This window comes from Passer montanus, unplaced genomic scaffold (genome assembly GCF_014805655.1).
Source record: "Passer montanus isolate IOZ18808 unplaced genomic scaffold, ASM1480565v1 scaffold79, whole genome shotgun sequence".
NCBI classification, from domain to species: domain Eukaryota; kingdom Metazoa; phylum Chordata; class Aves; order Passeriformes; family Passeridae; genus Passer; species Passer montanus.
In genome coordinates this window covers 2,352,644-2,641,001 of record NW_024373145.1, presented here as the reverse complement: position 1 = coordinate 2,641,001, position 288,358 = coordinate 2,352,644, and the positions used below count along the sequence as shown (strand labels likewise).

Below are 288,358 nucleotides of genomic sequence, written 5' to 3'. Positions count from 1 at the left end.
GGATGCAACAGGAATGTTTTTGTGTGTTGCTGAAGTACAATATGAAGTGTTTGCCACTTCAAAAATCATTCTGAAAATTTGGTATTCAAGATGAAATATACTTCCTAAGGACTCTGCTCTTTGCTTCTCAGTATTCCTCTTTCTGAATAATGTCTAGCTAAAAGGAGAACAATATTTTTAATTAAATACACCAAAAGGGCTTAAACTAATTTTAGAACAAAATCTTAGAAGAGGGACATATAATACAGAGATTATTTAAAGATATTGGTTAACACCTGATGTCTCATTTACTTAATCTGGAGAAGGGATTAAAGGGATTTTATAAGGAAAATGCAGTATCACAGCCTCTCCTTTAAAATGTGCCTTAAGCTGAGAAAATTGCAAATCTTCAAGCATCCTAACCAGAGCTAAATCTGACACATAACATGAGGGACATCTTTCCCCACCTCCTGGATCAGTCATTCCCATTTCTGCACTGCTCACTGTAGAGGATCAGACTTAAGCATGCTTTGTCTCAAACATTCTGAGTATTGCTACAGGAACAGAGATCAGAGGAAAGGGTCCCATGAATGTGGAACAGTGCTGTTCTAGCCAACTTCCTGCATTGCCTTGAGACCTGTGCTCAAGCCCATCCTGCCTCTCTCAACTCACTCCCTGGAGAAGAGTTGGATGTGCCTGCATGAACAAAACAGCATGAAAAATCTAGTTTGCATAAGAGATGTGCACCAGGTTAATGATAAAAGGAAGCAGACTGGGAGCCCTCTCTCTTTTCACTGGCTCTCTTTCTTCTCTCTTTCTTTTTCTTTGTGTCCCAATCCCAACTCCAGAGCGTCCATGTGGTAGGATCAATGCAGGATCTAAGGACTGGTCTTCCTTTTCTTTGCCTGTGCAAAACACAGCTATCATATTCTACCCCACAATTTTGTTGTGTAAAGATGTGTTGAGGCTTGTGAGCCAGCACCTTTTGAGGAGTTTGTTGTGGGAGCTGAGAACTCAATGAAATGTATTGTAGCATATTAAGGGCTTGGTAGACAACACCTTTTCAGCCTAAATAGTGGGCTGGATGCTGGAGTTATGTTTTGACTGTATCATAACAACACAAGTGTTCTGACACATAGTCAGTGTCCAGCCTGATGAGAATTTATAATGAACATAACCCCACTGACTAGTAGTGGCACTCATTACTGCAGCCCATGAGCTCTGGACGCTGAGGGTGAGGCCAAGAAGTGAGTCGAATTTCCAGAGGCACAGGCTAACATCCAGTAGCTCATCTTGTCTTTTGATCTTGTCTGATGTCTCAAAAAAAAAAGAATGTGTTGTTAAAACCAAAGTTCTTAGGTAGTGTCAGACAGCATGTTATTTCTAATCACACAATCAGAGAAATAGAATACTTCATTCAGTGCCGATAATCTTGTAGGAGAATATAATCACATAGCATCAGTGTGGGCTGTGGCATTAGGAAAATACATTGGGGTGTCTTTTAGTGAGAAAGTCCCAAAAAACACATCCTCTTTTGTACAGTCGTTTTTACATTTGCTTTATTTTTATCTTGAAAACAAGTTATGCTGCATATTAAGGTATTGGGAAAGACAACATTCTTTAAATAATGCAGTCAATGAACACGTCCTTCTTTTATCTGATTACATCTCTTCTAATGTTATTTAAATACATTAGCTGCTCAGTTATGATGAACTAGAAATGTTCCACCCTCTGGTACTTTTTTCATCTAAATATTAAATTTCTAAATTGTCCCATTCAAGATGCTAATGCATTTTGCATTAATTGTTCTTAAAATTGCAGTTGACTTCCTAAATAACAGCTGGTTCTAATCTTGTTGCAAGTAAGAACTGGTTTGCAAGGGAGACGATATAGTCCTTAATCCTTCATTAGCACTGGTCAGTGCTCTCCATGCTGCAGGACTACCAAATGTAGCTGAGCCTTCCCAGGGGGTCCATCTCTCCCTAATTCACGGCCAAACCTTGACTACCTGTCAATAGTTTCTGTAGCTGACAACAGCCACCTCTTCCTTACAAATGTATGGATGATCCTATTTTTTTAATTCATATTTAATTCCTGATTAAGATTTCCTGCTATTCCATTTAAACTGGTCACAGATTATCTGTTTCTTACAGTGTAATTCTAAAACTTGTACCATTGGAAATTGTACAATTGGAAATTTTGTCTGAAAACCTACCATAGATATAAACCTCAGCTGGAAGATAATTATCAAAATTGTCTTGACACACTCAGCTGTTTTCAGCACAAAAATGGTATATATGAATCACAAGTTACTTACATATATTTTAAGGTCATGGAAGTGCAAAAAGATATTTTTTTCTCATTTTACAGCATATAGCACTATGTGTTCAGGTATTTGGGTAGACCTGCTTTATGTTATTATTATTGAGTGATAAATATTAATATTATCTAGGCATTACTGAAGCATTCTAGCATTCTTTCAGAAGGCCCTGCGTGTTGCTTCAGAAGGCTATGCATGTCACATACACACTAAGGGAGAACAAAAGAGGAGGAGAGAGAAAAATAGTGCAAGTCCTATTAGGAAAATAAAAATAATTATAATAAAAACATATTGTCTGGTAAAATTAAAAATTAGAAGCTAAAACATAGTAGTACCTGGTTTGAGTGTCTGGAAGATAGTTTTCAGCAGAAATGTTTCATTTCCTATTTCAGCTGCAGTATAGAGCTGTTCTCTTTAGCTCTGTTCTCTATTAAAGATTACAACTAAATTCCCATAAAGGAGGCAGCTCTTTAAAGGTGGACTATTCACTTATTTATACCTATTCTTTTTGCCATTTTTCCTTGTTTGTGCTTCATATTGAAAAAATAGACTCAGGCTAAAAAACACACAAACAGACCAAGAGAATTGGACAGAATGAAATAGTAGGCAGTTTTACTGTGAAGCAGAGAGCAGAAAGATATCATTTTTTCTGCCTCCTCTGTTCCTTTGAAATGGTTCTCCAAAATGGCTTTCCTGGAGTAATTTTTTTCTTTAGAGCTATAACTGTGGGTATTCTGTCAGCTTCCCTTTTCTTTTGTACAGGTTTATAGTTCTCTATAAGCAGAATGCTAAAAGCAAGTACAGTAAAATGTCAGGGCTGCAGTCATTTCATAGATACGGCAAGTTGCCAGGCTATTTACACATAACTCTGAGCATTTGCTAACACAGAAAAATTCGTCCTTCCATGCCTTTAAAAACCTGAGTAGTTGAAATATATAGATACAAATGGATGAAAATAATATAATTCAGCAATTATGCTTTATCAAAATTAGATACACTAATGATTTTTTCAGATTATGCTTTTTGGAAGACTTTCTATATGAATTCATAATATAACATTAAAATATCATAATTCAGTTGTGCTTTCTCTTCCAGATAACAAATGAAAGATTATCCCTTCACATTAGAATACCCTAAAACAGGAAAACATTATCTGAATTGATGAAAAGGATGTCATGAACCTGCTCTTTACAGAGTATACCCACTGAAAACGTCACTTGTCTGAGACATTAGATAAACATCACATATCTTTCCCCAGCCAGTATGGGAGCACAGGTCTGTCTTGTTCAGAAATAGAGCCTTCTTAGCCCAGGTGGGTGCCAGCAGTCACAAAGCTCTGACTCATTGTCATCTTTATGTGATAGCTCAACAATGCTTAAAAATTGGTGATTCATATCATGTGGACAATAATTACTTATACAATAGTCTGCTCAGGTCAAAATGACTAAAGTCATAAGTCTAGATATATTGAGATGTAGATCAGCAAAATTGATTAACTGGAAACTTTATTCAGAAGAAAAATACAGTAGCTCTGTTTCAAGCAAATAACCAGTATTCCAAGCTCATCTGATACCATTATAATAAATGGTTAAAAGCTTAAGTAGTTAACAGTAGTAGTTAAATTTCTCTCCCTGTCTGAACAGGTAGAAAATTAATCCAAGAGCGTCTCTCTGAAAATTTCTTGTTCCCTGTACATAAATTCAACGTGGCGATTGCAGGCACAAATATCTCATGAAGTAAAAGTATAGAATAAATGTCTTGAAAATTCTTGAATGAAATGAGAGGTTAAAAGCCATTATAAAAATGATGCTATTATAGTAATGTAATTGTACTTTTCTAATGTCATAGTCACATCATAAACTCCAAGATAAGCTGATGTTTCATTATACAAACACTGCACAAAATAGTGTTGAGCCATGATTACCTCAGTTCTACCACAGCACAGACAGAGCTGTGTTTAAGCAATCTTTCTCTCAACACATTTTCTCCTATTTATACTCCCTAGTAATACCCACCTGAGAATGCAGTAATTACTTTAAAGTTTGAGGAATTTTTGAGGGAATATGGTGATATACTAGTGTATACCTGACAACCAGGCTGAAAATATATTCAAGCACTGGCCTGTGTAAATAGAAAGAAGAAAAAAGACAAATGGATTCCCAAATTGCTCCATTTGAGCCATCTTGCACCAGAGCTTGCACAGAAGTGCTATTGCTCTGGTGGGGAGAGGGTCACACAGACAGGCAGCTGGCAGGAGCTGTAGGTATCACAGCCCCAGGCAGAAGGTTTGGCTCCAAGTGCTAAGTGTGGTGCTTGCCCCTCCTCAGTTCACATGTTCAATCTTCCTCCTGCAGCTAAGACTCTCCAGTCAGAGCTTTCCAACCCTGAAGCTTAAATTTAGTTCCCAAGTCATCTTTAGGCTTTTATATGATTAACAAAAGTGCTGAAATCTGAGAGTTGCTGCTATAATCAGGTAAATTCCTACTTCCTGATGCTGCTAAATCACAGCAAACATCCCTTTTGCCAAAACTTTTTTGCTGACAGCAAGTGATGTGAAGAAGGAATATGCTTATTTATATTCCACCTTCTCCTCTTACAGGTGCATAATGCACTTAACCATAAGCAGCACTCCATTATTTCTCTGTTAATCTTTCACTGGGAGCTACACAGGGCAGGCCTACAGGCAGCTAGATGCCTCTGAGATGGACAATATTGCCTTGTGCTTGGATAGCAATTTTTTATTCCTCTTGTGTTACATCACCTTTCATGACTGCAGCTAATGCATGTTGACAAAGCATAAGAGTCTGTGTCTATTGCTTGTCTTCATTATCCATTCATTGGCTCAACCTGTCCTCTCAGACAGGCATAACTGCAGGAATACAGCTGCACTGTAACACTGTAATCCTTTCTCGTAGAATTTGCTTCTTGATCAGTAAAGTATGTCATTATATCCATGTACACATTTTCCAGAATAGCTTTGACTTCCTTTTTCTTCAAAATATGTTCTCTTTTCTTGTGCAAAATGTACAATAAAAAGTTCAATTATCATTAAACAAATAAAATCAGCAGCATATTACTTTAAGTAAATCAACTCTCTTTAGAAAAATAATCTTTAGAAAAGTTTGTCATTATGTTAAACAATTGTATGTGAGAGACTGTAATGAAAATATGAAAGCTCATCTATGTAAAAAGATTCCTACAATGTTTAAGTTTTCTCAAAACCTGTTAGGCAGTCAAATAGTTCTCTCAGCACTTGTCAAGAAAACAAATATTATATTTTGCAATTGTAATTTCTATAATAAGAGTGAAAATAAAAAGGAGAAAAGTATATTGACATCTTTGCAATGAATGAGATCCTGTTCTCTCTCTTTTTCCTGGCAATTTGAGAAATTACAATATTTAACTTAGAGACTTGGAAGAAAATTGCTTCTTGCAAGTTCAAAGAATTAACAAGATTCCAACTGTTGACATTCCAATGGTGTTTCTTTAGTTCTACACTTCTAAGAGAATAGAGCATCTAAGAGAAAGAAAAATTCCTGTTTTTCCTTTTACATATTAAATTTTCGGATCAAGGTATGAGCTTGGATACTTTCCAGTACAAGGGGGGGGAAAAAAAAGGATAAATAAAAATTTTAAAATATCATTTCACAACAACAAATATTACTAGCAATACTATTAATCATGTCTAATTCAAGCTGACAGGAATGGGATACATCTTAACAGCCCCATTTGGGAACACTGATGCTGTCAAGGTTGACACCACCAGAATGTTTTCCTTACCTAACAGAAATCAACATTTATTTTCTTTTTCAAATGGAATTTAGTGCTGACAAATGGAGCCTACATATCATTCTGGAGATGAAAGGTTTGATTTAAAGCCTGTGTGGGGTCTTTTTATCAGTCTTGGTGTGCTTTGCTTGGATCAGGCCCCAGGTCTTTCAGTTACCTCTGGTCAAAGAGAATATGACAGGGGGTTTTCCCTACCAACAGTCCCCCTAGGGAGGGAAAGCTGTGCTCTGCCTTTGGCCTGACCTTGACAACTGATATGCTCTTTTCAGGGACAAAGCAAAAAATGCACAGGACATTTAATATTCCTTGGAAGCCCCCAGTTCCAAGCTGAATAATACATCTCAGATGTGTACATTCAAAAAGAGTTGCCCATATCTCCCCTATTCTGAACAGAGGTTTTTCAGAAAAAGGCAAAATGTATTAGTTGGTTAGCTTGAGGTAGTCTTAAATTAGAACAGGAAAATTAAGTCTACCTTTATTTTTGACTTTTTTGTTGATACATCTCTCACCTCCCAATGTATTGCATGACATTTCTCATTACCCACAACAAAAATATTTAATGTCAGGTTTTGTTACGTTTGTTCTCACTATTGTCCAGTGGTACAAAAAAAAATCTTTTCTTCTTAGTGTCTTTTGTATCTCCAAGAAAACTCATGTCAGATATTGAAAATTTCTGTATCTGTACCAAACAAATCATATAAACTTCTTTTGTCCCAAAACATCATAAAAGCTTTGTATTCACTGGATGAAAGCGCAGTTAAGAAAATTGAATATAGTTTCATGCAACCAACAGAGAAATTTGCAACCTGGTCTATAGGGACTGATAGTCTCTAAATTGAAGATTTGCAACTAAGTTTCTAAATGGGTAAGATGTGGGGCAGGAAGGGGTCCAGGGTTTAGTTATTGACAAATCTGCTCCACTGTCCCAGAGACACTAACATCACACAGTGGTTGATGCAGAAGGCACTTCATTGCTGGGAATGCAGTGCAGCACCATGGGGTCTTTTCCCACCTATTTGATGCAATGCAAGAGGGAGAAAAAGTACCTTGTAGTGACAGCATAGGGTGTTCTTTTAGCCTGAAATATCATTAAATACAGTGGCAGTTGGACATGCCACAGAAAAAGCATAATCTGAGCCAGAGCAGGTACAGCTAGAGCTATGTTAATCTCGTTTCTTTTTCAGACTGATGAGCTTTCCACTATATACCAACCTTAAAAGATGAAATATTACTATTTAAAATAGAAGCAGTAATAGCATATGCTATGCACAACAGAAATTTCAGGACTTGCACATGTATAGCCATGAATAAGAAAGAAAAATAGTATATCAGCTGGGATTTTCCATGATTGTATTTTACACCTAAAATAGCCTGAAAATATCATCTGCATGCAATAACACATGAATAAAATAAAATTTAAGATGTTAGCAGCTATATCCTCACCAAAACAAGTAAATCTTATTCTTTTTACATTGTTTGATTAGGACTTTGATCAACCTGGTCTGTTGGAAGGTGTCCCTGCCCACAGCAGGGGGGACAGAACTAGGTGATTTTTGTGGTCCCTTTCAACAAAAAACAGACTGTGTGAATCTATGATTCTATGATAATTTTACAGAGCACATTAGCTATGCTTCTTCTCCATTTACAATAAAATGCTTCTTTTATGATTTATTTCCCTTTGCCTTTTCTTAAACCCTGGGCAATTTTTGACCAACACCAGTGATGATTAACAAAATTTTTTTTCTGACAAGGTAGATCATTCTGAACATCTCATCTGTTTTTCCTTATGTACAGCTAGTGTTGTCGCCCCATGGAGTATTTAGCTGCATGCTATGGCTCCTGTTTTTTGAGTCATCCCTGCTGTCCATGCCCACTACTGAGAAAAGAAATAAGAGAATAGAAAAACATAGCAATGAATATATGAATTCCTTCTTATGATAATTTAATGGTTTAGTTTTCATGGTCTTCGTTTTCCCATTTAAAAGAGTGGGAGTTACATTGGGGAAACCATTCCTGAATCACAAGTCCCTCCCCTGCCCTCTCTGATGAAAGACAGAAGGCAGAAGTCATAGGTTGAGATAAGAACAATTTACTGCAAAGAGCAACAAGATAAGAAAATGAACAGTAACAGCAAAAATGCCAATAACAAAAACATATAAAGATAGGATGATTTACATGGAAAATGTTCACCAAGCCCAGGACAATGGAAAAACAATGACGGACATGCTCTCAGTCCACTGCCTTTTCCAACTAGAAAATAATGTCTTTTCTTCCAGGAGGTGAGAGAGAGGGAGTCCCTTTCTCTCATCCCTGGCAATGAAGATTAGGGTCTTGGCCACATCAACATGGCTCCAGGCCCTGCCCCACAACGGTTACTGAAAAAAATTAACCTTGTACTTGGCCAATATGTTTCTATGGACCTACCATACATCTGGACAGCCAACGACTGTCCAGATGTATGGTTCAACTAATTTTTCAGCTGTGGAGGAAAATGAAGGGAATGGAACAAGAGCTACATCAAACTGCTGGGGCATTCAGTGAAGTTTGACAAGCAGAGCCCACAAAAAAATCCCAGCCTTAGTTTATGAGATTATTGCTATTCACTCAACAGGGGCACTCGTTGCAGAGTCACAGCCCTGTGAACAATGTGGTACATTAGAGCTAAATTATGCACCAACACTCTGATTTATGGCTGAGAACTGTACTAAATTAAGTAGAAATTCTAAATTAAGGAGAAAATCGGAAATTAAAAGGCAAGGCTAATTTATTAGAAAATCATTTGCTAACCACCAGTATTATGGAAATAGATCTAAAAATAAAGCCCCAATGGAAAAATATATAACTAATGTGCAAGATTTTGAAATGCAGGAACTCTTGCAAAGTTTAAGGACTCCCTAGGGCAGATGTGCTTCCCCACCCCCAAATACTGGATAATAACTTAAACTTTTACAACTATGATTTTGATAGAGCTGAATCTTAAGATCTTTGGAAACTAATGTAAAATCCTAATAAATCTTGGAATACTGTGGAAATTCCAGAGTAGTTGAAGTAAGCTAATTTTCTTCTAGTATTTTAAAAGGCTACACAGTGACTCAAGTAATTATAATCCTGTCATCATAGCATCATTTATAGGCAGAAGGATGGAACAATTGGTATGAAGTTTAATTAATTTAAAACTAAAGTAGGATAATAATTTAATTTATATCAATCAGATCTTGTCAAAATAACATAATATAGGGGTTTTTTTTTAGATTTCTAAAGAGACTGATAAAAACACTAGTTTTAATTTAATATGCTGCAGCAGTAATGGAGCATAGATTAAATAGTAAATGAAATAAAATCAGGTCAGCACATCTCTAAAAATAAATGTAAAGGATAGAAAGTTTATAACTTTTATACAAACATTGATTCTCAGTTCTATTTTTTTTTCTTTTTTAACCATCTGAGAGAAACTATACAATTGTTTGTGGTCAAGTTGGCAAACAATAATGTTTATGATTGTAAACAATAAAACCAGCCCACTGATATTGAACAACAGAGATTTTATAATAAATTTCTTATTAAGCATAGGGATCAAGAAAAAATGCAGGGTCATATAATTAGGAATAAGATTGTTAGCTCTACTTAAAGGTTTCTGAGAAATTTCAGTGTTTCTCATCAATAGACAAAATTTAAAGAGTAAAATATAAACTACAAATTTAGCACCTGAACACATAATCAGAATCATAAACCAGAGAAATTAAGTTATACGATTTCAATTTCTGACATCATGCCTTGTCTTTTGGTTACCTTCAGATTTGATGTTGATAACTAAAGATGTGTGTTCATAAACTGGAGTTTTAGAGAAAAATCATAGAAAAGCCAGGATACCTGGCAATGGGTAAAGATTATTTTATTTTTCAAATACTAATTTAGCAACTGGGTTTTTTTTATTTTTTTATATATCTATGCACAGATGGAGGCCAGGAAATAACTTTCTACTTCTTTTCCTGCTTACCATACCTGTTATATAAACATCTCATGTCCACATTTGAAATAACAGAAATTCATATTGGTTACAAGAGATGTTTTTTCTAAAATAGTAAAAACTTTATGAGTGTTGGAAGCATGGCATGAAAAGATTAATATTTTCACAAATGATTTCTTTTTTAATCAGACTTTTTTTAATAAAATATATGAAATATTTCAGAGATTAATTTAGGAAACTTCAGTGATCCTGGAGATATTGATGAAATCATGTTCAAGGAGCTTTATGTTTCACCATTAAAATCTATTAAATTGAATTAAATCATATAAAATCTGAGGAAGATGGCTTTGTATTGATCTTTCATTGTCTTGCGCTTTCTGTACGGCTTGTGTGACTTAGTAAGCTTCTTGTGCATAAGAAACTTTAACCTATGAAAAAAACTTCACTAGACTAAGATTCTTTCTTACAGTAAATAGCATTTTCTAAGACCAAGCCCATTTTTCTAGAGAGAAATGGGCAAATGATTTAACCATTTGGAAAAAGTACATTGGACTCATATGATCTACACAGCCTTTCTTCTGTTTTCTGTGGCAAATTCTCGGGTTATTTAACTCTCATTTTTGTAATGGGAATTCATAATAAACTTTCCATTTGCAAGGAGTAGTTATACTTTTCCAGTCCAGTTATTCTAATTTATCTCTCTTTTTTTTTTCCTTTTATTTTCTGAGACTTTCTCTTGTATTTAGAATTGTTCAAAACATAGTGAAGACAACAAGCTCTCAGAAATGGAAAACTGCAGAAAACAAGATCACAGCTATTAGATTGTGGCATCAATCATGTTTGCTAGTCGAGATAAAAGTAGCCAATAAGAGGCAAAACGCATGCTCCATAAGACAATTCATTTAAATTACAGCAAATTACATGACATAATCATGCATAACATAACCTATAAACAAAATCATGGTGCGGTTGCGTGCAACTCTGGAAATACTATCCAGCCAATCAACACATACAGGTGGCTGGATAGTCAGAGTAAAGATACTGACACTGAGTATGGTCATAGATTAGAGGATCTCTCTGCTTATTGCATGCCCTGATGTCTCCGTGTTTGTTCAGTTTCTTTAAAGGAAAACTCTAAGGGGATCTTTGGGATAGACATACAAGCCCAAAGACTTTTGCACACAGCAGGGATTATGCTGCCTTTAGAAGGAAAGCTGTGGTGGAGCAGCAGATTGCATAACAGGACACTTTCAGAAAGGAATTAACATATAAAGGGCCTTTATACAAGTAGATAACAACATCATTCTTCTACAGGCTGCATCTTAAATAAAAGGGAGTTTGGGTACTCTTCCAGGCCAAAACAACTGTAAGGGGTTGGGGCAGAAGAAGAGTGCTCATGGGACTGAGGAAAAATGAAGTGCACGAAAAAACATACTGAGCAAATGTATGAGGTGAGCTATATACAGGTCACCTACAATAATCTGCAGAGAAGTCCTGAGTAATATAAGGGCAGATTTTCTAAACCAGAGGCATATTTGAACACATTTGTAGAGCTACTCACATTTTGTAGAGATAACAAGACAGGCAGATCAAGGTGATGTGTAAACTGTGTGTGTTTTCTTTCATTTCCATTTTATCTGTACTTTCATTTGACTGGAGTAGCTCATTCCCCCAAAGTGAAAAATTAACCATACTGTAGTGTTTATGCTACCCACAAAGTCAGGTTAGACAAAAAGTGACCCCTTAGAAGATGACCTTTCTTGGGCTAATATGTCAAAAAAGAAAATTGTATGCACTAGGAATAGAATAACTAGGAACAGACTTGTCATTTTGATATATTTCTTAGAAATAAGAATCACAAAGTTCACTGGGAATTGATAAAAATTGCTAGCAGACCAGAAAATTATTTATTCATATTTATTTGTGTTGGAAACAGGAAAGTTGTTTCTCAGCCTGCTAAATATGATCTTTGCAATCACATAGGGAAATACAACTTTAAGTTTTTGGGTCTGCAGTTTAACACATTACAAGAGTGGAAATGAAGCTTAGGTTGGCAGCGCTGCAAATCAGAGTGAAAGTGATATGTTGGATGAGTTTTTATTTTCTGGGGAATAAATCCATATTGGTTCATAGATCTGCAAATACAAATCTGTTCTTCAAGAACAGATCTCTTCCTTTTTAAAGGACAGATCTACAAAAATACCCTAAGCATTAGCAAAGCACTTTAAACTCCAGCATCTAAGTCATCTAAGAAGTTATCAAAATGCCTTTAGCGTTTTCTAGTAGTGGATGGGAAAGCTCATTTGAGCAGTGATTCAGCTTTGAACAAGGGGTCAAGCTCAGTCACAAGATGTGAAATCAATTTGTAATAAATTTCCTAGAGAAATGGGCAATTTACTAAAGGGCACAAAACACCAACTTGTTAAGAAAAGCATTTTAAATATCCAGAGAAGGATCAATCCTGCCCATTCTGTGGGAGATGACATGTAGTACAAGGACACTAGGAAAAAGAAGAAGAGCAGGGAGCCAATATTTTGAAGTAGTTTGGCTGTTCTGAGTGTAAGGGATGAGGATGTAAAGCTGGAAAAAATGGGCAAGATTATGCATTTGTCAAGGTGTCTGGCATGGTATGTCTTTTTCCTCTGTGAAGGCTGGCTGCCAGTCTGGTCTACAGGTGGTCAATTAAATTAGAGGACAGACTATTTAACAACGCTGTTACTGCTTACATGCTCCTTCCCCACATTTCCTGATGAAGGGATCACATAATCCATGACTGGCAGTAGTGGAATTGTTAATTGTCTAAATACATTACTGTGTAAGATGTCCCCTTCTGTGTCTTCATGAGAGCACCTTAAAACAGAGGACACTGTTACTGACTTTATAGGTATGACTTGAAGTAGTGGAATTGTTAATTGTCTAAATACATTACTGTGTAAAATGTCCCCTTCTGAGGTTCATGAGAGGACCTTAAAACACAGGACACTGTTACTGACTTTATAGCGTTTAATTTATGGTCACCAGTCACCTCCCTCTCCAAAATGCAAGGAAAAGGTTTTGAAGGGAGTATGAAGCAATGCTGCTACAGAAACAAAAGGATTGTGTAATATTTGTTTACAATCCTTTTAAAAGCTCCACATTAAACTGAACTTTTCAAAGGAATAAAGATAAGCCTTGACATAAAAATCCAATGTTTTCAGCTGGTCTGTTTAACATTTTAGTCATTTGGATTAGGCAGTTTCTAATTTAAGTTTTTAATTTAAGACTACTGTATAGTCCAATGTGTATTTATTAGAAGCAAGATTACCTCTCAAATAGACTTTATAAAATTTACAAAATTAACTATACAAACCAATATAAATGCACAATCATTCAAAGTCAATGTTCTACATAGGAGTATTCTGTATTTCCTGTACTGGAAAATGGCCATGCTCTTACTGCATCATTCACAAAAGTTTTGGTTTATATCTTGATTACTATTACACTTACTTTTCCTTTAAACGTGGGCTATATTTATTTACAGAATGAGAATGTTTTAATTTTAAATTGTGTTTGCTGAATTCTGGGGCTGAAGGCAACAGACCATCCACTTGTACTTCTCTCACCTTTCTTCCTACAAAATTCTATTTCAGAAAAAAGACATAGAAAATTACATCTCATTATTATTTGTTTCAAGAATTGTAATTCAGAATTCAGAAAAGTCTTTAATATTCCCCCTAATAATAATGAAGAGCATTACTCTAATCATTGCTTGATGGATTACAATCAGCATGTCTAGAAAAAGTTCATATTTATATCCTAGTAAACAATCAAGAAACAATTATTCAGCTTTTCCATTTTTAATAAATAAATATTTACTTATTTATTTAACAAGAAATGCTTTGAGAACTCAGAAGTTCACAAAAAACCATTCTCAGATGACAAACAGATCAATAGTGCTACACCCTAAATTCCTTGGAGGTATCAGGCAGATGAAAGAAATTAAGCAAAGAGGTAATTAATAGGAATTTTTACTGGTTTGATTTCATTTGATTATCTTATCCTGTGTAGAGAAAATTTAAAGAATTCCCTTCTACATACAGAGAATATAAATATTTTCATATTTCTTGTACTCGTGTATTGAATTTATTATCACTGCTCCCCTTACGCTTTTTTGTAGAGGCACAGGGCAAGACCTAGCATAAATTCCAGTTATATTTTATTGATTCTTCTCCATACAACAGCTTTGCACAGAGAAATAGAATGAGTCCAATCTAATGTAATGTAATAGAAAGTTTATTTCTACAGTCAAATGGCTTCTTTTACCATTTATGACAAAAAATCAGAAATAAAACCTCTAGCAGTTACTCATATACTGAGATTTTACTAACTGTCTTATTTTGTAGGTCTTGGATCATTTACTTCTTATTTAACTTCATTAATTTTACAGTGTTGAGAAAAAAAATCAAAAGACATTTATAGATGTCTATAGCTAAGACTTTGCGCTTGATTTTTAAAGATTTTTTTTTAACCTGTTGGAATTTTTAAAATTTTTTATTTCTTTTGTGGTATTTTTGGGGAATATGCAATAGATGAGTAGACAGAAATTCAAAAAATAGAGTCAAGAAGCAAGACTGTAATTTGAGTGTATGTCTGAAGTTTGGTCCAAGAGTACTTGACAAGATTCTGTCTCCTGAGACATGTCTTTCTATGTATTTCAGAGATATTATAAAGAGAACACTGTGAGGAGCAGAAGAAGGTATGTCTTTGCTATAGCACTAGGACATACATAAAACTAATAGAATCATCAATTTGCTGAAAATCCCCTCTTCCTCATTCATTTAATTAATAAACTTCTCTATATCCATGCTCTGCTGGTCTATTGTTTAACAGCTAGCATGTATTGACCCTACATTAATCTGTGTTTCGAAAATTGTGTGTGAACAGCTTGCATAAGTCACAGAATGATTGAGGTTTGAGGTTTTCTGGTCCAAGTCTCCCTACCCAGGGATGGTCAGCTTGGCAAGGTTGCACAGGAATATGTTCCATAAGTTTAAACTTAAGTTTTGAGTATCAATATAATTGGAAACTCCCTGGTGCCTCCGGAGAACCTGCTCCAGCACTTGATCGCACTCACAGTAAAGTGGTTTCTTGTGTTCCGGTGACATTTCCTGTTTGGTTTTTGTTGCTGTTGTTATTTGTGACCAATGCCCCATCCTGTCAGCAGCAAGAAGCCACTGGCTTCTACCAAGAAGTGTCTGGCTCCCTCTTCATTCCCTTCCATAGGGATTTATCTACTTCACCCCAAGCCTTTTCTTCTCCAGGCTGAATGGTTCCAGCTGTCTCAGCCTCTCCTCACATGAAATAGGTTCCAGTTCTTTAAGAAGAGGTGAGGCAGAAAGATGACATCTCAATATCAGAGGTAGAAGAGCTGGATGCTGTATTTGTTTATTTGTTTTAAAGATTGATTGAAAAGTCTTTTTCTTTCCAGTGCTATGGATTGGAGAAGCCAAATGAAGCTCAAATTTGCTGTTTGTGCCTGCTGCTCTACTTTCTGTATTCTAACCAACATTTTTCCGCTGCCCATGTTTATGTTCCTAGTAAGTGATTAAATGTTTTCAACAAAATATAAAGAGTGTATTTGTGTGTGCATTTTTTTTAGTAGATCTCAACCACTTTAGCTGCATTTTTGGCAAACTTCTTTCACTTCATCTTCTTGGCATTTCATTATATTTTGTGTGATCACAAAATCAACTCTCCAGCAACAAAGCAAAACACGACTCTTTGAAATAAATGTTGTCATTAACAAGCCATGCCAGGCGCAGTGACAGATTTGCAGCTGTAATGAATAACATTTCCCGCAAAGTTCTCCTGTCTGACAGAAAAGCTGTGACATTACTGCAGGCAACAGTGCTGGAAACTAAAAGATTGATTGATGCAAGTAGATAATTGAAACCTCAGCACTGTCACATGAATGCCAACCTAACAACCAAGCTACCACTCCACAATAACATTTATCATACAACAGCCTCTCCATGAGTAACACACACACAGAAGAAAACATGGAATATTTCTTCATGACCATGACTTACTGCTAATTTATCCTAACTAACTCATTAATTAAGTCTTGATCCCTAAAACAAAAATCAGTTCATTTACTTCTGGTATCTCAAGTTCCCAAATTCGTCTCAGAGCTGTTGTCAAAAGCCAAGAACACTTGTAGGAATGAGGTGAGCAGCACTCTACCTTTGAGATGGTAAGGATAACATCATTGTCACATCTGAGTTCCCGAAGTTCGATGCAATAATCCATATTTACTCTTGCCTAAATAAGTCAGTGACTGTCAGAGATTCTGCAATTTGAAAAGTTATGACTAACTAGTCCTTATGCAAAAATGTTTCATGCAAGGCATCTAAATGATTGGATTATAATTTTATTATTTGTTTGAATGGATTTCAGAACACCCTCAAATTTTGTACCATAACCATAGTTAATTTAGATTCCCAAATCATATTTGAACATTTCTGTAAGGATACTTAGGATAGTTTGCTATTTTTTTCATAATCCCATTTAAACTCACAATAGACATTTGCTTATTTAATACAATTTTTCCTCTTTCACAGCTACAATTAAAGAGTGTTTTTATTATATGGCTTTCTCTCAAGAAAACTTACAAACCAAGTAATATCTAACATATACCATCCTTGGAATAACAGGTGTACAATGGATCTATGTGAAGCTATTGGATCTAGTACAATCACATTGTTTTGCAAAATTAAACAGTAATTTGCAAGTTCAGCTAGATTTAATAAGTAACTGATGAAAAATACAAGGGCATTTAGAAAAAGACCACTGAGTATGTGGCATTAGCAAATTATCACATAGTAACAGACCTGATGTGGCAAATGTCAGTGATAGAACTACCAGTTAAAGAGGACAGAAATTATACCTGTAAATCAGAAATAAATTTAAAAGAAACATCATTTCCTTTATATATATATATATTTTCACAGCAAATATTTTAATTAATACTAAGGAAAAAACTTAAATGTCAACCTGTTATTGTTTTATGTCAGAAAAGATATGTAATCCCCCTAACAAAATGTGCCCTGAAATAATACTCCAGATAAGTAGTATAGCTTTTACCCTCCTACTGATGTTAAATGTAATATATTTTACCCTTTGCCATGATTCTATAATTTATTTACCACTATTCAACACACATGTCTGACAGGAACAGTCCATGAGATGGGTTAAATTGTCAGCCTCTGCTGAGAATCTGGCCTGTCTCTTTCTGTTTTTGTCTTTTACTGATTGTCTCTCTAGACATATCTTTCCTCATGTTCCCCTTGGGCTCCTTTCGATCTCCTTAAGATTTTTTTTTCCTCTTCTCTCCATGAGCTTTGTTTCAAGTGTTCCAACAATCTGTTGACTGATTCCCAGAGTTCTTAAGCATTCATCACATTCTAAAAAGCAGCTTTGGTTGACTTCACCAAGGGCAGCACAATTTTGCCTGTGGTTATTCACTTTTCCTTACATTTCCGTTCCATTTCATTTCATTGACAGGAAATCTGATTCCATTTTTTACTGCTCTGGCCTGGCTTCCTTCATTTCTACAACACTTTGCTGCTGTCTTTATCCATTGTTGTTTTTCTGTCTCTCTTCTTTCCTACTGACAGAGTAACAGAAGAGTACTGAAATAGGAAGCAGTGTTTTGTTTGGGTGGAACCTCTAAAAGAGTGAGATAAATACTGCCTGGGCTTAGGAAAGAGTGAAGAGTCATAGAGAAATTTCTTTCAATGAAATGTCTTACTTCTTAACTTTAAAAGTAGTTAAGATATTGAAATGCTCAATGAAATATCTTCAGTGTCCTTGTTTATTTTTAAGGACTTGCTAATTTTTATGCTTGTTTTGGCTTACTCTTTCATTACAAGCGGGGAGTTACATTGCTATTCTCTTTGACTTTGAATTTAATTTCATTCAGTCTATTTTACTTCATACTCAGCTAAAAACCTCTCTAAATTTTATAATCTGATCAAATTATCTGAAGTTCCTATATGTCAGAAAACTGTCAGAAATTTGTTATATGAGCAATATATGTAAGTTAATTCACATTGAACTAAATAAATGGATCAAGGTACAGTTGCAGGGCTCAGTCTCAGCTGGCTTTGATGCTTCCCTGGACACAGCTCCGGAGTCCCTGTCTGGTCCTGTTCTGCAGCTGCAAATCTGCAGGTGGAGGAGGAGCCACCCTCCTGGAGCCACCAGCTCCCAGTCTTGACCATCGTGGGAGAGTCCATTTTCCAACCTGATAAGCACAGACTATCTCCTTCACCGTGGTTGGGGGTTCAGACTCTGGATGCTGCAGGGTCTCAGAGAAGATTAATCCGCTCTTTCTCCTTGTCTCTGATGTTGCACAGTGTGCTGATGTCCTCCCGGTTTCTTTACCTGGTGGCAGAGATCCCTCACCAGCAGTACTCAATCACACAGATCTGTTGGGAAGGTAAATTAGAAAGCATCATCTGAGGGAAACCAGGAAATGCTACATCTTTTTCTCAGGAGAGGTTAAAAACCTTGCCTTGAACTCTCCTCTCCTCTATAAAGACTAATTAATTGGACTCACAGGATGTGCTGTGGAATATCCTGTCTCTGAGCGTACTTTAATTTCTCCATTTCTATGCAAAAAAGTCTACAAATGGCAACAATACATGAAACTAAGAGCGTGATTAGTAGTTCATATTTTTAAATAGGAGACTGCAAGTACAAGAATAGAATTCAACATGATTGCAATGAGATAATATGCATGCTGTATTTATAAATAACAAATTGAATATAGAGCGGAATAGTCATTAGAAAAGCACAATACATTATGTGTTCCTATAGAAGAGGCAAAGTATGAAAAGGTGACAGTAGGAATCTCTTCTCTTTGCCTTCCTGCGAAGAGGCTGCCTTGACATCAGTCTTTGTATTTTCCTTTCACTTCAAGTGACTACCCAAATCTTCCACCATCTGCTCACGGCCAGCCCTCAAACTGGCAAAAAGCAGACAGCTTTCCTAGAACTAAGCCATAAAATGCCCAATGCCATATGAGACATAAAACTCTGTTTAGAAAAAACATAAAGCTCGTATGTACTAAGCAAAGTAATACAATAAATAGATAGATAAATAGATAAATAAATAAATGAATAAACTACTCTGTGAGAAATTAACTCTTAATACCATTAAAGTAATGAGGCATAAGGTCACAGGAAAGGAAACGAGATTTTAAATTAGTATTTTCACTGTGGTGATGGAACCACTGCTGAGACCCCTAATCCGTTCATGCTGACAGACCCATTATCTGCAATTATTCTTTATTCAAGTGTAAACCACCATTATGCATGGAGCTGTTGCTACTGCAATACAAATTTTTAAAAGCCCTGCACTGTAAGTAGCAGCTGACTTCACCAAACTGCAGGGGCCTAATGTAAAAAAATATCCTTCCATTTTCAATCATAACTTGTGTTTTATTTTGTCCTTTTGAGTAAATGAAAATAAAATACTTAAAGTCTCTGCTTGAATCTCAAACTTGCACCAAGGCTTAGGTTCAAAGTTTATCTACCTCTATCGTCGGTATCTCCATTCAGGTGTGTATTCATGTGTCTTCTGAAATGTGTGGCCTCATGTAAGGCTCATCACTGAAAAGCAGGAAACAAAGGTGGATGTTGTGTTCTGCAGTAGGCACAATATTTTTGAGAGTTTTCTTTTGAGAAGAGGTGGTCCTGTCAGCTTCCATCGTCCTCAAACAATTACGGGTTGTTCCGCAGAATGAAAGTAGCACTTCTTCAAATTTTCAGTAATCTTATTCCTTTCCAGTCCTGACCCTAAAAAGATTATCTAAAAATAGAGTGAAATCAAGAGGAATATTTTGCAAACCTAGGAGAGATTGAAGAAACTGGCTTTCAAAGAAATCATTGGCTCAACTATCTAAAGCTATTGCCAAGAACAAGAAAATATATTAAATTATAAATAAAAGGGGGAAAAAAGAGACATTCTTGTTATTTTTAAAAAATTAAATAAATAAAATCCTGTGCTATGGCATTGTTCACATCAAGATGTCTTCCAACATCTGGTCAAACCATAAAACATGATTTAGCTAGACTGGAAAAACTAATAAGCTTATGTGAGCTTTCTCATTTCTGACTTCATTCCTGGGAAACAAATAAAAATAAGAAAATTAAGTATGTAGACAATATAGAAGTGTAGAATTGTTACCAGAGCTAAATATAGACAGAATTATTGAAAATTAATCAAAGTCATATTTGCTTGAAGGCGTAAAGTACACATAGAGAGAGAAATGTAAATTATGTCAGAAAAAATTCTCATACATAGCTGATACGGTTTTTGATCTCATGATGAGTATTCTGCCCTGTATTAAAATCTGTCACAGCATTACTATTGCATTTCTAAATCTGAGCCCAAATCCTCTAATAGCATATTAGATATAGACTTCCTTCCTGATACCAGAGAGGTCCTGTCTGAGCAGAACTAGTTCATATCATGGCCATTGTGCAAAGACATATTGCATCAAAACTAATATATGGGAAGAAGGATTATAAGCAACTCTGGAAAAGTAATAAACTGAAGAAATAACACTCCCTTTTGAAAACTCCAGGTTCATGATATTAATTTCTTAACTATACAATCTGAAGATATAGCCTTTGTCTGATTTTTATTTCATTAAATCTTCTTCAACCCTAAGGATGCCCAAGAGTGAGACCATCTCCTAATCTTAATTTCTTTTGCCCAGTGGTAGAAAAGATCCACTCCAGTCACAGAAAGGCACCAAGGTACCTCTGTAAGGAAGACAGCAGTCACATGTGCATACAGAGCTTGTCCCTTGGGTAGATTTGGTGGAAAAATTGTGTGGGCTTCATGTAAATGGTGTCTCTAAAGATCTTGACTTACACAGGTTGAGAAGTCTGGTCTGAACAGCTTAGTCATATGCAGGCACATTTTCACCTATTCAGCAGAAACCCCGTCCTAGTGTGCAAAGCATTCAATTCTCTCAGTCTCTAAGGATTTTCAATGAAATAAGTAAGAGTAATTTAACAAGCAAAGCAACATACTCATTTCTAATTATATACTTAAAAAAAAACCCTGGGTTTCTGTGGAACCGCTACTAAAATTCTCTGTTATGAACTGAAGCTAATCATGGAAGATTTCAACCATGATTTAAATCTAAGTTTAGCAGAGTTAAAGTAAAGTAAATATATGAGTTTTCTCTGTAAAGTGTCATGCAGCCTGAACAGGCTGAATATACATTTCTCCTGCCAAAAACAGACTGTCAAACTAAGAGACTGGAAAGAAAAAACAAAAGTAATTGGGTATCTCCCTATTTTTATACTTCTCAGATCTTCTTTTCTTGAATATATGGCCCTGAGCATGACAGAGACATTTGGACGTTAATGTACATCTTAAAATTATTAATGTCACCTAGTTAAACTTCTCCATCACACAAGGGTAATGGACAGTGGAAATAGGCAGGCTGTTCTTATGGCATTCAGTAAGACGGCTTTAAAATATCTACAAACACCATGTTAAGCATGATTTCTGTTTAATTGTTGTAGGTCTGAATCTATCACACCCATCTCCCAAGCACCTTTGCTGCTGAGCAAATTGCTTGCAGTCTTTTCACTGAAAAAAAAAGAAAAGCCATTGCTATAGTAGCCATACTGACATGAGATATAATTTTATAGGGAAATAGCCTATCCAGGAGATGCAGTTTGAATTCTCCAGTTTTGTTTTTTCTTACTTTTTCAGGTAATAAAAGCATTTCTGAATGTGTTAAATGTAAACCGTTCAATAAAGGAATATGAAATACAATTCCTTTGGGTGTTATATGATATGATTTCACAATTCTTTAAGCAATGCATAAAAGGTCAAACAAGCATGAAAATTGTAAAGGTAAAATATCAGAAATAGGAACAATGGCCAAATGTAAAAACCGTAAAAAAGATAAAAGATAGGTAATTTATACAATCGATATGAAATCCATTAGATTTACTGAGTAGTTTTTACATGCAGTTCTGTGAAAATCCAGAACAATCATTCCGTGAACTCAAAAAATTCCTAGGATTTCTGCATTCTGTGCCTTGCATCTTTCCCTTCCTATATTGAAATGGGCAATACAGAAATATACTTTTACACTGAGGAGGTATATTGTGGAAATACAATATAATATTTCAGAATATTAATTTCTTACAGGATTGTTTCTGGTAAAAGTGCTTTACTCTGGCCCCTGTGGGACCCATGGTTGAGGTTTGGACCCTACAAGGTGTGGCTTCACCCAAGAAGTGTTGGTGGTGATGGCTGAAAGACACTCCAGTGAGAGTGTGATGAAGTCATCAACGTAGAGTTTGTAAGACACAGAATGAAGGATAAACAGAACAAAACTAAAACAATGACAAGTTTGATGACAAATAATTATGTAGCTTTTATATTTATTTTTCTTAGAGTCTTCTCTCTCCCATCATCTCTTTCATTCACTGTCACCACTTGGCTAGTTCCCTATCAATCAAAACCTCTGTATTGGCTTTGGTTTAGTGGTTGTCATTTTTTTTTCTTGTAGTTTGGTTTGATCTTTCATCCCAAGAAATAGTCATGTTAACCCATGCCATCTGCTGTTAGATTTGTCTCAAATATATTATAGGAAAGAAGAAAACAGAAACTCATATTTCAAGGACTTAATATTTTAGAGATTTTATTCCCACAGTGTAAACTGGGAATATTATGTTCTTAGGGAGCTGATTGCTCAGTATAGTAATTTATTACTTGCACACCTATGATTTATGGTGCCTTCTTATATCCACTGCACTTTTATTACCAGTCATTGTCAGACAACAGCTTTTCCAAAGTGCTTTAAAGAGGTTGTTTTCTGAAACACAGTCAACTGCAGAAGCTAGACAATCAAACGTGGCCAAGATATTTTCCAATATTACCAATGCTGAAGTATATGCAGTTCCAAACCAAGGTAGAGGTGACTGCAGATGATACTTGGATTAAAAAGGGTGTGATTAGTCTGTGACAAGAGGTGAGTGAGCTGAGTGATGCCCTAGGTGATGTTTTGTGCAGAGTTAAAAAAATTTAGTATCTGGCCTTTCCTGTGCAAAGGTTTCATTGCCTTGAAGCACTTGGGCTCTGGATACCTTCATCCCAGCATCCACTGCTACACTCCCAAATTCTGCTGGGGCTGCCAAACTTCAGCTTTGCCTTCAGCTGTTTTTCACCTCATTCATGTGCCCTGCTGTAGCACAAAGCTCTGGAAGAGCACCAGCATGCTCTAAGCATCCTTCTAATGTCTTCTTGCTCAGCCTATCTACAAGGCTACTTGGAGTTTCAACAGCCTCTGCTGCTGTATCAGGGGAGTGGGCCTAGGGTGAACAATTCTCCCTCTTTCTTGGCAAAGGACGAAACAGCTGAAATTGAACTTTTTTCTACACCAATGGCCCAGGCTGTCTGACAGCAAGAGAAAAGGGGAAGCAACTGTCAGGCAGTAACCTAAAAGAGCTGTTCCTAAATAGCTGAAAAAAGTTCATTTTCCAAACAAGGAAAAGCAACATGAAAAATGTTTATTTTTCAGACAGAAAGAGAAAACTATTGCACATCACTGTGATAACCCAGAGGATTCCTCTGATAATAACCTGTCTGATAACATTCATGCATTGTTTGCTCATCCAGCTTACCATAAATACGCATTTAACTTATAGAGACGTGACTAAAAGCTACAAATCTTGTAGAGCAAAAAAAAAAAAAAGAGTGCATGATTAAGTGAGCTAAATACTGCTTGGCAAGTATTTGACTGACTCATCCTGTAGCTGGGATCCGATAGTTTCTTTGAAGGAAACACAATCAATCAATTTGCTTGGCACCCTGCTCCATTCCTTTTCTCAAATTTTGTCTCAGTTTTTTCAGAAGTTGCAAGACAGTTGCTTAATGCCCAGAACAAAAACGGGAGAAAAGAAAATCTTTACTTTTTATTTCATTTTTTTTTTCCCCATAGGGAACAAGGAAGTCCTACAGGTAACCTTTTGAACCAATAGAAGCAGATACATAAAGTTAACTCACAGAGAGAAAATTACTCTCTCCTCTTAGAAAGTATGGAAGTCCTACTACATCTTCTTCAACAGCACACCCTGGAACATCCTCTCTTTTATGAGAGTACTATCTCACAAGCATTTACTTTCTGAAATTCTCCATTAACCTGTCTCTCTCTCCCTTGCTGCAGCTCATGCAGCAATTGCTATCTAATACTGAATAATTTTTCCAGTTACACATTTTCTCATTTGGTGTTATGTTCTGCTATAATCTGTGTTAGTTTCTGCAAGACACTGCTGTACTAAATTGCAGCTGTGACACAGTCCCTTTCTTGCTACATGAAGGTCAAGAACAGACTCATTTGTTTTTTTCTAAATTACTCTACTTAATTGCTCTTCCTTTCCTCATTGATTCTGTGTGGGGTTTCCAATTACATCCTCTTATTATGGATAAATGCAGTGGGTGACAGAGCCCAGCTTTGCAGGTATCCTCTGAATTAGTCGGTCCTCATCAGTCTACCTGGGACATGGTTTTCTGTGGTATCATTCAGATTCATTAGTCCATCTTAATATAAAGAGAAGTCATCCTTACAATTCAGTTTCTTATGTTCTCTAATTCCTTTTCACCTTTTTTTAAACTGTCCTTGGAACAGGAAGAATGGATCGCAGAAAGGCAAATGTGCTATTCCTTAGATGATCATTGAAAACCTAGCGAAACAAAGAGAGCAAAAACATGGATCAAGGTCTCATAAATTTTAAACAAATAGAAACAATTTTAGACAAAATACATTTCACACTTCATAATAGTATAGATTTTTCTAATAAATAGAAACAAATTTAATTTACAGCAAGATCAGGGCTTTTGAGACATTTTGAGTTTTTGAGGCATTTTTTTCAATCATATCCCTGCAAATTCATTTACTTTTCTGATGAAACAAAACAGGAAGTTGACACTCAGGATTGCAGTTAATAATGGATACTCACTGTAGAGTCTGGGATTAGGAAAAAATCTGCAGTAAAGCTCTCAAGCCATGTGGATGTCAGATTCTCAGCAGCAGTGGTTTTCCCTTCAGATCCTCTTGTATTGCACCATCTAGCTTACTAATTTAGTCACAGATTTTCTGTGCTGCAGTCTAATAACACAGTTAACCTTAACTGTTAAAAGCAGAAGAGCTACATGAACAAAGCTCACTGTATTGTTTCCACCATGCTTTAAAATGTACATATCAGCATCTGATGAAAACTAGAACTAAAATTGTGGAGCTAGAAAGTAAGGAATTGCAGTGCAGTTACACCTTTATGGTCCAGGCAGTTGCTGCTCCTTGTGCAGAGATCTGTAAGAGTTTTATTTGCGAAATAAAATTAGATCTAAAATGTCTAATAGTCTGTGTGAATAGGAAAGTAATTTTATCTAAAGCTTTACAAGTAAAAGAGACCAGAGGACAAAATGGAGCATTTGAACACAGAACTATGTTATAAGGAAAGAGCAAATGCTAACAAGCACTTTATATCTTTCATGGACTATCCAGTCCAAAATCAAAACACTTTCAGTGCTTTAATTTTAAAATGCCATATTATTTTCTAGATTGGCATTGCTCATTTACATTTTGCAGAAACACAGGAAGGAAAAATTGAAAACACAGATATACAAGAAAGGTAGTTGGTGGTCTTTTTTCAGCTGAAAAGTGAGTTGAAGTTCCTACAACAATCAACTGTTCAATCATGTGAAACCTCTTTCATGTGGTAAAATCCTTATAAATACAAATCCTAATCATAAAATCAGACAGTAGGAGTGACTGTCCTGCAGGGACTTTAAATACAGCTTTTAATAAATGCTATATCCAAATTGCTAAAACTGTAAGTCATTGTAGTGTCCCCACTGGTCTGACTTAAACAAATGGTCAACATCATGAATATTTCAACAGAGATTTATTTCTAAATCTTGCTCACTTTCTCTCTCCAGAGATTGACAAACAACACAACAAACAATTTTAGTGCAGAAATATTTTTGTGAATAAATAAAGGAGTAAAACTTAAGGATTCATAGCTGCTCTGTAGTAAAGGTGGAATTTCTTAAGGCTAAAGATTAATACAAAAGCCCCAAAGATGAAGTCATACAAGGATTTGAAAAGGAGAGGACTGCCATTTTTACTGCCTGGTACTGAAAGGAGCTCTGTTCATGCCTGGTTCAATCTCTAGATATTCTCTTTTGGTTATTATGACAACTAACTTATGGACATGTTTTAAAGGCTGTGAAAACTATTTCAAAACTCTCTTACGGGTGAAGTCCCAAAGACTGTTTACATTTTGAAGGGATCCCCTTCATGCTATAAAGGAAATTTCTGTGATAGATTGGCTCAAATGCCTTGAAACAAGAAACTGTCACAAGGTAAACAGTCAAATTATAGAATTGTTACAATATAGAACTAGTATGTATCTTCTAAAAATTTGTTGCACTCATTTTAAAATAAATATATTTAAAGCTATTTCTTTCTCATATGTTTATTTTTCTTTAAACAGCAGTTAAGAAGTGCACCTTAAACTTCATGTTCAAATCTATGAAATATGTAGACTTTATGGCCTGACGATCAATTGCCCTGATGCCAGCCCCTCTTCTCAGGTCAACAGGTCCCTGGCATTGCCTCTGTTAACCCTTGCCTACCAGGTTTGTGTCATTGTACATTTGTTGGAACTCAGGACACTCCTCTGGGTGCCCTGGGTGACACGGGGCTGGGGAGTCCTGGCAGGAAGCCAAAGACGCTTGGGATTTCGATCTTAATCCATGGAGCAAATTACCAACCTTGTATGAAGAATCACAAGTCACAGAAGTTTAAGTAGAGTAATAATGAATTAATCACCGGGTAAGAAATGGGGTTTTGGGGATTTTACTACAGGGGGTCTAGGAAGCAAGATGGAGGGATCTGGGTGTAGTCCTATTCTTCTTCCTTCTTCTTCCTAGCCTCCATCTTCTTGGTGATGGTGCCACATTCAAATTGGCCTAAAGTAGTAGACAGTCTAACATAGATGACAGGTATTGGAAAGCAATGATAAATAAAGTATATGTAACTCATAGCATAAAATGTAGACAGTAGCCCAGGGGCAGGCAGTGTGCCCTTGACAGACCTGCAGATCAGACCTCTGCAGGTCTGAGACAAAATATTTCAGATAATAGATAATAAACAACCTTGAGAACATGAGCCAAAGAATCCTGACTCTCTCTTTGGCTGGCGGGCTGGGAAAAAGGGACTCTGGGGGTCATCCCAACAGCAGAAAACCTGAGATACATTTTTTGTTTATTATTTGCCTCCTTACTTATTATTCCCTTTACAACTAATTGATTTTCTTTTACTAGAAAACCATAGACAATCTGCTGAGCTCACCTTCCACATACCCTTACAGGAACCTCAGCAAGTCATCCCCAGGGTAACTTGTGAGTTCTCAGGTGGAGAGCAGCCCAACTGCAGAACCTCCTTCCCCAGGTCTCCTCTTTTTCTTTGGTTAGGCAGAGCTCTGATAAGGAGAAAAACCTCCTTAGATAGTTTTGATATTTGACCCTTGAGACCAGTAATAACCACTGCACCAAAAGACACAGGGCATGATGTCTTAGGCATGCTCACCAATTTTCCTATGTCCTCTTCCTGCTGCTCTCTGATTGCTCTGCCAGCAATTAGAAACTTGGATGTTTGAAGCCACATAAAAAGGCTAAGCATACACCACTGAAAGCTCTCACAGTGGGGTCTGGATAGGGAAAAAATTTTCAGTTCATCAGCAAAGAAGACAATAGGATCACTAGTTAAGAACATAATTATTGTTATAATTAAAATATAACAATTTTTTACTTTTAATTTACATTTTTGAATAATTATACTCGATTTTAAAATTAGCTGTTTTGCAACTATGCCTAAGAAGATTAGTGTAGTTATCTAAAGAAGCTTGCAGATCCTGTTTTGTTTCAGCTTTTCAACAAGGATAAATTTCAACTGCTTATAAGTGGTGGCACTTGCTCTTTTTGTGAAAGAAGAATTATTATTTCATTAATAAAGGCTAGTATTTTAGGTTCAGACTTATCAGAAATTCTGAAAACAAAGCTCAGTTCTATCACAGCCATTTTTGTTGCACTGGGCAACTCTCTGAGATGGCTTTTAATGAAATCTGTAGATGACACTACAGACTTTTAGGATTCTTCATAGCTGCCAATTTTCAAGGTTAAAGGATCTTCATTTTAATGTTAAGGGGGTTTTACAAAGGCTTAATTTTGACTCAGTGCTTCAATTTAAAACAGCAGTCCTCATTTATCACTAATTACAGATGATTCTGTTAATATTTTATGGCACTTAACCGAAGAATGATGCAGATACTGATTTTTTTTTTAAGTGTAGTTATATTCATCTGTCACATTGTACTTCGATACTGATTTTGTGAGCAGCACTTTAAAAAATCTAGCTTGGCCATTTTCTTTCTTTTCTCTCTTCTTTTGCACAATTGTTTTTGCTGTGTTTGTTTGCTTTTTCTGAAACTGAGCACATGTTTAAAGCTGTTGCCACAAAAGACAGAGGAATTGCAAACCATAATATACTTTGTTAGCACTGTACGTCAAAATAATTGTAACTGCTGTTGAGATTCTATTAAATCTTAAAATCGTTGCATATATTTTATATTATCTTGTCCTGTTTTGCTCTGTTTTATGGGGTTTTTTTCTGTTTGGTCACTTGGTTTGGTGTGGGTTTTTTGTATAAGTTCTTGCTTCTCAAGTTAAAGAATATTTGAGAGAGATCAGGAGCTTTGCAGATTGCCTTTACTTCTTGGGTCAATGTCACAAAGGCTTCAAAGTTACTGCAGATATCTGGGACTATAAATCTTTGCTGTCCTTGCAGAGTGTTTGTTAACTTTCAAAATAACCTTTCAAAGTCATGATAGGATTATGTTTTAAGCATCCTTCTAAATTCTCATCAAGGTGTTTTATAGTTTCATTAGGGAACCCCGTATTATGTCAATAAGCAGCGCATACATGTTATTAGGGTGTTAGCATTGCTAAGTCTAAAATCCACAAAACCTTTAAACAGTTCATCATTCTCCAGATTTTTTCAGTTAAGTTAGAATAGAGAAAGCAACTATTCTCTTCCTTTCTGTTAAGCATTGCCAGAGCCAGTAGACTGACAGAGGTGAGGTTGCTACAGCTCCATATCCCCAGGCCAAGACAGTATTGAGGCTGAACATGTATTCCCAAGAGGAACACATACAGAAATATACACAGGAGCAGTCAGCCTCACACAAAATTAAATATTCAGTGCTACCACAAACACAGATATCATCAATGGCTTCATTCCATTCCCCTTTTTGGCCAAAACCAGTGCAAAACAAGCAGTGGGAAGAACCTACTTTGTCTTATCCACGGACACATACATGCAAACAGGTTTTTCCAGCTGCTAGCCCAGATTCATGACCTTAACAGTAGCTGACCACCAGATCCCATGGTCTCTCCAGCATCCTGGACACTCCAGTAGCTGTCACACAGACACTCTGCTTTCTACAGTATCTGGGCCAGATATAGAGCTGTTCCAGTATTTGGCTCCCAAACCTCTTACCTAACTCACAGGACAGCCTATGTGATGCCTGCCAGTGGTCGCACGGTGTGTCTGACACCCATGGCTCCCTGAAGCTGAATCCACAGCATTTACATAAACACACACACACACACACATTCCCTCATCCAGGCAAACTGGTAGAAATGGAGTTCAATGAGAAGCCAGGATGAAGCCAGGACCACTGCAGGCACCAGGCACAGGGCACAGCTGTGCACACAGAGAAGTATATAACTTTGTTGTCTATTTACACCAACAACCCTGTTGCATCCTGTTCTCTCTACTTTCCCTATTTTTTTCCTTCTCAGTTAGCTCTGATCCCTCCATTCCTCGCCTTTGTAATCTGCCTAAAATGCCATAATTTTTGTACAATCCCCAAATGCTTTCCACCAAAATGAGCCTGTATGACCAGTAGTGACACACCCACACACATCTCTTGCCCACTCTGTTGGTAATCTCAGGACAGCCTGTCCTAGTGGCTCACAATGATGGGTGCCATTCCAAATTAATGGGGTTAATGTTGTCCTGGGATGCCCTGGAAGGCCAAGGCATGTGCTTGTGTCTCTGACTGGGTTATTAAGCTTGGCACTGTGCTGCTCCTTCCTGTCTGGAGAGACTGGATCAAGTGTCACTCATAGCTTCCAGAAAAGCAAGAAAACAATACATGAAACTGTAGGAAAAGAGCTTCATTTCAGTCCCTGGAAACATGATGGTGCAAATAACTCTGGAAACTACAATATATGAAGAATAAAGAAGTGATCAGGAGTAGCTGACATGGACGTATAAATGGGAAAATTTGCTTAGCATACTTGACAACCTTCTACAATGGTGGGAAGAACTTGGTGGATTAGAAGAGAGCAGTGGTGCTTCTATGTGTTTTAGTAAGACTTCCAACACTATTTCCCATAACATCCTCACAGACAAACTAATTAATCTAATGAAATCTAGATGGCAGAGTAGGCTAGACTAGACTCATGTCTCAGTGGTGGACAGTGGGCCCAGCAGGTGCTCATCAGAGGCAAAAGTGGTGTACACAAGTCCGTGACTAATCCTTTGTAAACTCTTCATTAATGATTTGAATTGGACTCAATGACCTTGGAGGTCTTTTCCAACCTTAATGATTCTATGATTTGGATTAAGGGTCATCTCATAATGACAGCAAGCTTTCCTGTGTTACAAAACTAGGAGGTGTGACTGATATGCCACAGACTGCAAAACTGGGCAGACAGGAACCTTATTAAGTTCACGAAAGGAAAATACAAAGTGCCCACCTGAGAAGTAACAATTCTGTGCTCCAGTACATATTTAGAGCTGCCCAGATGGAAAGCAGCTCCACAGAAAAGCACCTTGGCATCCTGGAGGACACCAAGCCAAACATATACCAACAATAAAGCCTCATATCAAAGAAGGCCCAAATGATCATGGGCTGCGTTGGGAAAGTGTTACCAGCAGGTCAAGGGAAGGTGTTCCTTCATTTCTACTGAACACTGGTGGGACAGCACCTGAGGTGCTGAGTCTAGTTCTGGACTTCTCTGTATGAGAAAGACATGGACATGCTAAAGTGAGTCTAACAAGAGCGACAAAGATGATTAAGGGGCTGGAATATCTCTTGTAGGAGAGGCTGAGAGAGCTGGGACTGATCAAGATGGAGATTCAGAGGGGATTTATAAATCTGTTGCTGGGAGGGAAGGAAGAAGAGGGTGGTCAAACCCTGGAACTGATTTCTCAGAGAGATTAAGGATTCTCTCTCCACCAAGACAGTCAAAACCCAGGTGGAAACAGTCATAGACAATCTAGTTAGCCCAACCAGAGCAGGATTGAACTATGTCTCAAGTTCCTTTCAACCTGAATGATTCTGTGATTATATGGGATGAGTCTTTATTCACAAAATCTAACACTTTTAAATTAAAATGTCCAAGTTGTTAATGAGAAAAGTGCTACGCTTCTTAAAATTCTATTTTCATTATCCAGGGAGCACACTAGTAATTTTAAATATCATGATATATTCACAATGCAGGCACATTTACAGTACTACTGAGATGTACCAAATTGGTGTATTTTTGACTTTCAGTCACTACAGATTTTTCTTGGAATTTACATTATCTGTGTGGATTTGGAGTTGTATAGTTGTACAACTTTTAGGAAAAGAATATATGGTTGAATTGAAGCGAAAAATAAGAAAAGGTGGCAGAATACTTTGGAGAATTGTAAATTTACCTGACATCTGTCCAGAATCACCAAAGCAGGAAAGAAAAGGAAAGCAGGCACACAAAAGATTTAAAAAGAGAAAATCTTACTTAGCTGCCTCATGCTAGAAACAACCAAAAAATACTCCAAGTTGCTACTCTTGATTAAAAAAATCTGAAAGTATTACAGCTTTCATTATATTATTAGCTAATTTCAACTAATTTATAAGGCAACTTTTTTCTTTTGTAATCAGTCTGATTCAGTGTGAACTCTGTGCCATATTCTGCTTGGTGAAGTCAAGATGAATGCATGACCACAATACATTAGTTGAAATGTTTCAGCCTAATGGATGTATAATCCATGAACCAAATATCTTTGAGATATCATGATCTTAGAAGAGTTAGATATTAATGGTACCAAGGGAGCTATTATGATCTAGTTTGCTAAAAAGAGCATTCAGATTAATCAGATTCAGGGCCATTGTACTGTAGAGAGTGACTTATACTTGTGCTAATATGACAGTTGAACTCCCTTCACATAAAGTTGACTTGAAATGCTGTGAGGTGTATTAAAGGAGACTTCAGATATATAAGCACAGTGAGGATGGTTGCATATTTTGCATTTTTTAGTTAAAATCACATTTGACTGGAGGATAAAATCTGAGTATGAGACATTACAATTCAATTATTATTTTATTCCTTTACTTACTGTTTTAAGCCGTGGTTTGGCAAGTACTTAATTTTTTTTCAGTGAGGTTACATTTTATAGAAAACACTATAGATTAAAATACCATATAATGCATTTAATAACTGATTTGCAAACAAAGACATGCTTTTTATAAAACTCCTTGCATTACATCAACAAGAGACTGATTTCTGCAAAAGGGCTATAAAACCCTGCAATTATAATCAGGTTAAGAATGATGTTCCCATTTAATTACAAATCTTCATTAGAGTCTTCTATGCTAAGTTCTCTTTAATATTAAGATTAAATAATGAGCTCCATAAAAGCTATCCAGTTTGCCTGACCTTTATATAACACTGGGTTAGATACCAGGATACTGTGAAAGTGCCTTTTATGAGTCTGTTAGTTCAATCTGTGTATCAACTGTATTTGAATTCCATTAATGCATCTGCTGCCAGAATGCAATCTAATAAAATAAAGGATGAGCAGAGAATGGTAAGAACCCAATTTTCTCAGTCTTTTGACCTAGAAAAGTATCCTAGGGGAAGGCCACTAAGTAAATTAGGGAATTTTCAGACATATGCCTGTATCATGTCAGAGATGCTTGAATTTTACACAAAGTATGCAGTTAATGCAGAGAAGTATAATCTATCTATAACAATCCTCTTTAAAATTAAAGACTATTTTTAATCTTCTTAAACTCATTGGTTTAATTTTAAGATTCATAAATTTAAACATTTTATGAAACCAAAAATTTTAATACAGTAATTTGTCTGCTGGGAAAAAAAAAAAAAAAGATAAGTGATTGTTTTATGAGCACTCATAAAATAAGGAGTAAAAAAACCCATTGGGAAAAGTCATGCTGGAGTTGTGGTGATTTTCACAATCATTTCAATGACAACGATTAGCTTGCAAAAAAAAATTTCAAGGTCATATGCAGGTAAATTCTGGAAACAAAGTTTAAAACAAGTTCACATGAGATCTGCCTGAAAATTGGCAATGTTTCATAACATAGAAATGTAATTAGCATTGAATATCAAACACAATTACAATGTTTTTAAGTTCAAAATGTAGTGCAATAACTTAACATAATCTCGAGTTTTTATTTTCAAATGCAACTAGCAGATACTCTGGGGGTTAAGATTGTTCCTGGTCATTTTCTCATGATTCTTTGGTCTTGGTTTCTTTCTTCATCAAAAAGAAGCTGTGATTAAGAAGTACACTTAGTAGTTCTGGCCAGCAAATAGGAAGTGCAACACAAGACACCGAGCTGCATTTCCCATTAAGTGTCATTCAAGTATGCTCAAAACTGCAACAGTTCTGTTTTCCCTGTCCATTTTCAGCAGAATTTAAAATTTTTAATTTAAATGTGTTCAGTGTTTTCAACAACAAGAAGAAAGTATGCTTTTTCCATGACAACTGAAATTATTTTTTTTAAAAAGCATATAAGCTCATTTGATTAACACAGATATTTTAGTCACAGCAGTATAAACTTGACATTAAAAGACTGGGATTCATGAAGCCCTATTGTAGAAAATTTTTTTCTTGTAATTCTTTTATTACAGAAGACTGAAAATGGCCCAAAACACAAGCTTCCAAATGAGGACTTGTAAAAAAGCAGATCTGGCATTAGAAAACATAAAACTATTTTTACCAGACATTTAATATTGGTTCAAAACCACCAAAATATGAATTTATATTTTTTTTCATTATGACAACCTGTGCCAGACCCTTACCAAAGCATAGAATATTAACTATAACTATACCTTTTCTTTCAAAGCATATTTGTGGTTGTAAAAGTTTGCAGTGCCTATTGCAATTTCAGCCTGCAGTTCTCATGATTTATGGTAAGATTTTATGTCTTAGTAGAAGAGTGATCTGTAAATCTGATCCTGCTGTAAAATTCAGCGGGAAAAAAAAAGATTGTGTAAATAGATCTCTTACTTGTCTGAATAGCAATGCTGTTAATGAGTTAACTTCTGACATCTTTACTTTACTTACCTTTGAGTCAGTCCTATTACAAACAATTATCTTCCATATTCCCTCACTAGCAATTTTTCTTCATTAAAAAATTTCAAATTTTTCTTGTATAATATTATACCTAAGCATGTATAATTTGACCTCTTCTGTTGACAATTGTGAGGTCCCTTTCAGATCTTTTAATATGTTTATATCACTGAAACCTCTGGGACTGATCAAACCAATAAAATACCTACTGTGGAATGTATGTCAAGCTGAAAATTCTGAGGGAATTCTGGGACTGGGTGACATTTTGAAGAATCAGCTGTTCTGAACATCATATTCAGCTTGAGACAAACCTGCCTCTGGAACTTGTTTTCATCTCCATAGATTGAAAAACCAGAGTAGGAACCTATCTTCTAAGCATCTATCATTAGCTGACATGACAACTTTGTTCTAAATGATTAAATTATTCTCTCCAACACCTCTTCTCTTAAGCCAAGTGACATCTGCAGTCAAGGCGCTGACTCCAATGACTTTCATTTAGCTCTCCCTGAATCCTTCACACCTGTCTGGGTTCTGGCCAGGACAGGGTTAATTTTTGCAGCAACCAGAGAGAAGCATGGCCAGGACCTGGAGATTATGGTGTACCACCTGAGGTCATGTATGAACCTCTCCCCAAAAGGGAGAGGAAGCAGGGAGAGACACCCTCCATTCAGGTGACAGTCTTCAAGCTGTCTCCTTATGACAAGTGAAGATGACAATGAATAAGACCTCCCATGAATCACAATATTAGCACAACATCTTACTAGATGACTGAAAGCACAAAGAGATTCTTGAAACTCCAAAGGGGTCAGCATTCTCTGTGTTTGAATTGATGAAGTAGGTGCCTTACCGTGACAAAAACATGGGGTGAGCTTTGAGCACAAGCTGAAGTAGATATCTAGATGATCTGGGAAAAGCTAAATGCTATGGTGTTGAAACTCTTTTATGTTTTCAAGATTGCAAATAAGATGCAACAGAGTTGTTATAATTAGTAATCACAGTGGCACCAGAATCAAGTACAAAATCTGAAGAATGACTATTTGTTTTAAAACAACCATGCTTAATCATCCTGTGATCGCTCAAAGAATGATGAGACCTTTTAGAAAATCATTAGCAGTGCTGTCTTGGCCAGCACCTTAATTAGACTTTTTATGAACTTGGGAATTTCAGTAAAGGTGACATTTGCATCAGAGAATTTTCCCTTTTGTTTTTCAATATATGATCATTTAAGAGAATACAGATCATTTATGCTGGCATTAAGAGCTTTTCATTCTTCTCCAGGTTCCAGGTATCATTCATGCAAATTAATTCATACAGCCATTAAAAAGCCTATTAATCTCTTTAATATCCAAGAGCCTACTGACTTAATCATTTTTACCTTTTGTTATGTTAGAAGAACTTGCCAGTTTTCTTGCTATTAACCTACAAATTTCATGATTTCATCAAGTTAAAGCCCATTCTTCCAGAGAGAAAGGGAAGGGTGACACAGGTAAGTTAAATTATTTCCTTCTTAAGCATTGATCTTTACTTTGAGGTCTCCTTAAGTTATGACATTCTTTTTTCCTTCTTGCTGTGAATGACATTTCTGTCACTGTAATTCTAATGTAGGATGGATCTTCATATCCAAAAGTCTTATATAAAAGGAGTTTATTTTTTTTTAAATGTCAGTTAATAGCATAGAATTGAAACAGATTTCCTTATTCATATGTTTTGCTGAAATTAAAATATTTTTATGAGAATGATCAGGATGAAAATATTTTAAAAATCTATTATGCGTAGAAAACATCCAGAAAAAAAAAAACGCAGAAAATATCAAAAAGAAGAATTTCAAAGATCATTGTAATTATAGATTTTTTTCTCTGCCTTGGCTTTGTCTACTGCTGCAATACATATGTGGACAGCACAGCTCCAATGAATAGGTTATCAGGGTCTCTGTAAACAAGATCTGATTTATTTAATGTTTAAATACAGATTCAGGGATGTTTCTTTAGCTATTGTGTTTTAAAAACATTGTTTCAAGTAAAACATTGCTCTGTCATGATAGGTGACTGGTTACATCTTCTGAGATATTTTGGAGCCATTCTGATCATGAGTTCCTAATACTGATAAAGTTTTGTTTGGCACAGAGGAAAGCACTACCTGAAATACATGAATAAATGTATAATGGGTAATACCTATATTAACAAGTGACATACTGCTTCAATATAATATAACATAAGCTTGATGTAACTACTTTTATTGTCACAGGAAGACTCATTTAAAACACCATCCCCTGCCTTTTTGTAGGTTTTGACAAATGAAGATTGCTTCTCAAAAGTGTTTATATAAAAAAGTATACAAAATAAATCTAATATGATGATAAACCTCCTGCCAGTAGCCTATAATGCAGAATGCCTTTTTAGTCTTTAGGGCTGCTTAACAAGGCTATTCAACCCTTGTGGTTTCCAGCAAGAGGTTCATTCAATATATCCAGACATACCAGTTTAAAACAGAAATTATGAGTGATTCATATAAGTACAGGACATCCCACTCAATTCAAATTTCAGGAAGCATGGGGAGGATAAAGGCAAAGTTTTTAATGAGGTTCACTCTGAAGTCATGAAGTTATGGTATCTAAAACAGATTAAGAATTAATATTTGGGTTTTTATATTCCTTTCACAGTTATGATATTCCCATATGAGTGGAGTGATGGCATTTTTTTCAGTTACATGAGCACCACTAATGGTACAAGGCAGACAGCAGTGGAGCATCAGCCTGCAAAAATAACACCCCAGGTAATTTTGCATAGATTATCTTCTTCTTTTCCTTTTTTTTTTTTTTTATGGCTTTGTTTTGTTTGGGGTTTTGGGGGGGCCTTTTTGAAGGACAGGGGCATAAGAGTCTTTCATAACTCCATTATTGCTATCCTCAAAATCTTCCTCCTTGCCTGTATTCCTTACCTACCCTATCCCCTCCCAGGAGGTTTAAACACACATCCTCAAACACCTGGCAGCTTGAAGAATGGAGATACAGAAGCATAGCAATTTGCCAAGGGTCAAATAAAATACCTGTTGTGGAGCAAAGAATCATATCCAGGTCTCATTGGAGCCAGATTAATGAGATAAACATTGAACTGGACACTCTCTCTATACATTATCCATTTTCCATAGAGAAGTCTCAAGCAACTTATTTTCAGTGCCAGAATAGGTCTAAAATATAAACATAAAATCATTCAGCACCAGCAGTCTCATTAGGATGCCTAATAATAATTTTAAAAAGACAAAATGGATATATGCACATATTGATATGTCTATACATATATATATACACATATATGTATACACACAGAAGAAGAGAAAGAAGATATGTTTATTCAAAGCAAAAAAGTATTAAATAAAAAGAGGTAGCTACTGCTTTAGAGACATTAATGCAAATAACATTTAGCTTCATAATATGAGGCCAAGAAATATTAGGAAATTCCATGTATGTTGATTTAAATCTATATGTAACTTGAACAAGAATGCTTGGGAATTGCTTTGGTTTTTGTTTTTTGTTGACAAATGAATTCATTTATCCATGTGAGTGAAATACTATAGCATAAAAAAATTAATTTTAATTCTAAAATCAAGATTATATCATGCTTTCAGCAGGCAATTGTTTTCTCACCTTCCAACTGCCATCAAAACTTTTATGACATATATGATGTGAATGTGGCAAAGAAAAACATTTTGATTTACAGTATTTCCAGTGCTGTTATCCTGTTCAGAATCATAAGAGGGATTGCTCAATGAAAAAAAGAAAAAAAAAGAAAAGAAAAAAAAAGCAATAAGTCAGAAAAGACAATAAAGAAATAGAGGTAAAATGGTGAAATTCCGTATGCGGTAAAAGTCTTTCATGAAATGCTGACTAAGCCAGTGTTATGTCTGATTAAATAAATGGGTAATATTTTTTAAACTTTCTTGTTCCAAATGACCCTAACACTGTAGTTAGATCAGGACCTAACTGAGCCCTCTATGTTTCTTTAATCAAAGTCTAAAAAACTGATTCTGAGTCCCTTGAAACCAATAAAAAGAAGATAGATTATTTCTTTGACCTGTAGATCTCTATCAGGATCTTAATAATAACAGTGATTTCAGCCCACTGTGTTTGATTGTTTGCTATTGGTTATTTCTGCATATGTTGACACACACATTCTCATGCTTCATAACCCATTGAAATAGCTGTGCTGAAATACATATCCCTCTGAAAAGATTAGGGGTGAATGTGAACTTTTTGGTTGTCACCATGGCACTAACATTAAGCCCTTAAGACACACAGTGAAACAAAAGGAAAGTCGAACTTTCTCATCAGCTTTTTTCCCTGGAACAATTCAAGAGAGAAAAATGTCACCACAGTTAATAGTGTAAAGCCTCTGAGTGGCCTGAAGCAAAAGCACCTGTCAAAATCACAACCACAAAAAGAAAGGGTCACCAGAAGGACAAATGCTGTAAGTATTTAGTTGAACAGCATTTCTCTGAAAATCAACTTTGCATATGCTTGATTTCCACTATTATACAAACAAATACAAGTTTCTTTTTTTTTAATAAGGAGCTAAATAATATCACAAAGGATATTAAGTCAGTGGGACTTGAAATGAAAATCACTACACAGTAGGCAAGTTATATTGCTGAATGCCAAGTTGCAGTATTGAATTTGTGACTAAACTTGACTTAAACCCAAGAAAATATGCAAGTGGAATTTTAAATTCTCGTGGAAAAGAATTAGATTGTTTTCCTACATTTAAGTGCCAGACTACCTAATGGATTTACTGTCTTCTATTGTGAAATTAGAAAAACCAAGGAGCATTGAGTGTTTTCAGCAATAAGAAAAAATATAGAACAAAAAGGCACCCCCTTTATAAAAATTACAAATTCTGCTTTGACTGGTGGTGAATAAAGCAATTTACTAAATGGAAAATGTTGGTTTATCATAGCCCTGGAAAAAAAAGACGCAATTTTTGTTTCCATCCCTCAGCCAGAGCTCAGCATTCACTTGAACTGCACAAATAGTCTCATGCAATCCTCCTCTCTTATTGATCAGGATTGGTATGATATATACATCTGTAACTAGAGAGAGATGAACAAGTGAAAAAGGAAGCAATTGTGTCAACTAAGTATTTTTGTTGCTTTTTTTTTCCTTCCAGGAAATTTTTTAAGATCAATTTGGTTGAAGTGGTGGGTCAATCAGAAGCCAGCTGCTATGACAATATCTTTGAAAGACCCACAGGACCTGACTGGGTAAGGACTGGTATGAAATTTCTTTGTATTTGGGTTTCATAGACATGAATTGGACAAATCTTCACAAACAATTACTCCAAACATTCATCTAGCTTTGAGGTATTGAAATATCACCTTCAGTTATTGCTCTTAAATAAATTTTATTTATGGTAAATACTATTTCATGTAAAAGAAATCAATAACTGGACTAGTTCAACACAAGAAGAAAAAATAAAATAAAATGTAAGAAAGTTGTGTGATATCAAGGGTTTACAAACTCTCTAGAGAAAGTTTTCAGTAAAGACTAAATCTGCTTTGCAGTGTGAAGCCATTTAACCCAGGGCTCCAAATAACTGAAGAGCAGCTGCCCCTGGGGATCTGGCTACCACACCCACAGCCAGCTCTGCTGCTGTGTCAATGTGAGGTGCAGCCACTGGAGTAGAGCTGGGCTGGGAGAAGTCTGGCAGCCAGGCTGCTGGGCTTTCCCCTCACTTAGGAGCTGGCATTCAGCCCCAGCCCTGCTGCTGCTCCTTGCCTGAGCTGCACCACCGGCCCCCTGGCACTTGGCCTTTGGATGATTGTTCAGGACCCTGAGCCACCAATGCCACTTCCCCAGCCTGACCTGAGGGCACCCTGAACTGGACACCATGAATTATCTCATGGTCCAGGGTCCTGGGTGGCCCTCACCAGTGTCTGCCAACCTGCCCTGCTCTCCTGGCCTGATCCCCCAGCTGCAGCCACCACTGACCTGCTGACCTTGTGAGCCAAACCTTCCTGTGGCACTGAGCCTTGTGCCCATGATGCAAACCCAAACTAGGTTGTCTCAGAATTGGGTTTTTTTGTTCTTAGTGCTTCTGTGCAACCTTAATGATAAAAGGTTTTTTAATGTGATAATATCTGATTACCTTATATTCACAACCTGCAATTCATCTCTTTCATTATTTTTTTTTACCTAGCTACTGTACTAAATTATTATTCTTCCCTATAATATGAGATAAAATAATATCATTCTTGTATCCTAATAATTTCATTCTTGCATCATGTAAACTCTGCATACTTTGTTTGAGATAGTCTTGCTACTAGAAATTCTTAAAAGCTTTCTTTTCATAATTAATCTTTTTCTTTCTTGTCAAACTTCCTCCTCACATGGATGATGCATGGAGTAAATTTCTATGCCCAAATGTTGCCAAGCTGAAATAGCTGACTGTTCTCACAGTCCAGTGCTTTAATCTGAAATTCCATCTGAGAATATATTACTAGGTTATTCAGTAGAAGGCATAAGAAAGTATAAGGATTGATGTATAAGCTCAGTTTTGGTCATTGGAAGTCAACAGAACTGTTCTCAGTCTCCAAATTTAAAAGTACACTGAAATTTTGTGTCAGAATCCAATTCATACATATGTATATTTAAATTTAAGCACACAGATGTGTCTTTTCATGATTATTTGGTTGGTGTCTAATACATAGCTGACATCAAACTGGAAGGGGAAGAGCAAGCTGTAAGAAATAAAAATTACTTCTGCCCAAACTTTTTCATCTATATATTTCAATCTTAATGTGGCAGGTTATTTGTATTACAAGCACTTTATGATATTAAAATTAATATATTTAGTTTCACAATTCATTTACCCTCCGTCATACCATGATAAACTTCACCACTACCCAGATTAACAAATCAGTGCTAATAAGAACAGAGATCTCAATCCAGCTCATTGATCTCAAACTCAACATCTGCAGAAAGTTCCCACATCTGATTTATGAGGAAAGTGCCTACCAAAAGGGTGGCAGATATGGGTTGCATGACACCATGTAGTGGTTTAGTGCTGGCTGGATGCCAGTCACCCACCAAAGCCTCTCTATCAGTCCCCTCCACAGCTGGACAGGAAAGAACAAATGTAACCAAGTGTTCATGAGTTGAGATTAAGGAGAGGTCACTCACCAAATACTTTCACAGGCAAAACAGGCTAGAGTTAGTGATATTGACTAAATTTATTTCTAACAAAATCAGAGCAGGATAATGAGAAGGAAAAAAAACACCTTCCCCCACCCCTCACTCTTTCCCAGCTCTACTTCCTTCCCCAGCAGGGCAGGGAGACAGAGAATGGGTGTTATAGTCAGTTCATCACTCATGGTTTCTTCTGCTGCTCAGGGAGAGGAGTCCTGCTCCAGCATGGGTCTCTTCCATGGGCTGCAGGGGCATCCCTGCATCCCTGTTGTCCTCCATGGGCTGCAGGGGAACAGCCTTCTTCACTATGGTCTGCACCACAGGCTGCAGGGGAATCTCAGATCTGGTGCCTGGAGCACCTTTGCCTCCGCCACTGACCTTGGTGTCTGCAGAGCTATTCCTCTCACTTGTCTCCCCACTCTTCTCCAGCCACAATTATAACTGCATAATAATCTTTTCTTTTCCCTTCTTAAATCTGTTATCCCAGAGGGGTTACCACCATTTCTGAGGGGCCCAGCCCTGGCTAGTGGCACACCCATCTTGGAGCCAGCTGACACTGGCTCTGCTGGACATGAAGAAAGCTTCCAGCAGCTTCTCACAGAAGCCACTCCCGTAGCCCTCCTGCTACCAAAGCTTGGCCACACAAAATCAATACACATCACTCCTAAATACTCTGTAAATCATAGATGTGCTAATACTGGAAAAAAAGCAGTTGTGAAGATTTAGTGTCTTTAGAAACAATCTGACTAGGCAGCCCCTAGAGAAGAAATGTGAATAACCTAACAAAAAAATGCATTAATTGCAGTGAATGTAAGAGGGATCCTGAATATAAGAGGGATCATCAACCTCTTGTGACCAAATGTACCAGACACTTTTGGCCGTAGTTGTTACCTCCAGAGCCAGGAAGCCTGTGATCTAATAATGGCCAATTATTGCATTTTGTCACATTTGACAATCATGTTGTTCAGTTACTGGTGCCAGTTCTGATTGTTTTGTCCAGTCTCTGGCTGCAAAACAAGATTAACTCTATTTTCTCTGTATTGCAGAGAAATTAAATACTTCAGTGTAAAGAAGACAAAAAGAAATGAACACTCTATAGCAATCAGAAATCTCCTTGTTAAAGAAATATTTATACATTTAAAAGTCTATATGCATCTGGAAGAATCCATGAATAACAGCAGATTCAAAAAAATAAATTAATACAGTTTATCAACACCAAATAGAAGGCTGATGGAAACAATGAGTTTTCTGTTCCATGTCTAGATATAAAATCTGAAAGAACAGGGTCCAAAAATTAAATATATTTCATAAACTATTGCAGTCTAATAGTCCTCTATCGATATTTGAGATCAAAGTACGTGTCATACATATTTGCATCTGATACCAGGGGAAGTTCAGAAGGAAGACTCCTACCTCCACATAATGACACAATGATAAGTGCATCCAGTGCTATTTCCAGTCTATTCCCACTTCTCTCCTTCCAGTAGGGGTAGAGAAAATATGTTTTTAATTACAGCATATAGACAGTTCCCATGCTTAGAGTGTGCCAGACACGTTCTCCTGGAGTTATGGGTGCAAAAGGCAGTTCAGTTCCTTTCTGTCCAGAGGAGTGAGAGCCCTGACCTTTAACACTTATTTTAAAGTTGAACATCACAGATGGATACACAAGGACTAGATCCTCAGGTGGCAGCTCCCTGGTGTCTGTAAATCCTACTGCAATTCTTAATCTAACTGACCCCTTTCCTCTCTTGCCACTATGATCATTGGTTGATTGACAGTGACCAAAAGCAACCCCTTCAGAGCAAAGTGCTTTGTAGCAATTTACCTAAGAGTGTGTACAATCCACAGAAAACCAGGAACAACATAGGCTATTTGTACATTTTCCTCCTCCTAACGCCCATTCTTGCCTTGCACATTCAGTAATTTCCATTCATCCTACTTATTACCAATTTTTGGACGAGATTACTCCTTCCAAACACTCCCTTTCAGAGACTCCCATTATTTCCTTAATTGTGCCATCTAGTCTATTGGGAACTTTCTGAAGTAAATGATGGTCTTCTCTGTATATCCAGCCTTGGCTAAGTGAATGTGTAACACTTCCCTGCACCTGGAAAATTACATTTTCCAAGTAAACTGTCTAGCTGTTATAGTCTGCCTCCAAATTTTGCACCTTGGTTTCTCATCTCATTATAATTTCATTTTCTGTTTGTTATCAACAAACAGAACACGAACATGAATTTGTAACAACAAATTTGTTATTAACAATTCCCTTCTGAATCCAATGCCACTAGGAAGGATAGTATTAAATATGCAAATTATTTTGCGATTAACACTAATTTAAAAGAAAATATCCTGGTATTAAAATCATTGTCCATATGTTTGTATCCAGCTTGTTTCCCTTTTTGTGTAAGGTTGTTTTTCAATTATGGAAGTCTTCTTTAAGAAGATCATTTATTATGGAATGATGTTATAACCAACAATACAACAACACTGATAAAACATATATGATTGCCCTTTTTCAGTTGTCAAGGACTGTTTTATGTCCAGCAGGTCACACTGTCAATGAGCTTGATCCCAATTAGGAACAAGATGTTCTTCAGAGGTTGAATCAGTCTTATCATATAGATTTTTCTTGAATTAATCTTTGTGTTATGGTTTCTAGTTTCTGTTTCAGAACTCAAGGGAACATTTTTTCTTGTTAGGTACTTTTTTTTCTACAACAGCCCGCTGGGTTATCAGCAAGGCACTCTTCTATCGATTCTGACTCCTCCATTCAACTGTCTTCATTACTGACTCTCTAATCTTCAGTATATGTTGAGCTACTGCATTTCTAACAGGAAAGAGGGCACATGCAGGGTAGTTCTTGACATGCTTAACCTGGAATGAAATACTCCACATTCCCACTTCTCCTGCCTCAGATCTGCCATTTTTCCCAGTCAGAGAAGGCACCCCTGGCCATAAAACTCCCACTCATTTCACCCAGTGAACTGTCTCTCTTTTCACATCATGTCCCTAGATTCATTACCTCTCCAGTGTATTAATAAGCCCCTTACCCATACCTTTCCATTAAAAGTACCCTAACGTTTATGACTCCCAATATTAAAATATGAGAGGGGAATTATATATTTTATTTTAAAATTATATTTTAGAAATATATATGTATGTTCCTAGTGTTACTTTGTTCAGGTTCAGCTCCCCAGTAACTCTCTCCTAACCTCCCACTTACTATATTCCCCAAGATCCTGGTGCTTGATGCCAAGGATTGGTGACAGCTGAAGCCAAGCCAAAAGTGTCACATGGCCCTTCTTGCAGAAAACAAATGTTTCTGGCAGGAATATCAAGTAGACACTTCTTACAATGAATGCAAACTAGGAATTCAGGAGCTGAATAATATAATGTGTCCAAAACAACCCACAAACTGATCTATAATAATTTTAAAGTCCTAAAAATTTGAAATAGCCTAAAGGCCTCCAAATGCAATTGTACTTCATCTTGCATTAAAAACTCATATAATCGCGTACTTTAAAACATACTTCTTTGCAAACAATCTGTACTTTTTAGCAAAACTTTAGGTTTAGTTGTTGTTTCTTTGAGGTATTTTGTGTCAGCACTAGAAGATGTGTATGAGCAATATTACTGGCTACATTTATGTCAGTGTACATTCCTCGGGGATCTTTGTCGATAACAGCTAACACAGTTAGCTCAGTAAATTTTTTCCACACCATAAAATAAGCCTATTCTTTTCTTCCTCTGGTATTTTTGATTAGAAAGCTCCATTTCTGTTTAACAGACACTATTAAGTCAGGAAGATTAATTCTCCCCCCCCCCAAAAAAAAAAAAAAAGCCAACAGATATTTTGTTCAAATCTGTAGGCTTTATAAGTAATTATATCCAGAGTGGATTAGTGACTTGGAAATATAGTGACTCAGCTACCTTTCCTATTTCTTCACTACTCTGTATTGTTGTCACACTCCACTGTGACTGAGTCTCATCAGGCACATTGGGCTTAGCAAGTGATCTTGTCAAGTAAGCTTCGGTCATGCCTAAGGCTCAGAAGCTTGTTGCAGTCAGGCTGGGCTGCTCTGTCAGCACAAACTGGAAGTAAAGCTCTCACTTAGGTTTTGAATCTTTTGACCTGACTACCTCAAAATCTTTTGACCTGACTACCTTTTTGGTCAAATGCTGCGCATTCAGATAGTGTTAGTTTCCCTAGTTTGGCTTTTATCTTACACATATTGCTTTTCCTGTGACACCTCTCCTCAGAGGCACTTGAAAGAGAGAAAACTATGACCAAGATACAGGTAATTCTTGAATTGTTGAAATAAGAAAACAAAAGGAATAGTACCTCTTTCATTGTGCTAAATTACTTGCAGATCAACTTGAAAACAGAGCTGGTTACTGCAGCATTGACTAGGTATTCCAATAGAGGGATTATGCATTTCTTTTGAAGTGAATGTACAGCTAGGAGCAATTTTGGCAGTAAATAAATGCAAGAACTGCTTGAATAGTTTGAAAAATATTTTTAATTAGGTAAACATACAGGATATTAATGAATCATATTCTCCAGTTGTACTTGTATCCTTTACATCACTCAGTAATCAGGAGTACCTTCTGGACCACATCCTTCATTTCTGAAATGACAGAAGTTTCATTGCACATGCTGAGGTAAGGGAGGAGTACCAGAACAGAGAGGATTTATTTCTTTCATTTCTGCCTGTTCTCCAGCGGTTTATGCACCTCAAAGCAAACAGCAAAGAAACCTGATCCTAAATAAAAATAGTTTCCTGAAAATTTCAATTGCATTTCTCTATGCAGAGCTATGACACTGAACAGATATCTCTTGACATTTACTCTTTTGTTTCTTGTGCTTTTATATAAAAAAATTAATTTGAATAAAAATTGGAACCTTCCTTATAATTTAATGCCCTCCTACTACATGTTCCTTGTTGAAATGTTCTTCAAATGTGACAAGTGTATGACAATATAAACAGAAGAACATCTTTTTGACAGATAAGTAAAGATCATTGATAGAAAAAAAATACTTGGCAATAAGAGTTCTGTGCTGCAATTTTTCTGCTCTAATATAAGTCTTCACCCCTGAAGACTGAATTAGCACCAAACTTCAAGAGGTAGCACTAACACAAGAAGAAATATAGTAGGCAGTTAAACTCTGAAATTCTTTTTAAAGCTTCCAAATAAAATCGTTGTAAGACAACCTTATTTCTGAATAACACAGAGTAGTTACATAAAGTAAATTATAAATTAATAATCACAAGTGTTCTCAGTGAAAACTCAATTCCCACTGAGTTTCCTGTGAACAGAAAGAACATGACCTACTTTGCTAGTCAAAACAATTTTTACTAGCAAATACTTCCATGGAAGTCATATGGATGCCATAAGTCCAAGTATCTTTCTTGTTAGAATTTGAAAAATTAATAATTCTTTGCCTTTCTTGAAAATAAAAATACATACATGCTCACATACACATTCATATGTACTTGAATATGTGTGCATTTTAATATATATTATTATCTTAATTACAATTTAGTAACAGGAAAATCTAGACTTCTTCACTTGTGCTTCTCTGTTTTGTGAAAACTGATATGAAATGGGCTGGCAGAGTATGGGTGAAGACATTCAAGTATAAGATCATTTAATTCACTCCTTACAGACTGTCCCCCTGTGCTTGGAGACTTTGGACTGACTCAGCTGAAACCATGGCAGGTGTCCAAATGATCTGGCATAAATTTTAGTCAACCCTCTCATACACCTGCCCATGCTGTCCCTTCTCCTTGGAAGCCAAAGTAATCATGGGTGTCTTTTCCCTTCACTATCTTCTCTGTTGACCTCAGCGTCATGTAGCCCTTGAAGAACTTAGCAGGCAACTTTCTCCCATTCATTCTTTTCTCCATTGTATGAAGAAAGTCCTGCCCTCTTCCGCTCAGTGACCCCGATGTGTTTTCATGGGCCTGGGTTGCACCCTCAGACTGGGGGCTATAAAGGCATAGAAATTCTCTGAGGCACCAGAAATTAATTCAGGATTTCTGAAAAAGCAACCCCAAAAGGCTGGCAAATATTTTCATGAAAAATTGTCTTAGCTACATAAGAACACAAGCTTCTGTCAAACAGTTAAAATTATTTCACTAACATATAAGATTATATTAAGCTCTGGTAGTTACGCTTTTGATTGTGTAAGGAAATATTTATGTTTTTTAAATAAGCAGTTAAGGTTTGCGATTTTCCAGGAGGCGCGAGCACTTGAATTTGAGCACACTGAAAAATCAATTAGTGATTACAAATGCTTTGTAGTCTAGGAAATGTTTATCATTATATTAATGACATGAATTTAATATTTCAATATTTCGGATTGCTTCCTCATGTATTTTTCAGTTTTTGGAATGATTAATATGTGGGAAAACAAGCACACAGGTGGTAACATATTTGCCTGTTACAATGACTGTTCTATCTATCCTATGTGCCAGTCTTTTCAATGTGCTCCCAGGCTCAACTCCAAACAAAGTTATTTATAGCTGTAACAAAAAGGTAACTGGTCTTTCATAACACTGTGCACAGAATCCATGTTAGATGTTGCAATATAGCTCAAATGAGGAAAAAATACAATATTTCATGTGTTTTTGAAATAGCACCAACATATGAATATAATGTAATTCACTGGTGTTTAAGCCTCATGCCTTAGAGATGACCAAGATAAATAGCCAGAACCATGTTAATTTTCAAAAATAACTTGTTCTTCATGTCATGAAAAATCCTTTCGTTCAAGTGATGGAGTTTACCTTGTAAATTAAATCTCTAAAGTAATGAAAGAAATAACCCATGACACTGGTGGGGGAAATTAAATTAGAGTCACTAATAGCAGGTCAGCACAGTACAACCAGAGGTAATAGAAGTGACCACATGAATGATAAGCAGGCATTCCCTAGGCTGTGACATTTGTGTCCCAGTGACTGTGACAAACATTCATCCATGTGGCAAGAAATTCACAAGTCAGGTACTAGCATGTTTACTGTGCAGTCTGACACTGGTGAAGCCAAAGCATGCCAGTCTTTCTCAACAGGATACTCTGATTCCCTAATGAAGACCATTAAGGCAAGTGAAAATCTTTGACCCCAGTCTCACTGCTAAATCAATCTGCCAGTGCCCCAGATAATCTTTTTACTTTATTTATTTATTTATTCATAAGCACGGAAGATATTTTCTGAACTAATCCAATTCCCATTCCTCCCAACATTGCTAAGTTAATGTAATTCTACCCTGGAGCAGTAAAATAAAAGAAAAAAAAATATGGGAAAATATAAAGAACAGATTCTGGTTTGAATTGTAAAAATCCTGTGTATGCTTTCTCTTAAGATTTTACCATCACTGCAATAGCCATTGGCAAAATAGCAGGGTGAGATTTTAAGGTAAAATGGAGTCTTGAATGTCATACAAAGCACCTTTGAAGTTCATAGCCTTATTTATTTGCTAATACCTGGGCATGATCACTGATCCTCTGATGTAAACCTCACAGTGTAGTAAATAACATATGTCCAGAGAAAATACAGTTTTCTATAAAATACAGAGATAAAGGGTAAAATCATATTCTACCACCTCTTTTCTCTGCATTGAAAAAACTTGTTAATACACAACACTATTATTAGCAAAAATGTTCATCAAGAAATAAGGATATAGACAGTAGAAGGAGGGACAGTAATATGACAAATACCAAAGTACTTGGTAAAATAAGCATGTAAGTAAATAAACTAACCTTATAGCCCATGAGCCTCTGTTCAGAAAACAAGAGGTTGAAATAAATGCTTGTTTACATTATCTACAAGATATATGTGATCTTAACCTCTTAGTCATTGTGTTGAAACAAACAACATATTAAAATAGAAATTTCCCCAGAGTTAGTGATTCACAAAGTGAAATAATGAACTTCATATCTCTCGTTTACTCATACTACTTGTTTCCATTTAAGTGGTGATTATGCTTACTCAGACCAGGCTTACTGATGATCATTTGGCAATATTATTACTTGGCTTAAAAATCCAGAGGTACAACAAGGATGAAGTACTGCTAAAAATGCCAGACAGTGTTTTCTGGGGCTGCTGTAGAGTTGAGATTTCCAAACAACATCCTAGTACAAAAGTTCCTCTTGTTCCAAGGCTCAGGCAGTCTTCAGAGGTAGAGTACCAATCTCTCCAGCTCTGCAACACCCTTCCTTACTGCTGAAAACTTCCTCCTGTGGGCACACTGCACCCTCCTGTGTGCACTGACATCTGTCCATTATAAACTAGTGTAAGGTCAGAGACCACTGATGACAACAGGCGTCCTGAAGAAATGACCAGCTGAAGATTCATGAACAAAACAAAAATAAGGTATAGTATGAAGGTCAGACAATACCCCACAATAAATTCCACTAATTAAATCCCACTCAAAGCCCAACTTTTATATATATCATAGACTGGATTTCAGAGCTTACTAACACAGATTCTCTTAACTGATTTTTTTAAGAGTTTTAACAACCAGGTCTAGAATCCATAAACTTCACAAGTAATAATATTCTTTTTCTCAAATAAGTATTCTGACAAAAGTACTGGACTTCTCTTCCAAGAAGGCTAAAGGAAAGGTCTACCACAGATCTCCTTAGAACTAGTTCTTCAGAATTAAATTAAAACAAAACTAAACTAAACTGCACATCTGTTTAAAAAAGAAATTTGGTAAGGCAACTATTCAAACTTTTACTGACCTACTATTACAGATAAGGAAAATTTCTGGGATTACCAACTGCAGAGTAAGGAGACAGACAGTTTCTTCTGGAAAGTTCTGAATGTCAGAAGAGAAACAGCATCAGTAAAAGAGGAAAAGCTGAGGACCCCATGTTTTCTCAATTGTTTTAGGACTGAATTTTCTAAAAGCAATATTAACCCTTTCTGGGTTTTAACCATAAGAATTGTCCTTGTCAGACAGCCCTTTCGTAGGTCTGAGAATTGCTGCTCTGCTGCTTCCCAGCATTTCCAAATTTACTTCACACTTCATCTCCTTCTTCAGAGAAATTAAGACTGACTCCTTTGTGAGTTAAAAAGAGGAAAATGGACAACATCAGTCCTTCATCCTTTCCCCTGGGAAGTCTGTGCTAGAAAACAGAAGGAACTTTGAACACAGAGAGATTTCTTTACAAAAAAATGACAACATAATTTTATTTTTTTTTTTTTTTTTTACTGGATGCAACATTCAACACTTGAAATTGTCCTGGAGCTGACTCATGTCAGAAGGCTTTGGGACTCTGGGAGCCCATCAAAAACAGGTGTGGTGGTGGCCATTAGCCAGAAAACAAGGACAAGTACCAGCTTGTTTAAACCTTTTGCCTGCCTCAACATGAATCATAGTTATCTGGGAGGACAGACTATGTACTCAGACTCCCACAAACATAGCTGGACAGAAACAATTAAAGGAGACAAATATTTAATCTCATTCGTATTTACTTTCTAATGTTAGTTTGATAACAAGTAAAAGCAAGAAGATAAACAAAAGCTCTTCTGAGCTCATGGTTCACTTGGGGTACGGAGTCAAAGCAGACATGGTTCTAGTCCATAGTTAAGTGGAGATTTGCATGGAAGTCGTGTGGCTGAATAACGTATTCTGTAAGAAGAGTGTCCCTTTTTGCCTTCAGTGAGAGACGCTTGGCATACAGAAGTCAAATTACTCCAAAATACCAAGTCCTGTTCATTTTTGGAAAATAAAACTTTGATCCCAAACTGATCTTTTTGGAGTTGGTAAAAAAATACATTATAAATATTAAAACTAGTTGAAAATGTCTTTCTCATGTCTCCTTTTCCCTCTACATCCAAATTTAAACCTAAAAATTAAGCAATAATGGAAAAAATTCTGACAACATGTCTAGTTATTTGAGTATACTCTACACTGGCTTGAGATCATAGTAATTTTTAGTGAAACTTAGCTAATGATGTAATTTAAAAGCCAACCTAATTCAGTTCCCTATTCCTACAGTTGTGAGCAAGCAACATGTAAAAGGTGAGTTTTGAGGAAAGAAGCTGTGTTTTAGTTCATTAAGGTTTAAATGATACACAGGGAAAAGGACAAAGTGAGTGGGCACTGGGATAACAAAGTCCTCGAAGAGGACTCCCACACTTAAGTGGTGTGGTGTATACAAAGATGATACCCATGGTTTGAACTTTAAGATTTTACAGACAGTTTTGGCTGATCTAACTGTGAGTTGGAGGGCAAAGAAATTATCTGCTTTATTTACCCATCCTCAGGCACAGCCTCCTTTTGGGCTGCCTCTGGATAGTGTCCCTTTGGGATGCTTCCAGGGAATTTAGTCTAATTTTAAAGGATTTTTTTGGTGGTTGTTTGCAGACCAGTGATGAATCACACGATGACAAACACTGTGAAGAGAAGACATGGGAGTGGAAGCACATGAGGTAGGATTCCCCTTTTCATATGAGAATAACCTCAGTTCAGTGTGTTCAGAACTTGAGAGTACACCCTGGGTGGTGTGCTCTTTGCACAGGTCTGATGGATTTCTGGAATTTCCTCATAGATCCTCATGCCAGAGCAGAAGGTAACAGTGCTGGGGGTTGACACTAGCCTAGAACCAGGCCCATAGCCATATGCATGGCCTTGTCGAGGTATGTGTGTATACATTTCTGTAGATCTTCACAGCGTGATTCACAAGTTTGTCTGTGTATGTTTATAAATATGTGCCTATTCAAATACATACAGATCACATACAAGATATACACAGATATTAAACATTCTTAAAAGCCTGTTCTTCTGAACTAACAGCTGACTATTTCCAATATTACTTTAATTTGTAACACTTCTCTCACCTTCTGAAGACAATTAAGGAGGAAAAAGTTGCACATTAAGTAGCACCATTATGAATTAATTTCCTGCATTTTTTTCATATTAGCATAGAGAATTATGTATTAATTTTGTATTCAAGGAATGCTCATTTCAGCCTCCAGTAAGAGTTCCCTAACTAATGCATCATTAGTTAAATACACCATCACAATAAAAAACCAACAAAAAAGGCATTTATTTATGTTGCTTTAAATAATGGCCAAAAAAAATCCAAACTTTATGTTACTTTAAATAATGAGCCCTCAGAGAAGCTGAATTAGCACTATAAATTAAGAAACGTTGCATTATGGTAAGAATATATTCTTTAGGTAATGTCAGTTCACAACAGCAACAGCCAAGGTCAGTAGTTCCATTTCCCAGTTTAATTGCACAAAAAGTGAGAGAGAAAAAAAAAAGAAAATCCTTCTCTAGGGCCCACATATACTCCCCCATGTGCCCAGAGGGATAGAATGAAAATCATATATTCTAGCTTCAGTATTAAAAGAATAAATGCCAGCCACCTACCCATGTGTCATTATCAAATTTCATTAGTATACACCTACTTGTGTGCCAAAGCCTTTAATAGAAATATTACATAAGATTACATTGAAAGTCTATCCAGGAATGAGTTTCCTTCTCAGTACAACCAACTGGACAACTGTCCTTCAGCTTGTTTCCTAATGATCTGTGTACAAATTCACCAAGATTAACTTTACAACCTAAACCTCCTCTAGTATATTAGAAAATCATCTACAGTTCTTATTGTTTTTACACTGGTATACATAAAATGCTGCAGAAATTCAGATATGTTTATCCTATATATTAGTCAGACTCTAAAATATTATTAAGGATATTTTTACTATTCTTCTTGATACATCACTGTTTTACCTAAAATTTTTGTCATCAAGACTGAAATTTTTGCTCAAATTTCAGACTGCACCATTCTACAGATTGCATCGATAGGAACAGTGAACACTTGCCCTGATTTATAGGGATTTTGATGGATTTTTTTCAACAAAAAAATAATCCAGTTTAGCTAAGAGATTCAGTGAGCCTATGAATATTTAATTTGATGCGCACCTGCTCACCCACGCACTGATGTAGACATACAACTCAATAACTAACACTGGCAGCACTAAGCACAGAACAGGACCAGGCTGTAAACACAGGCTACATCTATGCTAGTGAATTAAAAACGCAAGTGAGTTCCATGCTGTAATTTTCCATGCTGTTAAATGAATAGTCCAGTTTTGGCCTGAGCCAACCACTAATATCCTTGGGTATGCCCAGGGTATTTCTAGAGTTGGTCAGGCTGGAAACTATCAGGCTAACAAATGTGTTCACTGCAGAAAGGGACAGCCATGTGAATTCAAACTCTGCCATGGCAGCCTCAGAGCCAGAGAACAATCTCTGATTTATTTGTTGTGTAAATGTAACTAGAGGTTTGTACCAATAGAATGAATAAACCTCCTAATAGAGTTGTTCAGGAATTTCCAGTGAAATTATTATGTCATGTTTTTCTCTTTAGAAGGTTCAGGTTCATTAAAACTCAGACTTTTTGCAGGAATGATCATATCAATTTCAGCAAAGATAGAACAGCTGATCAAAATTAGAGACAAAAATGACATTAGCAAACAGAAAGGTCAACACTGATAGGATATTTACTTGGCATGTGAGGTAATGGAGTTCAAGTCCCTGTTTTGAATCAGCTAGAAAAAAGGCTTGTGCTTCTTACTCAACCTGCACAAATATTTTGAACTAACAGCTAATCTGAAATGAAATATTCATTCATGAGATATTTTTTTTCATTCCCTATTTTTAACCTGATGAAATTTAGGTTTCAGTCCATGGGAAAGAGATTTTTAAACCATTTTCCACAAAGTTCTAAGCATAAATTATATCTCCATCTTTACCTATTCTCTTTTTTGACATCCACCAAACTCCAACACAAAAATCTGTAAGTTTTTCTATACATAGCAGGGGCTAAGCTAATTTTGATCCCTGATTTGATTCTGCAATAGGATTTAAATATAGGTCATAATCAGAAGTGATTGACAAGAATGGCAGAATGACACAAAAAACATTCCCCTAAAGGAAATGTAAGCTGTGCCTGGTTTCTTAGGGAGATCAGTCAATAACTTATGCACAAAAAAGGATAAGGTTCTGATCACAGGAGTTACTCAATAGGAGATCACTGGAAAAGTTTATAAGGCATGGATGTGGACACTTTCCTCCAAAAAGACACCATTTCTCTTGTCTTGGGAGTCAGGAAACAGGATGACTTCAGCAGTTCAGGTGCAGCCAATACTATCACACTAAGCAGAAACAAAAATAGACAGAAAAATTGAAATTATGCACATGATTCAGTGAGGTTGTACAATGATTTGTATTAAAATGTAGTTAAGTTTCCTAAGTTTATGGAAACTGTATAGCAAACTGTTCTGAAAATGTGAAACACACAAGAGTGGTTCTTTTGCAAAATGTTGTTAAAGTGATAGCTTGCTTATTCTGTTCTGTTAGGCTCTGTTTACTACCAGAATTTATAGTAATCTAATTTTTTTTATTAGATATAGGTATTTATATTTATGCTGGCTAAATTTAATTGCACTGTCAGCAGAGTTTGTGCTGTACCCCTGTCCCAAAAAGCTAATGTCTTCAAACTCATTCTGAACTGATGACATCTGTTGATAATCACAACATCTCTTAGTAATACATGTACAATTTCCTCATCCTGCTGAACAGGAGATTTAGGCAGCTTATTCAGAATAGGTCATAGGTTTACAACATCTCAACCACCTCCAGTTTTCCATCACAAAGAGTCAGAAGGTTCCTGCTCCCCTTGCCTGTATATGAGGCCATGAGATGTGAATAAAAGCAGTCTTTACGCCTTTGCATGTGCATATGTCTTTATTCTATGTGCAGTTTTTTCCTTTCTTATATTTTTTCTACTTTTTCCTTTTTTCTTTTTTTGGCACAAAAGAAGAAGAAGCTTATATCTGTTCCTTTTGTTCTCACAGTTTCATGCTCTCAAAAAAAAAAAAAAAGAGGACTGAGATTAATGCTTCTGTATTAGATTTAGCGTGCTTTTCAGCCTGTCACTAAACTGATGAAAGGCAGCACAACTACACACTTTTCCCCACTGAGCTCAGATAGGTTTGTTCACTAGAGTTCAAGTCTCCTGCCAACAACTCACTGCAGTTCCAGAGTATTCTCCTTACATATTCAATGTGTATGTGTGGATCAGCCGATGCCCCTTCTTCCAGGCCATAAATTTGGCACTTTTAAAGATTTAATAGCAAGGTTGCTGCAGTGACAGCTCTATTTGTGGTACACCTCCCTTCCCATAGTTGATAGAGGTCTGCTGATCAGTCATAAAGTTCAATTCTCCAACTCCTTATCAATCAGCTTCACTGTGTGACCCACTTCAGGAAAGATTTAAACGAGGTAGTGCAGATTCTTCACAGTGAGTATAATAATTGGAGGGAAGAATAAGTCTTACATTGTTCTAATACATCAATTCTTTCAATGGATTGTTTGGCTTTGATATTAATTCAAAGATGGTACAGAATTTGAAATCTGTGGAAAAGTGCAATAAAATTCTTAACATAAATTATTTTTTTTTGGTGAATTCTAATGGCTGGCATGGTCTAGGAACAGTACTCCCCAGTTCAGTGCCCCTACCAAGACTCTTCATGTGCTGTTCACTCATTCCCCTGCTTTCCCCTCCTCCTTCCCCTGTAGGCAGGATGGAAAGGAAAATTGGAGGCACAAAAGATGAATGTCATGGGTTGAGATCAGAACAATTTTCTGGAAACAGCAATGAGATAAGAAAATGAACAATAACAGCAGCAATATTAATGACAGAGCGTGCTAGAGAGGAATGGTCCACACAGAACCCCCCTGGCTCCTTCTGCCACAATCCCTCTGGAAGGAACCTCTTCTCCCCCAAAAGAGTTCCTTTCCCCACCTCCATCAATGATGTGATAGAACGATGTGATAGTATAGAAAAACCTCTTTATCCCAGCCTTGCCCCCTCATGGCTTCTGCAAAAATAAACCTTGTCTTGGGCAAAACCAGGACATCTCCCAGCCTTAAATATCCTTTTCATGCCACAAAACAAGCAGCATCTTCTGTCCCTTTCATTTCAAACCAGCTCATCATGGTTCCCACTTTGAAATTCAAAATATTAAGTTTCTCTCCCAGTCTTGGTTTGTGTCTGCTGTTGCAGAAAACATGAGTGGGAACAGATTAGGGAGGTACTTCAGTCTTGTTGAGAAGTGGGTTTCTTTCTCAAGAACAAAAGAAGTTATCTGGCTTAACCAATATAGGTTTCCTTTCTCCCTTTATTAGTCCAGGCAGGGCATGTGTAATTTAACTTGCTAGGTGGGGCTGCCTGGGATCTATTCTGAAATAACTTCCTGAATAAATGAATTTCCAGAGCCAGAGACTGGTAAAAAAAGAGAACATTCAGTCTCCTAAAAAGGAGGCAAGGGACAGTGCAAGCACAAGCTGCAAAACTCTCATCTCCTTCATCATAAAGATTGCATTGAACTGTTTGGAAAAGGAAGCAAAGTTGCCTTCCATAGTTTCTACTTTTAGACCTGCCAACCACTGAGCAGTTACAACTGCTAAGGAATACATGGCCATCTATCTTAACAAAGGATATGACAAAACTGTCAGTATTAGGAAAACAACACTCACAAACCAAGCTGTAGACAGAAGAAACACACAGAATTTCAATCAAAACCTACTGCTTTGCAGTTCTACCTTTATTTGCATCTTTCAAAATCCTTATTGTCAAAATCCTTTTAATCAAGAGTATGTCACTCCAGTTTTAAGGGTAGTAAAATTATATATTTTGTAGTTAAAATTGCTGATAAGAAGAAATCAGAGAAGAAAACTAGAATATTAAGCAAACCAGAGAATAAACCAAAATATTCTTGCATGATGCACTGAATTCAGCTAATTAACCTCTGCATCTTGTCCATTTCACATTCTTGCTTAGCCTGCACTGTAACATTTGCAGCCTTTGGTCAAGCTCCTGTATAATGTCATGCACTCTTCTCCAAAGAAGTCAAAAGGTTAAAACTTTTTTACAGTTTATTTAGTACCATTAATCAAACAACACAGTTTTAGAAAACTCTAGATTCCTGGGGTTTTTTAATAAATGTCCATTTTGGAAATACAAAGAGGAAGAAATTCAGATCCAGACTGCTTTCAAAGTATGAAACGTAAAATAACAAAAAAGTGGCAAAGGTTAAAACCAGTCCAGATACAAGAGAAAGGGTGTAATTTCAAAAGAAGAATCTAGAGAAAAATTTGAAATCGCATTTGAGGGCAGTTATGTTGTACACTGACCATTTGCTGAACTGCCACAATAATTTGAGTCAGATTCAGGCTCTGCCTCAAAACAGGTCACTCATTTCTCAAGTATTTGAACCAATCATTGTATTCCAGCAGTATGGTTTCTCCAGTGTCCAGGGAGAAATAGAGAACTGACCTTAAACAATGAAGCTTAGAATATGAAAGACTAAAGATCCCAAACACAGTGAGACACCAAGGAGAAATCCTTGCATATATTTTTCACTAAGTAGGGCATGTTGATGAATCTCTCTTTCTGGGAATATCAGCCCAACAAATCTCATAAATTTAGACTCACCAGTGGTTATTTTAAGTGTATATTTTCAACAGTTCTTATGCAACAAAAGACAGATGACTTGTGTCTCTTGAACATATCGGTGTAAACATTCCCAGCACTGTGGGACTGTGGTACAGAAAGTTATATGACCCATTATTAATGTTAGTTGCATCTTCCTTGCTGACCTGTTCCTCAAAGAGAATTAACACTTCTCCATTCCACTCTTGTTATCTCAAGTCCAAGCCATGTATCAGAAACTTCAAATCTAATTCAAATATAATCTAAATTTGCTTTTTAACATGTGTGAGATAAAAATAAGCAATTTAATGTGAGAATGATGGAACAGCAATTTTTTTATAGGAAGAAACATTTTGTGAAATTTTACCTAATAGTTAGTGTCAATTCTTTAATCACAGAATTGATCAGGTTGGACAAACCTCTGAGGCCATGGAGTCAAACCTGTGATCGAGCACTACCAAGTCAACCGGACCATGGCATTCAGTGCCATGTCCAGTCTTTCCTTAAGGATCTCCAGGGACCATGACTCCACCATCACCATGGGAAGTCCATTCCAATATCTAATTATCCTTTCTGTGAAGAAATCCTTCCTAATGTTCAGCCTCCTGTCCTACTGTTAATTGCCTGGGAGAAGAGGCTTTTTTGAATAGCAGTTCATTAGGAATGACCCATTAACCAATGTTCTCCTCACTGTCATGCATTTTTGTTAATGAACTGTTAAGTCCTACATCAGTTTAGAGATACTGATTGTATTAATAATCAATAGCTGAAAGTCCATCACCTGTGTAGTTCTCCTTGGATACACCCTGACATCAATCTTGTTTCCTACTTCCATGAATTATTTCTGGTAGCAGTCCTCAGATCTCAATCAAGTGACGTGGCTGCTTGAGATGACGAACAAAATTAAAAATAAATCATTGGAAGAAATTGAGATAAATTGAGAGTGACCACACTGAAAGGTCTGGGGCTTATGAAAAGGAATGAAAAGTCAAAATAAAGCAGTTGTTCTAGCTACTTTCATAACAGAAAAATTCTGCACAGGAGACTCAGTTCTTTCTCATAGGGTCACAGAAGAAAAACAAGTTTCTGGAAGAAAAAATACATTCCACAAAACTCAAAGCATCTTTCCATGAACCCAAGAGCAATAGTTTTTCCTAACTACTTATTTATATTTCTTTCACACAGTGGCCCTCATTTCTTTTATTGTCATACTTCACTCTGTTTTGAATCAATCATGTTGTATGTGTTGATGTTGTAAAATACATTTCATGTATTTCACCTCCCTTCAATTTCACTGTCTTTGTTATAGAAAAGAAACACACAAAACAAATCTCCCTTGAGCAGGAGTCTTTGACTTGATTTTCAGAGATGCTAAATACTCACAGTTCACATTTCTGAATATCATGTCATTTATTACATTTCATGTCCTTGCACAGTTCAGAAAGGTACTCATTTTCTATTTCTCTCCATCACTTCTATTCCTCTGGGTTTGTTTTATTTTCAGTATTTTTGTACTCTTTCAAAGAGCTTTGTAGTATTCTCTTACTTTTTCCAGAAAACTTCTGTGACTTTTTTATTACATATTCCATTTTGAACCTGGGAAACCTTTCCAGGAGAATGTTTACAAATGGGTAAAATTGATGCAAAAATATATGTCACTATAATTGGCATATTCTTTGAGCACTGGTTAAGTTCTCTGCTGTCAACCAAGAAGACAATTATTACATGCACCCCTTCACAAAGGCTATAAACTATACTAGACAAAACAGCCTCATGGAGAGAATTTTTATTTAGTTGAATTTATTCCAAATAAACACAAACAATATATTCACTGATTCCAGTATTAATTTTTTTAAAAATCATTTTTTTGGCCACCCTTTACAGCCTGTCCTTCCAAATTGCTTCAATAAGGTGACAGGCACCACAGAAGTTTGGAAAGGAGTGTATTGGTTTCTATCTGCTGCTTTTAATGTCCTAGTGGCTTTTCCCTGCTCCTTTGTGATCCTTACTGGGTTTCCTACACTCCTCTGTGCATTTTAGTATCAGTCAGTCCATATGCAACAGTCTTTTGGGGGAGTACTTGCCCCAGTTTGGGTCTACCTGAAGACCAAAGTCCCTTCAGAGTGGAGTGCCTCCTACCAAGTGTGCACCCTGGGCTGCGTTTTTCCACAGGAGTGCCCCATCTATCTCTCTGTGTACTTCTTTGCATTTCTCCCAGTGTAAGTCACCACTCACTTATCTCCTCATATGCTCCTCCCCTTGTTGCTGCTGCCCCTTCTTAGCAGGTTTGAACAGATGCCCCATGTGCTTTCCTGGTTTACTGAATTTCTGGCACCTGATGGGTTTGGGCATATGGTTGATTTATTTTTAAAATAGATAATATCATTGCCACACTTTGCATTCCTTTTCTAAAATTTTCTGAGATTAAGAAATGCAGAAAGTCTCCAAAAATATTAAAATAATTCCATGGATTAAGCATCAGAGTTTGCTGAAAGGATTATTCTGACCATGTTCTTTTGTTTCCAAACTATACATCATAACATTAATTTCAGGGATGTCCTAGCACTCTTCCTGCCTATGAAGTCTACACTTAGGTCACTCCCATGTATCAAGCTTTTCTGTAATGAAAATATAATTTCTTGGCGTAAATATTTTTTCTTAGTTCTGTGCATGTTGAAGTTTTCACATTTTAAATTTATCACATACAAAAAAATTATAACACCCCCCTCCCCATCCCGAGCCTCCTCAAATAAAAGTCCTAACTAAAATCAAATAAAATATGCATGGAAAAAAATCAGGCACAGTTGAAATTCCTGTTCCAAACTCTGTCTCTAACAGTCACTATCAGCTGTTTTCATAAAGACTTCTCAGATTTAAGCCCGAATCACATCACATGGCACTGACTCTTAGAACAGCAGGTCAGCTATCCATCACTACAGCACCCAGAATCATAAACCCAGGAATGGGCATCAGCTTGTCAAATTCTCACAAAATATGTCCAGCATGTCTCATCAGTCACAAACAGTGAAGGACAAATGCAACAACAGCCACCTGGTCAAAGTGGTTGAGAAGAGGGAGCAATAAAATTAGTTCAGTTTCCTACTTTTCACCTTCTCAGCTAGAAGGTTTTCATGTTTGCAAGATAAGCTCTTTGTATGTTGCACTGACTTTCAGAATTAGGGATCAAAGATATCTTCATCTTCAAATACCCTTTAGTATTTTGCTTATAATGTCTTAAAAAGAAAGGAGGGAGGAGGCAAATCAGTGCTTTCTCCTAATCTCTCTAACTGGGTGGAAATCCATACCAACAAAGTCTGTGGACAAATGTTATTTTACATAGTAAAAATACTATTAATCTGTCATCCTTTATCATACTTGGATGATCATTAGCCAAGCAAGCAATCTGTTAACGTTTACAATATTTGATATATCCAAAAAATATACGCAAACTAAGAGGAGGAAAACAACTCTAATCCTCCCCCACTGTCAATGGGGAATTATTTCATTCAAATAAATATGTTTATGAAAATAAAGAAAAAATCTTTCTGCAAACAGCTGGTTAAGTTTGACTTGTTTCTTTAATTCATCCAAATAAACCATTTACACTGGGTGCAGTAATTGTTCTTCTCCCCCTGCTGTTGCTTTGCTAATTGCTAATGTTGGTGTGTGTAAATACCAATTAAATTTGCTCTGTTTTACTCTTTTTAACTGGTGCTTAGATTTTAAGGGGAAAAATGGCTTTTTAAATTTATATAGACAGTGTGTGTCCTTCGTGATTTTCACAGCCTGTTCCAGTTAACAACAAATGAAGATAAATACGAAGCAAAATCTGTTTGGTTCTTCTATAGAACAAATAGTCCCATTTACAAGGTGTTACTGAATACCTGGCATGTTCTTATCCTTTACTTATTTATATTTTGATGATTAAATTCTAACCTTTTAGCCCATTTGGTCACTTGCTTGTGATTTCCTGTGTATCAACCACAGAAAAATGACAACACCAAGGTAAATGTTATCTCACCAATTTACCTCAGTGTTAATTGCCAGTGCTTTGTTGGTGAAGGGTGACAGTAATGACAAAGGAGGTGACAAAGAGAAATGAAATGCAAGTGGAGCTAAAAGAAAGTATGAAAATGCCTCCTTGGGTTTTATGTGTTTTACTTGACCCAAGTAAGCATCATTCCTTTAAATCACCATTTCAGACTGCCTTCTCTTGACACTCAGAGGATAATTTAGCAAGCTGGTCTGGTAAGGATGATTGACTACAGATGTAATACTGGGTACACCAAACCAGAGGTGGAAGTGAAAGGAATAAAGAGAAGGGAGAAAAACCCCAAACCCCAAACATTATTTCATTAAATTCACATGGATTCAAGAATAGATTACAAATAAAAACTATGTGACACATTTTTACTTAGCTATGATTAAATGGTGAAAAACAGAAAGGAAGCTGAAAATTAAGTTTGCTCTGCAGCAATTGTTTCATTAGATTTAGAGTGGTGAAGATCCATCACAGAGTTTTTGTGTTCGACAGTCCCATCAGTGCACCTTATTCCTGATCTATGGGGTTCAGCCTAGAGCAAAGAGTGCCAGGAGCCACACAGAGATTGCAGATTCAGCCAGCTCTGAGATAACCTGCTGCTGAGGGCAACACTGGGAATTGATGGGCAGCAACAGAGTGGAGTAATGAAATTAAAGGAACTTTTTTCACACTGGATTCCTCACAGCTATCTGACCTTGTTTTTTGCTTTTGCTTTTGGGTCATGGTTTGTTTTCAACCTCCAGTCATTCATTGGGGTTGTAACTCTGCAAACTGTGTCTGTGCAATAGAACAGCGCTCACTGCACTTGCTTAAACCAGAAGATAAGGTGGAGACAGCAAAAAAGATACATTGACTTCTGCTCACAGAAAGAGAAGCAGAACTCTGGTTTCTATCAGGGACTAAGATGAAAAAATCTCAAACATTCAACAACTCTATCGCTGGTTATATAGTTGTGACTAGTTTCTGATAAGCAGAGCATTTACTCTAACATTTACTAGCATTTACTCTACCATTTACTATAATTCACTCTAGTTTCAGTGCACTTCAAATGCAATCCTCTTGGTTCACTTCTTTCTAACATTATAAATCAAGATTTACACCACTAAAGTGTGTAAAACACTAAAGTGTTCATTTTCAAATTGACTACCCCTGCTAAATGTTTCTAGTGGAAATGGAGGTATTTGATAGCATTTTACAGGTACAGGTAGTATGATTGTTTTTCTTTTATGTTCAATGAACGCTTTAGAAGGATTTAAAGGATACATTTTAAAGCAGAATCTGAGAGCTCTTCTTCACTGTTTGCATAAAATTTTAAAAAGTTGCTAATATCCAAACAAGGATATAATATCCAAACAAGGATATAATAAAATCTCTACAGCATCACAAGTTATGCAGTAATTTACAACCAAAATACATGCTGGTTTCTCTGGTGGGAATTTCCAAGGCTTTTCCTCAAGGGCTGGGCTATATTATGCTGCAGCTTTTCCTCGTATTTTGTCAACTCCTAGGTTAGCAGCACATAAGATCACAGAATCAGAGAATGGTCAACTTAATCACTGTCTACAACCGCCTACATGGAGGTTGGAGATAGGGGCTGCTCAGTCTTTTCTCCAATTTGACAAAGTGATTAGACACGAGGAAACAGCCTCAAGATGCACTAGGAGAGGCTTAAATTGATATTAGTAAAAATACTTCACCAAAACTATAGTGAAACATTGAGCCCAGGGAGGTGGTTGTCCCTGGAGAAATTTTAAAAATGTGTGGATGTGGCATTTGGGGACATGGTATAGTGGTAGACTTGGCAGATTAATGGTTGACTCAATGATCTTAAAGGGCTTTTCTAACCAGAAGTATTCTATGATTCTGTGAGTTGCTAACCAAACAATTTTCTTATGAAATTTAATCTCAGTTGGCAGAAAAGGTTCTATTTATTTCTCACTCATCCCTTTAAGCAAATGTGCAGTCCTTTTCTACTTCTTAATAACTTGTAGAAACCATATAAAACAATATATTAAGTAAGAGAAATCAACATCACATCATGTATCCCTGTTTTCCTCTTTCCATTTTCACCATCTTTTTCTCTCACTGATGAGGAAGGTTAGTACTAAACCTTCTGTTAATGGCTGTCAAATCAATCATGGTTTTCACTGCTAGAGTTATTCTAGAAAGAAGCAACACACTTTAGAAGAAATCAGAGAAGGGTTGAATGAGATAATGTAAAATCACTTACACAGACACTCTGGAGATGGAACCCGGTTTAATATTTAATATAGTCATTAACCTGAGAGTGGAAGGAAGAGGGTAATGGATGGCCTATTGCTTTTACCTACAGGACAATTTTCTGAAGCAAACTGTCTCCCCTGGGGCAGGGATCACACATGCCAAAAATCTATAAAGAGGGTCACAGATGAAAGGAGACTGAGCAGATTCAAAATTCCCATGGGAGCACGGTGGAAACCGCAGACAGACCAGGTGGTGAAACTTGTCATACTACACACAGCCCTGGGCCATTGCCATCCAAATGCTCAATTAGTTTATTATGGCAACAGACACACCATGCTGGTCAAATAACCAGCGCATCTGCAGAAACTACAGAAAATAATCAATTATTGAAGAAAGCTATCCACAAGTAACATTACTCTTACCCTTTCTTGTTCTTCTGTTTCTTTCTTTTTTCTTCTGCCTAGATGTCCAGCTGTTAGAGATTACCCCAGAGAGCCAGAAATCTATGAACCATATTTAGATATGAGAAAAATGGAGAGAAAGGGAGGAGAGGAGGAGCACTGATGAGGAAGAAGGCATTAAGTTTGGTTGATTGGCTGATTTGGTATGGATTTTTGGGGTTTTTTTTAAGAAAAACATTACAAAAAAATACATTAAACAATTCCAGGTGACCTTCAAAATCCTGCAGACATTTCCTATGTGGAAACAGCACAGCATACAGTATGTTGTTATGCAGTGTAGCATAATATATGTCAATATATATATGTGTAGGTCATAATAGACAATTTCTGACCTGGAGGAGAGTGAAATTTTTCAGCAACAGGAGTGTAAAATCTTTTTTAAAATGCACAAATAGTGGTTTGGGGTGCTAATATTTTATTTGCTTTTACCACAATATTTTATATTGTACTAAGTCTATGTAATAGAGCTAGTTTCTTCCCTTAGGGACTTCCTGCTATAGCGAACAAATGCACAAAAGTCAAGGTCATTCATTGTCTTGAATACTTATTCATTATTTTTCAATGAATGGATTAGTTTGGTAAGCATTAAAAAAAAATTCTCTACAAGAGAAAGTCTAGTTTTCTAATTATCTCTTCTTAAAGAAGTTTATCTTCCACAGAATCAAGGTCCTGTATTTTAAAATCTCATTATTTAAGAAGTCTAATTTTTAAAAATGTATTTCCAGAAATGAGACGAATGTGAATGTAAGCTTTCAGAAGAAGCAGCAAAACAATTTCTGTCTGATATGCCTGAGAATCCAACAAAGGAAAATGCTAAGATGGGTCTATCTACCAGTGCTTTCACATCTGAAATCTAGCCTGTAGGCAACTCTGAGATGTTACTGACTTTGTTCGCAAAGATTCTGGTACAGCCATGCATCTACAATTCACTGTTCTTTCAGCTTTTGTGGTTTCCAGACTTCACTGTTTACTGTTTTAGGTAATAAGTACAGCATATTGAGCCACAGCAATAGAAAAACTATAAATCATTAAATAGCCTTAAGAAATTATTGTTGAATTCAGACATTTTTCTAATGGTTTAGTGAATCTAAAGTAGACAATAGCTGTATTTCTGTACCTGTAATTTCTGTCCACATATGAAAAATGTTTAAAGAGGCATAGGTCAGACCCAGAGGGAAAGTGGTCTTTACCATGAAAGAATTTTGTATAGTAATAATTAAAGCTGAATTTGATCACTAAAACACACTGTAAGGTCAACTGTGTTATCTATAATTATGGTAAGCAATGGGGACATTAAGATGAAACTCTTAGTACATGGGGGAGGGATAGAGAGGTTATTTTAAAGCATGAAAATGAAAGTATACTGTTTATGTGTCCTTTTCTTGAAGTTCCACTTGAACATGATAACTGCTCTTAATCCTGATAAAGCTTATAGCTTACACTGCTCTCATCATGTTTGTCAATTCATGGTCAGCTTTGGAATGTGTGAGCACAGGGCATAGTGCCAGGAAGCTGTTGTGGGTTTAGGCTAAAGACAAGAACATAGATGTTTCAAATTAAAAGGTAAAACAGCATGGTTAATACTATGTTTTATTTTAAAACTAAAAGGAGATGATATACAGACAGACAGGTAGAAAATATTTGTAGCTTTTTTTAAGAATCGTGGATGGCCCAGACCCTGATAGGATGCACCCATGAGTGCTGAGGCTGTCTTAAGTCACTGTGACACTACTTTTGATAATCTCTGATTGATCATGGCAATTGGGACAAATATCCATGCACCCCAAGTCTCAGTACTGGGTTTGGTACCATTCAGCATCTTTGTCCATGATCTGGATAGCAGGTCAGTTTGATGAGGATACAAAGCTGGGAGGAGCAGTGATGTGCCAGACAGTCATGCTGCCATCCAGAAGGAGCTCAACAGTCTGAAGAAATGGGTTGACAGAAACCTCAGGCACTTTAGCAAGGAGAAGGAGAAAGTCTTGTACCTGGGGATAAGCAGCCCCAGACATCAATATATGCTGGGGATAACCCTTCTGGAAAGCAACTTGTGGGAAAAGGACCTGAGGACCCTGGCTGAGCAGGCAGAGTGCTCTTGCTGCAAAAAGACACAGTGGGATCCTGTTTTGCATTAGACAAAGTGTTGCCAACAGGTCAAGGGAAGCAATCCTTCCCCTCTCTTCTGTGCTGGTGAGTGCACACCTGGAGTGCTGTGGCCAGTTCTGGGGTCCTTAGCCCAGGAGAGATACAGAGCTCCTGAAGAGAGTCCAGAGAAGGGCCATTAAGATGATGAAAGACCTTCACATAAGAGGAAAGGCTGAAAGAACTGGGACTGCTCAGCCTGGAGAAGAGGAGGCTCAGAGAGGACCTTATCAATACTGGGTGGAGCCAGGGTAATTTCAGTGGTGCCCAGGGACAGAACCAGAGCCAACGGGCACACACTGCAACAAAGGAGGCTCCATCTGAACATGAGGATACACTTTTTATTATGAGGGTGGCTGAGCATTGGCCCTGTCTTCCTATAGATGTTGTGGCCCTTCTTGGGTATATTTAAAAGCCTGGACACAGTCCTGGGCAACCAGCAATAAGTGGCGCAATAAGTGGTCATACTTGAACAGGGGAGTTGGACCAGACAGCCTCCTGAGGTCTCTCTCAACCTCAATCATTCTGCAGTTCTGAGAATAACCACTTTTGCTCAGAAACAGATGCAGGACTTCTGCTTTGATTTCTCTAAAGTCACACTTATGTCCTTCCAATGGTTAACATATTACCCAGTTAGGTAAAATAGATGGTGGATTTGGTTCTTTATCAGGAATGCAAATTTTTTTAAAAAAGAGCTGTAGGAAGTGAACATTCTTATTTACCCCCAATATTATCAGCATGGAACGACATGCAGGCTGGCATTGCCCATATGTCAACAAAGGAGCCCAGTCACTTCAGGGAGAAGGACTAGATGCACAAATAATGAAAATCATGTGTGCAGTGAGTCATCTATATCAGTGGACATGACAGCAGTCGTTGTTTCAGTGCTCAGTCATCAGTGGCTAGGCTAATAATGTGTTCTGTGAAATAGCCTTTATAATTTTTCCAGTCCAAGGACAGTTCAGTATAGGTGTCTTTAAAAATCTTAAATATCATCAGTAGGTCATTTTCCAAGAAATTTATCTGGTTTTCTTACTATATTTTTCAAGGCTAGTAGTCATGGTGGTCAAAATCCAACACCACAAATATATTTCCTTTTCTCTTACAATAAAGTTCATTACATGATATCCATGAAGTTTTCATTATGGGCATTTATTTACGACACTTTCAGAGATGTTGGAATTGATGTCATGAATTACAGCTCATACTGCATAACTCAAAGAAAAAAAAACAGAAGCAATTAAAAATATAAAGTAAGGATTATGCTACTAGTAATTCTTTTATTTATAATTAGGACAATATAATCCAACCAATATTTTCCCAAGAGGAAAAATCAAATCATTTAATTAAAATCAACCCTTATTTTATCACAAAAAATTAATAACAATTGAGTATTTTTAATAACAGCACAAGTTCACTTGCATTATTTTTATCGACAGCAACATATATCATTTTCATTCTTACATGCTAGCAAAGAATTAATCTGGTGATCTTATGTTTATATATGAATATTAACAATTTAAATTGCTTGAGTTGCTACAACAATAGGTTTACCATAGATAATTCAAGTAAGTAACTACACACTCTTTTTCCCAAATAAAACTTGACATTTAGATAAAAAATATTTCATCCTTCTTTTGGCCAGTGCCGCTATTAATCTGAGATGTGATGCACTGAATATAGAAAATGAAAGCATTGGTAGAGAGGATGTTAAATTACCTGTAGGTGCAAAAATAACAATTATGAAAAGAGCATATAAGTTTTCCACTATTACTTGATCTTTATTTTTCCAAGAGGCATTTTTATCTCTATACTGTAAATAAGTATGACATATATAAAAAACATGTCTAAACTAGAGTAAATACTCTTTTTTTTAATGAAGCACATCTAAACAGGTAGTCTAAATAAATTTTTAATAAGCACAAGAAAACCGTAATTAAACTATCCTCATTGGTGCTCAAAAAATAATCTTATGGTGCAATGAAAAGACACAAGGAAAAGGCTGAGCTAGGTAAATTGAATTCACATTTCTTATGTGGTAAGAAAGAGCTCAAGGTTCTGACTATACTTAGTGTTTAATCACCTGTCTAATTCCTTTGAAGACAAAGGGAGTTGAACATGTGTTCCTGAAGAAAAACATGCATGAAGAATGCATGCACTCAGCTCAGAGCCTGTATGAACACATTCCTGTTCATCTTCTAGAGCACTGCTGGGACAACAGTGTGATGGAGACTCAGCCTGGAGCAGCTGTCTGCATTCACGAAGTAGGCCTAGGATATTTCATGCTTGTCCACTCTATGGGATTTACATACACAGGTGAGGCATTTTAGTGATAATACTAGATCCCCAAGCCCAAGTATAGGCCAGAGATGTAACATTTAAGCCCCTATAGTAATCACATTCATCTGAGTTCCTCTGTGTCATGCTGTAATTTGCAACTTCTTTCACTGTAATAACAAGTCCAGTGTACCCCCCTTGTCCATCCCTGATGCTGATACACCAGCAGGCTCATCCTAGCAATAAAGCAACACAGGGGAAAGATAGAGTCAGAGAAAACAGCAAGATGCTAGTTCCCACACAACTACACCCTCTTGTGCAGATAACCTGGTAATTATCTTATTACCTCATCTCTTAAGTTTGAGCACCAGCCTCGCACCTCATCCCAGGCACACTAAACTGCATTCCCCCACAATGGCACCCTTGTGGGAAATCACATCTCGACCTTTTGTATCTCTACAACTCCAGACTCACAGCTGTAGGAAGCTACAAATGTCCAAGAACAAAAAGGCATTTTGTCTGTGTTCTGAGACAAAGGGAGACTGATTGCATCAGTCCTACTTCTACATCTAAACTCAATCCTGAATTGATCAAGTATTAGCCTTTGGAAGACATCAATACCAGATATGTGCAGAACCTGCAGAGCAACAATTGTATCAGGAAGTCTATTGCTGTGGAGTGTAAAAAACCATCTTCTTTGTGGTCTACTTCTCTTGCTCATCTGTGGCATCCTAAACATCAGCACATCCCTAAAGTAGGGAAGTCAATTGCACCAGAAGGCTGATAAGACACTCTGATCCAGTATTTGCTAGAGAGGTTTGAAAGCATTCTTTGATTCTATTCTGACTCTAAAAAAAAATCAAATTACAAGTCTTTTATGCACAGTTAGACCAGTTTTAGAGGGCAAGGGCAAAGGCAAGACATCTGCATATTTCAGAGTTCAGATATATCTTTCCCCATGCTACTCTTGCAATATACTGCATAGATACTGATAAGGTGAGGAAGACTGCCTGCTTTGTTTTGTTGTCCAGAGGGAAAGCTTGCTTCACCTGGGAAGATAATTGCTTTCTCCTGGTATCCACACAGTAAACACTTGTAACCAAAACACACAGAGCACTCTAATGCATGCAAAGGAGTTGGGGATCCAAAAACTGTATCAAACAAAAAGCATTTTTTTCTTTGCATTCCACCTTCACCTTTCTGCCTCACCCTGAGGGAAACTGATTCTGTTCATAAGGGGAAGGAGGAAAGACATTTCCAAGGTCTTACTAATACCTCTACCATCTGTTTGCCATTCTACTATTACATCATAGCATACAAAATTATTGGACCATGACCAATGTCTGCCTAGAGATTTTTCAGATACCACTTCCCGTCTTATTCCCCTGACGAGTCAAGTGTAGCTGCCCTAACATCCTTCTTCCATTCTTACATCTTTTGTCCATTCTCTTCCGGTGCATGAACCTTACTACCTACTCCCACAAAAAGCTGCTGCTAGGTCCACCTAGGTGCTGTAGGGGGAATTTCATTTCTGTGGGTTTTCACAGGTATTGATTTAAGCTAACAGATACACATTATCCGCTGTAAAAGAGAATTACTGTTTTCATTACTAAGAAAACACTTTCCTGTTGTCAAAAGAAAGCAGAAATTATGTCCTTGTATTAAAAGGCTTTTAGGAAGAAAATAGGCATTGAAATAGGCATTGAACTCCTGCTTGCAGTCTATTTCTTATAAGACTTTTTGTTCTTTCGAGTATGAAAAGGCCAAACTTCCTTCATGCCTACTGAGATTAAATGGAGCCTGTATCTAGAGAACATATTCACATAGGACAGCTTATTTCAACAGGGCAAACTCAATTTAGCCACAATGCTTTTAAAGGCATGGCCTTTAAAATTCCAGGCCTGCATTCCTGGAATCGTTTAAAATCATACATATTCAGGCCTTCTTGTGGCCTCTTCAGAAAGGGAAGATAAGAAATAGGAAAACACAGATTACTCTCACTTAGCTCTTAAAATAGAAAAGAGTTGTGATTATACCAACATAGTAAAGAAGAATCTGACACCTTATTGTATCTTTTCCTTTGTGTTGGAGGTGTTGGCAAACCAATTATTCATGTTCAAGGTAAGCAATAACATGTACGACTTGTCCCTGAAATATGCGCTTACTTTCAAGTCCAAGGGAAGTTAGAGAGGATATAAGGATGGCTTTAGGGATGAGACTTGGCCCTAAGAGTGTGTCATATTTCTCCTGTGTCTTCTGTTTCCCCTTGTCTAGGTGCAGTGCTTAAGAGCTGCAATGCATTGTGAGCCCTTCCAAGCTTTCGTTCCGCTGACTGCAGAATGGGACAGGCATGTTTCTTGGGCAGGAGTGAACAGACTCCAACAAGGATACATGGTGTTTTCTTTCAGGTTGAGACATGGCAAACATTCCTTGGGTTCCCTACTTTTAGGAGACCTGCCTGTAAGTCAACACAGTCTACTTTAGAAAGGGTCTCAGTGGAAGCCTGCTGGCTTATGAGAGGGACAGGCAGCCTCCCTGGGGGGCCATCCTGAGGAAAGGAAGTCTGGCTGCTCTATGACATGGATGGAGACAGAGGCTTAACTGTAGATGCACTTAGTGGTTGGTGGTCTGTGGTCTCTTTTCTGACCATCCTGTCTGGACTAGCAAACTGATTTATAACAGATGGAGTCTGGTGAATGAAAAGCCTACTGATACTTTGAGGTTTCACTTTGTCATTTGCACACTTCCCAATTAGAAGTGTCTGCCACTGAGTAGCTGAGAGTGTTCTTCAATGTTTTTCATTTTCTTTCAGTCTTCCTCCCAGATCTAAAGATGATTCTGCTGACCTGACAGTGCAGAAGAATATGTAAGGTGTGCCTATGATAAGAAAACAAAAATAAAAACAAGTAAAGCACATAAACACTATCACCACCACAACCCCCCTTGTCCCCCAGCTCTATCCATAGCAATAATTTTATGGAAGAAAAGCTCTGTGTTCTCCAGTACCAGATAATTTTGCACAGCTGAAACACAGCTACAAGTTTGCTCTTAATTATTGTGCTATGAGAGGTGGAAAGAGTGACATCAGGTTAAGGCTGTTTATCAGTATCATGACCCTCACATTTATCTCATTCAACTTAGGTGACTTTTATCTCATTCAACTTAGGTGACAAACTAAACCTAAGTTAGCTGTCCAGGCTGCCTCAAAAATCAGCACTCAGAGAATAACTCCTTTCACTGGATGGTTAATCTCTGGCACCAAACTTGGTATAGACTCTAACCTGTAGGTATTTGAAGATAAAGATGAAGAAAGCCCTCAATGTTCTATTCGAAATTTACTAACAAAATTCTTATTAGCTGAAAGAGAGTTCTGGAGAATTGTATAACTCTAATACTATACAGAACACTCTGGAGCATTGAATTGGTGTACCAAAACAAGAGTAAAACTCACAGTAAAATAAAAGGACAAGAGATCCTTTAAGCCCATCTCAATTTGAACTGAACTATTAACTTTCATTCCTTCTGGGGTCTGATCTGAATTGTCCCAGTTCTGCCATTTACACCAACATCTCCTGGGATTTTATTACTCATTGAGTGTGCTTTATCTGCTGAGACATGGTTTAAGGATACCAAGAAGTATGTAGCAATATTCCTTACACTCTTGCAGAGCAATGATGAGGTAGCAGTCTCCAAGAGCCAATTCCAATGTAAATATCCAGACAAATGCTCTTCAACAGTGTAAAATACAGAACGCAGAACACATTCAGATGCATTACAGAAACTGAATGATAAAGTATATTAATAAAAACACTCTGGACTATAAAAATTCTGCCATTTCAACAATGTTTTGTCATTACACCAAAAGGGTTCAATCTGGTTATTAAGAGCTTGAAAAAATACATCCTGTTTAATATAATCTTTTGCTAGACAAGTTAATTAAGGTGAAGAAGTGCAATCTAGCAATTGTATTCTTCATAAACAGTGTAACAGAATAACTGCTGAACATCTGTAAATCATATTCTTTTCAGCAAATGCACCCACAAAGACTAAAGCTAAGCTTATTCTGACAAATTCCTCATCATGTTGAAGTTCAACAAAAATAAGTGGGAAGGAGATTACAAGCACTCCACTAATTCTATCCAGAATGGATATGAAGACCATTCTGTATAGCAAATCAATCTAAGATGTAAGAACAGAAGGATAATTAACCTCAAATTAATGTCTGGTAAAGAATTAGGTACACAATAAGCCAACTTCTCAGCTATGCAAATTGGCACAAATGTAGAACCTGGTCTGCTCCATGCCTCATAAATCATTGCAATTATAGACAGTAAGACTAGAAAACAACATTCAAAGGTTGCTTCATTTACCCCCTGCCCAAAGGTGGGTTCATTTGTACTGACGTCATTCATCACAAAAGCTTGTCCTGTCTGTTTAAGAAACACCCAGGAATGTGAAGTTTATAATTTTTCAGCAGTCCACTCCTATTCTTAACTGTGAGAATATTTTTTTCTCAATGTCTGATCAAAGTCTTACCTGCAGTGAAACCGTCCTTGTCCCACAAACATCAAGGGAGAGATTATTGCCTTCTGTATCACAGCCATATTTTACATACCTTTCTGTCTTTTTTGCTCTTTTTCTCAAAACCATCTGAGATATTCTTTCTGAATCAGCCATGGTTTATATATTATTTTTTTCCTACTCTCTGATCTTTCTCACTAAATTCTTAACCACAGAGAAGAATTTCTACAATTACAGAATACACTGAACCCACTGCATAGCTAAGTCTGCACTTTGTAAAGGTACAGGCCTTTGAATTGCTAGAAGGTTCTCACACATTTTCAACATAAATACATGGATAAATAAATCTGAGAATCTGGAGTTCAGCATCTCCTGATAGCAAGTATCTGTGAATCTCATCCTTCTGTTTCTTAAGACTGAAATTCACCGAATAATGCCAACTCTTTCTATGAGAGTGAGCTTATACACAGAAATGTGTATAAAAGGATATAACTATATTTTTTCCTCAAATAGGATAGAAACAATTTTTGTGCTCATATATTCTGACTCTGATACTCTTCTTTTCATGAAGGAGTTAGTTTCCTTATTTGAGACCTTAAAATTCTTTTAAGTAACACATCATTGCCTGCTGATTCTGATCAGGGTGAATTTAATCCTGGAAAAACAGACATTTGAATTCTGATACTTGCTATGTGATAGGAATGTATAATCCCTCATAATCTCAGTCTGTCATAGTGTAGTAGCAAGGAAATTAAAAGGACCTGTTAATTATATTTATTCAGTTGTGCAGTGTTAAACCATTGCCTTTGCAGAATAACCTCAACTACTACTTTCCCTCAAAAATGGAATTTATTAATTGATCATCTGAATTCTCTTATTACTAGACATAACCAACTTTTCTTTATGGACTTTTTTTTTTATTTTGCGTTAGATTTTGTTGCAGCTCTACTAATGAGGTATATCCTTCCTGCTTTAAACAAGTGGTCAAGATAACTACTTTGTTCATTTCATTGATCTCAGAAATACACATTGAGGGTAAAGTCATGCTTTCATTACCAGGCCACTCTGGATTTTGTTGGGGATGAGGCAAAGGAAGGTTGCAAGCCTCCCCTGAAATTATTTTTTCACAAACACCATTTTTTGGCAAAGTTTGCCAGGCCCACTCCTTTTGTTTTACCTACGGGCTATTGTTCATTGTATGTATATAACTTTTCACTCCAGTTATCACACCATTGTACACATGTTAGGATGCCTTTAATAATTCCTATCAATCTTCCTGTATGGACTTAAATAAACTTCATATATCATCCTAACCTCCAGGAGTTAAAGCCAGGGCGAATGCTTTAAATGTAGCACATTTCTCCTGGTCCTTAAGTTAGGTCTTGCTATGTTGATCTTTTAAGAGCACAGCAACATTACCTCAGACCCTGAAAACAGTGAACATTTACTCAGATGTAGTGTTGTGCTTATTCAATTCACAGTTCAGGGTGGGCCTGTGCAATACTAGCTCTGTGTGGAGCATCATTCAGAGATGTAGGTATTCTCTGATATATTTCCCTTTAGCCAGAGGAGTATCCTCCCTTCAGTTCCAGATTCTCTTAGTGTACCACTATGCATCTAAACTGTCTTTCTGCAGTTCTGAGGGAACAAGATACCATCACAATCCTTCCTATAGTCAAGCCCTGATTCCCTTGGGAAATTGGAAGGGTTCCAACAGGGAAAGAAAAGTGCAAAGGTTAGAAGTCATGTATTACATCCCTCTAGGTTTCCCAGACTAAACAGTGAAATACTGGGACTGCAGGAAAAATTCTCTCATAAGCATAATTTGTTCCTGTGTTCTTTTGGGTAGTTGTCTTTTCCATATGATTCTTCATTAAGAATGTTTCTCACTGAAAACACCTCAGCACTATTTTTATACCCCAGTGCATTTCTTTGCTATCTTTGCTTGAAACATTCTTCTTATATTCATCTTACCAAGAATAGCCATTGCAGACACACACAAAAAAGAGAAAAACTCATTTTTCCTAAGATCCTGGGCTTCTGCATTTGCACCTTTTTTTCTGCTTTTTTTTTTCTTTTCTTTTAATTTCCTTACTTTAGAGGCAGAAGGAACCAAAGCAAAAGGCTTGTCTCACCCCAGTATGGGGTTCCACGGGTTGGATATCCTTGCTATCTGACCAACAGCTTGACTTAAACTTCGATATTTAGTTCCAAATGTATGTTCTTAACTTGAAGATTACAAATAAGAGAGAGTAATTATCTTCCTAAATCATTCAAAATGGTTTTGGAACCTTCTAATTCAGAATTTCAGATAACCCACTGGAGGACTGAAACCATTTTACTTTACTCTTAGAGTAGAATATGCCCCTCTGATAAAATTGGGCTGATAAGGTAACCAGTTCACTTTCTCTGAAGCATCTTGCATTCTGGGAGAAAAAAAATTTAAAAAGGAAAAAAAAAGGGTTTTTTTACTCTGGAATTTCCGAATTTCCTCTGAACATACCCAGAAAGACCTTGAACACAAACAGGCATTTCAGCAGTCACTTTAAAGATGCACTGATATTTAATTTGTCCAATTAAGAGTCAAATTAAAAATTGAAACCTCCTCAAAGGGATGATCCTCAAAGATAACAGATGAGAAAAGTATGTTAAGACAAGTTGTTATTATTTCTGCCAGCTCAGAATTATTCTCTGCACAGCACTGCTGGCTGCAGTGTCCAATGACCTTTCCAAACAAGTTGATTGAATTTCCACCATTTAGTGGATTGGACATGAAGGAAAAAGGGAGAATTGAAGCTTTATTCTACAGTGCATCAAGGGACATTTTTGTAAATATATTTCAAATCTTTTGGTTGATTCATGGTAAAAACAGAATCATATTCTGGGTTCACTGAAGTATAAGCTCAAAAGAGAAAGTTATACCAAACTTTCTGAAAAGGGGAAAGAACTGACCCAGGCAAGAACAGAAGTGTTTAACCACTGGTACTGACTGTGTAAGCCCATGGCTTACCCATAAGCACTGTGTACCCCATAGCTTACAGGTATAAGCACGAGGGGAGTAGAGGCAAGGGTTAAAACATCTCTTTCAGTGTTTTGTTTCTGCCTCTGCCATTCATGTTGCTTTTATTATCTCACCAAGCCCAAGGGCCAAGAAGGAAAGGGAAAAGGCTCTTAGCTTCTCTAAGACTTTCTTACTACTACAGACTCAAAAACAATCCCAGCTTTTGTTTCCTCCCCTTGACAAACCCAAGTTTACCCAGCATCATTATGTCCTGTTCAAATCTTATGAAGAAAGTACTTCAAAGCTTCAGAACAAACACTAAGAGACAAGCCTATACTTTAAAGACATAGACTCTAATCCACCTTTCTTGGGTCTTCCCAAGGCGGGAGAAATGGAAGAACTGGTGAAGGGCTGGGACCTTGCAAGACAAGACCTTCTGGGCCAATATCTTAACAATTCAGCCACCTTCCCCAGAGTAGGTATGTTTGCCAAAGAAATGTCCTGAAACATTAATCTCTGCCTGATACTCTTAAATTTTTTTTGTTTGCTGTATGAGCTAGTGAAGATTCATGAATGGCACTGGTGACGAAGCGCCTTGACACCTCTGTCTCTGGACACGTTTCAGAGAAGCCAGCATACATAATCATGCTTTCGCTGCAGATCCTCTGCAGAAAGATTTGTGAACCCACTGGCTCCATCATGTGTTCTCCAGAGAACACTGCAAGGGAGAAAACACTCCTTGGATTGTTCAAGTTTCCAAGCTTATAAACGAAAATATTCCAGTTTTGAAACAAACCCTTTGAGTTATGAAAGGATCTGCAATGCCTCTGATGACTACACCTGGCTGACTTTGAATGAATAGTCACACCTGTTCTTCATGATAAGAAAATCAACCAAAGTAAATAGACTATCCTTTGGTTTTGTGTTCTGCTGTCAAAGCTGAATTAGAATTTTTTTAAACTTACCAGTATTTTAGAATAATGATGATTTTAGTTACCAGATTGAAACATGGCTGCTACAGTCAGGATCAAGCCTGACTCTGGTTCTTTTTAATTAGCTTGCTATGGTTTTGTGCAAGTCACATAATTTTTGGCTACGGTTAATCTGCTTTTGGTACTTTGTTACAGGAGAATCAAGTGTGATAATATATGTGTGCAGGTCATGATAGAGATTTAGAAGATCTTGAAGGAAATCCAAATGTCACAATATGCCCCAATAAACAGACAGTATTATTAAAATGTAATGTACTCTATTAAACATTATTTAATTAATATTTCTTGTATATTTTTATACAAGAGAGAATCACTGACTCTTTTTGTGAGTCAAGTGTTATGTACTTTGCTGAAAGAGAAGGTGCAGAAGGTCATAATGGTACCAAGGACTACATTGCTCAGAATGTATACTAGCTGCCATTTCTGCTTGGTGTGACATGGTTAATGTAGCATCCTACAGGCAGCACATTTTTTAACTACTGTGTGAATGCAATTAATTAAACACAGGAGTCACCTGAATAAGTGCATGGTGTCAACAAATGTGTATGCATACATCTGAGTTAGGCCCCCTAGACTCTCTTGTAGTCACAGAAAAAAAAAAAAGCGTCTTTAGGAAGTGGTCCATCCTGATCTGAGACAACCAACCAAACCATATCACATAAAGTACAGTCTAAAACTTCCTTCCCATGTCTCTCCAATAACTTCAAAAGGAGCTGCAATGATTAGTCAAACTGCAAACATTGAGACTGTTGTTATCTAAAGGCAGGTGAAGTGAAATCTGCATCAAAAGTTGGGATATGTATACATAGGAACTCAATTCACAGTTCTACCAGAAAAGTATCAAGTGTTCTTTAATAATTTGCTCTATTTCTTCATTTAAATAAAGGTGATAATGAGATTTATTCATTAGGAAGACTCTTGCAGAACTCAGGTGAGGGAAAATGTTTCATCTCAAGCAATAATAACAAGAAAGGGCCGTTTTCACTTCTCTTCTGAAAATGTCTGTTTTGTTTTCAACTGCATGTCAAAGATTAAATACTCACTTCAGTCACTTCTTATCAGGTTAACTCTTCTCACTGAACATTTCCTGTTTAATCATATTAAATAAACTACCTCTGAAAATATTAAAAATTGTGATGCATATGATATCATCAAAATTACTTACCTTCTTTGAGCCAACCTGTAAATATTGCTTTTTCATAGCATGGGTCCTTTCAGCATAACACAGGCATAACAAATAAAAGTCTGGATCTAAAGGCAATATATAAATGCTAATGGAGGTGTAACATCATTTTTTATCCCCTTCCAACAAAATTGCCCTCAATTTATATTAATTGAGTAACACAATGAAATACAGCATGAATGAGAGAAGGAAAACATACAGCTTCTTACATGACATTGACTCAGGCCTACAGGTATCCTGTCATCTGAGTGTGAAAATCAGAGCATGAAGTTTAGAATGTGTACTAATTGGAACACTAACAGAAATGTTCTTCACTGTTGAAATTAAGTACAAGAGAATAAGCATGTGTAATAGAATTTTAATCCAGACACATTTTATACAACTCCCTTAAAAGCCAGTATGCCAGTAAAACACATTTCTGATTCTGATGGTTCCTCTGGCTGTCTCACAGTAAACAGCATTGCTCATTTCAGGTGGTATAAACTACTACCCAAAATCTAGAACTGTCTGTATGTGATGTGTGTGAGACTTCAGAATCTTGTCAGTTTTGGCCGTGGGAGTGGCTCAGAAGACACATTATACAAGCATTGCATTAAAAAGCAACACTGTCATTCTTATAGCAATAACGAAGGTTTGATTGCTAGTAAACTACGTAACCCAGAAATCACTCTGAACTTAAATAGAATACTGGCTACATTTTATCAAAGGAAAGTTGTAGTTACTTCAGGAGATGGATTAGTATATAAGGAAGAAAAGAAATCACGTTGAGCTGAGAGCTGATCCAGCTGGAACTTACACCAAGTAGAAAATTCCAAGCTGAGTGGGTAACAAATCTCCAATCATGTGTGGGTTTTGTTTGCTTGAATTGTTTTGTCTTGGTTTAAATTGGAAAATATCTACATTGGAAATAAAATCTTCTGATAAAAAAGCACAATTTTTAACTTACTTCTTTTTAGGACAGATTTTTGCATTATGTAATTTTGGTCAAAAATATAATGTAAGGAAGAAGAAAATTGACATCTGTTAGGCAGCCACCATGTAACTAAGGTACTTCTCTTAAATATGGAAGACTGAAGTCTCCCATTGTACTCTTTTGGAAGATAACTGAATCTTCTTCAACTCAGATGAGCGGATTGCTTGAGTTTTGGTTACATTCTGGGCTGAGGTGAAGATAACTATGAAAAATAGAAAAATTCTCAGTAATCTGTAGGAAAAGCATTTCTGAGTCAGGTTTTCCAGGGCAACAATGATCCTATCATGATAAAAGAGCAGGATTACGTTTTAACTGACTCTGCGGTGCACACAAATTTTCCTGGATAAGTCAAAAACCTCTCTCTTTCACATGTCAGGACTACCAGCACACTGGCTCATCTGGGCTAAAAGACATTAATCCTGATAGATGCTGGGAAATGGGGGCATTGCATTGCAGTGGGGAATGTGTATGGGTGTTCCTTGCAAAATCAGATCATCCCATCAGTACTATTTTCTGTCATAAATTGTTAGTCTTACGGTAATTTCTAACCTTTCCCCAGAATAAGGAGGAGTTCAAGAACTACAATCTTCTTGCATCCTATGGGATCCACAATCTCACACATTTTCAACTATAATATGTGTTTACTACTTCCCTTTGCACCTAAAAAAATCTGGATGGACATTGAATAATTAAATTTTGTGCATTAAATTGAGATTAAGCCTTTTAATGAAGTTTGATTGTTTACAGATCTCACTGTGACTAATTCATTGCCTTTGGTAATTGAGTACAATTCTTCTTTTTGGCATAGAACTAAAAATATATGTTGAGAAACAAGTGAAAAAAAATAATAAGTGAAACAGATTAAAATCATCATTCCTTCTTTGCATGTTGTAATAAGGAATTTTTGGGGGGATGTACCAATCTGACTTTATTAAACAGTGAGTCTGTCCCATTTTTTTTTCCACAATTACCTTTTAAAATTTGTTTTTAAAAGTGACTAGATAATAGGGAGACATGAAAATATGTGTGTTGTTATTATTATCATTATTATTATCATTACTGAATATATTTTATCTGTGCTTACACTAGGAATAAAATTAGAAATCCTCCACCAAGGGAAAAATAGGGAAGAATGAACCAGGAAAAGAGCTATATTTTATCCAGGCATGCAGACAGTAAACCACCCTCCATTTTCACAATACTCTCCTCTGAGAGCCTGTTGTCATATTTGTGCTCACATGTGCTGGTTTCCATTAGATCTTTCTGGAGACATACAACACTTAAGATCCATACATAAAAGGCCACTAAAGCATAAAGAGCAATAAGGGGCTTACCAGGCAGTTTCAGAATACAAATATCACAACTTATGTATCAGAGAAATTAAAAGGTAAGCATGGTCTAACTATATACACTGGGAGTTCAGAATTTGGTTTTCTGCCTTTTACGAATTTTGTGACTTCTAAATAGTAAGACCAGACCAAATGGTTTACCTGGTAATCAGAGTTGTGAAGCGGCTCTAGACAAATCTGCAAAAGTTCACAGATCTTCCAAAAAGCAGCTCTGAGCCTCAGGGTAAAAGACGTATTAAGAGATAAGACAGTCCCCAAAGGTGTTGGAACCCAGGACGTTCCTCTGACTGCCCTGGAGGACTCGAGACCCTGGCAGGGGTCTCAGAGACCTTGGTACGGAGTCAAATACACCTGGGCCTTTGATTTCAACCCATGGAAAAAATTACCAGCCTTGTTATGAAGATGTTATGAGAGTTTAAGTAGAATAATAGTTAGTTTGTCACAGGGTGAAAAGGTAGAATTTGGGGTTTTTAGAATGAAGGTTCAGGAGGCAAGATGGAGGGATTTGGGTGTGCCCTGTCCTTCCTCCTTCCCCTTCCTAGCCTCCATGTTCTATGTGATGGTGGCACTTTTAGACTGGTTTAGAGTAGAGACAGACTGTCTAACATAGGTGAGAGGTATTGGAAAACTATTGTAAATAAAGTACACATAGTTTTTGGTATAAAATGTTGACACCACCCCAAAGGCAGTCAGTGTGCCATGAACTGACCTGCCACACAGACCTCAGTGGGTCAGAAAATGCATGTTATAGATAAGGAAAAATAAATAACCTTGAAAAGCAGAGCTGACACCTCTCAGCTTCTTCTTTGGTCGTGGGGCTGGGGAAAAAGACTCTTTAATACCTCGGGAGCCATTTCAGCAACACAAAACTGGACACAAAGGTGGTGATTACATTTTTCCTATATCTTTTAAGGCAATTTGGACAGATTTAAACATAAATACAGTAGAAAGATTGCCCTCGACTTCAGCCCGGACAGGTTGATTCTTTGGAAAGGGAAAAGAACCAGGGAAGCCTCTTCATCTTTGACACCTTTACCACCTTCTTTTACACGCCTTGTCCTTGTCAGGAGACCTTGAACTGATGAAATGTGTTCCCTGTGTGTGCAGCCAGAATCAGACCCCCATGCTTTGGCCTGCTGTGTTGTGGTCCCAGGTAGGCTGGCAGCCCAGCTGGGAAAGCTGGATCAAGAGTCCAGCTGTGTTTTGGAGCTGACCTCAGAGTTCATGTCTGCTCTGGGGGCAGCTGACCGAATAGCAATAGCTATTCAGCTCCTTTATACTCATCCAAAAGGGACCAAGAGATGAGAGGGCCTAGGAAAGGTTTGAAAAAAGTAAGAAAGAAGTTATCTAACATTTAAATCCAGGGTTTTAAGCCCAGAGATGACAGGCAATGTAAATGCAGCTGTAACATTTTGAATCCTAAGATTTTGGATTGTTTAGTGCTAGTCCAACTGCAGTAGATTTTGACGCCAATAGTGTTTACACATATGCAAATAGATATTTATTGATGGAGTAATTAGAATTACTACAGCTGTAGAAAAGTAGAGAAAGTACAAAAGCCTTTTTGCAAGCCATCAAAAGGTTACTAATTTTGTCTATCTGGCATAATAAAAAGCAATGTCTGCATCTACAGACTTTATCCAACTTTGCACACGCACTTTAATCTACATCTAATAGCAAAATCCTGAAATAAACTGTTGACAAACCTTTATATCCTTGTAAATGGATACATTAAAATGCCCCTAAGATACTTCAAACCCAAAGACTTAAAGAGGTACCAAATTCACTACTTTGAATCCATTGTTGCCAAAATACTCACAGAGGGTGGACAAAACAGTTTTCATTTCATGATGAATTGATAATGTGACTACAAACAACTCACAAACACTGAATTCTCCTTCCAAAATAGATGACTGCCTAAAAATGTGATTAAGTCTAAAGGAGATCTCAGTTTGTTCATAAATATGGTTAAAAAGTAAAGAGCAAAATATAAATACATGGTCAGCAACATATTTTCTAAATGTGTGCCCATTTCATTTGATTTTGTGCTGATTTATTCTTTTTAATGATAAACAAATCATGGTAGAAAGTCAGTAAATTTCACACTTTCTGACAAAAAAATCACATCTTTCCCTTTTTATGTTGCACTTTACTTCATTCATCATCAATTTAGGAATTTTTCTGTTACAGTCTTTAAAAACTTGACAAAGGAGAGATATCTTGTTTAGGGAAAAGCGAAACACTACACTCAGTTTCTTTTTTGTTTTGTTTAAAATTTCAACAGGTTTCCACTGCATGGAATTTGTTATTTTTGTTAATTTTAATAACAAAAATATTATTAATTAATAATTTGTTATTATTAACGTGTAATTTGTTATTTTTGCTGTATTTTCATGTGAAACTATTGAGATTTGTAGGTTGATTTCTAAATATTTAATAGTAGTTCTAATGGCATTACTTTCTACAAATTAGAAAAAAATTAAATTGGAATGTCATCTTAAATTACATAAAACCGTGGATTTATTCATGCTTCTAAATAAATATAAAATTTGATAGTTCAGATAAGTTCTAGATAATTCATTTGACCAAATTATCTAACAGTCTTGGGATTCCAATAACATAAAAATGTGATTTTTAGGTGTCTAAACATTCGCTTGACTGTTTTAATTTCTTTAGGGGAGTTGGAAAATCTCTTAGAGATTATCTGTGCAAATCAAGTTGTTTAAAGGAAAATGGTATTCTATCTCTATAGAGATTCTAACATTTTTCCAGTTGGCTTATTATTAAAATGAAAAGCAGAAGTCCTCTCTTTGTTCAGAGCAAATTTCAAAACCATTAGCATAAAAAGAAGTGAAGATATTTCTATTTCTAGTGAAATAAAACATTTTAACATCTGAAGTGAATTTAATATTTCACAATAGTGTTAAAAATCATATTGACATTATAAGACAAAATAGTTTTATCTGGATACACATTTTTAAAAATCCTCTAATCAGATTGATTAAAAATTTGGGAAAATAGAAGAATTGGTGGGGGTTTTTTATACTAATATATACATTTCAGATTTGTGTGTATGTGAAGAGGTTTTGAGTAGTTCTGTAGCCTTTCAGGAGCAAACAGTATCTAAGGTCATCAGAGTCTCAGCCTGAGAAAACTACTAAACTCTTCATGTTTAACTACAACCTGCTCAGCAAACTTGTGCCTACCAGCAAAGAGAAAGTGTCATTTTCAAGGGCATCATGAAGGACAGAATACTGAAGAGCATGTAGAGGAATTCCAACAACTTTAAAGGGACAAGAAATTATCAATCCTTTCCCTTCACACACTTCTTCTCTGCATGCCAGGCACTTCCCTCTGAATGCAAAAGAGCTTAGAGGTGGAACTTCTGGATAGACACCAAGAGTTATAAACCTTGCAGCTAGAAGAGTTTTCAATTAAGCACTTCCTTTGCCTCCAAAACCTGGCCTTTCATTTTTTTTTAAGAAAAATTCCAATCTATGAAATGAAAATGAGTTACAGCAAAGAGTTTTGGATTTATTTTTTAGGAGGATGTCTGTTTTCACAAAAAATAAATATTACAAAGAAAAACAGATATAAAAGAAGTAAAATGGCATGCGTTTTTCTGGTCTGAATGACCATAAACAACTACATGTTTAAACCATATTCTAAATTATAGATGAACAATTAAAAACATTAGGAAGTCAGGTGAAGGTTTGAAATTAAATATTGAGTTAAAATCAGAAATAATTGAAGATTTACAGAAAATCGAAAAATAAAAATTATTTTTCCACTGTTATGTAGTTGTCTATTGAACCCACTGAACACTAATCATCACACAAAGTAAAAATTCTTTAACACATAGAAAACATTGTGAAAAATGTCATTCTTTCTGCAATTTTCTTGTCAGTTAAAAAGTTTAAGAAGTCCTAAACTACACTAGACAAAAGTAACAAAACCTACCTTTGGCTAAAATAACCAAACCCCGGTATTAATACAACAGTTACCATAGTCTGGCCTCCCATCCCCAGTGCTTTGGATGTGTGGATTTTTTTCTCTGAATAGAGCTGAAAGACTTTTCTACCCCACAGCAGAAATTCTGCATATAGACCAGTTTCAATACATTTGAAGATTAAAGGTGCCATACTCTGGACAAGACTCCTTGATTTTCTTCTGTATTATTATTTGGAAACACTTTCTCTCCCCAGCATGTTTAGAAAGCTAAGAAATTGAAAGGTGTTTTTCAAGTTCTCTGAGACATGCACATTCACCCCAGACATCATACCTCAGCTGAGATTCTCCATGGGATGTCCCTTTTCATTGTACCACATTCCACAATTTACATCTACACTTTCTTTTCTCCTGGATTCTCTTGAGCTTGATGTTTTTCCTGGATCACCAAAATTGAAGCAAGTTATTAATATTATGCCTGTTTTACGTGTCCATTAATGAATATTGTTTAAAGTATTCCATGTTTAGGCAGCAGCACATCTCCATTTGCCTTACACAATACTTTGCAATGACCTATCTGGCTCAGAACCCTATAGTAAGTCTCAGGCACTGGGCTTAAGGAGAGATGGGAGTCTGTAATTTAAGCCCTGGCAGCTGGCACCACCTTACATGCAAAATAAAGTACTTTACAGTGATGCATCAAGCAGATCCAAGGGCAGAATCTGGCCTTGTAAAAACAATAATTTTGAAAGCTAGAAGACAGCATCTGCAATTGTTTCCTCATCTTAGTCACAGAGAGACATTCTGCTTTCCCAGCACTTTGCGTTTTTACGAAAGCCATAAGCATTAGATAAATCAAACTGCATTCCCTACAAGCACCCCTGGATAAGTTGCTTATTTCCACAGCTTCCAGTCTGATTTGCTGGAGAAGGTCTGCCAGCTCAGCCTGTTCCATAGCTATCCCCGTGAGTCATAACACAGCAGCTCCAGATGGAAGACAGGGCAAACATCTCCCTCCAGAGTTATCACCAACTCAGTTCCCATCAATCAACCAGCAGCTGGGACTGAAGAAACATTCCCTGCTTTGCCTGGATCACTCATGCCAAAGACTCAGCATGTTAGATCTGTGCTTTCTCTCACATGCAGTCCTTGGGGGTGAAAAATCTTGAAAACTCTCACAGATTTCCTATGTGGCTACTCAGCCTTCTACCTTCAAGAATCACATCAAACTTAGTGAACAAAATAGATTTTGTCTTAGCACTTTGATTTGGTGTTTTTAATTCAGCGAATGAAGATTCCTGGCTTACAGGTGAGATCTTTTCAGTCTCACCTCCGTCCAAGAGGCAGAGGAGCATTACATGTACTATCCTAAAGGCACAGGAGCAAGTGACTGGCAAGCTAAAGGCGCGTCTGGGTTAACATGTGGGAAGCCTGCACACTGAGTAAATGTGACTGCTCATGCCCATTCTGCAGTTGGTAGAAGTAGTAGGAGTTGGCTGGTGAACTGCAGTAATGGTGGGAATCCAGTTTTTGCTCTGCAGTAGCAGACATTGCAGGAGGTGGCTGTGCCTTGAGCCAAGACAAAAATGGAGAGTGAACAGTTGGAGCACTCCAGCAGCAGAGTTTTGGCACAAAACTTCACACAAATGCTGCCTCTTGCCAGGCTGACCCACTGCGCTGTGCTCTCAGCCATCACCTGCGGGCGGGGAAGGCTGCAGAAGCAAATACCTTGGGGGATAAAAAAGAAACAAAACTGTGTGGCAAACAAATTCTTGGGTGAATAGTATCCTCTGATCTGTTACAAGCACAAGCTGCAAACACCAAAGAGTATTTCTCTGATCAGAACTACCTGGGCTGGCCTAGATTTCCAGTGAGTTAATAGCCCCTCATTCCCAAACACGGATGTTTGCTTTTATAAGAGATGATGGGCCTGCCTAAGTGGGAACAGGGACCTGCTCTGCAGGTCTGTCTGCTGTTTTCAGAAAGGACACTCAGTGCCCCAAATTTGTGCCTTCATGCTGTAAGCAGGCCTAAAAGTCTGAAGTCTTCTTTTGTGGCATTAAAAAAAATAACCCAGTATTTTTTGGCCATGCATTCAATAACAAAAGGGAGTTAAAACAGATCTATACCATAAAATTTAGGGTCCATTTTAGGAGCATCTATTTCATAAAAATGTAATCAAAGAAATAGTTTTGAATCTTACCTTTGGCTAACTATGTGAAGATGTTATTTTCCTGTGCTGCCAAAGTGGGCTGGATAACTTTGCAATATTTTAAATGCATTCATCTATTAAAAATTTGATTCAAATAATATTGGCATTGTGTATCTGAGGCAAAAAGAAATAATGAAAAAGATAAAAAGAAAATCATACGCTGCAGGACTGAGAAGAGAAAAAAAGTCAGCCCAAGAGGGACAAAAACAGTAAAGAAAGAAATTCAGCTGGGAAATGAAATCGTACTATACACAAATTATATATGGAAAGAGAGAGAGAAGGAAATCTACTTCTGTAGGCTGGCCTTTTGTGAGTATCACTTTTATGCCTAGCTTCTGTATAGGTAGCACACTTTGCTTTTGCAGAAAACCTGTTTTAGGAACAGAAAGCTTGAATCACCTATAGGGAAAAAGAGAAAGGCCATAGGGCTAAATCATGGGAGTCAAAGATTTGAAATATTGAGCTAAAGCTACAAAGCCAAAAAATACAGTGACAAATTCATGAATTTTACATAGTTGCTCCATTCAACATAAGGTATTGTTCACTGTCTCTAGTCCTGGGAGATATTTTATTCACCTGGAAAATTGCCTTCAGTCTGTCCAAAATAGTATTTTAGTTCTAAGATATAGGGATGTCATTAAATAGAGAACATTTGACATTGCCTTAGGGCTTCCCAATTGAAAAAATGCTCTATCAAATAAGGGAATTTGGCACCATTGTATTTTTACTATCTACTGAAGCTAAATAAAAAATTACACCTTCTTTGCACCTCTTATACTTTTGAGTCTCCAGGGAAATCAGGCAGATCACAAACAAGTTAAGTTTCCAAATTGTCAATCAGAAGAATAAGAAGTTTTCAACATTTTAAGCTGGGCAAGTGGATTGCTCCCCAGTTTTAGCCAAAGGAGTGAAATAGCAAAGAAGCCCAGCTGGACTCTGACTCTTTTTTTTTTTTTTTTTATTTCTCACAGTAGTACTGAACAGAGCTTTTTAGCCTACTGAAAAGAATCTGTAAGATTTTAGTGCATCCTGTTCCACCCCCATCTCCCTTTTTCCCAAACTCATAATCACTGGAAAATTGTGTGCAACTCAGTGATAAAACAGGCCTGCCTGTAGTTTAAAACAATGTCTCTGTTTCCCTACAGCAGCATTCTGCTCGCTCTTAAGCTTTCTTCTCTCAACCCACCTATCACAATTGAAAAATGTCATGTTGATGTTTTATAGGCAAACTCCTTCTGGATTCTTCTTAGAAACAGCAGCATCCTTGAATAATTTATACCAGTCTGTTTCTGCTCTACTTTTTTCCTGCACTTCAGTAAGCTTCCATGAAGGAGGGGGAGAAAGAATCAAGTAAGCAACTGCTGGCAAGTGTCTGCCTCTACATCCAGTATGTGTCGTCTGTCATCCCCATCCCTCTACCACATCAGGAAAGACAGGAAAGGAAATTCTTCTCTCAGAAATGTTAAAGGTTGAATTCAAGTTCAAGACTAGCAAGGCCTTCCACAGCTACAAGGATCACAGCAGGTAAAGCCAAGTTGAGCAAATACCTGCATGTCAATAGTGTATGTGGCATCATAACTGAAAGATGATTTAGTAAAATTTGGAGTTAGGAGACAGTTTGACCATGCCAGGGTCTCCACACAGAGTTTTAAATTGCCTCACAAACTGTTCTATTACTTAAATTTTTTATACCTTTGATGGAGAAAATTTAAAAACAAAACAAAATCAAGCCACACACATACAAAACATAATCACACACTCACCACCTCAAAAAAAAAAAAAAAAAAACAAAAAAAAAAAAACAACAAAAAAAAAAAAAAAAAACCTAAATGTAACCTGCAAAGACTGCAGGACTGCTGGAGTGTTCTTTTTTAATCTGAAACACTGAGCAAGAGAAAAAGCAGAGGAGGCACCAGGGTGAGGGCCAGGCTGGAAAACCCCTGCTCTGAAGGAATGAGCTTCTTAGTCGCATTTTCTGCAAGCATGAAAACTAGAACTATACTGTTATTTTGTAGCTCTGTATTCATTACAGCAGAACCCAAGTGGATCATGTAAGCTGTCAGATGTTGTGAGGTGTGGGTCTGCCCCAGCTTTGCTCTGTGCCAAAGAGGCTGGAGACAGAAGTGACTGTTCTATAACTACACATATCATTGCTGCACTTACTACAGAGACTGTGCTGAAGGCTTGCTGCTGTCATGCACCACATAAACCTAGGGAAAGCCTTTAGTAAATTTTATTCCAGCACTACTACCTCCTCTACCAACACAAGGAAAGCCAGTAAAAATGCCAAAGGAATTTGTGCCTTTGATAAAATTTGATGGCTCTCTTTGAATTAATTTTTCCTAGCCAAAATAAACAAAGGACACCTAAATCCTACTAGACTCAGAGGGTGTCACAAGGAGACCCAGCCATTTAGCCTCATTATATTGGAAACACCCAGAGGAGGACCCCAGGTATTTAGTGTCATGTTCTTGACTGCAGTGCTCGTCTGTAGGCAGGAACATTTTATCCCCATAGGCATTCTCACTCTTTGCTTTTCTTTCAGTCCTACCTTCACCCACTTAAGGCAGACAAATTATTTTCAGTAGCTTTCACTGTAAATCAAAAGTCTGTGTTTTGTACAGGCCAGTCCTCACCCATTAACTGCATGCAGTAGCAGCATCTGCAGTAACACAGGGTAAAAACAGCGTTTTGCTGAACACCTGCAGTGTGCTGAGCTCCATGTCACCTGTGATAGGTAAGAAACATTTTGAGCTATCTCTAAAAATGCCACTTAGGAGTCTCTTAAATTTTCCTCTTCCGCTTTTGAAACCAAAGCACTGAGCATAAATGACCAGGTGATAAATTCTTCACCTGATCAGTTTCTTAACAATACAGAGAATATATATCTTAATTGCAGTTATTGAAACTTCTGCTAACCTACTTGATATAACTTCACTAGCTAGTGCAGGCTAACAGGGAAGCCAAATCATCACAAAATTTCAGAGTCTAACTTGGTGATACATTTTTCTACCTTTCTCAGTAAGGCTGGTAATATGTTCTAAGTTTGTACAACTATTTGGTAATGGTACCAAGTTACTTTGTGATGTGAATCTTTCTCTATTATGTCCACAGAGAATGAAGTTGCCCCTTTGAGTGCAGCAGAGAAATACCATAGAGAAAAGTGTTATTTCCTAAATTCAAAAAGCCTCTTTGAAGTGTCAGAAGGTTTCTAAGCTGCTTTCATAGCCACAGAAATGTGTTCATGTAGATTTTTTAAATGTGTTCACTGTAAATTTTAATTTTAGAAGGACAGAACTTTAATTCTGCTAATAAAATATAAAAGATAATAAAGTAAGGGGTCAGATGTTTGTAGCCTTAAGAAACAGCACCAGTATTATTTAGATATCAATCGTAAGTCAATGCCAGATCAATATTTGACACTTGCACTATATTTAAATTATATTGCTCTAAAGTACGTTAAGAATTCACTGTTGAGAATACAATTATTCCACAGATCAGGCTAACGAAGAACCAATATAATAAACAACTTATAACTGTATGTTTCCTGCAATGATGTTCCAAAACCCATCCTAAATAAAGCTTTTGTAATTTCTCATTACAACTCATTATTTAGTTATATGAAGAACTAAAGAAATAAAATATGGTTTTTCTCTAATTCTCTGGATGTTTAATCTCTACCCTTGAGAATCATTTTACATGATAACTGATGGCTGCAGCCACATTTCTTATATTAAGCGTGATTAAGAAAAACAAAATTATTTTAGAGTTTTGGGACGTATAAGAGGATGTGATAGGCACTTATCAGACCTCCAGAAGCCACAAGTATATGAAACCTCTTATCACTGTATGAGGCAGGGATTAGCAAATACCCTTCCTTTATTAGCATAACAACTGATTAGAGGAAATCACACCTACATTGCATAGTCCTGAAATGGAGAGGATAAGTGTTTTCAGGAGACAGACATGCAGAGATAAATCATGTACCACTGCAGTGCCAGGATGGGGAGAGTTCTTGGATCACCCTGAAGCTGTTTCATCTTACCAGTGACCTTACCCAAGGATCAGTAACATTGCTGGGCTGTACAGGGCTAAAGCTACAAGCTGGATAGGAAATGAGCTTGGCATAGGAGTGCTTCCAACTTTTATCTAATTTGGTCAGTTTGACACTGTGAAACTTTGCCAAACTATACTAAAATTAGATAGAAATTCTAGACAATAGTGATGGCTTTGGTTAGAAGTTGCTTTTCAGGGTTTGGGGGGAGTGGGAGCAGGGGCAGAAACCCAGCAAACTTTAGAAACTTCCAAGTTTAAAGGGTAAACCAAAATATCCATAGAAACCTGAAGATTTAAATTGGTAAATGATTCAAAACCCAATTCATTTATTGCTCCGAATTCTCTGCTTCCTTTTTTATCTCTTATTTATTTTGTCTTGAGAAACTGTGCTAACTTAGGTCATTATCTACTTCTGCTGATGCAGCAAGTTAATGGCAGTAGGACTGGGTCTTCTTCTACTGCAACCTGAGGTCTCATAAAATCTTGCAGAGATCATGGAAAAGCAGCTGAGCAGGGTATAAGGACTTTCCAAAACAAAGCTTTTACCTGCACAATTTCTGAGACAAGAACACGGTCTTGGTTGTGTGCGAGCTCCAACACAAACCACTATTATTTCAGAAATCAGATGTTTCATCCACATCAAAAGTCAGAATAATCCCAATCATGAACAGCTGTTTTCACATGCCATAGCCAGATGACAGCAGCTACTGAAGGCAGACAGCTGAAGCTAGTTGTGATATTCTTACACATATCCAGAGTGTGCAAACAAATACTCAAAGTTGTTCACCAGTGTTTTCCTTACAGGACTGTAAGGCAGAAGTTTTCTTAAAGCTTATTGACAGTAGTGAACTTTCCTCTCAGTTTTGGTCTCCAGTGTGTGTGTTTGCCTTTTGAGGCAAACAGCTTAGGAGCCAGACCCTCCTGTAGTCACCATACAGATAGAAAAGGATCTTGACAGCCTTCTTGCCCACCAGCCATGTTTGCAGATTTATGCTTTACTAACACCTTAGATTAGAGTCACACCCTTTACCACTGCTTTTTCCTCCACCAGATTCTAGTCCATTTTCTAATTCTAGTTGCACAGGCAAATGCCAGATCAATATTAAGACCCTAGTGTCAGGAACCATCCCAATCTCTTGTGCCCCACCATCAATGAATTTCTCTTTCCATCGCCCCTTTCTTAAAGAAACAGGCCTGTGTTTCTCTTTCAGGGAAGGCTGCTGTGAAGTTTGTAAAGTAGCAGCTCTCATACCTCATCTCTTCCAAATTTGAGTACATTATTAATCTGACTATAGTAACGTTATTCAGTCATAGTTGAGGGTTCCCAAAGATTTGCCTTGAGTCATTTCTCATCAGCTCCAAAGGCAGTCTGTCAGCTGCAATAGGAATCTATGTTATTACTTGTAATCTAATGTCCGTGTGCATGTCAGAAGGACAGTTAAATAAATCAGGGATGACTTCTAGATTTCTAACTTGCTACTGCATACTTGCTAACTTGCTACTGTCTCTCTTTCCCTAACTGATCTGGTATCTGGCAGAGATGATAGCATGGATGAGAGCCAGCTTGCTAAGGAGACAATGCTGATGGTAGAAGAGGAGACAGTTATTATCAAAGTGTTGTGGCAAAAGTAACAACACAAAAAAGTGACACTCCTGACTTTGGAGGACTCATGCCTATGTTTGGAAGATGAGGTAAAAGGAATGATGAAAGGTACATTTTTCCAACTTTTTATTTTTGGTGTAGATTAATCAAGAGTTAAGGAGTTCTAGAAGAACAAACAAACTCAGGTTCCATTCTTCTGGCTTCTGAGAGGGCTGTGCAACTAAGACGCTGGTGATGATACAGAGCAGACAGCTATTTCTTATAAGAAGCTGTCTCAGAGGAAAACAACCCACCAAATCTTTGTGTTCTTTTTTGATATTTTTAAATCTTTGGCAGAGTAATAGAGTACTTTGGAATGTGAGTGGGTTTTGCTCTTTTCAAATGTAAATAAATAGATCATAGCATAAAAACATCCAAGCAAATGTTTTTAAATATCAAGGACAGGAAAAATTAGTGGGAGAAAAAATAATGTTGAAAACCATGAAAATCATCATGACCAACAAAAGAAACTTTAGAAATTTTTTTAAAAGGTAGTTTTAGGAACAATCTTTATAGCTCAACTTTTTATTTTACTTTTTTTTTTTTTACTTTAGAAACAGGACAGAAAAAACCTCTTTATCTCTCAGCGTAGCTAAAGAGTCTTTTTACTCAGTAGCAATTCTAATCTTCCTGTAATGATATCAGTAAATAAATGGGGGAAGAAGAAATTAAGATGTTGTATCTGTCTTCTCCATATCTGCTTAATTTTGGAGAATTTATTTGGTTGGAAAGGTACGATTTCTATCACAGTTTTCAATTCTAGTGATGCTGAGATGCAGAAATTGGCTAAAATTAATTTCTGGGCTACTGAATGCTTCAAACATACCTTTTAATTTTCTCTATACCAAACTAAGGCCAGACTGACTCCTTCAGCCTAATATAGCTGTGAAGATTAAAATGCCAGTGATTTCCCCAGCTTGCTCATACATGCTATTGATTTTTTTTTTCTTTCACATTAGTCTTTCCTGAAAAGCCTGAGACTAAAAAATAAATTACATGGACCTGCTAATAGTAAGCGTGGATAGAATTAAGTCTTTTTTCATAGACTTCAGTTCAGTATTTTGTTCAAGCATAGACAGTTCTTCTGAGCAAACTTTTGCAGAAGTGGCTGAGGCACACACTAGCCCAGATCTTGTTGCAACAGAATGAAAGCCATGCAGTGTTCCATAAAAATATACCAGACACTCATACCCCTTCAAGCACAGTGGAGCAGCTCCTACATGCAGCATTTTTATTTGCTCCAAGATCTATACACTACAAGTAGCTGACCAGTCACAATGGCTGGGGGGCACTCAGTGGATGAGTTGCTACAGCAATTTTTAAAGTCATGAAACAGAAGCATGTGGGAGAGAGAGCACAAGGAGCAATCACTTGAATAAGTCATGTGCTCTATTTCTCTGCGCTGATAATTTGTTGAGTCTGAACCACCACAAAATAATGCACTCGACTGGTTCAGTTCCTTGTTTGCTGTAAGTTACAAAAATACACAAAGAAAATTTCTGCTCATAGTCAAGTAATTTGGAGAGCAAGTATGGCATACAGTGGACATTAAAAGAAAGCAGTATGAGAAACAGAAGTTTCCCTGTTACCCTATCATGTTTAATACCCCTGCATATGCTGTTGAGTGCAGATTAAGTGAAATGAGTTCTCCAACAGAAGTAAAAAATAAACACCAGGGACTCTCTAATACTTACTTCTCAGTTGCATTGTTCCATAACTTTCTGAGGAATGAAGAGTTTAAGAAAAATGGAGGTTCTTTCTTTATGGTTGGACATTTTTAAGTTATCGTTTGTAAAACCACATAAAATGATTTAGTTGTCAAAGAATAACTGAATTACATAAATAAAACATTACATAAAAGACATCTCAGTACAATTTATGTGAAGTGAATTTCACAAGAACCAGTCTATTGTAGAAAATTCAACTTATCTCTTCCTGATCCTTTTATTCTATCTAAACATAGAAATTTATGTCAGTTCAAAAAAAATCTATTACTGTTTCTCATAACTGAATCCATTATTTTCCCTCCATGATCCATCAGGTAAAAACAAGTGCAATAGACAGTTCTAGCAGAGCCTTGAACATAAAAGGCCTCAAGAATAGAATGAGATCTGTTAAACCTATCTTGCTGTGCACTATAACTGGAAATGATAACCTTGAGGTTTAATTTAAAACAAGTCATAGAAAAGACTTCTGACTGTAATTGTTATCTGTCACATAAATAAAATTATTATGAAATGGAAATGGGCTTGAAAAGGTACAGTTTTGCTTGTTGCATTGCCTGTAAGCAAATTGAACTCTGTGAAGGTTTATCACTCTTTGCTGCCTTCTTCCTCCAGTCTTTCTTAATAATGGATCCATTCAACTGCAAAAATATTGAAAGAGCTGAAAAACAATTATTAATTTTCCCTATTACTTTTTATTTCCAGAGCTTTACTGATTCTGCTGTGTTTAGCCATTTTTGTCTCCTTTGTTCCCCTGCTAGCCCAAGAAAAAACAAAAAAATCCAAAACTAGACCTCATATTAGAGTGGCAGTATCTCCCTTGCATGGCAGCAGTTTCCAGACAGGCAAAATGACGGAGTGAGTGCAAGGGCATGGATTAAGTCAGAAAAAGAAACCAATGGATCTCAGACCAGCACCTGTGGTTCCCAAGCTTGGCCTCCACTGGATTGTTCACAGTGGCAAAGGAACTCTACCAGGCACCAGGTTTAGTGTAATTAGAGCAAGAGAAAAATGAACAGCCTAGTTTCCTTCTTTTCTTTGCTTTTCAATTTTCTGTGAAAAGAGAATGCACTGGTCTCAGGACACAGAGCAGTGAGGTGGAAACAGAGCTCAGGCTTGGAAGACAAAGATTCACCACACCTTTTCACCTACAGTATATTTTGGGGAGGCCAGACATGCACAGGCTTCCTTAAAGATGAACACAAAAATTAATTTTCTTGTTGTAGTGCCTATAATGAGACACACCAAAATGAACCTACTTGCTGCTTTTCAGATAGCACTGCAGGTCTCCCACCCTGGGCCAGCACATAAGAGAGGCAGCTGGCAGGCCCAAACTCCATTAAGCAGCTGCAGCTGTGCAAGCACACAAAGAAAAAGTGGAGATAGAGTGGCAGGATGCAACAGGAGGGAAAGGTGCCTGCTAGCAGCAGCCCATTGTGCCAGGCTGCATCACCTGGAGGCCATCACGTGCAGGTGCCTGCTCCTCACACAGCTCAGCAGGGTGCAGCTCACCTGCAGTTTCTGCTCCTTTCAGCCTAAGGTGGCTCCTGAGGCCTCACTTAATAGAAGGAGCTTGAAACAGCTGATTGCAGCTTGTAGCAGGTGGATTATTATGCATCCTCCCCAGCAAATTCCTTCACAGCAGCAACCACAGATAACTCTGCCAAGGGTGCTTCAGAGGAGAAAAGAAGTTTTGGGGCACTGATTCATCATCTCAAGGAGTCTCTCTCTTCTCTGACTATAGGAGAAATTAAGGAGATTAAGAAGTCAATTTAGATGGACAAACAGACTTTCTACTCCATAAATGCTGGTTTTGGAACATATTCATTGTACAAGTGGGATTTCTTCAGAATTACTGATGTCGCTTCAGTAGAGTTCTGCAATATCCTGTTGACTTCCACTCAAGGACAGAGGCCAGCACAGAACAGCTTGGATCAAACTGGTGTAATTTGGAATTCTGAAAACTTTCCCATCTGTCAATTTTTCTTTTCCTGGTAACTTTTCTCCTGTAAAATGCACACATCTGTGCTGATCTTTCATCAGCAGTTTTGGTTTTTTTGGAGGTTTTTTTTTTTGTGATTTGGTTTTTTGTGGTTTTGGGGTTTGTTTTCTGGAGTTTTTTTGTTTGTTTTTTTTTTGTTTGCTTGTTTGGTGGGGTTTTTTGTTTGTTTTTTGTTGGGGTTTTTTGTTGTTTTTTTTGTTTGTTTGGGGCTTTTGGTTTTTTTAATTGGGTAAACTCAGCTTTTATTTGTGACATTCTTAATGTCATAAATCTGAAAAATCAGGTTAGAAATACTGTTTGAACAGGAAGATCACAAGTTTAATGCAGAGATCTTTCCACATAACAGCATCCCTATTATCACAGAAACCCACTCTGTGGGGTTGGTTAACTTCATGCTGTAGCAGAGTTAAACATAGCTCCTAGCTAGACAAGAGATGCATAGATTAATGGAAGTTTGATAATCATAAATAACATCTTGTTGAGGCCATGAGCCAGAAGCTAGCACAAGCCTCAACACAAGCATAGACAGAGGACAGCAGGAGACTTTGCCTGGGAATCTCCCAGGTCCTTCCATGCCAACTCTTATCAGATGGGTTTGGCAAAGTCATTCAACCTCTTCTTCTTTCAGAGTGGATGATTACTTTCCAAAATCACATGGATTCTATGACAGCTAATTAATTATAGCTGTATTATGCTTTACAAATTTAATTAGTATAAAGAGGATTTAGAGAGAGAAACACTGCACAGAAAATTAAGTTGAACATAGACACAGTGCTGGAAAGCCACTGTAGTGAGATAGAAAGAGAAGAAAAATTATAAATAAGGAAAGGGCTTTTGAATAATGAGTACTTAAGAGATGTGTATGAAAGAAATGAGCAGTGTGCTGCCATCCAAAGGCACAGGAGGGGGAAAGGAAATTAAAAATTAGAAGCAAGGCAAGCAAACAGGATGAATAGATTTGAAGTATAAAGTGAAGATAATCATATGGAAAAGATGTAATAAAAGCCACCCAGATCCAGTAATGGATCTTTCTGATATTAGAGGAAAATGGTAGCACACTTGTATTGACCTCACACAATGTTAACACAATACAGCTCTTAATTCCTGAATTATGTTGTTAAATAATTAACTGATGAATCATAAGTAAATAATTAAAACTTGATTCTGTAAGTCTCACAGCTAAGAAAATAAAACTGTCACAGTGATACCAGATTTTAGCAGAACTATATTGTAGTTAGGGAAAGGGCAAAAAATATTAACGTCTGTAGCTAGATATACAGACTGCTAGAAGAAGCACCTGGACTGAATTTCTCCATGAAAGAAAATAAACTGGATCATCTATTACTCAAATCTCCTGTATTAAAGTTGAACCTGAAGAAGGTTACTCTGCAAAATACCTAGACCTGCCCTGTTGGAGAGGGTTTGTGATTTGGGGAAGCAGGATTGAAAAGGCTGTCACTCTAAAACACTGAGACAATCTTGAGTTCATGTTAAATATATTTTCCTCCAATATCCCTAAAATTAAGAACCATAAAATAAATACAGTTCGATGGACAATAATTCATAGATATTTAACAATCTTAGGAATAAACAGCTTCTAATAATAATTCAAAATAATAATTTTGTTTATTCTTGTAAAAGGAATACAGTAGACAAAATATAAAAAGATCAGCCTGTGCATCTACAAAACCAAATAATTCATTTTCTCCCATGAATATCTGTTTATTTTCAAAAGCACATGTACTTCAATTCTAAGCAAGGCAATTAATTTGGATTCTGCCAAATCAGAGCCATCATAGTCACAAGATTACTTTTATTATTTTTTACAGTGAAAGGACTCTGGGAGCACAGATCCTGCTGTGTAGAGCTATCACATTCCTTCCCGAGAAATGATAGGAATGAAAAGTCTAACTGTAAATAATTATTTCAATAAAGAAATTACAAAAAGCTACAATAGTTACTTAGCTAGACTCATTTCAATTGTTTGTTCTTGCAACATGTCATTTTAAAATAAATAGAAGAGTATTTTTTAGAAACACCCACCCTCCAGCTTCCTGATGCTTTGTTTTGCAAAACACTTGCCAGCAGCAAAAAATTTAAGTCTTTGAAGATCAGGGAGGAGATGAAGTGTACCAGAATTCTTCAGCACCCTCAAATAACCCCACACCTGGGGTTAGGCTGACTCCACAGCCTCCATTAGCCAAGTTGGCTAGGACATGTCCTTTAGGAGCATCCTGAGGGTTCATGTCCCTTGGCCTGGGCCTAGGCAAAGGAATAGAGCTCGTTGTTGAAGTAGTTCTCCAGCTGGTCACTGAGGGCCTCAAAGGTGGGCCGCTCCTCGGCCTCCGCGCTCCAGCACTTCTCCATCAGCTTGTAGAGTGGCGCTGGGCATGTCTCCGGCTGAGGAAGTCTGTACCCATTTTCCAACAGCTGGATCACTTGGTGTCCTGGCATACCTGCAAGCCAAAATGAGTTCATCAGGTTACTCAGGGTGCCATGTGTTCCTCTCTCTTCAGCACAGAATCACCACAGAATGCTTTGGGTTGAAAAGGACCTTAAAGATCACCCACCCAGTTAAAGACTCTGCCATGAGCAGAGACATCTTACACTAGACCAAGTTGCTCAAAGCCCTTCCAGCCTGGCCGTGAATGATTCAAGGGACAGGGCCTCATTTCTTAGTGTTTACCAGCAATTAAAAATCACCTCCAACATTTCCTCACCACCTCACCCTGACTGTGCCAGCTGCAAGGCATTGCAAATAGGTTTGTCTGCGTGTGAGGCTTTCCTTCTACCATTCGGATTTCTTAAAATTTCTCTGACATCTATTTAGCTTCAATAGTTCCTAAACACCTCTAGTCTCAGTGACTACAAAATCTCCTAAGAAAACCTGACCAGCTGCTGAATTTTCCTCACATTTAGAAACTTTTTCCTAAAGACAGCCCTCATTTCTCAAGGGCAGCTGGGCAATGGTCTCCCTCCTGCTCCATCATCGCCAGCTATGGAGAAGAAACCATTCCCCTATTTTTGCTACACCTTTATATGCTAAGATTATTGTCCAGTTCTCTTCCAATTTTTTATTCTTTAAATTAAATCTTAAATAGTGTTAACTTGTTTTCCCTAGATCTCTGATGGTGTTTCCTCTGCACATTATCCACTGCCACCACAAATCAACATAAACTTCTGACTACTGAGAACAAACTCCTGAAAGTAATACCAAGTAAGCAAATAGTAAAATGACATTTTCTACTTTCAAGATAGAGATAAACTATGCCTTTGCAAAGGGGTAATACTGGATGGGTTTTCAGACGAAATCCAGAGCCACAGTGTTACATATTTTTTATACTAAAATGATGTATTTATGTGTGTGTGTGTCCATATGCACACAACTACAGTTTATATAAGACTTCAGGATATTTTGCTTTGCTTTTTTTATTCCAGAACAATTTTGCAGGAGGTGAGGGTGGGAATCAAAAAGCAAAATCAATTTTTCCTTTTACAGAAAATATCAGTTTGGGACCCTGTGAAATGTAGTTTATGGCAAACGCACCACCCCTCAGGCCTGTACAGACACAAAATAACTTCTTTTCTGCTTTAGTTCTTCCCTTGTGTTCTACTCACCAGCACAAAATGAGTCACAGTCAATCATCTCACTGATATCTTGTGTTATTAGAGCCACAGTTCCTTAAGCATTTCTCACAGTACTAGAAATAGTAGCTGCTCTTAGACTACTATATCTACTTTTCAGGTTGGTGACATTTTATTTTTTAATTATTTAATTATTGTGATTTATTCCTTTATGAAGACTTTTAACAATCATATATGATGGAGGGGGGTAAAAGCACCCTGATTTATTTTTCAGACACTTTCTTTCCGAAGTGCCTGTGCAGCACTTCACACATAATCTATTCTTCTATGAGATATATTAAAAAAAAATTCAAAAAGGGGAGGTTGGGGAACAAAAAATCCTTCTTTTATTTCTTTCCTTTTTCACATTCCAAGAATTGGCATCTTTGATCTGATGATGGAGGAAAATAGCCAGCTGGCTTAGGTGCCTGTGCAGTGCAGATTGACTCCATCAAGAGGAAGCTTGAATGTGTGCTAACCACAGCCTTTTCAAAGCTGCCAGGAGGCCCAGGGAAGCCAAAAGGTCTGCCCCATTAAATGGACCTCATCTGACCAACCTTCTTCCTCTTTTTAAAATTTTAACCCTTTAACATGCCCATAGTACAGGCATTCAACCTTCTTTTTTGTATTATTCTGAAATCAAGAAAAAAATTAGACAACATTCTTTAGATAAAAGTACTTACCATGATAAGGCATCTGCCCATAGGTAATTATTTCAAACAGAAGTATCCCAAAGGACCAGACATCTGATTTAATGCTGAATCTGCTGTAGCGGATTGCCTCCGGGGCTGTCCATTTCACTGGGAGTTTTGTTTCAGTCCTAGCTTCATATATTTTTTCATTTTCTACCTATCATGGGTAAAACAAAACAAGCCTCGTTTCAGATCTGCTTCAGCAAAGCACTTAAGCATCTGACTAAGCTCAGCATGTGCTTAACCTTATCTTTTAACCAAACTCTTATTTTTCATGTAAGTACCCGTTTTCTGAAGTCTACCATTGGATTCAGCTTTGCAGTTGAAAAGTGTGGAAGCTTCATCAGAGGCTTTTCTAAAGCATTTATGATTTCAAGCAAGCACACAGCATTGGAGTGGCTCCTGATTAATTATGACTTGCTGCTGTGAATTCTGGACCTGGCATGCAAGATTTCAAAAGTCTGTCAGGAGTGGCAGTGTAAGCATCCTGCTGACACTAGAGACCAAATGTCTCCACGTCTGGTCTACAGTAAAGAGAGAAGGCAAGAGGAAGAGGTAATGAATTTCAGAACCTTTCTTCTGTGATTTATTGTGATGTTGAAGGGTCATTGACTTTGATAACAGTGGCTTAAGCAGGTTTTTGGGGAAGAAATAATAAACTCTGACTGATGTGAGCTAATTAAGGTAAACTGTAGATGAAAAACACAAAAAAAGTGTTGAGTTGCAAATTTGTGAAATCATGTCCTTAAAGTTTTATCACACAGACATCTAAATTTTGTGAACATTTCTTCTCTCTTTAATCCCTACACGTAATTTAGTGTACACAAGTCGCACCTAAGCCTCAGTCAAGTTTTTCACACGCAGATCCAGACATACATGCACCAGATTTTGCTTTTTTGATTGTTTAAATACAGAATACAGTATATTTCCCAGCTGCAATGCCCAATAGTTTTGAAAAGACTGGTTGTTATTGATTTCGATCTCTATACTTATACAGTTGGCATCTTGACCATAACACTAATCTTTAGAAACAAGAAACATATCCATAATTCTTCATTAAAAAATATATACTTTTTATGTTAAAGAACTTGTAATATTAACTTATGCATATTTACAACAATGAAAATTAAATTAAAAGAATTTTCAAAGTCCCTTGTTACCTTTAAGTTATTATTCTATACTTCAGTATGTTACCCAATTCTGTTATGAACTTCAATTTCTGCTGTTTGAATGGAAAAATGAAATGAGAAGCAGAAGACTTTTTTCTGTTTTTCCTTCTCAGTGCAAGAACATAAATAAATAATAAAACCCCAAAAAACACAGATTCAGAAATTATGGATTTCACACTGAAATCCATAAAATATGACTAAATAAATCTTTCCAACACTGATCAAATCATTTTCAGAGGTAAGAAATCTCATTTCTAAACCAGACCTCTTCCATAGGGATACTCTGGCCAGTGATCCTTGGCATTCTCTGCCTTCAAGGACTAGAGAAAAAAACAAAACAGTGCAGTGGGAAAGAATTTGCAGTTGCATCAGGCTTAAAGCTCTGAGAGCTCACTTTATGAACTTTGCTGTTAGCTGTGGAGAGGAATAAGGTCCTTTTATGATTACCACCTGTGATCACAAGCACTCTAGAGGCAGAGGGGAAGTGAACAAGGCGAGAGTGTTTGTCCATACATTTTTATGTGCCTTCCCTTACAGGCCCAGGTGTACAATCTTTCCATCATTCCTCTCCATGCTGCAAACACTGTGGATAAAGCTGGTCCAGTGAAGGGTATTGTTTGCCAGGATCCTTCCTGGGTGGCTAGGTGGGAAGCAGACCCTAGGATTCTTCAGATTGGCACAAAGACACAGGACAACTTCTAACCTTGCATGTGATAATGCAGGTAGAAGATACAAGTGAACAGGTTATGGGTCCTTTTCTGCCTGGGCTTGCCTTTGTCTTAATCCATCAGTTCAGGGCTACAATTCATTCTTTACTTGGCCTCTTCCACCTTGTTCTCCAGAGTTAAGAGCAGGGATGATTAACCCTTTCACAACCTACCTTAAAAACTCTTGCAAGTCCGAAGTCTGCCACTTTGTAAACATTGTGCTCACCCACAAGAACATTCCTGGCTGCCAGGTCCCGATGGATATAGTTCTGAGATTCAAGGTATGCCATCCCAGAAGCCACCTGAGCAGCCATGTCTATTTGATGTGTCAGGGAGATTTGAGAGCCTCCATCTTCTGTTTAAAAAGGAGATGACAAGAACATAAGAACAAGAAAATTCTGATTTCAGACATAAATAACTGAAAACCTGCCTGGTTCAAAAAGCCAACACAAATAAACCAAACCATGCAATGTAATAAAGTAACAGCCCAGACAAATGACAGGGATTACTGCATGACATTACTTATTTCCCAATAACTGAGTAACAGTGTTTGTCCCATCTTCTCTAAAAGAGTAGATAATACACGCAGGTGTTAATCTAGGCCAGGAATGAGCTGCTGACACAGTCCAAAAAGAAAATATTTTATCTACTGATGGTAACACAGTATGCACCTGTCTGACATAAATGATTCATAAAACTGTTCCAAACTGTGAGTAAGAGTTAATGTCAGTACCCAGTGGTTGTAGCCAGAGCTTACTAAAGATGGAAAAGCACAGAATTACCCTTGTTCCCTGTTCTCCAATGATTCTGACTAGGAAAAATACCCTCTGCTGTCAACTATAACTCATTTTCACTTTCCAGTCCACTTGACTGCTTCATGCTGTTATCTCTGTTGTTGCTACTCAAGAGTAGGACTCCTTGAGATGCTTTTCAAGCTGCCTCCTTCTCTAGTAGAACTTTTTGAAGCAATGTGCTTGTCATTCCCACCACACCAAGATAAGCAACTTTCAGAAATTGAGATTTGGAAATCAAAGATCATTGTTCAAACAATGCAGTAGATGAACTTTGAGCTGAGCAACTTTTCTCTACAAATGAAAGAAAGTCTCAGGCCATGAAAAACTGCAGCCAAAAATTGCAAGGCAGGTAATGAAATAATAAAAAATTAATTGGGGTATAACATATTAGAGTACAAATTCAGGGCTTTTGTGGCATTTTGGGGACAACTAACCAACTTTCTCAACACAAAGAATTTAAACCAGGAGGTAATGGATAGTAAACCAAATCAGTATTACATTCAAGGACCACTTCACCCAATCTCAAATGCTGCAGTGCTGAAGCATGGCTTTCTATCTCTGTAGTCTCTAACACCCAAAACCATTTCAACTTTGCTTCAGAAACTTAATATCAAAAAGCTGAATCCTTGCTGCTAGGCTTATTGGCAGTTCTTTGTCATCAGGCTGGTGATTTTTTACTTACTGCCTCTGTGTTAGAGAAATAAAACTTTTGTAGCTGGCAGTTTTCTCTCACTTACTTTTAATTGATTTGCAGTGATAGTGTGTCTTAGCATTGTTTTAAATAGCCTCTTAGCATTTTTTAAATAGCCTCCTCCATTTCTGGCATTTTATTTGATGGAACTTTGTCATCCCACCTTATGAAGAATGTGAAATGCCATTGTTTACTAATGTATTCTGCAATCCAGGCCTTGAATTTCCTGCTCATTTGGATGCTCTGACATAATTAGGAAAAAAAATGCATTTGTCCTGTGTGTGTAATTTTTAAGGCTAAAAATTCCAACACTAAGATTATTTACTTTTATTGTTGACTCAGAATGTCTTTTCCTCTCCTACAAATATGTTTCATACTGCCTGGACTTTTCAAAGAGAGAGGTACAAAAATTGAGTTGTGTGAAAATCCACTCAGTCCACAGAATAATACAACACTTTGAAGATTTTCTGTTCTGATAACTGGCAGACATCAACATTTATTATTCATCTTGTTAGACAAAGATATAAATCCAAAAATGATGCTCATGGTGTATTTAATCAGAAAATAATTAAATGTTTTCAAGCACCTTGCATTAGTACTTGGGTTTTGGAAGTTAGCCTGTGTCAGTCAGCTTTAAATATTCCCCTTTACATGACTTCATCTGCATTTGTTGTGAACTACCTGCTGGTGAGACCAGACAAGGATGCCAACAAAGTTGAGCACAGGTTTGCCACTGGTCTGCTGATGCTCCAGGACAGCCAGACTTAAGCTTGCTCCAAGAGGCAAAATAAGGCAATGTCACAGGAGAAAGGGGTGACTCCTCAGCCTCGTGTTTAATGAGATGCTTCAGTGCAGAATAGGAGTTAGAACTGCTTAACCCCCCTGTTTTATTCTCTACAGATACTCAGGTGCACCATGCTAAAGGACAAGGTTAAGATCCACCTCTAACACTGGAGTGGCACCTCAAAGACCATTTCTTTTATTAGGAATGAATGTTTGGAATACCAGACTGGGCTGACCTACTGCCTTTAGCCTGTGGGCTGAGGGAGGGGAAGAGGCCACTGTTGCCCTGGCTGCTGCAGTGTTTTTTGGATGATCTCTCTGTAAGCTGGTTCTGCACTGCAGTTGTTCTGGAGTGAAAGGGAAAGCTTTAATGAAGAGTCTCAGTGACCAGGAGCTACAACGTGTGCACAAAGACAGAGGATGAAATCACAGGTCTCATTGGGATCTGAGGTGTAAACCATGTATGTCTGTCTCATAAAGATTTCTCCAGGCTGGGCCATTCAGAGCACACAAGTTCAAGCACAACTTCTCTGGACAAAGTATCCCAGTACCTCACCACCCTCACAGTGAAGTATTTCTAAGAATTACCTAATTTAAACCTACCATCTTTCAATTTAAAGCCATCCCCCCCCTTGTCCTATCACTGCGGCCTTTTTAAAAGTCCCTCTCCAGCTCTCCTATAGGCTCCCATTAAGTACTGGAATGCTGCTCTAAGTTTATATCTAGCTAGCTAGCTATAGATATGTCTACATAACTTCCACACTCAAAATCAGGAACTACTGCTGAATTTATAAATTTATAAATAATCCTATGGGTTATTCTTTAACTGATCAAGAAAATGTGGTACCTCCATGTCCTTTTTTACTAATATTTTTTAAATAACCCTCAACCTCATAAACTGATCAAGAAAATGTGGTACCTCCATGTCCTTTTTTACTAATATTTTTTTTACATAACCCTCAACCTCATTTGAAAAATTTATTAGAGAAAATATTAAAGAAGTCTTGGGGTCTGCACCCTGTTCTAAGCAATCTATCAAAATTGTTCATATAGAAAAGACAGGAAAATATTCTCATTGACAGATATCTGACAATAAAAAAAGAGAAAAATAAATAAGCAGCACTTTCTCCAGTGAGGGCATTGCCTCCACAATAATTCACTGAATTTCAAGACTACATACCTGCCAGAACAAGCCCCAGGCCCATCAGAATTGATAAAAGCACTCATACATTTATGACAATTTCATTCACTTCCAATAACAAAGAAAAGTTTTCAGGTGCATTTTTCTCATACTGGTGGCAGCTCAATAACTCTGCATAGCAGTGCTCATCAAGAACTCTCCCAAAGTACATTTACAGTGTGCACAGGGAATTCCCATGTCCATCATTATTAAGTAGCTGTCATTATGGGGAAATGTGATAGTAACTGTGAATAAAATATTAGGGACTTTTAAAGCTGGAAAAGCATACCATATAGTTCTAGGAGGGGAATAGGAACAAAGAATATCTCTGGACTTTTCTCCACTCTAGTTTGCTTTATTTACCCATCATGCACACAGAGACAGAAGCCTTCTGGAAGTATTTTCCTGTTTTCTGCAGAGGTTGAATCTCAAGAAAACTTACCAGGAGCTGTGCACTCCCGTTGATATAGATCACTTCCAGTCACAGAGCTCTATACAAGTTTCAAATCTCCTTCCTTATTAGTCTCACTGACAGAAATTACTTTTCTCTGACCACAATATGTATCAAAACCCTTGGACCTCTGCCCCCACCTCTTAGTCCTGTGCACTTCCCTGTGCATCGGTCATCAGACAAGGAGGGATACCACTAGACTGGGTTTCAACTGGACAGTTTTACGGATATCTTGATGACTGTCTGGAAACCAGCTGACTTTCTACGGCTTCTGATGAAGAGCTACAGGAGTGAGCACTTAGGCAAGGAGCAGGATGCTGTGCATATGCTGGCAACTGATCCATACACAGGCTGCAGACCTGATATACTCTGGACATGTTTACTCTGTGCACACTAACAGACCAATTTTCACCTCTGCAATAGCTGTGACTCATCCTGGCTTTTTCAGGAGCTATTTCTCCAGTGCAATAAATGTTTCCATGCACAGCAATCATTCCCTGATGTTCCAGGCTCTTTCAATCATATAAGCTGCAATCTGCACACAAAGGAACCAAAGATGAGAATTTGAAGGAAATTTGTGCCTTGCTACCTCTGGCCAGCAAATGCCTACAAAACTGTGGATGATCTGGCCCAAGGTCATTGCAGATCCACTCTGGGCAGTTCCTGGTAGGGCTGTCTCTGTGTCAGAGATTTCTTTAGCTGTAATTGTGCATGGACAGACCCTCAATTAAAAATGGTTCTGCAGAAAAGATGGGGGAAGGCATGTGTCATGGTAAATGCTGTCTGTGGTATTACACAGGGCTTTGCTTTATGGGCTGTAAACAGAGAAGAAATTCAGCATGACAACCATGGCAAACATTTTGTCTTCAAGAAATCATTACAGCTTTAAAGACATTTAGCATCTCACAGACATCTGCTAAACTGAAAATGGGTAACAACACTAGAATCAAGCATTTCCCAATAACAAGAGTGAACTTAAAAGTGCAATCATTATGCTAGTCTGTTCCAGGCTGTACAATTTTATTTTTAATTATTATTTGCCTTCAAAAGAGCACTTTGAAGTGCTACTGAGATAAAAGCCCTGATGAGATAGGCAAGGGACAAATTTGTAGTGAAAAGCTATCCCTGACTAGTAATAGTTTTCAAAGCTGTTAAGAACATTTTGTGGAAGTGCTTCTATTTCATGTCAAATATGATGACTTATCCTTCTGGATACTTATATTTTTATTCCTTTGTGTGTGTTCCCATCTACTCCTAAAAATGGATGAAAAATATGGGTCATTATAAGGCAAGAATCAGACTGTGGATGTGATCCTTTCCTACTTTTCAAATATTTCAGTTGTCAAAAATTCATAAACCTTTCTGCTTTTATCACCCCACACATGGCAAATAATGCAGCTTTTACATTAAACCAGGGTGTTGTACCTCTGTCTTTTATGTTAGTGTATTTACTAAACTGCAGCATCCTTAAAATGAGTTTAGAGTAATTTGCTTACTTTTAAGGTATTCTAGAAGACTTCCATATCTCATCAGCTCAGTAATAATATAAATTGGATCCTCCAAAGTGCAGACAGCATAAAGCTGTATAAGCTTGGGGTGTCTCAAGTTCTTCATTATTTGTGCTTCCCTCAGAAAGTCTTTTGGATCCATTGAACCTGAAACAACAGCATACAACAAAACTGAGGTTATTAAAGGGCTTTCTACCAGCAATCTTAAGGGAGAAACTGATATTGTTTTCTGTCTTTGAAAGTATATTAACATTTCAAATCTTAACAGTTCCCACAGAAAACAGACAGTGCAGCTGAAACAAACATTTAATGAGTGAAACATGCCAGTTGTGTAGGGACAGAGAACATATGTGTACCAGCCACCAGAAATATAAAGGCTAAAATCAACCACCCCCAGGACTCCCCCAAACAGAAAAAAAAAGTGAGGCTAGAATATTAAGGGATACATTTTAAACAAACAACTTGTTAATGAAAGGATCAGAAACTGAGGTGAGAGTGTATAGGAAATGAACATAAAATTTCTGAGAGAAAACTAGTTCTGCAATAAAAATTTGTTGCACTATATTTTCAGCTTCACCAATTAAAGCCTGAAAGCACTGAAATCAGTTTAGCATATGCAGAGATGATGTGTGCATTTTATATATACAAAAACAAATAGCTATTTATAACGATCATGCAATAGCAACCCTATCACAAATACCAATGTATGTGCAGATGTAACATTAATTTTACAATCCCATAAATGCCAAAGTGTCTTAACAGCAAATGATGCCAACTTTTCAAATGTTACATAAGATCATAACATCTCTAGTTCTATTCACATATATATATATAATGAACAAATGCAGAAACTATGTCAAAGAAGCAGTCAGAAATGGCACAGGAAGCTAAATTCATGGCAAATGTGGGATTAAAGGTCACGTGTCCTGAATAAGGGATTGATTGGGAAAACATGAACAAATAAAGAATCAAAGCTTTCTAGATGAATGATCCAGTAGTCATCAGATATTGTCAGATGTTTGAGGAAGTTGGTGAATAATGTCTCCCTCAAAATGCGTGTGCAAGCAAATTTGAAATTATTCACTTACTCAAATGTCTCACAAATCAAAATACTTTAATTAAGAAAATATTACGGTTCAGATTCAGGAGGAAAATGTCTAGTTATCCAAGTTATTCTGCTCTATGCCATGTTTAATAACAAACCCATCTTACTCAGTAAACAGACTAAGTAGTTTGAGAAGCCAAGGCTGCAAGAGAAGGAGTCTTCATGGGGTTTTTCTATATTAGGTAACGTATAAGGTTCATTTGGGAGTTTGATTCTGTTCCAAACATGGATGTTTAAATTAAGCTAAACTCTTGGAGGATATTAAATGGCTCAGCAATAAAATTCCAACAGAAATCTGTTCTACAAAAAAGGACTAGAAAATCAGCCTCTTCACCCAACACCTACCTTGAATGCTACCTCCTGAAAAATGCTCCAGCCTATTTCCTAAAACATAGGAATGATGTGTGATTTCTTATCCTCGTATCAATACAAGAGGAATGATTCAGAAATGCTCCTGACATAGAATTTATTAAAAAAGAGCCCCTTGACATTACTACTTGAGAGAGCAAAGATTACATTACAAGGAACAGGTACTTCTCACTTCTGTTTCCTCATACTTCCCTTGGCAATTCCATATTGCCCACTTTGGTGAGAATTTATAGGATGTCATTAGGAGGAGTGGTCAATGTATTTGGATTTCCATCAATAAATGGCAAGCAGCCAATAATACAGCTCCTCAACAGGTACAAGCTATACTAATTTTCTTTTCTCATTGTCAGAGGAAAGTGGGGGCCTGCACAAAGAGTAAATGACCACACCTAGTCTGGATAAAGCAGAGATTATGACAGGGAGAAAACCCAAAATATCTGTGATGCTTATTGTATATCCTTTTCTTGTTTAGAACAGCACAATCTTTAGCGATTTACTCAAACTTTCCACCAATTCTAGATTAAAGAAATAATTTTAAAGTCTAGGGTTGTCTTTATAGGGTTTGGACTCACTTTGATATTGATTTAAAATTTTGCCCCATTTGCTTACTTGTTTCAAGATACATGCATTATCATGAAAATCAACCTAAAATCTACAGAGAAGCTGCATGGTGTGAAGCATTCTGTCTCCAAAAGCAAATGCATCAGCATGACTAATGATTTAACATCAGTGCCAAAATTTGACAAGTTGATCCTAAAAAGGATGAACTACTTGCTCCCTTAGGGTCTACCAAATCATGGACCCTCTATGGGTCTCTATACAGGATTTCTTCACACCATAGAATTTGACAGTCTGATTTGTTCCTGCCATCAAAGTTTGCCTACAAGGAATTTCTCAGTTTAATCATGCTATAAACTTCTCCCAACAAACCGAAACCAAACAACATGTTTTTTCAGGTATGACAACTTTCAATAAATTAATCAAGAAGGAACTATTCCATTAGCTGAATAGCTGCAAATCTTTTTCTACACTGTAAAAGCAAATAACAGTGACAATAATGATAACAAACCAGAAAAAGATCAATAAGTATTTCCTGCATGTTTTACAGAGCACATGTAACCTTCAGTTTTATTTAGTTTATCTCTTTAAACTGTACAAGTAGCAGACAGCACTCCAATCCCCCACAGGCCTGTAGATCTTATATTGTACTTCATAAGATTGGATGCCAAATGAAAAGAAATTAAAAGTGTCTTTATGAGTGTTCTGCCTAAGATTATGTTTCAGCAACTGAATAAGCAAATTAAAAACTGCCTCTAAAAGCAACCAGACATGCTTGTTACAAATTAGTTGGATAAAGCCTGTCACAATAGTGGCAAAGAATTTACAGTACATCCCTTTGGGGCAGGAAACACTTGCCAAATGGAGTTTCAAATAACTGAGGGCATTTTAGCTAGCAGTTGAATATGTTTTTCATGAAATATACATTTTCACCTGTAAGTGGCAAACACAAGATAAAGAGCAAGTTACTGTAAGCAGAAATTACTTGGTCATAAAACAATTAATTAACATAAGCCTTTATTGAAACAAGTGGATGTTCCTTTTATCTAAGATACCAGTCTGGGAGTGAATTTATCATGACCTGAAGAAAATATGGTCTTGATAATATGTTTTTTGAATGAAAGATGTTCTTCTAAATGTCAAAGTCATTCTTCAGAACAAAATGTTGGAATCTATTTCTTTGACATGTTCTATATTGTGCTGCTTTGCCAGGAATCACTTCTGACTTATGCTTGTTTAAAACAGATATATCAGTTCTGACTAACTTCTCTTTGAAAATATTTTGTTCTAGATCAGAGGAAGCATCACATTCTAAGATAAACACTGATATTCTGGAAATGAGTTAGAGAGGAAGGTCAGTTATTTTCCAGATTCCACTGGCCTAAATGTAAATGGCCCTTAAGTATTTGATAAACCCATCACAAGACCCTTTGTTTGCAACTTTTCAATAAACCTTCCCAAATTGCTTCAAAGTACCTTGGTACTTCAGAGGGACCTAGTCTTCTAAGTAAAGTTTATAGAAAATTAATTTATGTGGAGACTGCATTAAGTATATAACTATGAAGAAGTTTATGAGTAACAAAGAAATAACACTTAAAAACTAAGTATTTTGCAATACAAGAAACTAAAATAGCCTATTCATATTAACAGATGAATAATATATGTTTCTGAACATTCTGAAGAACCTTTGTCACCATGCGGAAGTAAACTTACAAGTCAGTACAAGGCCACATTCTGAATTAAATGGAATTTAAAAAATCTTTCTTTTTCAGGGAAACAGGGATACTTCCCTGAGTGCAAATCTTTTTGCACTGCATATGTATTAGAAAAATTAGAGAAATTAAAATGTTATGAAAAACTTCACTGACAGTACCAACCCAGACAATATTTTGGAAAAGCCTCATGAAAAAAAATCATGCTTGGACAGTTTCCATGCAGAGAGAAGCTTGGAGATGCTTTAGAATGTGATAATGACAAATGTATGCGTCAGCTCCAACAAGCATAAGGAACTTTATCAGATACAATTAATTGGTGATGATAGATGTCTGCTTCACATGCTGACAGCTGGAGAAGCAAGCTAGCCCAGACAATAGGTTCTAGAAAATCCATCACACTCAACATAGGACAAAGTGCAAATCCCTGCTGCAATGATTTTCACTTAAATAGAAAAATCCAGTGTCTCACTGAGGAAATAAATACAGAAATGTGAAATGACATGTTCAGGGACCTGCATCAAGACTGTGCTGTGCAGAGCCAAAACCAGAAATAGCAACTGCTGGTTTCTAGACTGTTTTCCTATCTACTGATCCCTGCACCTCTTTGAAAACCATGGGTCAGCAGCTCAAAAGTCAGAGATGTTCCTTAAGGCAAAGATGTTCTCATGTTTTGTTTTCTTCATTCACACATTCATGGCTATGGTTGTGGCTGATAAAATGCCACAGATGTCTCCAAAACAGACAAGTGAACCAGTGAACAAATAAGAGAATTATCTGAATGAAAGCACCACATTACTACTGCTTTCTGTTTACAGTCACACTGATCAACAGATTGTAAAAGGAATAAGGAGAGGTAGTGGGCAAGACATTGCCAATTGTATTTGAGAGCAAAGAGTGGAATGATCTCAGGGAATTTCAGTTGTAATAGTGCTGGAGGGACAAGAGGTGGATTTTGTGCAAATTGTTGACTTTGGTTTTGTGATTATGGTGTTTTGCTTTTGATGTGGGGAATTCTTTTTCTGGACACAGGATTTGAGGTGCGGCCTCACCAGCACTGAGCACAGAGGGATAATCACTGCCCTCGTCCCCCTGGCCACACTATTGCTGATACAGGCCAGGATGCCATTGGCATCACTGGTTTTAAGCCTTTTAGTAGCAATAGCTAGAGATTAGTTTAAGTCCAGAAAAAAAATTGTTTGAGAAATGAGGACACTATATAACAAGAAACTGCATTTAGCCTTTCTAAAAACAACTGGAAATTGGTTTAACCCACCCTGTGTTTACCTCCAGAATGGAAAGAACAATTAATACATTCAAATAGGCTTTTATTTTATTACAAGAAGACATAGCAAGGGTTAAAGAGAAGACATCAGGCAAATTCAAATGTGAAATTAGGTGCAGATTCTTACAGTGCCTTCATCTTAGGACTAGAGGACTTCTCATTATTGTGTAGTCAAGAACAAGCTGTGTTTTGATTAAATATAAATGCTAATCTCAGCAGAGGGATGATGTGTAATGGCATATAACAGCAAATTATTCTGACTATATGTGGTCTAGAACAGATGTACACTGCAAAATAATGCTCAACAGAAAAACCCAAAGTAATAGAAATCCTTTCTGGCCTAGAGGTCTATAAATCTATGACATTCTGATTGCATTATACTCTTCTCTATTGTTCACCATATGATTACCCTTGATCAACCTGCTCCTGCTTGGTAATAAGAGCATTGTTCCATTTCACAATTTCTCTGCTGGCAAAGCCTTTTTAGCAGAACCTTTTCCATTTCAGCCCCTTATATCTGCCAGATCACTTTGAGTTTAACACATTCCTCTGTTTTTCTGATGACTTGCTTGTCCAGAGAGTCTACAGTGTAAAACAGCTTAGTGAAAAGTCTGTAGTTTAAAATACACCCCTCCTGCCCCAGTGTAAAGACAAGAAATTTAGGTCTTTGAGCCAACAAACAGGAGAGGCGTATTTTACAGTGTGTTACACTTGAAGCCTGAAACATTGCTTATGTGAATATTGGAAGCTTCAGTGATCAACACAATGTGTTTCTTGATTACTCATTAACTGTATTATATATTCTATTTTCCATTCATTTATCAACTTTATGTTATGGTGAATGAAATTACCAACCCTACCCTTTGCTGAAATTGTATTAGAACCAAGGTAAACGTTTATTACTCAGATTAGGGTGAGGGTATTGTGGTTTGACTTCAATTAGTGAATTGTTATTCCTCATGAGTAACAATGAGAATAAGCTATGGAAAACCAATGTGCTGATTACTGTAAGGCACTCCAAATGCCTTTCACTATACAGCGAAAAACAATGTATAGAAGATGATAATTCCCTGAAGAAGTGATACTACAAGGTTAATTGCTTACATTTGTGACTGTTTGAACTGTTTTTGTAGAATGAGATAGTTCACAAAGTACAGTGATAAGACATTCAACATTAACTACATAATTTATCAAGATGCCTTTGGGAATCAAAGTCTTCACTCTGAGCAACACTCTGCGCGACTCATGGCTTCCTTATCGCAGTGTTAGGTCAAACTCTCTGCTATCCAAGCACTGCATCCAGGTGAGACTTCTGTCTGCCCTAACTCAATACAACCCAGCATGCAATCAGTGAAACTACTGCTGTTGACCTTAGCAAGAGTCAGACTAGAGTGGGAAAAAATGAGATAGAAAAAATATTGATTAATCGACCCCTTTTCCCAGGTGAACTATGATACTACAAAAAGAATCACAGCTGAACGAGTTTCTTCCATTATACTGTGGTAGTCCATACATGATAAGTTTGCAGTGAGTCTTATGTTTATTCCAGTGAAAAAGAGATTTCAAGCTGGTTTCTGTTTGCTGAGTCACTAGGGAGATGTTCACTGAAAAAAGTATTGTCCTTCGTATGAATTATAGAAGGTCTTTAGTCTGAACAGTTTTTATATTTTCAGTTAAGCAGAGAGAAAAAAAAAAGGTGTTTATTTTCTTTTAGTTTGCATGTCCCAAACTATGAAAGATATCCTGATACAAGAGAGCCTTAAAACATATGCTTAAATTCCTCCCTGTTCAGGAGACCATTCAAGCAGTGCTCAAGCATATTGATGTTTTATTGAATCAAAGGTCTGAATCTGTTCTACTTCCTGAATCAGGCTCATTAGTGCCCAACACAAGCTTTTTCAATTAACCACAGCTCATGTTGTTATCTCTTTTTAAAAAACATATATCTCATCCAGGCTGCCTCTCTTATCTATGTGGTTCTTGCCATCTGCTGGCAGATATTTTATGTTGTCAATTGAAAATGCACAAATTACTTGAAGTTAATGAAACATAATTAAGAAAAATGCTAAAAGCTGTATTAGTTACAATCTTATATTACATGCAGATAGTGGGTATAAAGGTTGTGTACCAAAAACTTTGAAAAATTTGATTCAGGCAATACTAAGATTAAAGCACTCCTTAAGTAAAAACTTAGCATAGTAAATATTCTATATTACCAAAGAAATCACTGCAGTATAGCACCTAATCACTAGAAAAACCCTACAGATAACAAACTGCTTGTAAATCAATTACTTCACCTACAGATTATTCAATCTACAGTTACTCATTTCCACACAAACAATACTGAAAAAAATAGGTACAACTCTTGCTATGGTTGTCTTTTTATGTGATACAGATGTTGAATTAATTCAGCTCATCTAGAAACAGAAAAAGGTATAAAATTCTAATTCAAAATACCAAAGATTATCTAGACCTAGACCTTTACTAATCTTCATGTCTAGGCATATGGATTTTAAGAATGAATTCATATATACAGATAGGCTCTGTTTGCTGCAGCATTTAAAAAGTAAAGGAGCACTCTTGCTAATAGCTCATTAACATTTAAGAATAATTTACATACCTGGTTTTAATGTTTTGATTGCCACGGGGGTGGTATTATTCCACAGTCCTTCCCATACTTCACCAAACTGACCAGACCCTAATTTTTTCACAAATTTCAGAGATCGTCGGTCTATCTCCCACTGATCAACAGTTTTGTAAGACAAATCAAAAGTAGCAGGAGTTTGTGTCTCGTAAAAGAAAATAAATAATACACTTCAACAACATATACAAATAATTGTTAACTATTTCATGTAAAGCTGGAACAGATATAAATAATGTTTCCTTAGAGTATACACATGCAATACAGTGAGCCAAGAACATAAAATACAACCCTCATACTGGGTGCTCTTTGTTAGAAATAAGAAATATGCTAAAGAAAATATCCTCCCATTAAAAGCAAAAATTAGAAATCATCCCTCTAGCATGCTTTTTGAAAAATGACATACTGGTTGCCAGAACCTTGTGGTTTTGTCTTAGTAATTACATATGGACAGCTAGAGTTATGAAGTTGGAGATTTCATTTCCATATATATTTATAAAAAGGTATTAATAAATCATGATTGGGCATATTTCCCCCACCCCCAAACATTTGATGATTTTTTTTCAAGATGGCATGGTACTTTATTATTAATTTGTCAATCTCAAGAACAAAACTGTAACACTACCCAAAACTTTCTGAAAACATGCAGATCGTTAACACTCTGAAATGGTAGAAGCAGATATGGGGTCAACACTTTCTGACAGATATCTAAGGAGCTGGCTCACAAAAAATACTTTGCACAGTGCAGCATCCACGCCTTACCTTTAGGCATGGCCGTCCAAGCAACACGCAGAGGCCATCACTGTTCTTGCTGTAATAGTCAACCAACTTATTCAAAGTTTGAAAAGTTTTCCTTCTGGTTAGGAAAAAGCTTCCATCCATCCTTTTGATCCTGTAGTGCTTCACAGATGTGCCATCAAAAACTAAAAATATTTAAATAGATTAATTAAATTGAAGTGGTGCCATATCATTTATACCAAAACCATCATAATGTTCCTAAATATATTTATATATTTATATTTAAAATAAATTATTTTAGTTCCAAATATGACAACTATAAAAAAGCCTTTTTCAAACCAAAGCCCATTGTTCACAAGCTTAACATGTCTTGTTTATCAGTCTTCAGCTATTCAGATTTGGAGATTCTCTACCAAAAGAACTGACATAGAAGTATAAAAATATATCTTCTGTGAGGCAGCTCATGTTTCCCATGTTTGAAGACACCAAAGCCAGCCAAAAGCATCTAACTGACAGCAATCTTTGAGTCAGTTTTTAATATTTTCTTTATCGTCCTTTATTTTAGTGTTAACATTCCAAATAGCAGCTGCTGGGCCGACAGGCATTTTAGAGGAAACAGATACACCCTCCACATAACCATGGCTCTCTGAAAAGTACTCACGTCTTCCAAGGGTTTTTTTAAATTTTTTGCATGTTTGGAATATGTAAAAATCAAGTGAATAATGCTGTGTTTCAGGTAGTTGATTAATTCCTTTTCAGTGGAATGTTTTTTATTCAAATCTGTTGTGTCTTAATCAATAAGACTATTCCTCACATCCTGTAAGTTATCTGCTTATAATGACAGCCAAGTGTCCCTCCCTGTGACCATTGGAGCACTCTTTAGACGTGTCAGAAAAATGGGCCACTGCATGCTGGGGCTAGACATGGATCAGCACAAGATCAGAGAGAGACAAAAAATGTATATAAATCACACACACACAGAGACACACACAGAGAAACAAAAAGTTTGGAGACCACTAGTTTAGAGATCTTTACAAAGGAATGTCAGTAGAAGCAATTGCAGGCTCACAATCATCAGAGAGGGCAGTTCAGAAGAACTGAAAAGGTGTTTATGTGGGTGTAATTTCCTAGACCCTCTATTATTTAGACATACTGTCCATGTTCAGTGGGCAGTAGAGAGTTTATACTACATACAGAAGGGTAACTGAGCTCCAAACATGTCCACAGCTGTTAGCTCTAACATGAACAGTGTTCCACAATAAACACAGAAGGTAGATTCTTTATACTGTACCATTGCGTGCATCTTGGCAATAACTATGGTTATAATAACAGAAGAATACATGGTTGGATATTGTATGTAGAAAGAAAATAGAATTAGTTGCATGCAGTAAGCAAAGCTGATAGGAAGAATAACTTCTCTCACCATCTAAGTGGTGAAATCAAAGAGGAAATCTCTCCTTCCTTAAGCACTATTGTGGGTGGTCAAATATTTTTGCACTGTACTGTGTGATTGTTATCCAAGACCACCAGAGAGCAGACAGGAGCTTTTCAAAATATTCCACCTCAGGTAGTATTTTTAGGAATCTGAGAATTTACAATTCTGTATGAGGACAGGAATGAGAATATTTGTAAACAAAATCCATATTACATTGCACTTTTCAAATTATATTTCTTTTTGAATTAACACCAATAATTACTACTTTTTTGTATGAGAACAGGAATGAGAATATTTGTAAACAAAATCCATATTACATTTCACTTTTCAAATTATATTTCTTTTTGAACACCAATAATTACTACTTTTAAACTGTAAAATTTATGGATGTTTTTGTGATGTGTCATTTGGAAATGGTGCTGAAGCAAAATGAAGGAAAGAGTAATTCAGTAACAATAGACTGAAAATGTAATGACTTTTCCAAAGTTCACAGGAAAATTAATCCAGACAAATTAATTAGTCTTTATGATGCATTGAACAAAAGGCCAGCAGGATTACTGTGTTAATTCAATCTCAGTTATATATCACAAGTAATAGTAGTTTGACTACCTGATTTATTTATTAGCAGTATTATAACTATTATTTGTGAAGTAGCTAACATTAACAATGCAAAAGCTGGTTTGAAGGATGTGCTCTAATTTCTTAAATGAGCCTTTTACAAAGCCTTGTGATTGACAGCATGCAGGTCAGGTGGTGATTTGTATGGAGAAGGTGGAGAAAATTTCTGCACCAATCCTGTCTCTTCTTGTAATAAGTGTATTAAGCTGAGACTAGTGTAGTATTTGACTGGCGGTTGTTTAGTTTTATTTTAGGGCTGAGTTTGGCTGTACAAATCCTGCAGCACACACTTGGAGTTCTGCAGCATGGTGTGGCTCCTCTGCCAAAATTATACAGAGCACATATTACTCAGGAAAGAAATATCCTGAACCCCTTCCAGTCATCTCTACATCCATACAGACTACTACATAACCAGGACAGGATTGTAATTTCAGTCTCACACAGCTTGACAGTAACTTGGTTTGAAGACTGCAGAGGCTTTCTCCTCAACTTGCCCTTTCCAAAAGAATTATAGCTCCCCCTTGGATTTCTACATGGCTTCAGTCTAGCAGGATTATCCTGTCCCAGCTATCCATCTTCACATGATGGATTAAGCAGAAGTAGATTTTGCCACCTGAAGAATGTGAATAAAATAATTTACTGCTGTTTCCTCAAGGCACAAAAATTTATGGTGACATCAGCAGAGTCCACACCTTCACTAAATGAGTCATGGAGACACTAATGTTCCATTACTGCCAAAAACGATGTGTCCCAACACAGCTCCTGGGAATGCCCTCCCCCAGCACTTGCCATGCAGCGCTGCCACCAGCACCACTGCTCTGCCTCCATGCCCAGAGTGGATGAGGGAGGAGGGTGACTCATGAGATCACTCTCACCAGCACAGAACGGGTGCAGAGGCAGATCCAAAATCATCCTCTTAGTATGGCCATGATTTCACCAGCTCTGAGTCTGCTGCCTTAAACAACTACCTGTTTTTCCTACGCTGGAACCCAAGAGGAAAACACACAACATTATTTTGGGAGCAGGGAAAAAAAATCCTTAAAAAACCACAAACCATTTACATTGTTATTTAATGCAATAAGTCTTTTAGATACCATTATTGAGTGATGGGCTAAGTACAGAGCCCGCTGCTATCATTGGCAATGACACTCAATTAAGCTGAGCACATCTAAATTATGGTTTTTAATTAAAATGAGGCAACATCTAAGATGGCACCAACATGTTTAAAATTTAATGCATTTCACACCAGATGCCGGAGTCATCAACATAAAAATCTGTCGGCAACATGTGCATTTTTAAAATGGGAAAACCTATTTTTAAAATGTCAAACACCCTAAATTTATAGTAACACATGTCAGGGCCTATCTGGCTTGATGAGCTTTCCATTTCACTATTCACAGATGATAAAAACCTTTCTGAACATGAATTTTTGGTTTTAATTTAAATAATTATTTATTATCCAAATCTTAAAAATTGAAAGTTTTCCCAACAAGACAAGTTAGAAGTAAAAGTAATTTTCATGAAAGATTGAATTTTTTAATTTTTTTTTTTTTACTAAGGAGATTACTTGTCTCCATTAACATTAAATCTCATATATATCATTGTCCATATGAGTATGAAATCAAGCACAAAAGTCATAAAATCAGTTTATGGGTTCTTGGGTAAAAGAAAAAAATTCTTCCTCTTCAACTTCTTTTTTACCTAAATGGCATGCGGGATGGAGAATTAAAATATTTTCTTAAAGACCTTCATTCTGAAAGCCAGGTTTTCTCTTCAAGACATCTACTCTGCAATGAAACCAAAACAGCAATAAAAGTTGGACAAAACCAATCAGACCTACAGAAGATGGGACTTTTGAGGTCTAATGTTTCCGGACTGAAAAAACTGGAAACAAAAATTAGGTATTCCAAAATATCCAGTTGTGACCTCTCCCTTGTCAGTGTATCAGCTACCATGGAGATAAAAGTCATCCTTCTGCCTCATAATTCTCCTTCTGCCTTTAGTGTCTCACAATTCCTACTGATGGCACAGACAGGAAAGATTCACTAAAACACTTTTCTCCACAGAACCTAGTGAACTGACCTACTTTCTTTCCTACTAATGCTACCCACAACACAAACCATCTCATTGTTTGCTTTAGAATGCACTAGCTTACCAAGAAGTAGACAGTAAGAAATGAGATTATGGACATAAAATATCTAGACCATGCTGTATACTATTGGGTTGGAAGCAAAATACAAACAGATGCCATTCAGCTAAGCTGATTCAGTAAATAGCAAATAATATTTAGCTCTTTGGGATGAAGTAATACGTTAAGGATAAATTATCTTCAACTCTGGGAAGCTGCTAAAGAATACAGCAGCACTGGGAAAGGATGCCACCAATACTGTCTACAGATTGCTTCAGTTTATCCTATTTATTTGCCTAAAAGAGCACAAACATTTAGTAAATCTGAGATGATACATATATTCATGCATACATTTTCAGAGGATAACCCATGCTTGTGTATGAAGGAGAGCCGGCTCCTGCAGCTGGAGCCTTGCCTCTGTGTATATTACTTTATTCAGTGCTGCTCTTATCTTCCTTAATCAAACAAACCACCATGAAACAAACCTATACTGTTGGTTTCATATCTTGCTCTTATCATTCATCATCAAATCTCCTCTTAGCAAATAAGCTTATAAAAAATGTAAAGAAATGTCTACCACAAGCTTTAATAATTAAATCAAAAATACTAGATCAGATGGAATAAATCTTCTATCCAAAACTCATAACAAAAAAACTAAACAGCAGCAGCAAAGAATGCTTTTATACCACTGCAAAAGCTGGCCTAATATTTATTTTAATTGTCTTGGATTTTTTTCTAGTTTACCTAAGATACTTCTACTTTCCTGTTAGAGAAGAGGTCAGCATGCAGGATAAATAAATAATATTTTTAATCCTTCTTAAAAGGTGAGAGAATAATAAAAAAAAAAAATTGCATTTCCACCTCCAGGTGCACAAAAGAAAGATTTTTCATTGATGTTTAGCAGTATTTACATGCCATAATTAAGATAATACATGCTTGTGTATATTACTTGTGTATATAAACACCACCCTGTCACCAGTTTAGCCCAGTCCTTGGATGACATCAGCTCACTGATGAACTTGAAGGAAGCTGAAACATGTGACACAGCAATAAGTTGGCACATGTAGAGAAAGCATTTTGAAAGGTCTGTGGCTGTAATACAGTCCTTGGGTAAAAGTGGGCGCACACAAAGGGGCCAGTTCTGTCACAGCTCAGGAGCAGTCTGATTCCTTGCTAAAGGTAGTTTCCCTTTAAGAACTTCATGGCAAGGACCAACTTCCTTGAGGGCAAACTGAAAACTGTGGAATAACCTCTCCCAGTACTGTAAATATCACATTTGTTTCAATAAACATCCCTGTATTTCACATTTCTTTGTCTTGGCAATAAAAAGCATTCCTCACATTACCACAAGACACTGCAGGTACATACACTTTAGTTATAATTGGGAAAGTGAAACCAAGAATATGTTTCTTCACAACCTTAAGCTGTGATTCTGTGTATGTTCAGAAGGTGAGTGACACATAATCATCCAGGCAAAAGAGGAGTCAATATGAAAGAATCTGGTTATGGACAAGGTGCCTCTTATTTCACTTACATAATTCTGTGTGTGAATACTCATGTTTTTTTCACAAACATCAAAAACATTTCCTGGCTCTGGAATTAGTATAGGTAGAATATATTAGGAAGTTTGGGTGTATAGCCCTGTTGTCTCAAGTACAACACTATACTCATGACTCGCAGTTGTGTGACAAGTTTGATGGGAAATATTCACAGAAAACAACCAATGAAAAATCACGTTTCCTATCTAAAATGGCAAATATGTCAGCATGAAAAAACATTATGTACTTAAATGTGAATAAAATTATTAATGAGTAAGTGTCCTAATTTGCTAATAATTCAGATTCAAATAAAGGACTTAAATAAATTTCAAAATTATCATCGATCTAATTTTTTGCTGAGGTTTATAGTGAAATTTTCAGTGAAATATCACTGATTCTAAAGTACAGCTTTAAACACCTTCCTACAATTTTATTCCTGAAAACAAATAAATACAGACCTAAGTGTGGGCTCTAACAGAAATCTCTTCTTTAATTGCAGATATCTGTCAACATGCTTTTATTTTTATTTTTGTTTTGTGTAGTCAGAGTTGTAGTGTACAATTTTAATGTAATTGTTTATGCTTTGGTCATGAAAATATATTAAGGCAGCTAGAACACTGGAAGTACTAAACATAAAAAAGTTACTTTCTGTTCTGAGTATATTGATAAACAAAGTTCATAAAATATAAACTCAAATTACTTTTGCCAAGTTTTCTTTATATACGTCCCGGGAAAAAAATCCCCACATTATTATGAACTTAATTTCATTTTCATACCTGCCGTTTATTGAAGAGGAAAAAGCCCAGACCACCTGAAAAAATTTTAAAATATTGCTTCAGATGAAAAACTAGAGTATACCTGAGAGTGAGTATTCGCCTTTTAGACTTTCACTTTCTCGGATTAGGAAGGCTCCTTCTTTGTTTTCAGGGTACAACAGTTGTCTCTCGGCATCTGCTCGTTTGATTGGGCCAAAGAACCATCTGAACAAATAAAAACCATTAATTTTACCACTCAGTGAAACATACCAGGAAGACAGTTCAGCTTTTATAAACATGCTGCATATTTACTAAGAGATAATCTGTGCTATGTTAATTAAATGTCAATAGTATGGGGGGAAAAAAGCCAACAAGAACTACAGAACAAATTTATTGCTAGAAAACATCGCTTACACATTTGAGTGAAAGCTGGATTTTTATTGCTGATGAAAAGTCTTACTGCTTTCAAGGCACCAAACATTCAGAAGTGACAGACTGGTCTTGTCCCAGAAAAAAAATCACCAAAAGAAAATTTGCCAAGGCTACAAGGGCAGAAATTGATGCCAAATCCATTGATGCCACTTGAACTAGGTAGAGGTGCAGGTATGTGCTAACAACCCAACATCTTAAAAGACGAAAATCTCTCAAACTACAGAAGAGTTCTCAGATTCCAAGGTGTAAATCACCCTGCTTCCCCATTCCACTGCCACGTCAATACCTCAAATGAGTTACCGGCAATTCTTCAGCTTTGCTGCTTTTTGACAAACAAAACCAGTGCATCCCTCAAGCCATTACAAAAATCTCAGTACCAGTGTTCTGTGAAAACCTACTCCAATCTATGGCTTTTAAAACATTTTTCCTCACTTAGCCCTGTAGTTTGCAAAGGCTTGTTCAAGCAATAATTTTAATTTGCTCCTCTGAAGAGAAGATTTAGCTCTATTGCTGCTTTGTGCTGAGTTTAAATTAAAGAGAAATAAGACAGAGATGAGTCAGCATTTTCAGCTGGGGTGGTGTTCATCTTCCTTGCAGAAAACATGCAAAGCTATTTCCAAGATTAGCTCCACCTCTTATTTGAAGCAAATGATGATAAATAGGTACCAGAAAGATGCCATAAGCTCATAGGAGAATTCCTTTTAAATTAATCATAGCTAAAACTATTATACAAACTTCAAGTATAAATCAATGCACCACAAGTAAGTCGCCTACTTGATTTGTAAATTACTAGTGAAAGTACAGATGGAGTCATCAACAAACTATTTTAGTATCTGCAAGGCTTGTAGTCATCAAGAGGAATGGAGGAAATAAATGAGAATACTGGGTGATGCCTTAGCTGATCAAGCACGAGGACTGATAAATGGGTTTGTATTAACAAAGAGGAAATAAAAAGTGGCAAATACAGACAGCACTAACCCACACTGAATATGCTTTATTAACAAAAGAAAATTAAAGACAGATTTTTCCAGACCATATTCCTGTTTGCTGAGCTGAAGATTATTTGGATGAAATAGGTCTTGATACATATTTGGCAAGCAAGTAATCTCACCAGAAAACTGTAATGTGTTAGAAGTAATTTTAATTAGTGAAATATGTTCATTAATTCAACTAATTAATTAAATTAATTAATTTATTAGACTGCAGAAAACTAAGTAATCAATAAATGTTCAAATCCTTAACGAAGTTTCTTGTCAAAGGAAGGAGAGTACAAGTTCAACTGTATTCAAGTTGCAAAGAAAATCTGTTTGCCCTAAAATCTAAATCAGAATCTTTCTGAAATTTCTAAATATATCTGTTCTGAGAATAACATCTGAAATCTAACAAACTATACAAGCCAAAAAAAAATTAATATTTTTCCCCTTGAAGTACTAGCTATCATTCAATCCTGTTCAAAGTGACTAATCTTCATTAGAGTGTATCAGAAGAGTTGTTTAATTTTTTGTCTCCTTTCTTCTTGGGTAACAAGAAGTATAGTACCTTTTCAAAAGAATTTAATTTTGTACCAAACCCAAAAGAGCTTCCAGTGCATTGTTAGCAAGACTGGATTTTATAGCCATAGTTACAATATAGTTTTTATGTGACTCAACTACACTGTTAGAAGCACAAACTTCTAAAGCTGAATACTGGAGCAGTAATACAATCTATGCAACTAAAGGAAACTGTTGGCTTATTTTGAATATATTAATTAATACACTATTACTCTGTGTATGTAAAACCATGTCAACAATATAAACCATGATTTGGGAAAATAATATGCACATAAGTGCATCACATTTAGCACAAGTATCTGCTTCTTTGATTTCAAAACATTTCAACTAATATGCTTATTTTTATTAGGCTGGAAAAACTTCACTTAAATCAATATGAAATTACCATTAAAGATTATATAGAGGATATATAATATGTAGGTTCTGACTCCACATAAGCCTAGCAGTTAAAAAGATCCTAACTTGCAAAATAATATCATTAGAGCAACAGTATTAGAGGAGGTAAGTGTAACTGAAGCAATTATTATGGAGGGTGAAAAGTGGATACATATTGTGTATTACCTCATTTGCCTGACTTCATATGATCTGATTAAAATGTTTCAGAAAAATACAGGGAAAATTACTTTTAATAGCACTTGAATATTTGATTCTTAGTTCAAAGCCATTCAGTTTGCAATAATAATTATACAGTACCAAAAGTAATACTGAATGTGAAAAAAACAATCTCTTAACTTCAAAGCAAATAATTTAATTTGTTTTTCCTTTTTTTTTTAACTAAAGCACATCTGAATTTAAAGTACTATTTTCTGTGTAATGGAAGTTTAAATTCCTTTTATAAAGCGTGAAGAGCTTATTTCGATTTCTAGCAATTGAACTTCTGCTTCAAAAGGCATAACATTTTACTTCATCCAAAAGTGTGTATCTTAGAGGGAAAAGTGCTCTAAAAAGTAATAATGAATCAAAGTAATTTCTCACCACAAGGTATTGCTCTGCAGGATAGGAAGGTCAGACCAAAACAACATCCAATCCTCAGTAAATCTATTCATGTTTTACAGCTCAAAGACAGATGAAACTTTTAAAAGAGAACACTTGGAAAACAAGAACTAAAAATGAAGCACTATCCACTGAGCTAGTAAAGTAACTTTGACTTCAGTGCAGTGTGTCTGTTGGCAGCAGACAGTCCAGGAGAAGTTTGAATTAGCAATTCTTACACAGTCTCAGCCTGAACTTCAGCTCACAGCCAGGCCACTTTGGGTCATGACTATCAGTAGGTTGGATCAGTAGATTACCAGGTATGGCACAAATGAGTGCATTCAGAATTGGGCACAATTTTCCACTTCTAGCAAGAGCTGTCTGGCTAGCACAGCAATAGCGCTCTTCTGTCAGCAAGACCCAGGAACATGCTTTCTTGGCCAACACTGCATCCAACACCCTAACTGCTTTTTAAGTGTAGGATGCCACATCTGGTTTTGGGGGATTGCTTCTAGCAGCTTCCTCTGAATTCCTTGCTTATACCATAATTCATTGCTATTGGGAATATGTTCATTAAAAATTCCAGGGTACTTCTAGGTCATTTAGACCTTTGGAGCCACAAAACATGACCTTTGCATAGGTCCACAACAAACACAGTCCTCACTTGTTGCAGATGATGCTCAATACTGGAATACCAGTGAGATTTGTTATGGTTATTGAAAGCGTAGTAATCACCTCTGTTTTGGCCATCAGTTCCACCAGCACTTTTATCATCACCATATCACATCATGGATCATAGCAGGTTTTGTCATGGCATGTTCCCTGACTGTGACAGTATCACTGCTGAGACCTCTAAAGACCTTCTTCCAGCAAAGAAAATCTTCATCTAGCTGAATGCTGGTGGTTATACCTGAAGACCAGTTTTTTTAAGAAACAGAGATCACATCACCTTACACTCATTCCTGCCTACCTATTCAGCCCAGTTTGAGTTAAGATGGAGTCATGAGCTCAAGGGAAGTTGGTAGTGCTACCTGGCTCCACCACTGCCTTTCCTGAAAGCTGTCTGTCCTCCACAGTGCAATGCACTGCTGATGTCCATCTAAATGTCAAAGTCCCATTTACCTGGCTTTGCTTTCTGTCTCCCTGTGCTTTGCCACATAAAAATCTGCTAAAATAAAAGTAGTCACTCCTACTTCTACACTTCTTATAGCAGGAAGATATGGCCAGAAGAGAGGAAAAGTAATATGGGCCAAGAGTTAAAGCAAAGAAAAATGTGGAGGCAAAATTCTCCAATACTATATCACTGGCAAGATTTCCAGTGCCTAGTAACATGCCTAAAAAAGGATAAAAGCCCCAGTGGAAAAAACAAAACCCACAAATATTCCCATGACAAAGAGTATGCAAATGAGTTTTCTTCCATCTCATTAATGCAAAATCCCCCTCTGATCAAATCTGTGCAATGCACTTCCTTATCTGAGATAGACTGAAGATTTTACAGAAGATCTCAACTAATCTGGGAACTATGGGCTTTTTCTGTCCTGAAATTGACTCTATCCAACACTCAGAACTAATCTCCTCCCAGAAAAACAATTCTCAGCCATGCTCCAGATGAAAATGCTCTCAGGGGAAATATTTTTTGGCAGCCTTCCATTCCTTGGACACCCCTTTCACAGGCCTCACACTTCCCTACATTCAACCTGTCTTCTTGGTCTCTTCTGAATCCCTAACATGCTAAATCCTGACTCTAACACAAGGTGTGTGCTGAGCCTTAGCCAAAGCACTCCACTCCTGGGCCAGACAAAATATTTCTTTGGACATGTCACTCCTTGGACAGATCCTTCACAATTGTATTCCAACAGAAACTCTAAATTTACGATTAAGGACTCTGTGAGCATCCCCCTTTGGGATGTGGGTAAAATGGTCATGACCAAGCTAAACACTGAGACTGAAATAACAGCTGCAATCTTTAACTTTCTTGGAAATCCCAGCAGATCCCTCAATGCTCTTTTGTTATTCCCACTGAAAACCAGCAGAGAAAATGATGCAGAAGTTTTTCACCCATTTCCTTTAAGGCTCACCAGTTTCCCACTTTTATCCTCTACCATTATTTAGATTTAGTATGCACAGGAGAAAAGTCAGAATTAACTCTACAATGTCATATCTGAAGTCACTGAATTTCCTTAAGTAAGCAGTTGTAGCTGGGATATGGGGAGATTATTTCAGTTTTTCATTCAAGTTGCAGGACGCTGGAGGTAAGATAAGGCTAAAAGCAGAGGTCTGTGACATGCTCCTAATTTTGTTAATGTTCAGTTAAAAGCAAAAGCCCTGAGGGCTGAATCCACAGTAAGGTAAAACCACATATAGAAGCTGTGATCATTACAACAGCAATTAAGAGGGAGGAAAGGGCAAAAAATGCTGAAAAATAGTAAGGAGAAACAACAGAATGAATAACAGCAGATAAGTCACATAATATTCATTTTTAGAAATTACTGAAGATGTTAAAATGAACTACACAATCCTATCCTGGATCAGCACTTTGTGGCATAAGGGTATCTTGCTTCTCACTTTTCATAAGTGCTTACAACTGGGACTTACTTTCTCGTGTTGCAGTAAGTCTCTTGAGGCTGTTAAATGTCAACAGCTGAGAGGGTTTGTTGAGATTCCTGTAGTTCTCAACCAGAAGTCTCCATTAGGGAACAAATGGTGCTGACAAAAAGGTTATCTGGCCCTCCAGAAGATTAACTCAAGTGTGTTAACTGTGTCTGTAGTACTAGGCTGAAGAGAATAGGTTTCTTTGATTGAGAAAAGCAAAGAATTATTGCATTTAGAGCAAAATTCTTGGGTGAAGACAAAAAAAACCAAACAACCTAGATACTCTCTATACTGAAACCACATATATCCCAGTTTCTTCTACAATGAAGAAAGCTTGTGTAAGAGCTAAAACAAATACAAAAAAGCTCCAACAGCATATGAAGTTTGCATTTTAAATTCCTCAGAATCTACTGTCATAGAAAGCTCTAACTGCACACTGAAGTACTTCAAAGTTAGGAGATGATAATATTAATATTGCTTTCATGGCATCCACTTGGCCATTTTCAGAAGATCCACTGTGATACCATCTTTAATTACATGGTCATATCCAGTGCTCCCTACAGTGTTAATATGAATGCTCCTCACAGAATAGTTACCCTCTATTTTGTTTTGTCATTGCATAGATAGAGTTCATTTACTGTTTTAAAAAATTTACATTGTTTAGCATCTGCTCTCCATGCCAGTTACAAAATTACATGAATGGCTTCTTTCCTAGCAGCCTCTGTTACAGTGTTCATTACTGTAATATCCAAATGCTCTACAAATATTCATTAAATTCTTTTTGTGGCTCTTTTCCTTGTAATATACTTTCTGCGGTGGTGAAACAGCCCAGAAAGGGACTAAGGCAATATGAAAATTATGTGAGTATTTTCTACTAATTTTGGATGTCCAACTTGAAAAGTCCAGGGCCTGCCTTTCAGGACTTTAACATTTGCAGTATGTAGTGGTTTATTTGGACAGCAATAGGCACTAACTTCTGTGTCACAGAAGACAAGGAGACACCACGGAAAGCTGAAGAGAGATCCTCCAGGGTCTTATTCAACTACTTTCATCATATGACCACCCTGTGACCACTGCCCTTACTCAGCACATGGAAACCTGAACAGGCTTGTGTGCACCACTCTTCTCTGCTGTCATCCATGCAGGACAAAGAAGGCTGCTGAACCAGCTTTTAATCCATGCCATGTTTGCACTCTGCTGTGAGTAAAGAATAGTGCAGAAACAGGGGCAGAAGTTTACCAAGGGAGCCACCAGCAAGTCCTCTCTATGCTGACAGGAAGGCTCTAAGCACTTTTGGGTTTTCCCAAAATATTAAAAATAGAGAACGCAGCTGTCAAATTTTAATAATATGTTCAGTTACTACTATAAAATATAATTTTATTTTCAAAGCTGTGGTTATTTTGAAGCAAAGTTTTCTTAGATAACAAAAAAGCACATACTTTTAATGCACCAATCTTCCCTACTAAATATCAAGCCCTTTCTCCAACGTACACAAACAAAAAATTTCTTGTATTGTTCTGAGCCACATTTTTTGTTTCCAGACAGAGGAAGAGACACCCTGTGCCTCATCAGTGCCTGGTATCAATCCTGGGATCAATCCTGGAAAATTCACACCCAATCAGGTAAAGCCAGGAAAAGTTAAAAGCAAATAAACAAGCTCTTCTGATAGAAAATATTAGATTGTTTTAATTATAAGACTAATGAAGTAATAGCATTGATTCAAGAGCTGATTTTTCAAAAAATTAGGAAATATCACTGCATAGATGAAAGCCTTCCAGACGTAACATACCTAAAAAAAAATGTGCTTTACAAATGATGAGGTGTATGAATGAAGGATAGAGTGGGAGATGAGCGCTGGCTGATTCAATTTTTCCCTGTATAGTCTACAATGAACCTGATGACAGTTTCCAGGGGAAACAAACAACCAAACAAAACAAAACAAAAAATCAACAAAAAACTCACACAAAACAAAAACAACAGCAAAACAAAAAAAAAAAAAAACCCAAAAACATATGAGATAGAACCAATCAAATCCAGAAAAATCTTTAGTCTGGTAAACCATAAAGATGAACACTTGCCAGCAAGATTCCTTTCAAGAGCATTTTCAAAAACACAGACCTTTCCATAAATGGCCTAAGAATCTAAACAGTTGAAATTCAGGGATCTCTATAGGGCTTGCAGACTTTAATTGGGCAGAATCCAGAAAACCTAAGATTGGTTTTCAGGCAGAGCTCTTCCTCATTACTTTTCTACAGACATGCCTGGGATAATTTTTAATTCTGTCATTTACTACCAGATACTGAAGGGTACATGGGAGGACAACATTTAAGAGGAAGGAATCTAAAGCTAATGGTAAAGGAAGTCATAGGACATTAAGGGAGGAAGGAAGAAAACTGGACAGTAAAAACTCAAAGCTGAGAGGACCAAATTAGCAAGTGGATGGATAGAGGGAAGAAAGTCAGAGTTAGCAGACAATAATGAAAAAAGAAAGACATAGCTGAGGACTGCATTCAGTGCCCAAGGGCTGTAGCCTGCTGCTGAGCTGCTGCACTGCTCAATAAATGCTGGTTTTCATCTTACCCTGTTCCCACAGGGAGCCTGGCCTTTGGCAGACATTTCAGTCCTACTTGGGAAAACAATTTTACAGAATATCCCTTGAAACAATTTCACAGACTAACTCTCTACTGTGAGGATTGCTCTACACAGATTTTTTTCTCTGTCACTTTCTTAGTTCATCATACCACTCATTTTTGTACTTGCCAAAATAATGATTTGACATTAGTTTTCATCAGATATTTATTGTCTAGGAGTCATTGCTTTAAACCTCATTCACCAAAGTACCATCAGCAAAAACCGCATCAGGAGAGGTTGTGCAAAAACATTTCTATAACAACACCCTTCTCTGTCTACATAAGTAAATCATCTCAGATCTTAACACATTGCAGAGAGTACCTGACTTAGAGTTGAATAAAAAAAATGTAAACTGTTTATATACAGTGATACAGCACAATTCTGATTACTTATTTACCACAATAAGAATCTAATTCCCTCCAAGTGAAACCAGAAATTCAGGTTTTCAGGAACAGTTATGTCAAGCATCACACTTAGCCTTTGGCAACTACAATGAATTTGCTTCATATGGAAAGAACTGAGTCATGCATATTGCTCAGAACCCTGTTGCTGAATAACTTGTCACAAACTAAAATGAAGACTATCTTGTGTGCATTGTGTGTGGGACTTGGAGCTTCTGAGTCTTTTCACAGTGGATGGAATAAGTTTGTTTTCTTTCCACAGAGGAAAACACAGAACATGTGAATAGACGTATATAAAATAGTTGTATAAAAAAAGGGCTCATTTCTGCACCATGTAAGCAGCAGGGATCTATCAAAGCAACTGAGCAACACTAGTTTATGTTTTTAAAAGTCTGTCTGTATGTTTGAAAGTGACTGTCTGTCGTAACACGCACTAAGTTTTGCTGTATTTTCCACACTTTGAGATCAACATTGCGATTTTTCTTTGAATAACCATTACAGTGTGAAATACAGTTTTGGAAAATAACAGATCCCATTTTGCTCTTGGCTTTTGGATAACATTTTCATAGTGTTCTTGTCAGCAGATATAGCTGACTGATTGGTGTTTTTCCAGAAACACTAAATTTATGTTAGACTTGAGAGATTTTTATTGGTGACATGGCAGAATATAAGAGGCAATATGAGAAGAGGCATAGAAGCAAAAAGGAAAAGAGAATTAAATTATACTTCTCGATCTATTTTCTAAACAAAATATTATAGTTGAATTTGAGAAAGTACTCCATTTGAATATTTTTAAAATGTAAATATTTTTTTGTTCTATTTTCAAACAGAAGTTCCAACAAAATATAACAATTTTTTTTTCCTTTTAATTCTGTTCAGAAGTGATTAGGTTATCTGAACACAAGACAAAACCAAGCAATATTCTTTACATTATTTCAGGGTATACTTTGATTTCATACAAAGCTAAAATGAAGGATTCTTGAGGAACCTCTCTGCTTCTTTCTTCCAGGAGAAAGGAGACATTTTTCCTTTCTCTCGTCCTATACTTATTTGATAATGAATATGTACACTAGAACACAAGTGATATGTTCATCCACATAAAAGGGGACCTTTAGCTAAAACAAGGCAATTTAAACCTATGTTTCTAATATATTATAGTCACTATCTTGCTGGAATTTACAATGTGCATAGATGCTTAAATACTGTAATATGGAAGGCATAGGACTTAATAAACAGAGGTAATATTTTGGGGACAGAATGTCTCTGAGCCTACCACCAAAATTAGGCATTACTTTTGCTATCATTTCTTTGTAGCAAGATGGAAATTTGCAGGTTATTGCCAGAAAAAAAAAAAAAGTCTTTATAATTCTAGACTGAAGGAGGAGATTCACCACATTTTCATTGTGTAGTGTATGGTTGTGTTCAAAGGGGTCCCAAGGTGAGGTGAGAGATGAGAATCTTGACTACATGTTTCAGAAGGCTGACTTATTATATTATGATATTATATTATATTAAAATGTTACACTAAAACTATACTGAAAAGAATAGAGAAAAAGGATCCATCAGAAGGCTGGAAAGGAAAGGAATGATAATAAAATCTTGTGACTGCTCACAGCCTCGACACAGGTGGTTGTCATTGGTCATCAAGTAAAAACAATTTCACATGCTGGGTAAACAATTCTCCAAATCACTATCCCAAGCAGCAAGACATGGAGAAGCTGAAGCTTTCCAGCTTCTCAGGAGAAAAGATCCTAGCAAATGGATTTTTCATAAAATATGTCCGTGACAGTAGTGTCTTTAAAAACAGATGGTTTCAATTTACTAATCACTGACAACTGGACTGTAATACTGAACACTAGCTTACTCCACACAATCCCAATGGCTGCAAACATAAAACTCTCACCTACCCTGGCAGACTGACCTTATGTGTATCTGAGACACAAAAGGAGCCCCAGGCTTCACTAACAAATCACTGGGGCAGAGATGAAGAAACAGCAGGAGATTACTTTCTCATGTGAAGAGGGCAACAGATATGTCAAAAAGGACTCTGAGCCTCTAAAGTCTGTTTTGGTCCTAGAAATATCTTTGTTTTGTGTTATGCCACTGTTTTCAGCATAACAAATAAAGAGCTGTGCCCCAAATAAAGGACTCTAAATAGAGCACCCTAAATAAAGGGCCTGTCAGGGCTTCACCGGCTTTTACAGTAAAGTAACTGTGTGGGATTGTTTAGAAGAGGGAAAATTCAATAGCAAGCAAATTGGTTTAAGCCCATCACAATGGCAGGCATTTCCTCTTCCAGTCTAAAGCAAATTTACTATCTTGCAAACATAAACACTAAGATTACTTGTGCATTAGTCTAAAAATCTGTGGCACATTGTGTGTAAACCTTTCTGACAAGGACATGGTGGGCCATGACCGTACTGTCACCTGTTGTAAGGGATTACAAATAATACTACACTCATTTTTCAGTAGCTGATAATGGCAGCTGATCACGCTGCAAACATGGAAATTGATTTGCTCTGAGTCTGCTGCAGGATGACAAACCATTGCACCTTTGGTCACTCTTGCACTCAGTAATGACTGGAAGTGACTCTTTCTCCTGCAGGAATAGTTTTATGAGGCCAAGGGCATGAGCTATGTAATTTAGCATAGCTCACCCAATACTGGGTTCACTGCACAACAGGAAACAAATCACAATCTGATAGCATTAATTTCTGGAAATATCCACAAATTCATCTCATTTTGTGAGTCCCTGTTTAGATATTGTGTAATTACTTTTAACATTTGTATTCATTCTCCACAATATTAGTCATCTGCATGCTGTATTATTTAATCTGCTCTGAAGTTCTTCTATATGAGAAAACAAACAGTAGGTGAAAGTGATATCATATTGCTTTTTGTGATGTTTTAGTTACACAAGTCCCATTTAAGAGATTAAATTCAATTGTACACGTTTATTCTATGTTGTAGTTTTGCACCTGAATAAGAGTTCCATTGCACTTAAATCTTGTTCTGAAACTACTTGCATTTGGAGTCAATGAAAGGCTACCACTGTCTTTAACACCCATTACTTTAGGATTTGGAGTGTGAAATACAGCCATATAATCACCTCTTTAAAAAAAAATAAAGAAACCCAAACTTAAAATACATTCTTGAGATCCTATTTCTGCTGCATAGAGTCTTTCAAATTAAAAAGTAAAATCTAACATCAATGTTAGTAGTACTTGTACACATTTCTACTTTTACACTGATATAATATACTGTAAAAGTAGCAATAACTCTGCTGTTCATAACCGAGGAACAAAGTGGAAATCTTGAGGTAGCCTTAATGTTAACAGTACAGAGAACACAAATAATATGAATTGATTTAACACCATGGGAAACTCAAATAGACAAGAAAATTTTCAATCATACATTCACTTAAACCATTACAGCTTCCAAAAGCATTCAATTGATTTTCTTGAGAAAATCTTTCCAGAGAAATTATTTTCTTTTCTCACAGAGAAACTCAGTACAGAAATAATACAGAAACCCTGAGAAACAAATAGCCCTCATGCCTGCCCAAGACACTGGTGGCAGAGCAGATATCTTCATCTGTACTGTGTAGAGCTCTCTCTTGGACATTCAGTTGGGTTCACACTTCGGACTATTGCAAGAAGTCTGGTAGACTTGTGTCCTCAGCCAGGTCAGCTTTCAGGGGAGGACAGCCAAGACACTCTGTCCCCAGAGGGACTTATAAAGAAACTGTGCAGTCTGGCATCCTCAGGTGACTCTAAGTCAAAGGACAGGTTTTTTCATGGGGGGACAAATTACTTAAATAAAGGGTCTCCCACCTTTCAAACTAACCTTTTCAGGGTGACAGATGTGAAGGGTGACACAATAAAGATACCTTTGACTTCCACAAGTAAAGCTGGAGCACATCGAACTCCATATCAGTGTATGTATTATCAGACCAAGACCCTCACACAGATTTCTTTTGCAAGACATTGCCACACCATGTAAGAGTTATGTCAGCATCACAGGAAGTTTCTGGGTGATTTTTCAAGTACTTTAGCTCTGCAATAACAAGATCTCATTTTCTCTTTTCTTTCCTTGCACATATTCAGAAAACTAATCATTATCTTATTATAATCAAGTTATTATTCTGGAATAACATCCTGAACCCCCAGGTTTACATCCTTACCAGTTGCATAGTCCGAGTTTGCCTGTCATTTCCTGGTAGCTCATCAGCTGGTGTGACTGACTTTATGTCTGCTTATTGTCTTTGTTAACATTAACTTGCCAGTTTTGCTGTCTGTTTGTCTCCCTCCTCTTCCTTGTTGGCAAGGTCCTCAGATAATCCTAAAAAGAAATATTCCCACACTCCACATACCCTTCTCTGTCAGTGCAACTGAGCAGCTCCTCTTCATCACCACCACCTCGTGTGCCTCTTAGGTTTGTCTGAATGTTCTTGTGTATGGCTCCCTTCACTACACACCCTTAGAGGAGCAAAGGCTCCTTCCATGTTCCTTTACAGAGACTGAGAAGATCAGTAATTTCAAAAGGAAAACTAGGTTAGTGAGTTCTCAACATTTCTGAAATTCATGGTATATATTCATTCCCACATGTGAGTCTTAGATTTCTTTTTTTCTCTTCTTTTGCAGTTTTTTTCTCTTCTTTTGCAGAGGTTTAAGAAGCTGTGCTGCAAAAGTTTTTATGGTATAAATACAGGGAAAAATGTTAATTAAGCAAGGAATATATCTAATTTAGTGAGAAAAAGCTAAGGAAAAATTCTTACTGACATTACTGCGGATAAATTTATAAGGTTAATTATTACAGAGTACACTGCACAGACGTAGTAGAATGTCAGTTACTGAAATCCTTTATGGAGCTATCATGTATCACTTAAATCACTGATTTGTTTCTCCAGTTTTTATTGATCAAGATTAGTGTACCAGCATGGAAAAAGAAATATGTATTTCTATATGGTTTAAATGATAGAGAAAACTGCAAAGATGTAAATTTCCATTCTAATTTCTTATAACACTCATGGCTTTCTTTAAACAGATATGAGTTGAAAACCTGAATGTCAACATTTAAGAAAATTCTGATGAAGGACAAACTTCTTATGTAAAGAAGTTTAATCACTTATTTTTAAAGATTTAACACAAGAAGGGTTTTCAAATATATCCTATATAGTATTGTTTAAAAATAACTGAAAATTTATTTTTCTTCTTACACAGAGTAGTCAATATGTAATAATATTTTGTCCTTTTTAAACAATATTATTCAATAAATTATGTTCTTTCTCTACTATGCATACCTTGCTTGAAAAAGAACAAAACATTTTACTACAGAAAAGCATCTGAGTCTGATGAATCATATTTTCTCCACTAATCTCTTTTTAAATTAAAGTGCAGGTAAATTTTGTGTCATCTAAACTATGCTGCTGGAAGGTCACTCAGTATCAAGATCTTTGAAATGTCTGCTATAGTCTCATGTTAAAACATAATGTCTTTAGGATAATAGCAGGACATATTCTGGGTTTAGCACTGCATCTTTGGTAGGGAGCAAAATAATTGATGGATAAATCTGTGAGGCTAAAGTCATTGATGACTGCAGCACTGGGTTGACTTAGAGGCATTAGTGTGGATGGGGGAGATAGGTGAGATCTGTAAAGGACCAGTCCCTGAATGTCACAGGGACCTGTGCAGTGCTACCATTTCCTATTGTGCCTATTTTCAGCATGCCTTTTTTTGTGTCACTCATGAGTAAGCAATCAACAATCTAGGAAAAAAAAAAAAGCCAAACTCTTGTTTAGAAATATAAAATGTTCCGCAGAGATGAGAGGGTTTTTTGTGAGGTTGTTTTTTGTCCTAATGGCTTGGTGGTTGCCCACCAACAGAAATAAAGAGTTGTGCAGTGTCAACACCTATGGTTTTGCTAAGCAGACTTGACAATAGTTCTGTAATTAGATGTGGCAGTGATGTACCCTTGACTTTGCTTATACAACAGTTACAGCCTGCGGTGAAGTACAAAGGTAAGAGACCAAAGAAAGTAGATGGGCTTGTGCACTTTTCAGAAAATCCTTTCTGAAAGCAATGGGGCTAGAGAGAGCCATTGGTTTAACTTTGTAGGGTATCTCTTATGTTTTTATGTCTTAATCTCTCCAGTACAGATGGAATCTTACACAAAGAAAGTCTTCTATAACCAACAGTGCTTTTCACATGTAACAAAATAATTCTTCACAGAGATACCTGACCTAGTTTGTTTAAAATGAGCCCAGCTTTGGGATTTCTTAGCCTGGCTGAACTGTTGGTTACCATTTCTCAGTTCTAAACCTGCTCAGAGATCACTCAGCTCTGCACAGCTCTGTTTTGTCCTGGGCAGAGAGCCATCAAAGACAGCTTTTGAAGAAACACTGTACAATACCTGGAAAATGTTTTTGCCAACAACATTACTCAAACACAACTAGTCTATGCTAGCATGCACAATGTTTATTCCTACTGAGTCAGAAAAAAATCCCCACCAAACAGGACTATCAAGTTGTTATGACCAGTATGTGGCCTTTTTTTTCCTTTTTTCTCTAAGAGGCACTGTAAAGGCCACCAAACCTTAGGGAAAGCTAACCAGCTGTGTTTGCAGGATGTGTTTTAAGGACATTTTTTTTTGGTGTCCACATGATTCATTGTCATATTCTTCATAATAGGGTAATGAAAACTAGTAGCTAGTGATTATAATATATAATACACTAATTTTGAATAAAGACAGGGTAGAATAAAACTTCCTAAGTTCTCAGAATTTGAATAGACACATATATTTAGGAAACCACATTGCCAGAAAACGAGTGACCTTAACTAGACAAGTTTTCATGAACTGAACTGCTCATGTACAATGCCATAACTCTTTCCACTTTTCTGAGCAGAGACACATTTTCTGAACGTGGATATGCACATGGATGTATAAATAGTACTGGCACATGAAAAAATGTGTCATTTTACAATTTAGTAAACCGTTTACCTCTGTGTTCAATATAGTCTTTGAATATTTAAGAAATAAGCAGATTTTAAGTCAAAGTTTGATATGTGCTTGAAGACAAGACTGGAATGCTTAACCACCATTAAAAAAGTTAAATTATTGATTTAATGGTTATTTTGCAGTACTCCATTGTTTAAATTCAAAAAAGGCACTCCCACGTCAAAAACCATGGAAACCATGATCTAGCTTAGCAATACACACCTCATCTCACAGGGCTGTATTGCAAGATCTTAAAAACATCAGTCTTATAAACTTTCTCTATATTGCGTGTACACATGTATGCACACACACAAGAAACCCCCATGGATAAAGTACATCTATTGAAAGAAAAGATGGAATTTCACATATAGGCTTTTCAATGTTTTATACTAAAGGCATATTTTGGTGATAGACACCTTTTCAACAAAAAAAAAAAAATATTAAGAATTAATTTTGTACTTGGCAGGTTCCAAGAATGTGCAAACAAACTACTAGAACTTTGTGCAGTCATTTAGTAATGAACAATTTTTACAAGTTCATTTCAGTACAAGGGTCAGTGGTAATTCTGGCGGTGTCCTCAGGAGTTTGTACTGTGACAGAATAAGGAACTGCAAGAGCAAGAGAGAGGGAGCACACAGAAGCTGCAGTGGATTACATTCAGTTTTCTGAGGTATTCAGTAGAATCCAAGGTTTCACTTTTAAAAAATTCTCTAGACATTTTGACTGTAAATACCACTTTGAAGAAATGACCCACATGAACCAACGAAACCCCAAAAGCCTGACTTCACAGGAAGTCTAAAAATGGTCAGCCCAGTGAAAGCTTTATTGTTCTCATACAGTAACTGAAATTCAGTCAATGTATGAAATAGTTAAAGCTGAGGCAGGTAACAGAAGGTGAAGCAACTATGGAGATTGACAAAAATAACCTACTAGACACTTCTGCTTTCAGACAGTTGTTTATAAAGCTCACTGTGGAATTGACTGGTGAGGTTTCATTGATTAGGTCTGGGGCTCAGTTTCCACCAGCTGGGAAATACCTACATAACATATAAGAGATAAATATTTTCAAAACTGAAAAAAGTTAAAAGTAATTGCAATGATCTTTTTCGACCCAATCTACTAGGAATTTGTACGAATTTGCTTCTCTCAGCACAGCAGTCTTGTGTCAATAATGCTGGCATGAACACATGGAATGAATGATGGCCAATGGCACCCTGGCCTGTATCAGCAATGATGTGGCCAGCAGGACCAGCTCTGTACTCAGCACTGGTAAGTCCTGTGTTCAGTTTTGGACTGTCTCATTACAAGAAGGACACTGAGATCCTGAAGCATGTCCAGAGAAGGGTAGTGGAGCTGGAGAAGGGTCTGGAGCACTAGGAGGAGGAGCAGCTGAGGGAGCTGGGGTTGTTTAGTCTAAAGAAAAAAGGGCTCAGGAGTGATCTCATTGCTCTCTGTAACTACCTGGGGGGAGGTTGTTGTGAGGTGGGAGTCAGTCTCCTCCAGATAAATGACAAGAAGAGAGGAAAAGTTGTGCCAAGGAAAGGGATTGGTTATTTTAAAAAATTTCTTCATGAAAAGGATTGTCAAGCACTGGAACAAGCTTCCTGGAGAACTGGTGGAATCACTATCCCAGAAAGTGCTCAAAAGGCATGTGGATGTGGCTCTTGGGGCCAGTGGCAAACACAGTGGTGCTGGGTTAATGGTTGGACTCTTAGAGGTCTTTTTCGACCTCAGTGATTCTATGATTTTATGCTTGTAAACTGTCTTTCAATAAACAGACAACAGGTCCATCATAATGGCAGGTGAGAGCCCCCTCCAAGAACAATCTGTCTTTCCTCTATCAAAACCAGAATTCATGTCACTCCAAAAGTGAGGTGTTTTCTTTTATTTTGGCTTTATTAACTGTAGAGCTGGGCTGTATTTCTCATCCAGAACAATTTGCACTATGTCACTTTCTTGTTTAGTTTAAACAACTGGCAGTAATAAAACACGAGCAGGTGAATATGTTACTATGGTTCCTGTTTGTAGTGCAGAATAACAGACACAGAAAAAGAGCACTGAGACAGGAAGGTCACACTCTTTGCCAAGAAGATCTCTATTTTAATTCAGATTTTGGTATTTGTCAAGTTGTTCTTTCTGATCATCCTTTGTTGGATGTGCAAATTAAATTATGTGATTCTATCTCCAACATTTTCTGCTTTCCAAGTGTTATATGTGTAAACACAGAAAGAAGATAATTCCAAATTCATGGGATGCAGCAGATACAGCCTCATTCAAACTATCTTAGAAATGAAAAATCTGTCTGGCTCATGGTTTTGACTGCTACCTGTGACACAGAAAGAAGAAAAGCATCAAGTGCTCTCACAGTTTCTAATTTATCATTAGCATAGTTTGTGTCTGCTTTTGGTCAGACATAATATAAAAGAATGTTTTCATGGTACCAGATTTATCTCCTCATGAAGAGAAAGTTCACTATGTGACTATGGTTTGCCAGATTAATGCTTCCACTCCCCAGCTGCCTTGTAGCCCCTACCCCAGGTGAGGCCAGGAGAATACACCTGTCCCCAGAGACACTAAACACAATTCCTTCATGATCTCTCCACCTTACAGGTTGTTTTTGGTATAAGAAGTACAGCAGGTGCTAAAAGAGCTCAGCAATGAGAAGATGCTTTACTGGTAAATACAAAAATGAAAGGCCTTTTTTCCTCAGTCTGTCCAAAACAGACTTCATTGTAGCAGGTGTGCACTTCTTGGATGTATTTCATCTTGTACAGCACATGTTTGGACTGAAATGATGCAGCAGACAGAAGTCAAGCCATGGATTTACCTTTTTTTCCCCTATTCACACAGATTGTTACTAATTTCATCCAAGTCATCCGCCTAGAAAGAGATCACTTAAGCCAAAGGAAGGAAGAAAAATGACATTTTTTCTTAGTAAGAAATCACGCACAAATAAGAAGTGTTTGACTTTTGATATAATTTAGTTCTATTATATAATATAAATATACTAGCAAAATATAAAAAATGTCCCCTTCAATTGTAGCATACAACTTCTACCAACAACCTTTGGTCAAAAGAGAACAACTGAGTAAAGAAATCTCATTCTTTCTTAGTTCTGATAGCCAAGGATACATGAAAATTGCCTTTGTTCTGAATAGTGTTTATTTTTTGTTTTTCCCAGATGAGATATTGCAAATCCTTTCTGCCCTTTCCCCCAAGCATTGATCCGCCTTATCAGCTCTACCTCAGCCATATCGGACAGTCAGAGACACCCGGGAAGAAAAAGGAAGTTATCTAAAGAAGTTTCTTACTTTCCTTCTTGCTTTACTTCATTCTCTTTCTTACCACGGAAAAGTAAAAAAAAAAAAAAACCAAAAACAAAAAAAAAAAAACCCATGCCTTTCTCCCTGATAAAAATTCACACACAGCAAGCAGACAAACTGGTCTGCCGCAGCACTTGTTGAGAACAAGCAATGACCCAGCATTATTCTCTGCCAGAACTGACAACACAGTGCCAGATGGACTATCTGATCTCTAACTGTCTCTATAAGAAAGACCATGTCAATATGTTGATAAAAGAGGGCAAGATAGATTTGCTTGTTAATACCCTTGAAGGTCACAGACAAAACTGAAATGATAAGCAAAAGAAATTTGACTACTCTGCACGCAGCTCTCAAGCATTTATTGGCTAAACTTACTGAGTGGCCCTGTCATCTCTCACTGTAGAACCTTTCATGCCCCTCTATTCCTTTGTTTGAGTGACTTTACAGAGTAACCATGCATGCATATGAATGCAATTTTTAAAATATTTTCTACACAAGCATGTTGAAATCAGCTGCTAAAGAATGTGATCAGTCTGGTTTTCTTTCCAAGCTTCCTAGGAGTCATACCATGAATTAAGTCTGTTTCTCAGAACAGAATAGCCAGTGTTTCTTTATCTAATGAGATGGAGATGCCATCCGGAAATAAAATTCCTGTTGTCTCCGCAGATACACAGAAGCTGGCTGGTGCTACAAAATGTGATTCAATTAAAGAATGTTGATCAACTATGCCTGGCAAATATTGCAAGCATAAAACCACACTGCAAATATATGGTAAATGAGCATTTTGGCAGGTAAACACAAGATTGTGAGTCTTCCATTCTTTGTCAGTTCTGTGCTGGGACCATAAAGGACCCTGCCATACAGGATGCAATGATGCATTAGAAACTTTGCATATTTCCACAAATGTCTATAACATGGCCATGAAAAATTCGCCAACACCAAAGGGAATTAAAATCAAAATAGAGAGATGAGAGAAGATATACTCAGGTTGGGGTAGAGAGAATTATTTAATCTTTACATTTTAATAAAAGAGATACTAGAACAACCTTTTTTCTAATTGCAATCCTTAGGGAAAACAAAGGGTGGCTCTTTAAACCATCATTATTTTTGTTCTTACTGTTTCGCTAGGATAACTGAGGTGTAAACTACAGAGGGTGGGTGAAAGGGAATTCTTGGGAGACATTGTAGCAAGGGATCATCCAATTTGATAAAAAGCAATAAAAATCCTCATTTTGACAATGAATAGCTCAACTGGAAATGCCTAACAAAGCAAAGAAGTATAGCTTTATTTTGGCCATGTTTGAGTTGGGATGACTCTTCAAATGTCCTGCAGAGGTCCCTTCTAACCTCAGTTTGTCTATTGTTATATGTGTGTGGGCTGACAGGCTTGTACACATGTGAAGATCACTAAAGACAAGTGACTTAGAAAGAAATCTGAGAAAAGACAACATGTTTAAGCCACATTAATCTTGCTGTGAAATAAAAAGCCCATTTTGAAGAAATTACTTCATCTGAGAGCTGGAAAAACTCTCCATTGTTTCCTCTCCAGTGTTCTAACAATCTGTAGAGAAAAAATTTTCTTGTAATTGAGTCTTTAGTATAAAGGGAGAAAGGTATATAAAAAAAAAGTAAAAAAATAATAAAATTGATTCAGTAACAAGTAAAAAAACAGAGGTACACAACAATGCACTTTGGCAAACTTAACTCTGTATTTGAAGCTCTAGATAGAGAAAAATAAGGACATTAGGAGCTGAGATGTTTTATAACTGAGAAAAATTACTTTCAAAGTATTAACAGCATGAAGAAATCTAGTGACTTCTAAGAAAACTAGCTCTTGAAAGAGAGCAAAGGCCAACCTGAGCTAAATTACAGCCTAACACCATTTATCTAGTGATTCAGAAAATGCCTTCCCTGCAGATTAATTTCTCCAGTTGGAAGAATTTTTTTGAACACGACCATTGAAAATGTTGTCTGCCTGAATACAGAAATAGAAACAGCTGGACAAACTCTGGAAATTAAGGTCTTCAGGTTAGAGATTAATCTTAGAGTTGCCCTAAAATGCCTCTAGCAAAAATCCTACAGCTGATAAAAGACTGGTATAATCATATCTGAGCCAATTTTCCTAGCCTGTGGCAGTACAGTGGGCAGATCAGGTTGAAGATGATGTTTCAGGTTCAAATGAGATTTAACAGAAAGGCTGCATCACCATCCCTCTAAAGTCAACATTCATTCTGAGACTAATAATGAATGTCGCTTATGGCATTTTTTTACACAGTGATAATTTTTTTTCCAAAATATACCTCCGGAACTGCAGTCAGACCTATTTCAGCAAATGTTGACTCTGACAGAAGTAACTGTGTAGCCCAGTCTGATTCAGACCTTACTCATCATTACTAAGGAGAAAAGTAACTGATTCTGTGTGATTCTTGATCTATTTCAGAATATTTAATAAGATCTGGCACGCTTTGAAGGGGCAGAAGAAAATGGGATGGATAATTAAACTCTGTGAAAATTTAATAACTTCATGTCTCCTCTGTTGTTACATCTGCTTTTGCCCTTTGCAGTACTCGCTGCAGTTAATTTTGTCCTGAGAGCAGAGATTTGCCTCCAGAGAAAATGCACATAGTCTAGAAGGAACCATTTGAAACTTATCTGCTAGGGACTTGCCCATCATTTGGAAGAAGATGAAAAGGTGTAAAGGTAGCTTGCTTTGACTGATTAACTGGTAACTTTGCAACTGGTTAAGCTGAACACTTACTCAGGGCAGGGGTCATATACTCCTACTCTCTGGGTATCGTCTGATACACATTTACTCTTACACAAATAAAATTAATGAACCATCACAGCAGTAAGCAACTTGATCTTCCCAGGTGATTTTTAAACAACTGATTAGTGTATATCACAGAAGGAAATTATTTAAAACAAAATAAAACCCCTCCACACTCTGCCATCAGTAATTTTATCTTCTTGTGCCTACGGTGTCTTTTCCTTGCCCATGCCAACTAGTGCTACCACCTCTACGACCACCAGAGGTTGAGTGTGGGAGGGTAATACCCAGCAAGAGAAAAGGCCATGACCTCCTGTCTCAAACCCATTTAACATAACAGAGAAGAGTTTCATTTCACACAGGGTGGGTTACTCACGGCTCAGCTTCGATGCTCTGGTCAGCAGCTATGTAGTTGGCAGGGATGTAGCCCGTGAGCTTGCGGCCAGGACACACTGACCCCTCTGGCAGGAGAAGCTTGGCATACCACCATCCCTCATGGGATGCATTCAGCACTTCCAACTTATCCCCAGCTCGGAAGCTCAAGTCATCCTCAGTGCGAGCATCATAATCGAACAGTGCCACAAATTTGCAAATGTTTGCTAGCTCCTGGCCAGGCAGTGGAGGTAAAGGTTTCTCTTTTATCTTACTCTCTAAGTCCTTCTGTCCTGCTTGGAGATCAGGTTTTATCACAGCAAGGTTGGCAAAGACCTGGCCTCCTTTGTCTTCCTGCTCACCATTTCTCCCAAATAAGCAGGGAAGGTAAGGCTTCAAACAGGCACAGTGCTTCCGGAAGAAGTTTCCCATCTTGATACTTTGTTGCTTCCTCTGCTTCTGCTTTTCTTTTGCTTTTCCTGGTTGCAACACCCTTAGACCAATCTTTGCACCATCCACATATTAGCTCTTTGTAGACTTCTTCTCCCCCTTCTCCTTTGACATAAAATGAAACGACTCTTGGCACGGCTGAAAGCTCCTCTCTGGGTCCCACGGAGAGCTCATTACAGACGGCTCCCAATTAGGGAGTGAAACCTAAGCACTCAAGTGCCAGCACACGTATGGAGGGAATTTTTCACTTCCTCTTCAGAAAAAGGAAAGCAACACAACAGCTGTGCTGGGCTGAGCTCTGAGAACACCGACAAAGTGTGAGCCTCTTCTGTTACAGCACAACAATAAAGCCAGAACATGTAAATAAGGGAGGCTTTTCAATTCCTTCTGCTCGGGATGGGTGTTTTCTTATCTCAGATGTGGTCTGGTCATATGATCAGTGGTGAATGTCTGTCTTGGCAATGATTAACCAAACTGACCTGCCTGCTTCCTCAGCAATCTGACGTGGACAGCTTGAATGAATATTTCTTTTTGCTTCCCGGTTTGCACTGGTTTCAGTTCGCAGTGGGAAGCCTTTGCTCGCCTGAGACAGGCAGACGCCCTCACCAGGAGTGCACCTGTGGCTCCTGCCCTCACTCACACCCAGGCGCATTCCCTGCCAAGTACCCGCCCCTCAAACAAACTCTATGGCTTTTTTTTCTTTTTTTTCTTTTTTTTTTTTTTTTTTTAGCTGGGTTGGGCACTTTTTACAAGGAAAACCAAATATATACGGCTTCCAGTAATAAAGCAGTATATTTCAAGGCATTCCTTATTCTGCATTTTAAGGAAACCAAGGCACTAGCCAAAAAGCATTTCTCTAGCTGACTGGTTGATTAAATCAACCCTATATAAAAATAATGGCTGTCAGCTTGTAAACAATGACACTGCATTAACCAGTATATTCCCATTTCTAAAGTATCTCTAATCCAGCATACAGACCAAGCCTGGGTGTCTGGATACTGTGTGGCTGTGGCAAAGCAGGCTGAAGGGCTGGCCGTCCTACCACAGTGGTGCAACCCAAGCTTTGTAACTCCTGGAAATCACCACAGCCGGGGGGACACAGAATGATTGGAACAGGAGCAGGAAGCACTGAAAATACAGCGATAGCCTGTTTGCACACAGTGGTGGCATTTCAGTAAGGGACAAACTCTTACAGATCAGAGTCTATTTATTGAGATCAATCAAAACTCACACATGGACTTATAACTTCCTTGTGATTACAAAACCAGAGTCTTTTTTTCCATTTTTTTTTTTGGTCAGGAAGCTGACTTCTGTGGTTTTTATTTTACTAGAAAGAAAACACCTAAATAATAGAAATCAAAGTCACTTGCTTTCATCATGTCTCTCATTCATTTGAGTGAAGAGACCAGTAGCAGAGGCAGTAGGCTACTGACAAACTAAAGACTGTGGGCCGACTAAAAGATATCTCCATTGAAAGTGATAATGTTAGTATCAGGTGCATGTCCACAGAAGAGGAATGGGGAACTGCTTACACACACTTCTGTAATGCTGCAGAAGAAACTAAATAAAGGAGGAAGTACCATACACATAAGTCACCACTAAACCTCATCATCTTTAGGGTCTGATAGAAAAAAAGTTATGCTGATTTGGCAAATTATGATAATCTTATTTCATTTCTGAAGCACCACTGGAGATGATTTTTGTCAGCAATTATTAACCACATAATAGTAAGAACATAGATATCCAAGAGATATTTGCTTTTCCTTGGTGTAAATAACACTATCTAAAGGAAAGAAAAGCCTAGAGAAAGGCTAGGATAGAGAAGCTATCCTTATTAATCTTGTTTAAAGAATTAATTACATTTACTGAAATCAAAGAATATTAGAAACTACTACTAAGTAATCTCACAATTTTCAGTTTGCATATTTGATTGACTTTTCCTGAAATGGTTTTGTTCTGGGAACTTGGGCATTAATTTGACAAAGCTTTGCAAACTAATTTACTGCCCAGAACAGTTTCATCATGACAACAAAGCCATTTGCATCATACAGAATCAAGCTGTACAATGCACAACCATTTTCAGGACCAAGTCCCACCTTTACACTCAGGAACCAATATCCAAACACATTAGAAATCACACTGCATTCACTGAGACCACTCAGATAAGTATTTATAACTGTAGCTACAACAGGGCTTAAGCCTACAAATAGTTGTGTATATGACTACCTTATCTCAAAGAGCTCCAGACATTAAATTAATCTTCTCCCTCAATCTGTGTCCCTGCTTGGCTTTAGCAGAACAGAAAGACTTTTTCTGGAAGTGATCAATAACCATAAATCAGATTCTTGTCATCCTGATCCTCAGGACCAGTTCTATATATTAACCAAGTAGACTTTAACAAATAGCCATTAAAATCATTAATCAGATTTAAAAGACTTCTCAAAAAGAGAGAAGATTGGAGTTGCTGAGAACCACTGAGCAGATTTCCCATCCCATGTGGGACAGGACAGTAAGTGAGCTGTGGTGGCCACACTGCAGCAACTTCTGAAAGGGTCTTTGCTCCCATCCTGGTGACTTTATTGAGGATTCACTGCTTTTTTGAAAACTAAGAATTTCTCTTAATGGTTAAGAGACTATATAATTTTATCACAGGCAAGAAAAGAAAATTAGCATGCAATAAAAATGCTCTTGCTGGTTTTACAGAAAAAAAATAAAATCTGATAAATCCTATAATCCCGATTTTCATATTCACAATTTGGAACAAATGAGGGTAATCATATATATTCAGGGCTTTTCAATATAAACTGCTGTCCAAGTCCTCTGCATTTGTATTACATATAATTTAATAGAATAATCTTTGCATTACCTATTCCTTGGCTAAACTTGTTTCTTTTGCCTTGCTTCCCACTATATTCTCCCTTTTTTTGCAAAATTGGTCCAAAGAGTTCTGCATTGCTCTTTGGCCTTCTGTATCTTTGTTTAATTTGTTTAGAAGTCTGAATACCAGAGCAGAAATTGTTCAAAAAAATAAGCCACTGGAGGTAGAGTGACTGTAAAAGACTTAATCAGAGATATTGAATAATTTTATTGGCAAAAGTGCTTTAAGAAGAATGCAAGGGTCTCACCTCCTTCGTGCAGCCAGCACTAGCTAGCAAAAAAGATGAATTTATTATAACCAGAATGGCACATTTACAGCATGAATACTGAAATTTAGTATTTTGGTCCCTATATTACAAAAAACTGTCAAACTCTAATATTGTAAGTAATTTCTTAAAATATGCAACACCTTGAAACAAAGATTGATATTTTAAAAGCTGTGTCTGACAGGACTATACAAACTCAGACTTTAAAAAATAGAGCAAATCTATTCAATCAAGCAGTACTTTCCCCCATCATGCTAGGTAATTTCCCACTGCTTTTAATGTATATTTCCTTGTTCCATAAAGAAAAGAGTGTACACTGATGCTATAGGTTTGAGGATGACAGATATCTGAAGTTACTTTTTATATTCCATATATTGCCTATAAAGTCCATTATAAGTAGGACTCTTGCAAGGAGCCTTGCATCTGCTTAAACAATTAATTTGAAGTTCTCTAAATCCATTAAATCAAATTCTAATTAACTTAGAGTCAATATCCCTTAGGCCTTATTCTACAAAACAATCCTGTTTAAATGCAGTGGTGAAACATATTTTTCTTAGTTGACTGAATGGACAGAAGAATAATGTGCTAACATTACATCCTTTAGTAAACTCAGTACAAAATTAATGTGCAACACTGACATTAATTGAAGTGATCTTAGAATCAGGTCCTGCTCTGCATGAATTAATGTATCAGACTTAATATACAAATTAAGTTGTATAAGTACAGATAAGATTTGAATCCACAATATTTCAAAAGCCTTGTTTTGACAGAAGTTCCATTTTTGCTACATGCCTTCAAAAATTATTTTGTATGAGTTTGCATTACAGATATTTCCTACAATTATTGGTTTTTATGCGCTCTGTATGGAACTATTGACATGAATACATAAAATTTAGGAGTTTCAGAAAAAATGAACCCTCCTTCAAATCACAAATATGCTGGTTCATATTTCAGAGACAAGGAGTGAACATCACTGAGACTCAGTCTTCAGTACTGAGGATACATGGTGTTTGAAACCATTCCCCTATGCCATGCAGAGAAGAATTGTGGTCTGAACAGCTCTGCTGGGGAAAAAGGAATATTCCAAGGAAATATCTGTGAACAGTTTTTTAATGAAATATGAGTCAGTTGAAATTGGAAATTGAAAAAGACAGTGGTTTTCCTTAATGAGATCATGACAGAAACAAACATTTTCATTCATAATTGCGTTGAATTCTGCAAAAGGAAATAAAAAACTCCATGTAAGGAAATGAGAAATTAAGGTATAAAATACAAGAATTGTAATTAAATAATCTATGATGCCTGTAGCAACACTTTCCATACAGTATAATCTTTTTCAAAACAGAAGCTATACTGCTGCATTTAATGTATGCTAGTTTAAATATTCAACATTATTACCTTGCTTAGAAAAACTTCATAATACATTACGATAAAGCAAGTCAAACCTTTCAGCAAAGCAAAATATTCAAATAATGTGATCTTTAAAGAAGTTAGCAGAAAACCAAAAGCATATTGCTTTAAATCTGTTCTTGGGGAATAATTTAAATGACTAACTATTTTAAAGTTGTGTAGTTTTTTTAAGGTAACAAACTGAAATAAAGCACAGTGATTTTTTTTATTACAGCTGTCTTTTCAGCTATATTTCTTTCCATTTGCACATTAAAATGGAACACATTACTACCACTTTGTTGCTTTTTTATATTCCTTTTAATCAGCACTTCCATTTTGTTTCCTAATTTGCAAATCGCCTTTTTTCAGAGAAAATAAATTATGTGCGTAATTTTGCTCTTGACAAAATTGTTTACTCTTATTGATTAATCACTTTCCTGGTTTTGTCTATTATCTTAAACCATAAATCCAGGAAGACATCGAGTTACATTTGATTCTGCATTTTCCAACTTGAAATGTTTTTGCATTTGCAATGAGAAAACTCTGGCTATTTATTTCCAAAAGGCTGATCCAGTAATCCATCTCTACCCTAGAAAAACATTAAAAGTATACTTTCAAGTGCTTTGGTGATGAGGGTTGCTTATTTATTAGCCGAATTTGGGGCTGAAACACACTGCATCTGACAACAAATTAACAGAGAGGAATAAGGTTCTGTCAGGGATTGACAGAATAGAGACTTCCTCTATTTGTTCAAACAAACTGATCTCACTTTGCTCAAATTTAATGTGAGTTTTGCCATTATCTGCAATGGCACCAGACCTCAACCATTATTTTTCATTTCATTGTACATTATTCTAAATTATATACAGCCCACAGTGTTAAAAATTGTAACTTAATTTGCTTTCTATGAAGCAGCTTTTCTGAATAAAACAGAGCTGTGGCTCTCTAAGGCATGAAAAACACATCTAATCAAATTTATCTCTGTGTGGGAAAAAATATGGCAAGTGGATGACAAAGAATTATCAGCCAACATGACTTTGCCATTCTTTTAAGAAAATGTATTCCAAAGCTGACCCTGCTATGAATAGTTTTCTAATTTAGAATGTGTATTTATTTATGAAGATTTTAGGATGGGTCAAGATCGTTTCTCACATAACTCTATCATAGTCTGCATATTAAAACATAGATGACTTGTGAGCATGATTTACCACTTATATCTGAAGTTGGAATCACATCAAAAGAAGTAGAGAAGTCCAAAGAGAGATGGATATAAAGGAACAGTGCATCAAAGTACTGTACTCATTGTTTCACCTGTAAGCGAAAGTGCTCGGGGTTCTTTTTCCAAAACTAAAACCAGCACTCTCTCCTGAGCTTCACTGTACCTCAAAAAGGCAGCACCTCACAGAGAGCTGAAAGTTACTATTAGAATATATTGATGCACCATATAAAGAATCACATCTTATTAATTACATTAGATTACTAAAATATGACATGCAAAACCAGTAGAAAAACTTGCTGTTAATTTTAGAATAGAATAGAACAGAACAGTTCCACTGGAGGTGACTTGTAATGATCATCTGCCTGACCACTTCAGGACTGGCCAAAAAGTTAAAGCATGTTTTAAAGGACAATGCCCAAACATTTCTTAAACACTGACAGGCTACTGGATCTCAGGGACAAGAGATCAAAATCTCTCATCCATCTTACTTTTATTCTCCCTGCTAGATCATATTTAAACAAAACTAATTTCCATGAACTGTGCATACATTAGGATTTTATATATCTAAAATCTTTCTGTTGGAAAAAGACTGGCTCTGTAATCATGTTCTATGACTATATGAATCCTGTGCATGGTCCACCCACCCTCCTGACTCAGTGTTCCTCTCTCTTCTATGTTTTCTACTCTCTCTAGATAGTTTTCTACTTCCTGTTCTCTTTCTGCTGTACTTGGCTTTCACAGTAAGATGCTGTATAAAGAACATTACTCAAAAGACACTCATTATAAGCCAGAGGAAAAGGAATTGAAAGTGCCCCACAGCAAACTCAGGATGTGTACTTATATATTTTCCCTATGAAAAGAAAAGGATAGGCAGAAAGAAAGCTATAAAGCTGGGATATACTTCAAAATTATGTTAGGAAGTAGCAAACAGGTATGTGTTAAACTCTGGAAACAAAAATCTTACACACCATAGTTTAGCCATGGCCAAGGGCAAGACTGATTTAAAAAACATTATCTTATCTCTGGCTTCAGATACATGGGTACAATGTGAGGGTCAACAAATATCAATATTTAGATTACTAATTTCTATATTTGATCCAGCATAAAAGGTCTTAAAATCATGTTTATCTTACTGATAAGAAGTGACAAGATACTCACTGGTTTAACTGAGAGTGGGATTACCTTTTTACACTTAGTTCATGTATCATTGTTTTTAATCAGTTTTTGACTTATATTTAGAATACTTGTACTGCAAAAGTAAAAATGCGGTATATTAATTTATTCTTTACTGTGTTTCAGCATCAGTCTAACCTGTTTCTGTGTGTTCGAAATCCAAAGTTTCACAAACTGATACAGCTTGTCTTGCAAAGATGTATTTTCTTACTGTTCTTCCTTTTCTTTTGTTTCAGTATTCTTCTCTCTCTAGAGATGTAGGAAATTTCTGTATAGTTTCCTGCCTCCTCTTTTCTTTCTGCATGTCTTTCACAGATGTACAACAAGATGATGTACAAAGAACATTACCCGACATGCAAGACCTGATCTTTATAAACACAAGGAAAGGGGATAGGAAGCCAGCAGCTTTGGTGATACTCACTTTCAGTAAGGACTTCTGATGAAGAATTCTGTCACCTTCTTTCTCTGAATTTTTTTTCCCAAATTCATATTTCTTTGTGTTTGCTTCCACAGCTTTAAACTTTATCATAATTGCCTCTCTCCCTGTCAAGAACATGAAGGCAGCTAAATGCAGACATAGTTTGCTTAAAAACAGAAGAGGTTTCTCTGACCTGCTTCACAGACATACATAGAAACAGAGCATAGATGTTTCAACAGTTATATCAGCATGATGGACTTTTCTTGATGCTTAGTATACATTCCTCTACATCACCTCCTTCTTATCAAAATGCAGCACACGTTTTTTTTTCTCCTTCCATCAGACCACTACTAGACATCTTCTAGAAGCAGAATCAGAACAGTAAATATCAAATGCAATTTATATTCAAATAATGTCTTGTATTTTAGATTTATAAGCATTAATATTAGTTTTTTGTTATTGCAGCCCCAAGAAATATCACTCTCATTATAATCAGCAATGCACACATACAGAAGAAAATATGTATTGAATAGAAGATCAAATGCTCCTTAAGAAAGAGGGTTTATAGTTAAAGAAGGAAAAAATTCTCTCTACTTATCATAGCAATAGGATAAAATCTGGTCTTGAAAATCCTAACATGGTAAGGATTGTAATTAATTAAGTAACTTTTATGTTAGTTTGAAAGCACAGATTTCTGTGTTACATTACAGTGGGTTAAATTTTTCTGTACTCAGTTGTAGTAACTAGTTGTAGTAACCAAAACTAGAACAAAGTGTCCAGTTTTTGTTGCTGTATTCCAGAAAATTTGATAGTGACCAATTTGATAAGGGACTGATGAATGAACATCATCTAGACTGAGAATCAAAGACAAGCAGGCTCAAAACCCTTCAGCCTTTAAGGAAGGAACTTAAACAGTTAAACAAAAAGAGTCAGTGGAAAAACATGGTATCAGACTTCAAATAGATGGAAGTCTGGTGCATGTGGTTCTCCCATCTGCTAGGAATAGGACACAACACAAGAAAAAAAAAGATGCATTAGAGCAACAGAGACTTTGTTTTGAAATGAAAGGAGGGAGAAAACTCTGTGTTCTGCATGTAAGAACTATTAAACACTGGAAGAAATTGCCTCAGTGGCTCTTTCAAAGGAGTACTTTTAAAGAAGTAGACAGTTGACATCTAAGGATGTTTGTAGCCGGATTGATCCTGTCCCAGGGCAGAACATGGCTGTTGTTAGGTCTTTTCTAGTTCTGTTATCTTCATGTCTGCAGTGTTATAATTGTGGCATTTCCCACTGGCTGTTCGATAGCTCTGTTCTTTTGTGCAGACTGAGTATTGGAATATATTAGACTTTTTTATGCAATAATCAGCAAATGTCAGGCTTGAAATGCACACCTGTAACCTACTTGGACTACTCAGAAATCTTCAAAATGTCTGAATTAGACATATTCTTGGTTTACTCATGAAGAAGTTGAAGCCATAAGCAATTTGTGTTATCTGTCCATGACTGCATCACAAATGAATGGAAAATGAGGACTGAAAACTGAGTAATCTTCAGGATTTTATACTTCACATTGTAAACATAAGAGTAGGCCCAAAAGAACAAGAAAAAAAAATCCCAAACACAGAAAAAATAAACAGTGTCCCATAGATCATAGAAACTGCACTGTTCTCTCACCATTAAATACAAAAAGGTGTGTTTTGGAAGCATATCTTCCCCAAAAGCCCATATTTCTAGTGCAATTTCTTTTGACTAAATGTAACATTCACCCAGGTCAAAAAGAAAAATCTTTCAAAGTACCTTTAAACAACTGTGCAGAGTTTTAAAATATACACTCACTAAGGGCCCAGCAATCAGTCTTGGTTATTAATCATTCTGACAAAAAAATTGATTTTCATTTCCTTCTTTCATGTTGCATGGGAACAGCCTGAGGTAGATTACAAGATCTAAGAGAGATGATAAGGACAGTAAGAAGGCTTTTGAGAGACTCTGAGCACCTAGTGGATTACTGTCTGTTTAACCTTTTGATGAACTACTGAGTTTAGTTTTGGGAGCCTTGTCTGTTTAGCATCCTGATTTTCATTTCTATGCTGCTGAGATAGAATGTAGGGAATATAGCACTGAGGTGCCAGATGTAATCAGATGTCCTAATCCCAGCAGGACACTATAAATTTTATGTGTGTAATTCCACTAGAAAGTTGATGTGTCCATATTTTGTACCATATAAAAATGCTGCTAAATATCCCAATAAACAGTAAAACTTGAGAAGTCACTGGAATTTAATGGAATATTAAATCCTGATCAATACTTAAGTATATTCACCAAGCTTCTCTACCTAGTAACAAGGCATCCTGTGTGCCACAGAGGGATGCCTAGAAGATTATATAGTATTTTGTTCGACTTTTAAAAGTCTACTAAAGAAATAGTTAGTGCTAGAGACAATTTTTCAAAGAAAATATATTCTTGACAGATTTCACTGTCTTGCAGAGACAAAGGTTATCCTTAAAATAAATTAGTGTTGATAGACCTATGTCTCCCAAAGTATCACTCTGTAAAAAGTCATAGCCCTACTTCTGTATATCCTGAATTTATTCCTGTGATGGTTCCTAAACAAATGTTTCATTCTTAGTGTCTTAAACTCAAAATCAAGGAACCAAATCAAACAGTCCTGTTTAAATGCACGAAGAATCCCACTGATACATCATATGTTGCTTCAGGGTGGGGATGCTGGGCTGTGAGGCATTCTTATACCTGTGCACTGAACAATTACATGGGTAAAAAGCTAAATCAGGTACAAACCTGATGCTCATATCTTAGCAGGGTGCTAAAATTAAATATACTTTTAAAAAAACCAAACCCCAACACTTTTTGGGTTGACTAATGTTACTCCAAAAGTATTTTCATGTTTTTTGAAAACCAACAGGGAAAAATCTAGAATGTTCTGACTTTACTTCTGCATAAGAAGGTGTTCCTTGTCTAAAATGAAAACAATCCATATTTATTCAAATTCTTATTTTCACCTATCACTATTGCATACTCTTCTGTAACAATATGAGAGCTCCTCCTTTTTTTTAAACTGAAAAAACCCTTATAGCCCTCGCCAAAATAGACAAACTACAACTGCATAGCTAGGACAAAGTCGACTTGCACAGTCCTAGGACAACACACACGAAGTTTAAGGGAAGTGAAGCAGACTAAGGAGCACACGGTTCCCAGAAAACTCCGAGGGATGCTCCAATGCATTGTACTGCTGCCCCCTTAAGGACAAAGAACGCGAGGAGCTGCGCTGCTTGTCTTGCTCAGGGGCCTACAACTTCTGTACTCCAGCAGGATTTTGACACAGTTCTCATGCCTTTATGTACATTACCACACTCAGTTGTGTCCCGTTTCCTCTCCAGGCCATGTTAGTGCGCTCTCGTGCTTTAAAGCTACATGATGTTAGGAGCCTGTTCTGCATGGAAAGCAGGCATGATGCAGCACAATGGAAACCAAAATGCTCCTTTTCCATAATTCTAAAAGGCTTTGACATGTCAAATCTCCCACTTCACACGTTTCCTGCAGGTTGCTAAGGGTGCTGAGGGTGTGCAGAAGCCACTGCCTTCTCCTGCTGGCTCCATGGGGGTCTGTGCATGAGGGTCTGAGGGCTGGAGAGGGAATGTCCCTCCAGGCAGCCGCAGATGAAGGTTTGCTGGTCTTCAGGTGTGCCACACCAAAGCAATTTTATCTCTTTACAGAGTGACCAGTTACTAATTTCTCCTACTACGACAGGATTTGTGATGTTTCTCAATTTGCCAATTACCACATATTTACACAATAAAAGAAATTATTGTGATGCATAACTTAACCATGGGGCAACCTGAAAGAAATTCAGTTAGGACCTGACAGCCCAACAGTTAAACTTCAGTTATGTGGACATCTCTGGAAGTCTCATGGTGCCATTGAACCTGAAGGATACGGCTGAAAGAGTGCTGTAAACACAGTAAGGTACTTCAGTTTTTGCAGAGGATTTTCATCAAAGGCAGCTCCTTTCTGAGAAAGGCCCTAGAATGGGATGTCAGTATATTTAAAGAATTCATCTGAAAGGAAGAAACTGAGAGACACAACAGCTTTAAGACAAAAGAAAAAGAAATAAAATGTCGTGTATATATGCTGAAAGTAGATGGCCTAGACTATTACCAGGCTTGTGCCACAAATACTGAAGATAAAGTGTTATTCTCTCACTTATCTTCTCTTTCCCCAGAACTGAAAACCAATTCTCTTCATTAGTATTCTCTTTATTTCTTGTTGTCAAACTTCTGATTTAATCTTCAGCTTCAGGTATCTGAAGTTTAACTTGCTGAATCCCTCCATGGGTGAATATTGTTCCCTACACAAAATGGTTTAAGATAAGTATGATTAGTACTATTGTGTTGTAAATTCTATGATCGCTTATCATTGCTATCAATATAATTGTCCAGCATTCACAAAATCTGGATGTTCAAGATTACATTCAGCTGACTGTGAATACAGTGACCAGAGGTTGGACTAGGTGATCTTTTAACCCAAAATATCCTATGATTCTATCAATGAATACATAATTTTCAGTATCTATTCAGATGTTTCAATACTTCAGTGTGTTAAGTTGGGTTTTTTTGTGAGTTTTTTGTATAAAATGTTTTATTGGCATACAAAGAAAATGCCATAACCTAAACACTATTTCGGAAGCTATCTGAATCCTTTTCAGAGGAAAAAAAAAAAGTAATTGGAATAAGATAGTTGTACTCATATAATCTGCAAGGCAGACAAATTTTATATAAGAATAGCATGAAACACTAACTGTGGGTGACCTTTTGGACACTGATGTCAATCAAAATTGTGGCCATCAACTTCAGTAGGACAGGAACTTGCCCTGTGTTTTCTGAAGTGAGCAGCTTTAGAAAGGTAAATTGTCTTGTGCTCTCAGTTCCCAGCTGCTGCATCATCTGGATAGTTATTACCCCTATTGCGTGTGAGGTCCTGGATGTACTTTTTTTGTATGTTCAGGTTTCACACATGTTAATTTTTTTAATGTATTTAGGCATTTATGTATTTCTTTAACATATGTCTAAAACACATGTATGTATCATTATTTATACATAATTTATGGCGAGTATACATATATAATGTATGGTGTGGGTATATATTATATAGTACACATATATATACATATATTAGAAAGTATATTGATGTCTGTGGGAAATTCTGAGAATGCTTGAGGGAAGCTGCTGTACAATGGGCCTTGGTAAAATATATGTGTAATCCATTTCTATCTTGTTCTGACACCTTAAATGCTCATCCTGCCCTACTACTAGAATTTTTGAACTTTATTTCTAGTTTCTATATATTTTACTGTCTAGTTCATTTCTCAATCTGATACTGAATTTCTCAGTGGAATTTTTAAATGGATGTGAGAGGCCATGCTATTAAATTTCTCTCATCTGTGTCGACCTGAACATAGCTAACTGAATCTTAATATATAAGTACATTGTAGCTCTTAATATATAAGAAAATTGTATCTACTTACTACTTTAATGTATCTTCAAACATGTTTTTCTCTGTAATACCAAAGTATCATTAAGTGATCCTGCAAAACTCAAACCAAAATTTGATATAACCAAAATTTCTGGTGCACACTACTATGGTTATAAACTCCAGCCTATCCACCTACAAAGCACAACACTTACAGCTGTGCAAAGGTAGACAACACTGGAAAAGATGACTTGTATTAAATGTTTTTTAACAATTGTTCTCAATTCAATTACCTTTTATACTATTTTATTTATAGCCATATAGAATCACAGAATCACAGAATTTCTAGGTTGGAAGGGACCTTTAAGATCATCGAGTCCAACCCATGTTCTAACACCTCAACTAGGTCATGGCACCAAGTGCCACATCCAGTCTTTTTTTAAACACATTCAGGGATGGTGGCTCCACCACCTCCCTGGGCAGATGATTCCAGTATTTGACCACTCTTTCATGCAAGAATTTAAATTCATACAAGAATTTTAAAAGAAAATATATGTATTTCTAATATATTCAACTAGAATTTTTCATGTTTTGTGAATCAAAACAAAGTTTTCATGGTGTCATTGGTCTACTGAGACAAAAGAATTGAAGAATAAGGAGGTCCTTCAAACAAGGCTGTCAAGCTCTGTTGTTTTAGCATCCTGAGTCCAGCCTTAGCTATATTCAAGTTCAACCATTCAGAACAAGCCTACCTCAATACAACCCTCATCTGCTCGCTTTTCTCCACATACAGTACTTTCTTTCAGACAGCACTTTCTTTCTAATTGCTCTACAGCATTATTTATTCAACAGATACCTATCAAAAGCTAATTTGTTTATGTATTCTGGACACAGGTTGGACTCTTCTTAACATTATTCTTTTTTGTTGTTGTTGTTGTTGTTGGTTGCCAACATTGTCAGTAAATGAAAATGTAGCTATGGAATTACCTATGGCATTTTGGTTTTTCCACAGCCAAAAGCACAGCATAGTGTTGTTTACTGTATACAGTACACCCCGCAGGGACTTTGATACATAGGATCATAAAATGGCTTGCCTTGGAAGCGACCTTTAAGATCATCTGGTTCTAACCCTCCTGCCATGAACAGGGACATCTTCCACTAGACCAGGCTCCTTGGGGCCCCATCCAACCTAACTTTTAACTATTCATGGGATGGGGCATCCATGACTTCTTTGGGCAACCTGTTCCTGTGCCCCACCACCCTTATAGGAAAGAATTTCTTCCCTTCATCTAATAAAAACCTACCCTCAGTTTAAAGCCCTGTCCCTCTCCAGCTTTTGTGTAAGGTCCCTTAGATACTGGAAGGCTGCTGTAAAGTCTCTCTGAAGTCTTCTCTTCTCCAGGCTGAACAACTTCAGCCTGTCTTCATAAGAGAGGTGTTCCATCATCTTTGTGACCCTCCTCAGGACTCACTCCAGCAGGTTGCACATCTTTCTTATGTTGGGGGTCCCAGAGCTGGACATAACAGGAGTGGAGTAGAGGGGAAAATCCCCTCCCTCACCCTGTTCCCCACATTTATTTTTTTTTGCATCCCAGGACACAGTTGGCATTCTGGGCTGGAAGTGCACATTACCGAGTCATGCTGAGCTTCTCCTCGGCCAGGTCCTCCTCCTCAAGGCTGCCCTCTGTCCATTCACTGCCCAGCCTGCACTTGTGCTTGGGATTGTCTGACCCAGGTGCTGGACCTTGCACTCGGTTGAACTTCACGAGGTTCGGACACATTCACTGCCCAGCCTGCACTTGTGCTTGGGATTGTCCTGACCCAGGTGCTGGACCTTGCACTTGGTTGAACTTCACGAGGTTCGGACAGTCCCACCTCTCAAGCCTGTCAAGGTCCCTCTGGATGACATCCCTTCCCTTCCCTCCAGCGAGTCGACTGCACCACACAGTTTGGTGCCATCACAAACGTGCTGAGGGTTCATAACGACTAAGTAGAGTTTTTCTACTTTTGTATATGCTAATCGTCCCCGGTAGGGCCCTTGCGGTGTGGCACCGGCTGTCCTGTCACTAACCAAGGCCTGCTCCCTGCTCATCAGATCCCAGCACACACCCCCCGAACACTGCCGGTCTACCAGGGAAGCAGGAGCCCTCCGCTCCCATGCCGGCTCCCAGGCGCACAAAGCCGCGGCGGGAAGCGTGTTTTTCGAATTCGAGCGCTTGGGCACGCCTCCGGCCATCCTCCCTGCGCCCGCCCCTCCATCCCCGGCTCGCCGAGGGCTGTGCCGCAGGTGAGGGCGGCCCCGCCGGGGCGGGGCGGAGCGGGCCCAGGGTGTCCCCGGGCCCCGCTCTGCTCTGCCCGGCTCGGCTCCGCAGGAAGCGCCGCCCGCGCTCCTTCCTCCTCCCGCCTCTTTCTCCTCCTCCTCCTCCGCCCGCCTGCGGCGGCGGCGGCGGCTCGGCGATGCAGCAGCACTTTTCCCTGGCCGAGTGCGACGTGGTGGGCTTCGACCTGGACCACACGCTCTGCCGGTACCACCTCCCGCAGAGCGCACGGGTGAGTGCGGGCGGCGCGGCCGAGGGAGCCGCGGCAGGGGCCCCGCTCCCGCCGCATGCCCCGCCGAGGGCAAAGCGCCGGGGCGCGGGGCGAGACCCCTCCGGCGGGGGCAGCGAGCCCGGGGCCGGCTGTCTCAGACATCCGCGGAAGATAAGAGAATCGCAAGTGCATCCCTCGCCAGGCGCTTCCTCAGCAGGCCTCTGTGCCTGAGCGGAGGGGAGAGCCATGTCGCGTTCCTTGAAAATGCTTCTTCTTTCCTGGCCGTAGAGGCGATGTGAGGAAAATCCGGAGATGCTGCAGAGTGAGGAGCCCGCAGCGCTTTGGACCATTGCGAACTTTCTGGTGCTTGTAATAAAACGCCGAGTTCAGAGGCACGCGGCACCTCTGACTTAGCCCTGTGGTCTCTTTCGAAGAGAAATTGCTGCCTGTGCTGTGCGTTCCCGCCCTTGTCACTTTCGTTTTTGAACTCGCTGGTAATCTTGCATTGACTCGTCCTTCTCTGTTGATGTCACGACTCTGTTCTGGAGCTGTCTTGTGTCGCGGATGCTCATGGTGTCGCACTCTCCCCCTTTCTTTGTCTCCATTCACTTACAGTACATTTTGCACTGCACAGGACTCCCACGCTAATTGCAAGATAATTTCAGGATTTGGTATAGAAACAAATGTTTATGAGCTGTCTCATTTATTAATAGACATCCTGTGCTGAAAAAGTGCATTGCTTCCCTTAGCTATGTGTGAACTTAAGTGGAGAGGCATCTTGCTTCTGAAAGAGGATTCAACAGTAGCAATAAAATGTATGAGCTCTTAAATTTCTAGGTGGAAACTGTGTAACACTAGGTTTACCTTCCATATTCTTGCCATACACAAACATGTTCTTACTGACACAAATTCTGTCTGATGAAGGCAAACATTAGACAATTGATAACTATAAGAGTTTTTTTAAAATGCTAACCAACCAATGAACAAAGTAGAGAAAAAAATCCCAAAACTTTTACTAAACTTGGTACACTCTTCATCTTCTCACAGGAGACAGAGGCAGACTGACACATGCTTGTTGCATGCCTCCTTATCTCTTGGAAATAGGAAATACTTTAAAAGGTTGACAGGCCCAGCTGAAGATGTAGTTAGTTCTTACTATTCCAACATTTTCTTTCATAATTTTTCTTTCTCAGACGTTATTCATAGTAATTCCAAGAGCATCTGTTGTAATTAAAGAAAAAAGGTCAGGGAACAGCTTTAATGAAAGAACCACAAGAAAAAGAAAGCAATTACTATTTTTGGGTAGTCTTTAAGGACATGGCAGCATCTCCGTAGAGCTTCTTGTAAAACTTTACCAGCACAGTACATTAATACATTGCTGAGTGTCATGCTAGGCAATTTGAACTTAGAAATAATTGTTTATTCAGTAGTTGCCTATTTTCTTCAAAATTAATTTTTTCAAATGCTTTTAAAATGCCCCTAAGGATGAATGTTTACTGGTTTAGAAGCTGCTTGTTGAATCTCAGTAACCACAACATTTAAAATTGAAAAAAAAAAGGATAATTGGGGAGGGGGAAATAGTGACTACCCTTTAAGTACTTACCATCTTGATTTCCCAACAGTCTTGAAGAACAGGGACTGTAAAGTAGAATGTTGTTATCTGGGTTGCATTGCACCAGAACTCTTGTATGTGTTCCAGTCGTGACTGAAATAACCTCAGGCACTATTTCCCAGTGGAGGCAGTGGGACAGGGCCCCTAGCTCCGTGGCTGGGTTTTGCTTAGGAGGCATTAACACTTGCATCTTGCCACTTTTCAAGGAAGCAGTGTCTTTGATCTCACTTAACTGATATAATGAATGCAATTTTTTTTTCATTTGTAGCTCATATATGATAGTTTTGCCCAGTACCTGGTAACAGAGAAGGGATATGATGAAGACTTGCTGACTCTAGCTCCAGACAGCTTAGACTTCTGGTGAGTACATTTAAAATAATGTCATTCCTTTACACTGTAACTTTTTTACAAAGCTCAGAAAACAGCTTCATTTATTAGGCAGTTGATGTTATGATTGCCAAGCCCAATAGATAAATGCAAAATTACAGTTTCTTGTTCTAAGAAGTATTTGTCATGAGATACTTCTAACATGGTATTTCGAAGAGGGAACTTAGCATCCAAGCTTGCTGTGTCTGTGTGTCTAGCTGTCTGGACACAAGCCTTTTAGTCTCACTTTCTTATTTTATGTATCATCTTTGTCTTCTACATTCTATTCAACAGTAACCATCAGATTTTAGTCATTGTTACATCAATAGATGTCGTTTTGTTTGTGTAAGGCAGATTAATCCCAACAGCCTTCTGAGAAGCCACGGAAAGGTGACATGCCAACAAGTAGTCCTTGGGTGGCAAATCAGGCACAAAAGTGTGATAAAAAAGACTGAAACCCAAGTTCCTGCTCTGAACTCCGTGGTCTCTGAGCAGGAATTTAACTTGAATCTTGATCTTTTAACTTTATGAAGTTATTATCTAGACCGTGGGGGTGGAGACTTGAAGGCCAAATAATCATTAGATGTAGATACACACGGATTTTTTTTTAAAGAATGTGTGTATTCTTGTGTAATGGTTTTTTACAATTCAGTATTTGACTGGACAATTTCCAATGAGATTGATTTCAACTTCCATGAGACAAGCAATGTATCTATTTATCATATTTTGAGGCCTATGATGCAAGAAATCCTTTTGTCAGCTCTAAATATCTTGGGTTTGGTCTCTTATTGAAACAGGAGGTTCATTAACATAGACCTGCAAGTCCACAGTGCTGGTAGCAACTGTGTCATTACTTCTTGCGCAGGAGTCATTCCTGAAATGTTGGCGTCTGCTTGCTGCTTTCACAGCATATATTCTTTCCTTTGGGGGCCTCATAGAGGATGAAGGTGCCATTGCTTCCTCAGTCTTGTTTATTAATTTGTATTCTAACCGCTGAATTCTGAATTAATTTTTCAAAGAACCTAAGCAAATCTGGAAGATAAAGATTTATTAGGGAGAATTAGAAACTCTTGCCAAGTGTCTCCAATGCTGTCAGCTCTTCCCCTTGTTTGTGCTGGCTAACATGGCAATGCTTCTTGCTTCTGCTTCATGTGTTCTTAGCTTATTGAGTTGCCTGATTTAGAGTGAGGTTCTACCCCTCTTTTCTGTAATAGGTGGTGTAATCAATCAAGTAATAACTAGAGGAGTTACCACCAAAAAAAAAAACATTAATAGAAGTGACTTAAATATCACATTTCTTAGTTTTATATGTTTAGACCTTAAACCACCAACCAATCTATATCAAGTCCCTAAATTTACTGGACATGGAACTGGGTTTTTTTTAGTAGGATATTGCTATGTAAGGAAAATCCAGTCCTCATTGTAATAATACACACTTTCGTATAGAGAGAATTGTTCGAGCATGGATGTATTGGAAGGGTTGTGACTTGTTTGGTTTTCTGTAGCATCGTAGCTACAGAAGCACCATAACTTCTGTAGCTGCATATCACTGACAGATAAGAAGACAGTCTTCTGAAAGCATTAATTTTTTGTTTCTTCCTTAAAATTAATTTATTCTTAGTTGCAAAGGCTTGGTGTTGGACATTGAAGAAGGAAACTTCCTGAAACTTGCAGAAGATGGAACAGTTTTAAGGTGATATTTTTAAATATATGTTGTATTGATAAACACACTAACATTTTATCTCCTTCCTAAATGCCGTCTCTCAATTTTATAAATATTTAGAACACTTATTTCAGCATACATTCATTTATTAAATGTTAATGCTTAAATACTCTTTGGTATTGTGGTGCTTCGTTTCTTTTAGTGTTACATATGGAATCTCTTGGCAATGTTTTAGTGTTAGCCGGTAGCAAATATCTCATTTTTAATAATGAGTCTGAGACTCTGAGGACACGTTGATCTCGAAAGTTAATTAATTTTTTTTGGTGGCTACCAATGTACTGTTTGTCCAGTTCTGCTAAAATCCTGGGTAAGATTTTTCTTTGGATTGAGAGTAACCTGGCTTGGGAGGCAGTACTAATGACTAATACTAATGTCTGGAATGACTACTTTCTTTGTGCTGTAGACATTCAAAATGCTGCAAGTTTACAACTTACAATTTAAACAGCCTGAGATAAATTATCCACAGAAGCTGATACATTCACTTTCAGAATTCTGGGGGGGTTTCCACTTAAAAGCTATTTTGCTTTCAGTCATCACTTTCAGTAAATCCTTAGTGTTTCTTTCTTGCCTTCTTATTTTTTCTTTTTTTTTTAATATAGAAGACTGCTATTTGGAATCAAAAATCTGAAAAGTAAATATATCTAAAATATATCAATCCTAGTTCCATTTCTCCCTAATTTTTTTGCTGAATGAAAATCTGTGTAATTTAGAATGCAAGACAGACTCTACTTTTTTTTTTCCTGATAGCTCTCTGAAGTAGCTTGGAGGTGCTAAGGAAAGTCAAATCTCATTAAAAGAAGAAAGAAATACTTCTGAGTCATTGCTGTGTATCTTAAAATTAATTCAATAGCATGAATTTTGGAGTACTAAATGCAGAAATCAAGATAACAGGGTATACCTCATTAAAGGGAAGAGTGGTACAGGGTTACCTCTCTTGGCATTGCCTGCATTTGCTTCAAAATGGGACCCAATTTCATGGTCCAAGTAGTTAATTTTTAATGCCTAAAAAGGCTTGTGTGTACTTATGTATTAAAAAGCTGCTTGCAGGGCTCAAACTAGCACTTTTCCATAGTTCTACCCTGCATTCTGTGATGTTGCAGGCTTCAGAATGATGTATAGGCTTTCTGCACTGTGCCTTATTGTGCAGTGTATATTGATAGCTCAAGTATAGCGAGTGTCCTGACACAATTGAAAACATTCGAGCAATACAGAGTGATTGTGTTAGCAGGTGAGGCACAGTAGCTGTGCCCCCAGCCAACCAGACCTTTGTGTAGTAAGGCCTTTATCAACAACTGGAATGTGTATGATAAAAGCTTAGTAGGTCCTGGGAAATTTCTAAGCTGTAAAGAGAGTCAGTTTTGATCAGCTTGCATGCACTGTAATTCAGTTGCAGTGTGTTACGTTGCACAAGTTGTAATTTGGATGTTTCAACTCTCTTCTGTTTTGTTTTGGTTTTTTATTTATAAACAATGCATCGAACAGGGCAAGCCATGGTACAAAGAGCATGACAGTCGAAGAGATCCTGGAAATATATGGAAGGAAGGAGTGGAAGCATTTTAATACAGTCAGTGGAATGGTTTCGCGCACAGGTAGCTGTACTTTAGCATGTCCTCTTCTTTGAAATTGCTCTGGTCCCATCAGTGCCTCGTACTCTTAGTTCTTAACACAGATTTGTAAAAATACTTGAACTGGGAATTACTGGAACAGGTAAATATATTGCGGAAAACTTGGTTTTTATGTTTTTTAACTTCTAGTACTAGAATTCACCTTAAATTTATTTCATGGTATTTATTTTATGGTAAGACAAATGAGCTGATGTGCGGAAAACTTGGTTTTTATGTTTTTTAACTTCTAGTACTAGAATTCTCCTTAAATTTATATCATGGTAAGACAAATGAGCTGACATTATAGGCATGTTTTGGTTGTAGTGATGGGCACAGTATCTCTTGATGAAGTAGACTGATACAACCAGTGTCATGATTTAACCCAAGCCAGCAACAGAGGATCTCACAGCTGCTCATTCACTCCTGCCCTGCCCAGGTTCAGTGGGCAGGAGAATCAGAAAGAAGGGTAAATCTCATGGGTTCAGAGCAATTTATAATTGAAACTAAATGTTATATTAAATATACTAATAATACTACTAATAATTATTGTAATGATAAGGAGACAGAACATCAGAACCCAAGAGGAGCAAGTGATGTACAATACAATTGCTCAATACCTGCTTACTGTTATCCTATCTCATTTAGGACAAATCTTAAATTTTTCTTCATTGTTGACTTGTTGCCACCAGTCCCATTAATGGAGGCCTAGGTGCAGGTGCAAAGAACAAAGCAAGTCTAGAAACAAAACTTCTCCCCTTGCATTTGGAGTTCCTGTGTTTAAGATAGGAGTCACTTTGAAGGAGCTGTGGCTAGGTTTGTATTCGTGCTCTGTGTTTCCTCTCTGTTTGAGTTTGATCGTGGCAGCTGAGAGTAACACAGGAAGTGATCATTTAAGTGATCATTTTGTTATGTAATGGAGATACTTTCCTTGAGATTTTGCTGACTGCAAATGCAATACTTATTCTAAACTGCAGGTAATGTTTTGCAAAACAAAGGAGGAGAGAGGTTTCCTGAGGTCGTATAGGAAATGTGCTTTTCTTTTTCACTGAAACATGCACTTGGTCTCTGTTGTGAATGCTAATCCCCATTTTGCTGACTTGTTCTTGAATATACCTAAGAGACAGCACAGACAAGATCATGAAAAAAAAAATCACTGGTGAAGTAATTTCTCTTCTTGAGGAGACTTAGTTGAGCATGACCATAGTCTAAGGGGACATTTGCACCCTCATGTAATAATGTGAGCACACTTCCCCTTGGGCCAGTGTGCTGTCCACAGCATGTGTGTGCAAAGTACATGAGTGTGTCAGACCTGTCCAAGTGTCTGTGAACTTCTTAAACACTTGTGTTTTCATTGCTAAGGAAATAGATATTTTGGAAGAGTTGAAAGATACTGTCCTGATTTAAAACTCATGGTTCTCCCCCTTTTCTTTCACCCGGGCTTTTAGAATTTTAAAATGTCTTATTGAAATCTCAGTGCCTTCATATAGGTAAACAACTTTTATTTGCCAGTTATGACAGTCAGATGTTAGCCTTTGTTAACAGAGATTGGGAAACAGATAATGCTTATAACCAGTAAAATCCAAATAGGAGCTTATATTATTACCTAAATGTAATTTTATTTGTGATTATAGTATACAATACAGGGGTGTTTAAAGTATATTTTTTAAATTATTTTTTCCAGCTAAATACTATTTGTATGATAATTATTTTGACCTGCCAGGAGCTCTTTTGTGTGCAAGGGTTGTGGACAGCTTAGATCAGGTAAGAACTGAATTGTTTGAAAATTATGTATTGCATTATCTTTTTCTTCCACCACCACATCTCTTACGTGCATTATTAAATGCATACAAATTGGGTACTGGACAGCATCAAGGTCTTTTTCTGATTTGGGCTATTCCATATTGGACTTACTGTATTAAAGTTGTCTCTGAAGATAATTGTCAGCTACATGGCATGTTCAAACTAGAAGTTCTTCCACCAGAGGGCACAAATAAATAGGATACTAATGGAAATGTGCTGTTTCCTCAAGTTTACCCTGTGTTATGCACAGTGTAGTTCTTAAGGTCTCCTTCAATTATGCTTGATTCTACTTGAAATAAATATAGTATGTTTCCTGAATTACACGATTTGCTAATTTGCAAGTTGTTAAAGAGTGAATGAAGCTTTATTTCATCCTTTTTTAAGCTTGTTTTTGTCTTAAATATGTTGATCTTTGTCACAGATATAAATACATCTCTGGCATAGTATCTTTTAATTTTTTTTTCCTCTGATAAACAGTAAATTAAATTCTTAACGTGGAAAATACAATTGCTTGAACCTTTTTTAGTGCTTTTTAGGTAACTAGAATGTCCTAAATTCTGCTTTTGAAATTTGGTGGTGGTTGTTTTGTTGTGTAAAAGAACATTTGAATGTTTAACTTGCATGCAGCTGTAGGTAGGAGAGGGTTCTTCTCATAGAGTAATGGTGTTGGTGTCAAAAGAGTACTGAGATAGTCTTCTGGCCAGAGGTACCAAAGCGCTGCAGGCCTGAAAATTGTCAAGACTTAACCTTGTCTGCAGAGTGAAAATCCAAGCTGTGAGATGAGTGTCTGGGGTCTCATTGCATATTAGGTGGCTTACTGCTTTAGCCTTCACTCCAAAATAGCTTACTGAGTAGATTGCTTCCTAAGTCCAAGTGCTGCATGAAGAGTTAGCTAAAACTAGCTTATCAGGGAAGCATGCAGGACAGGTGCTCGGTAAGACTCTTAATTTTCTGCCTGATTAATCTCCTTCCCCTAAGCTGTTCACAGATTGGAAACCTGTTGAAGTTGTGACACCTATATTGTGTTTATATTTAATTTAGACTCAGCACAAATCACGCACTTGTTAAGAGAGCAAGCACATCATAGCATGTGTGTAGTAAGTTTCTCATCCAGTTACGAGTTCGCAGGCTGGAGCGCTGACCCCGGATCAGTGCCATGTTCAGCCAGAGGGAATTAAACCCCTGCTGTTTCTCCAGAGAGCCATGAGAAGTGGGTCATGCAACCTCTTTATCTCCTAGCAGTTCTCAAGTATTTTATTGGATGTCAGCCCTATTTCAACAGGAGGGCTACAGTAATTTCCTGGAAGGTTAGCATCAGCCACTTGAGAAAGATGCAAGGCAGGAGGTGGTCAGCCTCTTCAGCCCAGAATTCATGCCTGCAAAATGCTGCATTCTAAGGATTAGAAATCATCACATTTTCTTCTTCCACATTTCTAAAAGAAAATAGAGCCTTCTGTGTCCTGTTCTGTGAGCCTGCTTAAAAAGTGCTATTTTTTCTTACCATTTCCAGACAACATTATAGATTCAGGAAAGCTTTCTACTGGAAGCAGATGCAAGAATTACTATGTTTGGATTCAAAATGGGTTTGGATGTGAGTTGGATGCTGGACTACCCTTCACTGTTAAAAATGTATCTGTTTTTGCTGTGTCCAGAGCTAGAACTCTTACTGTTTTCAGACAAAGCATAGAAGCTTCTTAGTGTTTTTGATCTTCACACTGATGAGCTACACAAAACAATGCTTTGTCTTGATGGTTCAACTAATAAAATCACACTTTGTAATCACACCAAACTCATGGTGGACTGGATGGCCGTGCATACAGTTTTCTCTCTGCTTTTTGGAATTGGTCAGTTTTTCCTTTATATCTTGTATGCAATGGCTGAAGATCTGCAAGAAATTAGTTTAAGTTATTTTAGTCTCCTCTGAGTTCAAATGTTTTGAAGGAAGTATACCCACTTTTAAACTAGTATCCATCTGCCTTCAAAACAGCACTCTGAGGAGCTTTGGATTCAGTTCACTGATTTTTTTGATTTTTTTTTTTAAGAGAAACAAGCAAAAACCCCAAAACTCCAGACTAATGGCTAAGTCAGCCACATGGAGTGTGAGGGGAGAAGACAGTTGAATCTGTCTGTCTTGAGAAGCGTGCTAGCTTAGACTACTTGCATTGCCCCTAGAGAGATGGTCCCCAGTATCTTCTATACATAGCTTTGAATAATCACACTTGGTTAGTATCCTTGGCTAGCTGAAGCTGACATATGAAACCTTTTCTCTTTATTAGTTCTTATATGTATTTCTGTAGCAGTTTGCTATAGGAATGGATTAAAAAAAAACCACTGAAAGCCACAGCACCATATCTTTCCTGCCCTTAACTTGTAGAGCTGATGGAGATAAGCAAACTATGCCTGTCAGTTATGCACAAAAGACCTTGTTTGTGTGGCTTGCTGATTGTGAAAGTGAAGGCAGACTGTTCTCTGGAAGCCTCCATGACAGGTTTGGACTGAAATAGCAGTTTGCTTCAGTATATATAAGCTACATGGTTTTTGTTTTTGTTTGGCACTGATAAGAGTTTGGGTTTGGAGTTTTTTTTCAGTTTCTGAATATTTCCCTCTTTACAAAACGCTTTATGCTTACCAAATGGCTCATTATTCAGGTATCAGTGCAGGTTTTAATGCAGAGAGGGCAGCAGTGCCCTGAAACTGCTAACAGTTGCCCTGAAATTTATCCTGATGTGGAAGGCCTATGACAGCATTACAGAAATACTTTCCATGACACATAAACTCAAAGACTATACCACTTGCTTTACTGCTGCCAAATTACTGTGTAACTGAGCACCTCTTACAGGATCTGTAGCTAATCCTCTGCTCTGTAATACTGCCTAGCTGTGTAATTGCATCTGTTTCATTCATCACTATTAAAATTTGTGGTGTTTGAGAGTGCTGTAGGGCTCAGCTGGTTAGGGTTTTCCTCTCCCATGTGAGAGGCTGAAGGGGAAGCTGAGGTCAGCTGGAGCTCTGCTGTGCCTGGGAAGCTTTTCAGGAATGGCAAAAGACTGTTCACAATCATAGTTACCTTCCCTTGTCCTTCTACCAGAGCTGGGGTTTGGCAGTCTTCAGAGCACAATGCCATGAAATACTGCTCAGCCAGGCTTCAGGATGAGTATTTTATACCATGTTTGGGGTAGGGTTCTTGGCAGAAGGGCATTTCCTCTAATTATAGCAAAGGGATTTGCCAGTTCTTAAGGTGGAAGGTGATAATGTCAACATGCTAGTCAAGTTCAATATCTGCAGCCCTGGGCTCTTCTTTTTCCCAAACGTCAGTGGGATGGGATGCTCATTCTGTAAGTTGCTGTTATAGCTGATGCCCCTTTTGGCTGTAATGTTTAAAGAGTTCCTCACAAATATTCAGCATTTCTCCTTTTCCCTTCCTCCTCCCATCGTAACCATCTAAGAGAGTCATAACTTGTCTGCAGTTACCCGCAGTTAATCTAGGTACTACTGAATCCTGATGTCCTGAATCCTACTGTCTTAAGACTGTCTTATTCCATATAATGTTGTTAATTCATAGCATTTCTGTCACTGTTTCAATATGAAAGCTTGTAATAGCTGATACTTGATATAATGACTAGGTTCCTTTTGACACTTACAGCATGATGGTCAGAAAAAATATGACTTCTGGAAGGACATGGTGGCTGCTATCCAACATAATTATAAAATATCAGCTTTTAAAGGTAAGTGGGTTCACTGAAGACTCACTATAACAGCTGAAAATATTACATGTGCTTGCCAGAGCAAATATGTTTTGCAAGTACACTGTAGGCTACTCAGCACAGCTTTTACTTTTCAAGTTTATGAATAGTTTTATAGTAAACACATTTTTTTCCTGTAATAAAACATCTTTATCATAATTATTTCAGTTTCATTTCACTGCTTTGATATCTTTAATAACATTTCTGATGTGCTATTTCACTCAATATTTCAATTTTTATTGCTATTTCAACTCCTTTTAGAAGGACAAATGGTTTCTTACCGTGATTGATATGGTGATGTGGACATCCTTGAACTATGTTTTGAATCTATTCCTTATGATCTTGTAATGATATATAAAATCCAAAATTAATTGGGGAAAGAAATTCAAGTACAAATATTTGATGGTTTTGTTTAGGACTCTTTTATTAGAGTCCTAAAGATTTGATTTGAACTCTTTGGGTTTTGTGTGTGTGTGCGCGCTTACACTGCTCCAGTGGACAGGTTAGATTAGAATTCCTCATGTAGTATTGACACAATAGAGAGGTTTTGAACTTCCTAATGTTTGCAGAGGACCATTTTTAATAACAGTGTTTCTCCACCCAAAACCAGCATTGTAATAGTATAATATAAATTAGAGTTGGAAAACATCTTGTGTACTGTTCAGCAAGAAACTGTTTTCCTTCCTTCACAGACATAACTTCAGAGTTACTCTCAGGCATATAAAATAATAAGTTGATAATAAAGGCTAACCATTATTTGTGCATGCAGTTAGTTGAAATTATTTTTAACAATATTTCTTGTAAAATGTTTATATGCAGCTCAGTTCTGAGTTCTGCACTACTATTAGAATTACCTTGGTTGATGCAACATTCACTAAACACAAGATGTAGTTTAGACTTTCTTAAAACACTTTTTTTCACCTCAGCTGTCCCACTCCTTTCAAATGTAATTGACAAAATTGTTTCAGAGAGATTCCAAGCAAAAATGGAAATTGATACCAGGATGCAAATGGTAAAAAAACAGCAAGATATTCCCAAACTGCTTTGTTTGTTGTTGTTACTGTGTTTCCATTGAAGCTTAGAGTGTGATTGGTAGTTCTGAATTTCCCTGGGAACTCATTTGTACGCAAAAAAAATATATCCTTTCTTTTCTGCTGATACAAAATCAACACTAATCAACTGTAATAATTTTTTTTAGAATTTTTGTTAATTCTTTTCTTCAAACTGTGACAGCTCTTTTTTTTAAAAAAAGGTATGGTCATGCAACAAAAAGCATAATTTTTAAAAGTGTTCTTTGGAAATTAATGAGATCCAAAAAAAGCCTAAACTTTGAAGTCAATTGCTTAGTTTTATTTATATGTGTCTGCTTGTGTGTACAGATATGTGTTGGACATATCTGTTTATACCTATCAATCAGGTACCTGCTTCTATATGTAAATCTGGAATCTGCAAACAAAATTTGCAATATGACTTCATCCTTTCTAACGTCTGTCAGAGGCACATGCATGCATAAGAGTGTTAAAAATACAGGAAAGTGTAGTAAGTGATAGGAACAAGTTTTCTTGGATAAAGCTCAGTAATATCAGAAGTGAAAATACAGATTATATGCACTACTCAAATATTGTAATACAAGAAAGTTATATACTCTGTCATGTGTCACTTTGAAAGGCTTCACAGTGGTTTTATTTTCCATTTAATAACATAGTCCAGTAGCTAAAGCACTGAACAGGGAGTCAGAAGAACCAGAGATATTTTCTTCCTGTGTCACTTACATGTGATATTCCCATGGAGCATCTCTTTTTGCTTCAGATCCCTCTGTGATACAAGAACAAGGGTACTAATCTTCTATCACTGCTGACAAAGTGATTTTTTTTTTTTCCTCAATTTCACATGTTACATAACTTCCTGAGGAAACTCTCAAACCTGGATCCCAACATCTACATACCAGGAAGCCGCAGTGTCTGTCATAACCCAGAGTCTGGCCTGAAAACCACAGCCTTTTGACTTAACTCCATGTCTTGTAGAGGGTTTAACCCTTCAGAGAAAAGCAGTGCTCATTAACAGTTAGTCAAGGTAAAATTTCAAAGGCAAACTTATTAAGTGGTCAGTTGAGGGGACGCAAAGTTCCCAACTCGAAACGCCGTCCTAGTGGTGCCATTGTCAGTGGCGGAGCAGAACGACTGACCGCTTTATTTTTTAAAATCCACTGAGTGTTTGCAGTTCACTTTGATTTGTTGTCAGTATGCCCTTGTGTCTCTATGTCCCTTCTCTTTTTCACAGGATTTTTTTTGATCATAATCAGGTGTCTGATGGATTTTGCTTTTCATTGTCTTAGCTATGGTAATTGCCTTAGATAATTGCCCTATGATATTTTTCTTGGATGGCTCTTTCAGATAGGCATGATTGTCCTGACTCAGCTTGATGAGGAGTATTAACCCACTCTTCTCCTTGTAAAGAAATGAAGAACTGAGGCTTGCAAAAGAAAGGGGGTTCCCAAATAGTCTTGTGTTATTTTAGACATTCTGTTGTGAAAAACAACTCAAAAAAAAAGAAAAAGAAAGGAAAATCTATGAAACAATTCTATCAGAAAAGCATGGTGTCAGATAGTAATGAGCACAGATATTTGTAATATGGTCATTTCTTACCTAGTAATACCTGCAAGCGGGCTCTCTGCAATTGATATCCCAGCTAAGCATTACATTTCTTGAGAATCCATTTTATTCTCAATACTTTATTCTTACTACTGGAATAGTTTGTGACTGTAAGGTGATTAACATTATCTTGACTGTGTTTGATTTAGTGGATGTTTTATACATAGTACTAAAGAGCAATTTTAAAGAAAACATCATGGGGCAATGTACTTTACACTGTCTAGCTATGTGGATGTATTATGGAATCAAAGTGTGCTATTGAGAGGATTAGTAAGAGCTTGAAGTACTGTATAATTATTTCTTTGTGAAAAATTTCAGATTTGATGAATTTTTTTTACAGAAAATTGATGACTTTTTTAAGGAAGTGTTGCCAAATATAGCTTCTTAAAGCAGAATTTTGTAACATTTCTTATCATGAAGGCTACTTTCTCTCCAGAAGACTTATCTTTCCCTGTAATTTTCCTAACACTTCTGGAAACTGTAGCATCTGTGGCTGTATAGTTTAAATTTGTAGTATTTTCAATCAGTTTATAAGATTGTATTTAATTTTGAAAGTTAAAAAATCATGGCTAATATGGCAGCAGACTTCATAAATTCCCCATAACAAGGCTTGTTAGGATACATGTTTTTGATCACAAGTTTATGGTCTTGGCAGAAGATAACGAATCCAGATGTCTGTGATGTGTATGTTTTCTCTTTACTATGCAACTTCATATGTAAGAAACAAAAATCAAAGATGCTTTTCTGTCCAAAATAGCAGTAGTGAGATATCTTTATTTGTCTTAATTGTGAAAACTGCACCAAAAAAGCAAGTGAAAAGTAAATTTGTTACATTTCTTTGCTGTGTTTTCCAAGTAAATACAGAAGGGATTGTTTGAGTGCTTCTTGTTTTTGATCACTTAAGACTTCAGAAATTTCAGTATTTCTTTGGAAGTCATTTTGTACAATAACAGACTCTCAAGTTTTCATTTGAATCTCATGTTGGATTTTCTTTCCTTTAATATCCAAGATGCAGAAGAAACAGTGGTTTTGGAAGGGCTTTATCTTTAGATAGATTGCTGATCTTCTTGTGGAGAAAATATTAAAAAACAAACTTAAAAATCTTACAGACCTTCTCAAGGTCCCCTCTAAACTGAAAATCCAAAGCTAAAATCAAAGTATAAGTTGTGTTTTTGCCACAATTTTCTGTATCATCTCTAGCTTTTCAGTTTTAAGTGTTGCTTTCTTAGTGACTTAATATCTGAGACTTAATATGAAAAGACTTGAAAAGCCAAGCATGAGATTCCACGCTGTAGACTTACTTGAAGTCCCACTTTGAGGAACAAAGACATAAAGCACAAAACCTGATTTAAAGTGGATGGATGGATGGATGGATGGATGGATGGATGGATGGATGGATGGATGGATGGATGGATGATAAGGGTTAGTTAACTGTGCTTTTAAGAATGCTGCCTGGGCCCAGTTTCTTCTAAGTTAATTGGAATCACAGGTCAGTGTGGTCCTGAGCTGCTGAGCACCAAGCATCTCCAACAATTTCAAGCATGTGCTTTGGCATAGATTTCATATGTGAACTAATTAACCAGAAACCGACTATTTTCCAGCTCCCATATCCAGTCCCTCTGTTTCTGAAACAAAAGTTCCACGTTGGTACAGTGGATGGGCAGCAGGATGTGCTGTGTTTAAATACTGGGAAGTGCTGTTGAACTAATATTCATTTATTATTTTACTGAATTGTAGCCTAAACCACAGGTTTCCTTATCCAGCAGCACTTAAAAGGAGGAAGAAAAACATTCTTCAAGTTACTTTCATGGTGGGTTTTTACAGTTTCCGCCACAGGTTTCCTTATCCAGCAGCACTTAAAAGGAGGAAGAAAAAAAATTCTTCAAGTTACTTTCATGGTGGGTCTTTACAGTTTCCAAAACATTATATAGTTTTGCTAATGATGGATCAACCATCAAACAAAAGGTATCCTAGCTTTTTTTATTAATTCCGGTGTATTATCAAGTATTAAGGATATTACTGATTTCAAATGTACACAACATAACAAGTTTCAAGTTCTGCTTTCATGAAGAAATGATAATATCACAAAAATTTTAAAGATAACTACATGCTTCCTGTGCAAGTGATTAAAAGCTTCTGTTTAAAAAAACAGCTAACTATAGTAGATTTAAGGGTTCATAAGGTTTTGATGTATATGGTACTTTTAAAGCACATGAATGGCAGCTGTCACTGGAAGAAATGTGTGATCAAACTGTTAAGGTTTCATAACTCGAAAACTAACTTGTCATAGTAGCATAACAAGTTGATGAAATGACAAGTTTTTGTGAGACATGTTTGTATGGTAAATATGGTTGTGTCAGCTGACTAATTATTGCCATCATCTGATAAATTTGCCAAATACATAAAATATATTCCCCACACTATTGTGTTTTAAAGGAATGAACTGTTCAGGAAAAATCAGGGCAAGGATTAGCTCCAGTTTTGGGGTGGTAAAGCTGTTCTGTTTTTTTAAGTGTCTGCATGCTTGTGAGGATATGTTTTTAAGGTTTGAATTTGGTCGATGTTATTTTATGGTACTCTGAATGTTACAGAATGTTAGGAGATTTAAAAATATTGAACTAGTTTGTTGCATCAATGTGCTTTAAAGAAACTGAGTGGATTTTTAGGCTTCAAATCTGGTTGCTTTTTCATATTGTGAAACTTTAGATCTTCAGTAACATGTAATAATCTGTAAATCCACCTTTCTCCAAGGTAGTTAGTAATTAATAAGAGGAGCAGAACTAAATGAAAACTGTGTTTATGACATGCACTCTATTAGAGTTGTCATTCTTGTCTCCTGTTGGATAGCTTAAAGATGAAGCTGGAGGTAGAATGTTCCTGAAGTGTATTGTCTAGCTTTTGAGGTGACTGTGGTGTATTTGAGACCATTTCCTTGGAAGAAAATGCCTTCATTTAATTCAAGTACAGTGAAGTATGATCTAGCATCCTTTATTGTGTTATGAGGTGTGATAGTTAGTCATTCTGATTTTCCTCTTAAAAGAAAAAAAAAAGGAAAAAAGGACAGACACTGGTACATTATATTATTTCATAAAATTTTTATGTTGCATTCAGTCAGACATTAATCATCATTCGAAACAATTCTTTTATGACAATTCTCTAAAAACATACAATATTATTCTACTATGTTTGAACCACTCTCTTCCACTTTCTCACTCCTTCCACCATTCGTCTTGCAACATTGAAGTTGCATGACCTGCTAAGGACAAATCAGAGCAGTACCTGGTTAACATGGTCTGAAGGAGAGTGTGTCAGGACAGGGTAAGTGGGATATTAGATGTGAGCAAACAGGAAACCTGAGAAAGAAGAGTGAACATAGTCAGAGGAGTAGAGACCATTAGATTCTGAATTGGGCAGTTGGAGCCATACTTGGTCATTCTCCATGAGATCGATGACAGCACTGCCAGAAGCCTGGTCAAGGTATCCTTTCTTGTACTCATCATAGGTGTACATAAGTGGGGAACCATTTTTGTAGAGTGCAACCCAAACATTTGTTCCTTTTGCGTGTACATGGTAGGAGAAATAGTACAGTCCAGGGGTCCTGCAGGTGAAGATTCCTGTTCTGGGGTCATAGTGTTGCTGCCTATTGTACAAGATTTTATCAAATTTGATGGGGACAGTTGCTGCAGGGTAGGCTTTCGAGAGGATGACACTGAAAGCAGACACTGGCATCCCTGTCAGAGCTTGGTTTACTCCACCTGCTTTAACATAGCCTTCAGGCATCTGTGGGATTACAGCTTGGCCAGGGGGACCAGGAGGACCTGGGGGGCCGGGCAAGCCAGGCTCACCACTGCTGCCTTTAGGACCGGGGGGTCCAGGTGGTCCCATGGGTCCACTTAAGCCTTTTGTGGAAATGCCTGCTGGGCCTGGCAGTCCTGGTGCTCCTGGCTCACCCTTTGCACCAGGGGCTCCTGGCAGGCCAGGGGGGCCGATGGGACCTCTGATCCCAGGTATTCCTGAAGGCCCTCTGGGGCCTGGCTCACCGTTGGTTCCTGGCACTCCCTTGGCTCCTTGTGGACCCATTGGACCGGGCAGCCCAGGCAGCCCAGCAGGGCCTGTGTCACCTTTTGGACCTGGGAGACCTGGGTGTCCCTTAGGACCAGCAAGACCCTGCTCACCTGGGTATCCCGGTTTTCCCTCTAATCCTGGTAGGCCTCGTTCCCCCTTGGCCCCTGGGAATCCCGGGTGGCCTGCAGGGCCCATGTCACCTTTGGGCCCAGGTAGGCCGTTCTCACCAGGCAAACCTTTGAGTCCGTGAGGGCCCATGTTCCCAGGTGGCCCAATCGGCCCTGGTTCTCCTGGCACACCAGCTGGACCTTGGTCTCCTTTAGGTCCTGGAAGGCCAGGAGGACCTTCAGGCCCTCTGTGTCCCTTCATCCCTGGCAATCCTGGCTTTCCAAAACCTGGGAGTCCTGGGGATCCGGGCAACCCTGCAGGTCCAGGATGTCCCTTGGCTCCAGGGATACCTGCTGCTCCTGGTGGTCCCATTGGCCCAGGCTTGCCAATGCCAACTTCTCCAGGTTCACCTGGGAGACCCTGGGGACCTGGGAGACCAACTGCTCCGGGTGCACCTGGAAAACCTCGGTCACCTTTCAGACCTGGCTGACCTGGCAGGCCGTTTTCACCAGGCTTCCCTATCCCAGCAGGACCAGGGGGACCCCGGGGTCCCTGTGGGCCTGGAAGACCCCTGCCACCTGGTCGGCCTGGAATTCCGAATCCGTTTTCTCCCTTTTGTCCATTTATACCTGGGATACCTGGCTCTCCCTTTTCACCAGGGGGTCCCCTTGGCCCCTGAGCTCCTGGAGGGCCTTGCGGTCCTGGCTTGCCAGGGACAGTGAGTCCTGCAGGGCCGGGAGTGCCGGGGGGCCCCTGTGGTCCTCTTGCTCCTGGGAGTCCAGCAGGTCCAGGTTCTCCTTTCTCACCATTTAGTCCTCTTGCTCCTGGCTTTCCTGGTAGACCTGGCACTCCTGGCTTTCCGACTGCAGAGAACCCAGGTGGTCCTGGGGGACCAGGGGGGCCTTGGGGACCTGGACTTCCAAACCCTGGCTTTCCTGCAGGACCTGGTTGTCCTCTTGGTCCAGCGGGGCCTGGGGGACCGGGGGGTCCTTGTTCCCCCCTTACCTGCACACCTGTGAGAGGGAGGAAACCAGATCAACCAAGGCATCTACAACATATTTGCAGGCAATGTAGCATGGGGGTAAAATATATGAAGGGTTAATTTAACTTCAACTTCATGGAAGTCAAGTTTCAGCTTCTGTGTTTGTCATTGAGATCCTGACATTCAGAGTAAAAGTGTTCCACAGCCCTTACAAGTAACAAATGCAAATTTGTCGGAAATGTGAGATATAAGGCCTCTAGAATTTTTTTTTTCTGTTTCAATACATTCAGGGTCATCAAAGAGTTTAAAAAGTGCTGTGCAAGTAGATGCAGACTATTAAATAAGGAAAAAACAACCTAGACAGGTGATCAGACTTGATGAATGAAATCACAGGAAGCTGTCTGTGCAGGTGTAGCAGCTTTTTGGAAATAATTTAAGTAGTGAGAATTTTGTTCTTCCCTGCCCTCTACTTCCAAAAGTGGCCCATGGCACTAGTTCTTGTGTAAAGATATTAATGTTATATTTTCAGATATTGTCTGAAAGACTTTGTCTGTCATAAAAATTTCACACTATGCCAAGGTCACAACTGATAATTCATTTTATTGCTGTCAGAATTCTGGCATTGTTATGGAGTATTTTAGTACTACTTAATTTTCTTAGTTACCAAAACAGCAGGTGGAGCCACTTAACCAAATGTCACAAATAGAGGAATAAGCAAACAAGCTCACTGCTTTGTTTGTGTGTGCTTTGGAGGAGCCTTCAGCTTTATGTTGAAATTAGCACGCTGATTTGTTGGACATTACATACAAGTTTAACATAGATACTGTGAGACTACTTCAGCAGTTTGCAACAAGTGGCAGCAGTATAGAACACAATGACATATCTGTGATGGATGTTCATTTAAGAAGTAATTTTAGAAATAAAAATTGAAGGATACAAAAAGAGCCTGAGTTCTGGTTTTTTTTTAATATAATGGCAACATATTCTATTGAATGCTTATTTAGCAAATATTATAAATCGATCAACAATTGCATCAGCTACAATTTTTCCTTTCAGTCTCTGAAAAGATCAGTATTTGTATATTGAATGCTTATTTAGCAAATATTATAAATCGATCAACAATTGCATCAGCTACAATTTTTCCTTTCAGTCTCTGAAAAGACCAGTATATGTATATATATATACACATGAAAGTTTATACCATGACTATTTGGCTGCCTTTTTGATAATAAACTGCATTTTCCAATATGTGACTAGTCTTGTTGAACCAAAAGTGAGGTGAAGGAGGAAACTATTATTTTGTGTATTGGTTTGTTGTTTTTTTTTTAAAAATAGAGGTTATGAAAATGAAATACATTTGATTTTGGTTTGTTATTGGATCTGCAAGGTTACCTTCTTCCTGTATTGACAGGGAAATTGTTCTTATCTAGAAAATGCAGAGAATGCATTTTCTTTTCTGCTGATGCATAAAATGAGCACAAATGCATATCAACTTATTTTGCATATCTTCCTATCTCATCCTTCTTAAGGCTGTGAAAAGGAAGATAGCTGTTAAAATCCTACACATAGAAAACAAGCATGGCCTGTGATTTATTTGTGATATATTGATATATTTTTTCGTGGCAAATTGCATCAGACTTTAGCTCAGAGTGTATCTCCTTATTACTTTTACCATATTTTAGATGCAAATATCAGTCCTAGGTTCACAGAGTGGTGGGTCCTGCCGATTTTGCCTAAGATGTTAAAGGCATTGTCCACACTTAAGTTGTTATAGAGATTTTCTGGGAACGTATTGTTCCAAAGTTGTGCTGCTTTTAGGTTGTAATTGTAATTTTAATTGTGCAGTCTAAAAGCAGTTGTTATTCCTCTGAGGAAAGGACTGCTAAATCTATTAATGAAGTAGAATTTATACCAAGAACATTGAAGTACTGATTGGCTACCCTTTTACATGTCTTAGTACATACCTTGATGCAAAATTAGCTTACATTCTCTAGTACAATCAAACCTCATATATGTATTGAATTAAATATGTAGACTTCAACATAACCTGCAGAAATGGCTTATTTAAACATTGTTGAATAGTGAGATGTCATTCAATTATTGTTTTCAACTTGGACTTTTCAAATATTTGAAGCCATACTGGTTAAAAAATTATGTTCTGGAGAGCTGTCAAGACCATGATTTTTTAAACAATTTCACCAAACTAGATGAAGCTTTAATAGGCTTTAGTTGCCAACAGAAATTGTGTGGTCTCTTTTATGTTGTCCTGACTCACTAGTTTGGGTTTAGACTGAAATTTCAGTTCTAGGCTGCTTTTTGACAAAGCTATACAAAGTAAAAAGATAATTTATTGGTAGTTATATCTGTAGAAGTCAATGTTTTGTGATCAAATTGGACAAGTAAGCTATGATGAAAATCTTACCAGTGCTACTTCAGATACTTGCAAATGGAACAACTCACTAGACAAAAGCTGGATTTATTTGGTTCTGTAGGCTCCTGTTTTATTCTTCTGAGATCATCTCAGATTAGAAGTGATGATCTGTAGCAGTCTTCCCCCTTTAAATTATTCTAAAAACTCTCTATAGGATGATTGTTTTCCAGACTCAGGAATAACAGTCCTTCTGCAATACTTGCTCACCAAATCAAAATTTGTCAAGCAGTTTTGAATGACTGGACTTGCATGTCTGTAAAAATGTAGGCTGTTCCTGCTATTGAGGTCTAGTCTTCTGTTACATTTCCTAAATTGAGAGCATTTTAAGTTTCTCAGGTTTTGATATAATCATTCGCATTCTAAATATGAATTTTCACTCACATTAGATTCTGTGTTTGTATATAAAGTGAAAACTTAGTTCAGGACAATTCATTTCCCCCTTTCACACCATTTTCTGTCTACCCTGATTCTTTCTTACTTTGTTGCTGGTTTCCCTCTTCCCAAATGTTTTCTACAGAGGAGGAAAGAAGAACCACTATTAGGAGAAGTGAGTGAATTATCGTAGAGAATAGCCAAGTAAATATTATCCTTCAGTTAAAAATAGTTATAAATATGTAAATTATTCTGAGTAAAGTAATGGAAAAACACAAGAAAAGTTAATGAGGAAGAAGGAAGGAAATGCAGCATTAAACTCATTAAAATTCTAGTTGTATGTGCATGTACCTAAATTTGATCTGGGAGTGCTAGAGTTCCAGAAAGTCCTTATGCTGAAGACAAGGGATGAAACTATGACAATATTTTGGTACAGCCCGGGAGAGTATTTTGGGAGTTAGGTTCCCAGCCATGCTGCTCTCACTTGTTTCTCACTGCAGGGATTCCTGGAGCATGTGGGTTGGAGCTGATTGGTATGGGGCCAGTGCTGGTATGAGACCAGAATTTCTTTGGACTCCATGTGCTGCTCATGATCAGACAGTCCCTAGGATCTGTCTGCAGAGCTATTCTGAATCAAAACCCCATGAATGAAGGTAATGTGGATGCGATGCCCTGAGCAGCAATTCTGCTCTCCAGATTTGCCCATGTCCCTTTTCTGGAGAAAAGCTTATTTGCTAATGATGTTGTCTGAGCCCCTCAACCAGTTTCCTCATTTCCACCCAAGTGTGATTACTACAACTAAAAGTGGATGGGATGCAGCAAAAAAAAAAAAAAAAAAAAAAAAAGCTATTTGGAATAGCCTGATGATGGCTGAAAGAAAATAATGCTATTCTCAGGGGATAAGGTGTTTACAAGGAAGATTCACTGCTCTTAATTTTAGTGATAACAATTTTGAATAGTCATTATGGAGCAGAAGCTTTGAGTTCCAAGTTTTTTAAAGAAGATGTTGGCCTAAGCATGGAAAAATAGAACAGAACTCAAATATTTTCAAACATTAGGGATAGTCGCCTGTTCGACTTAAAGGGACAGAGAGGATAACCAGAAATAAGATGAAACAATGTAGCATTACAGTTACGTATTGCCTATCCAAGCTGCCATAAGACTGATTTATGCAATGAAGAGGGTTTTTTTAAAATATATTCAAGCTAAAAATGTTATATTAGTATTTACTTATCCTGACAATTAAAACATAAATCACTCATGAAAAACTATATAGAAGTTTATGACCCATTTGTACAACTATATGTAAGTTTGTTTCATATTTCTAGGCTTTAAGAGAGTCTTCATTTGCCCATGTGTATCATATATATGTTTAAATTCACACCTAAGGTCTGTCTTGGATACAGATAACATGACAATGTAAAAATTCTTCCTGAATGTAGGTTTTAGGTGACAGGTCTGTTGCTAGAAACTCCAGTGCTGAATCAAGAAGTTAATAATTAGCATGTTGTACATCATTATGCACACTATCATGCTGTGTTACCCACTATTGAAGCAGAGATCTGGAGCTTTGTTTCTGCTCTGTATGCCTTTGGTGCTTATTGTGTACAACATTTGTCTGACAGGTGTGCATCTTTGTCACTAGGAGGCAATACCAGAGCCACTGTAAATTCTTTCTGCAGTAATAAAATTGTTTCAATAAACCTAAATTGTTAGTGAAATTTGAATATCAGTAGTATAAGCAGAGAGTGCTTGTTCATGTATTGAATCTCTAGAAATAATTGTGTTAGTTTATTATGAAAAAAGAGTAAACTTACCTTGACTCTTTACATTGTATGGTAGAAAATGTGGCCCCTTGATGCTGGATTGTTTCTGATATCGCTCAGAATAATATCCATCACCACCATGGACAATGTTCAGACAAAACAGCAGCAGTAAAGATACTTGTAAATGCATGTTTCCAAATTTGTTCTGTGTTAGAAAAGGTAGAGAAAGTTTGTTGTAAAGAAAAGCTGTTTAGCTCTGGTTTTGGAGCATGAATAGATGAGTTTCTTAAATTAATGGTATTAAAAGTAACAATATTTTGTGCTTACTTCTATCTGCTTTCACTAGTTTTGAAAAATGCTCTAAGAAAAAGGGAATCAGCATTGCTATCACTCTGAAGGATGGAGCTGTTGCATAGATAGATTAGAGGCAATAGTCTCACTCTTAGGAAAAGAATAATTTTGATTGGATGGCAGCCTATTCAAGACAACAGTATTCAGAAAGAGTGACTATTTTAACTAGACCTCCAAAGTAAGTTCAGGAGCTCCATATACCAAAACTCCTGAAAAGAAGAAAAGTTATCAGTGAAAATACATAAACACTTCCAAGATCTTATTACTTCTGTCTAATGCTGTGGCAAATGAAGGATGAAGTCCTGGTTCCTTCAGCATCAGTGGCAAAAGTCTCACCAAGGTTGAAAACTTACAAAGAGGCAGTGAGGATGCTGTCACTGGCCCTTAAATATCAACCCTCTTCCCTCCCCAGACAGAAAACAGGCATCCTGAAGAAGTTACCTTCAAAAGCAAAGAGAATAAAATGAAATAGTGACATACCATTGTGGAGCTCCAAGGCAGAGTAGCAGAGGAGTGAATCCTCCTCTGCTGAGGAGGAGTTCTGCCACTGGAGAGTGAGCAGAAGCTGATGATTTCAAGTGCCACCCTTGAGTATTTATCTGGTCTTCCCCTTCGTTGGGTGACTGCTGGACATAAGCTCCTCCCCCAAAATCTGTAAGCAGTAATTACCTGTATGTGTGTAAGTGTGTTTTTTAGGGGTGGGGGAGAGCTATTTTGAGCAGTCATCCTAGATTCTCTTAAGGGGTTTTTTTGTTAGGTTTTTTTTCCTCATTATTTTATTAGATTTCTTATTATTTATGAGGTTGTATTGCTCATAACTTGTTTTTCCTAAAATTTTATGGCCCCTCTGTTTTAAGAATTGATACTGGTAACACTGGGAAAAACCATGGACTAGTAAGTAAGGTTAGTAATTCCAAGTGTTCATTTAAATTTCTCTGTAAGTGTTTTAAGGAAAGACCTATATACTTTGAACTTTGGTGAGCTGTTACTTTCAGGAATAACCCCACTAAAGTTTGTAGATACCATTTATGTGAGTAACTAAAGACTCCTTATGTGAGTAATTGTTCGCTGTGATACAAGTGAAGAACTTCAACTCAATTAAGGTGGTAATAAGGGTGTTGTCAGAAAACTTGATTAGTTTTAGGTAGTTATTTTAGGAGATTATCTTCATGTTATATCTCTAGGCTTCTGTTTTCATGTTTGAGGTATACTACTACATATATAATGCAAGTAATGTTTCTGTATTATGAAATCTTATGAAAATTATGAAATGTAAGTTCACCTTACAAAATGAGAACTTCATTGTGTCCAGTTGTAACAAATGTACTGAAATCCACCCTGCTTTATTTTGCAAATGTTAACACAGGGTGATGTTTTGGGGTTTCAGTTTAGTAAACTTAAACTGATGCTGATTTTAGTGTTGGTGCATAAAACCTGGTTATAGTTTTAGCTCTTAAGAGATTTTGTTAAACTGGTCTTGTTTAATGGACAGTACCCACAGACTGCAACTTCTTTTGTTTTTTAATAAATCTTACAATGATTCAGCATCACTTTATTGAAGTTGAGTCCTAAATAGGCAGTAACTCTCAGTTTTTGAATTGTTTGTGACTCTGAATCATCTTTTAAAACTGAAGGTTAAAGTAAGAGGCAAGAAACAGCTTTTCTGATTAAGGATGAAACTGTAGAATTAAATATGTGGTACACTTTGCTTTAAGAAAAAATACCTGCATATAAATTACATGTATTGAAACTCTTTTGCCAATTGCAGATTTCTTTGATATTTATATATGTACTCAATTTTGTGGGAGTTATAGGTATACTAATAAATAATGTATACTACTGTCAATTCTCATGCATGGTAGGTACAGAAGGAACACCTGTTACTGTTCCAACCAAAAGACTGAGCTGGTGGCCCTGAACCCTGTGGCTGTCCTCTGGAATGACAGGTTAACGTGGGCTGAATTTTACCTGCTCCATGTCTTTGTTTAATTCCACACTCTTCAGCTTTTTTGGCTTTTATGTGTTATGGCAAACATCCTAGAACACAAGTTACTGTACTGAAAGGGACCAATGGACCATCAAGTCTGTTCTGCTTCCAATTGTGCTAATACCTTTGCTTAGTAGACAACTGGATTAATGTTTTAACTTACACTAATAAGTGCAATAATTTATTCAATGTATTGTTGAACAGTTCTTCTATTCTTCTTCCTAGCCATCCTCTGAACAACACTGTTCTTGTACTATTTCTGTAAATAACCCTTTTTGCTGCAGGGGTCTTCAGACTAAAGCCTGCTTTCTCCATTAAGTTTGCATGCCTGACGTGGTCAGTGATTTTCAGAGAGTTTGCATATCTGAGATGGCATTTCTACTCCCCACATATGCATTCAGTTTCTTTTAGTCTTTCAGAGAAAGAAACTCTGTCCTCAGGTTTTTGTGTAACTTCTCAAGGTTCTTTATTTTAAAAATTAGTCTCTATAAACTCAAATGAGAATCCAGTCATCCACTTTTGACAGAGGTAGCAAATATTTGGGCATAAAGTTTATTTCCTCCTTGAAAAAACACAGCTCCAGCCCCTTTTTTGGTTTGTATAAATCCAAAAATAGCTTTTGATTTTTTAAAGCATTTAAATATACAGCCTTCAGTGGGAAGTGTGGTTGTTGCTAATTTGATAATATTTGGTTAAGAACAGCAGGCGACAGTTTAATGCACACACAGTTTTGTGCTAATTTCTTGCCTAATTCATAAATACCCCCAAAGCAGGCACACTTATGTTACAAAAGCACCAGTAATTCACACTGATATTTGCCCAGCAGCCTCGCTTCCTGCCTCTTAGCTCCCTCTGGGCAGGAAGGTGTATAATCTCTGTGTGTGTCTGCATAAATAGGGATGATTGTGGGGTCAAAAGGTATATACAGGCAAACCCGTTGTCCTTGTGATTAACCTGAGCTCCACCCTATTGTGATATCTTACTCCACTTCTTTGGCTTGAGGTTTTGTTTTTTGTGAGTGTAGGAAGTTCAGGTAGAGTTGGAGTTCACAGGTTTTGTATGTTTTCCCTGTTGCTGTGGCTATTTCATATTGGCAGAGCACTAATATGCATTTAGTGCTAAGAGTGCATATGAAAGGTGTGGTGTGGTATGTATTTGCCCTTGCAAAAATAAGTGCAGCAGACACACTTGGGTATCTCTATTTACAGTAACAGCACATGGTAGACTAGAAAGGTTATTTGCAAAGCTGTTCTCAAAATACAAACTTTCAGATGCTTTTGTTTTATAGTAACACGTTTAGAAAGTTGTTTTTGCTTACAAACGAAGGTGTCTTCACTCCCTCCTCCCCACAAATGTAATAGTCAGGAATAAAATGTGATCCATTCTGCTACTTCAGAACTTTGTTTTTAGTAGTGTGCTGGCTGCATCTTCCCATTTAAAGGTAGTCATGTTATAAAGATGCAATAGCTGAATTCCTAAGCTTACCTGCAATAATGACTCCAAATAGTTTCTGTGGACCACATGAATGGTACTGAAGTCAAAGCCTCCAGTGCCATTTGCAACAGTCTGCAGTGTTTCATGAGATTTGCTGACTGGGTGTTCCAATTGTTGTTGAATGTTGCTGGAAAGGTGCACTTACTCATGCTTTCCAAAACTCCTTTTTGCTTTGGTCTCTTACTCCCACAGAGTGAGTGGAAACGTGTAGCATGGAAGTGACACCATGATTTGGGAAATGGGAACTGACTTTCCTCACAACCCTGCAAGTTACTCACAAAGTGACTTGAGTGAGTCCTACAATAAGCAACTCCTTACAAGGAAGAGGCATTGAACATCTTAATTAAACATAAGTTGTAATAAAACAATAAACCATTCCCTGTCATGTACCCTTCAGTAAAAAAAAAAAAAAAAAAAGAAAGCTGAGAAGCAAAACTCCAGAATAGCTTGTGCTAGGTCCATGCAGTAGCTGGGAACTGGCCAGTTATGGTCTTGATGCTGAGGATACTCAGTGTGAATATATTTATTGTTTTGACTTGGAGTATGTGATCTTAATTTTTGCACCATTTAAGCACAAACCATGAGCTTAGTTTCAAATAACAGAGTTCTCTGAAAGTAATAGCTCACATCTTTAACTTGAGATATGCCTTATTTTTAATAATTGGCCTTTAGTCTTAATCCTGATTTTTTTTCTTAAAATTGCTGTTATGGATTATAATTACTGTTTATGGTTAAAAATGGTACTTAAGGAACCTGGTCTGTGGAGGGGTGTTTACTCCCTTTATTTGGATTAGTAATCTCAGTTGTGAAGAAAGAGTCAAGAATGTGCTGGTGGGAGATTTTTCCTTTAATTTAAAAAGTACAGTGAAAAATGGGGAGTAATTTGTTATTGACGATATAAAATCAAAACACTGTCAGCAACAGGACACAGTGCTTTTGCTGCTTCTGGCTCAGGTCCAATTTTCTTACCTGTTTGAAGTAACCTTGAAGAATGTCCTTGTCTGTGACTAGTTTTCTTCTATTAAAATGCTTGTACCCAAAACACGTGGTAGTTTTGGAAAGGACTCTAACAGCAAAGTACTCTAACAGTGAAGGACTCTTAACAGCTTCTAGCACTATCTCTGGTGAATAAATTTTCCAGTTTCTAATTTTAAGTTTTCAAAGAAAGGTGTTTAAGAGTTTCCACGAGAAGTTTGAAAGCCTGCCATGAAATTAAAGGAATAATTGGATTTTCTAGTTTGTGGTATGCTTTATGGCACTTTGGAAACTCCTAAATCATGTCAGCTCTATGGTTTAAAGCTGTTCTCTATCCCTTTCTGTCACAGAGTGGTGAGAAGTGTTCTTATCCTCCCACAACAGCAGCCAGGTAAGCCTTCAATGGGAGTGCAGAGCAACAAAGTGTTCCACTGAACCTGACAGGCCAAGCTAATACAGAGGGGTTTCAGCTTTTTGTTACCCACAGTCAAATGGACACAAAGGAATAGGAAAAGGGAAAATTTGTTACCTTCATAGCTGTGGGAAATCTGGGTGGTTGTTTGTTTGTTTTGTTGCTGTTTGTTTTGTTTTGCATGTATTGTAACATTCTATATACAAGAAGGGTATTTTCTAATCCAAGCTAGCTACTTGGACTACACAGGACTAGAAAACATCTTGGTGAAGGAAATATTTATGTTTCTAATTGAAAAATAAATAAGATTTATTTTCAGTTTTAGAATGCATGTTGTCTTTTTTAATTAAGAGGCTTGTCAAGGTAATGTGTAGGGCTGTGCAGCCCTGTCTATATCCGTATTTTGAGATATAAAGAATTCTCTTTAAACAAACAAAGCAAAACAAATTCTGTTACTCCTACAGTCCTGTTGTACTCTTTTTATAGACTTTAAGACCTTATACTCTTTTAACACTTGTAATTGTGGTTGAGTAAATTTCTTCCTTTCAAGTAGTAATGGAAAGATGGTCTGTATTTTTTCTGGCACTGCAAAACTGACTGCTGACCAGTTTGTTCTGTTCAGCTCAAGTGACTGTTGATCACAAGAGCTCTATTTAGTATAGCAATATATTTAAATAGATGACACCCAGTTAAATATTTATAGTTGTATTCTGACTGAGTTAACTTGCAAAGACACTGAATAACCATGTTGAAACCTCAAGAGAAGATGTGTTCTGTATAGCTTATAGAGAAAGCTTTGAGACGGACATTAATTTTTGATGGAACAGTCCTCTGAGACAAATAGTATTATTGATTATTGCTTTCTAACAGCACTACATTGTTTATCACCATGTTCACTAGACTTGTATAAAGATAAGACAATCTTCAACCATCTTAGAGAATTTCTGATAACTGAGTAAAAGATACCAAACAGAAGTACTGATGTTAGACAAGATGTTTTCCTTGGGTATCCTGTTGGCCTGACATTATTCCTCCCTCATTTTTATTTCTCCATCCTTTGCTTCTGAAAGGAAAAACAATATTGTTTAAATTAATTAATTAGAAACTCCTATCAGATGCGTGGGTTTAATTGAAAACCGATCAGTTTCAAGATACTGAAAACACAAAACTGGATTTATATATTAAATATTCATCCTTTCTTTCACAAATGCTTTTCTAATTAAGTAGTGTAAATGTTTAATTATATTTGGTTTTGTATTTTCACTAGTTCTGTTTAAAATTGCAAACATGCAGCTGATGACAGGACTTGCATGGAGAGGAAGAGCAGAAATATTTTGTTAACTTGTTGCACAGTTCAGGAAAATAAAATTTCCAGGATCCTGGTCACTGAATAGCCTGAGTAAATGCAAAGATTTTGCTCTGGATTTTGACAAGGGAGTTCCACAAAACTCTTTCTAGAGCTACTTAAACATAACCAGATAAAGAGGTTTCCAGTTCATTCTAGCTGAAGATGCTAATTTTCAGCCTTCTGGTTGATGTTGATTACACACCCAGTTGTGTCAATACAACAGTTTATGGAACTTTTTTTCAAGAATTTGATTTGGATTAAAATCAGTCAGACTTTCTTGGGAGTGATGGAGGATGGAGGCTTGTTTTCTGTAGGTCCATGTCATTTCACAGTGTGTTTAAAATTATTTTTAAACATGTTAAATAGATCATTAGCCTTCAAAAACTGCTGCAGGTCTTCTTTCTATTTTAGTAAGTACCTGATGTTCTTGTTTAAAAAGAACATTCACATAGAAATGTAAATTTGCTAAGTAGTCATACTTTCCCAGTAAGGACTATTTTTATTCATTTTTTTTAATTCATGCTCTATTTTTTTACTGATTTTTATTAGATTACTTAATATCTTTCTCTACCTGTGTGCTTGATGGACTCAAAGTTTCTGTCAGAGTGCCCTGAACCACAGTGAATAAAGTAGAAACCATAGAAAAAAAGAATGGGAACCGCTTCTGCTATCCCAAAGGTGAAAAAGTTCATGCAGCTTCCTTTGGTATCCCATAATTAGGGAAATCTTCCAAATACTTAGTCAAAAATAGGTTTAACTGAGCTACTTTTTCAAGTGTACCCACTGGAGCATGTAGTTAGCCTGCTGAATAGTCTTATTCATTGACTATACTACCTGCTGTGGTTTGGACAATTGGCACAGAGTTGTTTTTAAACTTCCATGTTTAAAAACAGGTGCCAATGGGGGAAATCCAGACTTTTACAACCAGAATAAATAAAAAGTTGTCTGAGTTCATTTTAAAAATAAGGGATTTGTTTGTTTTGTTAAGTCCGGCATTTTAAATATTGCTGGTTTCTTTTAATTTATTTAAATTGAAACTTTGAAAAATTCTTTTGGTGGGTGCATGTGCATATGGCGGGTGTAAATCCTGTGAGGAGTAGTTGAGGAAGCTGAACTTGTTTAGCCTGGAGAAAAGAGCCTCAGGGTGGACCTTATTTCTCCCTACAACTACGTGAAAAGAAGTTAGAGTTCCAGTGTCTTTTCCTAAGTAGAGAGTGATACAACAAGAGAAAATGGCCTCATGTTGCACCAGAAGTGGGTTAGATTGGATATTACGACAAATTTCTTTACCAAAAGGGTTGTCAAGCATTGGAATAGGCTTCTCAGGGAAGGAGTGGAGTCACCAGTTCTGGAGGTATTAAAAGACCTATAGATGTGGTGCTTAGGGACATGGTTGCACTCACTCATGGTGCTGAGTTAATGGTTGGACTTGATGATCCTAAAGTCTTGTGAAATCTAAATGATTCTATGATTCTATAAATTTTTATACTCTCTCACTTATGCAAAATAAGTTTGAGTCCATGAAGCCTTAGTGTTCCTGATATTAGTAATAGACTAGTTTTCATTTCAATTAGCTAAAATTGAATTTTTACAAGCATTATATTGTCACATAGGAGAGTCACAATTGCTTGCTTTTAATAAAGCACTAATGCAGTGCCAGCTGTTATTATTACAGAAAACCAGGGCTACAAAGTTTTATAGGTGACATTTGCCATATTACCTAACTCAAATGACAAGTTTCGATGTCTCCTGTACGACATCTTCCTCCATAGGAGGAAAACCACATGAATATGAGGGATGATCTCTTTTTATGAACTTTACTAGTAGGCTTTTGCATTCAAAGCTTTGAAGACCAAAAGAGAATTATATAAAGAGATTCATATAGCAGAATATAGTGAAAATAGATACTTTCCAAACTACTGATAAAAAAACCATATAGAGATACCAGGAACGATAGGGACTCCTAAACTCATGACAGACAGCCTGACCAAATTTCATCCTGTTTCCAATTTCCCTGCTGATACTGTACTAAATGGTGAAAAAACAAAATTGAAAATTGGACTCCTGCGGGAGGTGGTGTGAAATGACTTATGCACCCATTGACAGTGATCTCCACAGATCACAGATACTCCACCAGTGTAATTCTGCTACATGTGAAAATAAAAGTGGAGATAGGAAATGGGGTAAGGAGGGAAAGATTCATTTGTCCATGTCACATAGTCCAAATTGTGATGTGGACTCTGAATTATATTATTATCTCATGCAAAATCTTTCTTTTAAAAGTCTTGTAGAACTTCTGGATTTGTCCTCCAAAAAGCTGTGGATTCCAGTTTGAGAGCTACTGTAAATATTTGTCTGCAGTAAGGAAAAGTATAATATGGTGATTAGGGGCAGGACTTTCTAACAGTAGAAAATAAGGGTTGCTCTAAATTAGTTTTCATCCAAAAATAAGTGTGGAATCTGGGAAGCCGTGGCTAAAATAAATGCTGTTACTTGATATGATATCGATGCTAGTGTCATCACATCATTTAACATTAAATCCGATACATTCAATACAATGGTACTATTGGCATTGCATGACTTATCCAATTAGTATCTGGTTATCCCTTTCTGCACTAGAAACAAGGCAATGTTCTGTCTTTATGTCTGCATATTTGCAATCTCTTTCTACATGTTAGCTTTCCCTTTTTTTTAAAGATACCTCACATTTTTCCAGCAATAGACTTCAGTATTAGATTTAGATGTAGTAGATTCAAAAAGAAGCCTTATATGCAGAAGATCCATGTGCAAATTCAGAAGAAGTTACAAGAATGAGATTTAGAATTTTATTTTTTGATTGAAACTCTTTCATTTACCAGCTTGAAATATTTTTAAATAAAGCTGAGAATCTTGAAACATTCTCTTTATTTCAGGACATAAACATAACACTATTTGTCTGTTGAAATATTAGTTCACCAAGAATGCATGTTAGTTCATTCAGAGAGAGCTTATTGTTTCAGAAAATAGACCTCCTGTGTCTATAGACCTGTGGTGGGATGTATTTGCTTACTTAAATATTAGTAAGTAAAAGCAAAATTAAAATACTAGAATATTTTTCTTCTGTTTCCTTTTTATACCTGTCTAAATCCAGATCTTTTCTGGTATGTCCTGTGTACATAAATTGTATTTAAAAATTGGCTTTCATAGTTGGATTCCACCTTTGGCTGTGCTGATGACCACAGGATGTTTACATGAACTATGGCAGACTTTTCCTTCTGAGCCTCTCCTGCAGTTCTGTATCCCTGAGGCACTCAAGTTGTTTAGAACAGGGGGTTTTGTTTGTGCACCAATAGCTTGCAGGTACTTGGAGGGAAGATATATTTAGGCTAGTCACATAGGCAGTGCCAACACTGTTGGAAAACTGAGCTGGCAAGAGGATGAGCAGAATTTATTTGATTTGTGAAATAATCTCTGGTCAACGTTACAAACTATTTCATACTGATATAGGATAATTTTACTACCTTTACCAGTTTCTGGAGATACAAAATGCTAAATAAAAATAAGATAAACTTTTGCATTTAAAAAGCAAGGTCTGTTTTACAAACTGAATTGGAATAATGGACACAGTTTTGTCACATTATTTCTAAAACTGATTTGGAATGTTTAAACTTTTATTGGATAATCTTTTAGAAGGAGAGAAAAAGCTCAGTATAAAAATTTGATTAGGAGATGTTGTAGTGATGCTACCTGTGAATCTCACAGGGCTAAATTATCTCTTGGGAACACAGGATCTTGGTCTTTTGACAAGGAAAAATCAAAAATAGTCATAGATGTAAAGGACCTGCTTCTGTTGAGACTTGGCAGATTCAAAAATAAAGAGCAAATTAAAATTCCAGTATTTTTAAACCATTTTTCTATGGAATGATAATGCAGGATGCGCTACCATCCAGCTGTTCTGAGGGAAAACTGCCTCATGGCATTTGTTCAAACTTCTGATATAACCCTCTCTCCAAAGTTGTTAAAATGCTCCTTACAATCCTTCATTCCTAAGTTACCTGAAGGACAAATATGACACCTCAGATGCAGTTGATTTTTTGTGTCTAGTAGTTGGGAGAAGTTGGCTTGCATACAACTACAAAAAAGTGATGATCAGCAAGACTACATTTTGTGTTTGGAGTTATTTTATGGCCTACGTCTAAAATGTCTACTTGAAATAAAACATGATTTTTCCAAGTTATACTAATGTTCAGGAAAGGACTTTAGGCTGTCCAACTCTCAACCATCAGCTTATAATCAAGGTCTGATGGCTTCTAATTACATTTCAGGTGGCTGCACAGTGGCCTGTGAAGTAAAATATTCTGGTTTTGGCACTGGTTTATGCAAATGTGGATCAGGCCTCTATGTTTTTTCAAGGATATATGCCCTAAGTCTGTATTTAACGGAAAATGAATTTATACATAGTCTAACAACAGGTTCTGGGTTTCTGCAGTTAAGCTCATGGCCCATTAAAGCTTAATCAGCTCCCTATACCCTTCAGCACAGCATTTTTCCTTGACTTCTGCATTTATGCCACATGCCTGGAAGGCACATAGGAAGCATCTCAAGTTTCTGTTCTTGTGCTAGGAGGACAAAGTAGATGTGATTATATTCTGTCACTACCTCTTCCAAAAGAAACACAGTCTGTTTCTTTTGGAGAGTGCTCCATTAAGCAGCTAAGTAGGTGTGAGATCTTGACACTGAAGGTGTAGGTATTTAGCTGCCAAACTCTAACAAGCCTTTATTGTGCCAATGCAATCAGAAATTTGTAATAATTGCATAAAATTTTGTGGTAGTGGCAGATTGGATATTTTGCATGTTATATCACTATGTCCCAAATTCCAAACCTATGGAAGGAATTCATGCCTTGGAGCTGCTTTGCAAGATGTATGTACAGGACTAGGGTAGAAACTTTTTTTTCCTGACTTTTTATTAAAGGATGAACAAACAGTTTTAAACAAATATTTTTGAAAAAAACAGCATGAGGTATAAGAAGTTGCAGTTATTGCGTGAATAAGATATTGAGTTGGACTGCTGAAAATTTGGTGGTGTTTTATCTGAAAACCTGATCCTGATGAAACCTCACAGTTCACACTAAAGATGAATTGTATATATTTCCTGTTATAACATCAGTTATTTATTTTAATGCTTAAACTCTTCTCTCAATGCTTTTACAATTCAGGGCATCAAGGTTGGGTTTTTTTTAAGGAAAACCATTTTCACAATCTTTGCTTTTTTATTTTTAAAGATCTAGTATTTTATATTGTTATTAAAAGCTGTTTGATCTACGAAAACTGGTATTGAAAGTTGTAAACTATCATTCAATTGCCAATTAAAATGAAATCTTCCCAAGGAGCTGTTTGATCTACGAAAACTGGTATTGAAAGTTGTAAACTATCATTCAATTGCCATGAATTAAAATGAAATCTTCCCAAGAAAAAAAAGGCAAGAATGCAAATGTTTCATATGTCCTTTGTAGTACTGTAATTTAAAGCATGTTCATGGCTTGTTATCTCTGTTGTCTTGTTGAGAGACTTGTTGTCTCTGTCCTTATTAGTAACTGTATCCCTCTGAGAACCTCTTGCCAAACAGATGCTAGGAGTAAAAAACTAGTGCTTTGGAAAAGTTGAAACTCATAACTAAACTAGCTTCAGGCTTGTCATTTCCTCCCAAAGGCATTTTTTTCCTTCTTCATTCCAGATATTTATTAAGTTTTCATTTGGAGAACCTTTTAAAGATGAGTGTTGCAATGTTCCTGGCTCTTTTGGAAGAACAGTGGATTTTTAATTTTTTTTAAGTATGAGAAACAATGGCAAAGTCTATAAGAACTGTATTTTTAAATTCTGTTTTCCCAAGGTCTGTCATTTGTTTTTCTTAGTCTAGAACAGAATGTTTGCTCTGAATTTCAGTTATTGTCATTTTAAATGACAAAAAAATTAGAAAAGCCGTCTGCATTCTCTGTGGTTTGGAGCTGATTGGACTGTCTGTTATTGTGACCCTCCTGTGTATATCAGAATAAACTATAGAGGACTATGTTTAAGAACACCAGTATATCTTTTGGGTTGCATCCCATGGGGATACTTTCTGAAACTGGTTGGTCATTACAACATGGAAGTACAGAGAGAAGATTAGGTGTTTAAAACGCTGCATATGAGTGTGCATTTGATTATTTTTAGGACTCTTCTAGGGTTTTTTCTCCTGCACTTTATTTCATTATGGATATTGTGATTAGGCAGGGATTAAGAATTGTCATGATTACACAGACCTCCAGCTTTTCTTAGTGTCCTCATGACAGGAACCTTGCATGCCAAAGGCATATATATAGTGGTAAACATAACACTGACAGGGATTTGAGTAACTGTGGCTATTGCAGAGTCTCACAGCAGTAAAACTGATTCCTGTAAAACTGCTGCCTTGTTAGCACCACACATTCTGGCATAAGTTTTGAAGGTGTTTGAAGTAGTCACAATATTACCTCTGTTTAGGCAGTTCAGCCCATGTGCCAGACAGCCTCATCCTAGGTGAGGCATCCTCTGGATACCACTTTTATAGAGGCAGCTAACTGCTGGAGATAAGAATTAATTTTCTCCAGTGACTGACTGATGTGTTCTGACATTCAGTATACTGTCAGAAATCCATTCTTAAGTATCTGATTGTGCCATTATTTATGTACTTATTATATCTATTATTATTCAGTACTGAATGCTCTTCAGTAATGCCTGCATCTCTCTGCATCAGGCCCTTAGTGTCTGATGATGTTGAATGGCATCCACTGCCTGTAGGCAGAACGACCCAAAAGGACTAAATCAGGCCAGGTGCTGTCCACATTTTAGTCAAACCTTCCTAAAATGCAGTTTTAAGTACCTTCATTGATGGAGGATGGTAAAATTGTATAGCTGACTGCATTTCTATTATAGCTGCTATTTAGAACAGTTAGGCAGTAGAAGATAGGGTGATTAGTTTTATTTCTTTGGACTTCAGCACGATGTTGGGTTGTAGGTTTGTAGTTTGAGGCAGGGGGATAATAAAATAATACATTTTAAGAATAGCCCTCTATCCCTTTACTGCTATTGCTGCTATTTTTTTTCTCAGCCTGTCACCTCTTGAAAGTTGCTTTCCAAAGTTTGTAAAATGGCAAACCATAAGGAAACAACAAAGGAAATCTGTGTTGCTTTCAGGCTATTCTCTTTCCTCTTTCCAATACCACATCAGGATGTGGTTTTACTCCCTTTAGAGCTGCAGGACTTCTTCTCCTGAAGACTCTCTAGGCTGGTGGAAGTGGGTGTAAAGGGAGAAGACATTTAGCTTGTAACTAGAAATGTGAAAAACATGCAACCAATATGTATGGAACTGAAGGCCTATCTCATTTTTTGTGATTTTTTTGCTATGCATTTCTTTCCAATTTCCCTTTCTTTAGCTTTTCTTTGCTCTCTGCTTTTTCTTTGCTCTCTGCTTCTCAGTGTTTTTGATGCTTCCTCTTACTATTGTACTCTACCATTCACCATGGTGTGGGTGGGGTAATAAGCTCATGCATTATGAAGCAGGGGTTCCATGGAGCCAAGCAGCATAAGTAGGGTGAAAGGTAAGGCCAAAATAGAAAAGGAAATGCATTTTTGAAGCTGGCTAGTACAAAGTCTTTCGGTAGCAAGAAACTGCTGCATTGTATAAAATGTTCTTGCTGCAACTTGTCCAATCAATGTTGACGTAGAATCACTGCTTTTAAATGGAAAAATTCAGCTAGAACATAATTAAGGTCATATTTTATTTCTCTTCAAAAACACTATATACAAAACTCTGTATTTAGTATTAGACCACCAAAAATTATAGTCTGTCCATTGAGTCACTTTAAAATATTTTCCTCTAAAAATGCAACTTGAGACAAAAGTCAGCAATCCTAAAACTTCAGACAGAATCACTGTCTACTCTTGGTGAAGGCTTTGGATTTTCTTACTTTGTTTACAATTTCATGCATGTCCTAGATCAGAATTTTCAATGTGTCTCATTGCAAATACCATATTTTTTATTCAATAGAACTGAGGATCATCTGAGTTTGAGTCCTAGCCTGCACATGCTAAATAAAAATGAGCTTTAAATTTCCCACTCATTTTATATGTATAGATGCAAAATGAAAAACCTGCTTCTTGGCTCTTGGCTCCAAGAAGCTGCAGAGGAACTCTGGTGATGAAATCCTGCTGTAGTGACAGCCCAAGAATGCTGTCCACTCCATCAGGTCAGGGCACTTCTTTTTTGTTTGTGTCAGTGAGCTTGAAAGAAGCTTTTTCCTGCAGGAAACAAGTATGGATATTTTTATGATATGCCTCTTGTTTCAAGTTCCTTCTTGTATTTGCTCAGTACTTGTTTTCTTCAAATTCATTTAAACACTTTGGGACTGAAGAGTCTTCTTGCTATCTGAGAAATCACTATCAGGTTTCCCAGTAATTCTCTGGAGTCTTGACATGTGTCTACGCTTATTCTCCCTTGAGCAAAATGTAATTTTAAATATTTTCAGTGTCTAAATCCAAACTGGGTCATTACAATAATTCATTCCTACTGTCATAACACAAGCCAAAGAAGCTTGCCCAGTAGCTTCTGCTTCTACCCAAAGCATTTTGTCAAGGACATAACATCCTATCCTAGCCTTTATGTAGCTGTGGGTTACTCCGGTTACTTTACAAACTGCTCTCGATCCTGTTTCACACCACAGAGGAGAACTCCCTTTGTTGTCACATCTTTCAGTTATTTGTCAGGTGTTTCTTTTTCATCTCTTTTTTCCTTTGTTTTCCTTTGCTTCCTTGTTTTGTTTTGTTTTGTTTTGTTTTCCCTCTGCATTGAAGTGTTGTAGAATACCATTTTAGCATGCAAGGAGCTATATTAACTTGTTTTGATTTGGAAGAATCTAAGCATCAGAAACTGTCATAGATAGCTACTATAGACACAATCTCTTCTACACATCCAAAAGAACTGTCTTAGTTTCATATTTTGAGAACACATTTCTCAATTCAGTGGTTTTATTTTCTTATCTTTTTCTCTTGATCAATTTCTTGTCCTGTCATCTTCCTGCTTGTTTGGATATGTTATATATTCTGTCTTTTGGATTCAGCACATATGTTCCTATGAAAAATATTCATGCATATGTATTAGTAAACTGTATTATATGCACACTGAATGGATAACAGACTTAAATAAAGTTTAAAAATATGTCTTTTCAATAAGACATCTTTTGTATATATGGAGATGAAAAATTATTAAGTATCACCTAATTTTCAGAATTTAATTCCAACACAATTTTCAGGCCATATATAAAAATCATACATTTTCATTACAAAATACAAATTAGTTTTTGAAAAGTAATGTAAAAATTAATCCAGATAAAATTATGAAATTGCATTAAAAATGTCTAACCATTTTTTTTTCTAATCTCTGATTGCAACTAGTTCCTGACTTAAAAATTCAACTTTTATACTAATTGACATCCAAGAGACATCTGTCAGAATTGGGTATGCTATAGAAAAGCTTTGTAAAAATTCTGTTTAATATCTTTGTCTGCAAATTCAAAAAAAAGAGAAGCATTGTTTCCTTATCAGAGGAGGAACATTCCTTGAGCTGTTCTCTAAGACTTTACCCTTAGGTGAATGAAAATCTTTACTTTTCCAAGTGTCTTTAATTTCCTATTTTCCAAAGTAGTTTTAAACAATGTAATTCTATTTTGAGAAATATTAATTGATGCTTTCATATATAGAGCTCAATTAACTAGTATGTTGTGCATCAGAACAGCATTCATCTCCTTTGGAAATGATGGGGAGCAGAATGACAGACTGTACTGTTCACCAGAGCACATGTCTGGACTGGTCCCCTGCATCTGTAAGTAGAGTCTGTTGGAACCTAACTTCATCTGTATTGACAAAAGTCCTGCCTTTGTCAAAGGTTTTCTGTTGGGGTAGTCTGCTAAATTAGCCTGCAGTGTATCTTTCAAGCCAGAAAATGACTTTAAACAGGAAAGGCTAAAGTAGAAATAAGGCTGTGACTGCAAATATGAATCAACAAAGGAATCTGGCTGGCCCAAAGCCTACATGACCTACGTGAAGTCCTTCAGAATGTTTCTGTTGACTGAACTTGCATCTGGCAAGTCCTGCTGAGACACCAAAGCAGCTCCATTTTTTGTTGACCAGAAGAGTGGGTATAAAACCCTTTCTGTGACTTGCCAAAGGTACACAAGTAAATTTGAGATGCCAATTTCTATTTGTGTCTGTGGTAGCAGGTTGTACTTTTCCTCTGACTGTCATTTATAAACTCTTCACAAGTACTGCATTCCATCTTCCATTGCTGATGTCTAGCTGACCCCATGAAGATTTGTTGTATTTGGGTTCTTGAGAGATGTTTTTTTCTCTAGAAGCTGCAGCTTTACAGAAAGGTGCTCCTCAGTATATTTTATGCCTCTGGCCAGCTACACAAAGCAAATTCTGCTTTTTTCTGTTTGAACCTCTGAGCACATTGGACGTGTTTATACAGCTGGTACCAGACTTTTGCAATCCTGCAGAAGCCAAGTGGATGTGAAACAGGCCTTACTGGAAGCTGTGTGACCATCTAGAGTGGTACAGCACAATAAATGTGTTAGCAAGGGGACATCCATGCTAATGCAGCTTTGTGTGCAGCCAAACCAGGATATAAGCAGAGCCTGGTTGCACCTGCCTGCATAGATAGCATTGCTGTGTCCAAGAGATTGTGTAGAACTGCCAGTTCTGGTCACCTAAAAATAAATTATCAAATTACAGCAAAAAAAATAGTTGTACTGTTGCGAAATACACGAGAGTGGAAAAAAGAACATGGCTGGAAAAGGAAAAGCATTTTTTTTTTAACACCAGACTATTTCCATCAAAATGCCAGAACACACAAAACTAGGATTTGGCAGGAGCCTTTTCCACACAGCAGTTCTCTGTTGGATGCTATGGGGAAAGTGGCTTTGGAGCTGGATGAGTAAGGAGGCTGGAAATTCTATTGTGTGTGCTTATGATTTTGAACAGAACTTCTTCCTTCTGAACTGCAAAATATGGCAGTTGGTATGTGGCAAATTGTTGGGTTTATAACAAATATGCATAACCAATTATGGAGTATTCTATGAAGCAGTGGATCTGGAAAGAGCAGCTTTGGTGTCTGTTACAGTGCGTTCCTAGAACTTCACTTGGTGATTGAGCGATTTTAAAGAAAGTGAAAGATAAATCCTTCCACACCCATTGGAAAAGCAGATATTTTCCGTTTAGCAGAGAACATCTGTTGTAGTTAAACTTATATATTAAATACTTATTTTTTGGGAAATCAGAGCAACTGCTGTTTTTACACAGTAAAGACTGAAGAGATGAGGAGTGCTTCAGTATTAAAGATCCTCTTCTATACAGAACATAAATGCTTCTGTTGTGTTAAGAGAGATTTTACCTTAACCTTATATCTCAAGATAACATATGAAATTACCACATCCATAATCTCTGATTCATATAAATTTAGAGAAAGAAAGAAAGAGAACAAAGACATAACAACAACAACAAAAGACTACACAGCCTCATTCCCACAAAGAGCTCCAGAGCTGGTCTTTCATCATTTTAAACAAATGTAGTTTGTATTAGTATTCTGGAAATGTAGGTGTATCAAAAGACCTGCTTTAAACAGCAGACAATGTGAAAAGCTAAATATTTGTGTAAGTGACATTAGGTAGCATTACTCTTTATCTCCTAAAAAGGCTAGTACATATAATAGTGTAAGAGCCACCTTCTTTAGCTCAAAAGCTGACTCATGCTTTTAGTTACTGATTCAGCTGAAGAGGTTCTGCTTACAGCACATAAACAGCCCCATAGAATTGCACAGACTGCTCACATGATTCAAAAAGTTATTATCTTTTGGTTAGTGTGATGGTGCTATTTTCCCTCCATGATGAAGAAGATCAAGAGTCACAGAAGACAGTTTAACTGATCTTTGAGAAATGTTTGGTGGTCTACTGATAGAAGCATTGTTTTGGAGCTGATTTATGGCAGGAGGAACCTCCAAACATGAGTTAGGAGAAGCAGTGGCATCTACCAGAGATATTTTAGAAGATTAATTTTGGGACTTAAAAGTGAATTTGATGAGAATTCCTTTAGAAAATAAATCCAAGCTAATGGTTTCTGAGGACTTTTAAAACTTTTTCTAGCTATTGCAGTTAGATAAATAAGTGTAGTTATACATCAAAAAATGTGGAGGATCAGAAAACACTATGAGTGTCTTGTTTGAGGACCAGTCACAGCTTTGATACTTGCGACATTGACTACAACTTGGTGCTTTATACTAGCCTGACTTACTTCATTGGATTTGCCCAAAGTAGGTATTGATGAAAAAAGGAAAAAGAAAAAAAGTGTCCAAATTTGGTAGTGCTGCTACAGCTAAATACCTACTTCAATATATTGTTTTTCAATCAATCTATGCACAGCTTTTACCCTGTCATAGATTAGTTAAATCTACCAAAATTAGCCTAAGGGAAATCTAAAGTAGTGGTTTACAGTGGTGCTAATGCAGTATGAGAAGTGAACTGTTGTACCTTGGAAGAGCAACAGGAGCAGTTATATGCAAGATTCAGTTGCTTTCATGTGAGATAAAATTGATAAGGTTGATGAAGTAAACTGTTGAGAAATGTTATTGTATTCCTCTGTAACTAAATTCCCTCTGTCCCTCATAAATGGAAACTAATCTCAATTATGTTTTAAAATTTGGGGTTCTTCTTAAAAATCACTTCTTATGCCAAAATACTTTTGTTGGAAAAATTTTAATATGTTTTTTCCTGAAAACCTTTTATTTCGCAAATCTTACTTTGAAAGACTAATTTGAATTTTGTGGCTAAATTTCATATGTTCCTCATTTTCTTTTACTAAAAACAAATTAAAAGTTGCACATATGTATGTGCATATGTGAATTTATAGTGAGAAAGGGAGAGGAGGGCAACCTTCAACCTGGAAAAGGTGACAGACAACTAAGAAATATTTTCCCATCACTGATTTAGCCATTCCAGCTTACGGTCAACTAGTAAATTTCTCTTTCCAAACTGGCTTTTGCTAGTTAAACACAAGATGTTTGCTTTGGCTGCAAGACCTCTAGGCAGGCATGGTATGAGAGGTAGACAGTGCCAAGTTAGTTGAAAAGTCTGTTAAAACATTTGGAAGTGGCCAAGGAGGAACAATACTACTTATTTATTTGAACTATTCGAAGTATTAAAATATGAAACTGCTTTCTGTGGTAGTAGAGAAAGCGTACTGTTTTCTACCTGTGAATGCAGTACAACATTGGCAGACGTCAATTATTTGTAGACTTAAAAAAAATAATTATCTTCTTATCCTACCTGGAGATCTATTTTGTTTATTTAGCAGTTTGGAAAAATTAAAATTCATATTAATACTGAGGATAAAGAAAATGTTGACATTATTAACAGTAGTTTGAATTTAGCCTGGCTTTTCTGCAGCTGGAATGTAGTTGTTTTTCTTTTGTTTGCATGAGAATTGAGTCCATAAATAATTGCAGCTCAGCTGATCTGCAAATAGCTTTTCATTTATAATCTTAATGCATAAATTGATATCTTTATCATTGTAATGTGAGTTTTAACCTAAAAGGTAAAAAACAATGTAATGAAATAGAGAAAAATAAGATTTTCACAAGGCACCTGATAAAAAGAAACAGAGCATTGTGTCAAAAACCAAGTAAAACAGTTGCACTATATTTATCCTTTATCCATCATTGTCACCATTATGTACCTTTCATCTCTTGTTAATCTCTTTTCCTCGTGGTTTCCCTAATTTTGTCCAGATTATCATTTTTATTATCAGCAGCGTAGTTCATTACAGCCTTTTTTTTAAATCTACATTTGTTTTTCTCATTTTCCATGTGTAAGGATATTTATATATACTATTGCATAATTGCATATGTAATTATTGCATTGTCTGTTTATGCTTGCTTAATTGAAAAATGGAAACAAGGCATATCTTTTGTAATCAATACAGAATGAAGGAAGCACCTACATAGAATGAAAATATCACCTTGTTGGAATTGTGTGTTGAGCACTTTCATGCTGTTGTTACAAATATCAGAAGTTTGCTGTTTGCTCTGACTTTCCACTGGTTTTAATTGTCAAAGGTTTATGTGCAAAGGACAACAGATATTATATTTTGATGAAAGCAGAAGCATTAACTCTTTTCCAGAATCGGAAGAGCAGTGTGTTTGTAAGAGATAATAACTGATATGAAATTTTGTTTTAAGTTGGTTCTGCCTAGCAGTACAATTTCTCTATGTGGCCTTTTGAACACCTTATGTCCAAGTGATTGTCCCTATTTCAGCTGGACAAAAGTGTGTAGTGAACCAAGATCTCCATGGCTGAAAAGAGGTTTTGTTTATGGCAGCACACCCCAGCCATCATATCAAGGCAGCTTCAGCACTGTCAAGTAACATTCATATATTCATATTCATAATAAAAAATATTCCTTATATTTTTTGTGTTATTCTTTCTCATTATAGTAAGAGAAATGAACAGAGATATGTTCATACTAGGTCAGCACAGGGGACTAACACATCAGAGTTTCTCTTCCTGCCTCCAGACTCCTCTCTTAAAGAAAAAAGTGTTTGTAAAGAGTAAAAATAACTGAGTGCTAAAAATATTCTAATATTTCTATTTAAAACCAAAGGTGTGTCTGAGTTCCCACAGATACAACATTACAGTTACCTTTAGTAACTCAGCCTACAATTTCATGTGTAAGTGTTCAGTCCAGCACATGGGACAAGAGATACTGGAAATAGAAGATTTACCTTTTGCTTACTGGAATACCAGATTCTTGCCCTTTTTTTTCCCAGTGACCATTTTTGTGAGCAGTACTAGCCTAGCTAGGAAAAGGGGGGGTCACAGTTGAAATTGTAGCAGTGTCATTTGTTTCACAAAAAATTTTGTTTGATAAGAAAAGAAGTCAAAGGAGATAATATCTTCAGCATATGCAGCATTTTCTAGTTACTTTCCATATTTTAAAAGTGTTCCATCCCTTTTTCTTTGTAATGTAATGCTGCTTCCTAATTTAATAACTTTCCAGATAATATTTGGCCTAAGAAATGACTGTAATACACCAAAGAAATCTGTAACACTAAGAGACATTTTTGCAAAAGTTAACCTTAACATCTAAAATGCCAAGAGAAGAACTTTCTTCCAATTTTGACATCTGTCTCTTATTTTTAAGCAATGGCATTAAATAATTTCCCAGATGTTACACTGCATTTTTATCAAGTCCATGTTTTTATACCTCCTAAATTGTATCCCCTGCATTTCTGCAAGATATGTGCTTCTTTATTACTCAGTGAGCCTAAATTTTTTCCTCCTCACAAAGTGTTAGAATCATTGCAGTGGTTTATGTGTCTTTCCAGGTACTTGGAGGTTAATCTTTTATGTGTAATATGTGGTACTGTAGTCTGTTAATTCAAAGTAATTTGGAGGCAGAAGGAGAAGCCACATGTGGATAAAGCCCAAATCACAGCACTGGTTGTCATCCCCCTATTTCTGTGCTTTAATTCTGCAACACACCATGTAATGAATTATCTTGCATCAAAACAGAAAGTTGTGTATGTGCACTTAGTAGTCTGTGGTAAATGTGGAATTAGGAGTGTTATCTTTATGGGCAAAGCCAGAGTTTCACAGCTGAGCTCATCTACTTGGCTGCTTGCCACCAAAAGGTCAAGTTCTCTGCCCAAGTTCTGTCCTTTAGTCCCCCTCATTTCCTTCCACCATGTGTGGCAGTTGTCAGGTTCTTCTGGCATCTGCTTTAGCTAAGGTAGGTAAAACTAATCCAACCTTTTTACTGGTTTAGTTTTCTTCCATTCTAGAAAATTGAAAGAGCATTTTAGGGACGTTCCATCAGCATTAGGTTGAAAGAGTGAGCAGACGAGGAACAGGTCCATAAATCACTTTGAATGCTCCACAGTCCATATTTTTAATTCAGGTATTTGACTCTAGACATTAATACAATTTTATTTTTTTTTAAACCTGCACCTTGTGTATGAAACAGAGACATTTGTTGCCTCATGTGGTTAAAGGTAAACTGAAGTCCTGAAAATGAGCTGTGTTGCAATTTATCTTCTATGACTTTAAAAGGTTGATTATATCAGTGCAGTCTAGATATTTGAAAAGTTTGGATTACTTAGCAGTTTGAGACATCTTGAGTGAAAATGGGATGTTCTGCAGGAAATCAAACTGATCTGGTTCAGATTCATAAAGGCTAGTTAATTTCAAACTGTTTCTTACTGGAAAACAAGAATGAAGAGTTGTGTGTGTTGTAGGAAGAAGTCAAACATTTTTCATGTCTTTGATGTTGCACATTGGGACACTTTTTCTACCAGAAGAGCAAACCAGCTTAATTAACTTCAGCACTGTGTCTTTTCCTTTGCAGCTTTTTGAAAGGAATGTGATACTTGGGTAACTGAAATGCTAATATACTAACAAGGATGTAATAGTCTTATTTCAGTTACATAGATTATATTTAGAAAACCTTGACCTAATGGCTTATTGTTTTCATCTGTTCCATGAAATGGGGTCTGACTGTAATTGTAATTTTTGAGAGTAGAATAAGCTGTCAATCTCTATTCATCCAGACCCCAAATTACAAGCACCTGCCAATTCCTGTGTATCATATTTGCATATACACTGCCATTTGGAGAGTGGCCTAAGAGAAGATTACAGTGTCCTTAATGCCACCCATCTGGGTGGCCATCCTAAAAAATAACCAGACAGTGCTACTCAAGGTAATGCCTTAAGCACATTGACTTCAGGCACTGCCTGCTGCACTTCCTAATAAACACCAGGCTAGCATCTAAAATACAAATTAATCACTTTATGCTCATTTTGATTCTGACTGCTTTAGGGTTGATAATGGCTTTCAGTTTTGCCCTCCCTGGACTATTCTGTTATTAAAAGAATCCACTGTGTAGAGTCTTTTTTCTTTCACCTGTTTTGCTGCATTATGGGGATGACAACCTCTAATACTCAAAGAATCCATATATCCTTTGATGCTGGGGCAGGAAACTGTGACCAGTGGTACTTGTGAATTACTACCTCCTCAGAATTACTACCTAATTTTATGGCCTGAGTCGTAAAAGATTATGTCCTAATGTATCACTTAGTACAGGTTTAAAGGTTGTCTTTGCAAAAGGCAGACATTCTTAGTTTGGGGTCTAGATGTTTTCTGTTTTCCCCAGCTTTGCCATTGTGCTTTGTTTCCTCCTTGGTGTAACAAGGAAGAGGCTGGAGATCTGCAATTTCCCATATGCTTGCAGAAAGTCACCAAGTTTGAAGTGAGGCTGTAAAAAAAATTACACCAGATAGCAAGCTCTCTAATGAAAAATGTTGTCATGTAAAAAAGATGTCCAAAGCCAAAAAATATTTGACAAAGTGGTGTTAATTTGGTGATTCATAAACATAGCTCCATATAAGGTTAGTTTTACTATGTCAGTCGTTTCCATAAATATATTAGAAAGCTTTATTCATTATATTCTCATATAATATCTTGAAGTAAATTGAGAGCATAGCTCTAAGTTTTAGTGCACTGTAAATGAGTCAGGTCATGGTAGAATAGAAATATAAATGAAATCTGAAGTTCTGACTCATTTATTCACTCCTACACTTTGGAGGTCCTTTAGACTGCCAATGAAAGATATGCTGCATCTTTAAAAATTGTATTCAGTAACTATCTAGTATGGGAAAATAATGCTCAATCAGCACTGTGTTTGGGAGAAACAATATTGTCTAGTACATTCCTCTCTCACTCTCTCTTATATTATTAAGGATATTCTCCTGTGATTTTTGTCAAAGTAATTTAGGGCACAACTATCAAAATGCACAATTTCTTCTTCCAAGCTTCTTTTAAGTAGCAGAATTACCAATTTTCATGGTAAGTCATGCTAATCTCTTACCAACTACAAAGGGTTGAACCTCAGATTTTAGGGATTCCTGGTACATCTGTTTTAGCATGTTGCATCTTTGTAACAACTGCTTAGGTCTTCTGCACAAATAAATTTTTTTGTAACACATTTAAAAATACATTTGCCTGCTTTATATGCAAAAATGTGTTTAAAAAGTAAGTGCTTTTAAATTCTTAATGCTATGTGAAGACAAAACCAAATTAGGCAGAAAGCAAGGACATTTTTTTGGGGGTGCTGTCCAGCTTTCTTTGATTTTAGTACTGCTCCTGTTAATATGGTTGTGAGGATAAGTGTGGAGGTAGGGCTCATGGTCAGTGTGCAGATCTTTGTAGGTGATGATTACCTGCAGCAGACCTTTGGATCCTCTATCTTATAATTGAGGAATTTCTAAGAACATGCCCCAGCATGTGGCATGACCTGGTTGAACAGACCTCCTCTGTGAGCAGTTACAGAATTAGTATTATTAATATGTCTGCAAATGTCTGGAAAAAATACTATTAATTGGCTTTTCTGAAGCACAAATCCTAATACTCAGTCTTGAGCCATGAATGAGCCCAGCTAAGGTTAGGGACATGTCTAACTTCAGAATTGTTCATCACTTTCTAAAAGTGTCTTTGGTAGTTTTATTTAGTTACAGAGAAGTGAAAAAACAAAATGTAGTGAGCACATTTGTATTGAGTAATTTCAGTGTCATGGCTACAAGACCAGTTTGGTGAAAGGTGGGGTTTGTTGTTTGTAGATTTCAGATGCAGTGTGGAGTTGGAAGAAGTGGATCAGGTAAATTTTGGGTGGGAACTTAGATGCCACAAGCTTCTGTGGGAGAGAATGTGATGGTGACACCTCAGGGGAGATGCAGACTTAACATTAGGACATATTTTACTCAGTTAGTCAAGTACTGGAATAAGCTTCCTAGAAAGATGGTCAGTGTCCCAAACCTGTCAGGTTTTAAGAGGCATATGGACAATGCCCTTAATAACATGCTTTTAACTTTTGTTCAAATCTGAAGTGATCAAGCAGTGGACTAGATGATCATTGTAAGTCCCAGCTGAACTAGTCTAGTCTAGTCCAGTAGATTCTGGTCTATTCCAGAGAATTGGAAAGTAACTGAATGTAGAGCGGGAAAAGCAAGAGGGTTTGAGAGAGCATTTGGAGAGTGGAGCTTTTGAAGGCAAAGCGTTGGCGCTCTGGGATTAGGAAGGTTAGATTTGTGAGGAACTAGAACAAAAGATATGAAGCCAGAGGCTTTAGGGAGAGAAGTCTGGGGGAGGAAGACTGGAAAGATGGGAGGCTCTTCAGCAAAATGGACCAAGCCAACATCAGATTCTGGTACCGGAGGCAGTTTTCCTCTCCCAGACATATGCATAGGTTTGAAATATCTTTGCCCTGACTTTTTGCCTTCATAAAGCCCTATATTTTAAATTCCAGGGACTTTTTAAATTGAAACAAAACTCAAACAGCTTTATGATTCTGATTTTCCTTAGATTGCAAAATTAACAAACAAACCCAGCATTGGTATTCTGTCCTCACTCCTCCTATATAGAAAGTCTACAGAGCATAATTGAGAGCTATAGTTGTGACTTTATGCTTTTACAGATGTGTTTTGGGCATGTTGATTGATGCGTGCCCTGGTGTGTATGTTCCTGTATGAGAATAAGATACATCTGAGAACTTCTGATAATGAAAGTTGTAGTACAACTGGGTCAAATGTGTTTAAGTAAATACACTACAGATACAACACAGTAAAAAAAAAATCATCTGCAAGGAGCTTAGGTGTGAAGTACACTGGTTAATACCGAGCAAGCTAATTCTTCTGAGTTATCACCATGCATTATTTAATTTAATGTATGAAGAAGGTGTTTGGCAAAGATAAGCCCATACCTGCAGTTAAAAATAAAAGCTATAAGATAACGCACAAAAGAAGTTGTATTGGTGGCTTCTTATGCCAAATCTGGGCCTTTCTCTATTAATGTATAACACAGTAACTCTATGATAAGAGGGCTTTTACTTTATTAAAGTGAATACTTTGAAAATATTTCAGCTTAGTCTAGCTGTGTCCATAGATTGCAGCGATAATAGTTGGCATGGTAAGGGTCATCTGTAATATTCATTGAAAGTTAATTTTTGCCCCTTCAAGGGACAGTTTTCAAATCTTAAAATTTAAGTAAATTAAGACAAACACCACAAGTGGCTGCTGAGAGCCTAAGTTCAAAGTACTATTATGGAGTAAAATTTATTCATTAAAAATTACTGTGTAGACTGTGAAAAATACCTGAAGCATTCTCTCCCCCTAAAAAGAGAAAAAAACCCCAACTTTTGTATAAGCTATCTATTCAAATCTTGTTCAAAGGAAAAAAAAAGTTGGAGACAGACTTTAATGTAGCCTCAGTTGCAAAGCTGTGGTAAACTTCTTCCCCCAAATAAAGATGATAATTTTTGTAACCCTATTCTTACACTTTTTCATGCAGATACATTTACAGTGTATTTAAACAAGAACAGCAAGCATCAAGCACATGAAAGAAAATTAAGTATTTGTTTTCAGTCTTAAATTTCACTGCTTTTTTGCAACTCACGCTTTTGTAAAGCTCAAGTGGTTTTGCCTGCTTCTGCTCTAAGTGTTGCAAGGCTACTTTGGCATATTTTAAACAGAAGTGTTTTGAACACAAGGAAATGTTCATTGTTAGTAATTTGTTAAATGATCAGGCTAGTAAAAATGTAGCATATGATTAATCTGGGAGCCAAGTAGTATTTTTTTCAATTGGTTTAACAAGTAGGACAAAACCCCTATTCAAAATACATTGCCTTGGAAGTGTGAGTGAATCACAGCAGAAATAGTTTTCTGATTGTGTGCATTGCATGGAGGAATATTTAAAGCATTGGAAGGCTCAGCTAAATCATTCTGCAGTTCAAGCACTGACTATAACTAAGTGGCATACTTATTGCTATTTTAACCTTTTGTATCATTTTCCTAGACTTGAATGGAACGTCTTTTTCCAACTTGCAATAGTATTTATTTCTCAATTATTCAATGTTGGCTAGTATAATTATAAAATATTAGCAAAAATCAGCATATTTTATGAAGCATCTATAATCAACATTTTTCTTTTTATAGAAAACACTATGTTTGAAGGGAGAGTTGCAATTGCTATGTATTTTAATAATTCATTTAATTTCTTTTTGGTGTCCAGCTACAGGAATTGGTGTTTGTCCTACCTTTTAGTTGAATGAAAGCTGTCCCTCGATAGAGGGAGTGTCTGCTTGCCAGCTGCCACCGAAAATCCCTGCTTTCTTAACTCAGATGTGCTCCTCTTGCAGCAGGCGTGATTTGCAGGAGTGCTTAGTAGGCAATTCAAAAGAGTTAGAAGGAAGCTGTCCTCTCATTCAAAAACCCTTTTTTGGTGACTTTTGGACTTTCTAACTTATTGAAAAGCTGAGCTGAATCATATACTGGCTACTGACTGATGGGTCTGCCTTCTGATTCGCTTCCAGGAGAGAGTAATTTTTTGTTTCCCAGCAGAAAATGACTGTATATGAGAGGTGGAAGGGGATTGGGATTCTCACTTATTTAACCTCCATGTTCTCATTTATCTGTGTTAAAGAGGAGCATGAAATTCATTTGACATGTCTCTCTAACAGGTTGGGCTTTTTTTGAGAATAGAGAACAAATTCCTTTATGTTCTGTAACCAATAAAAATTCCTTTTTATGAAAAAAGTTACAGCATTTTCCTGAGTTTTTCAGTCTATTCATATTCTTGTAGCAAAACTCAGATTTCAGAAAGGGGAAATAAGCATCCTGGAAGATCTTACACAAATGCCTTCATGTCTGTCATCCATTTCTCTGCTTCTATTAATGTGAAGGTCAAATAGCAATACCTGTGATTTTTTTTCCAAATTGAGGAATGAGGGTAAGTCCGAAGTGTTAGCGTTTCCTGGAATCCAAAAGAGTAATCTCAAATCAAGATATTTTCCTCCTTTTCATTACCACTTCTGAATCTATTAGTTCCGGTATTGAATTTGGATGATTTGAAAATTCCGTCTTCTGAACACTGTTTTCATGGCTGTGATAGTCCTGTAGCTGACTTTCAAAGATGACTATGCTGTGCTTTTTTGAGTTCGTATAAGATCTCTTATGCTGATACTTTACTTCATTTGGCCTAAACAGTTCTTTGTTATCAAAGGCAAAAACCTTGCCTTTGGAGTAAACTCACTCAATCTATAGCCTTTGGGAGGAAACAAACAGAGAAAAATATAAACCTTGAAGATGACAGTGCAGGATGTTAATTGTCATCATATCCCTTGGTTGAGGCCGATTCATCTTTTTTACAGTCATGGTTTCATTTAAATATTTCTCTGATGTGAGACAGGCAACTATGACATGATGTGTGGCATTGTTTTGTTGTTTCAAAATGCAATGTCAGAAAAGTTACATACATCTATTAATGTATATAGACAACTAATTGTCATGTTCCCAGCACCTTAGCTTCAGAGATACTTCAAACCATTTTTCAAAACTTTCAAAAATTCAAAATACTTCATATTTTAGGTATCAAAATTTTAGTGAGCTCCATGGCCTTGGATTTTATCTATAAAACTGATATGGGAAACACTTTTTACTGTTGATTCTTTTGGGCAAGTAGCCAAAATCATGGGAGTAGTTTGTCTGCACTTTTTGATCCTCCTGCTACAGGGAATGAATTCTTTGAGAGCTACTAATCTGCCTGATTTAGTTCCGTTTGAGTCTGTCCACTCTAAGGATGAGCCAGTTTCTGAGATAACATTAACTTCATTCAAATTACAAGTCAGTTGCGACTCTAAACCTAAAACTCACATTGTACTGAAAATTCAAATTTAGTGCCATAAAGAAGAGTAAGTGGGAATGCCCGTGTTAGGGCACTGCTGCTCTGGGGGCAGTGATCCCTTTCATTTCTATGGAATTTTTGACAGTTCAGGAAAGACAAGTTTTTCCTAAACTGCAGAACTTCTCCACATTTAGAGGCACAGGGTTTTCACAAGGCAAACTTCTTTCCAGGTGATCCTTCATTTTTTGCTATACCTTTTATCTCATTGTTCAAGGACTGAGGGCTTGACATGCAGAAGGGCAGAACGAAAGTTCATAGTACCATTAAATGGGGTTTCTCTTTATTAATAAGTTTGGAAAACAGTAAAAATGTCAGGGAAAGGGGCAGCCAGAATTAGTGGATATATCTGTCTACCTGAGTGAACTGGGGATTTTTGTAGGATGGGAATAGCAAAATGCCAGTATCTCTTAGGAATCTGATGAATGTTCATAAATGTTTGTAAAACTCTTGGATGGCGTTAATGGGTGGTAGTGCTGACAGTCATAAGAAAGCCAATATTGATAGATTTGTGTGCAGAGTATAAATGAGCAGGTAAAAAAAAAAACATAGGGAATAAGGCAGTGAATGTGACATATTAAGAGGAAGGAATATAAGATCATTTTTTCAGAACTTCATCCTCAGGTGTTTGCTTTATTTAAAGGATGCATGCCTTTATTTTTATGATAAGTCTTATCATGAAAGTGACATTTCCTGTCAAGTATTTATTTGGCATGTATCTGAACTTCCTTAATGCATGCCTTTAAATTCCCAGCTTAGGACTGCAGTATCTGCAGTCCAGAGTGGTAAGTGTTGCAGGAGTATTGCAAAAGACAGAAATTAGGAATTAATAAACTGCGAATTTCCATAAAATAATTTCTGTGTATAAGGTTCTGAATTCAGTTTAGGTCAATTCTGAATTGTTTTGAGTTGAATGCACTTTTACTTGGCCTTTCACACAGCATTGCTGGGTAGTTAATCTGGCTTGTATAAGGACAGGATAAACCATCATTCCTTTGCAGTAAATCATTGCTTTTCCCCCCTCTCCTTTCATGTTTTCCTGGTCCCACTGTCTTTGGGACAGTTTCTATGTCTGTTTCTTAGAAATTTTCACCCTACTTCAATGCAAGATTTGTGATCTTGGGAGACTTTCCTCTCCAGTATACCAAGGGAGCTGAGAACTGAGAAGCTCATTGCTTTCGGCTGTGGCTGCTTCTCCACTGGGAACAAACTTGCAGATGAAGCTCACTTCATGCCTCAAGGATACTTGCATTGAGTTTATAGGCAAGAATAGTGAATTATGTAATGCTACTGGCACAGCAGCACTATGTGAGAATAGAAAATGCATAGGAAGAATGGAATCTTTGAAGAGTTATATTACCTAAATGCATAATGCAAATTTCAGAAGCATTTTAGATTGTTGCTGAAGTGCAAAACCAGAGCACTTCAACACCAGGAGACAGCTTGTGCTGTTACATAAATTTTATGGATTTATATTATAAAAGGAAGTCTTATTAATATGATTTTTAGGTACCAGTGGTTGTTGTTCCTCTTGCTTAAGAAGTTTTGTTTCAAGTTTGCTTCATTAATTATATTTTGCATCATGCCTATTTATACCACTACATGACCAACTCTAGAATATTTTTCACAAATGAATGCTCTTGAGATATATAATTTTGTCTTTCACCCTTACTATCATCTGTATTTATTTTAGCTATAGTAATTATTTCAAGTAGATGGTATTTCATTCAAATGGTTAAATATTTTTCAGTAGACTAACTTCAATAGAAATTGGTCTTTCTTAGAAATTACCCACGTGTCTTCTGGATCTCCTTCTATTAAAGAGAGAAAAATCTGTATGTCTAAAACTGTCAAATAATTACATCTTTGCTCTGTGTTTTATTCAGTAAGTCATTTTAGACTATCTTTAATAGTTAGTACGAGAAAATAATATTTAAAACTTCTTACTGTTTACAGCAAGATTTAGTTCTTTAACTGTTTTGCAGTAACATTATCCAAAAGTTAACATTTATTTCTAACGTCTCAAAAAGCCATGAGGCCAAAATGATACTGATTTTATAAATTTCTGAATCATGATACAAATATTCTTGGTATCATCTTTGTTTCAGTGAAGAAAGAACCTTTATTTTTGCACAGAAATTGAAATGACATCTCAATAAAGATTATTTAATGTTCTGTTCTGTGGGAAAGAAAACTGGGTGTTTCTTCAAAAGTGGAAAAACTTGTGGTCTCTCTAAAGCTCTGGTTGCAATTTTGTCCTCAACTTCACTTTCCTGTACTTAACTGACACTTCTTTCATCTATATGCTTGAAGACTGCAATTCCATTCATCCATCAGATATGGTCCTCCCTTATGTGTGTTCTTATTTCCTTTGCATACAACCACCTCCCTTCAAACAAGCACCAGGCTATAAATGCATAATAAATTATAGCTTGAAAAAATATTTTAGGTCCTTAGACAATCCTGGAACTTAAAATGGTTAGCTTGATCCCAGGCTCTGGCTTGGCCTATGCAGGCTTTTAATTCTTTGTGCCATAGAAAAATGCAAATTAATCCTGAAAAAATAAACAGATCTAGGGGCTGGGTATAGTCCTGTGGTTAGGAAGGAAAGAATATACAATACATACCCAAAAAGAGCAAAATAAAAGAAATACTCTTGGGTTGGTGCAAGCACTGCTTTTCATCATTTCCAGTTACGTGATGATAAAAGCTACACATAGTAAAGTTTGCAAAGAGGGAATGATGCTGCAAAATGTTTCTGACCATCTGCTTTGCTTAGGGAAAAGCACCTGGATAAGGAAGTATCAGACTGGAACTTGTAAGTTTGATAAGCTTTTAATATAGGTTAAGACGAATGTACAAAAGCTGGAAGAGCAAGATTATTATCTCAGAAGAAGAATCTGTGCATTTCTTGATCAGGCTGCTGAGCATTTCACAGCCATGGCAATAAACAGTTCTAGCCCAAGGATCCCAGTGCCTGTTACCAGACAGAGTCCCATAAAGCCCTTGGCAGGTTTGGAAAATAAATGCACTGGCATTCATAAAAAATCTAGAAATTTCAGTGAGACTCTCCATAGAAATACAGATAGATAAGCAGGAGGAAAGAAAGGCACACAAACCTTGAAACTGACTCTGTCAATGGTAAGGAGATTTAATGGTAGGGCTTAAAGCATTTGAGTAATTACCACATGATATTGAAGCATTGTAAAACTAATTAGAAAATATAGGCAGATAGACAGGAATGAGATAGTAATGGCATGTATAGTTCAGTCTATATTTTCTTATATTTTTTAATTAAAAATATGCAAACTATATTTTTTTCCTGAATGTGTATGAAATGTGAACACACTGACACTTGCAATGATTTTCTGCTTTCCTAGAAAATATACAACTTTTCTTCGAAAATTAGTCTTAAAATATTCACTTGACATGTTACAACCAGGGTTTGACATACATCATTTAACCTGAGAGTAGCTCAGTTGCTTGGAGCTAATAACACCAAGATTGTGCATTTGATCCCTGCGTGGGCCATTCACGTACAAGTTGGACTTGGTGATCCTTGTGGGCCCCATCAGGATATTCTGATTCTGACACCAGTTCACATCGGCTCTATTTTAAAAGAATTTGTCTATCAAAGATACACTTAGTAGATAATACAGCTAATGACAAACAGGGATCCAGCAGTGAAGACTGACTGTCTAAGTAGTTGTTTCTCTGTTTTGGATAAGATTGCCCCTAACAATCAGATCTTTATGTCTTCAAAATGAAAAATTACTCTGTAACTTCGCTTGAAGGAACATAGCAAATTCATTCCAAAATCAGTTATTACCTCTTCAATCTGTGCCATGTTCACATGATACATTTTTGTTATTCTTATTTAATATGCAGTGTGGAAAAGCACTCTAGTTGCAAAATAGTCAATTGATGTTTATTGATCTCTGACAGGACACTTTTTGCACACTGATTTTTCAGGGAACCTTTGCCTGCTATTCTGCCCTTCTATGAAATCTTTGCTCTTCTCTATCATCATAAGTAGATATCACATTTCTGTACATTTCTGGCTTTAGATCATCATTTCACTATTATACTGATCCTTGGCACCTTTTGAGATTGGCAAAGGAATCTTGGATGACATTATTTGAGGTCTTTTCTCCTATCTTTAAATGTTTAGCCTGACTTTCTAAGAAAACACATACGGAGTCCATGCAAGCACAAAAGGGTAGCTTTGTGCATGTGACAGGGTAAACTGAAGACCTTTGGGAAACTTCTAAGGAGTTTTACAATCTCAATTGTAATTAAGTTCCTTTAAAAATTTTGTTGTGAGAATGGAGGGATGATTAATGCATGAGAGCAAAGCTTCAGGCTGCAGTTAGGGCAGGTTGGCCTTGTCCCTGCATCATCCGTATAGCTCTGACTGCTTAAGAGTTACTGCATCTCAGCGCAGGGCAAGCAAGATCTGTGATAAAGATAGAAATCTTTATGGCCAGGTTGAATAGTCTGCAGAACAATACAGCTAAAATAATTAACTTTAAGATATACATATCCTGTGAATAGTTTAATTGATAATCCTGGGTTTGTTGGGCTTTTTTTCCTTGGTTGCGACAGCACAGAGAAATCAAGAGATGTCTCGATTTCTACCTGTATTTTTGCTTTTGTGGAAAGCTTATTTGGATAAGCATGATTTCGGATAATCCACTTTTCGTTTTTCCATTTCCATTATAAATTCAAGATCCTGTATATTTGCTTCAAAGGACTTTTCAAAGATGTATGAAAGAACAGGTGATTTATCAAGTGTAATGTATTACCGATTTTTTTACCTTTAATTACCTTTTTATTAATTCTCTGCTTTTTCTTTGGTGAAGTAATGTAGGTTGGGAATTAAAGACTAACAAATACCTTTTTTTATATATATTTATTTTATAGTTCCAGTATTTTTATCATTAAATGTTCGTTTCAGCATGTTTTTCCCCAGATCTGTGCTACAAGAAGATACATTTATAAGAGAAGAATAGATTCAGTCCTCAGATATTTGATACTACTAAAACTGTGACAGGCATATGGCAAAATGACAAAGTGAGATTTCAGTTCCTAGGGGAAGAAATAAAAGCTGATTATTCACAGTGATTGACTCTTTACTTACACTGTGATGATTTGAACTGAACATGCTACAAAACTATCAGGTATCTGTGTAAATAAATGTTTTTCTATGAAACTCTTCAAACTGTCTTTCAAACTTGCATAAGAACATCATAAATTAAATAGCTATGTCTCATAACAAACTTTAAACCTCCTATTTTATATGAATTGCAAAAAGTTACTGAAATGAAATCAAGTTGTAATGCTTATTTTAATATATTATTTTACTAATTATTTACTTTGTTTAGGAATCTGTATATACCAGAAAAGGTCAAGGAAAAAAGAAGTGAAAAAAGCTCTTTATAAAAAGTCCACATGCTTGATCTGACCAAATGAAAAATTATATGAATCATTTATATTGTACAAATCACTTTTCCTTTCTTTCTTTCTTAAAAAAAATAAATAAATAGATAGATCAATAAACAAAATCAACAACCAAATATTTTATATTAATAAATTAACACACCCCCATAAAAAGGAATGTTAACTTTGAATTCAGACATTTGGTTCTGTTACTGTCATCAGAATTGACAAATCTGTCACTTCCTTTTGAAAACTGTATAAATATACTAGGGTACACTGGAAAAAATATTTTAATAGCTTGGAAGGTGTTTTTTTCATGCTGTTAAAATATAAAATAAAGGTTCTCTGGGAATTTCAGCCCATTTCCACATTATAGTTAGGAATTTAGCTTTTGAGGTCTTCTTTCAAGCCAAAATAAAGCTAGCAAGATTCTTCTGGCACACCTCTTCTTCTCAGGCCCTGCATCATATAATTGTTTCACAAAACCGTCCAGGTCACTTAAAAACTCTTCAGGTTTCTGGCCTTCAGTAGCTCTTCTGGAAGGCACTCCCACAGCCTCACTGTTCTCATGTTCAAGAAAGTTTCCAGCCTAAATTTGTTCGTGGCAAGTTTCTAACCTGCTGCTTTTGAGGTTTTTAAGATGAAGCTGTCCTTCTCCCTTGTGGGGGGGAGGGGTGGGGGGTGTCAAATGAAGCACGTGACTATTCATATAGACTATTTGACTATTTTATTTGACTATTCTTGCTCTTGCATTTTTTTATTGCAAGACAAGCTGTGTTCTCAAAGACTCTTGCAGAATATGGACAGCCAGATATTGACTCAGATGAGATTCCACTAGTATTTTTACAAAGAGTTAATACTCTTTGCTGCTTCAATTGGATTTATCTTGTGTAGTATGTCTGAAGAAGTTATTTGTGTTCTATCGAGACCTGGGTCAAAAAAGAAAATTGCATGTTTTTCTCTTACCTGATTTCTGGCCGATGAACTACTGAAAAGTAGTTTTTCAACAGTCTTTGGGAAATTTTTTTTTTGGTTTATAATTAGGCACCTAAGGAAGACTTCCAAATATACCTTGTGAATGACTGTAGAAAGGTGGAAGAATCTCCAGACAATCTCCATTCATCCCATTTAGACATGGGTCTAAAGTAGATAACATAAAATATCAGTGGATTTGTTCACATCTTTCTATTATACAAAGAACTGGGAAGTTACAATGTTTTTAGATAGCTTGGATGAGTTGAATACCATCTCAGCTGGGGGGCACTGTACTTTGTACTTCCATCCCATGTTTAATATGCCGTTCCATTTTTTTCCTTTTTATGGTGTTCTTCTCCCTGTCAATGCTTCTCTTCTTTGTTCCCCCCCCCCAAACTTTTTGTATTTATTTCTGTTTTAGGGGTGAAATCACAAAAGTAAAAAAAGAAATAAAACTAATATCAAGACTGCTTCTGGAGAAGCTCTACTGGAGTAATCTCTTTTAGCCCAGAGATTTCCCTTGCAGCATGGTTCATTGGCATTCCCTCTGCAACAGTCACTTTAATCATCACCTTCACAGTCTTTTTCTAACCTTTTTTCTTTTCCAGTTTATCAAGTAATCTCCATTGTGACACCTTACCAAATGTTCTGCTGAAGTTCAGATAAAATCTAATCTCTCTGTGCAGTTCTTTTGTCTGAAAAATCAGGTATCCTATCAAAGGAAAAAATCAGGCTAGTCTGACATGACCTACCTTTTCTAAAGCCATGTTACATTTTATTCTATTGTCCACTTACCTTCAAGCCTTTAATTATTTTTTCCTTCAAATTTCATCATATGATTAATATGGAGCCTGAGGTGTGAAAGGGTAAGAAATTTTGAGTCATTTTTTATTCTCCAGTGTTGGCGCAGGTGCTATTATGACTTCAGCGTATTTTTTAGCCCTGCCTAAGTAACATCTTCATTAAAAATCTTTCTGTTGGGTCTGGTATTAATTACATGGCCACTTTTCAGAATTCAGAGATAAAAGGGAGGTTGTGAGTAGGCTCAACTGCATTAAGCTGTTTAAATTTTGCTTGTTTCTTGACTATGATTATGGACATATACTTACATCACACATTGACTTCACTGAAGACTTCCATTTAACTTGGGAATCACATTGATTTCTACTGTGGTATTGCAACTACTTTGCTAGAGCTACTTTTATTCCCTGGTAGGTGAAAAAGTTGTTGGCATTTTCTTGAACTTTTTTTTCTTCAAGGAGCAATTAATTTTGCTATTTTAAGTTATTTCTTTGTATCAAGTGACTTCAGGCTTTCTGCTTTTTCAAATACTGTTGTCCTTCATCAGTGTTTTTTTTTACCTTTTTTCCTTTTTTTCTGAGGGGACTAATATTTTCAAATAAATTTCAAGGGAGCTCTTGAAAAGTTGGTTTAAAGTATGTCCTCTCTGCCAAGTAGTTATTTTCCCAGTAAAATAAATAGCTATTCACTTTTAATAGTAAAAATAAGTTTATACTACTTGCACAATTTTAAGAGAGCTTCTGGTTAGTCAAGCTCGTTTCCAGTGACTGTATCTTTTCTTAAGTGGGAAGAAAAAGGCCTTCATCTTAGTGACAGGACAACTTTTACAAAAAACTTTGACTAGGATTTGAAATGACTGTTTTAAGTCATTAAAAAGTAATAGACTTAAAGACATTTTGCAAAGGAAATGTAAGATAATACTGCAGTGGCACCACATTACTCAGTAGCAGTCACAGAATTACTGTGCTCTCGGTTCTCCAGATGGATGTGGAAAGGAAAAAAGAGCAAATGCCTGTAAAAACATGCCCAACAGTTGTGGATGTGCTTCTCCCATTACATGGGGCCTTTGGCTGTCTACATTTAGAAGTGCTTTGAAATGCCATCGTGTTGAGCCAATTGCTTTACAGGAAAGGAGAATTGCAACTGATTAATGCCATTTTGGACTCAAGCTCTTTCGTTTGTTTCTCATAACTGAGTGGACCATGATCCAAACAACTTAATTCAATAAATAAGGTAATACAGTACAGTTACAAAGACCATCCCAACTGAATATTTTCTTATGAAATTAAAATACCTCACCATCTGTTGGGTGTATATTTTTACTTCTGTATCAACTGGAGAGAAAGATAATTATTTACCTAGTTTGTTCAAATGTTTAGTCAATGAGGTTTTGGAAAGTTACTAATGAAGTAGAGAAGCCCACATTCTCTTTTGCAAGTGTTAAAGGAGGCTATTATGTGCCCCATTGGGAATATGTTGCACTATTTGGTGTCTGCAAAAGGTTCTTCATGCCAATCAGACATCACCAGTTTCTTAATCCAGGTTATGGAATGAAGCAGAAACAGCTGTTGTTACCTGCTGCGGTATCCTGATGTTTAGGACTGGGACCAGCCAGTTACTCTGGGTTGTTTTTTTTTTAAATTCAGTTTAACCTGATCTTAAAGAGATTTTAATTTTATCTAAAAGATAATGATTTGGAGAATTTGCAGTAAAAGACATAGTAAAAAGTTTAATGAGAAAAGTCAATGCAAGTAAAAAGAGTAAGCCCGCATAATTTTGCTTAGCATTAATGTTAGTTCAAGGGTTACTTTTATCCCCATGGCCTCTGATACTGTCTGTATTCAAGCTAAGACATCTCATTTAAGACATCTCATTTTCCCCAGATGATGGATGTTTGCAAAAGACAGTTGGAGATTTGGGGCATGTCCTTTTTATCTGCATAGTCAATGTTCATCTTTCATGAAAGAGAGGAGGAAGATGATAGAAAAGTAGGTAATTTATTTTCAGACAGTCTTATGCCTCTAGTCCTTTGGTGTTCATCAATCCTATTAATTCTAATCATTGCTGTTTGTCCTGTTTTAGAGATCTTCATGTTTAATTAGCCCAGCTGAGCAAATCACATCCTTCCAGCCAGACTGGCTTTCATGCAAGTGAACTCTGGGCATTGACAATTAGGCGTTTGTTGTCTAGATTACATTTTTGGAGCAAAGGAAAGAAACAGGCATTTGTTGAGTATGACTCACATGGTCTATTTTAGACATCTGTGTACACTCAAGTGGGAAGAGCAACATGCTAAAGACACCCGTTTGTCTCCATCAACTATAAAAAAGGCCTTGCCATCCTGCACAGATTTAGGGATTGTCACCCTTAGGTGGGGTGATTCTCATCCTTGAGGACTGTCCTTTTACTAGGCTAGGTTTTTTACCCAACCAGTGATTCATGATGAAGTCCTGTCCTCATCTTGCAGAGCTGGGAAATTTCCATGTCCCAGAGAAAAACTTCTCATTCTCCCTCTTTGCTTACCCAGCAATTACAGTGTAGCCATACATTATGTAGCTGGGATTGTGTGTGTAACTCAGGAGAGAGCTCCTGCTTAGGAACAATCCTGGAAGGGCCCCCTCAGTGCTGGCATTAACTGTTTTGGGAGGTTTTGGCTCTTTTTCATGGCACTGGGGTAAAGGCAGTGAAAATCTGCCCTGCAAGACCTGGGCCTCAGACAGGAATTCCCAGCACTGCTGTTCTCCGTGATCTCCTAGTTTCAGGACTTTGCCAGCATTCCACTTGCACCTGCAAATGTTCCCACAGCAAAGGGAAAGAAATTGAGGTAATCTGTATGGAAACTCAAACAAAGCAAAGCTTTCACAGAAACAGTGTTTGCAGTTAGTAGAGCATTGCAGCTACTCCAAAACTGGTGCAATGGTGGACAACTGTAGAAGGGAGGGAGCATTTAGAAACATCCTTAGTGTCTGAGTATGAACATCTTCAAACACTTTCATTTAAGCTGAACCTGAATGTGTGTGCTCACATTCAGTGATGAACTGATGTTAGCTTAAGGCTCCTATGGTCTCATGCAGAACATCACATTAAATAAAGCATTGGTGTAGGGTGCTGATAAGATTTCTCCTCAAAAATATCATCAAGGTTAACTTTGTCCCAGCAGACTTTCTTTGAGGTTCCTATCACTTCAGCTTTTTAAAGCATCAGGTGTTTGATCTGCATTTAGCTTAAAACCAGCATGAAATCATAATATCAGCATAAGGAGTTTATTGTAGTGAGCTTTGGGAAATGTGGGAAGAAAAAAACAAAAAGTGATTATGTCCACACCTGACCTGCTGCAAAATTTTATGATATTGGATGACCTGCCAGAGGACAGATCTGATATTATTGTCTGTGGAGCTTAGGTTTTATGCCACTACACTTCTGTGAATTTACCTGCTTATTCCAAAGAGCATAAAGAGATAGTGATAATAAACTGCCTAGTGAAGCTATTAGGATGACAAAGGTGCTTGTATTGCAACTGCAGTAGTATTTTTTCCTCAAAGTAAAGCTAAATAAACTTTTTGGGTGCCTAGCAGGAATAACAAAAAGGGGGCATTCTCATTGTAATTAAAATTAAAAAGAAAAAAATTATTTTAATAAAACAAGAGTGTTAGTGCTTGATTTATTAATTTTATATCAATATTTCCTAGTAGAAAAAGAATCAAGGAAAAGTAGACATAGAGTCTTTACTGCTCCTTTGTGATTCAAACAATAGTCCAGTTTCTTGCAGGTGTAGTTTTCATTAATTAAAAAATCTGGTAATATTCTCAATATCCTAGCTATTCATCTGTGTTACAAAGCACACTAGGGTTTTGGTTTTGAAAGCTAAAATATAGCAAGCTGTTAATGGAATTTATATTTGTGCTCCCAAGAGGTTAAAATGAAGTCTTGAGGGTAGCCACAATCCCTGGCGAGAATTCTCTTTCTTATTAAAGCTAACCTGGACAGGACTTGCTTTCAAGCCACACTGAAATTGTGTAGAGAAAAGGAGACAGCACACATTCTTCTTGTCCCCCTGCCAGCCTAGCATAGCACTGCATCTTAGTCATTAGCAAGGGAGGGAAAGAAACCAGTACTTCCCAGTTCTGGAAAAGAAAACCACTGAAGAAAAAATACTCTTACTAGATTCCACAAACTAATAATGAAAGGTTTGCTTGATCACCAACATCTTATTCTTGACCTCATGAACTGGAAAATATTTTCTGTTGTCCTTGGGTAAGTTTTGTCAGTGGATTGTCTCAGGGTTTCTTGGGATGCATGGAGTAACTTAAAAGGCGGCTTGCTTGGGTTTTAAAACTTTTATTTATTCAGTACATTTCCATTTGCTAATTATTTAGCCCAAGCAGAAGCAATTAGCTGACAGTAAAACATTAGCAATAAGCTTTCTGTGATATTCCCTTTATAGAGTTAGCACCTGCATAAAATTCCTGTTCTAAATCACCAACGTGGTTCTGCCTCAGTCTCTGCATTAATAAAGTAGGAAAACTGGTAGAGAAAAGTTAATCAATATACACAACTCCCCTCCTAAAATAAATAAATAAATAAATAAATAAATAAAGTGCTATTTTCATACATCTTTTCTATCAAATTTATATTTTAAGGTACATTTATTTTTTGCATTTACCTGGCTTGAAGTTACTAAAACTGCTTTATAATTCCGAAGCTGAGATTTCCCAAGTAAACACTTGCCTGCTAAATATAAGTTTTCTCGCTAAATTCAAAACTGAATTCTTACAGTAAAATGTATGAAGTTATTTGAAATTGGATGTATAGTGTTGTTATTGTACTACTTTTTAATGAGGATGGAAAAGAAAGAATACTGATGGAATACTTTGTCTAACTCTGTGCAGTGCCAGCTATCAAAGTAGCTTTGTAACTGCTATCAAAGTTTAGGGAAAAGAGATCAGCTTCTTTCTAAAAAGAAGTTGAAAAAAATCCAAGTACTTAGGAATGGATTGAAGATTAAAAGGAGCATAAGTGTTGTGTGCAATTTTTAATGGTGGTAACTGATTTTCTGACAAAACTTTAAAAAAAATTATAAATGATCATGTGCTATTTTTGGAGAATTATAAGAATCAAACAAATCTGTCAGGAAGCCAGATAACTACTTGAAGACAGAATTATCACCCTGGTAACTTACATCAGCCTTAGAAGATGATTTGAACTGTCTTTTTGGTACATTTGAAAACAGTGTGAAACATATCCAGTCACATGCCATATGGCATGTATCCACCTTCCAGCATGAAAGCCAGTATGTGGCACTAATGTGTATTTCAGAGGCAAACTAACTTCCAAATGGCTGAAGGATACCAGCCAGCTGCCTGCATGGACAGAGAGAGAAACCAAAATGCAAGGGAAGAGCGCTACTGAAATCCTTGAAGCCTCCTGTGCCTTTGCACCAAGTGATTGCCTTACAGAGCTCTGAGCAAAACCAAACAGGAAAGATCTTAGACCTCTTGCACTGCCAAATATTTTGTGGTCTCCGGGAGCTTGAGAGTTGAACTGTGAGACCTGTGTGGTATGTGAGAGGGCTGGAAAGAATTGTTTCAAGTGGGGAGGCAGTGACAGCGCTGCTGGATCTCAGTAGCCTGCTGAGGTGCCAGCCAGCGTCTTCCTTGGAGCTTAAATAAGATGAGTGGAGTGATCCTGCTGCTAGGTCAGGTGAAGTACAAACTCCCTAATTACACTGCTTACCAAAAGGAAGGGAAGACACTCTGTGAAGTTTGCAAAATCAGAGTTATATTTTCTACTTTCAAATATACTCTCCAATCTTTAAAAGTTCACTGAGATAGTTTTCCTTTTTTCATCCTGTACTTTAGAAGCAGGAAAATATTTTTTGTCTAGGCATTAGAAATCCTCCTAATGCTGCCCAAAGGTGGCCTGGAGCAATAAAGCATTTTCTGATAATTTTTTTTTGTTTGATAAACTTTTAACTTACTTAAATAGAACTGGAGGGTATGTGAAGTGCTGTCATTTAGGCAGATTTTGCTTGCTGCTTGCACCCAGATATTTGTTTTTTGTAGTAATTGTGATCAAATCCTTGGGATGCCTTTCTCCCATGGGGTCATAACATGTTTGGAGTGAAAGAAATATGTGCTGGTTTGCTGCAACAGTACCAATCAGACCAGTTTAAAAAAAAAAAACAAAAAAAACCCTGTTACAAATTCTGCTTTTGGGTGTTCTTGCTGTTCCTTGGCCAGCAACTCTACTCATTCAAGAGGCTGTTCTTTTCCCCCTTCTCCCTCTGCTTCCTTGGCTTAGTCCTATGACTTTCTCCTCTCCTCTCCTCCTCCTCCTCCTCCTCCCTCTTTTCTGAAACTCATTGTTCTTAGATTGAAAGTGGACACCGAAACCACCACAAACTGTTTCCTTTGGTTTGAAACAGCCCTTCCTGTGCATTCTGAGTATACAGAACGATTTGCTAGGGGTTCGGATCAGGCACTGTTCACTCGAGAGAACAGGAAGGACTAAGACCTGTGCATGCTGAAAAATTCTTTATGAGAAGAAATTGCACTAGTCATAATGTAAAGACTACTCCTGACCTTAGAGATCCCTCAGGAGCAGGGCACCAGCTGTGAAGAAAGTCCCTTGGGATCTCACTGTATCATGGCTGGCAATGTCTTCTGACCAAACTGGATGCAGTGTAATGATATAAAAGAATTTTTATCCCTGATAAATTTCAGACTGTATTAACAATGCATGCATACATTGCCACTTGATCAGTCCTTAAGAGCAGCTGAGAAGTCTCAGTACCCATTTAAGACTCAGCAACAAGGTCACTTCTGAGTGAGATCTAGTTTTTTCACATGTGAATCATCAGAAAGACAACTGATTTGGGGTTTTTTTTCTTTGAGCTCTGCTCAATTTAGTCCCTAATGAAGGACAAGAGAATGTGGTTTTTCCAAGTAACTCGGTTCATTTCATGGTGGATTTTACTTTGATCATATCTATTGTTCTTTTTTTTCAGTCTTTTAGAGGGGTCTGTCACAACTGAGTGTGATTTGTGCTGTGAAGGAGGAGTGTGAGTCAGTTTTTTAAAAAACAATACCAAAATAATCTTTATTAGGCAAATACATCAAGAATGTTAGTTTTTCCTCCTGTAGTCAGTAACAGAAGATTTTTCAGCTTTGTGAATAAAACCGTACAACTGCCTAAATGATGCACATCCTCACTTTCTCTGCTGTTTGGGGTTCCTTGTCATGCATTTCATCACAAGTTGAAGGGCTTTGCATTGAAGGGCACATTCCAGCCACTCCAGGTAATCTTAGGACTGAATTCTTTTCTATCCTTCTAAATGATGAAACACAGTAGCCAGGAGGTTGCAATAAAGCATTCACTCCTCTGTGAAACTTGCTCCCTCTGGCGTTTCAGCAGAGCCAGTGCTTTGTGACTTTTAAATCCAGAGTTATAATTCAATTACATTATAGTAATGAGGGCATCTGTAATCTGTAAAATTATTATAAAAACTTACTGTATCTTACTTTAAAAAAAAAGCAAAAAGAACCCCACAAACAAACAAAAAACAAACAACAAAAAAATTTTGTTCAGTCAGTGTTTTCATAGAAACTCCCAGGTGTCATTGCAGTGAGTACAAAAAGCCACACACACACATTTTCATCTTGAATGCCATCTTCCCTATATATAACCCTTTCATTTTTCTGTAGTATTTCATTGCATTCCATAGTTTTCTGGATTTAAAGTAAAGTAATTTGTCTGATTTTGGAAGCTTTATGTAGAAAGCACTTTTTACTTGTTTTTTAATATAACGTAAAGCTATGTGTAGCTGTCAAGCTAGGAAAAAAAAATAGCATCTAAGCATGCTTCTGATTAAAATCATTCCCAGTTCTGCTGTATTAGAACTTGGACATATTCTTAAAACTCAAATAAGACTGACTGGATAAAATATGAGGCACATATCATGTAGGCAAGATTTGTGCATAGCAATTGAAGTGTTTCCTGCATGCCTAAGATTGTAAGTCATTCAGACAAGCTTCTTACTGCACTGTGGGGAAATGCTGCCACCTGTTTGGTTTAGTTCTCTGCACTTAATAAGCCAGAATGCTATCTTCAGTCTAGGACTCCTGCAGTCTTCTTTATATCCATTTTGTTTGGCTCAAGCAAAGGATATTTTAAACAAGCTGGAAAGGAAGAGTTTAAGCTTCCCAGGTGAGCACTGTGAAAGGTGTTTTTAGACTGGCATGTTGCAGGGCATGTTGCTGAGCTTGCAAGTGGCATAAAAAGTTACTGCCTGTCAGGTGAGATGGAGTGACTGATTGTATATGTGTACATTAAACCTGTCCCCACAGTGAAATGAAACACTCGCCTCAATGAGGGAGTAAAGAAAGCAGGTACAGGTTCTTGTCTGCCAGATGCTTAGATTTGCTTATTTAATCTCTTGTAATCATCTGCAACAGAAATTAAAATGAGAGCAGGAGTAGGAGCAAAATCAGCTTGTCTCTTTTGAGTGAAGAAAGTACTATTAGCTAATGCTCTGTTTCTTATGTTGAGAGTAAGATCGTTGTAAACCCTTATGCCACTGAAGTCAGTGTGAATTTTGTCATGGGACTATGAACAAATCCTTAAGAGGCATACTTCTATCAAGCTATAAAATATCTTACTGTAGTGCACAGTCAGCTATGTTCAAATAACAACCAAGGATTTTTATTACCCCAGTGTTTCTGGTGAGCTAATCATGAAAGAGCATGAGATTTAATAAAAACTCCAAGAAAACTCATATTATAAACTCTCTATATTTTTTCTTTTCATAACAGCTGTACTCATACTTTCCAGTAATGCATTTCTGTAGATGATTTTACATGTAGAAAAAGCCATAAATAATTCAAATGCCTAATAATTAAACAAGCATATAAGACTTTATAGTCCTTTCTCTAAAGAATCTTGAAGTCTTTATGTATAAGTTAAAGTTCCTTCAAATATAGTTTATACTGTTTTATTCTATCCACTAGCCTATAAACTTAGAACTATAATGGTAATAATGGCATTTGCCATGTAAGTGTGTTTATCTTTCTCTACAAATACATCTTGGATGCATGTGTATAATATATGCAAATTGGATTTTGTTTTATAGCAATTTTTAGTAATGAACACAGGAACAAATTCTTGAGAAAGTATATCAGGAATATAGCTGTTATGCTATTGTCAGAGTTATGTCTTTGATACTCAAATGGTTTCTAATGTTTGAAAATTTGCACTTAAAAAGGAAAAAGAAAATATTACTTCTACTTGTCTTTGTTTATCTTGAGTCCTTATACAGCAGAGAAATTCCTTTTAAAATGCAGCTGTGATGTAGCCACTATTGTTGATATAATTTAACATTGGTCCTGATATGAGTGTTTTAATGAAAAAAACATACTTTTTATCTTATATCACTATAAACTGTCTAAAACCAGCATTCATTCAAGAGACATTTCCGTATTCACTTAATTTCTTCCAGCAGAAAGGTAGTAATAAAAGAAAGCACATAAAACAAGTGCTATTAAGATAATAATTTCACATTAATGTTCAGATGTCAGTCCAAAAAAATAAATGAATGAGGATGTTGTCTGATTTTTGTAGAATGTAAGGTGCTGAATACAAACATGATGTGCATATGTCATTGGCTTTGGCAGGAATGGTAATTTAAAGACTAAAGGAGAAGAGGGTCTCCTTATATGTCTGTTTGCTTGGAACTTAATAACCAGTCTCACAAACTGGGAAACAAAAGAGCTGTTTGTGTGTCATCTGGTTTCTTCATAAATATTCAGGGAAGACTTTTGTTGCTCTGTGGAAACTGCCTCTACAAACATTTTAAATACACAAATACAAATTGTTCATGCAATCTTTGCTTTCATAAATACTCCATCCTGTTTGGCTAAGCCCCATGTAAGGGGAATTTGAATGGCAGGACTTCCTTCCTTGCAGTCTAGCAAGGGTTCGAGTGGTGAACAGGCACTTGCTTTTTGCTTTTCCTCATCAAACTGTTTAATTAACGTTGTAGTGAGAGAGCAAGAAAATTACAGTAGGGCTGTTGGTGGTGGAGGTGCATGGAAACCCTCCTGCTCCACAGCCTGCCCACCCAGGAGAGCAGCGTGCCCAGGAGTGCCCATGCTGAGCAGAGTGGGTTCCCAGCCACGCTCTGCCAGCTCTGCCAGCCCGCAAGAAACCTGAAACACTGAGTCCTGGGAAGTCTGCATTAACAGAAACAGCAGCAACATTTTAGGATATATGTGTAAATACACTATAAATGTAAGAGAGACTCTGTAGTCACTTAAATATTTTGAGGGAGCTATGGAACTACGTGATCTTTAAGGTTCCTTCCGACCTAAACCATTCTATGATTCTATTATTTTATATCAAATATATACATTGCCAATAATTTCCAGAATTTCCTGCTAGTAGCTGCAGAGATCCATACAAAAATGGCCTCAGAAAGCCAAGAGTTCTCATCTGTTTTATGTGTTGTTTGGATAATGTTAAAGCAGGTGAAGAATGAAACCAGAGATGGGAATACAGAGTCACAGAGCACCCAGAAAAATTTTCTTCATAACTTTTAAATAGATTTCTGTGGACTCTCAACTCCAAAATTCTTGCCCCCAGCTTGACCAGCAATGACTTTTTCAGTGCTTTTGGTATAATTTTAACTAATATTTTCTTTTCCATTCTCCATAAAAGAGTAATGAACTCAGCACACAGTCTCTGCAGAAAATAATTTCATTTAATCGTGCCATTTTTTAAGCATTTTTAATGGAGGCCACACATCTTGTTAAATTTCTGGGAAGCAGCTTTTTTCCTTTGTTCTCAAGCTGATGGCTTGGCCATAAAATAATGTAGTCTTTGTGTTCATGAAGATTGCATTAGGGAGTGCTCCTCTCAACCTTCCTGTGGCAAATGAGCTGGTACAAATGGGAAAGAGATGGTCTGCAATGAAAGTATCATGAAGTCAGCTGTCTTATCTCTATTCTTTGGGTACGTTTCAGACTTCTTGTTCAGGTTAGCAAAAACTGTGATTAACAGAGCTGTGCTGTTGCTCTTTTCTAAATTCATTCCTCTTACTGCCTACTAGTAAATTTTTCTGATGTGACTATAAGTGTCATTATCCATATCACATTGATAAATGTGAACACTAGCATCACTCATTAAAGCAATGGATGGAGGTGGGGACACATTCATTGGTAATATGTAAACACAGTACTTCAAGAACTGTAGAAAATAACTTGTGTTTAGGACACTACAGCCAAAAAGGTGGGTTAGGTGTTTTAACAGATGGCTTTCTAGCCTCTTTAAAAAGACCTGCACTGACAGAGATCATGCAACTTCCTTGGCAGTTTTTCCAGTGTGTCAGTACCAGTCAAATCAGAAACCTTCTTATCATTTCTAATATTTTTTACAGAAGTGTAAGTTTATTGCTTCTTGACTTGTTGACCTGTGTCTCAGAGGACAGATTATTCCTTTTTTTTTTTTTTTTTTTTGCCCCAAGCATGAGCTTTCTGCATGCTTGAAGACTGTTATTATTTCCCTCTTAGATTTATGTTTAAGCCGTCAAATCACCCGGTGTTTTCCATGAAGCCTTCCCCCCGACACCCACGCCCTGACCTGTCACCCTTGCTGTTTGAGGACCGCTGCCATTTGTGGCTGTGGAACCCCACATTTCAATTCTGTTCCATCTTTTAAAAGTTTTGTCTAGAAATTTAAGAAGGTTTCACTAACTAGAGAAAAGGGGAAAAAAATAATAGCTGGGACTTATGCTCCCGACAGCCGTGGTGTCTAAACCAGGACACGGTTCTGGGTAGCAGGGCGGTTGCGGTGCTGCGAGGTGTCCGCGGTGCGGGTGCGGGTGCGGGTGCGGGTGCGGGTGCGGGTGCGGGTGCGGTGCGGGCCGGTCCCGCGGGGCTCCCGGGCCCCCCTCGCTAGATGGCACCACCGGACCGACGGACCGGCAGGGAGGGAGCGCCGGGAAAGATGAGCTCCTGCTCCGGGAAGCTGCTCTCTCTCTCCGCTGCCGTGTGGCCGGACTATTGAGATGGAGAACAAATACGCACACGTGGGGGCCTTGCTTCCTCCAGCTGTGCCGGCTTCTTAGTGATCCATGAACGCCTTTACACTGCGTTTCACTGTGCAGTCTGAATGCACCCTGACTCCTTATCATTTAAACTCTTTGAGTCTTATCCCAATGGCCCTTCTTGGTACATCTTCCTGTTAATAGTTCTTTAATACACAGGGACTAAAAATATTCTTCTGCAGCCAGATCTGTGCAGCTCTGTAGGCAAGAACCATGAAAAACACTTGGTATGTGTGTGTGATTTGAGAGCTGTATTAACAGGATAGTTGGGGTGAGATCCCAGGCAAGAAGAGTAAGGCTTTCATTTTATGTATTAAAATGTGATGGTAAGCATAACAGCATGTGGTACATCACCTACAGTACGAGTAGTACTTGTTGAACACTACTTTTAAGTTGTAAAAATAATGAGATCACAGAAAGCATGTGACTGGTAACTTTGTGTATACACAGGGTAGTCAACGTGAAAGGAGAATAGCCTGTCGCAAATCTCCCCTGGTCACACTCTTCTGTAACGTCTTATTTTTTTATAGGTTTTTCTGATACAATTTTAAATGCCTCACTTTACACAGAGTTCTTCTCCCTACTCCATTCTTGTGGTACTTGTTGCTTGAAGTTTCCCACTGGTAGTCAGATTATTTTTGAAGTGTACATGTGGCATCTGTATAGGAATGTTATGTAGGAAGTAAAATGAGTCTGCTTACAGCTCTTGGTCCATCTGTACCCATTTGGAAAGTTTGCAGCTGTAGACACGGAGGTTGGAATTAACACCATTTGTTCTTGTCAGTGCAGTGTCTTGGGAGACAGAAAAGGATTATTTCTTCTTTTAAGAAAAAATATTGTTTTTCTTTAATATACATATGTATGTATCTCTGCGTGTTAGTATTTACATGTGCAAATATAAGAGGTGGATGATGATGCTGCTTCCAGAAAAAACATTTCTGAGAACTTAAACTTTTTTCTTACTGTAAGAAGTACCTCAAAGTAGCTGATCCATTCAAAGCTTCAAAAAGAGTTTCATCTCTCCTCCAGGGCTCTTTTGAGATCTCAGAAGCTGGGATGTCTTCTTGGTAGAGCAGGACAGCTGAGTAGGATTTTAATTTATCAGCAGCTGTAGTCTGTGTCATTGTAAGATATTTATCTACTGTATTTTATTTCTTCATTATGCACTTAATTTCCATACCAAGCATAAAAGCACATTTTACACAAGCTTCATCAGATTCATAACTGAATGTTTTACCTCCTGCCATATTAGACTGCAGCAGCATCCTGAACAGATCCCATTTCCCACCTACTTAGCTGCATTCAGTTGAACAGAACAATTTCCTCCTTCCATCCTAAATTGTTTTGCAATTTTTTTAGGATGTCTTTACCAGGGGATGTATTTTAAAGGTATGTGAATTGACAACAGGTAGAGTTTAACAGGCATCTAGTTAAGTGTGCAAAATTTGTTGCGAAAGTTGGTGTTGAGTGCAAATAGTTGTAATGTATGTAGAAGAAAAATCTCAAATATACTACTATGGCAAGTTTGTATGATAAATATGTGTATAAGGATCAGTAACTTCAGCAGTCTAAGTATAGGTGAAGATGGAGATTTCCAGAATTTTTATGGTAATTTCCCATTGATAGGTTGTCTTCTTGTAAGTATTAATACCATGGCAATACTTATATAACAAATGATCATAAAAATCTTTAACAGGAGGAAAAAGTGTGGGTTGTGTTGCCTTGAGCAATCACTATGCCACCTTTCAGTCTTCTACTTCAAAGCATAAATAAGTGTGCTGCATAAATCCTATCAGAAGACATTCTTGACAATGGAACAAAGCAGATTTTTCCAACTACAGATTATTCACTTTAATTTTTCGCACAGTGCACTAGGGAGGATCTGGAGAATCAGACTAATGTAACTGAATGTTTGTCCAGCAAAGAATATTTACCTCTGCACAAGTTTAGTGTTCAGCCCGTGGGTTGTGAGAGTGTCATCAGAAATTGATTTGTTTCATACAGTTTGATAAATCTGGTCTGTTATGCTGCTAACTAGCATGGTAATGTAAAGCAAGGAAGTGAATTCTTTTGAGAAATAAATAATTTCCTCTAAAATATAGCAACAGATCCTGTCCTACCTCCAAAGTACATCCTGCCTGCTTTGTAGTGCTCTGGGAAAATATTGCTAGAAATAAATATAAATATATATTGATATAAATATTAACATAAAAGCAGAATGAAAAGAAAAAACAAGGGAAGAAAGAAATACTCTCTCCAAGACTTGTGTGTATAAAACTATGGAAGGTCATTCAAACTACTTACATCAAGACAGCTTCCTTATAAGTGTCATGTGTCAGCAGTCAGTGAAGTCAGGCTGCAGACTTTGCCACATACCTGTGCTTCTCATAACTTCTTTTATTTGTGTTCTTACCCTTTTCTAAAGGACGGGATTTGCGAGCTTGGGATGAGATGGGACAAGGACTGCAGAGTGGAGCTTACTCTGACTGTGGGACCAGTTAAATCAGACATTTGGGAACACCAGTAAGAACAGAAAACATATGAAAATAGCCTGGATTTCTCTTTCAGTGTCCATGGACCTTAGTAAAAAGTAGGAATAACACTACATGCAAAAGCCATGCTGGCATCTGGCTGTGGCATTGCATTCCTAGGAGTCTTGATTGTTCTGCATCCAGGACACTGCCAGTGTGGTGAGAGATGAGGTAGAGCTAGCAAGCAGGAGGGTGAAGATTAGGGGCCGATTGAATGGGGTTCTTCTTGATAGGAGATGGTGGGGGGTATCAGGAAATTGTACTTTTAAAGCTTGCTTGAAAAGTTTTTGGGGAAAAGTTGTTGGCAAGCTATGTTTCCAAGAAATTATACAGCCTCACCTTGAAGCTGACTTTGGTTAGGGCCAGCCCTTACACCTTGCACAGCCTTGAGGTTCTGGGCTGTCCATCAGAGGTCTTTGGTTCTACCCCCTGCTACACAGGGGGAAGAAGGGGGTAATATTCAGCTAAGAAATGTCAGAGCAGTAAAAGCTTCTAATTTAGACTTTAGGACTTCCCTTTAAATATAGCTAAAGGTCCTGTGCTATCCTGACAGCCTTTGTCATGGGAGCCTCATGTCAGAAAGGAGGGAGAGTGGTGGTCCCTGCATTATAATATTAAGCCAGAAGAAACAACATCTCTTAGCTTCCTTAGGAAAATTCCTAGTCAATTGGACCCCTTTTTCATTGGAGACCTATCTTTAGCTACCAAAGCATTTTAAATCTTGCAGTAAATTTCTCATAGGCCACAGGAGTAGAAAATAAGTAGAAGAGGAAATGACCCATGAAATATTTGCAGAGGTGATGTTTTGTGTGTGTTCTGCTAAAATGTTTCCTTCAGTGTATTAAGTGTTTATATAGCACTGCAGCCACTATTAATCCAAGTAGTCATGTTTTTCCTAGCCCACCACGGACCCTTACCTTATGGTCACCCCCTTGAACTTAATCAAAGTGAGCACAGAGTTGTCATCACTGGAAAAATAGTTTATTATTTTAGAAAATGTGATCTATTTCTGCCTGAGCAGAGCTGGATGTTGCTAAAAATATTGAGAATGTTAATGTTACATGGGCGGTAAACATCTTCTTTAACAGATACACAGGAAAAAGAGGCAAATGAAGAACCAGTTGATCCTGTAGTTCAACTGGTAATATGTGATTAGTTCAAAACTCAAGTGCCACATGCAGAGGGCTTACACTGATGATGAAAATCCCGACTTTTCTGAGAATACAGGAGGAAAAGTTTTTTCTTTAATTTGATTGGACATCCTAATATATATTCCCTTTTTAAAAGTGTGCACTATTAATAGAATGCAACCTGTCCTTAGTACTGGTTTGGTTTTCATTTCTCCTCATATTTCCTACCTCCTCTCTTCTGTCTGATTTTCAGGTTGTTTTTTTTACCCTTTTCTGTCCCATTTCTGTTTCACTTGTGTATCCAGGAGCAGCTTGAAAGATACTGGTGTGTAAGCAGCTACTCATATATCTGGCACATAAGTTAATTCTTAGCTACAACAAGCAGAGGTTCATTGGGTTGCAAAGTTCAGCTTCATGGGAGACATAAACTCACTGAGGTGTTATTCTGAATTTCTGGTCTCCACTGGCCAATTTACCCATGCTCCTTTTTTTCCCCCTCTTTTGTCACAGAAATGATGCATCACTCTTTTTTTTTCAGGTGAGAATGAGAGATTTGGTACCATAATATTGAAACCACCTTTGTCTCCAAACTTAGTGTCCTCTTTTCGTGTCTGCTCCTAATAAATGAAGAAGTGTAAATAGCTGGTGTTCTTCCTGCCTGAACTGGACCAGGATGTTTAACCCTTTGGCCTTTTAAGAAAGGGCACGGTTTTTCTAAAGAATTTCTCAGTCTTTCTAAAGAGAAATTGCAGAAAACATAAAAGCTCAAAATATTTGATCTGTCATTCTTCATTTTTGCTCTTATGACATTTGTCTCTTCCTAACCTCCTATCTTCCAGGACCGTCATCCTTTTACTCTGTTTTTAAAAGTTTTTATGTCCTGGGGGAAGGAGGGGATGATTTATCTCTTCCTGCTGCTCCCTGTTCCTGATATCTGCCTCATCCCAGGCCTCCAGAATGTAACCGTACTTTGTCCAGTCATTCCTGTGTCACCCTTCATTATCTTTTCTTATGTTGCTTTGTGTAAACATTTCTTTCCCTCTGTCTCTCATTTTGCTTCTGCTGCTCCTACTAGAACACACACTTCAGCTTCAATGAAAGGCAGTAAAAAAACTTGCCAGAAGTCATTTTAACCATCACCCCCTTTCTCCTCTACTTGCTTTCATTAGATGAAAATTAAGTTCTTTTGCAGAATCTTCCATGATGAAGTTACTTTTTTGTGTTTCTGTTGAATGTTCGTGATAGGTGTTGTATTAGTTTATTTAGACAGGAGAAGAAGACAGCAACAGTGGTCAAAGAAGTGTCTCTGTTCACTCTAAATACATTAAGTGCTGTAAGGTCACAGTGGATAGGAACATACAATGAATATAGTTGACTGTATCATTGCTGATTGTAACATTTATTGCAGCTCTACTCTGTTAAACCAAATTAATAACTGTTACCTGCAAGTCAGCATTAAGACAAAAATTAGGGAAGAACTAGAAGTTCTTTCTCATGGCAGAGATGTAGAGAATTTGGCTATGGTATTAACAGCTAAGCTATCATACTGCCTTTGAATTTAAAAGAGAGAAAAGTCACATTTCCAAATACTACTTTTATTGTAAGAGATTGTTAGTTGTTAAAGCCACTAAATACAAGCTACAAATTGGTAGTGTAAAGTTTATTTTTCTTGGCTGAATTCTAGGGATTTTTTTTAGCCTCATACTTCTCTGCTTAGCTAAACTGTATAAATAGCAGAAGAATTATTTTTAATTTAATCAAGTAGGTGCCCCTTAGAAACAGTGACAATACTGAGAAGTACACTGTTCCTGTGTTTTAGTTCTGGACTAAGGCCTTGCCAGAAAGGTGCCTCTTGAACATTTGCCCACTTTATAATACAAATAGCAGATAAGGGATGAAAACTGCAGTATCCTGGCAGTGCAGATTTACTGACACTGAATCCAAAGGAGTCCAGGGCCAGGTGGGTGTGAACTGACCCTGCCAGGGAGAAGCAGTGTAATGCAGAGCACAGGTGAAATCCAGAATTATTTTTTCCACGAATACAGGAATTATATTAGAACATCAAACTGCATACTTCAATAAAGTAATTTTGTGACTGTAGTAGAGGAGGGTCATTGGCTTAAGGACTGGATTATTATCTGTGCTGGAAGACCCTACAAGCATTGTGCAGCCTCTCTCTGAGTATGCTCTGGGGGTTCTGCATTTCCAGCTACATAATTCTCATCACACTTGCTATCACAGCTCTCACACAGTTAAACTGCAAGTCAGATAAACTTATTAAAATTGTTAAATTACAATGTCAGATAAACGTCAGATTAAAAGTCAGAATAAATGTCAAATTAAAACATCATATAAGAAAAAATTAGCTCCAAACTGGACATGAAAGGAATCTCTGAATAATATAAATAGAGGAAATGATATTGCTTTGAAAATACACCAGGATGTTGATCTGATAAGAGGCTCTGGCAGGACCTTCATATATGGTGGTTCTAGACAATTCATTTTGATTGCTTCTATTTCCATTTTCAGCTTAAAAAGTTGGGGTTTTTTTTTTCTGAAAGTATACTTGGTAGACTGCAAAAGCAATAATTGTTTTTGAAAGTATATTTGGAAGATTATTACAAATCCCTTCAGAGGCTAGTTGCTAATTTTCTGTTCCAGGCTGTATTTCAGAGATTTGAGATAAACTTCAAGTTGTTTAGTAACAAGAATGGAAGCTGAAAAAATTGCATTTGTTCCATGGTGACATATACATAATACGTTCCAAGGCTGTGTATAAAATGTTTAGATATTCACTTTCCTGCTCTACACAGTTGGATTAAATTTTCTCATAAAATCACAGGAGGTAAATGTGTTAATTGTTATGTTGAATGTCATGGGCTTCTTGTTTTGATTTTTGTTATTAAATACTTATTTGTATTTTGTGTAAGTGTTCACACTGCCAAAGAGCCAGAGGTTACTAATGAAGGCTTTGGCATGCTTGAAGGTAACAGAAAACAACAGAGAATTTGAGGTGAAAGTTGGAGCACTTGTTTTGTTAATGTTTTGCTTTCACTGATTTATGAGTATGTATTAATATATATGTCCATATAGCTGTATGTTAAGTGATATTTGTAAAACAGAGAGAAAAAAGTAGAGCTTTTATTTTAGGCAGTGTACAGATAACAAACCATCAGTTGTAGATCTGGCAGTGACCACAAGTTCCCCACTTTGATACACTTGAATTTGTGGACCAACAAGTTTGCTTATATTTCCATTTTTTAAGAGTATTTTCCAATTTGGATGTCCCATAAGCATTATCAGGAAGATTTTACAGGCTAGAGAAATTTCTTATTTCTACAGAACAGTGTTATTCTGGTGAACTACTTCTTTGTTTTTCAAGAATCGAGCTGTGTGACAGTTGCATAATCACTCATTTTTGCTTTCCTCTGTTGTCTCTGATAAAATTATTTCTTTTCTGATTTCTCACTGGTGCTTTGTTTAATAGAGTTTTCTTCTTATTTTTATTGTTTGTTTACTTTAGAAAAACATAGTAAAACCTATGCCGTAATGAGAAAATGGCTTCATTGGTCATTAAGAAATCATTGCATTTGATTTTGAAGGCTTGACACGATGCTATTTCTCCATCACATGTTAAAGCTTCCACAATTCTTTCTGCCAGCAAGGTGCCTGTGGCTCTGCTATACTCGTCAAAATTGGCTCCTGCCCTGGGTTAATGAGCAAGTTTTTTGCCTTTTATTTTATTTGGCTTTCAATCAAATCTCGCAAGCTTTGGTGATTAAACTCATTTACAGGTATGAGTTTGTATTCCACCAAACTGTCTTCACCAGACACAATAGTATGTTAGGAATTAAGGCAAACTCTGCTTTCCTGGGCCATGCTGGCCTAATTACAGTAGAGTATGCTTTAATGAGGATTCTTCTGAGCTGCCTCTGCCTGATATGGCAAACAGCCCAGAGGAAAATTTCAGATCCCAGTGTCAAGAACTGATTCATTGCTTGTCTGCAATTAACAGCTGGGCTTCAGGGTCGAGATAGAAAGCTAGAATAAGACTCTCTTTCAGCTCATGTATTGAACCCAGAGTTGTTGACCTTTTCCAATGCAGATGTAGCTCAAAGGCTCAAATATAATAGATTTGTCACATAGAAGATACTGCACAGATTATGGACAAATCAGACTGTTTTGATTAAATTAACTCAAAGGCTTTAAATTGCACATAAAATAATGGTCACAGACAGTGGAAGGGATTTCATAAGGACAGAAAAACAAAGAGCATCCAGGAGTAAAACAGATCTTTTCATCTGAGAGTGATAAGAGTGATAGGTCACTGGTTATATAAATTAACTTTGCCATCTTTATTTTAATTGTTTGTACCTGTAAGAGCTAATGCTAAGCCTGCTTTGTTTTGTGCCCCCCTTCCTTCTCATCTAATGTTGTGCACTTTCCAAAACACAAAAAGAAAAATTATCATAGGATAGCATATGAAATATTATTGCTCGTTATAATATGGAGGAAAAAAAATGCGGATTCTGCTCCTAGAAACTCTGTTGCTCATCCCAAACAATATTCATGCCTCAGGAAAGAAGGAGGGAAAATACAACAGGAAACCTCTTTCATAAATCTGCTTTGTTTAATCAAAAATATCATTGTTCTTGGCTAGCTCTCAAGGCAAATGTCATGGCATCCCATAATGCCGGCTGCAGGAACAGGCTTGTATCCCTGGTAGACACTGTTACACAGCCTGACCTAAATACAGCAAAGAAATGGAAGAGTAGCCTGGTTGTGAGTTGAAAGATTTTGTTTGAGAGACTCTTCTCAGATATACCAGTCTACTTTTTTGGAAGAAATCTGCCAGTTCGTAGTACAGAATAATACATTTTTGCCTCCTGTCTAATTCCAGGGATAACAGCCAATTTGAATCTTCTTTTGGAAGACTTTTGTTCCCTGCCATCTCTAGATGTTTGAATGTGTAGCGTATGGAACAATGTTTAGCACCCAGCGTCTTTCATTCTTTCTTTGATACTACTGTTTCAAGCATGCATGTTCTCTTCCATTAAATAGCTAAAGTTCAAGTGGTTTAAATCTTATTTTTTCAAACTAGAGAACAGCATTACTCACATACCAGAAGGCTAAGTAATGTCTGGGATTTATTAAATCATTCAGCAAAGTTGACCACAGACAGTTGCATATAGAACAAGTGCTGGAAGAAAAATAATCTATGATGATGTTCATTATAATATAACACACACAGACTGAGAGCCAAATATTTGGTATCATTTCTGTCTCTACAATTATTATATTTCTTTTTAAACCTTTAACTAGCTTGACAGTTTTGGTTATAGAGGGTTTGAGCACAGAGGAAATATGTAGAGAAGTTTAATGTTAATTTGACGTCTTGGTAAAGCGGCTATGGCTATAACAAGATGAATATTTATTGGTGACTTTAATGAATAGGTAACTTTTACTGCCAAGTTGGTGTTGTTGCACACGTTTAAAAATCTTACATTCCAAGTGTATTTGCAAAATTCTATTGCTGTTTTATTTGGCAAAAAGAACATCATTGAAGCTGAAATTGGAACAGGGCAGTTTTTTTGCATCTGTTCCTAGCATTCCAAATACTTACAAGTCTTTGCCAGTTGATCAACCTTTCATAGATAAAGTGCTACTTGAGAAAAATGCAAGAATAATAAGATGGATGTTACTGATCAGTCAATGCTAACGTAAAGTGTCAGAAATAAGCGAACAGGTGTTCTTTGGAATTTTAGGCCCTTACTACTTTCTAAACATTTAGCTCATTTTACAATCACAAACTGAGTGTCCAAAAATTGAGCAAAGGCAAAAAGAAATAATTATTTCCTGCATGGAACTATAATTTGATTTTTTTTTTTGCTATTAACTGTTATGAGCAAAAGAACATTAAATAAAATCATTATGAAAATTCCACAATAAAAAAGTCATGCAAACTTATTTCAGTGAATCCTCTTGGTTTGACTGGGGGTTTTGGTTTCTATTATGTTACAGCCCAGAGAAAATTTTAAACTTTGCTTTGCCTTATTTTAATTGTGTTGTTTGCATATAAAAGGATATTTGTTGTGTGGATTAAGTGGTTTGTGAGCAAGATTGGATAATATAATTATGTTTTTATTTTTTTAGAAGACTGTGGGATGTATTTCCCAGAAGTGAAAAATCATCCAGACAAATATTTACAAAAATGTCCCGAGTCTGTAAAAAAGTGGCTGAAGCAACTAAAGAATGCTGGGAAGATTCTGCTGTTAATTACCAGTTCTCACAGTGACTACTGCAGGCTTCTGTGTGAACATGTTCTTGGGTAAGTGCATAGTCCATTTCAAATTATATCTGCCCAACAGCAACTGGAGATAAGCCTGAGTTATTGGGAAGCTAATTTGAGTTTTGTTTATGTATGGTGAATTATTTGGTTCCAAGTTTTCCGCTGGACCCCTCTCTGGTAGAGTGTTCCAGGGTAGTTGAGACAAAGAAGTCCATCTGTGAGCCTGTGAGCTGTGTCTGACCCACAGCACACTTATAACCTGCATCCTTTTGGAGGCATCGTGATGGGCCTGAAGATGTCAGGGAATTATCTTTTTTTCAGGTCAATATCCTATACACCATCTGATCCCTAATTTTATTGTAAATTTTTGCTAGACTGTCTAATTTAAGCCATTTCTTTCTTGCTTCTCCAGCAGTGAATGCAACTAGTAGTACTATTGCATTTCCTTGCAGTAAATTTGCAGGAGAATCTTACAAATACTTTTTCCCATTGGTGGTTTTCAAAAGATGCATGTGCTTCATCACAGCAGAAAAGATAAAACAGGCAGTTCATTGCACTTGGCAACTGGCTAAGATTGTAGTTGCTGATCACAACAGCTGTTTTTAGCATAATGTTAAGAACATGGCTGGTCAAGTCAAATTCAGTGAAATTCAGCAGAACTATTGCTTACCGAGAAAAAGAAATTAATCAGTGATGCAAATAGTGAGACTGTTTATTTATTATTAATCAAAGAAATAAAGTAGTTCAATGTCAGCCTACCTTGGCTATCAGGGTATGCCAGGGAACAGCAGAATGAATACAGCAACACTGTAAGAAAACCACAAGTAAGGTAAAAGACAGAGCTGCCTTCCAAAACCAGTCCTGCCACTATCACTTCTCTTTTGTACTCTCTAGGCTAAATGCTAAAATGAAGCATCAACTGTGCCAGTTCTCACTGCTTTGTATGAGCATCATACTTGCTTGTTTGAGGGACAAATCTACCTCCTGACAAAAAGCAATTCTCCTTTATGAGCAAGATGCCTGTGAATTAACTCTTTTCTGTAAATCTGTCCAGTTATTTCCCAAATTAAAATTTGGTACAAAAGTAAATTCTTGGCCACATATAATGATTTTGGCTTTCTGTTCCTTGGTGAATAGTGTTCAGCTGTTGAAGGTAGCTGGAAGACAGTAAGCAAGATACCAGAAATTATCAGTTGCCTTTCAAAACACAAAAAAAGATACCCTGCTAGAAGAATACTGTGTCGCTCTCTCTTTCCACAAAAGTTGTTCTATGATATTTATTACAATCTTATTTTCCAGTGATTCATGCAGTGTGGCTTCCAAGTAGCTTTTGGAGAGCTGAATACTCCACTGTCTATTAGACTTTAGTGAAGTGGGGTTATTTTCCTGAAAATCTGAACTTTTCAGTAGTTTCGTTTGTTCCATGCCTCTTATATCAGATATAAAGACTCTTTGTACCTGTGCTGCTTTTTGCTGTGCTGGAATATAGTTTAAGTTCACACCTATTATCTCTGCCCTTAACTTTATTTGACCAGGATAACTGGTTTTTATTCTTGACATCAACACTGCATTTTATTCTTGATATCAACACTTATGAATGGCACCTACATAATCCTTTATTAATTTCTATTCCCACTCCTTTCAGTTAATCAATATGATACTGAAAAGCCCAAAATTGTATAGTATGAAATAAAAAAAACCCATAATGATAAATATGAAAAACAGAGATGCATGTACAATTTTAGCCTCTTACTCCTAATATCCTTACCTTGTAACTGTTTACTTTTTTAGTAAACAGTTTTACTTTTAGCCCTTTTTTAAAGAAGCTCCTTTTTGGTGAAGAAATTACTGTCTTCATAAAACCTGTGCTGGGAAATTCATGTTTACCATTTCATGAGCAAAATATCCCAGTTGTGTTCATCTGACAAAATTGTCCTTAACTTGAACACATTTTGGTCGGGAGAGGAAATATAAGAAAAAACTTAAATTTGAAATAAAATGACAACTGTTTCCCAGCCAGAGCACAGACATACTACTGGGATCAGTATATAAAACATGTAAACCTTAAAGAGCAAGTGCCACTTCATTCACACAGCAGCATTATAGTGTGACTTTGCAATCTTACCTACCACGAGGATGCTGCCCAGTAACTGAACATTTAAGTGTTGGCAGGAGCCCACCTAAAGATGAGTCAGTCATCACATAGTCACTGAAGCCAAGAGTATTTCACTTTTTCAAGAATGTTAGCCGCCTAAAAGTGGGGAACTTTTTGAAACTTGTCATTTTGTTTTCCCTCTGTGGTTAGTGGAGAGAAACCACTGGACATTATACTTGGCAAATCCTGCATTGTAGAATTATGTCTGAAATAAGTGGGATGAAATACCTTTCAAGAATGTGGATGTTTCTCCACTGGCTCTGTCTGTGGTGTCAACCACTATCTGAGTTCAGAGTGTAATTTTTAGAAGGAGAAAGTTATGATACATGTATAAGATACATCCTGCCCATTGTGCTAGCTACTTACTGTAACCACAGGCCACTCTACCAATCACAGGCAGCAAGTGGAACAGATTTGCTGTATATGTATAGAGTTACATAATAATGTAACACAAATTCCCTCATAAAAACAGTAGCTTTGTACATGAGATTGAATATATTGTTTCAAAAAAGGCCACAGATAACACATCTCCTCACACAAAGCAGTTTTTCAACAATCAGTGAAAAGTTACCAATTCTTCTGAAAAGTCTGTTTGTTCTGTTTCAATTTTTTTTAAACAAAGCACTTGCCACTTTTCTCACAACTCAGAGAATCACAGAGTCATTTAGGTTGGAAAAGACCTTGAGTCCAAGCATTAACCAAGCACCTCTGTGTTCTCCACTAAGCCATATCACCAAGTGCCATATCCACACATTATTTGAACACTTTCAGGGATGGTGACTCTGCCACTACCCTGGACAGACTTTTCCAATACCTGACCACCCTTTCTGGAAGAAATTTTTTGTAATATCAAATCTAAACCTGCTCTGGTACAACTTGAGGGCATTTCCTCTCATCCTCTCACTTGTTAATTGTTCTTTGTTGTGCTCCTAAAATGCTTGCTTTTTTTGCAAATTAAAGATTAATTTACCTGTAGATAGATTATTTACACCAGCTGCTAATTTGAAAAAATTACCTCTGTTGATACTTTTCACCCAAGGACAGAATAACCCAGCAAACCCTCTTTGCTCAGCATCTGGAATTTTCCACATGGAAGCAAATTTTAAAAACACATCATTGTAATATTTGATACTGGTTCTTTTTAAAAGGCAAAGGTTTACATATGGTCACAAGTGAAGAAAAAATAGACAAAGCTAAAATTTCATTAGAGAAAGGAAATTTAAAGGACTTTTTATTTTAAGGCTGGAATGTAATTTTGAGCACAGCCCAAAAGCTGTCTCTCATAGAGAGAGCATTCAGTTTTTGATAAGATATCTCAGTCCCATAGAAGATCATGAATTATTTGAAAGTGATATAGTTAACTGGTTTACTTCCAGCAAACCTCCTCTACATCTACAATGATAGCATTGTCTGTGTCCATCCTGGACTTGCCATCTGTGATTTCTTTGTTCCATGCAAGAGTATCCATCTCTTTTTGGATGTTGTAGGCAATGAAGTCTCCTAAGCAATGAAATATGTCTAATAAAATAAAGTGCATCACAGATGAGGAATGTTTTCTTATATACCTTGCTGAGACATTCAAGCCCATTTAAACTGATGGGATTTCCACAGTTCAGATAATAATCTGTATATATGGACCAAATGATCTTTGAAAATTCTGAATTTAGTTATGGCATTCAGCTGGCAGATGAAGAAGCTGGTGGCTGTTTATTTGTGGCCACATGTCCAGCCTCCCTGTAACCAGCAGGGATGTAGTGAGAGCCAGCAGAGTCTGAAGAGGGAATTCAGCTATCAAAATGATGCTTCAGTTTTGGAATATGTGAGATTACACTCTAGTTTCCATTGGCTGTAAATTAGATCTCAGTTGTCTGCCAAGGGCATCTTAGGCCTGTGCATGCCTTCTGTGTGGATACCTGCAATATAAGCACCTGTGTTTAAGTGTCTTCAGTTACTTCCTACCCCATCACTTCAGATATTCTTCTTTGAAAAGAAAATCCCTCATTTACAAATTTTTGTCCGTGTCTGTATATATGTTGCCATCTCGGATTAAAAAAAATGTCATCTGTTCTCCTGAGATGAAGGAACATCTTTTTACAAATAACGAGTGTTCCCAAAGATAACTCACTGTGGGTTTGACTCTCTTTTGACAGCCTCAGGAAAAGAAGAATAATTGTGACATTGAAAAAGCATTGAAAAAAAAAGTGATAGAAGCAAGTGCCTTAAAGAAATACTCTGATATTTTCTTAAGTCTTATAGAGTATTTCATGACATCTTAAGTAATTTGTTAGTTTAATTAATCACATTTACTTTACTTTCTAGGAATGATTTTGAACAGTATTTTGACATTTTGATCACAAATGCTTTGAAACCTGGTTTCTTCTCCCATACACCAAATCAAAGACCTTTCCGAACTCTTGGTAAGTTGCAGCTGTAAATCCCTTCTCATCTGCTTACTTCTATGGAAAAAAAAAAGTAAAGAAAATTAAGGCAACTGAACACTGGCAGGGGTGTGGGAAGTGGACTAAAATTCTGTTAAGACTGAGAAGCACTGAGAAATTTAAAATTACAGTGTTGAGGACAATTAAAAGGCGGAGCTGTGATAGTAATTAAAATTACATTAGGGCTCAGATATTTCATCATTAATGAAAAAGAATCTTTATTGTTTTCACAGGGTCATGTACAGGAAACAAAATTTAGTTCTGGGAAAAAACAAAGCAGAAATGTTTAAAGAATTTAAAGGAAATTAGGAGAACTGTACAAATAAAATTGTAAAGCTGAAGGAAAGAATTTATGATGGAAATCTAACAGCATTAAGTGTGTTTCCTTTGGCTAAATAATGAGAAAGCAGGTGAAAAGGAAGCGCCCCTGTACTCACTTAATTTAATTAAAACAATCTGAAACACTTGGCAATGTTGTCAATTAGGTAATTAAGGTTGTAACACAGGAGGTTTGTAAGAGCAGTGTTCATTGAACTACAAATAACACTAAAACATTGCTGAATACAGTTAGTTTTTCCATATTTTGGTAAATACCTTTATGATTAAGTTACCTGAAAATTAATCTTATAGCCAAAATAACTTAAGTCAGCATACACTAAACCACAGTTCATCATTTATTTATGACAGGAGAGTCACAGTTCCAGCCCAAAAGAAACTTTGCTTGTGGAACTTCTACAGTAAAACTGAAACAAGCAGCAGAAATACAAATTGAAACTATATTTTAATGTTTCACATATTTATGTAGGAAAATAAGAAGTATCTTAGGTGTGATTTTTAAAGGATTAGTTCAAATAGTTGCCAAGTTGACAATTTGAGAAAAAAGTAGTCTCAGAAGGGAAATTGGAACTATTTGTATGAAAGGAGAAAGGGGAGTAAAATCATAAAGGATGAAAAAGGCTTAGTTCTGCAACCATTTGATTTAGTTTTGTATAAGGCAAATTGAAATTAAAATGTAATTCACTTTGGATTTCTTTTAAACAATCTGATTAGCCTGACTTCCTGAGGAAATCCTGCTGTGTCCCTCTGTCAGTAATCCAGCCAGCAGCTTTTGGACCTGTTGGACAGTTTCAGTAAATTTAATAGACAGCCAAAAAGCTCCAGGATACTTTGATGAGGTAGGGGGGTTTTTGTGCAAAAAAAGGGGCAGAATAGAGGGAGAAGACCAAGTACTCTCTCCATTGATAATATGTAGCATTAGCATAATCACCACAATGTAGTGTAAGGACCAGTTTTCCTGAAGATGTTTTCTTTCTCTGCTTTCAAAGAGGAACAGCATTATCTGGAGTCCTCTTATTGACTTAGTGGTTTTCATTCAGTTTATATCCTGACAACACAAGGAGCTCAAATGTCAGTCAATCACTCATTATGTTAATACCTTATTAATGCAAAATAAAATGTAGTTTCTGTTCTGGACACTTCACTATCTAAATAGATAAAGGACACAAACATAACTGAAGTAATAATCAGATAAATAATTTGTTGAAACTTCTAACCTGGGAGTGTATTTTTTTTCTTAATATGTTTGTGTTCCAGTGGCAGTAACTGGTTTCTTTTGAAAGACCAACCACAACATTCAAAGCAAAGACTTATACACATAGGACAGGTTTTTAGAGATATGTTTAAAAGTACTGTAGAGCTTGTTTAAGAGTATATGAAGTTTACATCGTAAAATTAGGAGCACTTATATGAGCAAATTCTGAAAATAATAATACATTTCTATAATGTTTATTTTGCTGCCCTACCTCTGTGTTCCTCACAGCAACTGAAACAGTATGCAGTGAAGCTTCTAACACATTGATGAGGAGCAGTTTTCCAGTTTTCAGAATTTTTTAAGGCTTTCTTTCATATCAGAACCACTGAAAATTCAAAATTTCAGTTTCTAGTTCCTTTCTTCCTGTTAGCACTACAGACTTCAGGCAGAAGAATTTGGCCACTGTGCTGCAGATCAGGGGGACAAAATTTTCATATTTTTCCTTTGAAAAATTAAAAATCTATAGGTGGACATCATAGTAAATATTTTCTTAAAGCACAGAGACTAAACTTTTGCTAAGGTAATTTAGGGAAAAAAACCCCTTGTTCTAGGAAGAAGTGTGTTGTAAGAAATGAACTGAAGTAACTGCTTATCATTGTTACCCATTTCTCCAGGTCTGAGTCTCAGCCATGTTCTTCCAACATTAGGTCTGAGCTGCAATAAATTCCTAATGATACCATATATCATAGTGTTGTGAATGGACTTAAGCATAAGGCACAAAATATGGAATGTGTTCTTAATTTCAAATATCCCAAGTGTTGCATTGTGTACTGGAGCTAAATGTTATTTCTCTATAACAAGAATTATGCAACAGATTTACTGAAGGACAGGTTCTGAAGTTTACTAAAGAGAAGGATAAGTTCTTTTCAGTGAATAAGTTCAAAAGGCAATTGTATTCAGTAGGCATTTGAAGGAGAACGAGAAACAGGACAAGATGACAAAGGAGGCATTGTCTGGAAATCTGATATTGGGTAACAGCTCTGAAAAAGTGTTTTTTTCAGCAGACAAGTAATTTTAGAGCTAACCCATTTGGAAACCATGAAAAATTATTTTAATTGATCAATTAAAATTGCATCACTATTTTATTTTCGTGTCAAGATGTGCATCATTTAAAGCAACTAAAACACTGTTTGAAAGCCTAAAAGATTTGTGTGACTGGGGCACTGAAAAGCGCAATGATTATTTATTTAATTTTGCATCATTTTCTTTCAAAGTGCCATTCTGTTAAGTGAAGGAGCAGTGTATATGTTTCTTTACAGATTTTAGGACAGCTACATTTATTTTGATCTGACAAAACTGGTTTTATGCTTAGGGTAACTTAATGTAGCAAAGGATATATTTTGTAAAAACAGTGCTTCACATAAAAATACCCCCAGACTTTGCTACCATAATATGAATACTCCATAACTTACTTGTTATTCATGAGGTTGTGTTTTCTTTTACATAGGAAAATTCTTCTCATGGTTCTTGAAAGTACTAATAATATCTTGAGCTACAAGACCTAAGGATCAGGTTGAAAATATCTGCGTAAATCCTATGTTGACAAGAAAGGATTTTCTTTGCTTTCAACAGCTACATCCAGCTTAAAATAATTTCTCATTCCACAAAGGGCTTGAAGGAATATAAATAGAAAAGACAGTTGTGAATTATATGATAATCTGCAATACATGAAGATTTCTGTAACATTTGACAACAGAGCTTTCCCTTTATCACATCACTTTTTAATGCATATCAAATTACTAGCCTGACTGCCAGGCCTGATCATTGCCAGATATATCTTATACAATGCAAAATTATAATTGAAATGCTAAAGATAACCCTTAATTTCCTGGAAGCCTTCTCTAAGTCTGTATTCACTGGGAAGTCTGCTTGGTCTTAAAGAAGGCTTATATATCTTTTATTTTCAGCTCAGGCACAGCTGTGTTTTCTGATCTGGTTTATTTTTGTTTTGGTTTGTTTTTTTTTTCCATAGATTGGAAATGCACTGCTGACTGTTCAGTGTCTGAATTTAAAACACACACTTAAAAAGTATGTGTAGCCTCATGTGTATGTGTATGTATCTGTACAGGCTGGAAACAATCCTACGGATGTAGTGCCAGTGAATAGCACTTTCAAAGCCTGCTTTCAGTTACACTTCCAGGCTGTCTTCCTTCTTCCTGAACTTGAATTTCTGCCCATCTTAAGGTTCCTCTGCTGCAGAATGTAGCTTGCCATTTAAGAAACATCCAGTCCTCTAATTTTTTATGGTTTTCTGCTAACTGCCATTGTAACAGTTCTATACAGAAGCTTCTTCTCCACCCTTCTGAAAATACAAGAAAATTCTGTAAGCTGAAAGGACCAATTAGAAAAGAAAATGTGAAGACAGGATGTAAAATACCGTGTGTCTGGAATGAAGACTATCTTTGGTTATTAGGGACTGCAAGACTTCAGAAGGTGGTGATCCCATGTCTGCTACTTGAGTTTTCTTTTGCCGTTTTTTGTGAACAACTGGGTTTGACTACGCCAGAGATGGGCTGGGGGATCCAGCTGGTGGGGTCACAGGAAGAGGGAAGTAGAGTAAGAGAAGAGCAGCACATGGAAGCATAGAGAGGAAAGGGTTTTCACACTGATGGAATTTTCTGAATGTCAGGTCTTTGCTTTTTGACTTCTGTTGTCACCTCAAGGAGGACCTTTGCAATAAGGCTAGTGTGTCAATCCTAGCTTAAAATGATGTACCCGTGTCCTGGGCTGAATAGGCTCTCAGCTGGCCACATCCTCCAGACACAGCAGGGGATGCAGCACTGTCCTCCCACAGGTCTCAGAGCTCAGGAAGCCTTTTACAGGGAACCCCACAAAGGGCCTTGCATCTCTCAGGAGGCACAAGCAGAATAACAACAGTACCAGTAAAGGGCACCTGTGTAATTTTCCTTCCCCTGCCTCAGGGTATTCCTTTACCTAATGCAGCTGTGCTTGTTGCCATTCTTCTGGAGATGGTGCCTCTTCATATCAGTCTGTGTGGATATGTTCTGTAACATGAGGCCACATAATAATGCAGTTTTACTGGGAGCTTGTGGCAGAGTGGCATGTAAAGGGTGCACTGGCTGCACACTGCATTATTCAAGAGCTATCAAGTCTATAACCATTTCCCCTATCTCCTCTACAAGAAGATGCCTTTATATTGTCATAACATTCCATAGTGCCATATGGCCCTTAAAAGCCATGCTACTCTTTTTAAGGGAAATGCTGTTTAGCAATTCTTTAAAGTGTATTGTCACTGTTGTTCATGTGATTTCCAGCTTTTTAGGAAAGACAAAGGATTAAAACTGACAAGTAATGGCATTTTGTACTCCAGTTTTCTAAACTCGATCTTTTTGTATCTCACAGTACATAACATTAAGAATCTCTTACTGCAATAATATCAGAAACAGATTCTGTAATAAGCTGACAGTAGGTGGTCCATGGTTGAAAAGGATAAAGCATCTTGTTCTATACCCAAGCCACCACTGAGAAATAATTCCCTACTCTAATCTCGGCCAGGGATTTTCATTTGATCCATGATTTCTGAGAAAAAGGAGTTTCTTTTTAAGCAACTGGTTAGTATAGCTGATTATGTAGACAGATCTTCATATTCAGTGATAGAACCTGACTGGTTTTAATTTTTATAATGAGAAACCAAAAGGATTATGGAAGCACCTTATAAAGATTCTTCCTTCAGGTGACACACTCTTTGGCAACATGATCAATGTCTGACTCCACTTTCTGAAAAGCAGACTCAGACAAGCCCGTAGGGCTGACAGTGGGAGACACATACAAGGAAATTTCATCTCATATACCAGGTTTGTTACCATACAGATATTCATAATCCACTGGAGTAGTTCAGAGATTGTTTAAAAAAATCCACAATGTCAGGCTTCTTGGATGACTGTTTCACCTCCTATCCTTTGTTTAAATGATCTTAGTCTAAAACTATTCCACTTTGTGTACTGCCTTTGCAAAGATATCAACCAATCCACAGATTTTTTTTCTGACAGTGTAAACAGCTGTCTCAGAGACTACTGGTTTCCTGATATTTATGTCCTGTAGACAAACATTTTAAAAATCAACAGATGTTACCTTGTAAGCAAAGGGATTTACCAATTAATCTTTTTAAGATTTGCTATATAGTACCTGTATGTAGTTTAAAATCAACACTTTGGGAATCATTTGAGAACAGAGGTGATAATTTCCTATCATGTCCTCAATGTTTATAATTAAGCCATGGGATACATAAGATGGGAGTCATTTAACTGTCCTGATGGATTAACAAATTCTTTTCTAACAGTTAAATTTTATTTGATTTTTGATAAACATAATCTTAGTAGATGGTAACAGTTTGGATTTTGGGTTTTATGTGTTCAGTACTAAGTTCTGCGTGAAAGCATTTAAAACAGGTGCAAAAAGCAGAATAAAGTTGGGCCAGCACATGCTCACATCCTTTTGCAGAACAGGTTGCTAAAGTAATTCTTTCTTTCTGATAGTTTCCAAAGTCCTCGGCTACCATATTTGATGGTCTTTGCCTCATAAAAACAAATGCTTTGTACAATTTTGTTCCATTACAGAAATAATGAATTAGAACTTGAGGACACACAATTGATCACTAACTGGCAGTGTATCATGTATAAACCTTTTGTGGAATGCAATGAATTAGAACTTGAGGACACACAATTGATCACTAACTGGCAGTGTATCATCAGTGTATAAACCTTCTGTGCAATGCAAGAGACACTGCAGTTTACACTGATATTGTGTGTATGCACTTCTGCAGTGACATGGTTAAACTGGTGTAAGTTCTTCAAGTTGTGACTCTGTAGTAATTAGACCATGTGGGAGCCAAGGAATGACTTTCCCTTACAGTTCATTCCTCTTGGCAATCTGAGCTGCAAAGCCATTCCTTTTCTTAGGAAAAGGAGTGGAATGAGTGTGTTTTGTTCTGTTTTTTGGGGTTGGTTTTTGAATGGGCTTTACTGGTACTTGCTTCAGAAGTGCTGGAAGGCCAGATTGTCATCACATTGTTTATACAAATTTATTTACACAAATGGTGGGTTTCACTCAGGCATTTTACAGCACATCAGAAGCTGGAGGCTGAGCAGCAAAGCTCTATTTCTGTTTTTATCAGAAGGGCACTGTGTTGGCCTGACTACAGCAATTGACTGTAAACCTGGAGCACGGACCAAGGGCTGGGATTTCAGCTAATGCCTGAAACTGGCCATAGAAGGTAGCTGGTTATCAGCTGAACTGGCCAATGAAAATTTAGTTTGGTGCTCCTTCTTGAGCTCCTTTGGCTCAACCATATTAGCCAGAAGAGCTACCAGGACACAGGCTGATTCTTTAACATTTATTCTGTTTGCCTAAGCACTGAGGGTTATGCAATCTCATGGTATGTGTGGGTAGGAATTTCCACCCATCCTTTACTGCAAACCTCTATCAATACTGCAGTTTCAACCACATTTCAGTCTGGCCTAGCATTCTACAAGATATTACACCCTCAGCAGGCTGGAGAGGAAAAGATGGGCCTATCACTGCCAACGCAGGGAAAGGCTGCAGTACAAACTTCCCCTTGATTATCCCCAGATATCTGAGTATCCATCCGTGAGAGCCCAGCTACAAATGACCCAGCTATGGAAAATCACCCCTGAGACCCCACACCCTAAGAGACTTTCAGTGAATGCAACAGCACGAGAAAACTTTATAGGAAGGTAGTCCATATTATTTCCATTGCTGTTCATAAATAACTCATCTTTCTATTTAATTTTTTTTTTAAGAAAAAATTAAACAGTGTTTGAAGTAAGGCATCTTTTTGTTGCTGAGTATTGAGATGTGTTCTCCAATGCCCATCCTTCTTTAAAAGAAAAAAACTTACAGTAAATATGTCAGGCCAAGGTCCTTATATGTTTGCATAGTGTTCAAAGTACTTCAGAGGATAAAAGGAACAATAAGTTATTCATCCAAAAATCAAAACAGTGAAAAACTGCAACTTGCTTCTGCATAAAGACAGCAGGGGTTTCTTCAGCTGATTACCTTTGATATTAAATAGCGTGTTTGGCACAGAGCTGATAAGACTATTAGAGAAAGCTAGTTCAAAGAAAGTTTAAACTGCTGATTTCAAAAGCATGGTATCTACAATATTCCTTTTGTTAAAACTGGAAAACATGTTTAGCATATTTGCCAAGTACTCCAAAACAGAATTATTTGTGTATAGAGAGCATATTTTCATTTTTAAAAGGTGTTACAGTAACTACTACAGTAACACTGCTACAAAATCCTAGCTATTGATTATGTCATGTTGTATTCAAGGCCTTGAAGGATAAAGCTCAAAACCCTTTTCTTTAATCTGTTGTGTAAGGATGTGATAAGTCACTTTCTGTCTTCTAGGAGCCCACAGGTAGACCAGATAAACAAATGTTAGAAAAACAAAAGCACTGGCTTTTTTGTTTGAGCTAAAGAACCAAGATATTGTATGACCTCCCCTGAATCGTATCTCTGGCAGATATGCATGTTCACCTAAGATATCTAATGTCCTAATCCAGAAGCAATGAAGAACTGTAAACTGAGTTTGAATAAAGACTCATCAGTCTTGATTGTTAAAATCCTTTTAGCTCTTTTTAAAGATTTAGCATAATGGGAAAATTGACATTATCTCAATTAATTCTGCTAGATTTAATTTTTATGGTTCATTAATATTCCTTTGTAATTTCATGGAATTGGACCCATGAATTTTATGTGTTCTATATTTAAATTAATCATATTATTCTAGAGTTATCCAGCAATTATTCAAATTATTGAAAGTGATAAGCTCAATTAGTTGTTTATTTTAGAAGACAGCTGCATACCAGTGGTTCAGGCCATGTTTGCGTTTCATTTTAATGAAAGAAACTTCCTTCATAGAGAAGCATGCCAAATGCCTTGAAACACACACACCATGCAATTGGGAGGTCGTTAAAAGTCAACATCTACAGAAAATCCTCAGTCACAGTTCTGTGATCACCTTCTGGTGTTGTTTCTTTATCATCTTTTGTTTCAGGCCGCTAGCAGAGAGTAGAACTGTGGTACAGTCTGATCTGGATTATACCAGAGCAATAAGGCAGGGAAACTGCCACACTTAGTAAGCCAAATTAATCTAAAAAAATGCAGCTTTTTTTACAGCAGAATGAGCTAAGGGCCTGTCAACCCAACCCTCTCCAGCCAGTGGGTACCCACAGAACATAAATTGCCATAACCTAAGTCTGTGTTTTCAAAACCAAAGCCAAAATGCCTAAATGACCACTTTGTATTCCAGACAAAACTGTGTTTGGCAAACACACTATCTGGCTTGAGGGAATTCTTCTCCAAAACAAGAAAATGTTATTAAAAGGAGATGATTTCCCTTCATATTTCTCTTTCCCTTCATATTCTCTAAGAAAAACAGAGAAGCTGTAGAAGCAAAGCAGTGAGCACTCAACTTAGACTACATTTATAGTGTGATAATAATATGTGATGCATAAAAATGCTTGGGATTCATGGAAGATTTTACACTGAAAGTGGAGACCCAGTTCTGTATGGAAGATAAAAGCAAATGTATATTTCCATACATGAGCAAGGCTTGCCAAGCCTACTCTTATTAGCCCTGAGATGAGCTCAGCTGGTTAGAGCATGGTGCTAATAACACCAATGGGTTTGCTGCAGCAGTAGTAGCAGCCATTCTGAAATAACACCTTGAGTTCTCGTGTTTATGTTTCCATAGAAATGCTAAAGAATGTCCAGCAAGTTTTTAGACAGATTATTTGATTCAATACCCACAATTCTAGACCAGAAGGGTGGGATTATGGTTATGAATGTTTTTTCACCTTCATTCTGTTTCCCAGCACATACAAGAGTGTCCATGTCTGGGGGGAAGAACTAAATTGAAGTTTCAAAAGACTGAAAGAAACACTACGATGGCAAGCCATGCACAACTCAGTAGCTGCTCTGGCATTAAGAGAACACCTATTTCCATTTTATTTGTTTTGTACAATTTTATTATTAGATGGTTAAACAGATACATTTTGTGTTGTCCATGGAATAATAAATGTCCCACTGGAAAGCTTATAAATTTATTTAGATTATTACCAGACTCTACTCCTGTTTCTAAGTAGGATGTTACACTCTTGGTAGCTTATTCAAAATCTGGCTTTTTTATTTGCTACATCTGTATCTCTGTAGAGAAATGGATCATTTTAAGAAACTTTTTTTTTTTTTATATGGAGTTGTAAGCCTCTCACTGTCGTGGTTTCACTCCAGCCAGCAGCCAAGCCACTCACTCACTGCCCCACCAGCAGGAATCAGAAGGTAAAAGGCAGAAAACTTATGGGTTGAGATAAAGACAGTTTAATAAGTTAAGCAGTTTAATAAGTTAACTTTCGAAAGTTAAAGCAAAAGCTGCACACTCAAGTAAAACAAAATAATTCATAGCTTCCCATGGGCAGGCAGGTGTTCAGCCATCCCCAGGACAGCAGCACCCCATCAGACGTAACTGTGACTTAAGAAGGCAAACTGCATCACTCTGTGTCTCTTTTCCTTCTTCCTCCCCTCACTTTATTTACTTGGCATGATGTCAAATGGTCAGGAATACCCCTTTGGACAGCTGGGGTCACCTGTCCCAGCTGTGTCTCATCCCAAACTCCTGTGGCACCTCCATCTTTCCTTGCCAGATACTAAAAGCAGAAAAGTGTTAGACTCTGTGTAAGCTCAGCAATAACAAAAATATTTTTATCTTCGTTACTGTGCTCAGCACAAATCCAAAACAAAGCCCCCTACCGACCACTTGGAAGAAAATTAACCCTCCCCCAGCAACAAGACAACCACCACGCTCCCTGGAACAAAAATTGACTCAGAATTAGGTTGTAAAAATCAGATGTCTGTTTTGAAACAATGAGGTACCAGGAATAGATACAGAAACCAGTGGGTAGAAATTGCTCTGTCTGTCTATCATCCATCCTCAGCCACCTCCCACTGCTGGCAGTGAAGGGCCAGCAGTCCTGGTCCATGGAGGCTTTGCAGTGCCTGCACTGCACACAAAACATTGGCCACTGACCCAGAGCTGTGTTTCCTGTTACAGAGCCTTCACACTGTGTTTCTGTGCCTGGGTCTGAATCCCAGCTGAGGTGTTCTCATTGCTAATCACAGAACTGCAGTGCTGAGCAAGAGCCACAAGGAAGCCAAAGGTCTTGCAGAAGTGGCACAGACCCTATGGAAAATGGAGTGCCTGAGGGATGAATCAGTAGTACAGATTTGTAAACTTTACTGGTCCACTAACATTTAGTGCAAACCTGTGAGAAATAGCTTCACATTCTAGTTCTTAAAATGATGTCTAAATCCAAACAGAATTCCTGGAAGAAAGAAAAATTACATGTGAAATAGGGGACTTACCAGTATGACTTTTCAGGACAAAAAACATTCTTTGACATATATGACATGTGCATAAACAATTCACTATAGAAGTAAGGAGGTTTTTTTCTCCATGTAATTGTTTTCATCTGTAGAATTCAAAAGAAGTAGATGAGCAGACAGAGAACCTCATAAAGAGTTACCTTGTGATTTGATTCTGAACCAATTTGGAAATTTAAATCAAGGCAGTTTGTAGTAAAGCAAAAATAAAATTGTGTATGGTACATTCCTGGCAAAGCAAGAGCTGGTAACTGATGCAGAAAGCTTCCCTTCAGCATAGTTTCCATGAATCTGAATGTGCTGGTTTTGATTAAAGAGCTTTAGAGTTCTCTTGTGTGTTCTCCAAAATGTCAAGCTTTTATTAAAGTTAGTCTGTAGAACTGGTTTTTGCAGAAAGCACATTTTGCATTTTTGATCTGCTATTGGAAGCAAGTCATAAAAAGAGCCCTAGAAATTAGCTGAGAGCATGTGGAGGAATCATAATCAGAGCCTGGGTTGAGATCTGCTTCAGTTTGATATGACAGTTGATCTCTGCCTCAATTTCCCAGTCTCTAAATACTGCAGATTACCCAATGCTTATGAAGCAGCCAGGACAACTGCAAAGGGGTAAGTGGCAGAGGAGACCTACAAAGAACAGCAGATGTGGATTACACATGAGGTAAATATCAAGTGTGTAGAGAATCACCTTGTTCAGGAGCAACTCTGCCTCTCCCACTAAGTACAGAGAAATAATAGGTCAGAAAATACAAAAATTGACATTTCTTGGTTGGTAAGCAGTCGTGGAACACTGCATTGTTTAGGTGAGCCTAAGTCTTCCATAGCTGATGTTCCAAAAGGAATTAGTTCTTGCAAACTGAAAGTTCAAAAACACAGGCAATGTACCATCTTCTTCCTTACTGTCTTTGTTCTTCAATCTGTCTTTATTATTCACATACTTCAATATGTATGCTGCATGTTTTGCTAGGTAGAGTTAGGAACCCCAGGACTTTTTCTCTTCATTAGCAAACGTGTTCATTCTAACTTGATTCTTATTTGCTATGAAACCACTTCATATATTATTACTGTCCACAGACTGGGTGCCTCTGTGATACTGCCAGACTAAGGCTGAATGCTCCAAGATTATTATTTTTTCTGGAATAATAGTAGCAAGAGATTTTTATCTGTGCAATTCCTGCATAGAGAGATCTGGCACAGTGCCCTTGGTTCTGAGAAACAAGATAAAGCACACTTTCGTATAAACACGCAAGTGGTTTTGCAAACCATACAAAATGCACAGATAAGGATCGGGAAAGGTAATCATAGATTGCAAGGGGACCTTGAGGGTCATCTAGTTCCAACCCCCCTGCTGTGGACATGGACACCTTCACATAGACCAGGTTGCTCCAAGTCCCATCCAAGATGGCCTTGAACACCTCCAGGAAAGGGGCATTCACAGCTTCCCTGGGGAACCTATTCCAGTGCACCACCACCCTCACTGTAAAAATTTTTTTCTAATATCTAATCTAAAGCTACTCTCAATTTAAATCCATTTCACATTGTCCTGTGGCTACATGTCTTTTTAAATATTCTTGCCCATCTTTCCTGTAAGTTCCCTTCAAGGCTGCAGTTAGGTCACCCCATAGCCTTCTCTTCTCCAGGCTGAGCAATCAGAGTTCTCTCAGCCTTTCCTCATAGAAGAGGTGCTCCATCCCCCTGATCGACTTTGTAGCCTTCCTCTGGACGCCCTCCAATAGGTCTGGTTTTTTCCTGTGCTGAAGATCTCAGAGCTGGATGCTGTACTCCAAGTGAGGTCTCAGGAGAGAAGGATGTTGGGGGGACCCTGTCAAAGGCCTTACAGGAGTCCAGATAAATGACATTTGTAGCTTTTCCCTTATCCACTGTTTTTGTTACTCCATTACAGAGTCACTAGGTTGGTGAGACAGGATTTTCCCTTGGTGAAGCCATGCTGGCTAGCTGGACTTACCTCCCTGTCTTCCATGTGCCTTAGGAAGTGTCAGAGGAATCACTTCTCTTTTACTTCTTCAGAAGACTCATTACTACAAATCTTTTCATGTTAGTCTTCCCTTCAAAGGGTAACTAAATATACTTGGCCAGAAAGGAATAGTTTCCAGTTTTGCTTGTCATCTCCAGCCCACTTGCATTGTTCTGAGATTTACAGGGAGTGTTTCACACGTAAGAACTCTTCCTGTTTGCTAGAACATTCATTTCCTAATATTTTTCATTTTGTTGATTAAATATGAAGTTGTACTGTCAACAGATCCTACAGGAACAAAGTTTCATGTTGATTTTCATTATGGTGTCACCTGACACCTGGCTCCTTAGCAGACCTCAAACAGCTTCTTAAATCTCTGCCAGTTTTTTCTCAGCCTGTTGTATTCTTTGTACCTCTTTCGAATTCATCCATGAATGTGATCCACAAGGCCATGAAATTGTCCCCAGACCTCAAGAGTGAACTTGTTGTCACATCTCTGTCTTTCATCACATACTAACACCTTCTCCTTCCCTTCTTTTGTAATGTCTTTATCTAGAAGGGATAGTAATAATAGAAGATGCAGTAGAGACTAATAAAATCATTCTCGTTCCAAAAAATTGCAAAATCACCATTAGGGTTCATTGATGATACATGAACAGAGATATGACTCCAAGGGGAGAGTCTAAAGTGAGTGTTAGGTCCCAAACTCTTTCAGTGCCTCTTGAACAATTTCTTAAGCAAAGGTAAACAATATATAAGACAGAAAATCTATCAGGAAAAAAGTGTAATTGCTGCTGAACAAAACCACAGAGTGTTATTGTGGGTATGTTTAATACTCTTTCATATCTATGATTTTAAGCTATTAGTGGCAGTTGCTATATTTTCTGGGAGAAAATGGCCCTTAACTATTTAATGCTATTATATTCTAATATTATATATTCTAATGAAATATATAATGCTATTCTATTCATTAGAATAGAATAGCATTATATATTTCATGTTTTTTTCTTTGACTGTTACTTGAGGTGCCAAGTATTATGAGTAACCTAAAAAACTACTCACTATTTTTAATACATATCTGAAGCAATGCTGAGGTCGTGTCTTCCCTGACAGCCATATTCAAATGGCTTTAATATCAGTATAATTTTTACATGAGCAATGAAATGTTTCTCTGCTGCCATGAGATAAAAAGAATTCTTGGGTCAACAGAAGCCAGAACCCCTCTCTCAGATGTTAGCTTTTACTTCCAGAGGGGAAAAAAAAGGATTACTCTAAGGCATCCTGTTCTCATAAGAAATACTGGGTTTGGGTGGGGTTCTTCTTTTTAATTACTAAAGCTGAGCAAGGCTTTATTATCCACAGTCTGCATCTATACTTGTACAGTTACTAACAGGCAGAGAGCTGCGTGGGTTTATTTGTTTATTTATTTGTAATTCCCAAATTTATCTTTCTGCATTTAGAATCAAATCTTAAGTTAGTCCTTAAAGGTTGATATTAAAACTGTCCCCCCTTCAGAGACAGTCAATATTTGGAGCTGGAACTTCAGACAGAATAAATCAATAAAATTAAAGTAGGGATTTGAGACAGTGTAATAAGAGAGGAAAAAAGAATGGAACTACTTATAAATGATAAATCAACCTAGTTGTATAAATAGTTTTCATATAAAATTTAATGAAAAAGTCTATCGTGTATTCCAGGTAAATCAGTATGTGCAAAATTATGCATGCTCATGTCTCCTATGCAATCATTATTCCCTTTGAAATAACATATTTTAGGGAATTGAAAAAATGAAAAGCTAAGGACCCTTGCAGCAGAGTCCCTATATTGCTTTATGGGGATACATTTTTTCAGGATCATTGTCTATTCCAGTTTTCATATATATTTTATACTTGAAGTATTAAGATATAGGGGAAAAAGGTCTTAGTTTTTCTGTAACTGAGGATTAAAGAACTTTTGTTCTTTTTTTGGTCCTTGGTGTTTGTTATTTTGTTAAGTCTAAGGGCAAGGTAAGTGATGGCAGGGAGTTTTTCCCCAGTTTTTCCCCAGTTCAGTGTCAGTTTTCAGTGGGGAAAAGTATGGTCAAAGAGCAAATTTCAATATGCCTTATTTCAGGAGGTATTACTAGAGAGACTTAAAAAGTTCTGATAAACTGGAAGACTACAGACTACACAGTGCAAAGAAGATGCTTTGTGTTTCTCACTTTGTTTTTAATTGAGAAATTGAGACATTTTTCTGAAGTGACAGGTTAGGTCAGAACTGTCTGGTGGCCCTCATCTCATCTTCTCTGTTTCCCTCCATGTTCTGCTTCCACCTCATGTACTCCCTGGTAAGACCAGCTATGGACAGGTGCTTGAACTGACCTGTATATTCCTGGAATGTTTATATCAGGGGTTTTTTCCCAATTACCTACCTTTCCTTACTTACTTTAATTGGAACTGCTTTCTGGAAAAAGCTGTCTCTCTCCATAATTACATAGGGATCTCTAGGAACACTATAGTACTAATTTTAACATGATTATTTTTTCTGAATATTGGAAGTTCCTCATTTATAAGACTCTGGATCTTTTTGTAAAACTAATGAGATTCAGAATAAAACTGCTCTAGAGGGAATTTAGTTCTTTTCATTCCATTTTGTACCTTTCCAAGATCCCAATTTAAAAAAAAAAACAAAAAAGAACAAGAAAAGAACAAGAAAACCCTTGCAAAATACATGCAATGAAGAAGTGAAATTATGTATTTATGTCCATGTTACCCTTACAGAGTGTGTTTTCTTTTTTATAATCGCAATTAAATAAAATTACAGAAAAATCTTGCCAAATTTGCACATGAACTACAATTAAAAATGAACTTGTAGGAGAGTCATTTTCCAAAAAGTGATTTTTCTTTCCTGAGAAAAAAAATGGCCTTGCTTGTATTTCATCATATCAGTGTTTCAAACAGAAAGTCTTTGTTAGCCACACTGTTTCTAGGAAGGCAGAAAGTTAATGCTTTGACAGTTTTGAAAACAAATTACTGTTATTTTCAGTTCTTGTAACACAGCAATCAAAACCTTCTAGAGAAACTTATTTGCTGATTCTTCTCTAAAGAAACTACTGACTTTCTTATAAACAAGTAAAACTTCAGAGGAACTGAATTGCTGACGTCTCTAAAGGAACTACTGATTTTCTAGAAAACAAGTAAAGCTTCAATCTTATCTCTGCATAGCCTGTTACTTGGCACAATTTAAGCAGTAAGGCAGATTTTTAATAAAAGTGTAAAAGGTTTTGGTAAAACTAAAAAAAATTTTTTTTTTAAATTTCTGTTCAGAAGATTCTGTGGTTTTTATATATGCCCAGGGCAATTTGAGAATTGCTTGAGACTAAATAACAAATATAAAATACGCAAATAAAAATACTCAAAGTACAAATATTTTGTACTTTGGTTTTACCAGGCCATGAAAAATAGTGGAAAGGCAGAAGTCCTTCCTGAGAAAAGTAATTGTTGATAATGTGATAAACAGTACTTATGAATTATTATGAAATAGTTTCTTTTTTTCCACAGGGTGGTATCTGTATTTTTTCCTCAGCTTTATCTGTGGTGTTCTTCCAGAGCATTGCCAGTTTTTGGTAGTACTGTTACTTAGTCTTCCATATGACCGAACACACTCATTTTGGGATTGCTAAGCACAAGAAAGATATATCACTGCCTATGTAAATTTTAAAATCATGTTCCAGTTTTTAAAACTGAATTTTTACTTTGATTAATTCAGCCTCCATCTCACCAACTACAAGCCACCCCAAAAAAGGCAGAATGATGCACAGAAAGGGAGGTGATCTTCAGGCTTTTTCTGGGGTGTGGTGGGGGAAACAAAAAAACCCCACAACAAAACGAATTGGACAGCCAAGAACGGAGATGGCTGAAATCACCAGTCACTTTGGGAAGCCTTAACTTTTCTTTCAGCACATCAAGATAAGGGAATATTTTGTTCTTTATCGTTTCCCTGCAGTCAGACAGGGGGCTGGCAAGTGTTGGTGCACAGGCAGATGGATTTCACAGCTGCTTCCAGGGCACAGAAGTGATTCAGGGATGGTAAAACATACCCTAATACCTGAGTGAATTGTGGAAACCACACAGCAAAGTTGATTGGTCTATACATAGGAGTTTTGGGTGATACACTAAGGGTACCCACAGGGTATGAAGTTTTACCTTCAGTAATCTTGTAAGTGCTTGCTTTCTTCATGGAAAACATGCCCACAGGGAAACTCTACAGCTTATGTCATTCCATCTTGTTATACCTTTACAAGTAGAAGAACTCACCTGTGCAGGTCCCTTTGTCTTGTCCTTGTAAAATGATGCACTTTTCTGCTCTGATTTCTCTTTTGGAAAGGAGTTTGTCTTTCTTAAGTGAGCTCAAAATGCTATCCAGAATCAGACTGTGTTTGCAAGTCTGGAACATAACCCATTTTTTATATTAATGTCCTCATGGTCTGAAATGGCATTATTTTAAATTGCAGAGAGGGGTATCAGTGTGATAGTTGTGGACCATAGAATGGATTTGTTTTAGAGTAACCCCCATGTTGGTAACCAGAGCTTCAGCGTGCTGAACACATGAGCTCATCTGCATGAGGTGCCTGCAGGCAGAGAGAGCCCACCAGAGCTGCCCATGGGCAAGAAGAGGCAGGAGCAGCTACAGGCACGAGCAGCTTCATAATTGTCACATGGTTTTTGTACTACTGTACAGCTCAAAGGGAAAAAAATAACCCTAATAGACAGTCTATCTAGGTTTGTGTGGAAAGAGGTTAAAGGCTGTCCAGAGAAAGGCAGAAGGAGGGGCTGTAGTGGAGCTGTATGTACGTTGTAGTTAAACCAGCACACTTCCAGTTGGCAGGACTTCTGGGCACCTGGAATTGCTTTCTTGCCCTGGTGTCTGCCCAGTCAAGTTGATGTGAGCTGTCCTCGGGCTCTTTGGTGAGTCACTGGCGGGTCCTGGCCCCAGTGTGCAGCCAGCACTCACTGCAGGGCATGCAGCCGGAGGAGCAGCGCAGGGTGGTTCCTCAGGGGTGACGAACTGAAGAAAATTTACCTGGGTGTAGGCGTGGCTCAGTGTAGGTGAGTAAGTTTTGAAGCATAAATTTGCCCTCGTCTTAACTTCTCTCTTAACCTCGTGCTTCCCAACCAAGGGCCCAATCCCATGGCCTGAGGTCTAACAGTGTAAACAGCAGCCAGGCTGGGGATAGATCCCCAGGTTCAGACCCTATCCATCTCAGCAGGTATAACCCGTAAGAGGACACAGAGCAGATGGCACTAAGCAAGCTGTGCAAAGTCTTTCCCAAAAAGTGAGTCTTTGCCAAAGTAAATTACCCTCAGTTGTCATTTAAATGAGAATAAGCTTCACTGATTACTTTTTGCATAATCATTCAGAATGAAACCAGATGTTCCTCAGGCCATGCTTTAAAGCTGCAATGCATATTTAGAGGTAGGCAAAAAAATTCTCACAAGAAAAAGGATATTGAGTCTTGTTAGTGAATTGGTTTATCTGAAAAAAACTTACCTTTTGTTGGTGATGAGAGTATATTTCTGAATCAGAAACCATTTCTCAGCTTTAGACAAAGCTATATGGAAATTGCCATCCCAGCAATGTTAATATTGCCCCAGCATGAGTTAAGCTTTCGTTTGTTTTTAAAAAGGAACAGTAACTTCCCTTCAGGAAGACTGCTCTGAATCACAGTTAGGTTTGGGCAAGTGTTTTAATAGAATGATTTTCTGGGTTTAATTATTTTAATTTTACTTGCTTGGTACATTTACATTTCTTGACCTGGCACATTTTCAGTCTACAGCCGGGAGTCTGGTCTGCAGTGTTGTATGAGGCTTCAGAAGGAAGCAAATCACTCTATCTAAGTCATCAGAGAAATTCTTTTTGGTTATCCAATCTGTTTGAAATTGTCAGGACATCTCCTTTTCCTCCTAGCTTATAAGACCTAAAGCATCCCCCCTATGTAAGTTTCTTCCTGCTGGAAGAATATTTATAGCATTTCTGACCTTTGAATGAACTTCTAAGAATCAATAACAGCAAAGTGGAAAGCAGGGCAGCATCAGTTTTCCTCTTGACTAAGTGTAGCCAGCGTTCAGCTTGAAATATCTAATATTTATTAGGAACTACCATAATCACATTTATGCAGCATTTTTGCAGGAAACTTGCAGATTTCTTCAGCGCTGTCATGTAGCTACCATCTGAAGCATACAAGACCAGAGCCATTGGTGTCATTGATGGGTTTTTAAGTTGTTGTGTATCAATTTTTTACTTGGCAGAACTTCTACAAAAAGCCTTGAGAAGTAGTGCTGAAGAATAATTTTCTTAACTGTACTTTGCCACTGGATGAATGCAAGCAAATTAGAAACTGTTCTCGTTAATGACTTGTCATAGCTGAAACACCATCCATTTCCTTCCACTCCGGATTAGAGTGATAAAATTGACAGTCACCCCTCGACGTGTGAGCACAAGCAGCCATATGAGATGGTTCAAGACAAGATTTGTCCATTCAGAGTTGTTATCCCTATGACCCTACAACTCAAATAATTTAAAGGACCTTTCCTAATTCCTCAAATTTATGAAGTTCCTTCCAAAATCGAAGTGTTCCCATAATGAACTAGACATTGCAGTGCTGTTTGCTGCCTCCTTCTAAATAGGAAATTAATTTCCCTTTATTTCATTGCCTAAAATCAAAGTTTTTTGATTAATTAAATCCTTCTCCAGAGCTGGCACCCTAGAAAATTCTTGTTGCACCGTCTTTTGCTTACCACAGTTCCTGGCCAGCTGGTTCAGATTGTGGAGCATTAGAAGCCTAAATTCTAAATGCCTTAAGTGAGATGAATCCCATTGCTAGGGGAGACAGTAATAGCTCTCACAGAGAGAGAGGTCTTCTACCTTGTAATTAGAGTGAATTGTTGCAGCCAGGACTTCCCCTCATGCCATTCCATAGAGGTGGCAAGCAGGGTTTTGCTCTTTCCTGGAGCCTTCTGAAACTGCTGTAATACATAGGGCTTCTGTTTGCAAATGCAATGTCATTATTTAGAAAATACCTCATAAAAGCTTAATTTAGTCAATTTTTCTGATTGACTAAATGGAGAGACAATGACAACTATACAAATCTTCAAAAATTTCAAAAAACTTTATAGCATCTCAAAAGAGTTGTTTTCATAGATTTCTTTTTCTATGTCCATGTCAGTTGAAGATTGTGTCTACTTGTTCAGCCAACCATCAAAATATGTCTAAAAATACAAGGAATATAAAATAAATTTACTGTTACGGCAACTTCTGTTTGTTCAGAAGCTGTTTGATCAAAGGTTTTAATAGTCAGGAAATTAAGGGGTTTTTTTAACGGATGCCATTGTATTTATTGTTATTGTAATTAGTGTTACATTCCTGAAGGAGAACAAAGGAAAACATTTCCACACAAGTTCTACATGAATTGTTAATGTCTACTTTGAATTTCCTTGTTTTTTCCTAGTTTATGAAACAGCCTTAATATAGAATAATTTTGTCTCCATTTCTTCAAATTTGTGGAGTCATAATACTAAAGAATGGTTTCATTCCTCTCTCCACATACCCATTTCCCTCTTTTTGCTTCTTTTTAAATTTCTTTCTAAGATAATGTATTGCGCCATGTACCTCTTCAGTTCTCTTAAAACATAAAGCTATCTTAGCATTTCACTGTTCTCCAAAATTTGCATTTCAGCTTTCAGCAGTCTCTAACCACATAGAAGTTGCTCTTTTCCTCTTATTCCTAACACATTTTAAGTACTTTGAAAAATTCTGTAAAGCAAGAGAAAAACTGAATTTTGGATGTTACACCTAAGTCAGATCTAAGTTCTATATTGGTTTCTGACTCTTCAGTCTCTAGCATAAAATTAAGACATGGTTGAGACTAAATAATAAAATCAACCTTTTGTTTCACCAGTTCAATAGACAAAAGACATTAATATTAATACTTCTGATGAAATTGTTTCTCGGTTCATTGAGACTGCTATTTTGGCTCCAGCAAGAAGCTAAATTCATCTGGCAATAGCACTTGGATTTGAAAAAGCAACAAGGTTATGTGGACACTGAGACAGATTCATGCTTTGAAACTAGCCAGAGACAAAGTTTATGGCAGAGCTGGGTAATGACCAGGGAGTTTCAGTTTCTACTGAATTTCCTAATTTGCTGACACTGCCAAAGTGGGTGCATGTCTATTTGAATTATACCACCATCAGCAACATTGGGGCTGTTGTCCACTCATCATTTGTCCACTCATCATTTCTTCAAAACAGTATGATAACTGGAACTGCTCATTGTTTGTGCTGATCCAAGGCTGGTGAATGCCCTTAAGAGCTACTTCCGTCTGTTTTGTTGGGTTTATGTCAGTGCTTAAAAACTGTGGGTCGTTTTTGTGCATCATGGTTTCACCTTCATCTGTAAGTCCATGAATTTAAGTCCTTAGGTCTTCTTCTGTAGCCAGTGCACACAAGGCTCAGCTGCTTCTTTTCTCACAAGTGTCTGCCTGCCTCCAGCTACCAAACACCTTGACTGAATCCACAGTCAGTACCAGAACTTGAGCCAGACACTGGAGCTGGTTTAATGTCAAAATGGACCAGCTGTGCACAGGCAGCTTCTCACACATCTCACGAGTACAGGAGGATGGGCTGGTCTCACTAACAGCATGCAATTTGGCTTGGTGATTTCAGAAAATGACGAGGAGCAGGAAGCTCTGCTGTCACTGGACAAGCCTGGTTGGTATTCCCAAGGTAATGCTATCCAGCTTTATGACCTACTGAAGAAGATGACTGGCAAGTTGGATCCCAAGGTATGTTACAAGTGAGATTCAGTCTTTCTGAAAAAACCCTGTTTCAGTCAAGAATTCACCAAACTTCCGTTAAAGTTGTTGATGTGATTGGTCACAAACTTCTCTTCTGTTTACACTTGCTGCTGTCTAACAGCCTGTAGCCCAGAGCTGGAAATAGCATATTTGTCTTATTGGTAGAATATGTAAACTTTCTAGATGTAAACTTTCTGTATGCAGGGTAAACATTTCAGCAGCTTTGGGAAGAATCTGGTTGAAATCAGGAAATGTCCCTGAGGAAATAGATCATATAGATTAAAAGATGGCATCACTGAAAACTAGGAGTATGTTAAGTACAGGTCTGGATAGGTGAAAATGCCACAAAAGATGGTGTAACGGCATTTTTCATAGTGAATAAATTTCTCCCTGGACACAGAAGAGTTTTGAGTCACCAAGAAAAATGTTCTGTCTTGTTTCCAGTGTAGTCTAGAGCTTGTTCCAGTTTAGTGTATTTTTTTGGTAGTCTTTCTACTGCTTCCCGTCAGGCTATTTCTGTCAGCCAAAAAACTCACATACACTTCCTTTTGCTGGTCCCTGTTAGGCATCTCTCTCCAATGGACCTGGAGGGTGAGAGCAAGGAGGTGTGTGGGGCCAGCCTTTCCCTTATGAAGCTGGTTGAAGATAAAGCCCTAAACTTGACATTAATAGGATCTCTGCATGTCTTGACCAAGTGTAAACATGAAAGAATTTTCATTAGGTCATTTTAAGGTTCTTTTTCTCTCTCTGAAATACAGTTTGCTTTTGTTTTCCTCATGTACAATGAACTTCTAATTTGCTTCTTCCCTCACAGGTTGTTTATTTTGGTGACAGTATGCACTCAGATATTTTCCCAGCTCATCACTATAGCAACTGGGAAACTGTCTTCATCTTAGAGGAACTTCTAGGGGACAAAGGTATAGTGCCTGCAAAAGCTGAATCTGAGCCCTTGGAGAAGAAAGGAAAATATGAGGTAAGGGTTCCTGCAGATGTTTTCTGGAACAGAATAGAGTAAATTACAAAAAAGCCTCTTGTCACCTGCACTAAGGATGAACCTGCTTGTCTTACCAGGGCGCTGGCAGCACCAGATGTGTCCTCCTTGTCTTACCAGGAGGATGCTGTTCTGTCCCAGCTCAGCAATGTGTGGGTGACACAGCATCTCTACCTAGAGCTAAACCAGGGATCTCAGAAAAGGAGCTGTGTGTGCTCTCCCTTAGCAAGAATCTTTTTAGTAACAGGATCCCTCCATCCCACAGGGAAAAATTTCAAGCCCAGTTATCACAAGTCCAGTGGCTGAACTCTGCTGAGTTAATGGCATTTCCTTGTGTGTTGTGACCAACTGTAAACACAGAGGAATTTTTATTACATTGTTTTGAAGGTTGCTTTCGCTCTATGTGAAATATGGTTTGCTTATGCTTTCCTTATATACAAATAACTTTTAATTTGCTGCTCCCCTCACAGGTTGTTTTGGTGACAGCTGTGCTCAGATAAGAGGGATGGCTTCAAAATCTGGCCCAGTGCAGACTTACTGATAGTTACCTCAGATAAATAATATAATTTTCAGGTTGATCACAGTTGGAAAGCAGGGCCTTAGCCCTGCTGTTACCATTTAATTCTCCCTCAGAAGGTGGAAAGTAACTGTGATTTATCCTTTCCTCTGCTGCCGAAGAGCAGAGTGGATTGGAAGCAGCACTGAGATGGGTGATGAGGCAGCACTGTACCTCCAGCATGTCCCATGTAGGAACTACAGTGAGGCTTCACTCTCTGTTTGGAGTGTCTCTTCATTTCATATGCTACTAAATAAATAGGTAATTTTTTTCTAATTGCAAAGAAATACAAATGCTTATCACACTTTTCTTTGTAATACACTAAACTTTATTTTTCTTTTAAGATAATTACTCTTCGTGATTAAAAGTTAACTTACCAATAGAAAAGATTTGGGGGTGCATTTATACTTGGTATGTTTTTAATCCAAGTGTTATAAAGTTCCTGTTTTTAATGGAGAAAAGGGTCTCTTCAATGGACTAAAACAATATAGATGTGATATCTGTATCTTATTTTTTTAATAGAGATATCTCATATTTTCCCCCACTATCCTGATTTCTAAACTAAGGTCAGACAAGGACATTTCAGTCACTGAAATGAGGAAATGTAATCATTAATGTTTAGGATTTTTCCTGGCTTGTAAAAAAAAAAAAAAAAATTCAGTATCCTATCCAGAGAATGTGTTTCTCAGTAGGAAGGGAAGGTCAGGGAGGAAGAGCTAGTAGTACATACAGGTTAATACCATTTTATTTAAATAATTAATGCTTTGAAAACAACTCAAATCCTCCATAAATGTGTTCATTCTCTGACTGGAGATTCTGCTGCATTGCTGCACAAAACCTAAGGTTTGGGGGATTTGTTCAACATGGTTTCTTAAGCATGTTCAATATATGCTTTTGAAGCACACATTTTTAAACAGAGAGGCAGAAGGTGGTTCTTTTCATGGAAGTCCAAAGAGTAATGGGTTGATTTGTTTCCGAGCCCACGACGATGATTTGGTTTTCCTTTGTTGCGACACCTCTGCTCGACTGCTCACAAGATCCATCGTCTCTATCGCAGCAGTTGTCAAGCAGCAAATTGAGACTTTTAGACAGGTGCTTGACATTTCACTGGAGCTGTAGCATTCTTGACAAGTGATTGCAGTATCTCAAGGAGACACCACCCCTACCACACACAACCCCTGTTCCGTTTACATCCGCCAGCAGTGACAGCGAGCAAGCAAGGGAGAAATGAATTGTGTTGATTAAAGGAACCTGAACCAGGGGGGCCGTGGCAGGTCAGTGGTGTTATTTCATTACCATGCTGCTCACTGGAGTCTGAACAACAGGTCACATCCATATCTCTGCAGTTGACTGGGCACCACTAACTTAACAGGACTAGTTCAAAGGGACTCCCTTTACAAACCTATGAGAGTTTTATTTTCATTCCCCCAAGCAACTTCTCCCATTAACCCTTTGGTTAAGAAGGGAGAAAAGCCAGTTCAAAGGATTGTACAAAGTCAGGTGTTTCTGGAAAATTAATCACAAACAGATTAGATTTCATCTGGTTAATCAGCCTAAGCATTCATTGGCAATAAAATACAGTACTACTGTAGACATTCCATGCCATGTGCAGTGTGCAGAGAGGGACTGAAAATTTAATACATGATGCAATTCTCAATTCTATCACTCTTTATTAAATACTATTAAAGTAAGAAAGTATTACTTTAATTGGCAATTGCATCTTTCAGAAAGAAATGACAAAAATCTGGTTTTAGTTATTTGACTGGTGTTTCATCACTAACAGTGTGAGGGGAAGAAAACAACCACCTAACACACCAAGTGGGAGACTTGTAATTTCCATTTTCATTTGCAGTTTTTGTCTTTTCCCTTCAGTTAAATGCATGATATAAGCCAGATACACATAACTGTGAAATTATGGTACCAACTGCAGTTCTTTTAAGTACATGAGTCATAACCAAATAAGCAAGAGAATAGCAAACTAAAAACTATTTATGCAGTTACTTGGCTCCTAAGTAAATTGCAGCATGCAGGGTGAATAAAAATACAAGGCATTGTGTTGAAATAAGATTTCCCTCCTTCCTAGAATTGGGGGTTTGTTTGTTTGGCTGGAGGCTTTGCTTTTGCATTCTGTTCTTTAGATGTGTGATCAGTTCCATCAATGAAAACTCAAAAGGAAAGCTGGAATTTGTCCCAGGATTTTGAGGAAGATTATTACAGAGGAGCTGCCAGTGTGTAAATGAATGGCTTATATGAATGAATGGAGCAGAAATCAAAGAATTAATTGGTGGATATAGATGATAATTTTGTAGTTAGAAGGGAAAACTTAATTTTTACAATATTGCCTAGTGACTGGTTTGTTGTAGAAGTCAGGGCTCTTACCCCCTGTATTTCCATTAACTCCCTTGGTGTGACCATAGACAAGGTGATTTCCTTTATTCCTTTTGGCTCTGTTTGTCTCTTTATTCCTGTTTATCTTTGGCACAAATCTAACAGTAGTTCCAGGAACAACCTGATGTGCTGTTGTGAAGCCTGGTGAGTTAAGCAATATTCCTAGAGCAACACCCTGAAGTGCAGCACATTTTATTTTAAATTTGCTTATAGTAATCCCTGTTGTAGTTTAGGTGCAATATTCATGTGTGAAATGTTTCATATTTGCATGATGTGTAGGAGGGCAGGTTCTGTGCAACAGAATTCAGGCCAGTGGCTGGCTTGTCCATTGGTGTGGTTCAGGAACATCCCATTGTCATGGCTAGCACAGCTGTGCTGACAGAAACATCTCAAGCACTATTATACCAGAAAAATTGTATTTTGAGCATTGATTTTTTTCTGGCATCAAGAGTCAGTGGTGTGTAACTACCTCGGGACAAAGCATAAAATCGTCAGTACCATCATTCATATTGGATGCAGTAGAGTATTCCTCTGGCTCTGTACTTGCTATGGCATAGATGGCAATTCTGCATCTAAATAAAGCCCTTAAAAATACTGTCAGCTTGATCTTCCGCTCCTGTCTTCTTTACATCTTTCTTTCTTTCTTTCATCCCTGTACTAAATGAAGAAAATTTCAGAGTTTGGCTCCCTGCTAATTAGTATTTTAAAAAGGTCATTTATAAGCTGACAAATCAGTGTTACCCAAGGGTCCTATTAACAGTAACTGATTCTGTCTGTTTTATTAACAGCAGGGATGGTAGCAAGTACTCCAGGTGCTTTGACTTTGTGGAAGGAAGGCCCTGGAACTTGGGAATTTCTGGTACCATCCCTATTTATCTGAAGTGTAGATGTTTTTCCCAGTCCTTGTACCCTCAACTGACACAATCAACATCTGACCTGCTGCTGTCTGACCAATATGCCAGAGAGCAAACCCATATGCCTGGGGGATTTGCATGAGAAAGAGGGATTGCCCTGCACTTTCCAGGGTCTGCTGTCCTGCTGTGAGAGCAAATTCTGTGTCTGGGGACTGAAGGATTGGCTGATGCACCTTCCAGAACTCCTCAGCCCTGCTGCTGGGCATGTGCCTCCAGGCATGTGAGCAGGCACAGTGAGAGGAGGCTTTTGCCTCATTTCACAGACATACAGATTCATGGTGTGTGGCCTGTCCTTCATTGCAGGCTACAATGTGTGCTGCAGGTGAGATAAGGACATCTTCAGAGCATCAGTTAGGGATGGTAGGTGCAGCAATGTCTGATGTTCCTAGGGATGTGGTCAAAGTTTTGACTGCTCTTTCCAAATTTTAAATCAAGATTTAGCCTACCAGACCGGCCCTGTCATGTGTAGATAAGCCCAGCAGCAAAATGATGGAAGCTCTGCACCAAGTGACTTGATGGCAAATCTCATATCTAACTGGGCTTGATTTCACTAAGGGCTTGGGTTGTAAATCCAAAATTTAACTCCCTCCTCCTTAATAAGGAAGAAAATCCCACTCTAGAATCAAATTTCTCTAAAAATTAGTTCATTTCCTCAGGTTACATTTTTAATTGTCTACTGAACAACCATTCACTTCAGAAAGCAGAACCCTCACATCTTTTCTCTTGTCAATAAACAGGACCCTGTCTTTTGCACAAATGCTTTTGTGGGCCAGTAGTGGGGTTGTTGTTTTGATTAATCACCTGAACAGCTGTAACAGCCTTTAGAGTTTTCTGCATGTGTCATCCAGCTGGCAAACAGATTTTAATTCATCAGAGCATCTAAACTTAATTATAACTGATGTAAAGTCCTGGGATTGGCATGGAAAGATAAGATTTACTGGGGGGAAGAAAGAAAGTAACATGCTGTCCCTTTGTGTAAGGCATTAAAAAAAAAAAAAAAAAAAAAAAAACCAAACAAAAAAAAGCCCAAAAAAACCCACCAAAACCCAAAAAAACAAAACAAAACAACCCCCCCCCCAAAAAAAACAAAACAAAAAAACCCCACAAAAGCCCGGGTCTTCAGTTAAATGCTTATTTTGAAACAAAAGATAGGAGTTTTTTGCAATTTTTTTGCTTCAGAAGACAGAAATTAATATCCACATGTGTTGAAATCAGTACTTCCTCCCTCATCTATACTCAGAGGAAAAACTGTAGCACAGGCTCAGGGAGAGAGTGGCTCTGTGTTTACTGGTGTGGTCTGTTCAGCTGCCTCAACCACTTCCTTGTGATCAAAAGATACAGACCTCTGTCATAAACACAAACAATTCCATCAGATTCTCAAAACTGTTAAGAGAGAGGTTAAATGGAGAATGAAGTACAAAAGTTCACAAACCTGGAGGCACAAACTGCAGTATTTGTTCTGTGCTCTGCAGGTCTGAGCGTTACTTTGCACACAAATTACTTTAACAGATTTTCTATAATGTAGTTTTGTTTCCCATTTTTTCATCTTTCTGTAGCTGTGTCCTGGCATTTTTTTCTGATTGCTCATGGCAGTTTATAGCAGGTTTCAAGATGAACTTGTAAAAAGTCAGTTTTCCCAATGCTGCTTTAATGGTTTATTTAAAAAGGATGTTGTTGTCTGAAAATACACATTAAAAAAATTAGTATTTCAAAATTTTCTAGGCAACCAAATGTCTCTCCATGGATTCTGTGGCTCTGTTTTCACTCATTCCTCAGCTCAGAAACAGATAACACAGGTGGCATGATGCATTCTTTGCAGTTACTCCACCCAGCATGAGGCAGCTCCTTGTCCCCCAGGAGGAGATCCCAGCTGTAACACAGCCTCTCCAGCAGAGAAGGACAGCAAGCAATTCACACTATCATAAACAGAAAAACAGGGAAAATAGAAGGGGTTTTCTTAAAAGGTTTAAAAAATATTTACAATTAACGTTTTATGTCCTAGGGAATCCATAAATTGTATAAACAGGAACTTGGGCACTTTTGGGAAGAAGATTGTTATTGTATTGTTATTGTCTTTATATTTTAAAGTTACATTGCTCCTGAGATACAATATAGGCTTCCCAGAGAATCAGAAAAACACTAGAGTTCCCTAAACTAATGCTTGTGGATAAACAGAGATTTTTTTTTTTTTAAGCTTACATATTTATTTATTTTTCTTTCAGGGAGATCAGCTCAAAGTTCCTTACTTCGTATCTAAACAGTGGGGCTCTTTCTTCATGGACAGATTGCCAGGCCTGGAAAATGCAGAGGAGACCTTAGTTCACACGTGGTCCTGTAAATGTATTAGCACTTACAGCACTATTGCAATCCCTAGTCTGGAAGCAATAGCAGGTAAGGAAGATGTTTGGGCTTTTTTCTAATGAACATGCAGCATTCATAGTAAGTTTGCAGCGCTGTATATTTTTTGAGATTACATGTATCTAGAATACATTCAAAATACTCTGTTCATATGATGCAACACTTAACACTAGTAGCCATTGATTACTTTGATGTTTGTGCTTTTAATTGTTACCTGATACACCAGGGGTTTTGTTTGTGCCTGCAAATAGGAGTTGTTTAATTGATTCACTATTGGGGTGCAACATTTACTGGACTGTAGATTAGTTCCTGAATTTGGTCCCTACTTCCCCACTGTGATGTGTTGTTTCTACTTTCAGTGGTGAGATACATTCGAAACAAACAACATACAAAGTTACTTGGGACTGTTATACTTACAAAAGTGTTTCTCACTGATCTGGCTTGTTACACTTCCCCTATCAGCTTACAATAACTTTGCAGCTACAGAACATACCTGGGATTACAAAATGACGATGAGGACCCCCCATGTGCTCCATCTATCATTTTGCATTACGGAACTTTGTAGATACCCATACCTAAAGGAATAAATGAATTATTAAATGAATGAAGAATACAGCAAGCATTTACTTTATTAACCCCTGCATTCAGCATCTGTTGCCTGCTTCGTGCATAAGACCAAGGAATAAAAGGTTTGTTGCAAGAGAGCATTTCAGGCTTGCCTAGCAGTGACTTCTGCAGCAGGACATGTGATAGACCTTTTCTTGGCAAACATATTTTACACGTGTACTTACATTGTATGGATATCTCAAAACAGAACAATCACATAATGCCACAATTTATTTTTGCCTCTGATATTTGTCATTTTACAATCTATTTCAGCCTAAAGACACAAAGCACAAACATACCAAGAGAAAATGCCAACAGAGAGATAATTGCCATAAAACTCCCATCTAATACCCTTTCCAGGGTTCTGCTGTGGCTTGCTTTGGAAGTGTTGACCAAGAGAAAATGGTCAGCCACAGTCTGAAACTCGCCTCCCAGCCAGATTCCCACCAACCACAGCTCAGTTTAAAAGACAAGCAAGGCCTCTCAACCTCAAATGTATGACAAGCTTTCCAGCTACAGATGAAAGGGTGCAAACCCATAATGCATATCTGGGCAGTTAGGGAGTAGGATACCTGCCTGCCCTCAGCACTGGAGCTCCTGCAAAGCCTGATTCTCCATGAGGAGGGACACCATGTGCTGTCCCTCACTGCACTGAACCACTGCTGGGGCAGGGAGTCATGTCTGTAAAAGTTAAATCCCAGTGCTAAAGGACAGGGGAGAAATAATGTTTTAAACTTGCAGCTGTGTGCTGGACAGCAGACTCAAAGTTGAAGGTATGAGAACATCTCTGCTTTCTTACAGAAAGCAGTACTTCTTGTTTGTCTATGTGAAAGAGCAGATGTTCATTATTATGGATGTTAAGGAATTCCTGACTCCTCTTGAATACCTTGTCTGACTCCTGTCACAGCAAGCTGTTGAGAACCCCTGCTTTGCCAAGCCCTGAAGTTTTTGGCTGCTGCTGTAAGTCATGTCTTAGCTACAGCTATTTGCTAGAAGAGATTGAAATGGGTTATGCAAGTGTGATGCTCTCCAGCTTTTCCTTTCCCATTCATCTGCTTCAATTACCAGCAGAGAACTTCCCAGTGCCAAGCTGCAAAAACTCAGGCCTTTCCTCAAGATGCCCTGAGCCCAAGCGTGCAGCCAGGCTGCCACCATGCTGACCACATGAGCCCAGCTCCCAGCCAGCGATGTGTGAGCTCAGCTCCGGCTGGCTCAGCCTTGGCAGCACCTCGCTCAGCCTGACCCAGCCAAACAAGCTGCCACCTCGCTGGGGTGCACTGCAGCCTCCTGGGAGCTGGGGGTTGACAAGGGCTTCTCTATCAACAATGTTTATCTGGCTTTTGTACACCTCCCTGAGCAGTAGTAAGTGCCACGTACAAGTCAGGATGTTTGTGGTCTGCAAAAATATTTGGTGAAATGTGGCAGATGGCTGCAGTGCTGGCTTTAAGATTGATTCTTGTCATTTGGCTGCAGTGAGTGTCTGTGCATAAAGAACAGCTTGGTTTGCTTCTCAAGACATATTGAAAAAGATTATTCCAAAGACTATTCAATGTAACTTAATGCTAGTAACTCACTTACTCAATACCAGTTCAAAGATGCATTAGCTTCAATCTCGCCTCTGGCAAGGAGGGTGTTACTGGTATTACAGACTGTTGCACCACTGTTCATCATCTAAACTCTCCGCAGATTCCCTGAAGAGAAACTGGCATTTTCTTTGTGCATGACAGAGTATATTTCATTTATTGTTAAAATTCCCCAAAGGAGACCTTCTACTATTCCTTCTCTGCACTTCCATCGGTTTGGATTGGAAATCAGATACATGTTATATTGACAGTACATGGTTAATAAAATAGTGGAAGCCAATGTCCCTGCTTCTATTTTACATGCCTGACTCACAAATCCATCTGTTTCTCCACTTTTCTGCTGTTGAGTCTCTCCTCATTTACAGCTCCCTTACAGATTTTTAAAGCACAATGATATCATAAGAGAGAATTTCCAAACTGGGATCCATTACCGTGGGAATGTTGTTTTAGGGCTCCTGCATGGAAATTAAAGGTGTAGGGGGTCTCTCTGAAAAATGACATTCTGCATAAACCACAGTTTCCAGCACATCCTTCTCCACTTCAGAAGGTTAGGTGTGAGCCAAGTAGAGGAGGATTACTCTTATCTTTCCTGCCTGAATAATCTGAACTTCACCTTCAAGGACAGCAACCTCTGACCACGTGACCACATTTTCAGATCCCCATGTTCATAATTGTATTTCCTGCATCATACAGGTATTCCAACAGTAATTTCAACAATTTCAAAAATACCATTTCTGACAGATCTTTTGATTAAGAGTTCTTCATTGAAAAATATGATACACATATTTCAAGCTAATGCTTTGCCTTTCAATCTCACTATATTTGGTATTTTTATAAAAGCCACACTTCCAAAAATTCCATGAGGAGTTTTAGAGCTATGGAGGGGATTTTTGTAAGGGTTTTTTTGTTTCCTTCATTGTAAAGAAAAGGTTAAGAAAGTGGGCTCTAAAATGTAATAAGGAGAACATACAAAACTTTTTTTCTAATTTCATAATTCTTAACCTAATGTTGTAAATTTGTCTCATAACCTCTGACTGGTGAAGTTTGTCATAGGATTAAAAACTACTGCAAGCAAGAAAAGGACATTGAGCGATTTTGCAGCTCAAGAGAATTTCATTTCAGAGAGGAATTAGTGCAAATATAAATGTTTTATGGAGACAGAGTTCATTTCACACTTTGGAGATTTGATAACCAAGCTTGTGTCATGCATGAGTATAATGCATTTTTTTTAATCTTGCATGCAATATGAAATTGTATCAGGGTTTGCCCATATGGCTGCATAAGTTTTTCTTCATGCCTTATTGTTATTTCAGTTAGCTAGAGCTAGAGACAAAATCTCCATTATAATTAACCAAAGCTGTCTCTTTAAAGATGCCTACAGATCCCTGCCACTTTCTGCGGGAGTTTGAGTCGTCAGCCTGCTTGCTGTATAAATATAATGATAAAATTGCCAGTGAACCATGACAAAGAAGTTCATGTTTCTGCTTAGAGCTGCAAATTATCTGCACAATGGGAAGCTCAAGGCAGCCGTGGCTGGGGCTCCAGAACTGGCAATGTGCAGGTCGCAGATACACGGGTCTGCCCAGCAGAGATCAACTACAAATTGCAAACTTCACACACCATCTTCCACATGTATTTTAAAGGTGAATGCCCTGGAGGAATCAACTGATATCATGGAAGACATGAATTTCCCTAATCTTGTGTACACTAATCACTGATCAACCATATACTACACTAATCGGCCATATACTGATTTCTGTATCCTGAGCAGCAACATTTGTAATTGTTGCTGAAGTGAAACAAAAAAAACCCTCATGTTTTTGCACCTTAGTTCTATGTTTTTTGTTGACATTACATCACCTAAAGTAAAATCCAACTCATTTGATAATTAAATTAGTCCTTCCTGTAACTAGACTGAAAACTGCTCTTATTCAAATGATACAATAATATATAATTCCCTTAAACACATAGAACTATCTATATTGTGCATTGCTAGTTAGCAGTAACCTTTCATATTTAATGCTTTATCTTACAACTGTGCTTTTGCTTGCCAACTTCAGTGTGAGATTGTATCTATACAATAGCATCTAAACACTAAGTTTATCAAAATGCTTTGAGAATTTAAACTGCTTTGGGAATTTGCTGTTACAAATAATAGTTGGTGCTACAAGGCCAAAGAGGTAATTTTTATACGTAAAGTTTTTATGCAAAAAAAAGGTACTCTTACACCGGGTAGAAAATTGGTGTAAATATACAGCAGTAACATTTCTGAGGTTTTCTGGCCCTGAGGTTTCATACAAGAAAAAAAAAAAACCCAGATAATAAAGATAACTGAATAGAGAGAAGATATGTGTTCTGAGTGTATAAACCGTATCTTGATCTATATGTCAGTTGAAAAGCATCAGATAATGTAAATCTGATTCATCTGTTCCAGGAAACTAGTTTCAGTGTTCTCCTTTTAGAAGAAAAAAGAAAAAACATGCCCAACTTAACCAACAAATATAAGGCATCTATTTTTTCATCTGAAAAATACAGCTGAAACTAAAAATAAACAGCCTTTTAGCCATTATAAAATTATTGTTCAATAAATCAGGACTAGTTTATAAGTCTTCAGGACCTAGTTACTTCCAAAATGGTCTGAGACCTCATCTTTACCACAGTGTTTGACCACTTGATAGTGATTTTCAGTGTAGAAAAGACAGTATGAGTGTATTACAGTTTGGTCAGGCTTTCCTTCCTCCTCCAGAAAGGTGTATTGACTTGTGCCCCTGAAGACCGTGTCAAATCATGCAGAACCCAAAAGATTACTTCCTAGCCAATAGCTGACAGAAATGTTCCTGCCGTCGTTATTCTGCTCTATGAGATGTCAAAGTACAGCCACCTCATAAAGATTAAAGGGAGAACTCATGAGCAACTCATTAAGAAAGGGGAAACCACTCAGTCATTTCTGCTTTAAAGTTATCCTTCAACTCAGGCAGTATAATTTCATTTGCAGGCTGTAACTAAAGGTATAATTGGGTTTTGACCAGATCACAGGCTTATGGGGTGGGTTTAGATTGACACTTTATAAACTCTGGTTGGAATACAAAGTGTTGATAATTTTTGACTGTGAAAACTAAGTAAATAATTAAATCACCAAGTATTGAAAATACTTGTCTGACCAGGTTGAAATTGTACATAACCTGCAACCTCACATGTCAGAAAAAAACATTGCTGGAAGAACATTTGTGTGCTCTGGACTGGTGTATAACATATTCCCTCTAGATTAAGATGGTCACACATGCACAAAAAGCTATGTAGCCTTGTCTTCATGTGTGTCTGTGGATTTTTATTTTAAGGTAAACAATGTTTGTCACCCCTCCAGATAAAAAATCAGGGAACAGGAAAGAAAGCATTTGTTTAACGAGAGAGGGGAACATGATGAGATTAACCCATCTCATGAGTTTGGAGAGGAAGGTTGGTCTTGGTGAGTTTACCTCGAAATGAAAGTAAAGGGGTGTATCATCTCTACATTTGTCTTAATGTAGCTCCTTCACAGTCTCAAAATGCATCTCTTTTTTGTTTGTTTTTTTTTTTAATCAACCAGAAATGCCTGCCAGCTCAAACAACTGTTTGTTTCCAGGCTAACTTGTTGAACCTATCTCAGAACCCCCTCCTCCTGCTCTAAGATCCAGAATGAGTCATTCATACACAGAAATTAATTAACAGATCCCTGAAAGACTAGCACACCCTGGTAGGATCTTGGCATTTTGTCAACTTTTTTTTATTTTAGCTTAAGTCTTCACCTAGATATTTCAAATTATTATAGTCCAGTATTTTCTTCTGATCAGTTCCATATCAAGCAAAGAACCACACGGGGCTATTTTCTTACAAGACTCTCAAAAACCACTGTTTAAACTAAAACAAAAATGAGAAACATTTCCCTCACAAGGAAATAATGAGTTTTCTCATGAAAACCCAAAACAGCAAAGGAATTTCTAAGGCTTTCCTTCACTGCAGACCCTTATCAGGCTCAGCTGCGAGTTAGTGCACGCCTTGTGCACAGCTGTTTTGCTCAGGAAGGGGTCAGCAGTCCCTTGGCCATAGGGTAGACCCAGAGTAATGTGACTTGTTATTCCCAAGATAATTACAGTAAAATTGCGCACCACAAGCAATCACAGCAGCCATAATGGGACAGTCATTCCATTTCCCCAGGCACTCATCCATCTGCAAAACTGTAGTGAAGCTGCTGCTGCACATATCCCTGCAGTCTGCCACTTGAGTTTTCTCCAATGGCACTGTCTTCTGTGTTAGATACCACAGAAAAGTAACCAATGACAAACCTCAGTGGCACTGAAACTCTGGCTCAGGCCAAGCTCAGGCCACAGATGTCTGCTGGCAGTGCCACAGGCATGATCTCCAACCAATACACCTGTGTTGGCAGAAGCTCTTACATAAGTGCCAGTAAAGCAGCAAACCTGCACTTTGACTGAGAGTAGTTTTAATCTTTATTCCTGCATGGCCAGGGGTAAACTGCACTGGCTATATCCAAACTCAGAAACTTTCTCCTGTGGAGCAAACCTGTATTGAGGACTCCCCCCTCTCCCTTACAACACCTCCCAGATACTCTCCTCCTCTTCATCTTCTGAGTTATGGAGTATGCAGACAGCAGCACTGACAATCATGTAATTGACAGAAGAAATGCTTTTCTCCTGCTGACTTCACTCTTTTGGGAGCATTGCTTTAGTACAGCAAACATCTGACCTCCAGTTTAGGAAAACCAACCTTAGAAGTTTTTCTAAAAATAACTGCTATCAGAGAAATCTATTTGTGGCCTTGGGATTTTTTGCTTTTTGCCTGTCTAGTATGCTCTCACATCCTGAGCTTCTAGTGCAAGTGCTGCTTTGACTGTTACAAAATATAGATGGGTCAGGAGATAAAAGACATTTAGCATTTAAGAAAAAGCAACACCTGTTACAGGTTACCCTCAGACTGGCAAGCCAGGTCATTCAAAGGCACAACCAAACTGGTGAGTTCCCCCATAGCAATTGTACTTACTCCACTGCTAAATAGTTATTAGAGGTTGTTATCATTAAGAAATTAATATTTTCTTTCAGCAGTGACTTTGAAATACAATGAAAAATTCACTATAAGCTTCTAAGCCAGCATTAATTATGGAAAGTCCTGTAAAAGGAAAAGAATTTATACTAGCTGATGGTTTGTCCTCTGCCCCTATAATTGCCTCACCCGGATGGTGAGATGTAAGACAGAGCTGTGATGGTGTTTTCTGAAATTTTGCACAATTAAGCAGTGTCAAAATATTTTTCAAACTTGGGTATCACTAACAAGGTTTTAGTTCTCTTCCTCGTGTCTTTTCCTTGGTGACAATCAGAAGGATATATTTGGATTCACTTAAGAACACAACCCTGCTGTTTACTAGGAGGCTTCTGCAGCATCTGGCGCCAGCCCTGCTCACTGGCAGGGAGCAGACCTCAGGGTGGGAGGGGGAGTTCTGCTTTCTGTAGAGCTTCTCACTCATCCCAGGGATGCTGCTATGGTGTCATGATGAAAAAATGTTGGCTTGGCTTTTGTTGGTCAATACTGAAAAATGATTCCTGACATTTCTGCTGTGTATTTGGGGAGAAATGTGTTTCAGTCTTGGACTGTGTTTTTAATTAAAAAACCATGATATCCACCTAAAGTGCTTAGTTAAGATTTTATTTGTTTAATCTATTGGTTTGTTCAAGGAAATGTTAAAAAATTAGAGTAGTAAGTTTATCAAGCAGGCCTATGTCTGGATTAAATTAAAATTGTCTTCCATTCAGTTACTCAAATACTTTCCTGATCACTCATTGAAAATATTACATTTTCCCTTCTTCTTGTGGTTTCTCTTTCTTGCTTGTGGGTGGAACTCCAAGTCTTCCTGTGATAAAAGCTTGTGGCATTGATTTAGCAGGCCTATACTAAGTGCACAGCACATGAGACAGTGAGATGTTGTAGCTGTGACATAAATCCATCCATAGCTCCTAAGTATATGAATGGATATGGGTAAACTTAAGTATCAGGACACAATGTAGTACTGGATCTGGATAACTGGAACACAGTAACTGACAGTAGCTACTGTTCAGATACCATTATTGTAATTTTGCTCACACCAGGGATGCTGGAGGCCTGTAGGGGAGGCAGGGCAAGGCAGGAGCTCTTCTGAGCTCAGGTGAAGCCACGTAACCTGTGAGGGCTGCCCAAGCCATTGGGAAATGCTGGCACCACTGAGTGGTCACCATCAAGGAAAGCAGTCTTCATCACTCACTTGCACTCAGGCTGGTGTGGGAGCAAAGAAAGGAGTGGGACAGGAACTCAGGGGGATACATCTGATAACTGGCATTTCTGTAGATCTAGGGCCTTCTGTATTCCTCTGGAACCCTCTTGGTATCCTTCATGTCTGATTTCTAGGAGTCTTTGGCTCTTAAAGGGAATATCTTCTTTGCCTTGGGTTAAAAAAAAAAAAAAAATTAGTCTGGGTGGAATTACCTAAGAATGATAGAAAAATTCTGGGACTGTGGTTCTCAAGAAATTGGGTAGAGTCAGCTAGTTCCTTCTTCCAGTCTCAGGCTGTATTATTTGTTCAAGCCTATTTAGGGCTTTTTGTGATAGTGGCAATACTGGATGAATTTTGTGCTGAATTCATTATCAGTGCAGGTTAGGACTCATTAGAGCCTTGTTGTCAAACTGCTCCCTTGTTGTCATATCTACCCCCTGCCTAATTCATGACTCCCCATCAGGGTTAGGTGCCAAGATGCAAAGGTCTACCACCACAGCAGCAGCTGTGAGCATGCACAACAGCAAACGCTGAATAATTTACTGGGAAAAAACACAAGAAAAACAACAACTTGGAAATAAGCAACTATTTTTTCCCAAGATTGGCTTTTTTTTATCGAATACTGTATGTTTTTGGTTTTTTCCATGCTTTTGTAAAATGCATATGGATATTTTCCATATGCATTTTACAAAAATAAAAGTTCATCTTCCAAAGTCAGCTTGCTGAGACAAAAGCAACATTTAAATTGATAAACCGGGGTATGAATATATAAAAATGTGATTATCCTCTTTTTGAGCATTTTGCATTGTATATAGAATGGTTTGAGTGTTTAAGCTGATTCTTGTAGTTTACCAAGAAATACTAATGACATTACCATTTTGATCCTGATGATTCTTTTCCTCAGCAATTATCAACTCTGTAGCAAGTCTGCCCCATTTGTGCTGCTCTTTGATTAAACTACTCTTGGGAAACTCCAGACTGCTAGATTATTAAGCTAGTAAAAGCTTTTTTATGAAAGTAACTGTATGACATTTGATTTTTATAGCTTGTAAAGATATTTGGAAATATTTGCTTTCTTTTTCCATTTAGTTTGTCATTTTTGAAACCTTTGTGTTAAACTGAGTGTCATAAATAGACTCAGCAGCCAGTAAATCCACTGGGCCTTCTGCATACTAGGAAAACATCTGCCTGTTCTGCCATGCTCACAATGAGCTCCAGAGATTTCCCTGACTCAGACAAAACGAGAAAATTAACTTCTTTGACAAGCTAAAATCACCCACTTAAATAATTCTCTTCCAATTATCTTTCCTCCTATTCTTACTTTATTCCAGCCTCTATCTGATTTTTCAGCTTGATCTAAGTACTCATTTGTTGCTGTATTATGTTTAATATGAGTTTGAAGCTGCAGACCTGGATGCTGTCCTGGTGCCTGCCTGCGAATCACTTGTGAGACAGAACTGGATTTCCTGTTGTTTTTGCTGAAACTACTAAAATTGTGGGTTTCTGTTTCATAGAAGCTGTTGAGTGGAGGGGGGGCGGGGATTGCAGCATGTAGTGACAGGATGTCACTTCTCCAAATTTACTCCAAATTAAATTTTAAAAATTGCAATTCATAAGTTATTGTACAGATAAGCCTAGTAATCGCTTTTATGCATTACTTTGGTTCTGTACAGACAACCTGGAAAGGAGCTAACGCTGTTTGAGGGGAAGTTGTTTTTTTCTTTTCATTTATTGGAAAGGGAATTTTCTTGAACTAAGTTTTATTTATATGTTTTTTAATTTGGTTTCTTGAACTTTGAGTACGAGGTGAGCACAGGAAGTATCAGTTTTCTGGCTGTGAGGGTGGGTGGGACACTGCTGGCAGCAGAGGCTTTTGAAAAGTTACAGAAAAGAAAGCTTTAACTGTTCAGAGCTATTTTAATGCATTCAGTGTTCTTTACAAACTGGAAGTGATGAGTACATCAAGTTACAAGTGCAGATTTCTAAGAATGCTTGATACAAAATGATGTTGTTAACACTGGACTGCAAGAAGGTCTAAGAGTGGGTGCCTTTTGGGAATCCTGCTTCAATAGCCGTGAAAAACAGAAAAAGGAACTGATTCTTTGTTTTGAACATAACCCTCTTGTGAGTAGATTGCTGAGATAAAAGAGAAGGATGACTACTTGAAGAATGAACTTAAAGGTGTATTGGGAGAAAACCTGCATCTAGGCTCAATGAAGATTTTTGATTAGTATTTAAGCATTCGTTAAATAATTTTCTCTGACTAAGATTATTTCAGCAATCAAGGAGCTGAATATCCTTTACTACAGTTGAATAAACTCTGAAAGTCAATCCTTTGAACAGCTGAAGATGTCAAATAAATGTGTAATCATGCAATCAGATTGAATTCTGATGCCGGTGAGCAAACAGCTCAAGGTTTTAAGAAGAACTGCTATTCACCACAAGCTTGTTTTTATGTGATACAGGCTGTGTTGCTAATCAGATGTGGTGTATTTCTGTCTTGCAGATTTACCACTGGATTATAGATTTACACGATTTTCCTCAAATAGTTCAACTGCTGGGTACTACCCGAGCCCTCCAAGAGCACTGCTGCCAAATGAGGACTCAGCGATGATGAAATAGGTTGCTGGCTTTTTCCTTAGATAACCCTGTGGCCCTTACTTAAACTGCTATCAAATGCTAATTGCTGAAAATGCTGTGTGATGCTTCATAAAATAGAGTGATGGATTAAAGCAGACTCCTGTGTAGATTTGTGTTTCACTTGTTTCTCTGGTGCAGCTGGAACAGGTGAGTGATGCATCCTTCTTTCTAAATCTTCTGACCACCGCTACCTTTCACAAAGTGCTGTTGGCTTTTTCCATGCACTGCCCACAGACTTCAGGAGAAATGTAATAGGAAAAGCTCATCCCAAGTTACATTCTACATTTTTGAGGTACTCTTCCTCAGCCATATTTCAATTAACAGTTGCCTTGGACAACCCAGGTTATCACCATACACCAATGCTTTGCAAGCTCTGAGGAATTTATTCTCCCACTGTGA

General features: G+C 37.3%; 3 protein-coding genes across 4 annotated transcripts; 1 reads left to right on the top strand and 2 right to left on the bottom strand.

Annotated features, from left to right (window-relative positions):
• Positions 1–98,492: 98,492 nt before the first annotated feature.
• Positions 98,493–146,497, bottom strand: FRK (fyn related Src family tyrosine kinase). Of its 2 annotated transcripts, none has more exons than XM_039731608.1 (8): positions 145,535–146,497; positions 123,598–123,719; positions 117,045–117,205; positions 116,262–116,382; positions 108,601–108,759; positions 103,379–103,560; positions 101,321–101,486; positions 98,493–99,469 (listed from the first exon to the last, which is right to left on the bottom strand). In XM_039731608.1, the coding sequence occupies exons 1-8, from the start codon at positions 145,960–145,962 to the stop codon at positions 99,276–99,278; spliced, it is 1,533 nt and encodes a 510-aa protein (XP_039587542.1). In that variant the 5' UTR covers positions 145,963–146,497; the 3' UTR covers positions 98,493–99,275. The 2 variants fall into 2 exon arrangements, with proteins under 2 accessions (XP_039587542.1, XP_039587541.1); XM_039731607.1 differs by having other exon boundaries at positions 116,262–116,430; positions 145,535–146,496.
• Positions 146,498–161,115: 14,618 nt separating this feature from the next.
• On the top strand, positions 161,116–288,066 carry NT5DC1 (5'-nucleotidase domain containing 1). The gene is made up of 12 exons (XM_039731567.1): positions 161,116–161,356; positions 163,216–163,307; positions 164,935–165,006; positions 166,519–166,625; positions 168,322–168,401; positions 172,084–172,165; positions 243,081–243,255; positions 247,691–247,788; positions 269,495–269,613; positions 270,440–270,598; positions 276,697–276,865; positions 287,826–288,066. Exons 1-12 carry the CDS (start codon positions 161,264–161,266, stop codon positions 287,939–287,941), a joined length of 1,362 nt encoding a protein of 453 aa, XP_039587501.1. The 5' UTR covers positions 161,116–161,263; the 3' UTR covers positions 287,942–288,066.
• On the bottom strand, positions 178,027–185,445 carry COL10A1 (collagen type X alpha 1 chain). The gene is made up of 3 exons (XM_039731566.1): positions 185,390–185,445; positions 184,610–184,763; positions 178,027–180,020 (listed from the first exon to the last, which is right to left on the bottom strand). Exons 1-3 carry the CDS (start codon positions 185,390–185,392, stop codon positions 178,165–178,167), a joined length of 2,013 nt encoding a protein of 670 aa, XP_039587500.1. The 5' UTR covers positions 185,393–185,445; the 3' UTR covers positions 178,027–178,164.
• Positions 288,067–288,358: the final 292 nt, after the last annotated feature.

What these genes read in the sequence shown, in the direction of transcription:
- NT5DC1 (XM_039731567.1), top strand. Translation starts at nt 161,264, where the DNA reads ATGCAGCAGCACTTTTCCCTGGCCGAGTGCGACGTGGTGGGCTTCGAC. An exon ending in TAAAATATCAGCTTTTAAAG is followed by an intron (nt 172,166 to 243,080) that starts GTAAGTGGGTTC and finishes TTATTTTTTTAG; the next exon opens with AAGACTGTGGGATGTATTTC. An exon ending in AAGACCTTTCCGAACTCTTG is followed by an intron (nt 247,789 to 269,494) that starts GTAAGTTGCAGC and finishes TGGTGATTTCAG; the next exon opens with AAAATGACGAGGAGCAGGAA.
- COL10A1 (XM_039731566.1), bottom strand. An exon ending in ATACAATGTAAAGAGTCAAG is followed by an intron (nt 180,021 to 184,609) that starts GTAAGTTTACTC and finishes TCCCTCTCACAG; the next exon opens with GTGTGCAGGTAAGGGGGGAA.
- FRK (XM_039731607.1), bottom strand. Translation starts at nt 145,962, where the DNA reads ATGGGAAACTTCTTCCGGAAGCACTGTGCCTGTTTGAAGCCTTACCTT. An exon ending in CAGAGCATCGAAGCTGAGCC is followed by an intron (nt 123,720 to 145,534) that starts GTGAGTAACCCA and finishes TTATTTGTTCAG; the next exon opens with ATGGTTCTTTGGCCCAATCA. An exon ending in AATCAAAACATTAAAACCAG is followed by an intron (nt 108,760 to 116,261) that starts GTATGTAAATTA and finishes CTGTTGTTTCAG; the next exon opens with GTTCAATGGATCCAAAAGAC.